Source organism: Lichenostomus cassidix, chromosome 5 (assembly GCF_008360975.1).
Source record: "Lichenostomus cassidix isolate B80296 chromosome 5, HeHo_3.0, whole genome shotgun sequence".
NCBI lineage: Eukaryota > Metazoa > Chordata > Aves > Passeriformes > Meliphagidae > Lichenostomus > Lichenostomus cassidix.
In genome coordinates, this window is record NC_139486.1 from 14,706,730 (window position 1) to 14,927,254 (window position 220,525).

The window sequence follows — 220,525 nt, forward strand, 5'->3', positions numbered from 1 at the left end:
AAGAAAGAAAACTAGCAATGCTTCATGGAAAATCTGAGTCAGCTATACCTGTCTAACTCATTCTCTCTCAGGAAAATAAAATCAATTGTTTCAGCATTGCTGGAAGGGGCAAACGTCTGTTGTTGGAGGCCAGCCAAGGATTTTAGCTTTGCACAGGACTGCCAAGCTACAAGTCTCTTCATCCACAGCTACTAACACAGCTTGCTCCATCATTGCTCCCCTGCTTTGGGAGTGGTGAAGTTTAGGGGAGCAGTTAACTGTGTGCTGCTTGAGACACATTAAAGGGAAGGCAAGAATGAAAGTAAATAGGAAACTGTTCATATTGCCTCATTTCTTCCCTTCCCCTCTCCCCAATTCTGGAAAACGACACCCAGGAACAACCCTGATTTTATTGTTTAGTAGTAAATACTAGATGAGTGAAATAGAAGCCTTTGTAAAAATACTTAATTATCTTCTTATCAGAACGATGAGATTTTCTTATGGGAAATAGTGTAAGTTCACTTGGTGCCTAATGGGTTAAATGCAGTTATTTAAAGGTGGAAAAATTATTTCAGCTGAGAGGAGAATTCCCAGCTATGCTTTTGCAACTTCCCTGCAACTGCGAATAAGAACAGCTCAAAAAAAAAAAGTTTTCAAAGGTGACCAGTGATATCTCAAATAAGCAGTTAAGTTCAAAGAATTTGTTGGAAACTTATATGGATTTTGGAAAGGAGCTTAAAGAGTTGGAAGAGAACAGGAGTGTTGAGCTGATTTGCTCAGTTATTTTAGCTCCATGATGGAGCTAGGGGGAGTATAGCAAGAACATGATGATTTAACAGAAAAAGTGAAAGCTTTACAGATGTTCAAAAAGTCTGTCATAAAACCAAAGGCAACACAGTGTCCCAGCTGTAGATACCCTGAATCAACTCTGGCTGAAACTGAAATTCTACCAGGAGGAAAACATATCACCCTGAGCCAAGATAACTCCAGCAGACCACCGAGTCTTCACGTTTTCAGGAGCAACATGGAACGGACGGAGGTGGGCAAGTCAAATCTCTCTGAAGAGGACAAGGAGCCCTTGGTCACTCTTCAACATCCCAATGCCCTTCACCCTTAAGACACACTGACCCAAGGGAGAGAAATCTTGGAGCTGGCACATGGAGTGGACTGCCCATGTGTTATCAGGGATAACTAGCCTCACCTTATCCTCCACCAGCACAGCACACACAGATAACTAGTCAAAATCTCAAGGATATGCATTTTGATCCTTGATGACTTCTGTTGTTAACCAAAAAAGTAGCATCCACCCCTACCATACTGGAATATTGGGCATAAAGGATGCATAATGAGGGGTAAAACTAGACTGCATTAATTTTGCAATGTTTGACCTCCATTTTGCACAGATTTTAAGAGACAGGTCTCCCTGTGCCTTCATTAGCCATCTGCCTCTGCTACTTTTGGTGTCAAGCCCCTACCTGAGAAAAAATGCATTTCTAAAGTGCATAGAGACAGCAATGCTGTTGCTGAAGTCACAGGGAGCCTTGACTTGGCACTGCCCCCCAGTCAGCCCTAAGTGGAGATGGAGATTATCTGAACAGTGCTTTTATTTTGTATTTCCAAACAGTCTGACCTGACATCCAGCAAAATTAAGGCTTTTGAGAAGCAATAGGGAACGTTGCAGGCAGCAAGCTGTCATATTTGAAAAGTAACATATTACATTTCCAAGTTACTGTGAGCTCTTTTGGTTTGTCTGAATCACACCTATCAAAATAAGATCCATAAATAGCCACCAAGTCGGAAAAAGTCTGAAAAAAAACCACCATGATTTTCCCTTCACTAATATAAAATTTTACATTAAAGATGTACTACAACATCTTGTTATGTTGGAGTCTTTTTCTGCTCGATCTCTCTTTTTGTAGGGTTGAAGTACCTTCCAGTTTACTAAGGTATCACTTTTACAGCTGCCTTGCAAGGAAGGAAATGCATCTGGGAATCTCAGGTCTATGTGCATTAAAGGAATTCAACAAGATTCTGGAGAAGGCCAATGCACTTGACTTCCTTGCTTGGAAAATCAGGTAGTGCTACCCCACTTGGCATCCATTATTTCTAGTAAATCTGGAGCTCCTTGGTGACTGAGAATTCAAGCAAAGATTTTCTTATGAGCCCTTGGGAAAACTGCTGGCTTAACCAATAGCTATTATATGCACAATCAAGTGGATATTCTTGCCAGCTATATTTCTTTGAAGATGTGCCAGTACAGGCAGTATTAAAGGGGCACATCAAGTTTTTAGTCTTTTAAGACTGCAGCTCTTGCTAGCTCTGTTAATGTTTTCCATGAAACTTGTTAGTTCTCCTTTGTAAATCTGTGAGTCTTTAGGCAAGTACATGACATTTACATCAAAAATTTGCATGCCTACATGCTGTGTGCATGCCAATGGGAGGTGTAGCCAGCTGAATTGACTGTCTGTACCACAGGTAGGATTGATTTTAGCGTTTAAATACAGCACTGAAAAAGGAAACAGAACACCACAACTTCTGTCCAATTTAGGAATGCAGCCATTCCTTCCAAATCTCTGCAGGGTCTGTGGCACTCACTCACATACAATGCACTTACACTGCCCTTTGTTCAACTCTTATTCATGAATGAAGTGCCCAAAACTGAGCACTATCTATTCTGTTCTGTGAGGGACACTCTGCAATCCTGGACATTCACCTTAAGACCTAAAAAAATCAATATCTGAAGTGTTGTAAAAGTGCTGTGGAAGTCCAGAAGGTGGTAAAGCTGATCCTGATGGAACAGTTCAGATGGAAGAACCAGGTCCCTCCCCACAAGAGCAGATGGCTTTAGGTCAAGCTTGAGATGCAGGTTTCCCTGCTGAGGCCCACATGTGCATATAGATGTGAAAGTGAGAAAGCAGGATTCCTTCTTTCTGAGAGCATCACTTTGGAACAATTTAATTTCCCATCTTGCAGACTGTTTGGTGTGAGAATTTTTGGTAGCCTGTCTGTAAGAGTTGTAGGTGGGGAGTAGGTTGTGTGAAAGTCCTCTCATAACTTTTAAATTAGTTGGATGATATCAACAATTCCAAACTAAAAAAGAAAACCAACCATCTTAAATAAAATTCTGAACGCCTGTCACTTTCCCATCTATGTCCCTATCTCTTTCAGTCCCTGTGCTATTACAGAAGGAAAATAAATTAGATAAAAGCTAAACATGAGCCAGCTCTCTGACTCAGTCATTGTACCACATGTTGTAAGGGTTTAGGGGAAGAATTCTCAGTTGTACCAAGAAAATAGAAGGTTTATTATTTTCTACAGGTTTCCAAAAATGAGACAGTTTGATCTGGAACTGATTTGAAACTATTGCAAGGGCCTACGAAAAATTACAGAAACAACTTATAAAAACAGTTTAGAAAACTAGCTTTCCTAAAACTGCAGACTTACAGAAAATCATTTTCCATGCCTTTCACCAGAAATATTATTAGCTAGTAAAACTTTCAGAGCACCAGTAATTATGAGTACTGCTTGGTGAATCCAGCCATCTGGTTACAGGGTAAATATGCCATTGCAGAAGTAAGATTTCTGTGGTCAAAAAAACCCTAAAACAAACCTAGCTAAACAGAGGTTCATTGAATATTTCCTAATGATTTCTCTTTTACTTCTTTTAGCTTCATTTTCCACTGTTTCTCAAAGGCCTCATGAACAAAGAATTTCATTATAAAATTACCCAGGATCATGGCAAAATATCAGTTAAAGACCAAATGAAGACCAAACTAAGTAAATATTATAGTGAGCCTTATAAGCACTGAGTGGCTGCCTGCCTGGGTGGTGAAATCCCACAGACATAGTAAATCTTTTGTTGTTTATCTTACAGAAATGAAAATGAAGGAGGAATAGAAGGCCCTTTGGAATTATATGCTGCAAAAACCAAGAAAAAATTCATGGAACACAAATTTTTATTGGTTGCTATGCTTACGTACACTGGAGGCCAGAAGAGGACAGAAAAAAAGCCTTGACAATACAAATGTCTTGTTTTTCATACAATATGAAGGGCAACACATTTCTCACTCTCCTTGGAAAAAGTCCTTTTGCCTCTAAAGGTCTGCTCTGAAAGGAAGAAGTGCTTCTTCCCAAGTTTTACTTGAAGCTGAATGTCATATATGGAATGGAAGCTTTCTCTTCCCAGGGTATTTCTCCCCATGTGCTCTGACATCAAGGTTTGCAATTCCCTCAAAGGAGACAACTTCAGCATCTAGTACAATTGGTGGGAAGGACCAGGGTGAATCATTATTTTAGCATTTCCTCCAGAGTGGTCATGTAGAAGGAACCTTCATACCCCAACTGAAATTAGACAATTGCCCTCTCTTCTTACCAGAACAGAGCCTGATAATTGGCTCTGTTCCAATATGGAAACCTATAAATCCCCCTAATTAGTTTCTTCAACACTCTAAGGAGTAGTTTAATTGTGAAATAGTAGTGTTTGGGGGGGATTTTGTTCAAGAGAGATTTTGAAGGAATAATTAGATTATCTTAAAATAGATTTGTACATCAGTGAATAAGGGGTGAAAAATAAAGTATTTGTCTGGCAGTACAAATTGAAATTATCATAACAGATGAATAAAAAAATGGGAGTTGACCTCTTCATACCAAATAGGAGATGATAGAAAGGTCAGAGTTTGCAAAGAATTAGGAAACAAACTCTTGGGGTTTGCATGGGGAAGAGAATAAAAGTGACTCAGCTTCAAAGGAGAAATTGATTTTTCAAGCATGAAATGCAATTTAGAAAAGACGTCTCAAGAAGAAATGTTGCATCTGTCTTGTGCAACTAGCACTATAACTTGTCAAGATTTATGAAGAAAACAACTTTACTTGATATGTCTCAATTTGGAGCCATGATGCTGTTGGCTTTCCTCTCAAGGGCTTTTCCTCAGATGAGAAAAGCTATTTGCTACATCCTTCCAGCCTTTTGCAAGAGAAGCTGTGTGAAAATCCCATTGCCCTTCATTTCTGGTATGAACCTTAGGAGACAGTAAGAAAGAGTAGAGCCCCTGGGCCCCAGGAGTGCTCACTTAGTGTTAGTTTTGCTCTCTTGTGCTGGCATGCAGCTGTGCCCAGAAGAGCAGTGTTGTCACTGCTTGGTCTACAGCTGCTGTATTAACTTTATTTGCTCTGTTTAATGTATAACAGTGTGCTCACTGTGTAAGCCTGTTCAAACAATGTCAAGACAGTGCAAAAAGCAGTAAAGGTCAGATGACTGTGAAGGGGTCCTTCTGAAAGTGCTGTGGATACCATTAAATTTTAGTAGCTAGGGACATTAAACTCACATTAGCTATCTGTGTCATAGATTAACTCACTCAATTTATTAATTCATGCCCAGCTGATGGAGCTCACTAGGGCAGTGACAGTCTACCCTACACAAAGAAGCTCTTTAGCCAGCTGAGAAGGCAGATGAGATTTTCACTACCGTGAAGATGATTTTTTAATTAAACTTCTAAAGAAAAAGCAATAGGGAAAACATGGATCATTGAGCAAAAATTGTAGAAAGATGCAGGATTTTTGGGAAGGACTAATCCCCATCTTCAGTAGATAACTAGGGCATCTCTTTCTTTGGTACACAGATGATGGCTTCCATAGACTTCAGCCTGTCAGAACAGAGGCATTCATGTAGCATGAAGTAGGTCCAGGAAGTCTCATAGCAGAAAACCTGAAGAGACAATCAGGACACTCAAAAGCAAATCTGCAACTTCCAATGGTCATCCTACCTCTGGCTCTTTTGGGGTCAGAGTGCAGGGGTCTGAGGGGCATGAAAGCATTGGCGCCAATGTGGAAAATGATGATCAGGGCCTTTTCTGTGAAGGTGACTGAGAGGCAAGGAGGGACAGGAGGGGCCAGGGGGGAGATGGAAATTTTTAAGGTGCTTTGATGCATTTGCCAAATGGCAATGATGCTTTGCCACCTCTGAGACCATTTAACCCTTCCAGGAAGACCATCTGACACTGCAGAGGCAGCTCAGCTAAGGGAGAAGAGAGTTTCTTTCCCTGGGACATCTTCCTAAGGTTTCTGCTGCAAATAAAGGCTCCTGCCACAGAGCAACTTTCACCCACTACCCATCTGCCTAAAGCCACACACACAGATGCACACACTGCTCTTCTTAATACTTCCTTACTGGGTTCAGGCCCACTGGCGAAATCAGTCCTCCTTCTGACCACATCTCCCAAACCCCTTCTTATGCCTAGCTCAGAAGTATCCATCCTAAAGACCCATCCTCTTCAGGATGAAAAAGAAAAGCTGCTTAGCAATAACTGCACTTTTCTGGAAGAATGATGCATATAAATATCCACTTTGCACTCTCAATTTCTTTCATCATGTATCACCTGGATTTGGGATCACTAGCTGAGAAGAACTGAGAACATATGGCAATCTTGACTGTATATAAATTCATGATACATACAGGGCACAGTCAAGACAAAAGTCTCAAGAGATTGTATATGATTTTTGTCTCTCAAGAGACATTACTGGTAGCTTCTTCCTTTACTGTTGCTATCACCTGTAAGTAGTTTCCCATTTTGTGCTTTGCATAACCCTCCTACTGCAGGAATAATTACCTGCATTTGGACCCAGAGTCCTTCACAGTCACCTTTGCCTAAAGTAGCTCCTATTCCCAATGCCTGTGCAGTAGTGTGCTGACTGGTAGAAACATGGAATATCTGGACAGCTGATCTGCAAATATTAAAGAACAGAGAAAATAGGAAAGAACAGAGGAAGCCCTCATTGGTGTCACAACATGCTGGAACAAACAAACGTGGAAATTCCTGATAGAGTTCAAGGTGAAAAGGTTGACTTTGTGGTATCCTCAATATTGTAAATGGTTGTAGTTCACAATTACTCCTTACATCTTGAGCTTCTGGTAGGAAATAGAGTCTGGGTGAGCAAACAGCACCTACAGGAGAAACAGGGGCTTGTAGCTGACAGGTTAGAAGGTTGCCAGGTAAAAAGGCACAAGGGGTCTAACATACTTTTACTAAAAGGATGAGGCAACATGAATTACAGTTCCACTGGTCTTTCCCTTTCTCTTTGCTCACAATTCACCAACTGCAGGAGCCCTACCTGCTGGTTATTACCAGGGATGAGATGGGAACTGTAAAAAACTGTTATGTTTCATGTCTAGGGGCAAAAAAGAATGTAAATAATGTGCTTCAGACACCTACAGAGTCCACACTGTAGTTCATCATCTTATGGACTATCTCTGGTATCTTGTTGTTTTTCTTCCACTTCTCTTTTACTGGAAATTTCCCTTCTTGATCCTAACCAGAAACACAGCCTTCTTCCTGCGCTGTTTTTTTTTTTCTCCCCCAACTGTAAATTCAATTTCTTGGGCAAAGAACCTGCACATTTCACATTACTAGATCACCCTCCTCTGCTTATACTGCCTGAGTCCAACAGACACAGGACCTCCTCTGACTGACTGAGGTGGTTGATCTCCATCACAGACCTGGGACCTGCTGCTCTCTCACACCCATCAATATTGTTCTGCTTAAAAACAACTGACAATAACAGGGAAAAAAAAAACCGAAATGCAAACAGGTTTTGTAAGAGCAACACTATTAAAAATATTTCATAGCAATTGATTACTAGAATTTTGCATGCATCAGTTGTGTCAATTATTCCTTGTACTTTCATAGCAGTCAGGAGTTTCAGTCACAGAAGCAGGACTCAGCTGTGCTGAAGTGAGTGTGCGTGGGATGGGAGCCTTTCCCCTCGGAGGCAGGTTGGTGCCTGTACATAGTTCTCCACACCCTTCCCTAGTTCCCACTGGTCTCATCCCCAGATCTGCTCCTGAGCGAATGAAACACCATGCCAGAGCAGTTCCAACAACCAGTTTCAGATTTGCACTTTGGATGAAAAACATTGTCAGAAAACCACTTTTCATTTTTTCAGTAAATGAGCTGAAAGTTTCTCCAAGAGATCAGCAGGTTTTGCCTGACCCCAGCTGAAAAGCAGCAAATTACTGAGCTGAGGGAGGTATTGTGAGAGTCAGACAACATTTTAAAGAAGCTTCTAAAATATTGTTCCAGTTCAGAAACTCTTAAAATTAGATGCTTTATTTTTTCATCTAAAAAGCATTTGGGAAGAAACTATTCAGCAAATTCAGCAAAAGTTTCAGCAGTTGCTCTGAGCAACTTGACACAACATGTTTGGATGAAGATGAGTTTTGACAGGAGTATTTCACCCTGTCAGAGGCTCTTCCCTCTTCACCATGCAGCTGACCTGCCCCTAACTAGAAAGTCCCCCAGCTTTTGTGAAAAAAGAAATGCAGGCGATATCTACATTATTTGCTGTTCCTCAGGAATGATTATCTGTTCCTGGTCTGGTTAATGTTTATGACAGAGTCTGGGTTTATAAGGCTGTTCAACAGCTCAAAGAATATGAAGAACAAGACAGACCCTTTGCACTGGAGATAACTGACTAGAGCAGGAATAAATATCTCCAACAAATGGCCATATTTAGAAACAGCTACTAAGCATCAGATCTTTCACAAACTAAATCTTCAGAGGCCCAAAAAAACTGGCTTTTCCTTTTAGCTTGTCATCTCTCCAGTCATCTCCATGCCACCATGTCCCAAAAGCTGTGTGAGTTTCTGAGAAGTAATAAAGAGGGTAGAAAGTCAAAATAAAACTATAAAAGTCTTCTAATTGTAAGCAAAACAAGGCTAGCAACAAAACTTGGCATGAAAATGTATTTTTACTGGGTAAGAGATACTTCAAGCCATTTTTCTTCACCGAAAGACATAGGATAACTCCTGTCTGCTAAAATCAGTGCACTATTTCCCCAGATTGTTCTGGATGTATCTGTATATGCCCAGGTTACTTGTGGTGATGGGCAAGACCAGCTGGGTCTGTTTGCTACATGTCCATGAACACCATCATGTAAATAGTTGCAAAGTATATTCAATGCCAGCTAAAAATGGAACTAAATCAATGCTGAATTTGCACAACGATCAGGTATTAGGAAATACAGAAATTCATGTGGCATTGACAAATACATCTCAAGACCCTCCATGCAAATGTTTTTATGTTTTCCTTTGGGAAGGCACCTTGTTGGAAAAAATGCTGGATATTGCTTTTCTCAAGTATATGAATATCTGTGCTTGGTAGTGAAACTGAGGCCTCAGAGTGTTACCTCTGGAGAAAGGCAATGTCAAATCACTGTCAATGCAGCAGGACTCCACCAGTCCTGTCTGTCAACAAAAAGCACAGCACAGCCACATTCATCCTAGCATTTCTTAACTGCAGGAATTTGCAGGTAATGTGTCCCACTGTGACACATCAATTTCCAAGAATTCCAGGTTTTATCACCTGCAGTATCCCATTTCTGAGGTTGTCCAAGTGCATAATAATCACTACATATGGTGGATGAGACCAAAAAATGAGATTCTGGGGAAAGAGAAGACAGTGCAAATGCTGGAGCAGTCAGCCTAACACACAGGAGATGGTAGACTTACAGGGTTGAAAGTCAAGCTAAATAGTAAGCTAGTTTCCAGTCTGCTGCGTCTTTCTGTGTCTCCAATTTCTGTAAATCTCCAGTTTCCTAGCCATTTCAGAGACATCTAAAGGTATCTGAGCAGAGGTGATGTGCTTTTTAAGGAGAGATTTGAAACCAGAAAGCATTTCCACAGGGCATGAACAGAGGTTGATATCCCCTGAGCAGCTTTCAGGGTTTAAATCTCTTATGGACCAGGTCTCACAGCTCAGGGCAAAAGGTGTGCAGATATTTTAAACCTAAAGAAACCTAGGACCTTCCTTTGGTGAAAGAACCAACCATTATCAAAATAAAGATCCAACACTGACTATTTCAGACCACGTAGTTTTAGAGCATGGAAGCAACAGTTCACTGATTCTTCCTCTCCCCTGTGGCTCTCCAGAGGGAGCAATTGCAGACACAGAGAGGAATGAGATTTGTCCACATAAAGGGTAGAGAACTGACAGCATTTGTTCTCAGACCCACTCACATATATAGTTTATTCATGGCTCCAGAAAGAAGAACATAAATCTACTCAATAATACATGTATATGTGCAAGACAAATTAGTATATACTTGAACATTTTCCAAACTCTTTTCTTCTGTGCTAAAGGACTTTATCACTAATCAGCAATAGCTCTCCCCACTTTAATCACAAAACTTCATCTTTGGAGATGCTTTATCTTGTCCGGAGGGCAGACAGCAGAGTCAGGCCTGTTGAGACACCTGCAGTCAGGCTTTTTGCACACATGCTTCTTGCACACTTAGGAAGTGAATGGAGTTAAATCCCAACTTCTTGAGCCCCTCAGTAAGGACACATCTGAAAACATACCATCTTAATGCACATATGTGAAAAAAAATGGCAGCATCAAATGTTTCTTTCAAAGCAACTTCTAATTTTGAAATAGCCCATTCAAGTTTGCCTGTTCCAAGGTTCACCAGTTTCCTTCTCTCCACCACTATTAGAAAGTGTGCCATTAGCAGGCCTGAATTACAAGCACATCTAGAGGAACCAAGGCAGCTACATGGATTCCTACTGAGATTCAACCAGTGTTGGGAACTGTAAAATTCTCTGGGGAGGAAAGCACAGTCCAGTGCAGCACTGCAAGTCTGCACCGTGGAGGGGTATGAGCCACCTGCCATGGCTGTGGTGTGCTGGGAGCACAGCAGATGGCCCAGCAGATTTGTTTGTTCTCAGTGTGTATTCTGTGTGCTGAGCTCTGGCAGAGCCTGTGGCTGGGCAGTCAGGAGGGAGCCTCTCTTGCACTGGCTGTGCCAGGGCATGCCAGAGGACAAGGGAGATGACACCTTCCCAGGGGCTATGTTTCAGGGAAAAGCCTCTGGACTCGTGTGGTGAGAACCAGAGGGGAGTTTCCCTGCAGTATGAAATCCAAACCTGCAGTGCAAGTGGAGACAAGGACTCCTGAGAGCATGGTTTCACAGTCATTTTTTGTTAGAAAAGCAGAATAATTTGAAGGCACCTCTGGAGGTCATCCAATCCCACCACCTGCTCCCAGCAGCACCAGCCTGGAATATAGCTCAGGTTGCTCAGGGCCATGTCCAGCCAGATTTTGGATGTCTTCAAGGACAGCAGTTTCACAGCCTCACACAGAGTTGTGCCCTTGTACTTCACCTTGCTGTGAACACTCCTTTCCTTGGATCTCACTTGTGTTTCCCTTGCTGCATCTTGCATCCCGTGCCTTGCTCACTGCCACTGGGCACCTCTGGTTCCATCTGCTAACACAGCCCACTGTGTGGGGAAGGACAGCAAGCACAGCTTCTCCCTTGGCCTTCTCTTCTCCAGGCTAAAAAGAACCTCTTCCCCCAGCCTCTCCCCACCTGTCCTGGGCACCAGCCCCAGAGACCATCAGCCATCCTGGAGAGATGGCATGGATGCAGGGGGATGAGACATCTCAGGCAGCAGCATCCTGTACTTTGGTCAGGTTAAAGCAATTTTGGAACTACAGCCTAAGAGAAGAAAGCAGACCCCAAGCTAGGTTTTGGAAGTGACAGATCAGAACTCTCCTAGGGACCCAGAAGGTCTTTACTGCATTGCAGAAAGAAACTGATGCTAGACTGGAAATAAGGAAAGGAACTCACTGCAGTGGCTCAGGGAACAGTACTATGTGTTCATTCCCTCATCAGAGCTGGAATCTGTGTCTGAGCAAGGCACCCCGCTTGGAGTGAGCTCAGACCTGCTGTGTGGGGCAGGCAGGGGAGGACAAGACCAGTGCACAGCATGAAAGCAAAGAAGAAGGAACTTAAAGGTGGAGGTCACTTGGAAGCACTGGAACAGGCACTTGACACAATTGTACTGGAGCTGTATTGGCACTTGTTCCAGCAGGTCACTAATGAACTGTTCCATGTAACCACGAGTGCCTTTCCTCTCAAAACACTGAGCTCCACAAATTAAATACAGCCTGGCAGGGGAGAAGAAGATGCAATTTTCACCAGGTCCATGCTGGCATTTACTCCCAGTGCTCTTGTAGGAGGGACTCTGTGCTCTCTGTACTCCAGCGGGCATCATCAGAACAGCAACAACCCATTGTGTTTTAAAACGGCTCTTAGGGAATAATTAGTTTAATATTTTAAAAAGATAAAAGTGTTTCTCTACTAGAGAAGCAAACATACAGTTCTTCTAATATAAATAATTAATTTTTTTTGTACTACTGCCAGCCTGTTTTCAAGGGAATGCATACTGGATGACTCTTATTAATGTTGTCAATTTGCTAAAAATTGAAACAGTATTATTAAGATCTTTCAATAATAATAATAATACTTTAAAAACACCAAAGTAATGTGGGGGAGGCGGGTTCGGAATAATAAGGCACCTAGTATTGCAGACCAAGAGGACCAAATGGAAGGATTCCTGTCTTTCAGAATACCAGAGCAGTGCCTGCATAAGCCTACTGCCTGCATAAAAAGAGAGGTGCAAGTTCACATGCAACATATTCTGATATCACATATTGAAACAGTCTCAGCAAATTTCAGGATGGCTTACGTGATTGGATGAAACTGTTATATAGATGAGGAAAAAGAGAATAAGTATCATATTGCCTGTGACATGGGAGACTGATATAGATTAGATTTTATTTATTTCATTTTCCCTCTTTCACTCCCATACAAATGTCAGCAGGTGAATGGCACTTCCAATTGCAAGACTAAATTGCTCTTAAATGAAGTCATGTTAAGTTGATTAGTTTTTTCCTCACTTTTTTTTCACTCATAGCTGAACTTTTTCTTTAATTGTGGTCTAATTTTTCTCCCAGTGCACATGATATTCATCTCCAATCTGAATATGTTTTAGGTAAGCCTCTGTAACCCAGCTGCTTTTTTCAGCCTGTAAACAATTCAAACACATTTTCTAGCAGTCTGAATCAAAACTCCTTCTGAACCACTTGCTTACCTTTACACAGATGAAAGGTACCCACAGAAGACAAAAGGGTAGAAGCCAGGAAGGAAAGGATTTGCAGAAGCTCCAACAGCCCTAAATCCTTAGAACTTTGTGTACCTACTGGTAGTTCCACAGGTGCAGGCATACAGGCTAGAAAAGAGAGGAGAAGAAATGCTTCCATTCATTGCTAACCCATGAGGAATAGCCCAGAGGAAGATCCTTCTGAAACTTTTATCTTGTTACTGTAAAGCTTTTCTTTCTGAAAGATTCTTCCTTTAACATGCACTACAAGAAAAGGCATTTTCACTATAAGAAGGACATTGAGGTGCTTGAGCACATCCAGAGAAGGGCAACAGAGCTGGTGAAGGGTCTAGAGCACAAATCTTAGGAGGAGCAGCTGGAAGAGCTAGGATTGTTTATGATGGGGAAAACGAGGCTCAGGAAGACTTTATCACTCTCTACAAACCACCTGAAAGGAGGTTGCTTCAAGGTGGGTGATGGTCTCTTCTCCCAAGTAAGGAGTGATAGGACAAGAGGCAACGGACTCAAGTTGTGCCAGGAGATGTTTAGATTGGATATTAGGAAAAATTTCTTCACTAAAAGGATTATGAAGCACTGGAACACGCTGCCCAGGGCAGTAGTGTCATCACCATCCTTGGAGTTATTGAACAGACATGTAGATCTGGCACTTAACAACAAGGTATAGTGGAGGAGTTCTCAGTGCTGGATTAATGGTTGGACTTGATCTTGGATGTATTTCCCAACCTAAATGATTCTATGATGTATAGCACCTTTTCTCCCCTGCTTCTCAAGGGGATGCTCCTCCTGGCTGGAAGGTGCTCACCAGGGCACTGACCTGTGAGTCTTCCCAGTCCCTCAGCCATACCCAAATTAGCACAGTCCGTGTGGCTGCAGGAGCACACCCTTACAGGGGTCATGTGAAACACAGGTGACCTGACCATGTGGGTCCAGCTGTGTGAAATCAGGCTCTGGTGTGTGGCTTGCCCTTCCCTGCCTGCCTTTTGGCAGAGCCTGCACCACATGCTAGCCCACACTGGGAGCACAAGGCAACAGTTTGTCCTTCAACTCCTTGCTGCAGGAGGCACTGGGTGACACCAATCTGGCTGGGGTATGCTGCTGCCATGGGGTGCTGAATGCTCACCTCTGCCATTGTTCTGCCATCCCTGTAGCAACCCTCAGAGAGTACAAATGTCAGTACTGCACACTCAATTTTAATTTTATAAGTGACGTCCCTAGAAATTGGCCTTTATCAATGGCAATGTAGGTAATTAAGAATTAGTGCGCCATTTAAAACAAATATGCCAAATAAAAGTTACTAAAATTCTGGTGTAGAGGAAGCAAAATATCTCTGTTCAAATTGTACTGAATTGTAATCTGGCTGCAGCATGCATCCAGCTGTCTTAGGCTCATCTCTAGTATTACGTATATGTTTCATTTTACTCACTTCAGTACTTCCACTGTATGAACTCATGCAGTTTACAGAAGTTAATGAAGCATGTGAAGTATTTCCTAGACTGAGTAGCTGGATTCCCAGCAGGAGGGTGTGTAGAAATGCAGGGGATTCTTATGACTGTTCTAAGAAAAGGCAGGGTTTGGCCATGCATATACAGCAAAAATCAGGTGCCTGCCCAAAAAAATTGTCTTCACTGTTTACTCTGCACCATTCCTAAAGTAATAACGCTTGTCTGTCCTGGTTAATGTTTTCTAGAGGACGTTTTGCTTTCATAATGCTATTTAACTGTATAAATAAGAGAGGGAGCTGCAGAGTAGTCCTGGTGAGGACAGCAGGATCCTTGGAAGCTGCTGTAAGTAGTGATTTTTTTGCTTCCTGTAGAGACTTCAAAATTGTCTCCCCTTGTTGCAGGCAATCGATTTTAAATCTCTTCTAGGGTTGTATCTTACACGGAAATCTGTCCTAGATAAAGAGGGTTTTATTGTGTCAGCTGGATATAAACGACATGGACATCACAACTGAGACACTGAGTTGCCTACAAATTGTCAAGTCACTGGCAGAATGAGTAACAACCTAAAAGCAGAGAAGGGTGTCTTGCCAGAAAACAAGGTGGTCTCTAGAGCAAGGAAATCCTAAAAGTGGGACTTTCCCTGATGTGTCTCCTGCTAGAAATGGGCCCTGATTAATTAGAAGCCTGAGGATGTGTGCTTAGAGCTTTTCTTTTAATGTATTGGTGATTCTTTTTAAGTAATTCTGATGATTTTTATACTGAAGGTCTACAAGAAATACCACTGCTTAGGGAATGGTATGGTAAATCTAAAGTCTGCTTCCCTTTAGATGAGACATTATTGAGGTAATCATCAGATTACAGGCCCATTGAAAGGGAAGGGGAGAAACTGGTGATTTACATATGTTCAGAAGATCACAGTGAGGTCAACATTTTCAATGAGCCAGGAACTGGGCTGGGGTCAGGTGAAACTGAGAACCTCGTCTGATCTGTTCTTGCAGAGAGAAGAAAATCTCCTCTGTCCCACCTGACTGCCCTAACCACTGCATTCATTCTTTTTTGTCAATTTTTTTATTCTCTTGGCCTCAGTGATGCTTCATCCCTGAGTGTGTGCAGTACCTCAGCTTCAACAGCAAATACTCATGGTGGCCTGGTAGAAGAGTGAGAGCTCATGTTCACCTCTTTCCAGGTCAAAGGAAGCTTAGAGGTGGGTGATGCCACTTTCTGGGTGAGTTCTCCAATGCTAAGCTGGCTCACAGAAGATAGAAAAAACACTAAAACAGTCACATACATTTCTAAAAGATAATGTAAACTTGGCTTTCACTTTTTTTCTGCAAAAGGAATTACTTTTAATGAAATATTCACAGTGGTTGGATTCTCTGAAGAGTCCAATGCCTTTGCCTTGTGTTTGCAATCTCCTCAGGGGCTCAGGCATAGAGGTATCAAAACTCTGAATGACAAGAGAAGTGAATGTCTAGATGATCAGTCTGGATTAGGCCCTGAAACTTTCCAGGTGCATATGATGAAATGTGCAGAGCTTTCTGGCCAGCCAGGAAAGCTGAGTTTCTGGAGCTCCTTTGAATAGGTGGTCCTGGACAGCAGGCTTTGAGGTCATGTTCTCACAGACAGATATGGCCAGTCAAGTCCTTCTTTTGTTATTTTTTTGTGCGCTTGGGTGGGTTTTTTTTTTTTTTGGGTTTTTTTTTTTTTTTTTACAAGTCTCTGAGTAGGTGATATTAGTTCAGCAGACACCACTGGTGGTGGTGCTCTATCTTGATGTGCCTGGTGCCCCCACAGTGCTGCTTTCAGGAAACAAATTTCTCAGATGTCCTCCTTCAGAAACAATCAGGAGGGAAGCAGCACCATCTGGTGAGCAAATAGCTTTTCTATTTCATGCTTGCATATGTTTTTGGGTAGTGCAAATTTTCATGTTGTCTGAAATGAGATTATCAGTGAGGACACCTTATGGGAGTAGTATGGGAGGAATACTCATCTCCTGGAACATTACATGGGACTCTAAAGGCAGAAAATTGTCTTCAGACCCTTCTCTTCAAATCACAGAGATAGAAATCAGCCCTAAAATGGACAAAATACCTATATCCACAAAGAAGCAAGTTCTGTCACTCAGAAAACTCAGTCCAGGTCACTTCCTGGTTTCCTGGTGGAATTATTTTAAGATAACTTCAGCTAATCCCTGTGTTCTCCATTTTCTTTCTGAGTTGCATGGTAGGGACGATTGTGTGATAGGGAAGAGGCAATATTTCAGCAACTGTTATCACCAAGTCTGCTACAGATAAATTGCTGAAAACACTGTCCTCCAAGGGCTGGCATGCTCTTTTATCATTATCTGGTTTGATTGAAAGCTCCTTCTTTAAAGCAGCCTATTCTTGAACACCACAAATATATTGTCATTGCATAACGCATGCAAAGAAAAGAGGCAGAGGTAAACGTGTTTCCTTCCAGGCTATTCAACAAGTCAGACTAGATTTGGAATTAGAATTGAAGTGCTTTTCACTTCTACTGCCATGTTGATGGATAAACTGTTTTTCCCGGAAATCATACAAGTAATGGTCTTAAAGAGCTTTCTGCAAACTTAACTCCTTCAGGTTGGGAATTACTCTAAGGCTTTATAGCACAGGTTCTCAACTCTTTGCTTTTTAATAAATCATTGGCAACTATGCTCCATAGGAAAATCCATCAATCTTTAAGACCATATGAGAATCTTCATCTTCTGTTTCATGCTGAAAGGGTGTCTGTTGTCAATTTGTCATTGGATGATCACTTGCTAACCCAGAAGCCACAATAATATAAAATTAAATAGTAAGTATCAAATATGAAGTAATAATCCCAAATCATATTCTGAAGGGTTAGAGGGTGCAAATCTCATTATAAAAGTACCTTTAGGTTTCAAAAAAGGGACTAATGGAATGGGCCACTTGTATCTTCAAGGCTTACACAAAAAAAGACAAACCACAGCTGCTATGTGTTTTATAATCTTATGCCTTTAAACCTAACCATTATCAAGTTTTTCTGAGGTCTGACTCATGAGTCTTGGCTGGTTGTGATTGGCCAGTCCTGAGTAACAGATGGATGATTCAGATTCAGATTGTATTTAATTATCTGTGAATTCAAAGCTGTAATAAAATTAAATTAATTCCATGAAAGTACATAAATTAATCACAAAATGCGAACATGTTTTAACTACATAGAGAAAAAATATCAGGATAGGGAAAACAGCCTTCAGAAAACTGTAACCAATATTCTAGAGAACCCTAACAGCAAAACCATTTTATATCCCTTCACCATTATTTTGAGGTTAAGTCAGTTAAACTCCCTTTCTGCTTTGCATTCCAAATAAATAGAATTGGCAGTTTGAGGTGTACATAGAAAAGTTCATCTATCAAGTGCTATATTTTGTAATAAATATTAAATGTGATGAGATAGAGAACAGGTGGCAACTCATGTTTAAAATGAAATGTTTCTCTTTTTTGGTATTCATGTTATTCTTAATAAATTATAGCTGCAGCTGAGTAAATAGTTCATAGTAAATAATTTATCCATAGGCAGCTTCTGAATCAGCCTGCTGGGTATGTGGAAATATATTAGGTTTAGTTCTGATGCTTTTGTTTGGGAGTTGATTTCTTTTCAAAGTCTGACTAATACATTGGCTCACTGATAGTAGTTTTAAAAATTCAGACCTGGAGCTCTTATGTTGAGTTACAAGTATCTACATACATCGAGAAGTATCATTTCAAAGTCAAAATCAGAGGAGACCAAACTATAATTTAAAACTACTGTGTACATTAATTGAAAATGCAGCTACAAGAACCCTTGTAGTTCTTACACTTGTCAGTAACACTGTTATTGCAAATAGGCCTGCTTTTTAGGATTACTTATAACAAACATATAAATGTTTGAATATTTGATTATAGCTTGAAAATGTTTTGTTGTTCTCCTGAATCTAACTGTAAGTGGATATTCAAATACTAATATAAATTGCTCTCTCTGATGTTATAGAGAAGGCAGGACCATAAGTGTAGCACTTTCTGACAAGTCTCTCAAGCTGAGTCATGCCAGAGATGAAAGGTGCAATTGGTGTAATGTATCTCTCCGTGCACAATTCTAGCAAATCTGGCTCATTATCGCCTCAAACCCTGTGCAACTCTTGCACCATTTCTTTGCCCTAGATTCCTCCTCAGAAATGAGGCCTATTGGGACATTCATATCCCCATTTCCAAGGTCTCTTTTTAAGAGCTTACACAGTGCAGAGTGTCAGCTCTGCAATGAAATGTGGCTACCACGGCCAAGGGTAACACATTGATAAATGCACTGCCCTTTGGCCAGTGGAGCAGCTGATAAAAATAAGACCTTGTTCTTTGTTAATGACATTGACTGCTTCTGCTGTGCTGAAAATGAACCCATTCCAACAGTTTTGTTGAAGAGACAACATGTTGTTTCGGGTTCTTATTTAAAACATTACATTATTTCTCTTCAGAAAAAAAATACAAACAACCACCTATTCCTTAGAGAGGTAGGGGTTTGTTTATATCTGGTTTGCTACTGAAGAACAGCCACCACTATTTGTCCTTTCTTTAAATAGGGTGCCTTACAAATCTGACCAAAAGTTTATTTAAAGATCTCCTTCCTGCCTATTTGCTCAAATTCCGTTTCTATGTAGCCACTGATTGCTGCTCACTTGCATGAATTTCCCCTTTCTCCCCTAACTCACAAAACATCCAGACTTCTGTGGTGAACTTTCAAGGAATTATTCAGACCACTAGTGTCAAAAGCACACTGGTACCACAGCCTTTCAGCAATTAGCCACAAGGTGTTTCCTGATGGGATATGCTCCATTCTCCAGCCTGCTGAGGGTGCTGTGTATTCAACTAATCCATGCTGAATTTTGTCTTTGCAGGTATTTAGGGAGGGGGTGGCAGAAAGAGTTGGTGGAAACTTGCCAGGAGTCCTGGGAAAATAAAAAAAATTTCTGGCAAGAACTGGAGAACACGGAAACTGAGGACAAAAGAAAGAGATAAGATTTTTTTATTCAGTGCTAATGACAAAATAACTATTTCTACTTAATTAATTTACTTACCTTAATAACAGCATCTCCTTTATTTTTTCTATAGGATTTTTATACAGGAACATGAAGACCACCTTGTACCTAAGTTTGCTCCTGGCTGGATTTCACGCTGTTGCCCACAGTGAGGTCCCACCCAGTGACCACAATGGACATGACCCAAACGAACCTAAACACCACATACATCACGGAGGTGAAGCCATCGCCTGCCTCAAACTCGTGCCAAACAATGCTGACTTTGCATTCCAGTTTTTTAGGGAGGTTGCACAGGAGGCACCTAATAAGAACATTTTTCTCTCTCCTGTGAGCATCTCTGCAGCATTTGCTATGTTGGCCCTTGGGGCTAGGTCAGCCACAAAGTCTCAGATCCTGGAAGGACTCGCCTTCAACCTTACAGAGATTCAGGAGAAAGAGATACATGAAGGCTTCCACAACCTAATCCACATGCTGAGCCATCCTCAGGGTGGGGTCCAGCTCAACATAGGGAATGCCATCTTTGTAACAGAAAAGCTGAAACTTCTGGAAAAGTTTTTAGATGATGCCAAAACTCTGTATCAGCTGGAGGCTTTTACCACTGACTTTAACAGTCCCACAGAGGCTGAAAAGCAGATCAATGATTATATAGAGATGAAAACACATGGGAAAATTACTAATTTGGTCAAAGACATGGACCCACAAACTGTAATGCTTCTGGCTAGCTTTGTTTTCTTTAAAGGTAAGTCCTCTAGGGCTCACATTCTCTCTGTTCATTCTTATCAACAGATCTGGTGTTGGCTACCTCAGTTGAAAACTGGTCTAGGAAAAATTTCAAATGCTCTTTGCTGGGACAGAAGATCTCCTAATGGCAGAGTGGAGGTGCTTGAGACGTGACAGGATCCCTCCTGGCATGGGCAGGCAGCTGGAGGCCACACAGGCTTGTTTCTCTTTGTGACAGCTCCAGGAGCTTTGCTCCAAGCCACAGCCTCCCATGCAGCCTGAGCTGGTGTTCCTGGGTTGAACCAGAACTCCAATTGCCCTATATTCTTCTAATTTTCAGTGAAGGTGCTGAGACTTATACATGACCTAATGCCTCTTTTTAAAATTATGCATATATTTATATGCATTATGTAATTCATTAATATGATGTGGGTTAGAAGATATTCTCTTAAGCCTGATATAACACCACGCAGATATGAGATCCTACATTAATTTTATCTACAAATTGAGGCTTATGATCAAAGTCAATAGAAATTAAGTGCATGCAGTATATGAGTATATAGATGATGTCTTCAGAAACTGCACTTAGATCAACAGAACAGAAGTGGTAGGTACAAAAAAAAACCTTATTATTTCATTACTGGCACCTGAAACATAAACAAAAGCGGAATCCATTTTAAAGTGTTATGATTGAAAATTCTGTAATTAACACATGGAGAAATAGGTGAATACTATTTCTAGGTATAAAAAATTTAGTCTATGATGGGATAGAACATGAGATATTCTGTTTAATTCTCCTTCTCTGTATCAGGCAGCTGGGAAAAGCCTTTTAAACCAGAGCATACTGAAGAAAGGGAGTTCTTTGTGGATGCTGAAACTACTGTGAAAGTCCCTATGATGTACCAGATGGGCAGATTTGACTTCTATTTTGATGAGGAGCTGTCATGCACTGTGGTACGGCTGCATTATAATGGGAGTGCTACTGCCTTTCTGGTTCTGCCAGCAAAAGGGAAAATGAAGCAGTTAGAGCAAACTCTGGACAAGGAAACCATCCAGAAATGGTCAGACCATCTCTTCCTGAGGTAATCTGCCAGTCAGCTGCAGCAGCACCTAGATGTATAGTATTTTTTCCTTTTTGAGGATGCAAACGTGATGAACTTGGTGATTCTGGGAACTGAGTGGATTATTTTTGGCTTGTGTGCCTTAGCTGTAAAAATCTTGCAGCTGGTTGGTATTTAACTATTCTTTTGTTGATGGCTGAGTGACTTGCTGCCCTCCTGATCAGAGCAGAGACCATCCTGAATAGCAAGCCTAGACTGGTGTTTCTAAAACATTCCATGGACTGAGTGGAATGGTTGCAATTTTAAGCCAAATCTTCTATAGTGGGATTTCAGCTAGTGTGTTTTATCTCTCACGTGTCACTGATACACTGTGACTCAGGCACAAATCTAAACCTTAAATAAAGCATAACTTACACAGTTTGTAGTAGTGCTTACAGACATAATATGTCCTACCCAAATATCTTCCTTACAAGAACCATTGCAGCATTCAGTGGTTGTTAGAACAGGCAAGTGATTAATTGTTGATGTCCTGATTTTCTGGCATTTTGTTTTGAAACTATAAAAATCTAATGAGTTTCTGTTAGCTTCAACCATTGACACCAACATCAGCTAACGCATTTTACAACCTTGTTTGTCTGGGAGAGAAGAGATCTTAGCAACAGTAGATGAGTAATATCAAGTTAATACATGCTTAATTTACCAAGCTCTGCCCTAATTCACAACTAATAAGGCTGTGCAGTTCACACCCATATATCTCAGTGCATCATCACAGAAATACCAGCACAGTTAGTAAAAACATAATGGGTAGCAAACTAGATATGAGCTAATAATGTGATAAATAAAAATGTATCATTCTCAGCTGCAATATCCAGAAAACACTTATCTAAATGAGATTGTGGTGCAAGGTCGTTCAGGCAGCAGGGAACAGACCTTTCCTGGGGCCATGCCAAATGCCCCAGTTATGCCATAAATACTTCTTTGATTTGAAATGCTGGGGTTTGCCACGCTTCTCCCCAAGCAGACTTTGTCAGGACTTTGCTTCAGCTCTCCACCTTCCAGTGCAACATGGGCCGTCCTTTGTCTCTGCCTGTAAAGAGAGGCTCTTGTTACTATCCTGCTTAGCAGAGTGCTCTCAGATTTTCTGATGCAAAACACCAGATAAATACTATTATGATTGCTATTATTATTACCAAGAATGATAGTGCTTATATCACCATGAAAAGCACCAGCAATTGAATTAGTGCTCATTGTACATTCAGGGTCCAAACCCCTGGGTTTTGACATTCATGAGAATTAATCTTCTCTCCATCATTTATGTTGGTGAAAAACCCTTATCACCACCTTCTGTGTTTCTCTTCTACCTAACAGGTCTATGAGACTCTACTTCCCCAAATTTTCTATTTCTGGGAGCTATGAAATAAGTAACACCCTTAGCAAGATGGGAATTGTGGATGTGTTCACCAACCAAGCAGATCTCTCTGGCATCACTGGCACCCCAGAGCTGAAGGTTTCCAAAGTAAGTCTGTGGCTGTTGGCCTTTTCCTTTCTTTCAAAAACAGGCAGGAAAACCCATCAGTGGCAGCATCCAGAAACGCTAGGTAAATACAGCTCCCAGCTCACCTGCAGCTGGGTCACCCAGCCCTCAGCTTGCAAGCTTACAAAAGGAGTTTGGCCCTCAGTGACACTGGAGATCAGATTAGATTTCTGCATGACTGTTTTTTCCAAGACTGGTATTGGCCAAGATTTTTTGGGCAGTAACTGAAACATGAGAGGAGCATCAAACCCTGGCTCCTCAAGGAAAATCACTAATGCTCCCAGACACAGCACAACCTGTCCTTCTCACACTGGAGACTCAATTCTGGAGGTGCAGACAAACACAGGTGTAGCCTCTATCCTTCATCCAATCTTTTGGAACTTATTTAGGAAATTTCTATAGCTCCATCCTAGCCCTCATGTAAGCAGCCATAGAACCATACAGCTCTTCTGCTCCTTCTCACTTCTCAGGGGATCCTCAAAGCAGGGCTGCTTTAAAAAGGAGTTTGATTCATCTCTTAAATGGCTGTTGACTGCCCAAAGTGACTATTTTCTTTTTTCCTAGGTTGTTCACAAGGCTTCTCTGGATGTTGATGAGAGAGGTACTGAGGCAGCAGCAGCAACTGCTGTTGAAATAATGCCAATGTCTCTTCCTCCAACCATTGAATTCAGCCATCCCTTCCTCATGCTGATTTTTGATAGAGATACAAACAGTACACTCTTCATAGGAAAAATAGTTAACCCAACTATCACTAGCTGAAGTGATATGAATTTTGTTTGCTACTGCTAATTAAAGATGTGAAAATGCATGACATGATTTATTTCCATTTGTACCAGTTTGTATATGGTTTTCTTTAGCAACAGTTTTTATTTCATGTTATCATCAAAAACTGACCATGTTTGACCATGTATTGACCACCACAATTGCTGAAGAGGAAGCAAAGAAATTGTTTAAAATTCAACTAGAAAAGAATGCCTTTTTTACTTGGCTGAAAGCCAAAGAAAGACCTAAGCTTTGACAGCATTTGGAGAGAAACATTTCTATTAAAATGAAAGACTCCTGCCTAGTATGAGGTAGTTAACCAGAATAGCAGGTAAAATTACAAACATTCTTGCAAACAAAGCAGAAGTGGTTGTAATTTACCATAAGTAAATATGAGATGGGAAGAGTTGGATCAACATTTCAGGGTCACAGGAACTCGAAGCTTTTAATGGAGACAGCACTGGGAATGTGAAAAGCTGCCTTAAACAAAAAAACCTGCTTTCTTTACCAGAAACCTTTTATCATTCTTAGTATCAATCTAGCAGCAAATCTTCCTGAGTTTCTTGAAGCTCAAAAGAGAGCAGGAGGATCAAATCTGCCTTGAATCTGAAGGTTTTTACCATGTGTTACCAATTTGACACATTTAGGTGGAGTTACTGACTTCTCACACATGTATCCTTCAGTGAGGAGAAGAAGGATGTAGCTGAATGGGAAGGTGTGGTATTTGGATGGCAATTACACAAGCAGACTGTCAGCTGAGATTTGTGGAAAACCAAAAGGCAGCTCTAGAAAATTACTGATATTTTCAATGCTGTCCTTTTACAGCTAAAAATGTAAGTAAGGAGCACTCAACAAGCAAATCATCGGACCCAGGCAGGGGTGACAGGCACCTAGGTAGGACATAGGGCAGCTTGAAGGCTGGCTGGGAACCACCTTCAATGGACCTGCCTTGGCAACTGGTACCAGAAAGAGTACAATTGGCTTTGTTTTCTCTAAAGATGTGGGGTTTGGAATGAGGTGAAATGGTGTCCTGTCATTGGCAATGATGCTGGGAGCAGTCAAATGGCTTGGGAAGCAAACACAGCCTCAGCAAGGTCTTGCGTGCCCCCTGCAAAATTGAGAGCAAGTGTGATTTTATTAGTCTGGTGCAAACCACTGTCTCCCCTGTTCAGTCTAAAGGAAAGCCTCCTTTTTGCCTCATGTTCCTAGTAAACACTGTCTCTTAACACTATGCTTGATGGTGTGTTTTGATTAAATACAGTCTCAGTATAGATGATTATATCAACAACTCGTAGCATTGAAGGCAGGACTCACCATGACAGAAGAGCATGTATTTTTCTGGCACCTCCCTGCACACTCCTCCATCTGTTTGGGTGGCTTTGTGGCCCAACACCCACACAGGAGTCATTAACAAGGCCCCCTACCTTACTGCAGGTTTTTCATCTCCCTGAAATACAGGGTGCAGCCTCAATGGGGTCAGTCTCAGCTGTTATCACTCCTACTGTTAACTGCTGTTAAGCAGTGAGCATCCAGCAAAGCAACAGTAAAACCTTTAGGGGGTAGAGAGCTCAAAGAGGTGAGATCCCAAGTTATGTATTGAATTCCCCAGAGCTGCAGATGAAAAATGGACATCATTGATTTTAGTAGACAATTGATTCTCAATTTACATCAAGAAGTGTGGAAGAAACAGAGGCCACAGATGCACTAAATATTGCTTGCTCCCTTGTAAACTACTTTGCAGTGGATGACGACATAAATATAGAAATACAGCATAGTAGGAGGAAAGTTGTCCCCATGTGGTTCTGGGAGAGATTTGAAAATGAAGATAATTTCTCACATAAGCTAAATCAGCTTTTGCAGGCTGCTAATCCATATTTTTGGAAGGAGATTCCTTCCTTTCCTACCCTTAGTACCTTGGTGCCTTCACAGACGTGTGCCCCTTCACAAGCAGGATGCTGGAATTCTGTTTTCCTCATATATTCCAGGGAAAGGAGCCCACAGGGCAGTAGGAGGGAGGCACAGGAGCAGATATACTGCTGTGAAGGGCTAGCACTTCACAGTTTGTGCTTCTCCTCTCGCTGCATCTCTTATACAATCTCTCCGTGTTTGTAAAATGTGCTGGGGAGGTTACAGGGACAGTGAGTGGTGCCAGCCATGGGAGGACAGAGTGGTGGTGATGAGGGCTGTCTGCCATTCCCACAGGGGATTTCCTGTCAATCAGGATCAGCATCCAGGAGCCGTTTGCTAGACTTGCCTCATCAGGCGATAGCTCCTGGTGTATAGACATCACGCTGTGATTTTCCACTGCAGGATTTGCCAGAGACAGTGTTAAGACGAGGCAGGCACCACACTTAGCACAAAAGAGCAGCAGACAGCTTGCTCCCTGCCTACATCCATGCTGTGCTGCGCTGTTTGTTATGTGGCCCCTTCTCATCTCTCCCCCCAGCCACCAAGTCCTACTCTCTTAATCCTGCTCTTGTCGCTGCAAGCAACAAAACAGGTTTTCCTGAATACACTCACTCTTCTCATTTCCTCTCCAGACCAGCTCTTTTTCACAGCCTCCCACTCTCCCTCCTGCAGACTAACATTTTATCCCTCCCACTCGCCAGCACCGTTTGTTCATGCAGGAGGTGAACGCTGCCGGCTCAGCTGTGGCGCCTGCTCCACCAGCAGGTCCTCCTCTCTCCTTCCCAAAAAATGGAGGGTGGGAATAAGCAGGGCTCTCTGCCTTCCACAGCCCATCTCGAAGGCCCTCACAGCACAGAGAGGAAGGCTGTGCAGAAAGGCAGGGCTTCAGGTCACTGGGCTATTGCCATTTGGCGTGATGGGCAATGTGGGGGTATAAATGAGCCAGAGATGCATCTTGGGGGCAATTAATGACAAGGTTCATTAGCCGCTGCCACAGCTACAGAGTGTGTGGTTGGAGCTCACAGCTGTGCTTGTGGTGATCCCAGGTTTGGGCAGCCTGCTTGTCCCTTGTCCAGATGCCAAGCTCTGTTTCACAGACTGCACCAGGGCAATGCCAACAGCTTCCAAGCACCACATCCCAAGACTGCCACAGAGTCCTGGGCTCACACTCCGTTTGTTGAAGCAGGCTTTTGGGGTTTTGCTCTTTTCTCACCATCACTAAGGGTGTACCTGGAGGAAGGGAACAAAATGTCCCCTTACTTCCCACCCCACACCCTTCAGCCTCCCTACGAATGGGAGTCACAGGAAAAACTCCCTATTTACTCTTCAGGCAGGTGTGATCTTGCTCAGCAGGAGGAAAGTCATGGGTGAGTATAACCTCTAACTTTGCAAGTACAGCAGTGTTGTTGTTGCTTGTAATGCAGTGACCTGGTTTGTGTTAAACTAACAGCACAGGCCTCAGGTCTCTGTGTTTGTCAGGCTTTGCTTGGGCCTGTCCAGGCCTGCCTGGGCTTTTAACTTTGCTTGTAACAGTAACTATCCAGCAACACACTGCTATTATCTAATTTGTTTTAATTTTTCCTTAGCTTTGAACGATTGTATTCAGATATTTCTGTAACCAGGAGATATTAAGAACAAGGAGTTCTTCTGCACAGAATGAAGTGTCTTTGGCCCTAGAATGAAAAATTAAGGTGTAAAGACAGAGTGGGATGATAGCAGGGGGCTGGAGAGTACAAGCACAGGGTGATACTGACCTCAGAGCTATAAACATCTCGCCAGTGCTGAGTCACTGGTCATCAAAGCTTGGGAGCTCAGTGAAACTAGTTTGGGGTATAACTAGCAGCTAGGAGAACAGAGATTGAGTACGGAGTGTGTGTAAAACACAGCACAGGTACTGTGTCCAGGTGTACTGTGGACCTGTGGGACAATGAAGGCAATCAAAATGAAGAACATGTGAGCAAACGTGAGCAATGATCCCAGGCAGACCCCAGAGCACAGAGTTACATCTGCCCCTTTACTCCTCCTGGCGAGAATGTGGCAAGAACCCCTTTCCTTAGGCCTGAAGCCATCAACCTGAGGAACGAGTGGGACACAGAAAAAAGTGTGAGCACAAGACGAGACAATAGGTAAGGTACTAAAAAGTTTGCATGTATAAATTTTAACTATACATAATCTGAACAGTAAGTTTCAGTATTGTAACCAGGGTATTAATGCTTGGATAAAACTGTTAAGATTTTAAATATAGTACCAATAAATTCTCATCTTTGCATATAAGGCATGTTTTTCCACGATAACAAGATTCCTGGAGGTTACTGAGAAGGGAAGAGGGGAAGAAGCTAATGAAATATGCAAGAAACTCACATGCTGGGTCCAGAAAGGAAATAGTAAAGCTTCCCTGGATGCCAATTCCTGTAGTATTTGAAGCAGGAATACATCATGGGTTTACTCAAAAAGCAGTGTTTCACCATAAGATCAGCTTCACAGAGTGATACCAGAGGTTCCTTCTCTCAGTCACTGGTTGATGGTAGATGAAGAACTGATGTTTCAGAAAGAAAACATCACCCCCAAAAAAACCCTTTGTAATCAGTCGGTGAGGTCTGCCAAGTGCTTCAAACCTTGTGGACCAATGTTGGACAAAAGGCGGAAGTTGGTGCAACAGGGGGAAGAGGAATTAGAGGCAAGGAGATAGCCCTGGGTGGCAGTCCCCATTCTTTCCCAAAGACCTTCCCCTGGCCTGCCCTCCCATCAAGCCTGCTGCTGTGTGTGGGGCCACAGGACATTCAGCTCTTTCCCACAATTGGGCAACAAAGACCATGAGGAAGGCTGGCAAAGGGCCACATCACAGAGGGGCAAGGGGACAGCCCCAGGCAGTAGGCTGTGATCGCAGCCCAGGGACTTTTTGGGTGACTGCTCTGGGGATAACAGGCCCAGAGCTCTGTTGAGATCTGTCCCACAGACAGAATTTCAAACTGCTTTATTAGTCCAGAAACCAAAGAAAGCAGTACAACAGGCATCAGGACACCTTTTCCTGTGCCTCCTTATCTTATCTGATATACTGATACTCTGTTATTCAGTTACTAGATGTTTAGCAACTTGACCAAAAGCACGTTTTTTCTTTTTCCCCTGGGTAGCTATAGGAAATAAGATTTCATCATTATTTATTCTGTCTTATCTTCAGTAGCTGAGCCAGTCAGCTACAGATTAGTGGAAGGCATCAGCATGCCTCTACTCACCGACAAAGGAGAGCAGCTCACTGAAATGAGATGAAACCACAGCTAAAAACTCTAGTAGGTTGTTTTCTTCATGGTTAAATGGAAAAATTATCTTAAAACAAACCTTCACAGCTCTGAATGACTGTCTGTCCTGTGACAGCAACACAGAAGTTGCTGTGGCAAAACCCCTGTGTGCTAATCCACATGCATCACAATGCCCAGCATCAGACCAGAACTGATGCTGAAACATACAGTGTTGTTGGTGTTGGGGCAATAAAAACAGCCAGCACTTTTAGGGACAGCTTGTTGCAGGCCCCATGTGAATGTGGTTGTGCAGGTTATTGGCTGTAGGGGACAAGCATGAGAATCTAATTGTGTTTGTCATCACTCCCTAGGCAATCTGAGTATAATTTGAAGCACTCATATTACAGCTTGATCTAGTTCTATCCATTGTTTTATATCCCGGGGTTGGCTGTGTTTTTTTGCACAGAGACGCTATTTGCCTGGTAAATGGTGCAGCTGAGAGATTATCAGACTACCTGCTGTGTTGAAATAGCTGGCTTCAAAGCACAAGAAAAAACTGTTTAACTAATTTAGCATGTTGGGCTGCAGGTAAAAGTCTAGCATGACTTAATAATTGTATAACACTTAAAAATTTAACAAAAGCTTGGAAGATTTATTTTATATTTTATTTTATTTATTATATTTTATTACTTGAAGGATTTAATTTTCGTTATTCTCAAAATATATCCTGAGTTCCAAATACAGTCATGGGGAAAAGACACACTTCTGGAGTGGCTTTGCAGGGGAAATGAGCTCAGCCTGTCATGCTGGGCAGTGAGGGTGATGCCATCCCATGGAGCCCAATGGCATCAGCCAGGGAAACCTGGCTAACTCAGCAGTCTTCACAAACAGGCAGATTTTGTATGCATTTTTCTTTGTCAAGTTGGTGTCCTTTGGTCACAGAAGAAAAACTTCCTAATAATTCCAGGCTTTAGTAAAATATAAATGCAAAGTTCAAGAAACAAAGGGTGTGTTTAAGCTGCTGCCTGTGAAAAATCTCAGCCTCCTTGGTTAGCACAGGAGATCATCTCACTCTGCTTCTGCCCATAGACACTGGCAGCACTGGGGCTGAGTGTGAGGCCACGTGTGAGGCCACTTGGGCAGAGAAAACATGGATATCCCTGCAGGGAGGGCTGATGATTAACAGGAGTTCAGGTGGAAAGAGCCTTGGGGTTTCAGGTCTCAGCCTCACTGCTACGCAGAGAGCCACTGACCACAAAGTGTCATCCGTCAGGTGTCCCTGAGTGTGCTGTCCTTCCCTGGGTAGCACAGACAGGGACAGCAGGGGAAAGGAGAGACTTCCATGAAGCTGGAAGTCTGAAGTCAGGAGTGTAAGTCATATCTGTAGGCATGATCTCCCCAGCAGAAAGAAATACCAACTTCCAAATACCCCTTTTAACATGGTATGAGCAAAATCCACAAATTTTAGGATATGACAGCTGAGATCACTTTATCACTACGGAATCAAGAATAGACACTTGAAGATAGCCAGTGTATTTTGTTTGGGCTTAGCTCTGCCTACCATGTATTGCAACCAATGCAGGTAATATTTACCAACCCAGAGCATATCTCCACTGCTCCTGAAGTGCATCAAGAGATGAGCCTCACAGCCATGCAGCTAGGGAAGTGAACAATACCACACATCAAGCTAGCACAAAATCTGGACATTTTTGAGATTACTGGGAAACTGTGATGACAGCACTTTATAATACAGATTTCTCCCCAGCTCAAATGCATCACTGTAGAGATGACACGAGGAACAGTGGGGTTTAGGACTCTGCTCTCTCCTGGCTGTTTTCCCACACAATTGAGCAGTGATGGTATTGTTTGACATGCCAGGAGGACTCCCTAGGTGGGCTGTGCTCCACCAAGGCATGCTGCCTTCTCAGATTCTTTCCCAAGATCTGCTCTCAGGGTGACTGCAATTTGCCACCATTCCTAAGCAAACCCTGACTAATGGGCAAAGGGACACAGCCCAGGTCCTTCCAGCTCTGCACCTGTGTGCTTAAGTCCTGGCTCTTAGCTCTGCTCAGTGACCAATTTGTTTCCTACAGATGCATCTTACACATACAGATACATTTGCACACACTGACACACACTGATCTTTAGTGTATGGTTTGGGGACATCAAAGTGTTAACCATTGTTAGTATAATTAAACCAAATTACTGTAAAGGAGATGGTGGCTAAGGCACACTCAGTGCACAGAGGAGGTTCTATGAGAAAATGCTTTGCTAGTTATACCTTTGTTTTCTGCTCTCTCAGGGCAAATTTAAGATAACGCTCATGTTTGCATTGCAGTGAGCATGCTGACTTTGCATTGTTCTTCCACCCCCCTCTCCCTCTTGCTTGATTTTAAACTAGGAGATAAAACTCTGGGCAAAGACTCCATTGCACAGCTCATTTTTCTTTCCAGCAGAACTGAAAAAAAGATGAGGCATTTGCATTTCATGCGTGCTTAGGACAAAATTTCTAGCCTGGCTTCAACTTTTGCTTTTGCAACCTCATTTGTTAGAGCTTATTTGCTTGCAGGCTTTGAGGGTCGTGCTGTGGACTTGCCTCAACACCTACATCTATCACATCTCCTTGAACTAGACACGCTGTTACCAACATAAACTAAAGCATGTGCATAATTAATTACTAGAACAGTCCTTGCCTGAGCAAGGGCAGTTAAACCCACAGCCTGCTCAGTGGAGTAACGGAGTTATGTCATTATACAACTGTCTCATATGGAGACTGTTTATGCCACTTCCCCTGAGCAGCATGAGCTGCATTGCTACAGGCACAGCTGTATTGGTTAACTGCTGCTATAGGGAGTCTCCCACTGGCCCAGCTCCCAGTGAGAACTCAAAACCCAGCACACCATGGCAGGTCTGGGAGTAAGAGCTGCTCTGTAAGCCAGCTAAGTATGGGAGTCACACAGGCAAAGGGGGACAACAGACATACTCCTGTGGTGCTAGCTAGCAGTGGAAGCTGTGAGTTTTGCAAGGCTTCCCACGTTGAATTTTGGTCGAAAAGGCAGAAAGAGTTAAATCAATTTCCAAAAGTTATATTCAGGAGTGTGTTGAATCATTCAATCTTTCGTTACACTAGATGCACAAAAAAACAAGGTTCTTCTGTGATCTAAAGGATTGGTTTAAAATAATGCAATTCTAGATTGAAAATTTTCTGTACAGATACTTTTGTTCAGACATAAGAAATCTTTTTTCTGTCACCTGCTGAGGAGTTTAACAGTTTACCCTCACCCAAGAAGTCACTCATGCTGGAATGAAAGTCCACACAAGGATTTAGGATAGTAACACTTTCCCATCACCGTTCCACTGCATTATTTCCTCAGGCAAACAGCCCTACGTCCATTAAAATTTACTGATATAACAATAAAACATATCCACACTGACAGGACTGGTAGTTTTCCTCCCCTTATTATTGCAATAGCCTGTATCTTACAGGTTTCTTTCTTCATATGAAAAGCATCAGTTCTCTATTTTTGTAATTCTTTTTAGTGCTCCTGACCTGCTGCAGCCCATCATATAACACATTACCTGGGAGGAGCAGGTTGATCTGGTACACAATAGCAGGAGGCTAAGCATCTGAGCACAGTGTCACACATGATCCACATTACTCGTACACAAGTCTAAGAAGGAGTTGAGACAGGAGGTCTGACGCATGTTCAAAGCAAAGATGTTTGGCAGACCAACCTACAGGGAGTACAGGCAGGGTGGATTATCATTGGGTCTGACCTCCCACAAGTATCAAAGTAGATGCAATAACTATATTCTTCCTTTAGAATGGGAACATTTTTGTGTCCAAGCATAGATCTTCCAACTCATACTGCAGCTATATCATGCCCAAACTGTAAGATAACTATGATCAAGCTGAAGACACAGATTTGGATGGCAAGTGTATGAACCATGATGCTAGAAACTAAAGTCTGTTCTCTACTAGTCTCTTGATAGAGTCCTCAATTCTGTGCTATTACTGCACTGCATGTTCACAAGAGCACTTGTTTGCTTGTGGGTCAGAGAGAGCAAAGTCTTGTTAAATATAGCCACTTGCTCAATAAAATGTAGCTGAAATATCAAATTCACCCTACGCTTATCTTCTACTGAACAGAAATGTTGGCTGACAAGAAGTCTCACCACAGGACTGGCTGTCCTTTAGAAGGACAGTGACTGGAACTTGAAGACACCACTGCTCACTGAAGAAGAATGGGTGGTGGCTTGTAATTTAAACCTCCTGTCAATGCCAATGCTTCCATGCTCATTACAATGCCAAAAAGAAAAATGAATACCTCCATCAAAAGCAAATTATACGATGCAGAAATCTCATCTTCATTCTGTAATCACATGCTGACCAAGGTTACTATCATTTACTATAGAACAACTTCAGTGGGATCCAAAAATTGTTTCATTATATAGGGAGCAAAATAGGTGCTTTCAATCAAAAATGACTAAGAAGGGACAAGTGAAGATGCTAGATGAGGCCTTCTGGGAGGTAAGAAGGATGTCTTGGATGTGTTCAGTCACTTATTCTGATCTGGCCACAGCCCCAGGAAGTGTCTGAAGTCAGGCTGCTCCCACACTGGAGATACCACTCTCTTTAAAGGAATATATAATACAGTGTATTATAGGCTTTTAAATGCTTCAGTTTGGCACAAAATCCTGACTGGAGGAGGTTGGGAATCTTTCCAAGAAAAGGCATAGAGAACAGCGCTGATATTGTAGTTATGGCTGTAGCACAGAAAAGCAAGACTAACCTACAGCTGAATCTCCACTGGGGTCCTGACAGTGAAATTGCTTTGAGCTGATCCATGGTCCACATCCTGTGGGAACACAACTTTCTACTCCAAGTGAACCAGAGAGTTCACTGAGAGCCTGCACTGTCCATGTCAACCACATGGGAAAATGCTGTTGCTAGCCAAGGAACAGATCTCGAATGACCAGTTATGTTTCATGGACTGATGGAACCTTGGGCCAGGTTTTGAGTGCCTACAAGGTTACTTTTTCTGAACTCTGTTCAGTAAACTCTCAGCTTTCTGCAACCTTGATTGTAATCCTTTTCTTCTCTCCTCCTTCCAGCTGTCCTATCACCCTGTGGGAATGGATACTTATATCCATGAACATCATGAACATATCTCACTACTCTTTGTTATCCAGAAGTGAATATTAAGGTTTCATCTACCTGTGACACATTGATGGAATTAATTTACCAGCATGAAAATAAATATTTGAAAGCAAATGTATTTTTTTGGTACATGCAAAGAGTTATCTGGCCTGCAGAGTCAGTGAAACCTGGTTTCCATAACTTCTCTGATATGGATTATCTGATGTCTGGCAAAGATGAGCTCATCACTTCCTCCCACAGTACAGGCTCTAAAAGTGTCTATCCAGGATCAGGTCATTCAGCTTCATGAATTTGGTATGTTTCAGACCTTTATCATTTTGTCACAGTGGATACAAAAAAAAAATACTTTCAAAATATATAAAATGCAATTGAGAGAAGGAGAGAGAGAGAGAGAGAGAGAGAATAAGACAGAGAAAATATAACCTAAATCTCAAAAAATCCAAGCTGAAAATTCACTGACTCAAAGTTCAGAATTGGATGGCATTTCCCAGGAACTGGGAAGAGCAACTAAATCCTGTAGTGGCCTAAAAGATACCTCTCAAAAGAGCTTTACACTTAGCACCTGGTTTCCATCAGGACTGCAAGAGGTTCATGCATTTGCTCCATTTCCCATTTATTTTTCCAATATAAATTATATTCTCACTAGCAATGTATGTGCATCCTTAAGAAGTTCCATTTCAAAGATGAGTAAGGTTGCTAAGTGACATTATCGCCTAAATCAAGGAAGTGAAAAATTAACACCTCACATCTGGCACTGCCCACATATTAAATACAATATTCTTATGAAACATACAGAAAGCCATATTTGAGCCCTATACAGCTCATAGACAGAGGTTGCTGTCCACTTAATTATTTCACTGTCTAAACAATTTTCCTTATGGGAAAGAAACAATAGAAATATTAGTTACAGATGTTCAAGTTGTAGATTTTTAGTTTAACATGTCTTTTTCTGGAATATTAATATTATATATACAACTGAGTGATAGACACAAGTGTGCAATGTCTCTGGCCTTACCTTTGAGACTGGTCACTATGGCTGCCCCTTGTTTGTAGCAGCATGTAATTTATTATCCTTTTAACTCAAATTCACAAGAACTGTTTTGTTGCCATATAAGAGCTTCACATGTTATTTGAAGAAAATATTAATGTCTTAAAGATTTGTTTATCTGCCCTTGCTTCTCCACTTTTCTTTTACCTTTTCAGGTAGATACATAGATACATAGATCACAACACAAATACTGTCTTCGAAAACCTCAGGAAGAGCCTGGTCACAGACCAGCATGTAGAAATGAGTAGAACCAGACAGACACAGACATGTCTCATGGAAGAACACACAGTGTAAAGTGCTGAAGTTGCTTAAACAAAGACACCAAGTCCTGTATGAAAACTAATTCCTGCTTAAATACTCCATGAGAGCACAGCCAGGTTGATATACACTTTATTGAGTATCCACCCCATGCAGCCTCCAAGAGGAAGAGCCTGCAGCAGGTTACTGCATTGATATTTCTGTTCAAATGGAAAAACCCCAAAGAAACACAAATACCCAACCCCACAAAGCAGAGCTCTTTGCCAGCCACTCTGGACAGTGCAGTAGCACTAACTTGCACTCATTTGGTACTCAGTATCCCTTAGCACATTTGACAAGTGCTGAAGGGCACCTTTTGCATGTCTGTTACAGAGGCCAAAGGGCAGAGATTTCATTACATCAGGTAATTGCTTCAGGTCAGACAGTCAAACACTGCAAGTCCCAGGAACTCAGATTGATTATCATAGCAGTAAGGAGATGCATGCGCAATGTATGTAAACATGGAATTTGGATAAGAAATAGTGGGAAAATATATCATATTGCAAGTTCAGGTCATCAGAGGTCATTGATTGTAAAATTTTCTGCCATTTTGAAGGTGCTCTAACAAAGGTTTTATCCCCTTAGATATACCAATCTCTTGCAAACTTTGTAATTCCTGCCTTTCAAATTGAATTTTTTTCCAGGAATTTAAAATAGAAATGCACTTACATTTCACATCTACTGGAGAAACTTTGAGATGCCCTCCCTAGAGAAAAGAAATATCTACCAGTGCCATTTTTTTATGTTTGTGTCTCTTGCCTGCTTAAGTCCTGTCTCATGACACAAACTTAGTAAGGCACAGAGAAGGGCAGCTGTCCAAACACACAAAATTATCCTTCTTCCCATCTGAGAACCAAAGGTTCTGATGACACCTGCTGGCTCCATGGGGACTCAGCAAACACCAGCCAGCCCCTGCTACAGCTCTTCAATACTTGAGGGTAAAAATGGAGGATAAATTAATTATTGTGAACTAAAATTTTTCATTGCTACAAGTCAGAAAATCACAGAAAACAAAGCCAGGAACTTTAAAAAGTCACTTACTCCATCCCCTGGAAAAAAACCAAGGTTCATGCCGCTTCCATCAGACATAATGTATGATTGTTTCACCTCATTGAAAATTGATAGTACTTCTCTGGACACCCTGTTACAGTGTTTCATCATTTTTGCATTTCCTATAAAGCATTCCACAGTAAGATGTCTTATTAACAGACAATTATACTTTTTTGTGTGCCTGAGGACAGTAAGACAGCACTTGACTGTGAAGTTGAAAGTACAATGGAGATACTTCAGCCCTATTTATGAGATACTATGGCTTTACTGCTTTGTCCCCCTTGTACACTAACACAGCCTTCCCACTGCAGTGAGATGCAGGAATAGGTACCTTCCAAAGATGCTTTCACTAGAGGAATCCTGTCACATGAACAGTGCCATAGTTGTACAAAAGGGGTCAAGCTTGTAAACAGTGTAGGCCTGGAGCCACATTTGCATCCTGATAATTTCAATTATATTGTGCATTCTTAGGGTGGAGAAGCAGCAGTCACCTTGATAAATCAGCTTGTTGACAAACTAAGTATGTTCAGGAGACTGTATAAAGAGCTGTTTTATAACTGTTGGAGCATGTTAGTTTATGTGTTATGAGTAATTTCACAGTGAGACTTCAGAGGAACTACAGATGCCTGAAAATCATCCCCTGCACTACTCCTCACATTTTGTTTAGTCTAAGAAACATGGAAGAGATTAGATCACATTCAGCCTAAGTATTTTCCTAAACTGGCACATTTTACCTTTATCCTTCTCATCAGACTCCAGTATGGTCAGTATTTCTGACTGATTTCATCTAGACCCCTCAAGACAGGTGTAAATAGACTGTGTCGGCCCTCGAGAAACCAAATGGGTAGCCACTAGCTGGGGACAGAAAGTTGCAGGGCATTGAGTGAAATATATCTGTTTGGTTACTACCCTGTTTGAGCAAGGCAAGAAACTCAGTTCCAAAAAATCTCTTACTGGCAAGCTGGTACAGACACAATTAATTAAACCACCCGTCTCCTTCCTGGAACCTGCTCTCAGTAGCACAATCATGCTCATCATATCTCATAGCCCACTTTGAATTTTAGCTATGGTTGAGTTACAAACTGCTAAAATGGGTCATGGCATGTGGAACAGAGGCATTACTTACACAAGCACTATGGCTGTTCCAAGGAGAACATAATGAGGAGGAATCATAAGGGAACTTAAGCCCAAAAACCCCCAATGTTAGGATGACTGGTTGCTTCATGGTCACAGAAGGTTTCCTAAAACAGACAGAGGAAATTAAGAGGAAAAGCAGCCACTGAAATAGAGGTGTTGCTGATGCCTTAAGAATTTTTAGATTCTATTATTCATGTATCTATGGCTTTGGTGTGTAGTTCTAGGCTTCATAAAGTGCTAAAAACCTCTGTTCCCAGCATTTTAGACAAAACATTACATCTCACTACTCAGTGTCCATTTTGGGCAAGTAGGCTCTGTCTGCCCTAAATGTACCTAAAGGCCTGTAATAAATTTGTTTGCTTTTTAGCCTCCTAACTTTGGCCTGTGTTTCAGGTAAGCCTGGTTAAGGCATCATTGCCAGCTCCACAAGAACTGCAAAAGGATGAAAGGGTCTTATAACAGAAACTTTCCGGCTATATGGAACAAGCAGCTAAACCTGCCTCTGCAGTGTTTACTCCCAGGTACTCAAGTCACAGGGCTTTGTCAAACAGATTGGTGAGAACCTGGACTGCATAATCACTGCCAAGTTTTTCACAGTTACATATGCATCCAAAAACAGCTGTCTATTAGAGAACAGGCAGTCTTTAGCTCAAATGCTGGCCTATCAGTTGCCTGTTGCCCAGCCTCAGCACGGTGCTCCCAGCACAAGCTCCCAGCAGAGATGCAGCTGGGCAGCAGTGTACGTGTATTGGCCTTGCTTGTTCTGGTCAAGGAGGTTGTTTTGTCCTAAATGGTGGAATAGTGCAATTCTGCCAGAGCCACACTGGCAATCCTGTCCCAGTAAATCACTCTATGAACATATATAGTTTGGCAGAGTGTTACCCATATGCTGTGTGGAGTTCTACTGCTCAGAAAGCTCTGTTGAATCCAAAGGGCAACTGACAATATAAATAGGAGTTGGTGGGAGGAATATGTTACTCCTGATAGTGTAGGGAGGATACTCTCAGCAAGGTGTTACCCAGCATAAAAATCTAGCAAGGACTTAGTGAATAACTAGACAGGAAGACAATTCTCTCAGAACAGCCTCCTTTTTCCTCTGGGTAAAACAGGATTGATATGGGCTTTGTGGTCCAGAAAATACTTAGCCTAGAGACTCAAAGACTTCAAGATTTCTTCAAACCCTTCTTTTCAGTACCATCCATAAACAATCTTGATCTTTTGAATATTAAACATCAATACTGCATGTCTGAACTCAGCTTTCAGCAACGACCATATGTATCAGGGTCCTGGTGCAAGGAGAAAGAGCCTTGGTTGCTGCTGTCATTGCAAATAACTGCTGATTTTGCTGAGCACAAAAGCCAGGCTCTGAGTGCATCAGACAGGTTTTCCTTGTACTTTCTTTTGGGCTATAATCACAGTACCACAGTCTCCAGAAGACACACACATTCAGAGGCACACCACAGTAATGCAGCTTTGTTCAACCGTATCAGATGCAAATTTCCTCCATGCAATGAGAAGACATTTGAACTTCAAGTTCAACTGAATTAACCATAAATAAATACAGACCGAGAAGTAGGAAAAAAAAGTCCAGTCGCCTGGACAGAGAACAGAAGTTCTGAAGTCACTGGGCATTCACAGTGGAGCTTTTCATATTTAGGAAATAGACTGCCTGATGTTAGAGCAGGGCCTTCACTTGGTAATCCCATTTATTTTCCCATGTTCTTTAATACAGTGCCTGCACTGGGGGTCTATTATGATCCGGATTGCTTCTAAAGGAAAATATTTTAAATTAATTTAAACCAAGGAAGCATTTGAGTAGCTAGAGCCTGTGACCCCTCTCTCGGACTTCTTAAGTGCATAAACCCCACAACTGCCCTCCAGAAAGATGTCTTTGCAATGAGGATACAAATATGGTAAGACCATGGAGGGGCTACATTCAGCTCTTAAGCCCTTCCTAATCAAATCTTTCTAAGCAAACACTCTTGTCCCTTTTATGGAAGCAATACCCATCAACAACAAAAAAAAGCCTTTTTTCATTGAGTCTTGGATGCCCTAATCCTTTATGGGCTTTCTAAAATGTCCAATAATTCCATTTAAACTGCATATAAAATTTAATTTTTACAGTTCATTAAAGAACTGAAAATTAGAGACTAGTATGCTTATCTCATATTTTAAAACTGTATTATTTTTCTTTTACAATCCAAATCAAAATTAAGTGACCTGTTTCATTTGGGAGTATTTTTGAAAGTAACTTAGGAGTATGAGAGGAAGATTGGGAATTCCATGTTTATGTTTTATCTGAAATTAGGCCAACAATCAAAATACTGAAGAGTTTAGCTCATGCCCATGCTACAGACATTGATGAATAAACTATCTGTCTTAAAGAATGTGCCTTGCCCAACTAATAATGCTGATGACCCAAAGCCAGCCTGCAAATCTGTTCAAGCAAAACCAACTGAAAATTCAGAAAGTTTATTAAATACCTCCCATAGCTCTGTATAACTTTTGCAGGAATGGCAGCTTGGCCCACTTTGTATTTTATGGGAGAAACATCCCTCAGTGGTTATCAGGCAGCTGACGCTGGCAGACTGATACGTCACCGAGTACCTGGCATGCTCTTCAAAGAGGGTGTGGCGCCCTGGCCTTGCCTCTCAAAGGTGGCCAAATTGCATTGCAAGGGAGCTGGTAACACCCCTACAAATGTTCTGTACCTTCTCCCTCCCTCCCTCTCTTGTGCTCCCCCTGTCTCAGTGAATATTGACATATTCTTTTATGTAAGGGGGTAATTTAAGCAGGATTGGATACCACTTCCACCACTGTGTAGCTCAGAGCCTGCCTGAAAAATAATTCTCATAGGCTATTGGATGTGTGGGGCCACATCCTGATAGGGTGCTGAAGGGCTAAATGCAAAGAATTTATTGTTCTCTTGTTTCTCATGAAAGACAAAATATATTTACTGGAATATAACCTCCCCTTATTATGCCATTTATGGGAAGCACAATATTCAGTGTTTATAAAGCAGTTAATTTATAACAGACAAAACCAGATTATCAGTCTTTGGAAGAGCAAATATTTGTTCAAAAACTTCTAAATGGGACAGACATCTTCTCCTCATTTTTAAACATAGCTGATTGAGAAAAGTAACAGAAGAGCTACCTAATAGGTAAGATAAGACTTATATGAAGCATTTAGATTGTAAAGGAAAAAATATATGTGTGTATATATATATATATATAAGTAATTTTATATACTTATCGTTGATTCTCTAGATGTGATGTTTTAAATGGTTGTAAATCTTAATCAACTTCTAATATATTTTTCTCTTGCTCTAATGCCTTCAGAAGAAAAAGGCACTTGCACAAGAAACTTCTTTCTTTGATACTGATACTACTAGAAATAAATATTTCTCAAAATGGAAATAACGTTCACTTTGCTCTAACGCTTGCACATTTGTTAATGAAATGTCTGTTCTACACATAGAGTGAGTTGTCTAAAATTAGCAATAAGCTTCACTCAGGTCTAAAAATACGAGTCTATAATGTACATAAATTTCATTTTATTGTTCCCAGAACTGTTTTTCTAGCTCCAGAGGACATGCTCTATTTCTTACTGTTAGTAAACGTGAATGATACAGCTGCTGTAATGTTAACTTTAAGTGTTTGCAATCTCAGATTTGCAGTGATTACTTAGTGCAACTGCAAGGTTCTTACTTCCATGATGTTCATTACACCCAAACCAGTAGCATTTGTGTCTGCGTTTGCCTGAGGATGCAGGCATCTTTTCTTGAGTGTTGAAAGGTTTGGGATACACCTGTAAACAAGAGCTTCTGCGTTTGTCCTGCCCTTTTAGACAAAATTTGTGTTGGGAAGGCAGAGCCCTCTGGAAGGCAGCTCAGTACTTTGCCCTCTCAGTCCCTTCACATCTCCTGGGGGGAGCTGGTGGCCACTTGAGCCAAGTACTGTCCCAGACCTCCCAGAGAGAGACGCAACGCTGCTCAGGAATTGCACTATGCCTAAAAAAGAAGAGCAAGAGCTTGCACTCTGCAATGCCTAGCGAGCAGTTAGGCCTGACGCTCTTTCAGAGGAGGGACTGCTGCTGCAGAAAATCCTTTCCCCGTGATTGAATATGATCAAAAGCAAAATTTTCCAATCCCTGCCTCTTTGCTAGAGCTGACTCTGCAGTGTCCAAGGATGCTTCTTCAAAGCAGGGATGATTCCCAGAGGAAGGAACCTCCTTCTTTGCTGCCAGGGCAGGTGCAGCATTGCGGCAGGAACAGGACCTCTGTGCCTGTGTTACTTCCCACAGAAGTGGGTATCTACATAAGCAGAAGGAATGCCCAGCAGTTACTGCAATAGCTCTGAGCTGCTTCAGCCTGCCAGGGGACCCTGAGCATCCCAGCACTCCAGAAATCACAAGCACCACTTGACCAGCAAGGCAGGAGCTAAAGTCAAGTCATCCCCTTCCCTACTCCAGTCCTGCACAATCCAGACAGAGTCTCACTAAAAATAAATCAAGGGTTAATGGGAAAGGAAAATAAAGAAAAAAATATTCACAAAATAATTGCTGCACATTTTACTCTGTTCTCTGTCTGCCGTGCACTTGAGAGGAGGCATAACATTCAGGGATTTCACTGCCTCCCGATTAAGTCATGACAGCCCATCTGTGTTGCACCAAGTACAGAACGTGACCTATTATCTCAAAAGAAAATAGCACACCACCTGACTGCCAAAAGCAACCCGTGACTTGGCACCCAAATGTCTCAGTACTCACATCAACATACCTTTTCAGGACTAACTCCCACAGCCTGAATCAGCCAACTGTGAAATTCAGCTGAACTCCGAATAAATCGGATAAAACCAGTTTTCCCATATGCCAAATCACAAATTATACAATGACCGTAATTTGCTGTTACAGATCCTTAACTTAAAAGGAGTAGTTAACAGTTGTCATGTGATTTTAGACTGTTGAATCACTTACTACTTTAATGATGGGCCATATAATCCATCTTTTCATCTCATTTATCCCTTTGCCCACTGGTATCTGAAAGGAATCTGTGCAGGTTTGAACAACCTGTGTAATTTATAATGGGAAAATGCATCTCCAAAGATTGTGGCTGTTGGAAATTTTTCTATAAGATGCAATTCAACACTGCTGTATGGCAGAGAATTCATATATTGCTTTAATGGAAAGACAGATGATAATCATGTTTGCATTTTATGCCTGAAAAGTGCATTTCATTTGCAAATTTATACGATCAATGTCTGATGTTAAGGTTTGTCTGGGGTGTCCTGGAAGATGTGCCTAGTTTTCTCCAAAAATTTTGTTGGCCAGATGAGAGACCCTTACAAAGTATTAACTTTGCTCAGAAATCAGAACTTGTGTAAAGTACGGTATTTTTAAGCATAAAACAAGTGCTTCATCCTTGTGCCATATGACTTTTAAGCCTCTATTTTTAAGGAGGATATGGCATTTATAAGCCAACTTCAGCATTTGCTGGAGAGCAAGGTAGAAAAGAGCAGGGTATGCTATGGCATGTGATCAGGAGAGTTATCTGAAGGTAGTAATAAACAAGCTATAGCAGAAGGATGAAAAGTGAGATGAAATTATGAAAGGCAAGCATATTGTTTCCACCATGTGCTGCCTAGAATTCGTGTGCTTAGCAATGACATCAGTTTCACAGGAGCAGAAGTTTCAACACAGGTCTAGCAAATCCATTTTTCATCTTTGAGCTGCATATTGTGCTTGAAATCTGGGTTTCATTTTGTAAAGGAAATACAAGTGAGCAAGGGAAAATCAGTGAACTTCTCCTGATATGAACAGAAGATCATGATCTCTTTTCTAGTTCATTTAATGATGTTGGAAACTTCTCACTTTCACTGATCTAAATCTGACTTTTCAGATAGGAACCAGGTCTCAGGTTTAGAGTAGATACCCTGAAGATGCAGAAAGACCACTTCTCTACATCTATGAACTTTTGCATTGGTAATGGAAGAGCAAACTAAAATGTCATTGTGTTGCCCTCCTTTTTTCTAGGAAAAAAAACCCAAAAACCCAAAGAGGTCATTATTGGATGTCAACATGAAAACAGGAATCTACATACTTCTCTTAAGTGAAATATGTTTTGAATTCATCAAGGCTGGTATTAAACCTCAATTTCCAAAGGAGGAAAATGACAATAATTTCTTGGAAAGAAATAGCAATGTCAGTATTTCCAAAGAGTGGTATCATCACAAAAATAACTCTAAGCCTTTTGAAGACCAAGGTTTTGAAGACCAAGGTGTTGAAGACTTCACTCTTCACAACTTCACTGAAAAGACAGCAAATTTCGGATTTAACCTCTACAGAAGAATTGCAATGACACATGATAACAATGTAATCATCTCTCCCCTTTCTGTATCAGCTCTCATGAGTGTCTATATGCTGGCAGCCAAAGGAGAAACATACAGACAAATTGTAAAAGGTCTAAACCTCCATGCTGTGAAGGACAGAGTCAATCGCCAACATTTACCAGCTTTGTTTAAACAACTGATAGGTAACATCACAACGAATGAAGAATTTCTCCTCATGCAAGGTGCTCTTTCTTTTATCCAAAAAGACTTCACACTCAAGGAATCTTTCCTGAATTTATCTAAGCAGTACTTTGACATGGAATTCCTGACAGTGGACTTTGAAAACTTTACCCAGGCAAAACTTTACATAAATCAACACATTAACAAAAGGACCAAAGGAAAAATCCCAGGGCTTTTTGAAGAGCTGGACCGCCATAATAAACTGGTGCTTGTGGACTATGTTGTCTTTAAAGGTAATTGCTGCTTTTATTTCGCAAAATAATTATTTATTAGAAGAATCAAGACTCTAACTTAAATTAGGTGGAGTTTAAATTAATTTAGATGTCCTGTTTTCTCTCTGTCTCTATCTAAATTTACTTTCTTCTACTAAGCTTATTTAAGAGGAAATTATTTTTCATTATAGGGAACCACAATTCTTCTATGCTTTTTTCCATACAATAGAGTCTCAAAGAGATAAAAAAGCCCTGTATCAAACTATCTCAGTCCATCTCCAAATTATCCCTCTTTATGATCAGAAACCATGTTTTATTTTCATCCATCCATTAAAATGGAACAGCCTTAATCACAGTAGTCTTGAATGCTGGATTCTGGGCATAAAATCATGGACTGATTTAACATAGTACACAAAATCATTGCAACAAAAATAATTTCTGTACTTCCATCAAGAATCATCTTTCCCAGAGGAACCCAAGTACCCCATTATATTACCTTTCAGGGGGAGGGAAAGAAATACCAGTGATGGGCAACAACCATTTTGTGGAGAGGTCAGTGCACTGCTGAATTCCCATCCAAAATATTGGATAATTAAATTAAATACAGGATATTGAACAGCTGGTAGAGAATTTCAGATAAGGTTACACGTTACTAAAAGTCAGACGCTCACAGGCATTTAATAAGCAAAGAGAACACAAATTCTGAACTTGAGTGGCAACTAACCAACCTTAGAAAAATATTTCTCTACTTTCGGTGCAAATGAAGAAGTTTTTTTTGTGGACAACTTTGGGTTTTTCTGTTAAAAAAATATATACAATAAATATAAAATATGCTGAAATTGTCATCCACTTATCCCAGACACAATTGACAACCACTTCAACTAGATACAGAAAATATCCTGTAGTTTTTTAAGCTTTTCAGAACATTTTTCTGAACAAATCCAAATACATAATTTTTTTTTCTCTCTTTCCTCAGGCAAGTGGGTCTATCCATTTAATTCAAAATTCACAGAAATTGAGACTTTCCACATAAACAAATACAGAAGTGTGCAGGTACCCATGATGTTCAAGTCAGATAAAATTAATTCAACTTTTGATGAGAACTTAAGATGCACTGTGATAAAGATACCTTACAAAGGGAATGCCCACATGCTGATTGTTATCCCAGAAAAAGAGGGAGACTACATTTCAATTGAAGATCATTTGACTACAGAGCTTGTGGAATTCTGGCTTGGAAACATGAAAACCAGGTATTGCTTTGACACCCATGGGGCCCTAATGTCTTTGATGTCTACTGCAGCAAAGAAACAAAGCCCAGCAGAGATTAGCTGGTCTTCCTAAGCCTTTCACCATGGTAAGGTCTCTGTGGCATGAGGTATCTACAGAGTAGAAGTCTTTTAATGGCCTCTCCACAGCCCAACTGGCATGTGAAAGTTTTGACTCTGAGGGGACAAATCTTTGGCTCATCTCAGTTAAAAGTCTCTCTCTCTCTCTCAGGGTACCTAGTCTTTCCATATTCTTCCATAGTCTTCTCTCTCCTTAAATTTAGCACTGCCAAACAAAATCCACAATAAATCTAGACGTTTATTAAAGATTTCTTATCAGGGGAAACCCAGAGTAATGGATAAATTTGAATATAAAAATGTAAACCCAAATGATATCTGTGAAACGTAGTTCCTGAAGTGACAATTCTTTTCACTGGTCAATAAATTAGTGTGTCACCCTGGTATCAGGACACTATAACTGCTGGTGGAAGTATTTATACAGAGAAGGAAGTAATTTCTAGCATCATTAGCAGTCAACAGGTTAGAAATGATTTTCTGCCAACCTAAACGCCAGCAGAGACTCTTCAGTTTTTGTCCCTTCTTTTTCTGTGGAAAGCTTAATTCCTGAGTAGTGTGCATTTCAGCTGTCAAGTGACCTACTGTTTGCTTTGACTTTTATTTTTTTAACAGTAAAATGGATCTTTCATTTCCAAAGTTTAAACTAGAGCAAAAATACAAAATGAAGAAACTGCTTTATGGTCTTGGAATTAAAAAGCTCTTCACACGTTCAGCAGATCTTAGTCATCTGACAGATCACGAATATGTAGCAGTTTCACAGGTAAGCCTTCTGTAATTATTTGTTGTTTGGATTATAATAGTATATGAATGGCCCAGCCAAGATGGCTATATAAATTTATAGGGACACTAATAGCAAAGTATCTCATCTGCCAGGTATATATGTAATCTACAGACCTTAATATCAGGACAGATCCCACTATGAGGTGTGTAGAGGTAAGGGGCAGTGACATCTCATAGGTGCTCAATGCCTCCCAAAGCTAACCCATCACAGGAGAAAAGCTCTGCTTTAAGAGGAATAATGCTGGCAGGGAATGAGCACAGTTTCACAAAAACTGTGAACAAGAAAGACATTGTAAATGACAGTCAAATGGCAAAAAGACCAGGAAGGAAATTCAAGGAGGGAAGTCCTCATACACAGTCCAGAGAAAGGTATACTTCTCAAAAAATAAAGAACTTGAGAAAGTTTAAATAGAAAATCTCAAAAAGGCAACAGAGGGAAAAAGAAGTCAAAGCACTCCTGCTTTTCCTTCTGCATGCCATGGAAAAAACAGAATCTCACAGCAAAGGATTGGCACAACACAGTCTTACTTCAACCCAAACAGATGTTCCACTTCATATGCTGACAGTTTTTAAGAACCTTTAAACAGGTAAAGGCAAGGGCAGTGAACAGCCAAGAAGACAGGAACACAGCCCCATGGAAAAAGAGTAGGAGGAAGAGGTATTTTGTACCACTGTTTAAGGGAGAGCACAGATGAATTTCAGAAGACTGATAGAAAACAGGGGCAGAATGAGAAGCAGAAGAGAATGGAAAACAAGGACTTGTCAACCACATCAATATCAAGAAGCAACAGGTCTATCTGACCAGAGATGTCTTAAGAAGAAGAAACATCTAGTCAACAGAAAAGACAATTTGCTGATGGTAGAAAATTAAAAGGCATGGTCAAAGAAAGCAGATGAAAGACATAATACACAGAGAAACTTGTGCCCACAACTGTGGACTGTGTGGAACAAGATGAAAAGCAATTTTTCATCTGAAAAACAAAATTTCTGAAACAAGATGAATTTATAAACTAGCCCCAAATGAAATTAATCTGGCACAGGATTTAAAAGCATAGCTTTATAAACTCATTTAAGGAAATTGTAGCATGCAACTGCTTGTGGTTGTAGAGTGTTGTGTGGCACTGACAATCCAGGACAGTAACTCCAGGAAAGACTTCCCATAATCACAGAATGGTTAAGGTTGGAAGGGACCTCTGGAGGTCACCTGGTCCAAATCCTCTGCTCAAGCAGGGTCACCTAGAGCAAGTTGCTGAGGACCATGTCCAGACAGCTTTTGAATATCTCCAAAGAGGAAAAATCCACAACATCTCTGGGCAACGTGTTCCAATGCTTTCACCCTCACATGAAAAATGTGTTTCCTGATGTTCAGGGGGAACCTTCTGTGTTTCAGTTACTGCCCACTGCCTCTGCTCCTGTCACTGGGCACCACTGACAAGCCTGGCTCCACCTTCTTTGCACCCTCCCTTTGGGTATTTGTACCCTTCGAGAGAGAATTCTTCTGGTGCTGCTCTTACAAGTCATCCTACACCAAATCCTTGCAGAAGCCTTTGAGATTAGCCAGTTAATTGGGTGGTATAATAAACACTTCTATACAAGTTTCAAAAACTGTAATGCTTGACCTACAGGTTTTCAAAAGTGTGGTGGCTTAAAAAACAATCTTTCTGGAAAAATGTAACATCCCAAGAATAAATATTTAATGGATAAAATTGCAATGATTTTCAGTTTGGTATAAACTATTTCACTGTTGGGAAATAAAATGGCAATTTGCAGCACTTTTCTTCCTCTTGGTCATGTAACTTTCATGCTTGTTCTCAGCAGTTAACTCTATTGTGTTATGAAAAAATCACACTCTAACAGGAGCTGATAACTGATATTAGAAGCAATATGTGCATCAGCTACGAAGTGCCAGAGGAGCATCCTGTCCCTGTGAATTGTGAAAGCCAAGTTTATTATTTAAGAATATGCAGCAGAAACTCAACACTGGGGAAGTCCTTCAACTGTTTTCACATAAGTAATTCCTAGAATAAGTTCAGGAGCTGGAAATCCACTAGCTGACCAAGAAGTTCACCAATACAGACCCAAGCACAGTGGAAGCACTCAGATATAAGCAGGCTGAAAGAACAAAATGGAAGAGATGAAAAAATGAAAAATCAGATTCTGCCAGGCTGCAATTTCAGCGGGAAGGGAAGATCCTCACACCACTCCAGGATTGTACCTCATTGCTATACATATTTAGTCTCTGCTACCAAATGTACGAATAAGAAATATACACAGGAAAAAGCCAAGATAGGTGCATTTCCCTAAGCTCTCACAAAACCAACTGTGAATGACATATCCAGCCAGTCAGTGTTTGTGACTGGTGAAAACACACTTGCTTACTTTTGAGAAACTCTCCCTTGCAGTTAGGTGTCAAAAAGGAACACTCTATATAAATGCAGTGGCTGCTTCATGCAAAAACTCCAATCTCTAAGTGAGGTCTGTGCTCAGAAATGTGGCAAAGTGCAATGACTCCTGCACTGGCATCCACACTGTGAGTATTGTGGGCACAGTGGCTGTGCTGACTCCTCTGCTGCTGAATGGGACAGCACATGGGTCTACCAGTCTAACACAGGCAGACTGCACGTTTTAGTCCTGCTCGTTTTCATCCCTAATAGAGGGCTACTTCTGAACTGAACACCTTCACCTGGAAAAATATTCTTCATGTTAGTATTTATTTCTGTCACATATTTTATTTCTACCTTGCACTTCAGGTTGTCCAAAAGGCAGTAATTGAAGTGGATGAAGAAGGAACTAAGGCTGCAGCAGCCAGTGGGTCAGAAATAACTGCATTCGCGGCGCCTTCTGTCATCAAAGTGGACCGACCATTCATTTTCATGATTTTTGAAGAAACTTTTAAAACATTACTGTTCATTGGCAGGGTGGTTGATCCAACAGAAATGTGAATAAAGGTAATAGTTTCTATTCTTTGGTATGTAAGAGGCTTTATTTTTATTTTATTAATTTATTTTAGAATAAAAAGACACTGAAATATGAAATGTGAAAACATGTTTTGTCTCTCCAGCTAGACTAGGTCATCCTAGCAATATTTTATTCATGCCATGGAACAAGCTAACTTCATTAAGGCTCAAAGCGACAAAAATGTGACTCCTAAAATCTGCCCTTGAAATTAAAAGGAAACCCAACAACCACAGAACTGAACTTTCAAAATTAACATTTTCGTGAAAAATCTGAATAAAAAGCCCCAGGCATTCACATGCCAAAATATTCAGGAAGCTCATTCCCAAACACTGCAGGCTGTGACCTCAATGTTAGCAGAATTTTGCCAGTTATAAAACAGAAGCAGTGTCAAGCCCTAAAAGAGAATTTATAGGCTCTGTCCAGAGATCTTTATTTTATTACTGTAGAAATTGTGCTGAGTCTATCATGAGGTCTACACTGTGAGTGTGATCTCTTTCAATGTGTTTATGCAGACTATCAAAGCACCTAATTTTCTCACACCACATGATGTGCTTTAAAAATATTCTTTGAATTAAAAACAAAATAATTCTGAAAAATAACTTAGGTATTATTTCAAACCACAAAGCTAGCCCTCTTCTAAACCCAGAATTTCTACCTGTAGTATCATCTAGATATCAGGGTGAACTATGTAACAGGACTCTATGACTGAACTAAGGCAGACTTTGGTAGGAAAAAAACATGCTTACATAAAAGTGGAATAAACCTCTTCACAGAGTTGATCCTAAAATCTAAAAGGTGTTGCCAAGATGTTTCAGAAAAATATTTCCGTGACCTAAATACAATTTCCTTTGTTCAAGTAAAACAGTGATTCCAACAGAATGACAAGATCTTAACATTTAGTAGATTTTAATTAGCAGAGTCCTATATATGAAGTATGAAATAATGCAAAAAACCACTTCTAGGTTTATGGAACTAACAGATCTCAGCGTTATTCTGCTTGCTCATACAACATTCACAAAAAAACTGCCCAAAAGGAGCAGAATACTTTTCATTTGCCAAGGAACTTCACAGGTATCTACCAGTAAACACACATGAATAGATACATCCACTAAAGAAGCTACAGAAGACACATTATAGGATAAAGCTGGTAAATCTCTAACGATCACCTTAGTTACCATTTGATGTCTGCCCACAACAGCCCAGACACTGGTGTAAGCCACTCACAAAAGGCCTTAGGCTGCAGGCTCTATAGCCTATCTGACTAGACTGTGAAGGTGCATCTAACCTAACTCCAGACTGCACTACAAACTACCCAGAAAGAGACTCACTCCTTCCTGGTCTGTATGAAAACCAACCAATTCCACAGCACAGTTGACCTTCAGCTGTTATTCCAGAGCTACAGATGACCAGCAGGTAAAAGCAATGCTCTGAAGGGTTCCAAAGCACTAGTGCTGTTTAACAGAAATAGCCCAGAAGTGAGTGGCCCCTGAAAAGTCTGCTTGGATAGAGGTCTGTAGTGTAAAGGACTGATGAAAGTATGCATAAGACACCAGAGGTATTGCACAAGGAAAATGTCCAGTTCAAAAAATGTCTAAATAGAGCATTTAAAGATTACATTGAAGGAATTTAATACATCATAGGGTTATCGAGCAGACCACGTGTTACCAGCTTTAAATAAATTAATCAGTTTAAAGTTACAGACAACTGACAACCAAGAAGAAACAAAAGACAGGCTGTTTACAGAACTCATTACATGCTTATTACGGGGAGAAATAGCTTGGATTCAAATTTCTGAACTTACTGGTTGTTCTGCATTGCTTTAGTAAAGGCAGTGAAAGGGCAAACACGGTTTTGAATCCTGTTCTACAGCTGGCTACTGATGATCTGAGTTTGGTCCCTGGCAAAGGTCGGACTAAGAACAGACTGAGCAGTCTCCTGTGGCCCACGGGGGAGCAGCTGCAGCTGGCACATTGAGCTGTCCCTGGGGAACTGAGAGAATCTGTTTGCATTAATGAATCAAAAGCACAACTCAGGAGGAGACAGCCCAGATCATCTGTACATCTATAGCAATACTGAATGTTAAACATCATAAAACTTGAAGAAGCTTTTAAAGAAACTTGTGATTTACTAGACCCTATGCCACACTGCAGAACAAACTGAAAGGTTAAGTATTTCCACAGAACCCAAACAATGCCTGTGATTTAAGACAGAGAATACAGCTAAATCCAACTGCGGTGTAGGAAGCTTAAGAATTTAGACAGTGCTAAATCCGAAGAAACATTCTGTTTGAAACATAAGACAGCATACATCCAGCATTATTACTATTTTAAATAAATACCCTCCATAGGTAAGTGCTTTTATTTATTTTAATTATAAAAGATGCCCTGAGAATCTTTTTTTCAAGAACATGCATGTACAGCATTGTCCTAGGTTTTATTTTGAGTAAATCGTCATTCACGTTTGTACATTATAAAAAGTACCACACACGCATATGCATACACAGACCAGATCACCTTTATCATACACCAATACATTTTAAAAACCATATATTTCTGATATCAATATATTTATGCTGCCTCCATTTTGAAATAGAGAAGCTGACAATAGCTTCATAATCTCTCTCTCAAGTATTGGCATAAATAGAACTTTTTAAAATATGATTGCATGTTTTTCCACATAAATTTTGATAGAAACATTAGCATTAATACAAACAAATGCAAATGACATCACTGAACTATGACAGCTTGCAATAGCAGCTGATTAAAAACTAGATTCATTATTATAAATTATTCAAGTGAAAATACAATTTGAAATACTAAAAATTAAAATAAGTATTTATACAACAAAACTTATGAAATAAAACTTTTTTTTACATCTTCTGGAGACATTTGCTTTTAGATTGCTTTGAAACTTACACAGAATTTTTATGAACTTAGTACTTGTAAAAACATTAATTCCAAATTCACAGCACAATGTTTCAAAAGTCTACATTTTTTATAGACTGATCAATAGTTCTGGACTTTGGTCTTAAATTAGGTTTGCAGATTCTTTAAACTGTCAGATTACTTTTTCATATGCATAACAATTCCTTCTATTTCTTGCTGAAAATACAGAAGCTAAGAGTTGCTAAGATTGTAAAAAAGCCAATTAAATAATGGGTATGTGCATTCTGAATCCAAGAATTCAAACTACAAAGGCATAACTGAAGAAAACAAAATCTCATCTTTAGCTGTAGCAGTTAAGAGCACATAGCTGAAGTTATATTTCATGTCATTTCACTATGATGTTAGAATTCTGCAACCATTACATTGTTTATCATAATGTATTTTACAGCTTGAAATTTTATTTAAAAGGTTTATTTTAAAGTTTTAATATTGCAGGATGCATTTTATTCCGTCCAGGCATTAGAGAGTCCCATCTGCTGCTCCCACCTTATCTCACCAGAACGTTGCTTCCTCCAGTCTCTGGTTCCCTCATTTTTCTGTCAGATGGTCTAGGAGTTTGATTTTCTGTTTTTTCTTTATACAAAAGAAGAAACACACAGATCAGTGGCAGAACTATTTACTTTTGTGTTTAACTTTCTAAGTAATTTATGACTGGGTGAAAGACATTACTTTAAGATACGTATCTTAAACATATAATTGGCACATCATGGTCATGCACCAAACTGGATGTCTTAAAGGTCAGTTGTGGACATCTTATGAAATACTGGCATTTATTTAGATGTATTGTTGCATAAAAAATAATTTTCTAATTTATTATTAGAAAATTAATTTTTATGCAACAATATATCTACTCCCTGTTTTCACAAGATGGAAAGCCTGTACCACACATCCTTGAAGAAAGTTTTAATTCGAAGTGAAATAAAATCAGGCAATATCTGTATGTCCACAGGCAAGATGCAAAATACTGAAATGCTCTCTCTAAAGTGGATATATTCACTGATGAATCTATAAAGTTTCTAGATAGTTTTAAACAACTGCAAGTTGAAATCAGTCACATATTACAGCAATGTTAACTCAAGATGAAAACAGCTCATATCTAACTTAATCTCATAAAGGTGAAAACATTCAAAAGAGTATAATAAAGCTACACAGCATAATGATACAAGATCAGACTGCTCAACAGAACACACTGTTCATGAATTATGTCAATGTCTGCACTAGGATGATTCACGATCTAACTGGCAACTCTTCAACAGGAAGTCAGAAAAACTTGTCTACTCTACAAGTTAAGTAAGACCACTTGTGAGACAAAGTACTCAAGCAGTGTTCTTTCTGATTCTTTCCTATTCCATCAGGTACTTAAAGAAGGTAGTCGTCTCTTTTGTGATTCCCCCAGTATGATACACAGGTGCTTTTTAGCATAATTCTTGCATTTTCTATTGCCTAAGTATTACCCAAGATCTAGCAACTGACACCTATACTAAAACAATACTTTCTTGTCCCCTGCTTGTGAGCACTGGATCACGATTTACTGACTTTTTTTTTGCATCTATACTATTTTCAAAAAGATAATGTTATAATTGGCAAACATTTCTGAAATGGGACAAACCGAATGTTTGAATTCATGAATGTGGTAAGAATAGACCTCAGCCCTCCACCAAAGTAACTTTGAGTTTTGAAAAATTCCTGGAGCACTATCATATATGAAATCAGAAACTTCATCCCTGCAAAATGCACTTGTCCTAGGTTACAATCTAGATGTATTCAGTATTCTATTACCACCAGCTGTGGGGCATGAGTTGTTACCTCCTGCTATAACTCACCCCTGATAACAGTCAATGGGCCATCAAGAAACCACTGCATGACTCATGGACTTATCTCATCCTATTGTGAGATGCTCCACCCAGCAGGGAGGAGCCAAGCATTCCCACCTGGATATAACCTGGCCTTGGAACTGCCCAAGTCAGCCCTGTCTACTGGGTTTCCAGAGGACAAGAGCTACCACTGGACCTTCAGGTGGAGACCAGACCTTCACAGGATCATTGTTTCAACCTAACTACTTCATTTGGACTGCTGCCACCACCCTAACAGGGTGTCAGGTTGTATCTGACTTTGTCAGTGCTTTTCCTTGTATTATTGCACTTATTTTTTTAATTTTCCTATTAAATTTTAATCCTGACTTGTCATCTCCCACTGGTTTGTTTTCAAACTAATACAGCACTATATTATCAAAAGTGAACATTTGCCAATATTCTGTCGAGCAATTTTATAATAATATTAGGCTTACACAATTAAATTATATTTTGTCCAAACATACATCACTTCAAACTAAGACTCATTAATTTTATCTGCTTATACTTTAATTAGTAAATGTGCTACTGCCCACATAAAACACATAATTAATTAGGAAGATATATATTAGAAGTTACCTGACTCAAGTTGCTGAGCCAGAAAATAAAAATTAGGACCCACCAGAACTAAGATTAGATAGCCAGTGAGGATTTTAACCAGCACATATGTAAATTTACATGATCATACAGTCCAAAAAACCTCACTTATTATTTTCTCACAAGTTTTCAGTCTTAGTGAGTCCTCAAAAGGTGACACTCATTCATGAGAGTCTATTCAATTGTACCTCTCACTGTACAAGAAGTTTCAAATTCTTCTCTGAGTGATTTCTGTCAGATGCTTATAGTTTTGGATATCAATTTTTATCATCATTCAACTTAGCTTCTGTTTCAAGGAAACATTATTTTCTAGGTTTTTGTTGGTTTGGGTTTTTTTTTAATTTTAGTATGTGTATATTTAGCACTAGGCTGGACTTCCTGAGCAAAAGAAATACTAAAAGTACAGCTAAACATATCTGTGATTGAATGCATTTACCACCAGACATTCCTGTGTCTGTATCTCTTAATATCTCCTGATAGAGCTGATTCATTTTCCTATGAAAACAGTTAAGTATTGGGTCAGTTTACTAAGGAGAAGTTGAATCTACAGCACAGCAGACATTAGGCCAACTTGAGAAGTGTGTTCTCTCGTAAGTACACAGAACATTCAAATTCTTATCCAGAACTAAATGTAGGACATCCTAAGCCTCCTCTTTCTCCAAAAATGTTTTCATTCCCTTGGTATATCCTCTTGGCTTCTGATGCTATGCAGTTCAGGGACTTTCTGAACCAGCAAAGCATCCAGATCATTGTATTTGATCAGATACCTACTTTCAAATACTCTGCTCTTAAGGTATTCATTTGGGAATGGTACATTGAGACTTGAAACTGTGTCTCTTACACTCCACTCTCCTGCCTTAAGACAAAGGTGCACACTGGTTTGTGTGAGCCTTTTTCTGTCCTTTTGTATTTAAACAAAAGATATCCGTTTTATGTGACAGCTAGAAAAACTTTTGAAATTCAGAAAAGTTTTATGTGAGATAAAAAATATGTCTAACCAAACTCTGCACCTAACTGCTTTGAGAATATTAATCAATTCATTTTCCCAAAATCCTTGTGGGACAGCCAATAATTGGAATTTCTACAGATTGCTAAAAATATTTACAACACATGAACTAATTTTCTGGGTTTAAAGCCAGATACAGAGGAACACAGTGATTAGGGTGAAAGAAAATGAGGTTTTGAGCACACCTAGTTTTTGAAACTATGTAGCACTCCATGACATTTTATGTTCTCAAGATATATGCCCCATTTACTTTACAGACAGCTGAAATGTCAGCATGTCTACTCATCAAACTGTTGACTTTGAAATGGTGCACTTTGAAATAAGTGACCCCCTAATGATCACCTGTAAAAAGTCTGAAGTACTGTATTATTAAGAGAAGGTATTAAAGACAGGGACAGAGGGCAAAGGGATTTGGTATCTTAAAGTACTATTCCTGTGAAACACTTACTCAACACAGCCCATCTGCATTCACAGCTTGCCTTTCAACCTTTTCCACAGAAAAAAAAATGCAGGTTTAAAAGCAATAGGTCACTATGCAAGCTTGAGCTCAATCTAGAAAACAATTTATCTTGTGCAGCGAAGATGGTAGAATTCCAGCAGAAAAAAAAAATCAAGTACACAAGCAGCTAAATGAATACCCTGAGAACTTCTTCTAATGTTAGTTAAATTTTTGAGTGCTTTATTTTACAATTTAGGAACTTTATTAACTTAAAATTGTGAGTAAAGATGGGGAGATGTTTTGGGGTTTTTTTTTTCAAAGCCTGAAAATACAGAAATGGAAAAATTGTTAATATAAATATTTAATGCACCAAAAAAGACTAACACTATTGTTTCCTGTTTATACCTGGCAAACCAATATAAGGTGTTTCCTCTTTCCTATCTTAGCTTCCAGTTGTAGTTTCTGTCACATCCTATTATATTCTTGCGGTAGCTGGTTCCTTTCCTTTCTCCATTCTGCCTTGGCTAAGAATGCAAATCTCTGCTAGCAAAGACAAGTCTCAGTTTGAGCACACAAAATTACATCTAGTCCAATGACAGTAATTTAGAACTACAAGTTAGAGTCTAAAAGGAATCTGCAGGGAATTTGCTGCTAGGCTTTACAGAGGTTTGGGTGAGTATATGGTACAATGATTTTCTGTGACTTATGTTTTTATCACAGGAGCAAACAAATGCATCTTTGATTTTGTTCTTGAAAAATGTTGAACAGTATAGGCTGATGTTTAAAGGAAACAGCATGAGGGAGATGCTTAGCATTGAATTCTTGAATTTTTTTAATAGCTAAGGTAAGGCAAAGAAGGCAGCATTAATAACAAGCAGTAGTACCAGTACATCATAAGCCTCAAGATTCATAGTGAAATTGTTACATAATGATACATAACCATATATAAGCACACAAAAAGAAGGAAAATTAAAAACTAAGTCATCTAAAAATACTTATTCTATTTCTCCAACTACAGGCAGCTAAATCACTGTGACTGTAGTTATTACATATCAAAGGCACTAACCTTCACTTTGTCCCATTCCACCCTCCGCATAATGTACCAGCTCAATGCAAATATGTGCAAGAGAAACAACGTGAAAGACTAATTAGAAGGTAATGCCATCTTAGAAACACTTATAATTGCATACATCACATTTCTACCCTGCTATTTTAGCATTTCAAAATCTGTGTGCAGAAGTGCAATAAATATAGGCTTAATTTTACATTGCTCTTTTGAGTTCCCTTGAAAATATCAGCCCTAGGCTCAGTTTAACCTCTTGTCAACAACTTACATGCTCATCTTTCGGCACTGACTCTCCTTATTTCCGTTGTTCTTTTGGTCAGCTGAGTTAAATAAGTTGCGAGAAGAACTAGGAGGGAAGGCAGCATTCCCACTGTTACCAGCAGAATGAGTCCGAAATGAATCATCTGAAATGAAGAGCTGCAGCTTAGACAAAGAATTTTGGTTGAAAAAAGTACACAGAGAGTAAACAGAATGAGCTGTTTTTCCTGTGGCAATAGCGGCATATTTCCTATGGCACAAATCCAAAATTTTAAAGGAATGGCTTCAACTTAACATTTCTTCAAGTATTTTTATGAAAAAAAACCATTAAATAATTGGAATATACACTTTGGAAGAAAATATTAATACATTTAATATATGAAAAGAGCGTAATTCATTGGGCCAATCTTCAGCTGCTTAAAATTTAGCTATTTAATTGTCTAGTGTCTATTGGTAGAGAATGGAAAGACAGGTTTCTCTACAAAGCCATTAATCTCAATCTTATCTTTAATCATCCAAATTCTTTAATATTTAGTGGACAGAACTGCAAACAGTTTCTTTCCCTTAATTCAGTAGAAGTTATAGATAAAATTCATTTTCCTCATGTAAAATAGGTGGGGAAAAACTGCAAACCCAACCTTTTTGTGATATCTGAAATTCCAACCAAGACACGACAAACTCACTTTATTTTTACTGTTTGTAAACTTAACTTTCAACAAAGGCATAAGGAAAAAAAAATCTGAAAAATACACTAATTATATTAGCACTTAAATGCTCAAATGTATTGAATACCTATTATTTTGCTTTCCTTAGGAGAATGATATCTTAAGAGTATGCCTGTCTAATTGGGCCCATAAATTCAACACCCACACAAAAAAACTGAAATAAAATACAGTATAATAACCTACTTACCAGTAAAGGACAACATACAACTCTTTCCCATTCCTGACACTGAAGATGTATATCCTGTAGCAGAACTTTTACTTAAAAAAAAAAAAAAAAAAACCAGAACAAAACCAAGTCGGTTATTTCTGAAAGTGTTCCTCTCAATTGTATCATCCTGCAGTTTAATAGAATTGGAGGTTGGTTCTGAGTGTATATGAAAAACTTAAATGAGAAAGTTATGCTGGAATTTCTTTAAGACATGTACAAAATTAGATTTAGCAATTAATATTGAACATTATTTTTAATATATAATAAAGGTGACATATATTAACTTAAAATGAATTCCTAATCATTTGTATGCTTCAGCATGCCTGAGATGGTATTTCATCCCTCAGTTAATCAATTAAACAGAAAGCTGAAAATGTAAGTCACAATTCAGTGATCACATCACTTCTTTCATTGATTCATGAGGATAATTTTATAACAGCTGTCTATTAGTAAACATTTGCCTGTGAGGAAAGCAATGAAGATTATAAAGATACTTAGGGCACTTGTCTATGTTGCTGTATTTTGGATGCAGTACTTGAGTACTGAAAGATTGGCTTCGAACCAGCTTGGATTTTTTTTCTTCTTTGCCTAAAATTATAAAGAACATTTTTTTAATATGAATATTGGACTTCCTCAATAATTAAGAACACTTTGAAATGTATTTTTCTGTCAACCTATGGTAGATGACAGAACTGATTTAAATACTTCAATAAACCCCCCCTTAGGTCATTATTTATATACTACAGAATAAAACAAAACTAAAAACCATAGAAAATACATTCGGTTCTAGAAGAGAAATCTTTTCCTCTGTCAGTAAGTGAAACTTAGGCCACAGATGACAACAGCAGCTTTGATGGGGTTTAACCTGATGATGTGAGATCAAAGTGTTCCAGGTGAGTTTTTGAACAGTTCTTACCTGCTGATGTACCAGAAGAGCTTCCAGTAACAGAGAGATTGATACTTTTTGCCAGCACTGATGATGTTTTACTGTCTCTACCTACAAAAAAAAAAAAAAAGAGTCCTCTATAATCCCTTCCCTCTTAAAACTTAAATTTATATATGAGAGTACATAACATGTCACAGTCCTGGAGCAAAGAGTAATAATGTCTAATTAATATCTAATCCAGTGCCACTAGAACTTCAGAAATACCACAGACAAGTGCTTACACTATATCCCAAAATTAAAAATAACAGAGAGCTAAAACTGTAATGTATTTTATTAATAAGGACAAAATAAAACATTATATATAAGCCAGTTTTCATAAATAACTTCAGAAAAATACACAAATTTTATTTCCAATTTCTAAAACTGTTTACTGTATTAAGTGTCTCTTTTCTGCTTCTTTCTCTAATACCTTTGTAGAAGAGTAAAGCATGCATGAACAACATGTACACAATTAAACTTACGTTTCTTTTCAAACATTTTATCATTAATATTTGTAGATCTTCCTTCATTTTTCTGCTTCTCTTTTTCTAATTGTTCCTAAAAGAATGAATAATTTGCTTAGATATTACTCAGGTGAAAGTAAATAATGACAGTTCATTTCTACTCTCTCCTGCTAGTAGAACAACCCCTGATGAATATCCAGAGAACCAATTAAAGAGTCAGAATGAAATCAGGGTACATATCTGATTTAAAAATCAGTCTGAAGAAAGCTCAGCATTGAAGTTCACATCTATAACTTATTATTAAAATTATGCCTGGCCTTTAAGGTTTTTTATATTTAAAAAGATACAGAAATTGGTAGCTGGCAATGTAAAAATTTTCTGTTACACAGACACTTCCAGGGAAAAAAAAGGGGAATATTTTTATTTCATACATACAATTCGACAAAAATGTTTTTCTTGAATTTTATTGGGTGTCACATATACTCAAACCTTATAAAGATCTAAAATTAACATCTACAGTTGATAAATCCTTATGCAAAACAAAATCAACTATGTAAAACTGTTCAGGTTCACAGAGTTTATTTGCCCTTCTGTAATTACACCTTGCCTGAAAGTATCTTCCATTTGGTGAATAGATAACACTCGAGCTTCAAAAAACTACATAGTTTTAGCTTATTTTCTGTACCATTTTCATAATAAAAAGTGTTAACTGAACCATAATTGTTCTAGTTTTTTCATGAAGTTCTAATTACTACCCAATTAAAAAAAAAGAGAGGAAATTAATTCAGGTCAGGGTTGCTGGAATATAGTTTCTACAAAGTCAGTTACTAAAATTAAGGCAACTTATTAAAATATTCAGTATTAAAATCTTTAGCAGTCAGATGCATTGAAGTGGGCTGAATGGCTCTTCATCTGTTTGGGACTGCAACATGTCAATTTGCTGTGCCCATCTCAGGTCCCCAAAAGCATGCCTCTCACAGACAATGCTTAATGAGGCCTTTGTGGTACAGAAAGGCTGCACATATCAGTGGTCTCTATCATAAAAATTCAGCTGTTCTTCTAAAGTATAGCTGTAGAAACAGGGTAAAAATTGATGTCATCACACAATACACAGCAACGCAGAGCATGCTGGAGGCTATTTTGCACCCCTCAAATGCTTTCACTATAAAAGCATTAATTGTATCTACCCAAAGAGTGCTAGAGCTTAGTTCAAGACTTTGAATGTGTGTATGCAGGTCCTGAGAACAAAGCTGAACCACTGGCTTAGACAAAATGGGAAGTCTGTGGGTCAGGTAAATTTGCTCATACTGCCCTGCAACACCTATTGACATCAAAGTGGACCACAAACGTAGGAAACAATGACATTTTTGGGATTCTCTTGAATCAGTTCTAGTTCACTACAAAGAAGTTAATTTACTACAAGTCAGAGGAACCACGTTAATGATATCAGGATCTTCTAGATGCTATCAGCTGCTCAGCTTCCCCCACCTCAGGCTGGAGGGAGGCAGCAGAACAGGGGACTGCAGCACTCTAATCTGGGCTTAGTGGAGATGCAGTATGTGGTGAAAATGTAAGCTCTGTGCTGAACTGCCTACTGCAGCTTTTGCTTTTCTCTTTTTTCTGGCTAACAGGAAAGTCTGTAACACAGAGCATCCTTCAGCTTCCTTAGGAGGAAAGAAGTTATAGCATTCATTTCTTTGCCTCGGGAAGATGTTTGTGAAATCTGAGGTGTTTCATAAATCAGTTTATAATGTTATACATGGCATTTCTCAATAAATGAAGTTTGCCTTTCTAATAGATACAGTAAAATTTAGATGGTAAAGAAAAATAAGTTACATGTTAACTTGAAGAACTTAACCCTATTGTAACGTGAAACCACACACAGATTATGAGCCTGTCAGGTCTCTCCACAGTATGCATTTCCTCTACCTTAAAATTATTGCCTTGTTAATATTTAGCTACAAACTACTTAAAAAATAATGACAGTGTACTGATAAAATATACCATTTCCAAAAGAAGATGCTCTTGTCTCTCTTTTTCTTGATCCAATAAATCATTTTCATAAAATCTTTTCTGAAACTTCAAAATAAAATTAATAAAAATAAAAGATCACTACATGAAAATGGAAACTAAAAGTAGTTGATAAATATTAAAGTTAGCAAGTACTTACAGCATCTACGGAGATCTCCATTCTGTCCAATTCTAACACTGTCTATAAAGAAAATTAAAATGTTATTTATTATTACTTGATGGCATGCTACAATTTAAAATAAAAAATTGTCTTTTCTTCCTAAATATTTGAAGCCTCTGCTTTTATTTTTATGCTACAAATGCAGTTAAAAAGTGTCAGAGAGTGTTCTCAGAGCCCTGCTGAGACTCACAATGAATAGCATCACAGACTATTTGTATGGAACTCAAAACACACTCAAGGAAGCACCAAAGCAAGAATAGCTATAGCACAGGCTTGGGAACCAGGACTGCACAAAAAACAAGTCAGGAATCTGTGTATAACTCAGAAGGCTCCAAAGAGGTGTTCACCCAGTCTCTCCTGCAGACTGGCCCTGTAAGGAAGCCACCCACTTGAGCTATTTCACTTCATGGTTTCTAAATCTGAGACTAAGCACAGGCATCTTAAAGATGCACTTTTTGAATATTCACATTACAAACACATTTGTAGCATTTCAAAATCCTGCAAATGCTTTTTCTGTATATTGTAAAATATATAGATTAACAAGATCTCTATCTCAAAGACCTGATCAGTTTTACTAAGATCAACATTTAATCCTATCTCTAGTCATCTGCTATTTTTTCATAAATGGTCATTGAGCCAAAATCTGAATTTCAATCACTACAAAATAACTGCCATATAAGTAACCAAGGAAACACCAGTGCTCCTAAATTTCACAGAATGTACTATGCTACATCATCTTTTAATTCTTCAAAATTACGTAACAGACAATGGAATTTTTTAATTTCCTGTTCTTACACTGAGAAAATCAACAGAAAGCATAACTTTAGTCATCTTAAATTTCAGTGATAATCCCAAGATAAAGTGCTGCTGAAAAAGAAAAATGCTTACTCTTTTTACAATAGTCAGGACATCTTTGTCTTTCTCTTGACACAGAAGTTTCCTTATACATAATTCCAACTGCTGAAGTAAATGCTTATCAGTGGGAATCTTCAGAGTAGATTTAACTTTTGGCAACAAACAGCATAGCTTCATTCTACAAAAAAAAAGAAAATCAAACAACCCTGATACACACCTTTTGATGCAGATGTTTAATAAATATTATTAATTTCTCAAGGTATTGCATGCTAACATTTGACACAAAATAATTAGGTTAGAAGGTCTTATTTTTCAGAAGTGAATGTTGCTTATGCTGTTTCCAGACACACTGTTTTCAAAAACTTCTCCACAGATCAGGACTACAGTCCATAAACACTTCTTTGGTTTGTTTTTGGATTTTTTTTTAATCCAGGAAACAGGCAGACCTCTGGATTTTCCAAGTGATCTGCACACCTAACGTTATCAGTTACCAAAAATATCCTGGAAATATGGTCCATTGGTACAAAGGAGCCCAAGTCTCACCCAAAATCATGTTACTGCAACTCCATACAATTGCAAGGATGAAAATATATCAGATAAGACTAGGAGGATTTAACTATTTACTCTGTCCTGAAAGATGAAAGCCCTTCTTTCCCCTTTCTTCCTGTTTCTGCCTGGAGGCTGCCCCTGCTTGTGCTGTTCAACAATGCCAAGTGTCAGGTCCTGCCCTAGGGTCACAACAACCCCACAGCACCACAGGCTGGGGGCAGAGTGGCTGGAAAGCTGCCTCATGGAAAAGGACCTGGGGTGCCATTTGACAGCAGCTGAACATGAGCCAGCTGTGCCCAGGTGGCCAACAAGGCCAATGGCATCCTGGCCTGGATCAGCAATAGTCTGGCCAGCAGGACCAGGGCAGGGATTGTCCCCCTGTGCTGAGCACTGGTGAGGCCAAACCTCAAATCCTGTGTTCAGTTCTGGGCCCCTCAGGACAAGAAAGACATCGAGGGGCTGGAATGTGTCTAGAGAAGGCAATGGAGCTGGTGAAGGGTCTGGAGCACAAAGTCTCAAGAGGAGCAGCTGAGGTACCTGGGGGTGTTTAGGCTGGAGAAAATGAGGCTCAGGGGAGACTTTATTCTCTCTACAACCACCTGAAAGTTTGTTTTGCTGGGTTTGGTATCTCCTCCCAAATAACAAGTCACAGGACAAGAGGAAATGGTCTTTAGTTGCTCCAGGGGAAGCATAGATTGGATATTAGGAACAAGTTGCTCATCAAAAGGTTTGTCAAGCACTGGAACAGGCTGCCCAGGTCAGTGATGGAGTAACCATCCCTAGAGGTATTGAACAGATGTGTAGATGTGGTGCTTAGGGACACGGTTTAATGGTTGACTTAGTAGGATAATGGTTGGAGCTGATGATCTTAAAGGCCTTTTCCAACCTAAACAATTTTATTATTTATTCCCTTGATTCCTAGATATTGTTTCTAAACCGTTTATATAAAAATGTGCTCACTGCTTTTTATGTCATTAACAACAAAATACTCTGCAGATTAAATTAAAAATATTTCATTCTACTGAGGAAATAAAAATTCCTTCATTTGATCAGACTGTAATAGGATGTAATAGTGACTATATATATTTATATAGAAATAGATTAAAGGAAGCACCAAGAACAATACATGGTGATATTCTCTGTTGTACTCAGGAAAAACTGGCTTTGGATCAGAGACAATCCTTTGCCAGACATGGTAATTCTGTGATTATAAAATTTTTTTTTAAATTTCTCATATGAACTCATCTTGCCATTTTCATACCTTCAAAATATTTTAACCATCACAATTTCCCATTACCAAGAGTTACACCACACTGCAGAAATTCAGAATATCATCTCCCTAAGTCTGTTTTAAAACCATCAGCTAACAACATTTAACCTGCAAACTTCACTGAGGACAGTGCATTTCTTTTGTACAAAAACAATCCAGAAAATAATTAAGACAAAATTAATTTTAATGTCAGCTAAAGGATTGCAAGTTAGTTCAAGCTTCCATTAAATTTTAATATGGTATCAATAGAGCTTTTAATTAAAATATTTGTTAAAAGCAATAAACCACTTCAGATTATATAGAAATTTAGTTTATTGTTTTAATACAATCCTCTTAATTTAAAATGACATGAGACATGAATGTTAGTCTATATGCACAAAATGGCTTAATTTTTAGGAACCTGCTGAGTTGAGATGTAGTTATACTAAAGACAGCGTCTATGTAAACAGTTTCACTTGGTAATAAAGTTTGTGGTGAAGCTTCTTGAGTGCATACATGTATGTGCAAATTATGTTTACATGAATCTCTGTGCAGCATTAGTATTAGATCTTCAGATATGTTAATGATGACAACATGAATGACACAAATCAGTAACAAAACCAAAAGCATGAAATCACACAAAATATGTGACCAAAAAAAAATCTACTTTTCTAATGGTAGTAACTGCCAGGTCCCTATCTGTTTAGAAAACAAAGAAAAGACAGTCACTACAAAAATAACAGAAAAAACACTGTATAAAAATGAGTAACAGATCAAATTCCCTAATATTATTCTATTGTTTTTCAATTTCCTTAATAATGAAGTAGATATACTTTTCCATTTTCCAGGTAAAACCTGTTCTAACTCGTTTAGTTCAGACCACTGAAAGAATTGCTTCAGTGTTTTACTTTACATATAGTAACAATGACATGGATGGAAATTAATGGAGATTGAAGGTTTGTTTCTCTCTCTATACTCATGAAATAGCATATTACTTTCTTCCCGTCTATTGCTAGCTCCTCTGCCTCACTGTTCCTTTCACTCCCAAACCCCAATGCTTTTGCTCAGTCTCTCAAACATTCAGAACTGACCTGCTTTTGTGATTTTCTAACATCATTCCCACACTCCCCTACACCTTTAATAATGGTCATTCTGAAGGCTCTTTACCTTTTTACTCAAGTCCCTTTATTTAAACAAAACATAAAACTTCTAACAATATTTTCTAATGTATTATTTAAAGCTTTTTTTCCTGTAAACTGCTAAATATTCTTCATACCTGACATTTGCCACTGGGTCATGTGTAAGTTCAAGCACAGGTAAAAAGAAGTATTTACAGAAGAATGATTTTGAAAACAGTTCCATAATGAATTCACAAGTATCTAAAAAGCGAAGTCTGTTCCAGTAACTTTTTCCTTGGCCCAGTTCTGAAAAACAAAAATTTGCAGATATTATCTGTCAAGTTTTCAATGTCAGAAAACATTTCCCAGGTTGACCTTTGACTTGAAGATGATAATCACAGGCATAAAAAGGCACAACTGCTCAGCCTATCTCAATTCTTTCTTTTAGTGAAAAACTTACATTTGGAGTTCAATTAATTCTGTCAGCGAGCACTTGATAAAGCAAAAATAGTAAGTGAACTATGTGTAATTTTGTGTTAAACAAAGACCTGTATGCTTTCCAAACCATGTCACAGGAGTATCAAAATTACTGTGCAAACATTAAGGGATGCTAATGGGAACTGTTAAAATTTCTAAACTGTCTTTAAAACACATAGCATACACCAAAATGTCAACTGATTAATAAATGAATTTCTGAGATTTATTCACTACTTATGCTGAAGCCTCTAGAGAATTTTAGCTCCACAGAGGAACTCTGCTTTGTATATTGCTGCACCAACAGCTTAGTAATTTTGGGTACCAAAAGTAGGGCTGGAGGGTCTTGGCATATTATGAATTTCCTGCCTTGACTCTTCCCTAGTCCCTTTTTATAAGCTTCAGATATATTCCTCACATATGCACAGTACATTCTCCTGGTGATAATAGGAGCAACTGAATGTCTTCCAAGTGTAATTCCTCCATCCAATGACGGAAGGAAATTACACTGAATAAATATAACTATACACAGATATTCAATCAAAAGTAACTTCTATTTCTAAGTAATCAAGTAAAAATCATCTTACGTTCAATCAGTTTCTGAATAACCTCGTGTCTCTGTTCTTGTTTGCGATTGTAGCGTAAATAAACGCAGAGAGTCCGAGCAGCTGCTTTTTGGACTGGCAGGACGTTCTTGAAAGAAATTAAGGCAACACAATCAAACATAGCTGAAAGAATATGACTAAAAACTAGTAAAAATTCTAGAATTAGAAAAAATAGCTAAAATACAGCCTAACTTTATAAACTTTTGAATAATTGTCATCATGTACGGAAGAATTAAGAAGTTTGGCCAATTCATGAGACATCTACTTCTTTATTCCTTCTGCCCAACTTGTAGATTCAACTGTTTTATAAGCACCTTAGAATATTCCATGTTTGCAAGGTACCTTCTGTATTGCAGGTATTGGAAATAAAACTTACAACATCTTCTCTTACCATAGTTTGCTTCTTGAATTAACTCCATAAAATTTAAGACTAGTAGCTCTAAAAGATAGTTTGGTTTAGAAATACAGTGTTCTTTCATCAAGAACAAACGCAATGTAATGTATGCAATCAGGAGGAAGAAAGCATATGTCAGAGGAAAAAGTTTTGGTTTAACTAGAAACAAACTGATAATGAGTGCAAGGAAAGGAAAGTCTTGGGTAGAAGGAAAACTGTCAATCCAAATTTTGTTCCTCAAATGGGGGCAAGTTTTCAGCGAAAATGCTCAGACTTACAGAAAAAACCCTTTCATATGATATACCATATGAAAGGGACAGCACTTCAAGATTAATATAACACAGGAAGTACTATACATAGCAAATATCCAGAGGCCATTTCTCTAACTCTCATAAACAAACAAAAACAAATGAGAAAGCAACAGGTTGGCTCACATTTGTCAAAATGATTGTTAACATTCTGTGAAGAAAACGGTAATAGATCTGATCACTTGATATGATATGAGGGAGACATGCATATTTTTGCAGTAACTTCTCATGAGTTCTCCATTTCAAAGAAGTCGCTGCTCTCTGTTCTGCTGTTGTTAATGCAGGAATCAAGTCAGGAATAGACAGTAACTAGAAACAGAAATATAAACATTAATTTTACATTTTCTAGCTGCGTGTCTTGCTACTACGCTTAAAAAGCATATCACAACAATGTAAGAAGGGAAGACTAATCCAAAAGCTATTCCAGTACCTAACTAAATACACTTTCATCTCCAACCCCTTCTCCTAACAAAGGAAAACTAAACAGCTCTCTTTGTAACACCCTTTTACAGATATTAAGACCATTACGCCAACTCTCCTCAGTATTCTCTCTCTCAAATCAAATGAATCCCATGTTTCTTTTATCCTCTTAATCTTTGCAGTTATTGTTCTCAATCCCCTAATTAGTTTTAGTAGGAATTAATTTTAGATGGAATTATACACCTTTTCTCAGTAGGAGGCAAAGAATTTACAATAGCCAAGCTAAATTCCCTTTAGCACTAAGAAAAATGAAACAGATTGTCACACCTGACATCGCATTTGCTCTGTGTTATATGTATTTACAGCTGTAAACACCTGACAAATTCAAATTTTTAATTATACTGTCAATTTCAGTCCATACAAGAAAATAAATTTCTTCAGTTCTTATACTGCTGCAGTATCTGAATTTATGCATACATTTAGGAAGACTGCTCAAAACCAGCATCTTTTCTGTTCCATCTTAGAGGTGAGGAGTCATGGAATAAACCATCATCCAGAGCCACATAAAATTAAATTTAAAAAGTCAGGAGCTGAGTACAGATCTCTTAATTCTCTGTCTTTGCTTAAGGAAATAGATTTCCTTCTAGCAGAAGCTGTGTCTGAAAATGGCAATTGATACATCAATATGGAAAAGGTTTAAAATAGGTATTAGCTATCATTCCCTTAACATGAAACCAAGTTTTGTTTTCACTTAACTGTGGTTAATTAGAAAAAGAATATGTATCAACTGTTCATTTTTATATTAACTCTAACCTTTCAAAACTTTTTTTTAATGTTAAACTTTATAAAGTCAACAATCAAAAATAACCTAAACAAACACAAACTTCCTATCTCTCCAAAGCAGAAACAAATGACGAAATACTTGTCCTACAAAATTTGTCTGAACTTTGCTGCTACCTTCATTTAGAAAGAAAATTTTTAAACACCCCATGAGAATACTCACCTTGCTTTCTGATCCATTGTTTTCTCCTCCATTAGTCATTAGTTCAAGGATTTCAGGAAGGTGACCTACTAGGGCATCTAACACCTATTTAAAGAAAGGCTGCATGAAAGACGTCTGTAAAGGAACTCAACTCCATTTTTAACTCTCACCAGTGTATCCCTGATGACATCTCTTAAGTTACTGCTCTCTCATGTGGAAAAATAAAAAGGAGAGTAATTGCATTGATGAGGACTGGGATTTAAAACTGATATTTTAATGTAGTAAGTAATATAAGCATTACAGGTCTCAGTTTTTATGTGTGTGATCAGACAAATTTTCTAAACTGTCCACAGAATTCAGTATTATAAAATGCAAATTCACCCTTATGGAAGATCTCTATTTCATCAGGACTTAAGAGCCTCAGCAAACAAAACGAAATACTTTTTTATATTTGTCAGTTGTGTCTTAAAAGCAATTTTTCCTGGGTTAATAAAAAATGCAGCTGATAGACAAATAGAATATATAGCCTACATTAATAGACTAACCCTACTTTCAAACATTGTGAGACCTTTAACTTGGCTAGGAGAGTACATAACTGACTATTTTTTGTGTGGTCTGAGGTGGTATATAAGATAAAGCTCCATATATTTGTTATTATTCATATAAACATACAGAGATCAAAACAAGGGATTCTTCAAGATCACCAGATGCTTCTAAGTCTCAACTTTCAGGTGTTCAACTTGAGGAATCTTCAAACATGGGTCAGAATTTCATAAACTGTAAATAGATGTTCTACAAACACTATTAATTTCCTTGAAAACATCCAACAAAAGCTACTGAATGAAAAAAGAGCACTTGAATGCAAAACTCATTTTTCCATGCTATATCCAAAGACCTCACAGAAAACAAGAAAGATCAGCTGCTGGAGTGACTGGTATGAGAGCAAATGGTGATTTTGTCTCAAACATAAATATGTCTCTTTTTTCTGTCCAAAAAAGTCGCACCATGTTAACTGCAATATAACTGATTCATGTTCTATGCAGGTTACTTTGGACCAAAACTCTTTCTATAAATCTTGATCTTTGAACCATACACAGCTTCTTCATCTCCTCTTCAATTGGACAATAAAAATAAAACAAAGCAAAAAGCCTTGAACACTATCAACTATTATTTTAATGTAGTACCAAACCCAAAACTTTTTAGAGTTTGTAAGGCAGTAAATAATACAGCAATTTTAACTATTTAGAATTAGTATTTTTATAAGCTAATAAATTAAGTCTGGGTTTACTAAATTCAAACACCTTCCTATTTTTCACAGAAGGCTGGCATTTTTATGCAGCATCTGTGCAACAGAAGTAAAAGCTGTTAATCATTTCAAATTGTTACTGTACTGTGTTACTGAAGAGTTATTAAACATGAAGATCATCTGCCTAGATGTATCAAGCAAAAAAAAGTTCCAATAAAAGTGTATTACCTCCAGTGACTCATCCTGTAATAGCGTAACCAGCTCTTTATGTATTGTATACACATCAGAATTTAAAAGCTTAGCAACCTAAAAAATGACAGTAAGACAGCAAGGTGAAACATTCTTTAGTTCTATGGCACAACACCGCATCTGCAAGCATGGAGACACAGAAAGAATTGTTTAATATCAGCCTCCTAAAGTTGTGTACTTTCCCACTGAACACATTAAAAATACGCTTATATAAAGAACATGAGTCAAGAAACAGGTCTATTATCTAACTATAAAACATGCTTTTAGAATTAACTCTATTTCACATCTACCAGAAATGTTTAAGGCTGCACTGCAAGGCTAGAAATTTCCTAGTGGAATATTCAAATGTTGTAAATTAGGAGAGTTAAGAGTCAGCCTGCCGTATAATTTACAGAAGATAAAATGCAAAAATTTTCTTAGCCTGTGCAGGATTTTAAGCTTCCCCAGCCTTCCATCTGAAGTTTTCACTCCTCACTTCTACTGGTTTTTGACTGTGACTTATGTGATTCATAAGTCTCATGTAAAATTTTAAAAAACACTAGCACTCCATTTCCATGCAACTAAAAAGGTTTTATAGCAAACATAACACAAACTTGAGGAACGAGATTTTTTTTTGCCCCAAGGAATATTCAGATAATGTTTTTTAATGTCTTTTTTAAGCCAAGTGAAAATAAGAGCTTACTTCCAATCAAGATGTAGCTTTAAGGCTACAGGCACTTTTATTTATGAAAAAGTAATCCACCTAGCAGTGAATGACATAAATTACTCATTTTTGTCTGTCACATGGCTTCCTAGTTATGGTGTTAAAATTAAATCAACGAGAACTAAATGTACATTTAGACCAAGGTATAATTTTACAGGATTTTTTAAATTATCTAAAATACTTTCCTTATATGCAGACAGTACCTTAATAGTGTTATACTTCTAAAAAAATATTATGTCAAATTACATGCTAATTTTACAACTTCAACCATTATGTTGGATTATCATTCATTAAAAAAAGGCATCAACAGGTAATGAGAACTGGAAATCCACACATCTTGCTTATAATGGTGGAAATAAAGGCATTTTTTCCTCTTCTACTCATTTAAATGTTTTCAGCAAAGTGCTTAATTTACCAATTTCCCCAGCAACAAAATGGGATCAAAGCTGAGCTGAAGCACTGAAACACAAGGATTTTCAGTAAAAGAATATGAAAACATTGAAGATTTCCCTATATGGGTTTCTATACTCAAGAGAGTGTATTTTAATTTCTGGCATTCAGCCCCTGTAGCTTTTACTACCTATGCATTGGTACATTTTTAAAAGTCTAATGAAAATAATGGAGTAGAACTTACATAAGCCAAATGGAAACATAAGACTGCATACCCTGCTACATCTGCATACATTTCCAAGTAGTTTCATATTAAATTGAGCATTTAATTTAGATTTGTTCCACATAAATACTCCTTGCAGAACACCAGCACATACCAGCAAGCTACAGTTCTAAAGGTTTTCAGGCACAAATGGGGCAAGTTCCTTTCTCCCATTTGTCTATTTTCTGATAGCACTGAAAAACTTCAAATATTGTAATTACTACATTTGGATTTTTGTGGTACTATATTATTAAAAGTTTCTTCTAGCTTGTGCTCATTAAAATTTGACCTAGCAATAGTCTTTTGTAGCCTAATGTCACACAACTGAAATAAAAAAAGCTATATGCAGGGGTTGGAAGGAACTGAACACTGTTGACAAACTACATAATTTCACTATGTTTTCTCAAGTCTTTTTATTTTGGTTGCACAGTCACAAATGCAAGCTTAAAGAAGAAAACAAAATAAAATAAACCCATGTGAGCAGCAACAACGAATCATTGTAGACTTACTTCTAAGAAGCTTGTGGCCATGGTATATCTGACAGTAACTTCAGGGTCATGACAAAGGCAGAAGAATATAGAATAAAGTTCTAAATGGAAGTTCTTTGGATCCACAAAAACAATCATGGCCTGTGGAAGGAAAAAGTCCTTTTTTAGCTACACAGCTAAAGGATCACACTATCAGAGATTATCAGATGATCTTGAGAGATAACACGTTGTTATTTTAAGGAGGAAGTGTGGAGTTTTTGTTGGCCTTGTTAAAACACAGGCATCAGATGAAATCCGGAGCTGAGAACTAAACTGAATTTACATATCTTCCAGACATGCTGCAGGCTTTTTTTTCTTAAGATAAAGACTAAAACCATGAGATATAAAACCACAATTTCATAAATATTGTTAATGTTTCTGCACTCTAGCAAAAACTGCAACTGGATACTTCAAAAACAAGGAACATTTTAGCAAGCAGTAAAGCAAGAATCTGAATTTTTCTATGATTATGTTTGTACATACCTAGGGTTTGCTCAAATAAACCAACAGATGTCTACCTACATACAGTGTGCTTGCCATTAAAAGGCAGAAGAAAAAATAGTTCTCTACTGGCACTTGGTGCAAACATGTTTTCATTGAATACAAATGCAGAATGTCAAAATACATAGTGAATTTACAGAAACACAACTGATATATTTAAAGGTCTCACACAAAATTGAAAAGACCTTCTGTAGACAGGCAGGAACACCACTAAAACATCAACCTAAGCATTCAGTTTCAATCTTCAGCTCCCCAGAATGATGTGACATGCAGGGAGTGTGAAAGTGTAGATTCAAGTGGTTTGAAACTGGGGACTCTTTAAAAGACATTTTCCCAAATCCTTTGTGCCAAGAGTTTGGAGAAAATGTGTAGGAAAGAATAAGATCAGTAAACTCTTAGAACACCATTTCCTCAGTCAAAATTTGCCAATAATTTTCTGAGGCTCTGCAAAGGATAATATTTCCTGCTAACTCTTTTGGTCAACCTCATTAACTGAAACTTTGCAGAAAAGAGCTAAAATCTAGCTAACAATGAACAAATTGGGAATAACTCCTCTATCACTCATGTAGTCCTATTTACTGAACTATATGCATGATAAAAATTAATATTAAGACTTAAAATATTATTACTTACAGGAAAATTGTAAGCACAGTTCTTCCTCACTGAAATATACTTCTTTTCCTGCTCCAGAGTTTGCAGATGTAGTTGATTATCATTGTGTCCATTTTCCTGCTGTAAACCCAGGGTGGAAAGCTTCTTATAAAATTCCAAAAACCGCAAGTGCTGTTCAGGAGTAAAAATGCCTCAAAAAAAGAAAAAAAAAAACCAAACAAAACAACAAACTTTCCTCATTACAAATGCTATTAATAATGTACCCAAACAAATCTTATTTTAAAATCCATCAAATATCTTGATTTTATCCCTCCTCTCCCTCCCACACCCTTGAATCTAGAAGAGTACGATCAGTACAAATACTGGGAACACACTGGAATGTAACTAGCAAGAAGAATTCAAAAACTACTAGTGCATTAGTAATAAGAGAAAAATCAAGGAAAGGCTCCATTTTCTACTTCAGAGAGAGAGAAAAGCAAACAGTGATTGGTACCAAAGAAGGCTGAAATGTTTAGTAATTTTATTTTCTTTTTCAAATGCTCTAGTATCATCAGGCTGAGCACAATTAATAACTGTGACAATGATTCAAGCTTTAAGTAGAGAAGCAATAAGTCAGTGGATCTTAAACAAGAGGTTTTCAAAACATGCAGAGTCAGATGTGCTTCATTCCAGTATTCAAAATACTTAAGTACTAGTTGCTGAAATCTTAAATAAGTCAAACAAAAGAATAAAAAAGGGCTGAAGTGGTACTGATACTTAATACTTGGATAGAGAAAGGACAAGCCATATAATTAGATAAGTCAGGTTACTTGCACATGTTCAAAAAAAATCGAAACAAAAAAATCTACTACTAAATACCAAAAAAAACCCCCAAAATAGCAGTAGCCAACATGGCAAAAGAAAAACTTGTCAAACTGATTCAATTTCCTTCTAGTGTGGGATAACAGGACCTATGCAACATAAGAGGCAGGAAAGGTCATGACTTTCACAACAAGGGAAGAGGAATAAGGGACTAAAAACTCTAAAGTGCTCCAGAATTGCTTGGAAAAACTACTAAGAGAAAGCTACCCATGGAAAGCTGACAAGATAGGCAACTGTATAAAGAAAGTTCTACCCTAGCTGTGGTACTGTTCATTGATTTTCTGGATGCTGGACAAGAGACTTTGCTTATTCAGTATTCTGAATGCATTAACCAAGGACAGAGACTGCTTATTCTTCAGAAGGCAGAGTTGTAAATGATTTTAAGTAACTTGACATACGGTCTTAAAACGTTAGACTATTATTCCATTAGGACAGCAGTAAGGTACCATGCTTAGCCTGATCTGCATCACCTGCACAAGGCCAGGAAAGAGAAACCAGCTGCTATATCTATTTTTTCAAAAAGGCAATTTTTCATACTGAAACATGTGAGCAACAATGTATCTGGCAAGACACTTGAAGTAACCCTTTCACTTTGTTCAGCTCTCCTAAGGCGTAACACTTCCAGAAAAATATGAATTTGTCAGATGGAGTTCAGAGGTGAAGAAAGATCAGGAATTAGTCATTCAACCTAGAGAAAAGAAGACTGGGAAAACATGATAAATACAGGATGGACTCTCCTAGCTCTCTGTTTCTGAAAGTAACAGTTTGGCTCTGTGGAACAGCCATTTCAAGCAATTTGTAGTGAAGCAATGGTCATTTTGACAGTCTCTAACATAATCATGAAGGATGATTTTAAAGACCTTTAGGAAAGATCAAAGGTTTTAAAGAGCCTAGGGGGAAATTATAATGTAAAGCCATGATTCTGTGCTGCTCCTCCACAGGTAATATATGGTGGGCAGAATAATCAAGGAAAGATGTCCTGGTGCTCAAGTGAAAATTCAAGCACAAATTATGGGTACAAAAATTATGAGTACAGATTTGGCCTCAGCTGCCACTGGGGAATCCACAGGCCATTAAGTCTCCTTTCTTCCCTGAAGTTCCTTATTGACCACACTCTGTACTGTGCCTTAAAAAGGAGAGCAAGCACAGAAATGAACACACAAAGCTAACATCATACTGTTTTCAAAGGTTTCTAGTTTCAAAAACGCAGTCATTCAAATCACAAGCTCCAGAATACCAAAATAAATCAGTCAAACCAATCAAACACCATGTTTCCATCTTTGACCCTGTCTAAACAAAACAAAAACAACAAACAATAAGCAGATGGTCACCCTAAGAGGAAATTTCCAAAATCTAACTAACTACCATTTCATTTGATACACGCAAATCTGGGTATTTTCCAAAGGGCTCGAATTCTCCAATCTTCCCTTATTTTTAATATTTTTAAAAGAAATTAAATCATACCATATAATCCATTACACAGTTTCCCTAAATGGAAAGATAAAGAAACTAAAATAGATTCATCTGCTTTGAAGGATTTTTCACAGAACGATTTCACTAATGGGAGAACAGTTTGACTCCGATCATCTGAAAAACAAAAGAAATTTTCAGTTAGCCATTTGTCAACATTTTAAAAAAGCAGAGACTGAACTTCTGTAATAAATTAAGAAAAATTTCATTTAACATTCTCAGGATTACTTCTGGCAGGCACTCACTGAAGGTACAAAACAACAGGTAAAGAGAATGATGAACATGCTAATATAATATAGGTCCTAACTTTAGTACCTTGCCTGTTATGTTCATTTGTTTGTTTGTTGCTAGGGAAAAGGCATCCCCCAGTAAAGGATGAGGCAGAGAATAAACAGTCACTACCTCCTCCATTCACCAAGAATATAGAGAAAGAATACTGCAGTACTCATTGTGTAAGATTTCCTACAATAGTAGGAATACAGGGAGATCAAGACTGAACATGACTGTGACAGCAAATAGAAAAATCTGGATATGCTCCAAGTTAATTTTTTAAACCTACTGAGAAGTGTTTCAAAATATTTCGGTATACAATAAATTCACAGAGAAACAAAATAGTTAAGCACACAGGAAAGAAATTAAATAATCTAGAAACCAAAGTCAAACACTCTGCCTCCTTATAAAATAAAGGAGGAAATGTTTAAAGAAATTTATATATTTTGACTTATTTTAAATAAAATCACTGTATTAAAATGTTTGAGTTTTAAATGGAATATGATTTTTTAATGGTAGATCAACAGCAAAATTCAGTAAGTAATTGTGGCTGAACAAAGTTAGGTTGGCCTGTAGAAATATTATGATGTTGTGGGAGAGAAACTCTAGGATATAATTTGGGGTCACCTACCTTCAAAAGTGTTCATTTTCTAGTTCAGTCATGAAAGCAAAACCCACAGAACCCCAATTTCTAGAAACACATTCCTTACAAACCTGTAAAGAACCCGATTGCTTTCTCTACACTTTTTACAATAACTCAAAGCAGTAGTTCTAGCAGGGGTTGGGGGAGGAGGAGTGAAGACTGAGAGGTGCAAAGAGAAGCACAAACCTGACAGCATCAATCCAAAGGCTCAAGCATTAGTAAATTAACCTACTATCACACTTACTGATATAAACACTAACTGCTAAAAAGTCCTTTCACAGTACTCTTCCCAAAACTGTATTTTTTTCCTTTTCCCCTCCTCTGCATGGCTTAATTATGACCACATATTGTGGTAATTCATCACCAAGTTCCTGCACAGTATATATTTGTTGAGCCAACATTTTGTATTCTGTGTGTTGATAGCACTGCATTCATTAACTAAATACGAGCAACACAATATTCCTATAATTTATACAGTAATTTTAATAATTCCATTTAGGCACATCACATTACAAACTTGGAATATGGTAACTGATTTCGTGGACAACTAGTCCACCTCCCTTAAACCTCTCTGCATATAAAGCACTGCAAGACATGAAAGATAAGGAAATATAAAGGACAAAGCAATAAACAGAATAAAATCAGAAATGTCTGAATAATGCAGACAGAACCAAAAGCATTTAAATACAATTACAAGATGCACTAGAGCACTAAGAATTGGGCCAGTAAGCCTAAATTAAATTCTCACCTGCATCAAACATATCAAGCAGATTCACTAAGGTCTCAAAAGCTGCCAGGCGTACACTGCTGCCCTCATCTCTTGCCAGTTCCACTAACTCAGGAAGCACCACAGTTTTTGTTAGTTCTGTCCTGCAACATGAAGCAAGCAGTCAAAAGAAAACTTACAATGCAACAATACTGCCACTGCAAAACAGAATTCTTCCTTGAAATACTCATTTAGATATTTTTGGTTAGCCAAGAAGGAAAAACTGACAAAGTTCTAAGGATATTAAAATAAAATAAAAACCTCCAGTCAATCTCAGGACTTTTCTGCGTCAAGCAAAGTAACACACAAATTTAAAATGCGAAACTTCATCACTAAAAAGACATTCAAATTAGCTCAAAAACAAATTAGAGAAAATTTCACTTTGTCTCTAAGAAAATTCTTATGATCAAATATGCTCAATATGATGGTCCAAAGCCAAAAGGTATTAAGTATGAGCCATGTTGGACTGAAGTGTCTGGAAATTTTACACATCAAAGATAAGCCTTCTTTACAGAGAGCATCTACTGCTCAGAGAAAATGTGATTTCCCAATTAGTCCAAACACTGTTTTTTAGCCTTGGTTTAAAGTAGTAAAGAAAGGGTTCTGCTTGTCCTTTTTTTTCCCTGGTGGGTACTGACCTACTAATATACTACTAATACTTAACTCCAGGATAATGAAACAAAAATGCTCAAAATATCCCTTCTGATCAGACTGAAGTAGTAACAGCTGCCCCTTCTGTAAGTCAACATAAATATCAATCACATCAAATGTTTTTAATTAGCATCAAAGTGATTTGCACCTTACAGTTTATTATTGCTATCAGCAAATCAAGAGGTAGCTTAACAGTATTCTTCCAAGCAAATGATTAAACATTCAAATAAAATTATGAGAAAATTATAGATCATTTATTGGCAATATCTCTAACTAGTAAAACTAAGCATTTGGAGTATTGTCATATTACACCTTCAATATTTACATAAAAATCTGCATGTCTGTTTAGTTATTTGTCTTTATTTACCTGCTACCTGTTCATCCCCAGTATGAAACATGGGAATAGCTTCCATACTGAAAATACTGAATGTCCACAATTTCTTAGGAGATAAATAAGCTAATGCATTGAGAATGGATTAAGTAAAAACTTCGGACAGAGAACAGTCTATACAAATATATTAATGCTAAAAATAAAAGTTGGCGAGGAAGGAATCAAAGAAAAATAAACAGGACAGACCACTAATTGATAATGAAGTATTTAGCCCTATCAAACCCACTATTCCAAAGCTGGGTGAATTACCAGTAAAGTTTTCATTTCCACTGCATAACACACAAAATTTTTTAAAACTTTCAACTCCCACGTAGAATAAATGAAATTTAGTTGATTTTAAAGACACTTAACAGAATTCGGAAGATTTCATTTCCGGTGTGGTTACTTTAGTATAAGATTTAGTCACCTTGTAACCACTGAAAACAATGTCTTCATTCTTCTTTCACACTGTTTAATGTATGTTAAACTTAAACTGCATTTGGAGGAATGAAGAAAATTACACAAATGTTCACAATTTGAATTATTATAAAAATGAATTATTATTTTAACACCTAAGTGTTCATAAACCTATTTTAGGTGTAAAATAAAAATGCTGAAAGCAAAGTCATACAGTCATACAAACTGTGAGTGCTTCCTAAAAGCTACCACCAAAATAATTTTCTTAGCTGTAAGAAATATTCTCTAACTATATGCATATCCTAGATAAGGGATACTTCACTCAGAATAACATATTTGTACTGCTTTTAAAAAAAATTCCTGTATTATGCTTCACAAATCATTTTCAAAGCCAAATTCATATGCTTAATTCTCAGCTCTTGACTACAGCAGAGATTGACTGAGAATGGTAAAGGAATCCATGGAAATAGAGACAATATCTCAAGCTTAAGACACAAAAAAATCTCATGGGATTGAGCAAGAACAAAGGAGATAGATGAGAACAGACAGCCTAAGAATGACCAGGGTGGAAAAGGGTAGGACTACAAATTCAATAAAAAACAGAAATAGAGAGAAAGGGGAAAGAAATCTAAAAGCAAAAATTGCAAAAATTTCTGTGGGTTTCCAATTTGGTGGCATCAAAAATCTTCCAACTAATATGACAGATAGAAACATCTTTCCCTCAAAACACAGTAGTTATGGAATAAAAACACCAGGCTACTCCCTGAAGATAAAGAGGACCCTCTCTCTCATCTTTAATATCCCACTAAACAGAATTCAATTTTCTGATACATAAAGATACCCGAGACCCATGCATACAATAAAAATAAACACAAGTTCAAATTATTTCAGTAATTCAGTTTAGCAAACTGCATGTTAAATTCCCAGTTTCACATATATCAACAGTACTGACAAATAGTACCTTTCTTTTCTTAAATCACAAGTTCTTTTATATTGAAAGACATTTAATATGGCAAATGTTAGAATGCTTTATCATGCTAGCCTACATTTTGATAAAAAAAGAGTAAGTACAAAAAAAAATGAGCAACTTTACTGAGATGAGTAATAATGTTTTCAATATTATTCCTCTGAACTTTTGCAGGACAAAGACCTCGCAGAAGAAGTGCCTAAAGCACACAGATAAGATTATTTTGTGTGCAATAAAGACAGTTTTTCTAGGAATCTAGAAATTACTAACCTACATGACCTTACCAAAACAAAGACAAATTAAGTACATAACAGCAATGCTTAGCTCTTTCTGTGAATTCCCTATATCTCTGTACTCCCTAACCACATTGCTTCAGGAGTTTCTGGTGGTTTGGTTTGGAGGGCTTTTGATGTTTTGTTTGTTTTTTTAATAACTCAGAATCTAAACCACAATATTATTCTCTGTTAAAAAAAAAAATCATTCCACAGCTCCAGGAAAGTATCCTTTCCCTGAACACCTGTACTAACTGGTGTTCAGGGAAAGTGTGTACTAACCTGTACACACTTAATGTATCTTTCACCTTATATTTCAGTTTCAGCCTCATCCTTGAATTTGCTCGTAGATTTACAATTTTAAAAGCCAGAGGGACACTCAAGATCTAATCCATCTCTGCTGTCTAGCACCGGGTAGAGAAAGTTACTTGACAAATTTTCAAGTCTGCAGAAGAAGTTACAGCTTTTTTTTCCTCCCTGACAAAATAATACGTAGAGAGACCTCAAATTTTAAAATATTTAAAATACTCAGAGACCAATCCTTTGTGCAATTAACATTTTCTCTTATTAAAGTTCCAGACTTTTTCATTCCTATATGTGAATACTGAAGGTGTTCAAGCTTTGAGTAGAAGTTGATACTGAACTGAAATTGGCTTACGAAACCCATTTAGCATCCTTTCTCAAAACACTGCACAGTAATTATTGTAACTGCTAATACTTGTCAGAATTTTAAAATAAGCCAAATACCACCAATGGCTAATCGAGATGATTTCAAGAAGCTATAGATGAAGTCATTATTTACAAAGTACTGTTGGGTTTATGGTTCAGCAATTTTCCCACAAAAGAGAACGAAAAATCTAAAGTGGTAAAGAGAAAACTGCCAACAGCCAATTCCTAAGAACACATCGTACACTCCAAATTCATTATTAAGTATGCATGAATTCAGCAATTTAAAAGGGAGTTTTTAGGTTACCACTTTAGAGAAAAATTTTGCATTTAAGATCAGTTAGGCAAATTGTACTCACCCTATTCCTCGAGCTACATGTTCCAGCTGCCGACACATGCAAGTTCTAACTTCATATTCCACATCCTGGCACAGTGATTTTACCAAAGGAAGAACCTCTCTTTTGATACTAAAAATGTAAACATTTTTTATAAATATATAGAACAAGAATATACAAAACCTGTTGAGTAGTACTGAACTTTACTCATGTATTACTTGCTTATCCCATATATTACTAATTTATCACACACAGTAAATTATTTTTCTGATAATTTGCAATTAGAAAAGAATAGTGTACATTGAATGCAAATATGTGCTACAAAGAAACAGGAAAAGGAATATTTACTTTCATCATCATTTCCTCATATTTCATCTATTATATCTTATAAACCACAAAAATAGTAGGTGGGCTACTGTAGTAGCATGCTGTCCTCATTTTATAACCATCTTCAGTACAATTGCTGAAAAGCCACTGAAAGAATACAAAGAATTATATAAATGGAAATGCAAATCCCAATTAAATGTGGTAATACCTCATCTTTGATATGGTATCACCCAAGACATAATTGAGAAGAACGGAGAAAAATAATTTAATATTAAAAGCTAGAATAGTGCAATGCCTTTATGCAAGTAGACCAAGTATTCATGTTAAATCAATGGCAGACACAAAATAAAAATTTTGGTTTCTATTTCAGTAAAAACACATACTACAACTTGGCAGAATCAGCCATTGTGTTTCCTTTCACTGCCCAAGATTCTGTCATGAATATTCATAAAATACCTCTATACAAATCCTTATGTTATTGCAAAATTCAAGATGAAGAATATGTAGACGCAGACAAGCAAAATTTCAAGCCAGCTTGCACAGCCTCCATTCATTCTAGTGAAAATTAATTTACTTCTTACAGAAAAATTTAGCCTCAAGTTTCAAAAATTTTACAGTCTTGGAAGTTTGGCATTTTAGAATATTCTAAAGTAGGGGCTACATGAAAAAAAAGAAAGACTTTGTAACTTGGAACACTGCTTTGTAACTTGGAACACTGGAACAGACCGTAGAAAAACTAATGTTCTATGACAAGGACAGGATATTAAATAACTTGGGAATAGAATCAAATGCGAAGTTTTTAATTACAGTATAAATTTTGAGGGAAAAATGTGCCATTCTGAAGAAGAAAGTGAAGATATGCTTATATATTGCCTACTCCTGAGGACAGATATGTCTTCTGGACCTGTACCAAGAGCCCTACTGAAAGGGGAATGTGTGTCCTGTGAGTCTGCCACATTCCAAACCTGGAGACCCAGCTCTCTTTTCAGGCCTCTGAGCTGCACTCAAGGCTATCAGATGAACAAGATGTCCCAGAAAATTCTCAGTTATCTTCTTAAAATGTAGCAGCTGTGCACAAAAGGTGCTATTATCAGTTTACTGAAATTCCTTACTGAACAGCAAGGAATCACGTCACAGAAACACAAAAAAGATGTGATTGTTGTGGCTACTAATTAACACTACTGTATTTTCACATAAGATTCCAAGTGATCTGTAAAGTCTCTTATTTCCATGAGAATGTAACATCAAATAAATAAATGCAACTGCTAGGACAGAGTCCTAGAGATTTGGAATATAAAGAATTAGAAGGCTTCAGTGACATCTCAAAAATACTACTCTACCACATTCACTAATTTTTGAATGTCCAACAAGTATAGTCTAAACAGCAAATGAAGATTTAGATAATTTCCTTTTGGCTACTACTAGTTCCTCTTTATTGAAAAAAAACTCATAATCTAAAGAAATTAATTCCTAAATATCTTGTCATGTTGTCCCGTTCTTCTTTTCTGTTATTCTGAATTCTTGCATTTTGGGACAGATCAAAATCATAATTAGAGTGGACTTCCTCAGGTAGACAGTTTCTGTGCATTGAGCAGCCCACAGTGGATTTCTGTTGTGATTCAAAGTCACATTGTGTCAGATTGCCCAGATAGGAAACACATTTGGTGAAGTGGCTCTGCTATTCTAAGCCTGGGTAAGCTCTCCAAGGAATGTTGGAATACCAAAAGCTTTGGGCAGATGAGTTACTCAGATTTACTTTCATCATTGCACCCTCTTCTGTCCAGACTAACAGACACTGAATATAAGGGCTAGATAATATCAGGGAACAGCAGTAGTTCCTGATATATCTACGTTTTTATTAGGGATGGAAAAAACCAGATGTAAATACTAAATTTGGTTACATAATAAAAAGTTAGGAATGGAATTCTTCTGTTTATGACAAGAAACTCTAAGGAGATAAAGTTTTGGTTTGTGTCTGTAAGTTGTAGAGAAATCCACTGTGTGGCTTATTTTCTAGCAAGAAAAACAATATGGAAAAATGGCTTGAAAATGGTATCCATTCAAATCTGTGAAAAGAACACTCAAACTCGAGTTGTAAAATTATGGACATCAGCAACTCTGAACATGCTAGTTAAATAATGAAAGGGATCTGTAAAAAGAGCGCATTTAATTTTTGCAATAAAGTCTACTTTTCTTGTACCAATTTTTGTCCACTAGCAAAGAAATACTGGTTTACACTGTGGAATGAAAATATATTTACAGTCTACTTACATATGAGCTTCAAATTTGTTAGCTACTTTTCCCATGATTTTACAACTAACTAAGCGGGACTGAAGTGTTTGAGAAAGCTGTGCTTTGGAAACAAGTGGATTCAGGATCTACATGAGAAAAAAAAAGAAGAAATATGAGCAAAACAATTTTGAGCATTAAATAAAGTATTCCTCTCCTTAAAAAAAAATCTAGAAAATCATATCCCAAATGTCATTAACCTTTTCACTGAATTAATCAGTACTAACAATAATGGTGCCTATGCACATTAATATTCCATTTTGTTTAGATGACATCTTTAAAATTACATTGCAATTAGATTTTGGAGGTGACTAGAATGATTTCTCTGTGTTTCTTCCAACCTAATTTTTTACCCTTTAGAAGTTTATTTTTTAAACAGTTCTGGATTTGACTCTTATTTAAATGAGAATTTTAATACTACACAAACAATCATATATTTAAATCTCTATGTTGTTTTGAACTATAAACACAGTAAATATGCCTGTTGCAAAACTTTTGAACTTAACAAAATATGAATACTTAAAACGAAAGTGAATAAACTAGCTGACTAAAGGGAATTGGCATTATAACTTAGTGACAGATTTTCTTCTTTCTTGAGCTACACAGTTAAAAATGAAGAGTGTTTGCAGTGCATTAGGGTTCTGGTACATCAAGAACAACTGAAATACACTAAGGAATTGATCTTCAGCATTCAGTTTCATTTAGCAGATATTGGAATTTTAGTCCAATAGTAAACAAAACACAGTTTCTTCATAGACATAGGGTGAGATACTATTCTGTAAACCAAAACAGGATACAGGAAAACACGACTGAGAATATAAAGTGCAGTGGAAGTGTTACAGTGGAGTTTAAGTGTTGCCTTTATTTGCTAAAGAACAGTACTTTTTTTAAGGTGACCTTCCTGTCTCGCCTTTCACACATTCATCTCTTACACTGTGTTCCACAACCATTCCCAGTTTTACAGGTATAGAAGTGCCACAAATCTTACTGAGGTGAATAAAACTTGAAGGGAAATGCAATCTTAGACTCTTAATATTACTTTTTGTTGGCATAAGTGAGAGATTATTATTACCTCATGTCTTACAGTTTCTTTTGGTAAAGCTTCTATTACAGCAAGAAGAGTTTCTAACCATGCATTGCTGACACCTGTTTAAAAGAAATTAATTGTATGTGATATGTTATATTGTACATACAACAACAAACACAAAACATACATCAGTTTTACTTGTTCTGAATTTTTACACACGGCTTCAAGGAGCTATGTATCTGAAAGCCACTAAATTAACATTCAAGACTTCAAAGTAAGAAGTAGGATCAGTAAGAAGCAAACTCTGTCCCCATTTCTTTTCCCTTTCCAATTCCTATATAAAATTAATAATGACTGATCACTTTTTATAGCTAACTTCCCTCTTTTAGAACGATATTCTTTTCTTATGCCCACTGAAACTTTGTCATTTCACAAGGGGCCCCTTTTTTCCTTTGTGTTCTAAAATTAGTGTCAAAGAAATTATACAGAAGAAATGTCAACCATCCTCCCTCCATTTTCTCAGCCACAAAATGTTGGTACTTCAGGAGAAGCTCAGACGCAGTAACAACTATGGGATTTAATCCTTCAGACAAAGTGAGAGGTTTTGGGATTTTCTTTTGCTTCAATCAGAATTACATTTAAATATCAGTATAAAAGTAGTCATCATGCAAAAATCTTTTCATTCATGCAAGTCTAGATACAAAGTCACAGTGACTGCACTCCCTGTTGACACCATATTGCAGGGTCACTAAGGAAACAAAAAATGTAGAAATCATCAGACATCAGAGTAGCTTTAGAGCCCTGACCTGCATCTCTGTGTTCCAGGTTCTGGAGAATGATGTGTAGGAAGGAGTGGGAGTAAGTATGAATGGACACTGACTCCTCTTGCAGAACAGTCAAAAAAGAAACAGCAGCTGTTAACTGCATTTCCACTCCTGCAACATGCAGAACCTCCTGTACAATTACAAATTACAACAATTTAGAGAGTGAGGCAGAAATGCACTGAAAGAACATCCAAATTTTTACATTCACTTTTAGAATTAATATGCAACAATCTGGGTAAACAATAACATTTGTTGTAAAATTATTTTCTCTTAACAGTAATTTATTTCAGACATTAAATTTTCTTATAATACACCACGAATCTTCTCAGAAAAAAAAGTTTGTAATAATATTTTTAGGTCTCATTAATACATATGTGTGGATATTTCTACATTACAAAATGAGAGGTAAAAACTGACCAACCAACAATTGCACTTCTGCTGTTTATGCACATGAATTAAAGAGAAGTTTTTCATTCATTCAGTGAGAGATACTAAAATAGTAGAAGGCAATTTAAATTTCACCCTTTAACAACTAACATGGGATGCAAATAAAAAAGTACAGATATATTACATATATAAGCAAGATATACTAGAATATTTATCTAGCTAACTGAACATTTAGTACTTCTGAGCTTTAACATACAAGAATGCAATTAATTAGGTTGTCTTTAAAATCATCCATTCAAAAGTTAGACAAAGATAATATGTTGAAATGAAATGAAATGAAATATTACTAATTTTTTAAATTTAAAAAAGGCAATTTAAATTTTATATTTCAGGTTTATGCACAGACCTTGCAGGATGCAATCTATGACAGCATTCATTGTAAGTATTAGCAATTGTAAATATCTATCAACTACGTGAACATTCCATTTGTTTATTTTTCTAAACTTATTTCTCTATTATATAAGAAAATAAAAAGTTCATTATTCTACTACTAAAGCATTACACTCATTTTACAAGTGATTCCAAATTCAGTAAGAGTTTAAAGCCCATACTTCCTACTTAGCATTTTATCCATATGGGTTTTTTCTTTTTTTAAAGTGCTTGAGATGAACAGTGTTTTCTCAGACCACTGGCCAAAATTCAAAAAATAAGCTGGTCTTTTAAATTAAAATAAAAATAGGCCTGGATAAGATAAAAAAAAAAATTCATTATGCACCTAAGTGCATGGTTGCTTATGGATTGGACAGGTGCACTCTTCAATGAGATACAAACCAGCTGGATGGCCAGGTCTGAGGAGTGTTGGTGAATGGACTTGCATGCAGTTGGCAGCCAGTCGCAAGTTGGGGTCCCCAGGACTCAGTGCTGAGGCCAGTCCTGTCTAATATCTTAATTAAAATCAAGGAGGAGGTCAGTGGTCTGAGGTTCAGTGAAGGCTACTGTTAGGCTACAGTGAAGGCTACACTCAGGCTACTTGTGTGATCCAAGTGAAGGCTACACTTGGGTCACACAAACCCCATGCAGTGCTACAGGCTGGGGGCAGAGTGGCTTGTGTCACTGAAAGGGTGGTCAGGCATTGGAACAGGCTGCCAGAGAAGTGATGGAATAATCACTATTCCTGGAAGAGTACAAAAGGCATGTGGACATGTTACTTGGGAACATGGTAAAAATGGTGAAATTGGACTTAATAATCTTAGGACTTTTCCAGCTTTAATGATTCTGTGACTCTAAGCATTGTATAGCTGAGACATTTTGATGAAAAAATAGTTTGTAGAGAACATCTGAGAAATTACTACTTGACTTGGTAAAAACCAAGTTTTCATTCTCATTCTACAAATGTCAAGCAGATTGTACATGCATATGTACAATTCCTAGTTTATCTTATTTCAAGGAGAACCATAACTTATCTCTCAAGACCTTTCCCAGGTTTCTTTCTAAAAGGATTCTCTGTAAACTTGCTCCCCCAACAGAAAAAAAACCCAGCACTGTGCTGATTACCAATGAAATATTTGCATTCAATAGCCATGAAAATCTTCTTATTTCCTTATAAGCCTTCTTATTTCCACAGACTATGTCTGTCCTTGTTCCTCCACTGCTATTACAGCCACAGCCAAGAACGAATAAGGACACCTACCAATTTTGTATTTTGAATATTTTTGGGATCAGGATACCTGCCCGTACTGTTCTGGCATTCTGGCTTATGCTTGTTCAAAAAACAAACATCCCCAAGAGAATCAAAAGCACTATCTACATACTGTAGATGTTAATACAGCAGTGCAGACCAGAAAATAATGGAGCAGTGCCAGGCTAACAGTTGGACTGGATGACCTTAAAGGTCTTTTCCAACCTAAAAAATTCTGTGATTCTATGAATTCAGTTTTCTGTACATATTCACTTTGTATGCAATACAAACAGGGTTACTTACCAATAAACAAAGTTTCCAAATAGTCTCCTCCACTGATCCACACAACTCTGGATAGTCATGTGTGAAAACACATTCTCTGGATGTGCCTCCTCATGGACCTCGGGAGACATTGAAATATAAATTTCTAGACTGCTTACACGCCTGCCTGCACTGATGTTAACACTCAGAACTGTACCGTTCCTCATCTGGAAATGTATGGGTCTCCTTTTCCATTTTCATAAAACCCAAGTTGAGTAACTTAAATTTACTTAGTATACATTTATTTATCCAGAAAATAATGTATTTTTCTATATATGGATACTCCACCAATTTTCATTCCACATTAACAGTGCTCTCCCTGTCTATCTTGTTCAGCAAGCATATTTAAAGGCATTTAAGGGTATTAGTGTGCTCTTAACTATTCTAATGTCTACAAGTTAAACTCAGGCATCAAAACTTAAAATATAGAAAGCCTGGTTTATTCCATTAATTGCAAAAAAAAAAATCCACCTCTAGTTTAAATGCACATTTTGTCCTGCAACAACAGAATTCTCTTGAAAGAATGCTGCAAGCAGAAACATAGTCAGATCATTTTAGTAATTGCATTGGTAAGATAGAAATTTTCATTTAAGACTAAAAGACACAGAAATAATAAAGATTTCCGAAGCTCAAGGATACAATGAGAACAGAATAAAATCAATGTTAGGCATAAGGAAGGATGAAAATCACCCCACCTTTCCTTAAACTATGAAATCTTCTATGGAAAAGAAAAGCTTTCAAGAGGAGGTTCGTATATTAGGAAAATAAGTAACTGTGAAAATGAGTTTGGAACTAATCAGACAACACTGAATAAAGCTTGATGTATACACAACAACAATAAGCATAGTTTGCTGCAATCACAGCATTTGGAAAAATCTTTTATTAGTCAATCAGATAGACACCTGCAATCTCCCTCCATCACTTTCAGTTGCAGAGCCCAAAGATGGAAAGGAGGAAAAATACTGTTAACATCATTTGAAAAGAGCCATTTTGTGCACAAAGAGAAATGCTGGCAAGAATGTCTAAGCTTTCCCTAAATCTGCATTTCAATGACTTCCCAGGTTCATGAGGAGGTGCATGCAGAAATCCAGAGTGGGGGTTCTTTATGCAAAAGAGCACATACAAGGATGCAACTTTATTTTAACTGCAGAATTAAAAAAAACCCAATTCCTAGCCTCATTCCTACATTAACATCTAAATTATATACTGTATGTTTGCTTAAACAGCATAACCAAAATACTGACACTTAATTCAATAATTACTTACATGTCACATTTATTAATGTATTGATTTTGCTCATCTCAGACCTAAAACACTTGTGTTATACAGTGTCTTTTATATAATTTTAATTTAATTAGATTTCACAGAATGATAAGCAATTTCCATATACCCATTTCTATACTTCTAGAAGGAACCAGGTTTGTCAATTTTTCATGAATGAAATACAAATTTCGAATGTATCCAGACTGACCATTCCTTAAATTTACTTCTTTCTTCATCTGCCTTACTCTCAGCTCTAATAAAAACATTATTTATTTTTGCTTTGGGTTTCTGCAAGTATGCTAAATAAGTACACTGGTATCCTTATGCAGTTATATGGTGACAGTACTTTCAAACAAACAGCCCTCTGAAACTACTGCACAATTCATTTTTCATGTGCCAATTTGATTTCACAAATGATTACTCCCAATCTAAAGAAGTAGAACCAAGTGCAGTAATTTAAATCAGCTTATTTCCTTGCAATGGCAGATTACATTTGCAAGACTCTTAACCACAGTTGAGTTCAATTATGCCATTACAGACTATAAAAGTTTCCATTTAATGGTCAGGAAGATTCCTCCAATAAAAACAAGGACAAAAAAAAAAATAGGTCAAGTTAATGATGCCAAATAGTGTTTTGCAGTTAAAAGTGCAATGCACATGGCTACAATGGAACTTTACTTCTATTACAGATAAATAATATTAGATAACAGAGCACCATTGAAGAACTGGCTTGTAAGAGCATTGCCACAGAAAGGAACTTAATTCTTATACATTCCACAAAGTTTCAGTTTATAAAGCTTAAACATGAAAGGAAAGCTTGGATTTAGACTGACCTCATTATATTTTATTTTTTTACCTCTGTCTGGAGCCCATTAACGTAGGTTTCATTTAATTTATCATCTAAGAAGGCATCCAGTTTGGGTTCAAATGACACTGTAAGATGAAAACCACACTACTTTTCTCAGTAATTTGCTCAAAGATTGATTGCATTTATTATTAAAGTTGTCTGCTTCATTTCAAATATTTCTATCTTTAATTCCTAATGCTTATTCCTTCATACACTGTTTTCAGTTGAATGTCTTTAATATTATACAGGAAGATACTTTTACAAAGTAAGTAAGTACAGTCTGATCTAAGATCACACTGAGATCCAACTCCCACTGTACAAATACTTTCCAGGCTCTAGGCCCTATTCATGCAAATGATTGTACTTTCAAATACTTTCCTCATTCCTATTTAAAAAAAATTAAAACTATAATCAAAAACTGTATTCCCATATTAGACATTTTACTGAAGACAGGCCAAGACCAGCACTTCTCTACAGCCTGAAAAATAAGGGTAGAAAATCCCCAGTGTTACTTATTCCTCCTTAATTTCAGGAAGAATTCTGCTCTCAAAGTAGCAAACCAGAGGCAGAATTGGATTCAGTACGGTAAGCATAAAAAATCCAAACCAACTTTTCTTGAAGCCAGTAGTTTGGCTCAGAAAAACTGCGTTACATATGTCGGAATAAAGTGGTAATAACTGCAGATACTTGGTGTAAGTTGAAGGGTTTCCATGCACTTTGCAACTTCCAGTGATTCTGCTCAAAGCACTTTTACACTCATAGATGTTTAAGCAAAATGCCTCTTGACCTGCATCTTATAGCACAGAATGTAACCAGAAGCATTTTAATGTTTTCTTAACAATCAGTCAGTCTATACCAGTCCTTAGTCCTGAGGAGAGCTATTTCTTGACCATTTGCTGAATTTAAATAATCAGAAAAAAGTTGGAACAGCTGCTCTCAAGAAACAGGAGTTTCTTTAGAAAACAGAGGTTTCTAAAGAGAATCGCAGAGGTTTTGGAATATAATATGAAGCTGAGAGGTGATGCCTGATATTCACAGAATGGTTGAGGGTGGAAGGGTCTTCTGGAAGTCTTTTTGTCCAATCCCCCTCCTCAAGCAGGGCCAGTTATAGCTAGGACATGCCCAGACTGTTTTTGAATACCTCCAAAGGAGACTATAACAACTCTGAGCAACTTGTGCCGCTACTCAGTCACCCTCACAGTGAAAAAGTGACTCCTAATGCTCAGAAGAAATCTCCTGTGTTTCTTTGCCTCTAGTCCTGTCATGGGGTACCACTGCAAAGAGCCTGACTCTGTCTTTGCTTTGTCAGGTAATTGCATATGTCGATAAAGCCCTCTCCAACCCTCTTCTTCTGCAAGGGGTCTTTAGTGTTATTAAGTTTTGCAATAGCATTTGTGATTTAGTTTGTTCTTATTTGGCTACGGCTGCTCCTTAAACCCCACCTTTAATGAACATTTGTACATTTCTTCTAGGCAAGAGTTGATATGGGAGCAGAGTGGAAATACAGACACAAGTATCTTCTCCACAATCACAGAATCATAGAATGGCTTGGGTTGGAAGTGACCTTCAAAAGTCATCTAGTCCAGCCCCACAGCAATGAGCAGGGTCACCTTCCACTAGACGAGGTTGCTCAGAGTCCCATCCAGTCTGATCTTGAACATTTCCAGGGATGGGACATCCAGAACTTCTGGGGGCAACCTGTTCCAGTGTTTTACCATCCTCATGGTAAAAAATTTCTTCCTCATACCTAGTCTGAATCTCTCATTTAGTTTAAATTCACTGCCCCTTGTTATATCTGAAAATGCACTGCCAAAAAGCGTGTCCTCATCTTACAAGTCCCCTTTTAAGTACTGAAAAGCCACAATAAGGTCTACCCAGAGCCTTCCCTTCTCCAGGTCAAACAACCCAAATATCCTTTATAAAAACATACCTCTACAACATCACATGGTCAGCATGCATCTATCACAACTAGCAGTGATTTACTCCAAATGTGGAGGGTAGCATGTGAAATTTCACAGACAGCTAAAAGCAAACTATACTGTTCTGGACAGCACCATGAAAACCTTAATGTTTGGATGAAAGGAGATTGAGAACATCAGAATGAACCATTATGACTGAATGGTCCTCAAAAAGAAATCTCAAAAAGCTGTCAAAACACTGGTAAATGTTTAGAACTTGTAAGTACTATTAATTCTGCTTTTTCCCCCCCGTTGTAACCATTTTTAAAAAAAACATAATACCTATAATACTTTGTAAATGCAGTGAATTAATATGGAAGATCTATTGGACATAAACCTCCTAAAGAGTGAGTTTGTAATAAAAGGGTTTTTTCCCTTTGTTAAAATACTTAAAACTGGCAGAAAAAGATACATTCAAGCCTCAATACACAAAACTTACTCTGATTTTTGGTAAAACCCGACGAAGTGTTTCTGCAGGATTCTGTCGCATCAGGACTGGCAGATTTGCCACCACACTTGTTCCTTGGATATCCTGACCAGAACTTGCAAAAACATAAACATGTAATACATTACTCACAATGATGATTACAAGCTCACAGCTTTCATTTAAAAAAACCAAAATGAAACCAACAAGAATAAACCTACACTACTCAGGTTTTTCATGTAAGTAAAGAGAGGCATTATTTTTTTTCTATAAAATGTGATAGAAGACAACATTAAAAAAAATCAACCGTGGAAGCTATTATAAATCATTTCTCACATGAAGTGTTTACACTTCAGTATGCAACGCTACTAAACTACAGTTTACACTCTAGTATGCAAAGCTACACTAAAAATAAAATTTTTAGTGTAGCTTTGCATAAAAGTATGAAACTTCTGAAAGATCTTTCCAAACCAGATGATCAAGCAGTGGTCTCATAGAATCTTTGCATTGCATCAATACAAGGGATAAACCATAGGAAGGGGCAAATAGAAGATACATGAAAACGACACTCAACGTACAACATTCTAACAGAAATCTACTCTTATTTCCTTTTTGTAGGGAAAGCAGCAAATGCATACAAACATGATTAAAAAAGCATGAAAAACTTGGTTAAATTACAGATCTTGTACCTTTCTCCTCATTTTGTCTCTCTCAATGGTATCCCACAATTGACAGAAAAAAAAAAAAAAAACCAGGATGGGAAGGAAATGGTAGGCAGCAATAAAAAAAGCATGAGGTGAAAACAAAAGTTACTTAAGTGGAAAATCTCCTAGAATACAATCAGAAAGCAAAAGGGTCTGGATGCCAAAATTAAAATTAAAATTGAACATCAACACATCCTTTTCTTTTGGCAAGGCATGCATACCTTTGTGCTATCCAGTAGTAATGCAAAAGGCCAAGGTAACTTGGAAAAGCTATTTAATTGAAAATTTTATTCATTTTGAATCAAGATGGAAGAAACCCTAACTGCTAAAAAATGAAAACAAAATGCTGCCTTTATCTATCAAAATGTAAAGAAAAGGGAAGCATTTCCCTTTAAAGCAGAAATTCTTAGTATCTGGCTTACTGCCAATTAAGAATGTGAAGCAGGAGGCATTTCAACACCTACACAGTCTGTAATTTTCCAACTGCAGAGATTTTTCTTCTATTTCTACTAAAAGAGCTGCACCATAGATTTTCCTTAAATATTAAAGACTTCAGAATTATAGCAAATTATTGCTAAATGCTTGGATGTACATATTTTTGTACAAATAAACAAATTAAAATAAATGCTCAATCTTTTCTTCAGAGTCACAGTAAGCTCAATGTTATGAAGGCAATATTCCTTTATTAACAGTGCTAACTATAGAAGAACACAACAGAACCCTATACTTAGAAGCAATTTTGCTCAACCTCGTTTGTGCTAGCAAAATCCACATACCATTTAAATATAAAACTTCAGGACTCATCTTCTGCGTTCATCCTACAGGAGATCTCAGCACCTTACAATGCTGGGAATCCTCATACAGGGAAGGAAGCTTTCATGCCCCAACACTCCTGTCCTAATACTTCCTTCCTCCATGACAGCAGCTCCTTGCTGCTGGCCAGTGGTACCAGACCTGGTCTAACTGCAAGACTCATTGCAAAGCACTTTTTAAACACTTCTCAAGCACAAGCACAGCACTAAGCCTCTTCCTCTAGCCCCTGCATTTGGTTTTACTTTTTTCTTCTTTTTTCTTCTTTTTTTCTTATTTTATGATTTCTTCATAAAATAAAATGCACATAATATTTGGAACACCTTGAGACTGAAGCGAATCCTCCTAGAAACTATATACACACATATGAAGGGCAGAAAAGTGCTTGGTAGTAGTCAGCCTGAATTTGTGAAGAGGAAAGCAATCCTGACCAGCCAACTTGACAACATGATGATTGGCTGAGATGGTGGAAGTTGTTTAATTTATCTTAGCAAGGCTGTTGACATTGTCTCCCATCATATCACCATAAATAAACTGATGATGTACAAGCTGGACAAATGTAAAGTGATGTGGACTGAAAACTGAGCAAACTATTGAGCCTAAAGGGTTGTGATTAGTGGCAAGGAAGCCAGCCACAGGTGGTTTACCTCATGGTTTACCTTACTGGGAACAACAGTTAAAAGTTTTCATTAATGGCCTGGGTGATGGGGCAGAGTGCACCCTCAGTACAGAGAAGACACAAAACCAGCAGGAGGAGCTGACAGACCAGAAGACTCTGCCGACTCAACAAGCTGGAGAAACAAATCAACAGGGATCTTATGAAGTTCAGCAGCAGGAAATGCAAGTTCTGTAGCTGTGACAGAACAGCCCCATGCACCAGAAGAGGCTGGAGGCCAACTAACTGGGAAACAGCTTGGCAGGAAAGGACCTGGAGGTCCCACTGGACGCACAGCTGACCAGAAGCCAACAATGCATTCCTGTGGCAAAGGCAGCTGACAGCATCCTGGGCTGCACTCAAGAGCATCACCAGCAGCTCAAGGCAGGTGATTATTCTTCTCCATTCAACACAAGGATTTCACAGACAGGCAGCAGTGAGTCCATCGCAGTATTTGAGCAGAAGCTTAGACAACAGGGATTTTTAATCTTGAGAAGAGAAAGCTTGGGGGCCTTATCTGACATGTATAAACTCTGATGTGAGACAGTAAAGAAGGCAGAGGAAGATTCTTCCCAGCAGTGCCTAGTGACAGGATGCAAAGCAATGGGAACAAATTCAGTACACAGGAAATTCCACTTAAATCTTATAAAACACACAAATTCTTGTATGTCGGAGTGTTCAACTACTGGAATGAGTTGCCCACACAGGTGGTGCACTCTCCCTCTGTAGGATTCAAAACCCTACAATACAAGACTCTGAATGTAATGCTTTAATTGACACTACTTTGAGCAGGGATGTGGACTGCATGATCTCCAGAGGTCCTTTCCCACAACTGTACTATGACTGTGTTCAGGATAGGTGTTGCCAATTTTGCAAACTTTCATGAAGCTCAGGGAAGACAACAGGATTTATTACATTAATTTTTAAAGCATTTTTAAAAACAGATTCTACAAGATAAGAACAAAGAAAATTTTAAAAGTCCCCAGGCACTCAATTAGAAACATTGGTGTCTGGAAATGGATGGAAGGACTACAGCTCCTTCTACAGCATGAAGAAAGAAGATTAGGTACTGAATGTACTGCAAGACAATATTACCACAAAGGATTTGGAAAAAGAGAAGACAGACTTACATCTCTCTCTCCTGCATTCACACCAGCCTACAAAACACAACGACAGGAGCAGAATACTGTATTGTAAAGAACACTGAGGTACAATGTTTACCCAAGCTCTAACTAAAGCTCTGTTTGTGAAGGGGCTTTTCTTTCACACTGGGGCTAACTGTACTGGTTCAGCAAAAATGATTTGTTAAATAGCCATTATTGAATCACCCACTGAAGTCGGTGCTCTGTGTAACCAGAAGTTCTGATGAACAGCTGCAGGGAATTACAGTGTTAACACCCTGTAAGTGACATTATTTTCAGTGCAAGATTCTATAATGGTCTATGTTGGTCTAAATCTGCATTTGTTGAAGACAGAAGTAAAAAGTTTGCAACTTCATGGAGTGAGGGATTAGAATAGCACAATTAAAACAATTAGTAAAAGTATTCAGTAACTAATTGGGTATTAGGAAAATGAAATCCACAAACAGACTTGAAAAAGGGTGTCCAAAGGTTGTGGGAATCCTTGGAAACATTCATAACTCATCTGGACAATGTCTTGACCAACAGGATCTAACATCAAATGACACCAGACTAGGAAGTTGGCTCTGCTTTAAGCAGGGCATTGGACCAAATGACTTCCAGGGGTCCCCAACCACCTAAACTACTCTGCAATTGCAATTCATAAATTCTAGACTTAATTTCCTATTTGTATCAAAGCTCAGGATCTGACAGGATTTAGCCTATTCAGAATGATTCCATTTCAATTCTCCTTCCAGAATTTCTGTTCTCCTGTACAATCTACTGTCACCAAGGCAAACTAGAAATCCAGATAAATATTTTTGTCAATACATAAAAGTATGTGGCCCATAAGACTTCCTTTGAGAATCACCCTTAGTTTAATGTGAAGATTTTTACATAGCAATCTTTCCTATGCAGATAGGTAGACACAGACTACAAATGTGTTACACTGCTTTCGAGGTATTGCTCTTGCTAATAAAAATTAACACTTTTATAAGGGGGGGCTTTTTGTTGTTGGGTTTTTTTGTTTGTTCTTTTAGTTTTGTCTTTGATTGAAAAATTTTAGCATTTTAGTAAAAATAAAAGAAAAACATCTAAAAATTAGAAAAATGTCTTGAAATCACAAATATTGATGTGTCATTTTATGACCAGTTTTCATTTTAGTTTAAGGTGAATACCTCTTTGATAAAATAAAATCTGGTATTTTCTGTAAAAGTACAACCCTTCCTTTTCACTGGTGTAAAGCAGTAACTTTTATTTCATGTTAGGTATGCTTACATTTCAACTATACATCTTTAAATATAAATTGTGTAACAGGACTGTCTGAACATCTATTTGGCATTTATTGCAGTAAGTATATTATAAGCAGACCCAGTCCCATGGAAAGATCTGTCATTTTGTTAAAATAACTTCCTTTAAGAGCCTCAGTTGAACAAAGACAGAGAATTATGAGCAATAAAATTATTAACACAGTTTTGAATCTATTTATTACAAGGGAGTAAATCTGGAGTAAATCCAGAGTAAATTAAGAGAAGAGACTTTAAGAGACTTCTTAAAGAGAAGAAACTTTATTTTTGGGCTTCTATAATTTTCCAGAAAATAAGATAGAATAAAATTAATCTGAAAATGTAATTCCATAATAATGTCAATTTTCAAGTCAGAAGTCCTAATAATATCACAGGCTAAACATCTCCTTACAACTGACACTGTAGCCCTTTTCTAGTAAAATCTAATTTTCAAAACCACTTTCTCATCTTGATCTTCTACTTAAGATATATGTGCCCATTAACATTTTAGGGCACATCAGAATAAAATCTACACAGTCTATATATTAAAAATAAGAAACTACTCTGACTTTAGTACATAATCTGAACATGCACCACTACATGTGAAATTTCTTCTGTAATTAAAGTAAGAACTGAAACCCCAGATTTAACTGCACTGTTGTTTTGTAGTTGTAGTAACCTTGTTTACCAGGATAGGTTTGGTCAACTGAAGTCTCTTATTTCTGTTTCCCTGCTGAATATCTGTCAAAGGGAGAAAGGAGAATGTCTAACTCCTACAGATACTCCTTTCTGTTCCTGAACCGAAACAAATATGTAATAGTGACACAATAATTTCTTTCTTCCTAATATCATCACTTTCTGTGAGTTTATACATTAATTATATTGAGTAAACATTGAACTTTTCTCCCTCGAATTATAAGAAAATTTCAGGAATGTAAAAAGTGCCTCAAAGGAACACATTTTCCCTCTCAAATATTACCCCCACTATCAACATTACAATCTCCTAGAAGATAAATGTTTCCTCTTCCTCAGAGGACTTACAACATATATTGCATTTTTTATGGTTTCTGGGTAGAATTCATTTTGGCATTTTTTATTTTGAGTCTGAATTTGGAAAGTAAAGCCAGTCTTTTTACATCAAGATCAAGATAATGCCATTTCCCATTCCTAGGTGATATAGCAAAAATTAGCTAAGAGCTGGTATTATCTTTCATTCTGCCAGTCCTCATTCACTGACCCAGAATTTATAATTTTCACATTCAACAAGATTTGTCATGTTCACAGCATGCATTATGTGCTATAGGAAGTCTTCTGAAAAAGCACAAAGCCTGTAATTTTTCTAAACTGAAAGTGAAAAGAAAAAATCACAGATGCTAACCAAATTCTAGAAGGGTAAATTATTTCTGTTGACCTAAATGTCTCCTATAGTCTAATTCAGACAGAGGAGATATCTTTTCATTCTCCAGTCTTATTTTTCAATCAGGGTATTTCATGCACACAGAGCAGAAAACTTTAAATGACCTAAGAGGTACTAAAATCTACTTAGAGTCTTGAGCCTGTGGGTCTTACCTGTATGAAGTATTATAAACAACAGATGCAAAAGCTCCCACTTTATTACTGTGTGTTTTTCTATCATGCCTTCCCAGCCTTTCTGACCATAGCATGTTCCATCTTGTGTCAATTCCATACTTTTTTTTTCATAGCAAAGAAATTTTAATTTGTAATCTAATAGTTGTGGAAGCTGATGAGAATTTCTAAAAAACAGCTGTAGCTGAACATTTCAACCTCTCCTTTTTTAAACTGACTCACAGGTCTAAAAAACATGTTTATTTTTTCAAGAGTTATTGACAGCTCCAACAGAAGCTGCCACTTCACCTCAACCCTTGCTATGAGTCTCTTCAATCATTTAAAAACAAATTGTGCTATGCTAAATCCACTTGCAGTTCCTCTGCATGTTATTAAGAAAAGCAAATTAAAGGTTAGGAAAGGAACTGTTAACTGGTCTTTTTTCCTATATCTGCTTGTCTTCCTAAGACCTTTCTGTATAAGCAAGAGTTGAAGACTATGGCAAAAGCCTGCAATAAACCTAGTCTTTTAAGAATTAAAGTACAAGTAGAACTTCGTACCAATCTTTCAAAAAATTCACATGTTTTTTAGAATAGGCTTGTAAGCCCCATAACAATAAAATCTAACTAACAGTAAAAGATAGACAAATGGTAAACAAAAATACTTTGCACCTAAGTTGACCAGTCATTTTCAAAATCACAGAGGCTGGATCAAAAGAAAATGCAAATGTAAAAGACCCGCAGAGACACTATAAATAATGCTGAGCCCAGAATGAAAGTACAAGGTATGGGTACAGCGACTGAATGAAAAGCCACAAGCAAAATAAAAATAAAAAACGGTAAAGAGACCAAACCCAAGGGTTTGAAGTTCTGATCACAGCGTTTTCCCTCATATGCAAGAGAAACACACCTAGATATCTTGGATATTTTATACAGATATATCTAGGTATCGAGATATTTTAAGTAGATAGGTATCTTATCTAATAATACAAGCTAAGGTGACGTTCCAATTTGAAGAATACAGGAGTAAAATTGTGAGAACTGAAAAATATATATGAAATTTTAGAAACCATTTGAAATTTAAGCTCTAGAAGCAGCTTTATTCTCAGCCAAGGAAATCTAACTGTGGGCTCAGAATTACTTCAAACAATTCATATTAAATTTCTAACAAATTATTGCTGTTCTACTCAAAGGGTCTGATGACTCAAAAGAAAAAAATAATTAGAAAATTAACACAAAACTGTGAACTTACTCCTCACATGAGCTAGGTTTTAGACAACTCAGAAGTGGAAAGCTTTGCTGGTTCACCTTCTATTCATTATTCAAGGAGTATTCATAGCAGTAATATTCATATTTTCAAGTATATTGGACAGCTACTTCATACTGACGCAGTTACATGCATCAGCAATACAATGTCAAACAGCTGACTCTAGTGCTGCTTTCTCATATATCAAAAGCAACCATAGATCGAAGGCAGCTTTCTGAGGTAAACACAACTAAAAACTGCTTCAATTTCAAGCTGTTCCTGATTCATGTTCTGTCAAACAAAAAAGTGCTTTACATGATTTATGTTCACTTTGAAAGTAGGATAAAATTCAGCTACTTAATGAAAGAGAAGAAAGAGAGTCATGTCTCTCAAATATGCGTAAGATTTGCACTCCGTCGGAGTGGACAATCAAACCAGGTGATACAATTACCATAATAAACAAATTAAAGTGGTGACACAAGTCTTTCAAAGTTCCAGCTCTCTGACAGAAAAATTTCAAACAGTAGATAAAAATGAGCACGCCATATACAGATAATCCATATCTGCATTCTTGTTAAAAGCATTATCAGCACATCAGAATCCTCCTGCCTGCCTGTGCTGGTTTTGGCTGGGGTAGAGTTAATTTTCTTTCCAATGGCTGGTATAGGGCTGTGTTTTGGATTTGTGCTGAACACAGGGTTGATAAAAAAGAGGTGATTTTCCTATTGCTGAGCAGGGCTTATACAGAGCAAAGACCTTTTCTGCTTTTCATACTGCCATGCTAGAGAGGAGACTGAGGGTGCATGGGAGGTCGGAGGGAGACACAGCCAGAACAGGTGACCCAAACTGACCAAAGGGATATTCCAAACTATATGGCATCATGTTCCGTTGATGAAGTGGGGGGAAGAAGGAGTAAGGGGTTAACATTTGGAATGATGGTGTTTTTCTTCCCAAGTCACCATCACACATGATGGGGTCCTGCTCTCCTGGAGATGGCTGAACACCTGCCTGCCCATGGGAAGCAGTGAATTCATTCCATTTTGCTTTGCTTGTGTGCATGGCTTTTGCTTTCCCTATTAAATTGTCTTCATCCAGCCTACAAGTTTTCCAGTTTTTACCCTTCTGATTCTCTCCCAGATCCCCCTGGTAGGGGAATGAGTGAGTAGCTGTGTGGGGCTTGGCAGTTGGCTGGTGTTAAACCACAACTCTACTCAATTATGTTTAGGTAATTATAGTCCAAATAACATTCCCTATCTTCAAAATCACTACAATAATCCTAAATAGCCTTTTGTTACACTGTTTTTTGCTCACATGGTCATATTTATTTATTTCTAGTTGTACAGTTATCCCAGAAAGAGTTCAACATTCTGCAATGGAAAGAATAAATAAAAGCATTTATCAGTAATTCCACCCACATTTACTAAAATTAGTCCAGAATCATCTCTGAAGAGTATCTCTTTGCTTTGAAATCATGTCAAATATGCTCATCTGCACAGATCCTTCACAGCATATATTCAGTGTTAACCACAGGAATTTCTGGCTCATCTATTTACTACATTGATACCAGTATCATTCTATGGAAGAAAAAGTAACATGGAAAAGGAAAAATTACAGTAAAAAGCATCCATTGATACAATACTATTTGCATGCCATTGCCCCCCTCCTCTCTATGGTTGGTTTGTTACTAAAAATAACCGAATTAACTGATCACTAAATATTTGGGACAATAAATTTTTCGTCTAAACTCATTAACACAATATATTATTTTCATGAACAACACTTTTATTAGGTATCTGAAGAGACATCCATGCAAATGGATATCTATTGGCAGAATCTACCTTTAACACAGCCCACAGTGCTCAAGACAGCAATATTATTCTAGTGCACAAAGAACTTCAAAGGTCTATCCAACTCCCACAGGGCCAATGTAGTCTTTACAGATGTCACACAAACCATCTCAGTTGGTATCCAGTGTGGAGTCCCCTGAAAAACATGAGCTTAAGGCAAACTCTCAGTCACAGCAATGAGTGCAAAGAAAAGGAAAATAAGATGTACGCACTTGCAGGGGAAGGAATAGCATTTGGGGAAAAATACTCGCATCCTTCAGTGAAAAGCAGGTAAAGTTAGTCATGAATATCTCAAATGACTTATAAAATTTACTTAGAATCTTTTTCAGCTCATGGGTTTTACAGGTGTGGGGCATTGTACCCAATAGATCCCAAAGATGCCATCTTCCAACTGTTCATTTAAAAAGACCAAAACCAACTTCTTCATTTAATAAGGAAGTAGGATGAGACACTGAAAAAGTTTTTACTTAATGCCCTCAGAATTTGCAATAAATATGTAAGACACAAAGATCTGTATATTAGTTTTATTGACCTATCTACCCTCTAACACATTATTTTCAAATAGGTTGCACAGTTTAAGTGATCAAAGTGCAAGTGTATTTATCTGCAATTAGAGTTGATTTTTACATACCAGTATGCATCTAATAATTTATTACAAACTCACGGTGCAAGTATTTTCTTGCAATACAACAAGCATACATGGTTCAAAAGAATTTACAAGTAACCCTTAAAATAAAACTAAGTTGGCTTTTACGGTGATAAAAGTAAGATGAAACAGACATACTCTTGGGGTAAAATCTGTAGTAAAGAAGCAGTTTAATTTTAGTAGTCATCATTCTTTTCTCCATTGATTTATTGGCTATTAATTGCTGTAGTTGGAAAAAAACAAAAATAAAATCAACTCTTGGCCTGAATCTAACTAATTATAATCTCACTAACTCCTAGCTCCCAAAATGGCAGAGAAATAGGTGTCCTAATCCTGAGGTTTGAAATTAAATAACATAAAAGAGATTAAATGTTTATAACAGAAAATTTTGGTGCAAGCAGCAATGAGGCAATGACTCATGTTTTGCTATTTAATATGGACATAAATCCTCCCCCTCAAAAAGCTCAGTAACAATTTCAGCAGTGAAAATGGCATCTTTTCTGTTTCTCCCTTTAAAGATGGGATTTTTATATTCAAGCCTGCCCAACAATGTAAGTAGTATTACCATGTAAAAGTGTATTAAAGCAGATGCCTTTCATATTTCTCTTTTACATACGTTTATTCTGCCAGAGAAAATACAAACAATTCCTATGTGCAACAAAAATACAATTAGCATGCTTAAAGCATTTTCTTTCTGTCCCTAGTTGAGCCTTCTCAATATACTCTTGGTTACAGAAGTTACCAAGCAATTTCACTAATGAGGAGAAAAAAAAGAAAGCCAGTAAATACTACTTTGGAAAATGTGACCACAAGCTGGTTAGTTGCACTTCTCATGCTGCACAGACAAACAGTAAATCATCCCATTTTGTAGACATAAACTACTGTAAAGAAAATGCAATTTATTATTGAGTGCAACATCACTTCTGCTGTGCACCTCTGTTAATAGCAATTGTGTTATCAAATGCTTTGATCCACCTTGAATCCAACCCTCTTGGTCTCCTCCAACTGATAAAGAGAAATGTTTTGAAATTAAACAAGCAGCTTTGAACAACTTCTATTCAATTGTAGCATAAAGTGGTGGCTCCAGTGCTTAATGTTGCTTGCCGTTGTTCAATAGTCATGGGGAGGCAGCAGGCGTGGGGAAAGGGAAAAGCTAATTGATACCCTCCCAGATTAATTTACTGGTTTTACTTCAAGAAATGTGGAACTCTTACTAGAGGCATAATTGACAATTTGGACACAAAGCTACTTCCATAAACCAAAAAACCCAAGTCTTCCAAGATTTTCTCTTTGTATCTTTTCTCTTGGATTGTCACATAAAACCCTGGGGGAACTTTTGTAATTTTATTTAAAGTTACAGTGCTTTGCCATTTAAAAATGTACAAACAAATTACAGAATTCTGATTTAAGATAGACTGGGGAAAGAAAAAAAATTCTTTTTTTTTTCTCCAATCAAATAGGAGATTTAACTAGAAAAACTTATGAGAAAAATGCCCTAGGAAAAAATGCTGTATTGGTCTATTTCCAAAGCCAGAAGTATTCTCTTAAACTGGATAAAAATGGGTAAGGACAAGAAGAATGCATAAATTACCTTTTTCCCCATAAGAAAGAATATAAGACTATGCTCTTTGAGACTACAGTCTTTCTTCACCATGATACATTATATTGACTTAGCAATATAGGTCACCTTCATTTATATGATCTTACAAAAATTGTCAGTTTAAAAAAAAAAGTCTGAAGTCCTACAACAAACTCCTGTTACTATACTCAGCTTGGACTCATACACACGTAAAATGATGCAATTCCATTCATGCCAGTTCATCTATCCCTGCTTACACACTGCCTGAATCTGACTTTCCTATGCTATATTAAATTTAAGAACAGTGGAAGAACATGAAAGTAGGCATTACATAGCAACACTGGGGCTAAATTCACATTGTAGCATGTTTCTGTAAACAAAGCAACTGCAATTTAGAATTATGCAATGACTAAGAAGTACTGTCTGTGTGCAGTCTGTTAGGACAGGTAGTGTGTAAGGGATAAATGGGCAAGACATTTCCAACAACAGTTAATGAGTTTGGTAAAGCATAACAATTACCCTTGGTCCTGCTCTGAATTGATACAACTGACAAGGAATGACTCAGCTACTCTGTACATGAGAGTTGTACACATTCTCCAAACCCACAGTCACGTAACATGGAATAAACAAAACTGCTGCTGGAACAACCGCTACCAAGTTACAGAGACATATTCACAGCCTGGGATTTTTATTTCTTAATATTAACCCCTCATAAGGTAATGCTTTGCAAAGAGAATCATGCAGAAACATTTATTTGAAAGCGAAAGAAGCTAAAGGGAAAAAATTAAATAAGAATGCCTGCACCATCAAGAGTACATTCAAATAATAACATGGATGTGAAACATCTGGTACCTTCTGCTTGCGCAGAAGTATCAGGCAGAGGCAAAAAAGCCTCAGACAGATGTATCCAGGAGATCTAGCAGTTTTCAACTGATTCTTTGTCTCTTTCTTCATTCTGTTTAATTATTGCTCTTAAACCAGAAAGACATTTTCCTTCCATATACAGGGGTGGAGAGGCCATAGGGAATTAGCATTCAGGGGGAAAGATTCCATCTTGTCAAAGTGTCCCCATGAGACAGCAAGGCTATTCATGGAGAGAGGAGCAACTTCAGACTGCAGTGAATGAGATGGCCATGTAAAACTACTTTTAACAGACTGAGGCCTAGGAGTTAGAAAAACCCTGGTTTTCAAAGCCTGCAAAGGATACTGTTACTGTTCAGACTGGAAAGACACATCCACACCTTGATCTAGGAAGGTAAAGTTACATCGAGGGGAAGGAGAGGAGAATCAAGATATAAAGAAGGCCAGTGACACATTAATCCTCAAAGGATGAATTTCAAGGACAACTCAGTTATGAAAAATTCCCATCATTGTGCTTTTGTATTACTGGTTTTTTTAAAAAAAATCTGTGCCTGAGGACATAACTGTCTTTGGCCACTTCTGGCCTCAGTTTTGGAATCTGAAGCGACCCTCTTATTCAGGCACAGAGTCCTATAATTGTGTATAATTAAATCAGTTGGTTCTTTAGCTGTAACATTGTTTTTGCCAGACTATTTCAACAGAAATCCTCGCTGTAGAAATCACTTAATTTCCTTTTCTGTTTGTCCTCAAGAAATAAACAGAACTTCTCTTAAACAAAAAGCTGTCCCTAAAATATTAAGTAAGATGCTTCTACCAATGCTGGAGAACTTCTCAATGAATAATGTAGACCTCTTTGAGCTGCTTAGTCTCAAGGACTGTCTACATTCCCATTCTGTTTTCCTAGTGAAAAAAAAAAAAAATTCTGTCTAAGTGATTAAATAATCCTGGGGTTTTTTTCCTGTGACATAAAGCTTTGGGCTCCAAGGCTTGACAAAATCCAGGGTAACTCAGTGTTGGCATTTAGAGTACCAGCTGGTGGAACAAGGACAAAAACATTAATATTACTAAAGTTAACTCTAAAAATAGCTAAATGAACAGTTATACAAGTTTACCCCAGAGAGCAGGATTAATTTTAAATCTCAACAAAGCTATTTCTTGTCTCATTCCAAATTCTTCTGTCATACCGTATCTGCTAAGGCACAGATACAGGCCCAAGACCGCAGTCCTAGTTCCTGATCAGAGTTTCACCTCAGTAAAATAACTTCCCTTCACACAAAGTTTACAAGGTGTAGCAATATGAGCCAATATATAATAGAGTTTTATCTACCTTGCATTGTGGAGATTCAGAAAAGCATTTTAACAGCCCTAAATGCAAAAATATGGTGTGTATCAGCACTAAGAATCATCCTCCTGAAGACTCTCAGAGTACTCCGATGTTTGGGACAGGTAGCTGTGCATGCTACTAAACTGCTTTTAGGGTAAGAGTAGCTGGATCAGTACTAACTGCTGTTTCTTCTTTGTGTCAGCAACATGTGGAGTCAGAGTGCAGGGCCATGGAAGCATCAAATCATGACATGTGAAGCGTTTCCCACACCTACAACATAGTAGTCCTCAAAACACAAGAAGGAATTTGCAAGAAAGAAATGTTCTGTGAACAAGGAATTGGTTGGATGTTCCCATTCAGAGGATAGTAGTCACTGGCTCCATGGACATCAGTGATGAGTGGTGTCCCCCAGTGGTCTGTACTGGGACCAGTGTCATTTAGTATTTTTATTAATGAAACAGACAAAAGGATCAAATGCAGCCTCAGCAAGTTTGCCAAAAACACAAAGTTGAGCATTGCTGTAAAATCATGAGGTTTAAAAAGATCAAGTGCAATATGCTGCACCTGGGTCAGGGCAACCCCTGGTATCAACACAGGCTGGGAGATAACAGATCAGAGCAGCCCTGCTGGGAAGGACTTAGGGGTGCTGGTGGATTAGAGGTGGGACATGACCCTGCAATGTGCACTTGGAGCCCAGAAAGCCAAACATGTCCTGGGCTGCATCCAAAGCAGTGTGAGCAGCAAGGCAACATGACTGTCCCTCCCTCTACTCCGCTCTCATGAGACCCAACCTGGAGTGCTGCATCCAGGTCAGGGTTCCTCAGCAGAGAAAGGACATCAACATGTTTGAAGGAGTCCAGAGGAGGGTCACAAAGACAACTAGAGGGATGGTGCACCTCTCCTGTGAGGAAAGGCTAAGGGAGCTGGGGTTGTTCAGCCTGGAGAAGAGAGCAACCTCTTACAGAAGTCTTACAGTGCCTAAAGGGGTCTACAGGAAAGCTGAAGAAGGACTTTTTACAAGGGCCTGTAGTGATAGGACAAAATGAAATGGCTTCAAATTGAGAGGAGGTTTAAATTGAGTATTAGGAAGAAATTATTTACTGTGAGGGTGGAGAGGCACTGGAAGAGGTTGCCCATAAAAGTTCCCATCCCTGGAAGCATCCACAGACAAACAGGATGGGGCCTTAAGCAAACTGGCCTCGTTGAAGGTGTCTCTGCCTGTGGCAGGGGCCTGGAATTAGATGACCTTTGATCCCTTCTGACCCCAGACATTCAATGATTCTATAAAAATTGACTAGAGATTTCTGTTTCAGTCACTAGCATACAACAGTCATTATTTTACAGGGCACCATCATGTGAAAGCATATTCAGACTTGCCATAAATGGACAGCTTAATCTACTCTTTGAGGAGTCTGTACCTTTGATGTATTCTAACACAAAATATTTCATTTTCCCATCTACATCTTCACAGACTGTCCCCTGGATGCATTTTCAGGTCATGACAAAAACTAGTGCAATACTATCATCTCTTGCCAAATCAGGCAAAGGATAAAAACAGAAATTAGTACTATTGAGCAAGCATGAGGATAAAAGCTCCTTAAAAACACATAATGTTTTTGTAAACAATTGGAACTTTCTAAGGACGGTGATATAAAGAAGAATTATTATACTTACACATTAATTATGTGACATCTAAAATGACCTGTGCAACTTTTGAACTTATTTATTGAATGCCAGTCCTCATCTAAACAAAAACAAAAGAAACTCACTCTCCTGCTGAGCAATATGCTATATCTGTATGGGATCCATCATGTAGAAAGAAAGAAATATGGGAAATATTTAGCTGGGTGTTCCCATCAAACGTTTCTAGGAGAGAATCATAAGGTTTTCCCAGAACAACAGAACAATTTTTAGAAGTTAAGAAAACCCACAGATTTTTCAACTATGTTTGATATTAAAAAAAACCAAAACATCCACACAGCCACCTAGTTTCTCCTTATTATATCATGTGCAAAGATGCTCTGAAACACAAATATAATTGGCATTCTTCAGTGAACAATTTTCAGCATATAAGGAAAGGTTATCTGATCTCACACATCACAGCTCACGCAGACTTCCAGACTTCACACACACCTGATCTCCTTCATGTGACCAGGTCGACCACCTAGTGGTGGTGTAGGGTGTGGCTACAGACTACATGGACTTCAGCAAAGATTTTGACACCGTTTCCTGTATCTTTCTCCTGGAGAAGCTGACAGCTTGTGGCTCAGATGGGTGTACTCTTCACTGGACCAAAAACTGGCTGGACAGCTGGATGGCTGGACACAGAGAGTGGTGGTGAATGGTGCTGCATTCAGTTGGCAGTCAGTCACTAGTGCTGTTCCCCAGGACTTAGTATTGGAGACAGCCCAGTTTGATACCTTTACCAATGATCTGGACAAAGGGATCGAGGGCAGCCTCAGTCAGTTTGCAGATGACACCAAGCTGGGTGGGAATGTCACTCTGCTGGAGGGCAGGAAGATTCTACAGAGGGATCTGGACAGGCTGGATCCACAGGCTGAGACCAGTGGTATGAGGTTCAACAGGGCCAAGTGTCAGGTCCTGCCCCACAGCACCACAGGCTTGGGGCAGAGTGGCTGAAAAGCTGCCTCATGGAAAAGGACCTGGGGTGCCATTTGACAGCAGCTGAACATGAGCCAGCTGTGCCCAGGTGGCCAACAAGGCCAGTGGGCATCCTGGCCTGGATCAGCAATAGTGTGGCCAGCAGGACCAGGGCAGGGATTGTCACCCTGTTTTGGGCACTAGTAAGGCCACATCTCGAGTCCTGTGTTCAGTTTTGAGTCCCTCACAACAAGAAAGACATTGAGGTGTTGGAGCATTGAGAGCAACAGAGCTGGGGAAGGGTCTGGAGCACAGGTCTTGTGAGGAGTGGCTGAGGAAGCTGCGGCTGTTTAGCCTGGAGAAGAGGAGGCAAAGGGGTGACTTTATTGCTCTCCACAACTACCTGAAAAGAGTTTGTAGCCAGGTGGGGATCAGCCTCTTCTCTTAGGCACCAAGTGATAGGACAAGAGGAAATGGCCTCAAGCTGTGTGAGGGGAGGTTCAAGTTGAAGATCAGGAAGAATTTCTTCACTGAGGGGTAGTTAAGGCTGCCCAGAGCAGTGGTGGATTCTCAATCCCTGGAAGTGCTCAAAAACTGACTGGGCATGGCACTTAGTGCTATAGTTTATCTGGCATGGTGGTCTTTAGTCAAAGGTTGGACTCAATGACCTTGGAGGTCTTTTCCAACTTTAACGATTCTTTAAGTCCATTTTATCTCAAAGGGCTCATTAAATAAACAACAGCTGATACTTTCTATTCTCTGGTCATTTCAACCAGTACTTTACTTTACAGATGCAAAGTATACGTTCAAAATTAAGAGTAAAAAGAACTAAATCTGGTTTGCTATTGACGGGAGAGTCATCTACCAGCTGTGACTTCTTGCTCATGCTCCCATTTATAGTAGCACGAACAGTCGCATTTTGTTGGAAACAAGCATCTGAAAAAAACTGTTAGAATTAGCATCCATTCCCTTATCTGACTGAGATTGCATGGCTGCAACAGCATTAGTGGCAGTACACAAAACTTATCAGTAACATGCAGTCACATAACAAAATGAGAGAAGAGTTCCTCTCTGATATCAGGAGAGCTTCTTTCAGCTGAACTTTACTGTGAAACTAGAGACCAGAAAATCACAGCTTCATAAATACCATAAGCCAGCCCAACGCAGTGCTAAGTCTCAAAGACATTTCACTCCCTCCCAAGCATTGTTCTCATGCTGCTATTCAATTCCTTTGTGCTGGCACAGTTCTTTTTCAACGTGTACAAAGTCCTGGAACACACAGTCGATCAGTTTTAAAACTAACCATCATTTTCAGGGTTTGCCTCAGATAAAGTTCCCCATGTGCTGCGCAGGCAAAAGGGCAAACATAGCACAAACACTAGAACAGGGAGAGGACTGGCACTGCCATCTTCCTGCACTGACTGTAGCCTGAAAAAGAAAACTGAAATACAGACTTTTCTCTTCCATCTCCATTTTTTTTAATGCTTCTCAAAGCATTATATTAACTCTGCTCTGTACATTCACAGCTGGTTCCTCAGCTGCAGTTTCAACTCAGCAAATATGATGAACAGCAGTATTTGCACAAACCTAAATTTAAATAAAAGTATGTGACTTAGCAACACTTAGAGTCTACAGGTACACCTTTTACTTTAAGGTGCCAGAATCCATTTTATACTCATCAATTTATTTGCATAACACATTTAAGGTCTAGAAAATAGTTTACCTGTCCAACTAAGTGAATCAGAATAAAACTTTTATAACATTTAAGTTGCAATTTGAAAAATAAAAGATGGGGAAAATGAAGAAATACTTTTTACATTAATACCTGCAGCTTGGCAGTACAGATTGAAGAACTATTTTGCTATATGCTGAGCATTATAGCTGGATCATTCAGTACACCATGTATGCAGAAGGACCAGAAACTGTATAATCGGAATGGAGTAGCCAGTTCTCATTATTGCATAACACACAAAAAAAATGATAGAATGCAGAAAATCAGCTCCTAAAGTTGTATGTAAACTAATGCTTTCATTTAAAAATCAATGGCGAGTCGCCTGTACCTACAGAAAAATGAGATTTTCCAAAACTAACACAATCACTAACACCAAGACAAAAAATAAAGACACACAAACTTTTAAATACTAGTGGTTTTGACATTCACAATTTACAACATGTAATGTATTAAAAAATGCTTAGAATTTGAAAATGCTCTAGCTAATCAAGGATAGCTGCAATAAAGTACAACTTTCCTTCTTGTTGCTGTGGGGTTTTTTTAAGTCATCCTAAGTTGAGGTACTGAATTCTTTCCAATCTAGATAGAGTATCTATTGTGTCTTCAAAAACTGTGTTAAATGTTTTAGAAAGGGATTGTGTTATTTTCTACTCTGATAAGATAGGATCTCTCCAAAAACAAAGTATACTATGTTCCCAAAAGGGAGAATAATTCAATCTCCCACCTTGATAAATCATTATTACCCTGCTATTTTGGGTAAGACACAAATGTCAAGGTCTGGAAACTACAACACTAAGCAGGTGCAAATGAAAAAAAAAGTAGCTGAATACAAAATCATACAGTACACACAACAATGTAAATGACCTAGGGAAATCTATCTGTAAAGTCCTTAGAAAACAAACCACTCTGCAGTGCACACGCTAGTAAGCATCCCGAACCAGATTCTCATCAGGCAAAGAATACCTACTTTTAGCTATGTACCATAAAAAAGTGAGTTACCATAAGACAAATTAATGTAAGTAATATCATGAATCAAACATCAGAAAACACAGAAACTAAGATTACAGCAAAAGTTCACAGCAGGTAGAAAAATTATAGTCCCCAAGCTACTTATTGCCACTGTCCTGGTAGAAGTCACAGTGCCCTGAGGTGGAATGAAACTATTCAGTTGCTTCAATGTGGTCTGGCAGCTTCTCTTAATCTGCTGATGGTTTTATGATAAGCCATCAATCTTGACACTGACATGGTTGAGATGCACAGCTATTTTGCTGTCCTTGTTCTTCTGTTGGGCCAGCAGCGTGCAAAGCACAGACAGAATACAACTCTATAGTGATTCCTGCCAGACCCTCCAGAAATCACCAAAACCACAGGCTGAAGCTCTAAAAACCAGATCTGAGACACTCAGATCCCCCAACCTCCGTAAGTCCCTAAATCAATTTGATTTCAATGAGAAGTTCAGAAACATCCTTGACAGTCTGGTCTAAGGAAGCCCACTTCCTCTACCAGAATCAAGGTTAAATGAGATTAAAACAAATAACAGTCCACTTTGTTACCACATTTTTATTAAACTGGAACTTGCTCAGTCTAATTGCAGCATGTTACCTAATTAAAACTGAGTACTCTGTGCATAAGTGATTTAAAGCAGAAGTTCATTTACACTCACGTATTAAAGTAACCCTAGCCACCAGGAGAGCTTCTCCTTTTGCCTGCAGAACTGCTTCTGTATCTACATGATGTAGCAAATCAAAGAGCTGATTTATCTGCAAACTGATGTGACTAAAAATTATCAGCTTTAGCTAGATCGTCTTATCCATGTACCTCATTACATAGTTATCTAAAAAACAGTACTAGCAGAAAAGAGGAAACTGAAAGCAAAGACTTTCGCTAGAAATGATAATGATGGATTAACTTTTTAGGATTATCAAAATTAGAATTCTCAGTTTAGAATGTGAAATTATGATAGGTAACAACCAAAAAAACAATTACAATGAAATCATGTCCCTGTGGAAGCAAGATCTCACAGAGGATCAATCTGTCAGTGTACTAACCATGTGCTAAAAACATTTGTAGGTATGTAATTATGTCATACCTAAGAGAAGACAATGGATATAAATTTACAAAATCTGTGACCATACATCACGGCTGACACAGACAAGACACTGTGGAAATACAAAATAATCATTAGATGAGCAAAACAATTTACTCTACAATCTCAAAAGGTAAAAGACCATGTCAGAAACTCTACAGTACTACTGGGAAATGAGAAGTGAAGAACACAAGTGAAAGGAGAAGAATGAACTGAAGAAACTCAGAGAGTTGGGAAGTTAATATCTTCCCATATACACAGCAAGAATCAGTCACTAGAAAAAAAGAAAACCTATCCTTTCCAACTCGGATGTCAATGTACCCACTTTCAGACTGTAACAGTAGAATACTTCAGGAGCAGAAATCCTCTAAAAACAAGTATCTAGTAAACATACAACAACTCTGCATATAAACAAATCCAAGTTTAAGGGTGAGGAGAAGTTGGGGACAGATTTTAGAGGGAAAGGATGTGAAAAGAGAAGAAAGTTGAGTTTTTTTTCTTCAGAATGAAAATCTTTGAAATGTGAAGACTCTGAACTTTCCCAGAAAATAATTAGTAAATATTATCTTTGCTGTAGTATACAAAGGTTTCACTGGGTTTCACTGATTTCAGCTCCATTGCACTGTACAAGCAACACTGAAGATATTCTCCTCTGTAAATACAAAATCTTCAGCTTGCACATTCGGGTGCAATAAATAAATGACAATATAAAAGACATTGTGACAGAAGTAGCATTTTGATGTTACCTGTAGATATTAAGGTGAGAGATTTGCTTTCTATTATTGTTCTTGAATATTTTTAATGTATATGGAGATAACATCATCCTTTCCAAATGGAATACAACAGAGGTGTCATTAACAATTAATTTCAATCTCAGCAAAGCTATTTCTACAGTCAGATTTTCAGAAAAAGCAGTGGCTTTTTGCATAAGACCAAGGAGAGTCCCACATAAGGAACAACCTGCAGGACAGTGAATAATGTATCTGTGTGAGAAAATGAGGCACAGAAAGACTGGACTGCCATTACTGTCAAATGACAACAGGTAGGGATATTGTATTATAACAGATGAAAAATTCCTGACAAGCTAAAAATACATATTCTTGTATATTATATAAAACCAGGGTTACAGGCAGCTTTTCAACTCTGCTTTTACTCCACTCAGTACAGGGACAGCAATATGCTATTCAACAGCAAAAGCTTCCACTGGATTATTGTATTAACACACCTGGACAGTAAGATTGCCTTACACAAAGCCTGTCGAGCAGAGTTGAAGGTACCTTTCAGCAGTGAGAACAATGCAGAGGAAAAAATGAAAGCTTCATTAAAAGGAAAAGAATGTTATGTCTCAAGGACAGCTGCTCAAGTTGAGAAAATCAGATAACGATGCCAGGAAAAGGTCAAGGCCAGGTTGAAAAGCAATTGATAAGATGAAAGACATGAAGTAGAACCTTTTCCCATTTAAAAAGGTAATGATCTAGTTAAGACATATTGCTAGAAATGTGATCTTTAATTAGAAAAAGAGCAAAGAAAATTGCTACTACACTGGAAAAGAAAAAAAAAACCTACACTGGTTGTTGTGAGATAAAAACCAGAATTGATATGCATCCTTTCAGTGTATATGTACCACATGCACACAGTTTCCTCTGAATTTCCCTAGAGTCAACAGACTGCTTTGATAACAGAAACTAAGAGCAAAGCAAGTTTTAAAATCCTCTGTTTTGTAAATTTCAGCATTAAAAAAAAACCCAATGAAGAAACAAAACAAAACAATCAAACGAACAAAAAAACCCATAAACAGAAGTCAGTATCAAAAGCAGTTCTCAGTGGACAAAAATGCTTACTCTAAAAATAATGCCATACACCCCAAAATGAGAAAATTAAATCACCAAAAATATCTATTCTAAATACTGAGCACAGGCATAGACTAGAAAAGCACTTTAAATAGCAGAATAAGCAAACTGAGAGGGAGCTGCAGCTGGTCCTCCAATTACTAGGTATTGTTTAAAAATGCATATTCAACTCAAAAACCCCCAGAACATTTGTACTCTCAAAGATAACTTACACAGTAGTTGAAAGATCCATATTTTAAACTACCAAATTTAAGTTATTCAAGTAGCTGCAAATAAATACTTTCAACAAGAGGAAGGTGGTAAAATAAAAAAAAACACAACAGAGGGAAGTATTAACATAGTATCTTCTACAGTCATTTCTAAGGACTATAAAACTAATCTCTCAAGTTTTCTCTTCTGAAAGTCCAAACACACACAGGATGCTAGAACAGCTCTGTTATCAGCCTATGGCAACTGCCCATGAGTGAATATTCACTTAGAGCATGAACTTCCCTGAATGATTGGTGTTAATAACATTAACACTCAGAGAATCTTGCAAAATCAATTTCAGGGGAACAGATGATTAAGTACAACTCTGTACTGGTGAGGACCATATTAAAAGCTCAGAAATGCACATACATGTAGAGAGACACCCCATTACACAGTATTTTTTTAAAATTACAGTAACTATTTTTATGTTGCCCATAGTTGAAGGTAAAAAAAAATTACTAATAGAATATTAAAGGAGTGAAGAGTAAAAGACCAAAAAAGCTGTATGTAAACATGACGGTCAGCAATGTTTCACAGCAACATTTTAGGAAATACCTGAGTAGATAAATAGCCCTTTCAATATCACCGAGTTCTTCATCAACCGTCAATCTTTCTATTTCTTCTGGCGTCTGTCAAGTATGAAATAGAGATTATGAGTTTACAATGCCTTACTACTTCACCATTTTTATTTTTAAAAAAACCAACCCCTTCCTCCCCACACATATAGGGATACCTTCGTGAGTGATTTGAATTTCTTCATGAAATTTCTAGCCAACATTTCAAATTCAATCAAATAAATCTTTCACCAAGAAAAGACAGAATGTCAGACAAGTACAGTTTCAAGTCACTGTCACTGTTAAAGTATAAACAAGTGGCATAAAAATTAATCTAAAGAGCCAAGTTAGTCTATTTGCTCCCAGTTTAATATTCTTATACTGAAAACATTAAGTCCCTGCTATACAGAATTCCAGACTGTTTATTCTAAAATTACAAAGATCAATGTTTCGCATCCTGGTGGTGTAAAATAAATAAACTGTCCATTCACTTATTTGTGCATAATTAAAACAGACACAATTTAAAATGGATTTTAAAGCACCGTTCTATTTCGAGGTATATACCTTCAGGCTCCTGCGTACTGGTCTCTCTATAATAGTTAGTTCTTGCAGGTCTTCTATGTATCCAAAAAGATTGCTGTGACTAAAATCCATTTTGGAGAAGATTACTGGGCGCATGTAACAAGTAAAGCCTTCGGCAGCCGCCGCTGTCGCCGAGCCTCGCTCACATCGCACGGCGGGCGGCAGGAGCGAAGCCGGGAGCGCTCCCGCCGCCGGCAGCAGCCCCGGCTCGGCGCACACTGCGGCAGCGCCCGCCGCCCGCCGCCGCCCAGCCTCCTGCCGCCAAACTTTCTCCGCTCGGCCCGGGCGGGCAGGCAGCGGGGCCGGCGCCGGCAGACCCGAGAGCCCGCCGCAGCCGCCGGTGCCTCGGCGGGCGGCAGCTTCCAGCCAAGTTTCCCCTCGTCGCCGGCCGCCCTCGTCCGCAGCGAGGGCGCGGGGAGCGGGATGCCCCCGGGCGCCAGCAAGGCACGGCGGAGCCCTCTGCCGTGGGCTCACCCCTCACCGGCGGGGCACGGCAGGGCGCGGCGCGGCGCGGAGAGGAGCGAGCAGCCCCGGCGCGGAGCCCGGGTGCCGCCTCCCCGCCCGCCCCGGGAGGAGGGACGGTCGCTGTGGTGCAGTGACGCTCCCCGCCCCCGTCCCGCGGCGCAGCCCCTCGGCTCCCTCCGCGGCGGCGCAGGGGTGAGCGCCACAGCCCCCGGCCGGGGCAGCCCCAGCCCGCCGAGCCGGTCTCCGGGGCGACGCGGCGCTAGCGCGGCCTGCGCGGGCAGGGCAGGGCAGGGCAGGGCAGGGCAGGGCAGGGCCGGGCCGGCGGAACGCGCGGGGGGTGCCGCCCCCTCAGCGCCCGGCCCTGTGCCAGGCTGCCAGCCCCGCCGAGCTCCCCCGGCTGCTGCCGACACCGCGGGGCGCCCGGTGCAGCTCCGGCCTGCGAGGGCTTCCTCTCCCACAGCTGCAGCACCTCGTCCGCCGCTCCCCGACCCTCCCCTGTAGGGCACCGCGTTCCTCGCCAGCTGTGCTGGGACCACACTAGTGTCGCCCCTGTGTCACAGCTTGGAAAAAGCAGAATTGCACCGGAGAAACCGACAGAAGTGCTGTCTTTAACTGAAAGTCCAAAGCAGTTTTCCCTCCCAATGAACACTTTTATATTAATGTTTAAAAAAATTTAAAAAATAAAAAAATTAACTCTTTCGGTAGTAAATAGTGAATCTCGGCTGAAGACATCACTTACAGTCTTCATAAATTCTTATTGTTCACCTTCTGTATTCTAGACCCAGGTTATACACCACTCACACAGCAGAAGCACAGCTTTCCATACAGATAGTCCTTCTGATATATGCAGTTAGGCCTTGCATGCCTTTACCATTTTGGCTCACAAATGTGGATTGCCTTGGGGGTTTAAAGGAGAGTATTGTTTTCAAACCAAGGTGTGCTATTTACCTCTGATTCAAAGACAAATGAGCATGAATAATCTTCTTTAAAAACTTAAGAGTTTCTTTTGGGATGGGATAGTGATGCAAAATGCATGCAGGACAAGAATCATCACACACAGTTAGACTCAGTATCCACTGAGATAAGTAATTCACCAGACCTCTAGATAGAGGCCTTTGCAATGGTTGTATGAACACAACTAAACAATCACACTCAGACCAGGAGTTAAAAAAACTGTAAATATTTCTCAAGGGCTTGTTTGAGTGGGTGCAATTTTTTTTATTCTTGTGAAATGCCCACATGACTTAGCAAGTTTTTTTGATAAAGGTTAAAAGTAATTCCAAAAACTGTAAAGATTATATAATACTATGTAGTATATTGCCCAGAACTGTATTAATTTTTATTCTATGACTGGCAAGTACCTCAGCAAGTACCTCAATACCTTTATCTAGCAAAAAATAAACATGGTCCCCTACGTGTTACTTCTCTGCCTACCAGTTAGGCCAAATCCTGTGCTCAGATAAACCAGTAAACCAGCAAAAATTTAAAGCATTTCCATTAACTTCAAATTTACAACAGAATTATTAGCTGAAAAATCTAATCCAATATATATATAAATAAATAAAGCGTTATGTAACAGGAAACAAAAACCATTTGGCATTTTCAAGGCATGATGATGAATTAAAATGAGAAACAATACTTTGAAGATCTCCTTTGCAAAATCTTTTTAATCAGGGAGCATCATCAGACAAGAAATACAATAATTGTAACTGAGCCTAAGCCCTCTCAGAGTTGTTACAGAAATAGCTCTAGGAGACGAAATAGAAAAATTGTTTTATATAATGTTTTCTCCTCAAATTCAGAATCCTGGCATGCAGGCTTCTGCCAGTGATAAGTATTAGGAAAACACACTGAAATCCCAAACACAGCTAGTTAGGAAAATCCTTTTCCACGTTCTTTCACAGCCAATCTGTGGTCATTTCACCTTGCAAGTAGTTCTCATGAATCTTAGAGATGCTATGAGATCAAAGGTATTTTTTTTGCATGCCTTGAACTAGGAACTCACTGCAGTTTTCAAACTAGGAATTCCAAAATTCGGTTTTAAAGACTGAAGAACATGGAGTTTAGATATACAATTAGGCTGATTTCTCATGTTATATTTTTCATAAAATTTATAAGCCACTAAGGAGGAGAGTTTTTTATAAATCTGTAAACATTTATAAAAACATCTCTTCCTTACTGCCCTTAAAAAATTGTCCTCACTCAGTCCTGGAAACACTGAGCAGCCATGATTCCCATTAATTTTAAAATCAGTTGATATGTCAAAGAGATAAACAAATATCCTGGAAATGTGAAAAGCAGAGTGAATTTTTTTTTTTTTTTTTTTTTTTTACAAATATAGTACTGGAGTAATTGGAGTAGAATAAAGATCACAGAAGGAATTAGATTAAACCATCTCCTTTTGACCCATACATTTGACAGAAAAAATAAAGCTTGCATATTTTGTTCCAAAACCACATATATAAAAATTAATCCCCTGACAGTAAATCTGCGGGCAAGGGGTCTCTCATTCTCATCTGGGATTAAAGTCACGTATGACTTCCCCTCCACTGCTGCTGCTTTCAGCTCCTCCCTTTTCCACTCCTCTCTTCTCTCAAATAAAGCACTACTCTCAGCTTCATTGTAACCTTGTCATAGCTATTGTATTAGAATCAAGAGCTATTTCACGCTGCTTTAGTGAAATCCCGAGTGAATTGGAACCTTCGTTTTACCACAGGAGCTGTGTGACCTTGCAAAGGCAGTACCAGGTTTCAAATAATCCTTCCTTGATGGAGACAACTGCAGAGCACCTGAGGAAATGGCACCTATACCTAGTGGAAGAAGAGAGAGAGTTATTCATGCCTTCAACAACGAGCTCTAAATGCAATACAGGTGAAGATTAAAAAAAAAAAGTAGATGGAAGAATTTTCTACCTGAAGGATTCTTCTGGTACTCTGGCTCAACCTAAGGATTCTGGGGTGATTTGTCATGTTGGACAGATGCACAGTTCTCCTTTGCTACTCAGCAGTTAGGTATTTGCCTTCTGGAAACTGCTCTGAAAAAGCCATGTTTCTTACTGCACCTGTTACATGTACCGAAAGAATTTACCTGTAAATTAAACTATTCACAGAGAAACTGAAAATTTTTATAGTCTCAGCATGTATTGCAATACCTGAATCAGCTGAAATATTAAGGAACTAGTTTGGGGAATACAAAGAGACATGCCAAGAAATGCTTTCAGCCAAAATGTGTGTGCTTCTAATTAAAAGCCAGAATTTTTTCATGCAATGGCCAAACCAAAAAAAGAAGGAAAAATTCAGCAAAATATTTTAAAATTATTTTTGGGGAAAAAAAAACCCCACAAAACAAAATCATTCTTCGTTTCAAATTTTCTCTAACTTAATACTCTAAAGAGAAATAAATACCATTTCATAAAGTACACAATGTAGGTTATGCACTGTGTAATCACAGTCCTACTCAGGACTGAGCACCTGAACTGTGCAGAAGTTCAGTTCAGAATTCACCACCACGGAGACAGCCAAAGCTGTAGCAACAGTCACTCACCATTTCCAAATGAGCAGTCTCTGACTGAAATTGGTTTCTACAGTCCACCAGACTCTTAAAAAATGCAATTTTGATGCTCAATCTAATCCCTTAGCCTTACCAAACAAGATTGTTTTTATTCCATTTGTACTCCAAGAATGTAGCCACAAACAGTGGTTCTTCAGAAAAACTTCATGTCGAGGCAAACCTGTAACAAGATTAATATAAAAGAAACATGCACAAAAATAGAAAACTACTTCAAACAATGCCTGGAATGTAGCATACACAAACCTCAGCAGGAAAAAAAATATTAGTGTATTTTTCAGTTTGTTGCTAAGAAACTGTTGCTTCATATCACTATTGTCATTTGCAGAAAATTTTTGATTGTTCTTTTGCCATTTCGGTCATCTCATTGCAACAGCTGTATAAATAAATGGGTTATAAGGGAAAAGCACTGGATTGCATTCAGTGTGCTTTCTTCTGTGGCCTGGTCTCCCATATTCTTTCCTGTAACTTAGTTCCCTCCAGTAAGATCTAAAAAACCAAACAGATTATTTTATGAGAACACACAAAAGACACTTAAATTTCTTTGTATGTAATGTATAAAATCTGTAAGATTGCAGTGATTGTGTTCTCCCTGTCTTTCTCTAAGAACTAGTAATGTTCTCCTGCAGTGTCTAATCTGCTATCCTCTGTCCAAAAGTAGTTAATAGCACATGCACAAAGACAGAATAACAAAGAGAAAACAGAAAGAGCAATTTTCCTTCATAACTTCCAGCTGTTTGTATGATTTTTTTACCAGGCAGTAGGACCTAACAGCCAACTACTTTAAAAAGTTTAAGTGAATTACTTTCTATTGTAAAAACTGGCTCTGCTGTAATCATAAGAGGAAGCTGATGAGTCCAGTTCCTTGCTATGACAACCATGAACACTGTCTGTCATACTCATGTCAAATATTATATTAAAACTAACAATTTTTTGCCATCAAGTATTCTTTACTCATTAGTTGCCATAGAAACTTAAGATTTCCTACCTAAAATTACTGTTGGCCAGTTTACCAAGTTTCTTCTTGTGCTAGTCTCCTTTATTTTTCCTTTCCTGGTATTTAAAGACTGCAGTCATATCTGCTGTAATCCTGGGTTAAACAAACTAAGCTCAGAATTTAGTTTTCACTCCTAAAACAGGCTCTTCATTCTCCTGATCACCCTAGCAGCTCCCCTGGTACCTGCTGCAGTTTGACTTCACCTCTCTTCAATTAAGGTGATCAGAATATAGTATTGAAAATAAAAATTTCTGGGAAATAATGCCTCTTGTGAAGAATGAGTATCTGTACAGGAGTTAGTTTACTAAATATACTACATTGGCATCTCACAGTCATCTTGTGGTCAATTAATACTGTCATCCACAGCGACCTAAAATTAATTAAGTCCCATCTTAATGGTATAAATTTTCAGTATTGGCTTTAGCTGAATGGTGCTGTACTTTCAATCGGCCTTGATACAAAAATGTCCTTCTGTATTAACAACTGTGTCATCAGCCAACTTACAATATTAAATTGTATTTAATTTAAGGGGTATATATTTTCAAATGAGAATAATTTAACAATAACTTAACAATAATTAATTAATTAATAATTTAACAATAGAGAACTAATAAATTGGAGAAATACAGACAAGTACTCTAGAATATTGCAGAAAACAGAAAGAGGACCTCAAACGCTCTTCCAGTTAACAACCCGTCTCACAGGGTTAGTATTTTCATGGTGCTATGCCATAGGATCTTGTCAGTCCTAGAATGATATTCCAGAACTTCTGAAGATGACAACAAAGGCTTTAAACCTGGGAACCAAGACTTTACCTTGCTGCTTCAGGACCAGGGCAAGCAGCCCTGTCTGACTGCATGCCAGAAAAGACAGAAGTGCAAATTCTACAGTCTGAAATGCACAGGAGGCATCAGGTCCCCCACTGGCTAGCAGCTGCATAGTGAACTGTAAGTATTAATATAAATCACAGTACAGTGACATTCTTTTGTCAGCAGAAATAGCTATCAAAATCAGTAATTAAGCATATACTAACATTCCTGTAAGAAACAAAAGAGAGAATCCAAATAATTTGATTACTAAGTGAAAGACTACATCAGTTGCTCACATGCAGATTCAACTGTTTCTGCTGCTGAATTCAGATACATTAATCACAAAATTACAGGTATTGGTCAAAACAATCTCTGGCTTAACTTAGCTTAGGAGAAGTCTTCCATATTTTATAAAAAATCAAAATATTAATTGAAAAAACGTATAGTATCTATTATGTAATACTGTGGATTAGGGGCCAAACCACAATCTCTGGGCTACTGATCTGCAGGAACGTAAATTTACAGCTGGGAAGAACAGGATCTGTTATCAGGTAAAGTTCTGTAATGAGGACATCAAACCCTTCAAGTTCTCTTGGCCTCTCAGACATACTGGCTTAAATAACTTGGAAATTATTGAGAGAATAATGAAATATGTATGTACTGACATGAGTTATGCAAGCAAATGACATGACTCATTAACTTATTAATATGGGTTATTATCTTCAATTCACAATTTCCTGGTATTTAAATAACTGTTGATCTAAAGAAGTCCTAGGGGGGTAAAGCAGGCTTGTTTCATTTGTCATTGGTATTTTTACTAAGAGCTCACTCAGTACTGTTGATAATGGAACCGTATTTACCAGGAGTTGAACAGCTGACACTCTGTCAGGACACAAAGGTGAACTTCCCCCTGACAAAGCCTTGTCACAACATACCAAAGCTGCGTCTCTTGCAGGTCACAAAGGCTCAGAAAGATTAATGTTACTGTAATACTAAGCAAATGTTTTGTTTCCTTGGTTATCCCATTTCAAAGCAACTCAAATAACCAATGCCTCTCGTACAACCAGTTCACAGCACAGCAGTAAGAATAAGAAAGTTACCACGTCTTTGAAGCTAAGACTGTTCTGAAGCTTATTGCTTACAACAGACAGGCACATGTCCCTTCTTTCAAATTGAGATTTAGGGCCTCTAACTCTCAGTCCCTCAGTCTATAAATTGTATATATAATTCAATACTTATCAAGAAGAAAAGTCAGCTGCACCCTCACATGAATTGTTACTGAAAAACTCAGAAAACTTCTATCTCCTATAAAAACATGTCCACAAGTACATTAAAAACCATAATTCAACTTAATTTGGCAAGCCATTTCCATGGTAAATCTTTCTTTCAAAACAAAGCTGGAAATTCTGAAACTACATATTTTATTATGCCTAAGAGTAACAGCCAATCTTCTGTTCAAACTTTTTTTTTTCTTCAGCATCAGTGTTCAGTCAACCACACCAGAATTTCAGAGAAATGTTTCTTTTGCTTCTGCAAATTTGCTTTTACTAATATGCACTAAAATAAGAGAGAAACCAGAAAAATGTAAACAAGCTCTTTTGTCACTTACAAATTTCAATCTAAACAACCTGAACGATACTTTTAATGAAGGAATGAATAAAGACTGCTGAGACAGTTCATTAAGGTCCAGAACAGTCCCAGGTTCATGCAGTCCCAGCTCCTATCAGTGAGACAGCTGTTGGACATCGCTGCCTCCAGCTCAGTACTACATAAATCAGGTTTGATGGTTACAGTGTTAAAGGTACTATATAAAACTGTGCTCCCTGAAGTCACTTCCTGTCACTGATTTAAACTCATCTCGTACAGAACATGAGGACCAAGCATCAAATGCTCTTTAGCCTTGCTCACGGAACATGAATTGGAAGAAACTCCTCATTTTGTGCATTGGTAAGTTATTAATGATTACCCGGAACTGCAACTGTCCTTGAGAACATTTAATATGCTTATTTCAGCCCGTAGCCTTTTATAAAAAGTGGGAGAAACAATCCTCTGTTTTCCCATCTTCTCACAGAACCAGGAAACATCTGCAAATACCAAGAGAAGAAATAATTGCAGTTGTTGTTGTGATTGCCTTTAACCTACTGTCGTGGTTTATCGCTTAAAAACCTCCTGTTGTAAGTCCCTCATAGCAAGAGGCTCTTCTGAACATCAGCCAGCCTTTTAGGAGAAACAAAACTCTTCCATTATCGTACAATCTATGGCGTCCTCTTCCTAGGGCGAGACGCGGCTGGGCAGAGCATGTGATCGCACAAGGGGAAAAACACCTCGCTGTGCATCACCGCGGTGGTGTTTGCTCCTCTTCTGTGGCTATTGGCAACCTCTCTCCTAACTGCGTTACATGGCCCGTAACAGTCTTTAAAAGAGGGCCACCCGAGCACCCCAGCAAGGGTGAACAACAGTTCATTTTCCCGGGCTGAGCAGTGCCGGTGACACCGAGCCGCACGGTAACCCTGCCGCACGGTAACCCTGCCGCACGGTAACCGAGCCGCACGGTAACCCTGCCGCACGGTAACCGAGCCGCACGGTAACCGAGCCGCACGGTAACCCTGCCGCACGGTAACCCTGCCGCACGGTAACCCTGCCGCACGGTAACCCTGCCGCACGGTGACCGAGCCGCACGGTAACCCCGCCGCACGGTAACCGAGCCGCACGGTAACCGAGCCGCACGGTAACCGAGCCGCACGGTAACCGAGCCGCACGGTAACCGAGCCGCACGGTAACCGAGCCGCACGGTAACCGAGCCGCACGGTGACCCTGCCGCACGGTGACCCTGCCGCACGGTGACCCTGCCGCACGGTGACCCTGCCGCACGGTAACCCTGCCGCACGGTAACCCTGCCGCTGCGGCTCACAGGCCGCTCGGTACTCCCACCGCCGCCGCCCGGCGCTGCGCATGACGTCAGGCGGCTCCGGCAGGTGACGTCACGCGGCAATGGCGGCGCCCGGGAGCACACGCGGGGAGTGGCGGTAGCGGCAGCGGCCTGGCAGAGCCGAGCAGAGCAGAGCCGAGCAGAGCAGAGCAGAGCCCGCCGTCCCGCTCCGTCCTGCTTTTTCCTTCTCCGTCCCACTCTGTCCCTTCTCTCTCCCGGGCTCCTGGGCGCGGTAAGCGCAGAGCGGGCCGGGGCAGTCGGTGCCCGGAGCTCCCGCGTGTGGCAGCGCAGGCCGTGCCGGCCCAGCCGCGGTCCGGCGGGTGCTTCCCGGGGTGCGCAGGGCTGGGAAAGCCCTGCTGCCTGCGGAGATTTGTCCAGCGGTTCTAGTTTTATATCCGGACCTATTCAGGAGGGACGACGTAGGCCTGGCCTGCTGTTGTATTTAGTTATTTTACAGTTTATTGAGCTATATTTTAGCTACATGTATATTATCCTTAAGATATGTTTAAGTTATGTTGCTGGTATACTTTAAAAAGAAGCAAAATAATTATTCTATGGGTTCCCTTTTGCTTGAATATCAAGGTAGTCTTCATTCCTTGGATCTAAGGCCCTTCCTTTTTCTCTCCCTCCATTTCCTTTATAGGTAAAAAATGAAGGCCAGAAAAGGAGGGAGATTTAGATCTTCCTTTAAATTGAAACGAAAAGGCATTGAAGTAACAGGGGAATGGAAAACCGTGCCGATCGACCCCAATCTATTTGCTGAGGAGGAGTTTCGAGATATAGTGTGCCTGGAGGAACTTACAGAGTACAAGCTAGTAAGTTCTTCCAAAGTGGGGAAAGTGAAAGAGAAGAAGAGAAAGGCTGAGGGTGCTTCAGAAGAAGGCAATGAGGAGCTGGAAGAACCTGTCGTCCCTCCAAAAAAGAAAAAGAAAAACAAAGATTTGAGAAGCCAAACAGATGAAAGCAATGCTCTAAATGCAGCAGAAATTGATGTGCTGGTTGATAAAGAGGCAAAGCATAATGAAATAGTCAGAGAAGCAAGTTGTGAAGATGATGGGCATGTGACTGAGAGCATGTCAAGCAGAAACGACCCTCCAAAGAAAAAGAAAAAGAAGGTACCTAAAAACAAGGCTTCTCAAGCACAGGAAGCCCTTCCATCAGTCACTACTTCTAAAAAAGGCAAAAACTGGACCACAGAAGTTTTATCTGCCTCAGCCGATCAAAAAGCTGACGTGTCTGCATGGAAAGATCTGTTTGTACCTGAGCCAGTGTTGCAGGCCCTGAGCTACCTGGGGTTTAGTGCTCCTACTCCAATTCAAGCCTTAGCCTTGCCTTCTGCCATTCGGGATAACATGGATGTTCTTGGTGCTGCAGAAACAGGTACAAATCTGTGAAACTGATTGTGTTTGCTGGGAGCATCCTGTTTCTTTTCTTTAAATGCAGCCCATGGTTACAAGTTTTCATATGTAAAAGAAGCAGCTTTTATATATTAGAAGAGCTTTTGTCTTCTGCACATCTACATATTAGTAAAGCTGTAAAGCTTTGTAATTTACAAACATAGGAACAACCATCTTTACAAAGGATGCAGACTTTTGAAGTCTCAATGAGTTTTTATGCTTTTGGCAAAAGTCTCTTTTCCTGTTTCTCAAATTGCTTCCTGTTTTGGGAATGGTATGGTGATACTCTGCAAAATGCAGAGTTAATGAAACAAACAGGGTCGTTTCTGCAGCAGCCAAACGTGCTCCTGGCGAGGCAGAGAACTAGATTCCTGTGGAGATAATTCATACTAGTGTGGAACAATGAATAAACATGGCACAGGTCATATGTAGCAAAATGGGCCCACCCTGTGCTCTCTCCCAGCTTACCTGTACCAGCCCTTGTACCTGACCAGAATTGTCACAGCCCTTCTCTCTGCTTCTGCTTCAAGTGTGTATCACATCGATTTTGACAGGCAGTGTCTCATCCACCTTGTGATCAGCTCGTGCCTTTGAGCATTGCTAATCTTCATAAAATTTGTTATAGCTCCTTGTTTACTTAAAGCTATGAAGTCTCAGAACATTATGTTCCCTCAAACTTTCTTTGCTGTTCATAACTTTGAAGTTTTGTCTTTAGCACTGCAACATTTTTTTCGCTAAAACACCTAGAGATAGGAAGCACAGTTGGAAGCTGCCTTGGTTTAAAGGCTTCCTTTACACTGTTTTCATCTTTTCCAGTTGCTTTATCTCACTGCTTCTCTGTAAAGTCATTTACTGCTCTTGAGCAAGAAGGTATAGTAACTAATAAGATACGCAGTCATTTGCATTTTTATTTTAATTAAAAGCTGCATTGATGCTATTAGCTTTAATAAGATTAGAAAGCCCTGCAGAGAGTGTTTTTGAAAAAGGAACTGAAAATTTAAATGGTGTTTTTGTACTGCAAAAAAGTGCCATTTTGGCAGTGCTGGTAAGCAAATTCCCCTCTAGCTGCAGAGTGGAAAGCATGGTTGGTGGCAGGCTGTGTTGTTGCTTTATAATTTTGTATAACCCTGAGGTAGTAGGACTGTGTTATGCTCATTTATTCTTTCATAAGAGAAATCCAGATTCTCTCCAGAATGTCCAGTGGATCATCAGTGTTCTGTAGAACCTTGGGAGATGTGGACAGCTGCCAGTTAGGAGGTGCTGCAGCTGTTTAAAATTCTCGAGTTCTTTTTTTCTGCATCCTGCAGCACCCCTTAGCATTGAGCCTGAAGGCTCAATGTGTGTTAAGTTAAAGAACTATTACTCTTCCTTTTTTGGTAGCAGCAGTGGGAATGACAGGATTTTGATATGGCAGTAGATCCATGTGGAGATCTGATGCAGGGGATGTCATGGCTTGTTGTTTTTGCAGTGGGTCTAACCCTTTCTGTTCATTACTACATAGAACTACTGAAGTTTCTGGTTAATGAGCCAAATCTATGTAAAATTATACAATCTGAAACTGTTTAAAAGAGCATGAATTGACTTGAGCTGTAGTACAAATACACACTTTCCTTCTGGTTTTGCATGCCTGTCTATGGTATGTGGTCTGTGTGTTATAAAGATAACGTGTCCAGTGAGGTGATAATTTGTTTAATTTGTGGGTGAATCTACTGCCTGCAGAGTAGTCCTGATTATCACAGCCATAATCTATCTGGGTGCAGTACTGACATTTGCACCAGTCAAATTACATTACGTTTAATTGAAGATCAGCAGTGTTTTAAGTTTCACCTTAAAAACAGATGTTCTGGTAATAGAGAATCTTACTGTATAAGTGCTCTAAGTACAGATTATAAACATTTTCTGCTTCAAGTGCAGACAGAAGTCATAAAAGACCTCCCAGATATGCAGAAAGGTGGGGAAGTGGATATGAGACTTTGCAGCAGTGCTGGTCAGGAAAATGACACTGGGCTTAGCTGTTTATTAAATCATATTAAGGTTTTCCCCTAAACAGGTAAAATTCTGTGTTGCTGAATTTAGCAAACCTTTACTATCACAAATCACTGCTTTGTGATCTGGACAGGAACTGAGATGAGATTTCCAGAGGACTGCTTTCCAGCAGTGGCCTATTACAGGAATGGTGTAATAGTGTCTTGTACTCTGGATGCTGATTTCATGATTAGTGAACTGCTGCAAATGAGAAGCTTAACTGGGGTGGATGTGCTACCAGGCTTTTCCTAATGTCTTTATTACTGACAGATAGTTCAGAAGGGAATACATGGCAGGGATGTAACTTGCAGTTTGGTGCAGTGAACCCTTGCAATTAAATATGTTTTTGACAAGCCCCATCACTCCAAAGTGGATTCTCTATTTTAAATTAGATGTATGTTTTATGATTATAAAAATGTGACCTGGTGCTAGATCAGGAAATTAGACAGTGGAGTATTTAAAAAAACAGTTTCTTAGAAATTTATAAATACAGAGCTATAAATTGAAGGTGGAAGCTGATGCTTCAAGTGCATTCCAGTTTGTCCTTGGCCTCATTTGCTATTCCTTTATTTGGAGAACGTTGATTAGAACTTTCAATTAGGGCATGGTATTGTCCTTATGGGCATACAGTTCTTTAAAAATATCTTGACTGCAACTGCAGCTTTTAAGAAACACTTTCAGAACAAATAAATCTGCCTGACCTGCTAGAGATTGGAAAAGTACCTGTTCCCCAGGAAATATGCTATTGGTGGTGTCACGGAGATATATAAAGGTAGCAGGAGAAAAGATGCTATTGCTGCAAGTTTCTGGTCTTCTAAAGATCATGAGTTTGCATCTGTTACAACAGTATGTTTTAAGAAGAGTGTGTGATTGGCTGTTTTTTTTCTCATCTTTTCAAATAAATGACTTGTCAGTCTATGTTATTATTCTTGTTTGTTTTTTTAGGAAGCGGCAAAACGCTTGCATTTGCAATTCCAATGATTCACTCTGTGCTGCAGTGGCAAAAATCAAATAACTCAACAACCAGAAATGACAGTGTTTCTAAAGAGTCCCATCAGCATCATGATGAAACAAGATGGGAAAATGAGGATGAAGCAGAAAAAGTAACCCATCAGCAGGTTGGAGATAGCAGAGATGAAGATGATGCATCTTTCACAACAGGCTGTGTGAAGGTGCTGGAAAATGTTGAATTCGATTTTGATGACGAGACACATACTGTTGGCTCCCATAAAAAGAGACCTCTTTTAGGACTGGTCCTTACTCCTACACGAGAATTAGCCGTACAAGTAAAGCACCACATTGATGCAGTTGCGAAGTTTACAGGTATGTAGATCCCCAGGCCATGTCTCAGTTTACACTGTGTTTGGATCATGGCATTGGTGTTGAGCCAGAATGTGTGCTGCACTTTATTCCATAAAATCATAACATTGGTGTATCTTTTGAAGGGTTGGAGTTTGTAGTCACTGTTATGTGAGAAATGCATGCAAATTCTTCAGTGAGAAGCATGTGGAAGTAAGCAGTTAATGTGAGCTATTTTGCTTTAAAATGTGTCTTCCTTCAAATAGGTGTTGATTCATGCTCTCACAACACAGAATCAGTACTAGATACCTGGCCACAGCTAATTTTTTTCTAGTTTTGGATAGTGTAGGCTATATATAAACAGTAATTCCATTATATATGAAAATTTGATTATATATAATATAATAATTTCATTTTTGACAGGTATATCAATCTTTGTATGTACTGTATATATGCAACTTTTTTCTATCTGTTAAAAAGAAAAAGAAGTTATGGTCATAAATACTTTGGGTAGATGTCATTGCTGGATTGTCTGACTTACCTCCTGCAGCAGTCAAGCCACAGAAGTGTTACTGAGTAACATACCTGACAAAAGCCCTTGTCCTCTTCCTTGTCCTCCCCCCCTCTTCCTTTCCTTTCCAAACCAGAAGTCAGTACATCTGTTAAGTGAGTGAGGACATGAAACTGTTGAAGGTGGTGAGTTTTTCCCAATTCTCTCCACTTCTCCAGTACCAGTAATTGTTTATTTATTAAAGAGGATATGTAGTGCAATGCATTACTTTTAAGCCCATTTCCTTTGGTATCTGTATGTCCTGCTGTGCTCATCAGTCTGCATCTGATTACAAGGCTTATTTTAACTGCTAGGCTGAAATAATCAATTTATGTTGTACGGTTCTGATAGCAGCAGTGCTATTTATGTATAAAAATCTGCTGCTCAACTGATAATATAGTTGCTGCAGCAGGAGAGGAAATGTTTTGATGTTGACTTTCTTTATTGCCTCAAACTCACTTTGGGAAAAAAATCTGCACCTGGAAGCATGGTGTTCCACAAGTAGTCCGGAAGAGAGATCAGTGGGAGTTTGGATACTGGAAGAGTCTTGCACAGCAGCATTGATATCATGGGCCAATGTATTCTTTGAAGAAGTAGGGTGAAATAAGCCATGTGTGAAGTTTGCTTCCAAAGATAAACTTCTTTTAGTACCTCAGCAGACTACTGAAAGCTAACGAGGTCTGTGGTACTGTGCAAGAATCATTAATCAGGTGGGAGCTTACTTGGTAGGATTATTCCACAGCAAATGAGCAGTTATTTAGCAAAATAAGCATTTCTCAGTCTTACTCATGAAGGGATCTTCTGGTTATTCTTAACAGGAATATACTTGTTCATGCAAATACAATTAAGAAAACATGAGATTTTGAAATATGTGTAATCAAAGCTAGCAGCTATGGATGTGATTCTTCATGCTGTTACAAGACAGGTGCACTAATTCTTGGCATTGAGCTTTAATGAGGATTTTTCTGTAAAATTGAATGCATTGCTTTATGCTCAGTGTTACATAAAAGCCCTGAAGTTTCCTGACCAAAATGCTTGTTGAAAGTTGCAGTATAGACTTTATAAAACACTTCATGAAGTAGAAATATATAAAAACATACACTGATAAATTAGTGAAAAAAAATCTGTTATTTTGTATGTTCTAGGCATTAAGACTGCAATTCTAGTTGGAGGCATGGCTGCACAGAAGCAAGAACGTGTACTGAATCGAAAGCCAGAAATTGTAATTGCAACCCCAGGCCGTCTGTGGGAGTTAGTTAAAGAGAGACACCCACATCTTTCAAATCTTCGTCAGCTCAGGTAAAGGTGCCTTTTCAAATAACTGGATACTGAACTGGGCAGCCCTGCATACTAATTAGGTTTACTAACAGTATAAATAATTTAGACTACATAAGATCACCTATTTCTGTGTCAGTGTTTTGTTAAAATGGAGGGAAATGTCAGTTAAAGACAGTTGTAAAAACCTGATTTTTCAAAAAGAAATGAAGAAGGCTACTGTAGCTGCTCCAGCATACCTGGTTCTTTTCAGTTTTATGTGCATAACATCCTTTATGTGTTTAGCAGAAAAAATTGTTCTTAAATGTGTCAGGTTTGTATTTAGCTGCACAAGTGTATTTTTACTGTGTGTTTTCCACTTGACAGGTGCCTTGTGATTGATGAAGCAGACCGAATGGTTGAGAAAGGTCACTTCTTAGAGCTGTCACAATTGCTGGAACTCTTAAATGATTCACAGTATAACCCTCGACGACAGACTTTTGTTTTTTCTGCCACTTTGACTTTAGTCCATCAGATTCCCACAAGAGTTTTACAGAAAAAGAATGCTAAAAAGATGGACAAGAAGACCAAACTAGAATTGTTAATGGAAAAAGTAGGAATAAAGGGCAAACCTAAAGTAATAGACTTAACAAGGAAAGAGGCTACTGTTGAGACTCTGACAGAAACCAGAATCCACTGTAACACAAATGAGAAAGACTATTATCTTTATTACTTTCTTCTCCAGTATCCAGGAAGGACCATGGTCTTTGCAAACAGCATAGACTGTGTAAAACGCCTCAGTTCTCTCCTCACAATCCTAAATTGTGATCCTCTTCCTTTGCACGCCAACATGCACCAAAAGCAAAGGCTGAAAAACCTGGAAAGGTTTGCTGAGCGAGAGAGGTGAGTTGATCTTCAGCTTCCTTGTAGAGAAAAACAGCAATTGCATAAAGGGTAGTGGGGAGGGGAAACAGCTGTGTTAGAGTAGGAGCAGGTTGGGGAAGTTAGCTGAGGATGAGTCCCCTGTTCATGAGCCCAAGATGTTAACAGTTAAGGATGAGGTTTCACAGGCTAGTTAAGGTGATGAACTGGAGCAAGTGCAGTAGAAGGCCATCAAGATGTTCAAGGGTCACTGTCTCTGCAGGAGAGGCTGAAGGCGCTGGGTGTTTGCATTACATTTGATCCTCTGTAAGTTACTGAATCTCCCTAATCCATCAGAAAACTAACCACTCATTGCTCATTTGCAAGTTTAGTTGCATAAATTAGTATCCTGAGGGTCAAAGTATCTTTGAGCAATGCAAAAGAAAGGGCAGTTGTGCCTTTCAGCAGTAGTGGGCAGCCAGGGCTTACCCAAGCAGATTTTAGGAAAATTCCTGCCATTTTAGAAAAAGTCCTGCCGTTTTAGGAAACACAGTTTTGGGGTATCTTTGGGGTGGCCTTTAGGAGGAGATTTTTGATCCCAGTACTCCATACTCCAGAAGCCTCACAATGTAGTCCTGCTGTGAACTGCTGCATGCTGTCTGGGCATTTGTGCCTTGTTAATAGATTCAGGCAGGGAGAACAGAGCTTGAATTTTTCTCACGGAGCTGCAGCATCCCTTGGCAAATGTATTGATAGCGTTTGTGTAGGTCAGGTGAGGTGTTTTCAGAGACTGCAGATTTTCAAGGCAAGAAAAAAATCTATGAGACCATCTCTCACAGCCATCTGCAGATTGCAAGCTGTACAATTCTCTTGGTAATTCTGCTTTGAACCTTGTAGCAATAGAGTATGCAGTCAGATGCCATAAAATCTTAACTTCCATTACCTTAAAGTAATTCATTTCAGTTGCTGGGAGATGTTTTTAAAACAAATTGTTCCATATCCTAGGGAGGCTTTTGTCTCTGTAGTAGACTGTTTTTATAAAAAAACAACTTCTTTGAGCAGTTCATCTTGTCTAGGGATAAGGAGAAATAGTAATTGTTAGAGCTGAACTCCCCCTTTGTATTTCTAGATTTTAATTTACTGAGAGAGCTTATTTGAGTGCAAGTTGGTAGAAGATATTTTGCCCCAAAAAAACCTGTTATTTAAATAAATAATGTTAATAATTTGATTATTACCACATTTTAATAGCAGCTGATAAAACTCTGAATAACATGTCTGTATCGCCAGAGGATCAGCTGTGTTGTTAATGGTATGGTCATGGCAAGCTAAAGAAATTCTTTAAAACCTGGACAGTGCACTGAAAAGTGCTATACAGGGGCACATACCCCCCTTCCTCATTGAGTGGCAATTTTTTCTAGCATTCTTGTGATCTGAGAGAGAAGAAAAACATAGGAAAATAGGACCCATCAAGGTAGTGAATTTATTTATTGGCAACAGAATAGACCTGCTGAAGGCAACATTTGCATTTTTTAATTTTACTTTAAGAATTATTGTTTCAAGACTGCCCTTGAGGTAAATTGGGTATTGTTTCTGTTAGGGCAAACAGAATGCATATTTCCAGCAGATAATATAGTATAAATCTGTTTCTTAAACTGCTGGGGTAGAACTCTAGGTTGCTGTATTTTAAGTTCCTTGGCAGATGATTTACTCTTCAATTTTATGTTCATTAAATTCTGTCACTTTCTCAGCTCTGTCCTCCTGACAACAGATGTTGCAGCTCGTGGTCTTGATATTCCCAATGTCCAGCATGTCATCCACTACCAGGTTAAGTATTTTAATGGTTTTGCTTTTACTGTTTTGGTTTTGAAATAAGTTTTTTGCTGATCCAAATCCTAAACACTGTAAAGCTGTAGTTCCTGGTCCTGTGTATAGCATACTCCCAAGTATAGAGATTAAATAATTTAACTCTCCTTAGTGCTTTGTACTTAAAGATCTCATTTCTGCAGTGACTGACTGCAGTAGATAGCACTTTATGAATGTGTGATTATAGATCAGAAATGACATAATAGATATGATCCTCCTTGCTTTTTACTTAACTTTGATGCCCAAAGGTGTCAAATGACTCAGCCTTATAACTCTTCTCTGAGGACACATAAAATGTTCTTCTGCTTTGCAAACAGAATAACAGAGGGTCAGAAGTTAGTAGAGACTCACAAAAGATTACACAAGGAAAAATGCTGGAACAGAGAACAAAAAGTGTGTCAAGACATCATCTTTTATATTACTTTTGTCTGTGTTACATGCAATGTACCATGTGATTAGAGAAGCTGATTTTCTTTGGCAACCTCTTGCCCAAGGCATGCCAGGCTGCTGTAGCTGTCCATGCCAGCTTCATGGCTGCTCTGAATCCTTGCAGGTCCCTCGCACTTCCGAGCTCTATGTGCACAGAAGTGGCCGAACAGCCCGAGCTGCCAACGAAGGCCTCAGCCTGTTGCTGATTGGCCCTGAGGACTTGATCAATTTTCGGAAAATCTATAAAACGTTGCAGAAGAGTGAAGAGCTGCCGTTTTTCCCAGTCGATAGCAAGTGCATGGCTTCAATCAAGGTAAAGAAACAGCAGGTTTTTTGCAGCCTGAGTAGTTGCTTGCTTACTTGTATTACTGATATGATATTGACTGTCATTTTCTTTCCAGGTTTCAGATTAAATTTACTCTTGGGGATAGGGATTTGAAAATTAGGTTAATCACACTTCATATTTTTTTAAGCAATATTTATGATTTCTCCTCAATAAGCAGCCCAGGAAGGGTGTTCAAACGTAAACATCACTTATGTTTTTCCAGAAACAGTATGGGGTATGTTTTGTGGCTGTGGGGCTGGGATGGCTGTGCTAAGTAAATTGTTTAAAGCTTCTTAGGTTAGGAATAGACTAGAAAGCAGTAGCAGGTCCGGGGATGTTCAATGGTCTTCACCTGCCTCTTCTCATCTGAAGTAGTGAGTTACCTGCTTTTGTAAAAGTTCCTGTACTGTGAGGCCACAGCTGCCACTGAAACCTGTCAAACTGAGTGTGTTTCCCTGTTCTAGGTTATTGCCCATTTTAAGGAGAATTATTCACTAACTCACAAGATAGACAATGTTTAGGATTTACAAAACAGTGTTTAAGAAAGCATCTAGTCACTGCAGATTTTCTGCTTCTTGAATAAGAGACTATTTCATGTCTCAGCATTCTCTTCGCAGTTTGGATGATGTCAGTCATGTACAAATGGGACATATTTAAATACTGGATTTTAAAGGAATCCAGCTGGAGTTGAAATGTCTGAATATTGCACAGTCATTGAGAACAGGGGAAAATGCAAGCAGTCAGATAATACAGCAGGTGTCTTCCTTATGGTATTCTGATTCAGGCTTACCTAATTGGCTTGGACTGAGCCCAGGGTCTACCCCAGTGGCAACAGCAGTATCCTCACCTTGGGAATAATGACAGCAAGTTTCAAAACCCAGGCTTGCTGCAAATAGGTTATTTCTTTCAGGAGATGCAGCTTTCTGGAAGAGGAAAGAAAAGCAAATAAATGCTTCCACAGATTTTTTTTTTCTCCTCTTGCTAGTAGCAAAGAGAATCTGATTTCCACCCTTATCTCCCCCACTGCCCCCTTCCACCCACTAAATGTTTCTAGTTACTGAAAAAAATCTGTTGTTTCCAAGACTGTTTCTTCAGAGGTTCCTTCTGTGTTCCTTGATGAGTAGTTCCTGGCTCTTATCATGCTATGTCAATTAATGGGCAAATAAATACTGTTTCTACACTTTCATTTTCCTGTCACCATCTCACAGTGATCACTCCTATCTGTAATAGTGCTCCTCTCCCCAGAAGAGATGTCTTTGTAATTGTAATTGCAGAACTCCAACCTCATAAGCCCTTGGAACAGTCAGGTCTTATTTATGCTTTGTCCTGGGTTTAATCACAAAGCCACTGTAGTTGGGACTAATAGTGCTGCTGGTTCTTTATGTCTGTCCCTTTGGCACATTCATTCCCTCCTTTTGCATGCCTTCATTCATGGTCAGGAAAAGCCTGAAGGGGTTTCACACTTGAGAGGAATAGAATTGTTGAACCACAATAGACTTAAAGAGGACTTAAATTTTACTGAGATGGAAAAACTTGCTTGAAATTTCTTGTAATGATCTGAGAAGTGACTGACTGAGTAGTCCACTGCAAGTGTAATTTCTTCTCTCTCTCAGTGGTAATTATCCTGGCAGTCCTGGCTGGTGCCATTACTGTGTAGCACCAGACTGTTCAGTTTCCTGCACAAGGTTTGTTTTATGCAACTGCAGGCACATTCCAAATAGCAGAACTTGCTTCTGGTTGGTTCGTATTTACTGTTAGTGCAGATTTTCTTTCCACAGCGAATTAAGCTATTTGTTTGGCACAGCTGGAAGTCTGCAGGTCAGGTTAAGTTTGCTGGACGTCTTTGTTCCACCTGTGTGCAGCTGGGAAGAAGGACAGGACATTCTGTCCTGTGCCTAAACAAGATCCAGGTGCATTCCTGAAAGCATGAGCTGTTCTTTCCATATAGCCTGCAGCAGTTTACTTTCTTCAGAGTGGGATGAAAGTAGTGGCTGCCCCTTACTGAGATCAAGCTGTACTATATAAATATATAACTTGGAAATTATTGATATCTGAATCAAGGTTTATTCCTGATGTCTCTCAAGTGTTTATAATGATTTGTTCACAGAAGGTTGAGTTAACATTAAGGTATGTTTCATAGTTGAGATGTTGCAGAAGTCAGATCTTATTTTGGGTCTGAAGAGGGAAAGCCCTAGCGAATGATGATGTCTTTATTATGTGGCACATCTCCTGGGACATGGATAGGCAACAAAAGCGTCTGCGCCCCCAGTGTGTGCTCTCAAACACTTGTTCTGCTTAAGTATTCCACATTTAAGCCTGATCATAATGTCTAAATGTACTTCTGTTGCAGGAACGGATGAATTTGGCGAGGCAGATTGAGAAAGCGGAATTTTTCAACAGTAGGGCAAAGCAACACAACTCCTGGCTCCAGCAAGCTGCAGAAGCTCTTGAGGTTGATCTTGATGATGACTTGTTGATGGGCAAGTAGAAAATGTTTTTTCTTGATTATGCTCAGTAGGTCCCATAGGGCTGGTGTTCAGAAACGTGACCATGGCAGAGAAACTTCAAAAGCTGCAGGGCAGAAATGGTGGGGAAAGAAAGGACTGTTGTTGATGGTGATGGTGTTAGTGGTGTTTTCAGGATGATCGTGCAGCAGACAGTGCTGGAGCTGAGGGAGTGAGGTGTGACAGTTCTGGCAAGTTGCAGACAAGTCTCCATGTTGTAGGACAAGAACTTCTGGCAAGCATGTCAGAGTAATCTAAGCAACCCAGCATGTCCTGATTCAGTCTTATCCCCTCTTGTCGTAGAGAAGGCTGTTTCCAGACTTCTGCTTCTCTCTCCCACTCCCTTGTAGTCAGGCATCAGGACAGGAGCTTGACAGCTCTGTGTGGGAACACCCAGGAAGTGCTAGGGAACACCAAATATTATGTGAGCCTTAAGTAGGTTGAGTCGTGTGGGCTAAATGGCCAATACATATATTCAAGTTGATAAGGCTTTTGGTGGTTTGTTAGAAGTAAGTAATTTCTTATATTTTTAAAATTAAATATTTTGCAGGCTGTGACTTGAGAGAATGTGTAGGGCTGTACAACTGCACGTGGCTATTAGTTCAATGCCATGAAGTTTTGCAAAGCTTAGATGCACTGTAAAATGCCACATTGTGTTCATATTATAGGAACTGAAAGTGTGATTTCCTACCAATTCTTTGAAGGCAGACTGAATAGGGTTGCTGCAGGGGTCACTTCAGATAAATCTGCCTCCAACCTTCTAGCAGCCTAATTATGCCAATACCTTAATTTTGAAACATGTTTAGATTAATGTCTTTATTCATGGCTGGACTAGCTGGTTCTCAACCACTTTGCAAGCAAACACTAACCATCTCTGTCTAAATTGATCAGGAGTGCTTTCAGATAATTAGCACTCTGCTGTCTTGTTTTGACATAATCTGACTATGGTGTGCTTTAGAATGAGTTTCCAAACAGCACATCCAGTCCAACTAAGTTGTGACTCTCAAGTGAAACACTTTGTAATTGCCATACAGAAACTTGCCAGATTTATGCTTTAAATGTACTTAGTCTCTAATTCTTGTGTAGCTTGTTGGAGACCAATTAAACTCTGTCATTCCTCCTATAAATGAAGTGCCTCTTACACAGTTACCAAGGATTTAGTAATGTGCTTTCAATTTTACCTTACATAAACCTTGATTTCTCTCTTCAGTTCAGGCCTTAACTATGATTACTCAGTAGTTAGGATTCTTCTCGATCTCATTACCTTTTGAATAGCCTGGCTTATCTGGTAATGTCAGATGACTGGAAAACTGGGAGTTGAATGACCTTGTTAGAAAGAGAAAGCTGGGGTTAGCATCTGCCCCTCTCACTACAAAGGCCTGCAAAGCAAGTTTTTCTCTTGTTGAAACATTGCATATCTTTGATTTCTGCCCCAAGGAAGAAAAGCTGATGAGCAAGAAGAAAGCCAGAAGCAAAAGATGCTGAAGGGGATGAAAAAACAGCTGAAACATATGTTGTCCCAGCCACTGTTTAAAGTCCTTATGAAAACCAAGTACCCAACACAGTCTGGAAAACTACTCCTGCCTCAGACATCAGTGGATGTTTCAGCTCTAGGTGCTGTGTCCAAAAAGCAAGCCAAGAAGAAGAAATCAATAAAATTAAATTAGATAACAGCAAGATCATTCAGTGTGACACAAGCAAGGATTATCCTCATCAAGGCTGTCAATGCTTATGGAGAAACGCAGCTAGAAGACAGATTGTATAAGGATGTTGTTGCCTGTGTATTGGTTGTGCAGGCACAAAACAAAATGTTGATTTAAAGGGCTCAGTTAACATCTGGTTCGTTACTGTTGAATCTTGTCTTGGATCTTGGTTTTTTATGTTCTTACTTACTTTTTTCTTAAATCTCTATATTAATAGAAGTTAATTAGTTTTCACATAGTTCTGATAATTACTCCATTTTGTGAGATGGGTAAAAGTTACTGGGTAGAATTCACTGTGGGCATACTTCAATGATAAAAGTTGATTTGAATTTTAATGTCTTTGAAGGACAGGAGAAGGTCAGCTATATACAGTGCAAGTACAGCCTGAGCTGGTGGCAGTGGGAGGTTTGGCTTTTATTGCCTCCAGCTCAGTGCGAAAGGCAGCAAATACAGATAATGTTACCACCAAGTCTGCAAGTCTGGTTATGGAATTGTCCCAGTTTTCTTTCTCCTCTGATAATATTTCTCTGTTCTGTTCTCCACCAGGTTTAATTCCCTTAGTCCTGTGTTAATATAGTTTAAATGTGCAAAAAAAAAGTTAAGGTTGTAATGGGCCAGGACTGACCTTGGGAGATGTGTAAATTTTTGAGGAGTATGTGTTGCTACTCAGTGTTTTCTTAATTAATGTATGAAGTTAAGCCTGTATTTGAAAACATGTTAGAACCGTGATCTTTGCTGTAATGGAAAAGATGATGTTTTGAAATGTTGCTTTTGAAGATTGCCCCATGATAATTATGCTTTTAAATAATTTTAACTTGATCTGCGCAAATATTTTTAAAACTATTTTTAAAAATATGTCAGAAAAATATATTTTGAATTTTTGTTAAATTATATCTGCCATAAACTCCAAAGCCTGTGTCTGGTTTCAGTTACTTGAGATTTCTAAATCCCTTATAGCGGATGCTGTTTGCACTTAGCAGGCAAGGAGATGGGAAAAGCACCCAAAAGATAAGACAGTGGAATCTATAGTGGTGGGAGGACAGGTAACCTTCACCTGTTAACTCTGGATGAGGCTTAGTTTCTGTGTCTCATGCAATATGTAATGAACCAGTGTCACTGCCATGACAGGAAACACCAATTTACTCAGCTACTCAGGGAAATTTGTCTGTGGAGTTGAGTGCCCCCTCTAACCACTTGCTAGTTATGTGAGAATAACAAACTGTTTATTATTTCATCTGTGTAAATAATTGAAGCCCCCCATCTCTGGAGGGCTTTTCTCTTATTTTCATGCATTACTGAAGAAGAGCTGTGACAATGTAATCATAAGCATACAGAACTTACCAATTATGTATGAGACTTCCCATGCAATGCACTGTTTGTCTCATGCCCTTGGGAGCAGAGGGGGAAGTTTTTGGGGGAGAAGAGTTAGCATGCCCTCACTTCCTTTCTGTGCCATTTTAATCAGACTCTTATATTATGAAAAGGAAACTTGAATTGATTTTGCATCACTGGAGGGTTTGAAGGCCAGGTGGGCCTTTTCTGCATTTTATGATGCATTTCTGTTTCCATTTCATCAGCAAAGTCAAGGCTGGATCCTGACAATCCTCAGCATCATCTTGTCTGAATCTTTCTGAGGCAGGAGTTCTGGCAATTTCTAATTCCACGAGATCCTGAAGAGAATTGGGGGACAGGAAGAGTATTGTTACTTCATTTCCATCACTGCTGTGAAGGTTTTCAGCTGCTTCCGTTTCCCTGTGTTTAACAACCCAGTTGTCACACTCCCAGCCCACTGTCTTGCCAAGTCTCCCCAAGACAGAGCATGGCACTTGTGCCCTCCTTGCTGCCTTCATAGAATCATGAATCCTAATGCCACTAAACCATGTAGCAAAGTGCCCCTCATCCTGTCGGTTTTCGCAAATTTCAGCGATGGTGATTCTGCCACTTCCCTGGCAAGCCTGAGCCAATGCTAAATGGTTTGTCTGCCTGTGGGACATGCTCTGGGGCTGGTTTTCTTCTGCAGCCTCTGATGTGCTCTGCATGAGCTCTCAATGCTTAAATCTACTGATGCTGCACCCCCACAGGAGCTCAAGCAGGGCTTGGACCCTAAAAATACCTTAGTGTCTTGAATACTTCAGACATGTAGCGCTCTGAAAGCTCTCTTGTGGCTGCCTGTTTTGCCTTTTATCTTACCAGGATACTCTGAGTCTTCTAGCTAGAGGAAAAACCTTTTATTTCATTTAGCTAATTTTAAAAAATTGTTAAACCAGTAACTGAAAGATATTGTCATTTAGCTGCCCCACTCCTATGGGAACAAAGTTACTGCAGAAATAGAGGAGAGGAAGGCAGAGTGTTTTCTCTAGCTCTGATTTGCACATATATTACTGGTGCAAGTAAGACACGGAGAATTTTACATCAAGTCCATATGGGCAGTGTAATCTTAGTACTTTTATCAAATATGTGGTATCAAATGGTTTCTGTAATGCTCTGCTGGCTCAGCAGTTACACTGAGGCTTCAAACAAGTAATCTTGTGTTTTGTGGCAGCTTATGTCTGCTGAAATACCCATTAATTAAAGGAGTTACTAAGTCTATTTAAGCTGTCAAAGCAACTTCTAAGTAGATTAATAAAAGCATGACTTCAGCAGAGTGGTGGTATGGTACAAGCTCATACAGAGCAACCAGTACCTCCTAACAGAAAACTGAAACAATACCATAGCTTCTGAACCTTCGCTTTTATTTTCTGGATGCATGGGGCCAGTTGACCTCATCCCTGCCACGGAGTTCCTGGTCTGTCATACTCTATAAAGAGAAGGAAGAGTCCCTGCAGTTCAAGGCATCTGCTGAGGAGATAGTTTGGACAGGATCTCACATATTAGACAAGAGAGTTTCCTGACGTTCCCCATGCCTTTTCTTTCTGTCCTCCCCTGTATGCTAATAAAACAGCAAGTTAGCAGAGCAGAAGCTGGAGTGGTGCCTTGCCATATGCCAGCAGCCCAGGCACACGGCTGGCCATGTGGCTCAGGGGAGGCTAATTCACACCTCCAGGTACCACAGACTTACTGCAGTCAGTCTGTCAGGTCCCTGAGGGAGAGAGGAGGTAGGAAATGGACACTTCTTGACAGCCTCACCTCACACAGCCTGACACAAGCAGGAAAAGCTGGTAAGAAACGCTGTGCTTTCCTGGGTGTTAAAACGCCCACTGCTATGTCCTGTGCTAGCAGGATGTGTTTTTTGGGTGCCTGAGCTATTCCAGGCTGTTTGATGAATGGCTTGGTGAAGGAAGGAGCTCAGAAGACCGTGAATTGAGTGACTAGTAAGAGACTAATATAGCAAGCAACAATATGTATGTAATACCCAACAGTCACTGCAGAAAAGTAGGATGTTGTCAGTAGTCACAAGTTTGGGAAGAAGAAGTGAGAAACAAGACAGAAGGGTTCTCTTTAGGAAAATGGTCCTGGTTCTGTAACCCTCTACAGATCCCTTCTATAGCCCCATTTGACGCTCAGGCAGGTGTTGACTGATATTGTTCTAGCCTGTGAGAGATTTTCTATTTCAACTTCTTTTTTGAAAGATGTTTCAAGGCTTCAGTGTTTTCTCAAATCAGTCACAAGCTTCTCCTGGGTTTGGCCTCACAAAGTGAGTAAGAAAGAGAAAAATAATCTGTCACTCCTGTGGCAAGTTCATTGGCCTGGGGAAGCAAGTGAATAGAGCTTGCAAATGAATACAATTCTTTGCCTTGGAGTTCAGCAGCTCTTGCTGTGAAACTGTAAGAAATTGTAGCCAGTTTCCAGAGCAACCAACTTTAGATGGTACAAATTGCCAAATTTCTGTAGGTGAGAGCTGCAGTTACAGATTACAGACAGAAAACCTGACTTGGAAAAGCAGAACAGGCACTACAAAGTACACATGGGCTTTAGTACCACTGGGTTAATTAAAGGTATGATTATTTAATATTATTGATGTAATTATATCAGTCTAATCACTGGAGTGAATGGTTTTCCAGAAGTAAAGTTTATTTTCCTTTCCTTGTGGCAATATCTATAGCAGTATAAGCTGACAGGTGTTATGTATTTACACACACTGCCATCATAACTGGGTCCAACCCTAGGATCCCACTGGTCAATGTAAAGTCCAAGCGAAGGTTTCCAACTCCTCTTTTGTTAGTTCTCTGGTTACAGCTGTGTGCCTACCCCAGATCATGCCCCTCAGTTACACCTGTACCACCCATCACCCTATCCACATGTCTCGTCACTTAATTCTGGTCAGTGGTCTCTTGATTTCTTACTGGTTTTCACTGTTGCTGGGCTGGCCTTCTTAAGTTACCTCATTCTCTTGGAACTGTTTCCTTGGTCCTTGCATTCTAGAAAACAAAAGAAACCAAAACATCTATACAAGGAAGAGTTTAATACCTGGATTAACCATTCTAGTATCTTAAGGTATAGAAGACAATCCAATTAAAAAACTTGTTGAAACCATCTGTCTTGTGCCTTTTTTTCTTGTAGATGTATTTGTGTCCTGGGTATAAATTTGGTAACCTGTTCCTCTCCAACTAAGAGGCTGGTCATAGCAGGGACATAGCAGATACAACTAAGTGCCTGCCAGACTTTATTTCTGCTGGTGGCAATCCTAGTGAGTAGCACTGTGTTTCTAATATCCCATAGCTCTATTCCTAAAGACCATTTCAAACCTACCTGACTACAAATTCAAGCAATTTTATGTTTGAGAGTCCTATTCATTCTTTACCCCTCTCCTGAGGCCTATGATGATACTGAATGTGTAGTTGTCACTGTGTTACTTAAGTTTTATAGATGTTGTTCAGTGTTCCTGCTGGAAAATGAGAACCTCTAGCAGATTCTATGTTTTCAGGTACTCCATATCTGGTAAGGATGCTTTAACCACTCCCATAGCAGCAGTTTTCCTGATGGGAAAAGCTTCTACCCATTCTGAGAGCTGATCCATGATTACCAGTGCTTGTAAGAGGCATATAAGTATAACCACTTTGCTGTCTTTGAAAATGGGAAAGATTATTATGATCATCCTTTAACCTCTTGTTTGTGTTTTTCATTGGAAAACTTCTAACATGTGGGACAGGAGCTCACAATCCTTTTTATTGCCAGATATATTCCAGGGACTGCCCACATTTTTCAATCTGGTTAACAATTGCTATCATCTCTCCATGTATTTTAACATGAAACCACCTAGCCAAGTCATTAAATACTTTCTGTCGAATAGGTTATCTCCTAGTAGTCCAAAATCCACTTTCCCAGCCTCCCAACTTCCCCACTGAGCCCATTATTCCTGAGTAACCTCTGCATATATTTAGGATGGATTATTGATCTCTAGTCAACCATCAGCAGAGGGAGTTATGGTGGCACACTCATTACAGGTTGTTGGACAGCAGCTTCAGTTTCTTTCTCTGCCAATTATTATTTGTTCTGCTTTTGCTGGATCCTTTGATTTCAGCTGGACAGTGCACTACAGCCATTTCCCTTGGAAGCTGAAGAGCTTCCAACAGCATTCAGATTTCAGTTCCATTAGAAATATGCTTTCTTGCTGAAGTAAGGAACCTTCATTATTTCTGTAGCATACCCATTGCATGACACACTCCAAAAACTTACTTAGAATAAAAATAAATGCTGCTGATGTCCCCACCAGGCTGCTCTTGCTAACACAGTTAATTCCTCAAGGCTTGTAGAGGTTCTGCTTCAAGTACCTCCAGGTTTCTCACCACTGCATAGCCCATGTATCATTTTCTATTCACGTAGCATAAAGATCTGTCAGTGGTGAGGGTTGGATTTGAGTTCTTTAGAGGCTGATCCAGTAGATCTTCCTGTGTGCAGGTGTCGTGAAACATGGCCTTACCACAACCATGACTGGGCTCATCATCATAAGGAGCAGGCAGGAAAGTTGCTGGATTCTAAACACATCTTTTTTAAATAACATTATTCTCATTTAAGATCTTTAAGTGATTTTTAAATCACAGTGTGTTTGTGGGGACAATGCTTGGGCAGCGTGTTACTTCAAGATCAGTTTTCCTCCTGCGGGGCACTGGGGGGTGAGGGATGCCCGGGGTGATGTGGTGATGTCCAGCTGCTCTCTCGCTGCTGGGCTCGCAGGGAGCTCTCTCTCTCGCCCGCAGGATGCCGATGGCTCAGCCGCGGGGCGGCGGTGTGGCCACGCTGCGCACTGAGCCCAGCACCGCCCTGCTCTCACACACAGCTCCTGCAATAATTCAGCAGTCAGTTCAGTGCAGGAGCAGAACCTTCTTTTGTGCTTTGGAAAGCCTTTCCTCTCCCCGGACCCCACTGTATAAGCGCCACTCCCTCTGCCTTTGTCGCTTCTCCCCCAATATCCAGGGTCTGCAGTATCCTACTGTGCCTAAAAATCCACACGAGATCTTCAAGTCGTCTTTAGGCAAACTGGAGAATATCGTCGGAGAGCCAATGAATCCTTGGGGCAGGAGGGTCCGTGTTAGTTGATTTTTTCACATAAATGCAAACGGATGCTGGCTGTCTTCTGCTGCAGGAATGCTAAAACCTAGAGGGTTTTAAAGCCCTGGAGGGACTCCTACCCCAGATCATGCCCCTCACTTATACCTGTACCACCCATTACTCAATCCACACATCGAGGCACTAAATTCTGGTCAGTGGACTCTTGATTTCTTACTGGTTTTCACTGTTGCTGAGCTGGCCTTCTTCTGAAGTTACCTCGTTCCCTTGGAATTGTCTCCTTCATCTTTGTCCTTATCTTCTTCATTTCACTGACATCTGCTGGATTCAGCTAGTTCTGTGTTGTCAGCATTCCTTTTCTCAAAAAACTTACTCTCAGTCAGCCCTTGCAGCCTAGAGCTTCAAGTGCTTTAGTTACCAGTGCTAAACAATTAATGCTAAATGAGTCTATTCAGAAGGAATAGTTAAATGTCTTCTATAACACACAAATAAGGTATAAGAAATCATTGCTCTTTCTTATACTGTTATTTCTAAACTGGCTCAAGGGAGGCCAATCTCCATCATCTCAGTTCTGAGATAACCCTACAGTGTGGTTTTCTTAACTAGTTAAAAAAGTTGTGAGAATTAATTTGCTGAAATATTTCTCACTAATTTTCTTTCTTTTCCTAGTTTCTCAAAATCTCCTAAATTCCAGCTGGGAAAAAAAAATGTTTATTCTTGCACATATATACATGTATAAACATGATTGGAAATTATGTCCCTTTCATCATAGAAGTTTTCAAAAGTCTATTTTCCAGTACATCATTTAATTATATATGTGTATACACAATGCATATATACACAATATGACTTTTTAGCTAATTAAAGTACCTATTTTTATATAAGAAAAAGTGTTATCATTAGCTCCGCTCTCTCAGGAGTTGCCTCATTCATTAAAAAAAATGAAGTATATGTTTACCAAATGATAAATGAAAGTTACCTGGAAAAAATGTTGCCATCACAGATTTCAAAAGAAACAAGAAAACTTCAATGTTCTATCTCAACTAAATCTTAGCCAAAAACTGCAGCTTTCTTTAAGCCTTGAAACATGATTCCTGATACCATCTTACCTTTTTTCTTCCTATTTGCCACTCAAGGACAACAAAAATAACATTGATTTATTGGCAAAAAATCCCCAGGAATTAAGATCTGATATTTGGCATGTAGAACACCAAGAACAGGTTTATCAAGGTGAAATTTCATGTTGTTTAAAATATGATCAATGAGAGCACAAAAATAAACACTGGGTAACATTTATCAGGAACTGTTTAATTAGAAAAGGGTACCACCATTTATCACAGCACTTTTCTATACACAAAAATCTTGGTGTTACCCATAGCCAGGGACAACTTCCTGCTTCCAATAAAGAAAAAGTTTGCAGTTTCCATCATGTGACATTCATATTTTACTGAAATGCCTTGTTATTTAAAAACAAAACCAAATAACAAACCAGAACCCTAGACTGGGAAAGGTTTATCTATGGTATATCAAAGGAAGATGTCTTTGTTATTCCTGCATTGTAATTAATCTGTTCCTTATAGACAGATGATGAAATCAGAACTCAATTCATGATGAATTATGGCCTCCCAGAGCTGAGTTATGACTAAAGAGCAGACAGCCAGACACTGATTCCACTGCTGGGCAATCAAGGCCATAAACTAACATTTCTGCTCCTTGGTGTACTCATATTTATGACCATTTTATATGCTCTGAAAAGCAAGTCAGGCACCTATATATATGGCATTCTTTTCCCAACAGAGGCCTAATGGACAGAACACAGGTAAACACAGGGCTGGTAAATACACATTGCTCTACGAAACAGCCAAAGCTGAGGAGTTAGGGAGGAGGCAGCTCCAGAAAAAAATTTCTGTGACCTTGCAGTTACTTGAACTTCATGTTCTTCCTTTCTGCTTAATTTTAAGCTATTAGCATAACTTTTCAGATGAGTTAATGTGAAAAGTAAACACTCATTTAGAAAAATGTATTAAACACCTTAGAGTGTGTGTGGAGGGAACTAGATTCGAGTGACAGCTTTATAAGTGGTGCTTATAAAGCCTATAAATGGTGCTTATAAAGCTTATAAGTGGTGCTAATACCTGACAGCTCTCATTAGTTACTGATCCAGTACTATGAATACAGCCAGAACCACCAGGTGCAGACCAGGTTCCTGTGTGCTCAACAAGCATTGAGCAAAATACAGTTCCATGTCCCCAAAGTCAGATCCTGTTTGGGTGCTAAACCACTTGTCATTTTAAACCCCCGTTTGTTCAGCAGGCTGCATGGCGTCCAGGGGATAGACAGGCATCTTCCTCAGTTAGTATCTGGTGACTGGTACATATCAGGCATTGTGGCTGTGTGGCCTTTGCACAAAAATTCCGTGATGCTTCAAAAACTTCTCTCTGATTTTGAAAGGAAACCATTGAATTCAAAAGGCTGCTGCTGATGTGAGTAGTAAACAGGTCTTCTCTCTGCTTTAGCCACTGGTTTTATACATTCTGGCAAATCTGGTAGTACATTTTCCCCTAGCCAACACAGAATTTTAAGTAATCAAATTCCCTTTGGTGTTGGATTATAAATTGCATAGCACATTGCAGCAGTGGATACATTGAGGGGTGAGGCTGGTGGTACAGTGATTAACTCCTGTACTACTTTCTCACAGAGGTCACTTACAGACAGACTGTTTTGTCCCATGTACAGAACTTAACCAGGGTGATGCTGCTGCACAGGCAGTGGCTATGCTCCTTGTGGAATCCTGCCTTCTCCTTGCAAGAGGGAAATGAAATCCATTAAGATGAAAGGAAGAGCCTTGCTCTCCTCCCAGTTCTGCTTCAGCACCTTGTATCTCAAGGTCTCTCACCACTGCCTCTAGTTACCACCCACCTTTCTGCCTTTCTTCCCTGGGCATTATCACAATAATAATCCATCTCTTCTTTTTATATTTCCAGCCTTCCTTATATTTATTTGTTCAGTTATTGCACTAAAACCAAATCTTGCCAAGTGTTGTTGCATTGCAGTGATTGAGAATAAAAGGGGAGGTCCTGAAGGACAATAAATACTCATAGCAACAACATTGTTAATAGTTCACCTCATGGAAAAAAGAACATATAAGATGTTATCTCTTGTTAACATGATTAAAAAAATTATAAGAGGACAGTGCTGTTTGAACTTAAGTCACTAATGCTAGGGAATTCCTACTCTGGGAGATGTATTTTCCTTCAGTGTCTTCCTCTTTCAAGCAAAATGCTCTGTACCTGTCTGTTAGCTCATCTCTAAAAAGACTCCCTTCCTTAGCCCTTTTCCCAGCATGCAGGAGCACCCTAAGAGAGGGATTAAGCTTGGCCTTTCTCCCGTTAATCCAGCTAACACAACAGCTATTTATATTGCCCAAACCTCCCACATTTTATCTCCTGCACAGCTGGCATCCCTTGCTGCTGAGCAGGGTGAAGCACTGGCTGCTGTTCCATCGCCCTCCCACTGACAGTGGCTGTGTTTGTGCCTCTGCCAGAACCCACCTGTGCCTCCCACAGCACAGACAACCAGAATGGGACAGGACTTGGGACAGAACAAAGCACTGATAGAAAAAGAGAAAGGAGAGATTTTCATGGGACAGTTGAGTTTGTTTCAGATCTACACCATGCTCCACCAGCCACAGGTGTAGTACAAGTAGGAGAGTTTCCTGGAGTCTTGCTGATTTCTTGAAGTTTTACCTTTGCTCACATTCTGTCTCATTCTCTGCAGCTGTTCATTGCTCCTTGGCTTGTTTCCCCACAGGGAATACTTTCTGGTGAAGCAGGTGATCCACCTGGCTGTTTGCAAGGCAGAGCTGCAGCCTCATCTGGAGGTGCAGCTGCAGCAGTGCTCAGCTTGGTGTGTTACTCACCGTGTAAGGATGTGATCAGCTGCTCTGCCCATAAACACAGCAGTCTGGCTGGGCTGGCTGGGGTTTTTTTTCTGACACACTGAAGGCATCACATGGCAATAAAGATGTCTCAAGCTGCTACAGATAGCACCTTTGACATGCTCTTTAGGTTCCCATCAAAACATCATGTTTGCAGTTTTACTTGGTGTGTGAATCTCTGGGTCTGCCTGTGTCAGGCAGAGCTCAGGGACAGCTTCCCTGGCCAGGTCACAGGCCTGCCTAGGCCACCGTCCTGTCTCCTGCAGGAGGCAGCAGGCTCCACATTTCAGAGTGTAGTCATCCTCTGCAAGCATCAGAGAAGGACTGTTCTGAAGCCCTTAAGCCTTTTTGTGTCTTCAGAAGTCATACAGATGTGATGACAGATAAAATGCTCTATTCTACTGGATTGGAAAACGGGTTCAAAACTCTCGTGTCTTGTTTAAACAGTTAATAGTAAAATTCAGGCTAAATGAAATTGATGAACTGGGAGGCAGGGAGTGGATTATTCAGGGCTGTTTTTTTTGTTTGTTTTTTCTTTCCTGTGTTGGGGAGTATGATTACCTTTTAGGTGAAAATGTAGGACCACAGAATTGCTTGGGTTGGAAGAGACCTTAAAGATCAGCTAGTTCCTGCCTTCCTGCTATGGACAGGGACACCTTCCACTAGAACAGTGCCTGAAGGGGCCTAAAATAAACCTTAGATTAGCTATTAGGAAGAAATTCTCTCCTATGGGTGTGGTGAGGCACTGGAACTGCTTGCCCAGAGAAGTTGTGGATGCCCCACAACTGGAAGTGTTCAAGGACAGATTGGACAGGGCTTTGAGCAACCTGGCCTAATGGAATGAGTCTTTGCCCATGGCAGGGGGGCTGGAAGAAGATGATCCTCAAGGTCTCTTCTGACCCAAACTGTTCCATGATTCTTTGACATGCCAGGCAAGCGCTCATCTCTCCCTGGTGTTTACCATCACAATGATCGCGTGCCTAAGGGTTGCAATGGAGCTTGTGCGGCTCTGTCTCAGACGTGTTTTCACGCAGCTCAGCTCATTAGCAAGTTGCCAGCTCGTTGCAGGCTGCCTTTCCCGCAGCCAGGGCTGCTCGGCGGGACACTCAGTCCGGCAGTGAGCGGAGCAGGCGCTGGGTGGCACCGATGCTCTGGGAAGCAGGAGGCTGCGGGGCTGTGCCTTTGCATCCTCCCTCCGCGGGAGCCAAACCTGAGCCTCCGCAGCCGAGCAGGCATAAAGGACTGACTAGAGTCAGTGTGACCCCCTCGTGTAATTCCCTCTGCTCCGTTAGCCCCTGGAGAGGTGTCCCTGGACAAGTTTACGTGTCTGTACATCTCCCTCCTTTCGGTTCATCAGTGAAATGAGCACTGGATATTTGCACTGCCCCTTTTACTTGGCCCAAACATTCATTTTTTTGGTAACTCATTTATCTCAGCAGCAAACATGAAGCAGACTAGACTTTAACCTCATGAAAATCCTCAGAATCTACCATCCATTTTGTTCTTCTGCCCTCATGTTGATCTGGGTATGTTGAGTCTCAGGGATGACAATAATCATGGTTGCCATTTAAGTCCTCCCCAGTGAGGCAGGCTGAAGGAAACTGGAAAACTTCTGAGTAAAACAGTGGTGTGAAGCAAGCAGATGTGAGTCTAGACAGCAAGGACTGGCATTTTGTACTCAGATGGACAAACCCAGTTGCTGTCCCAAAGCTGTCGAGACACAGCAGCTCTGGATTGTTTTCCCCATTTGCTTCCTGCCTGAAACAAGAACTGTTTAACTTTCCTCACTTTTGTTCATAAACAGTCTCAGCTGATGCTTCTTGTGGGTTTCTCTTTTGGAAATCCCACTCAGATACTTCAATCATTATACTCTGTAGACTCCTCATTGCGATGCTCTCATAGTCTGGGACCAGCTCTCCAGTTAAACTGGTTAGCTGTGAGCTGATCTTGGTGGGGCAGCAGCAGGGCCATGGGAATCTGGGTGCATGCAATGGGGTGCAGTAGGACAATCCACAGGCACGACTCAGAGGTGACATTGCGACCCTCTGTTGGGCTTCCCCCAAGAAGGTGGAGTAGCTGAATCCCAGTTTGCTCAAGTGGGTAATGAACTGGGCTAGATTAAGTCCTGTCCCTTCAGTGGGCAACAGTGAGAAGCTGAAGGCAGGAATCTCGATGGGAGCTGGAAGGAGGTGCTGGGGGACTGTAGGGGAGGAATAGGAGCACCTGGTTGCCACTGCCTGATACCCAGAGCTGCCTGGGGCCAGTGCAGTTCCATTGCATTTTTCACTGCACAGGTTAAACAAAGGTTTAGGAGGAGCCTGAAGAGGAGGAACAAGACATTTCTGAGTTTTCTGAGTTCATTTAATTGTCAGAGCTTCTGATTTCCACCAGAGGAAATTTGTCATGGTGGAATGGGCATGGCCTCCATTCTACCTTTGCAGGCCTGTCACAGAAAGAAAGACCACAGCAGCTCCAAGCATTTGGTTTTCTTATAGAAAAAGGACTTAGTATGGCCTAAAGAAAAAAATAAGAAAATAAAAATTATATGTGGCAGTTTACAGTTTTTATTGAAACCCTTTTGAGCATTTTGGTAGAAGAGGGAAAGCCAGGAAAATTGTTGCTGAAATAGAACATTTCATTCAGTGGAAAATTCTGACTTAATTTCTGAAAACATGAAAGACTACAGTCAAAACAGGAGCTGTCATGCTGCTGAAAAGTCACATTTTACATTTGCAGCTGTCATTCTTGTCTTAGGGCTGAGATCCTGAGGGGACCCCTCAGCTTCCTTTCCCTGGGAGGTGCTGCCCTTGCTACTTGCCAGGAGGAGGGTGATCCTGTCCTCTAGGAAAGCTGAAAGATACAGGAGCAAAGTGCAACTCCAGTCTAAAGACCCTGTGACTTTGATTTCCCAGGTATTTACATATCTGTTGTAGTATCTCAAGGGTCAGTTTCATTTTCTATTAACCCCCACCGTTTCAGAAAGTCTTGTTTACATTGAGCAGTTTCAGCATCAGCAGTGCCTATTAGCAGTTAATGAGTTAATGAGATTCACACCAGGACTGGTGCAAAACAGCCTTTTCCACGTGCCTGATGCTTTGTCCTCTCTTCTGCACACTGACAAACATGAGAGACCCACAAAGCAGTTTCAGGTGGGGACACTGTGAGTAAAGACAGGGGGCTGGGATAAGGACAGAGGCAGCCAGAAACTGTAGGAAGCATCCAGCTACTTTTAAATCCTGCTTTTTAAGTCCTAATTAAGCTGATCACATAAGATGTGATGCTCTCCCTGGTAAAAGAAATCTTGCAGAGCTCTATGGCACTGCTTGTCCCTTCCCAGGAAATCACGCTGTCCCTCAGCTGACTGAACTGGACAGAGTTACTGGGGTCATGTTTCAAATGCACAAACTGTTCTTCAATCATTTCTGTTAACACATTAACAACAGGAATGCTTGTCTTCCTCAGGTCTTTAAACATGTTCTTACATTCTTTTTTATTTTACTGTACAACTTAATTTGCAGTTGGTTGATCTCCTGACTTGGTCCTGGTTGGTTGTACAGCCATTTGTTTTAAAGGGGATGTCTTTTAAAGGTTTCTAAGCTGTGAACTGAGCTTTGATAATTCCTACTTATCAAATAATATCAGCTTCCAAATACTATTGAATTGAGCCTCTGACACCAAAGGAAAATCCATGTTCTTCTCCAAATGAGCGCAGGTGATGTAGTTTCAGTGATTTTTTTGGGTTTTTATTTATATCTGTAAAACCCCCAGGAGTACTGGTTCATTCTGCATATTTAGCCATAAAGCAGCACTATATGTACTAATTATCATATAAAATCATTCAAAAATCTGAAATGTGGAACTTAACAGAATTTGGGGTGATGGAGTCAGGTTGAGGGAGGTGACTCTCCCTCTGTACTCTCTTGAGACCCTACCTGGAGTACTGCAGCCAGCTCTGGAGCCCTCAACATCAGAAGGACATGGACTTGTTGGAGAGAGTCCACAGGAGGTACACAGAGATGATCAAAAGGACTGGAACACCTCTCCTGTGGAGACAGGCTGAGAGAGTTGGGGTTTTCCAGCCTGGAGAAGAGAAGGCTCCAGGGAGACTTTCCCAGTACCTAAATGGGCTCAAGAAAGCTGTAGTGGAGCTTTTTACAAGGGCATGTAGGGATAGGACAATGGCTTTAAACTACAAGAGGTCAGGATTAGATTAGATATAGAGAAGAAATTCATCCCTCTGAGGGTGGTGAGGCTTTGAAACAGGTACCCTAGAGAAGCTATGAATGCCCTATCCCAGGAAGTGTTCAAGGCCAGGTTGGATGAAGCTTTCAGCAACCTGGTAAAATGGAAGGTGTCCCTGCCTATGGCATGGGGGGTTGAAACTAGGTAATCTTTAAGGTCCGTTCCAACTCATCCCATTTCATCCATTTCACTCTGTTTCATTCCATTTCATCCTATGAATTTACTGCTACATCACACTTTTCTGAAAGAAACAATTGTGACTCATTTACCAAGGGCCTGACCAGACATGGGGCTGTAGTACAACAGGCAAAAAGGTGTTACTTCCATCCTTTGTGTGATCAGAAGGAATTTCATTCAAAACATGATTCAGTGCAGTCCAGTGAGCAGCCCAGTTCCACCCAGCCCATTATCCCATGATTTGGAGGAAGGGCCACCTTTACCACACCCTCACTGGAGAGCATGGGGGGACCAGAGGCAATCCTCTCACCACAAGTGCCTACCCAGGTCCCTGTCAGGCCAAATGACATCTCATGGCAGTGCCTGTGCAAGAGCAAGGTGGAAGCAGTCACAAGCACTGCTTCAGCAGCTACCCAGGGCACAGCTCAGGATTCACGAGGTGAGTGGGAAGCAGGATCTGAAGCACAGTGTGGGACATTTTGGAGAGCATGTGTGAATCTGCACTCTCTGCTCTGGACACAGCTCCACACCTGCCAGCCGAGGCACCACTGCAAGCTCTTACCACCACTTGCCTACCTGTCCTAAAATTGGCATCCTTGGCACCAGTACCACTCTTTGTTCAGTTTGGCAATAAGCAGGGAGCATGAACTGTTCTCAGCTGCTGTCTCACAAGGCTTTTACTAGCTGGGGATAATTTTTTGTGACTCAAGGAGGGCTGGTCTTGATGAGTGGTTTGATGCTGGAGCTATTAAAGCTGATGCTACCTTTGGACTGAGACAAAAGACAAGGAGTTTGATGCTAGATCTGAAAGAGCTTTTTGCTGCCTGCAATGAGTGCCTCCAGCTTCACCTGCTGGTGAGTCACTTAGGAGTGTCTAATTCCATGACTCCTAGGAAACAAAACTTCACCAACCAGCTCTTCTGTTGAGAATGGTGTGAGGGAGAACTCAAGGGCTTGGCTCCCTGCAGCCTGGTGCAAAGCAGTGTCAGATGCTTCCTTTCCAGTTTGGTAGGGTCTTCTAGCGAGCTTGCCACAGTGTAGAGGTTTGGCAGCTTGCAGGAAAAGTGAATGGAACACATTGCTATATCACTGGAAACCCTGGACAGAGGTCAATAGAGCCCCTGTGTTTCACAGGTAGTGAATAATTTGTCATACAGAGTGACATCTGCTGTGATAACACAATGCAGTGTGTGTTACTGGCCAGGACCAAAATACTGTCATAAGATCAGTGATTCTGGGTTTGCATCTTTCCCTTTCTTGTTCCTCCATTGCTATTCACATCTTCTGGCCCTGGAGAGCCTCTGCTCCTGATGCCCTCCTCTCCTCCACCCCGAGCTGAGGAGCCCCACAGACTGGGAGTTTCATCAAGGAGGGAGTACATGAAGGAGGATGAGTGAAAGAGAATTGCACCCCACTCTGCTCGTTTGGCTGCTAGTGCTCTTGGGGCTACTGGGTTGTCTCAGCCTTTGAATAATTGACTGGGAAGGGCACTGTGTGCACTGCAGAGAGCAGGGTGAGGGCCAGTTTCAGCACAGCCTTGTTCAACTTCAGGCTCAGGAGGAGTTTCAAGAGATTAGTGTAAATCTGATGGGCAAAGTGAGCTAGGGAGGAGCTAGTGTGGGGAAATGAAGAGCCCAAAAACCTCTGAACCCCACTGAAAAGATTCCTCCTGAAAAGATTCTGAAATACCATGATATGGTATTGTCACTGTGAGTGGTTCCAGTAATACTTTCTTTTTCCCAGAGAAGAAGAAACTAAAATTAGTCTGCACTAATTTCAAAGTGGATGCCCTGAATCAGAGTGCACCAAAACTTACATTAGTCCCACTAATGATTCCCATCATGATCAGTATAATGTCAATATTTCCTATTACCAGTGTGTTTCCACTATGCAGCAGTTAAATCTATTTTTACCAAGTTGGATATGCAGGGAAAAGACATGAAGAAGAGCATTAGAAGAACTAGTTAAGAAAACCAGCTAGCCCAATGCTGAGGTTCTCTATTTTAAAAGCAGCAGTACATTCATCTAAAATAGTTCCATGAGGATGCTTTCCACTTTTTCTCACCACATTGTATTATTCCATCACTACCCACTAGTAACCTGTTTTATGCCTTCTTTGTAGCATCCTGCACTGAGTCTGGTCTCCAACACCAAATGGAAGCATTGCAGATTCATCAGTCTAAATGGTTATGATACAATTTTTTTTTTCTGAAGTAAATTCTAGGGATGAAAAGAAGAGGATTCCTCTGCAGAAAACCATAAATTGCTTTAAATACTCTCCTAATTTACAGGATTTGAGTTACAGCTCTGCTCTCCTCAGCCTGTGCCCTCACCATCGTATTGTCATGGGGCTGTGCTGTCACTTGCAGGCACATGCTATAGCCAGGAATGCAGGCAGAGTGAATCAGAGTAAGTTAGGGAGTCTGTTTATAACACTGTTAACTAGTCCTGGCCAGTACTGGGATTATTTATTGTTGTTAGCATATCCTACCTTTAGAATTTCTTGCCCTTGCTATGAAATGCATGTAGATACAGACTAGGTCCACAATCTGAGATTTGAGACCAGAAAGCTGAACTGATTTTCTCCTTCCTCCTTATTTTTGCAAGGTAAAATAATTTGTCTTGTCTCAGTAGGGCCAGGATTTCAACTGAAGATTGAGAGACCCAATGCAAGGTTTGGAGTTAGACCCAAAGGGGTGACATCTTGGGAACTGTCTGGATGCTATTCTTGGCCCTTTCCTCTGACCAAGCACTTCTTCGTGTCTGTTATCACTCTGTTAAGACAGGATTATTCTGCTAAACCACTTTAATACAGGGTTTTGAAAAAGGCTGGAGAAAACTCTTGAAATACTGATGGGAAAACCACGGCAGTTCTCACTTTCTAGAAATGTCCATATATAGCTAAACTTAGGCAGTCTCCAAGTGGATTTATTTATTCTAGCAGATTGCATGCTCTGTGGCTTTCTCCAACAATACTCTCCTCCCCAGGTTTACATTCCCAGGGGCTGAATCCTGAAAAATCAGTTTTGAAGAACATGTTGTGACATATCTCGGCCAAAGAGTACAAATCTCCCTGTCCTGGCTTTTTGGCCTGTCTTTTGTCAGATCACCTAAAAGGAGCTGAATCCACCAGCACTCTTAGTGCTGCAGACTGGCAGCAAGATGAGACTAGTTAAGTGCTTTGTGCATCAGAGCATGTGCTGCAGGTGATATGTAGCCCTTTTTAGCACACTTCCCCCTGTATTTCTGTTGTTTAATGTATCTATTAATTTCCAGAGAAAAAGCAAGAGGTGGAGAAATACTGCTCTTTGTGAGGAAATTGAAGCCTGGCATTATACCACCTTTCCCCAGTCTCTTTGTAGCTTTGCTGGTGGAGCTGAGAGGCAGTTTGGAGCTCCTCGTTCCTGGCTCTTTGTACTCCTGCTGTCATCAGCAATGCTGCTAATCTGAGGGCTACTGCATTTGCCAGAGTGCTCTGGTGAGCAGGGCAAATCCCCGAGGGTTTAGCTGACATGGGGGTGTGTGTAGTCCTCACGGAGGAGTGCCACAGACATGCCATTCTCAAAGTTTGTTACTTACCTGCCTCATGCTCAGGCTTGATGAAAATCCCACCTCCTTGCCAGGGCTGCATGTGATGGGTGCCTGACAGCAGCCTGGCTTGCTCCTGGTTCTGCCCTGGCACAAAACCCCTGTGTGAATTTCTGCCCCCTGCAGTGAGTTGAGGGTTGACAAATTCCCAGAAAAGGCCATTCTTCCCATGCTGACAGAGCAGGGCTTCAGCCCAGTACAGATCCCTTTGGGTGATCCTCTCTTTCCTCTGGCAGCTGGCCAATGTCACTGATGCTTTTGTCCCTGTCCCCATTTCCTCCCTGTGACTCTGGCTGGCCTTGTGCAACCTGCTCACCTGCTGTTTGAAATAACCTTTCTCCTGGGTGGTGTGTTGGTCCAGCTCTTTGGTTTTTTCCACAAGATTCTGCCCTTCTTCTGCAGTGGGCAACTCCCTCATCAGCATGTGGATGAAGAGAGCAGAAAGCTAACCCACTGTTGTGCCTCTCACCCGCAGAGTGACTGTCGGCCTGGGTGGCTCCCAGTGACCAAATGGCTTTCTCAGTGACTCCAAGAGTCTTTGCAAACTCCCCAGTGCTGCTCCTGGGGCTGGGTTGGGCTGCTCCACAAGCACCAAGGCTGGGCACAGGGCTGTGCAGCTCTGTCCTTGCTGGCAGGACCAGCTCCTTCTCCCTCTGTCAATGCTGAGGGAATCCTCGAGCAGCTCTGGCATCAGCACTCAGCCTTGGCTGAGCAGACAGGTCAGCGATGAGATTAGTGCCACCCAGGCACAGCCCATGCCCAGTGGGCACCACTGGAGCCTCCCTGGGACCTGGCCTGGAGTATTGATCAGATCTAGGGTGATAATATGAGGAGACAGGCTTTTTGGGACTGCTTTCTCTCCCAATGAGGGCATGGTTTCTCAACTTATCTCAATTAAAATAATAAATAAGGATGACAGACTGAGCCAAAAATATTGTGAGTATTCTTTTAATCATAGAAATCGGCCTCAGCAGCAACATTTTGTAAACATGTCTTAAAAATAGGCTTCAGTCACCATGTTTGTGTATCATCGTGGCCTGGATTGCACTGGGCCTCCTTCCAGGAACCCACTTGATATCCATGAGAGATTCCAACAGGCAGGGTATCCAGACTGTGCAGTGGCCACTGACAACACTCATTTGACAAAAGGGATTTTTTTTCTACCCTGTTCAAATGAGAGGTATATTTTATATTTATGCCCAGCAGCAGCTGAAGACATGTTCTCCTGTTCAGCTGTTACATGTGAGTCTAAAGAATTCTTGCAAGAAGGTGAAATTCAGCACCCCAGCATTTGATTTTTGGGTGGTGTGACTCGACCTAAACACCACCTTATAAACCATAAATAACTTGCTTAATACCATTACAATTTTTGTGGTATCATGTTCCCATGACATGGCTTCAGGGTCATGCTGGTTTATTTTTGTGGTCATCTGACAGGATGACTAAATTCTTTATCAAGATCTGCTTTGTAGGTGAGTCTTGTGTTTCCTGATGATAGCTCTTATCCTGGGTTCCCAAACATGTTCCGAATAATCAGTAAAGAACAGAAGGGAAATGAACACCAAGTGGATAGAGGTGCCACCTACCATCTATCATAATATGCATTATGGTCCTTTTGTGGCATGGTAGGAGCCAAATCCTACTGATGGTACTGATGACTTCTTCCTGCAGGATTCTCATGGACCTCTCAGGAAGTGACTGCACTTTGCGAGGTCCACAGAGGACCAGGACCTCTGCCTGACAACCTAATCTCAACCTAAACTGGGGAGTGCATCCAGTAGTGGGAAGCAATTCAAGGTGACTAATTAGGAGCACTTGTGTCTCAGTTCTCACTTTGCTCCCCTCTATTGCTTCTGAAGGTCATCTCAACAGTGAAGCATTCCAAAACTGGAAATTGGGAGTGATTTGTGCTTGCCAGTTTTTAAATGTGGGCGTTTCACGTTTTCAGATGCTGCTGCAGGTTTCCTTGCTACTTTGAAGAGGCTTGAAATAGACTACTGAGGAAAAAAAAACCCATTGTCTTCTTTCCCACCCCCACCTGAACAGGGGGAACGATGCTTAACCTGCTGAGTACAAAGCATGAGCTAGATTGAGGGGTGAGAAAATTATGTAAAGTGCCCATGCTGGTGAAAGTCTGACAAAAGGAAACAGCCCTGTTCTACTCAGAGAATGTTACAGGTAAGAAAACCAGGCAGCTGAAGTGATTTCATGTCAAAGTTTTGTGAGGGAAATGAATGGGACTTCATACCTCTCTGACTGAGGGCTTTAAACTTCTAATCCCAGGGAATTTAATTTCTGTAAAGCATGGTGATAAGGACAGAAAGAAGGAAAACTCTCCACCATGTAAAATGTTGCTCCATCAATAGAGAATGAATACAGTGGGACTCAATAGTGATCCAACAAGGAAATCAATCCAGTGTGACACTTCCCATCAACGGGTGAAATGGGTTTTTAAGAAAAGCTGTTTGGTTTGGATTTTGGCTTGGTTTTCATAGGTTGAGATTTTTTGCTGTTTTGATGGTTGGGTTTTTTTAAAGTCAGCATGGGTACTTCTGTGCCCTTTAAATAGGCCACTCCTTCAAACAGACTTGACCTGACAGTGAAAACAAGCCAGTGGCTTTTCTTAGCTCAAGGTCTAAATGTTGCCAAGAGATAAACTATTTATAAGCTTAACACCTGACTAGGTGCTAAATAGCTCAGGCTGATAAAGCTTTTGGTGCAAAATTATCACTCCAGATTAAGGCTGGACTAGAAACCCAAAGACCTGGAATGCTATAAAGGATTCAGGTAGGATTTAAGATGCATTTAAAAATATGTATTTAATATATCGTTTCTAGGGCTGTGTAACTCAGCAGGATTAGGGAGTTTGGTAATGATAGACAGGTCCTTTACCTGTATGTAAACAACACAACAGGGAATTTATTTAAAAGAAAGTCACTTAAGTGTTTAAATACAGCATTAAAACACGAATGGGTTTATCTACACCCAAAGAGCCTTCTGCAAGCTGGATCTGTGTTTAACAGCCTCCACTGGATGGTGGCCTCCTCATTCTAACACAAATATTCCCTTGACCCCAGTCTATTTGTAATAAAAGCAAGAGAAAAATAATATCAAAGCTTGTTGGACTGATTTGCTTGTTTGGAGAAGCTGACAGAGCACAGTTGACCTTAGACATGGTGGGGAGAGGGTCAGGGATCAAGACTGTTTTCATTTTATAGTGTAATAAAAGTTTCAACTTATCACAACCCTCTTGTGTGGGGCTACAGGGGTCACAGCCAATTTGCTGAAAAACACTGAGCTATAAAACAGTCTGGAGCCTCTTCTACTGCAGCCCTAATCCTCTAATAAAGAAGTGGAGATAATCAGACTGTGTCACTCACGAAAGGGCAGATGTAGAAGTTCAGGGCTGTCTCCCATCCACACTGCTCCCATGCAAGCATGTGCTGTGGAGCCATTTCAGGGCAAGATTCACAGTCACGTGGAGGAAGGGATTCCAACCATTGTCAAAACCCACATCCTGGGGCCTGAGGATGTGCCTGTGGTCTGAGAAAAGTGCTGAGCAAGGCCACATATAAGTTGCAATTTGTCCAGGCAGTTTTCTTCAGGTTGGCCCCACCTGAGCGTTGTATGGTTGTGTGGAGCCAGGAGAAAAACAAAACTAACAGCTAACGATGGATATGAGAAACAAGGGGGTCAGGAGGCTCAGGATGCTTCTAGTCACTTTCAGTTCAGTCTGTGCTTGTAGGGATAATGTGGTGTAGCTGTCCAAGCTACACCAAGCATCACAGCCCACTTCTGCAGGCTCAGCAGACCTGCTGCCTGTGGTAAATGGTTGGAGTTGCAGGTCTAAGAGCTTCCTATGTAAGAGGCATGCTTTAAACCCCGCCTTCAAAAGCAAGCTCAGCAAGGCAGAAATGAACGAGACACTGTGTGAATCCTTTCAGCAACTTCATGTCACCTTGGTCCAACCCAATTCCCGAGTGGACATCTGTGGTAAGACAGGAAAAGGCTGTGGGAAACCTAGACCTAAGTAAGCTACAGCTGTGTCCCTAAACAAGCGAGATAAACAACTTTGTTAGTGAATGAAGCAGAACATGCAAATGTGTATGAGTAATTAGAAAAGGCACCTGCAAATAATTTGCTAACCAACTATAATGTAGTAAGGAACACCTGTTATGCATGTGAAGAAAGGATACAAAAAGGTGTATCAGGGACAATAAATGGCTGATGCCTGCCACCAAATAGAGTGTAAGCCTTTGAGTCCACTGTCAGACATCATCAATTAATTGTGGTGATGCTGCTGAGCTGTGCTATGTAGTCCTGACTTACTTTCTTCCCAAGCACAGGTGTATTAGTAAGCTGACAAATTCTGCCCCTTGTGCTGGTATCAGCTGGAGAAGTTTGTGCTCCAAGTTCCCAGCCATGAGGCAATGCAGATCCCAGGATCAAGCTGGGCTGCTGCTATTACTGAAGGGATCTGTCTCTCTCTTGCTCTACCTGCCCCCGTGGCAGTGCTGGCCAGGCACAGAGGCTCAGCCCATGAAGTGCTCTGACTCTCTCCCTGCTGCTCCTGCCATCATCTGCCAGGTGCCCCCAGCACAGCCCTGCACAGCTGGCTGCTGGTGAGCAGACCCAGCTCCTGAGCAAACAGAGCAGTGCCACTTGCTGTTATTACAGTAAAGCAGACAGCAGGTGCCTTAGAGTAACACTGCCAGGCAATTTGTTGCTGTTTTTCAGCAGGAAACATGCATACACTTTGTATTTAGCAACTCTCCTCTCTCGCTGTTGCAGCCTGCAAAGAAAATGAAGAAGCATGCAAGACTATTCTAGAAGAGTTAATTCAAACAGTAAGAATGAAAGATGTTGTTAAAGAGACCTTTTGGTGTCAAAGGAGCTTTTAATTGTATTATGCCTCATGAAGAGAATTTCCATGATGTTGAAGGAGTATATAAAACTATCCTTTGAGGGGGAAATCCAGCAGTTCTGACAGTTCAGCATCCCAGTGGTCTCCTGAAATAATAAGAATGCTAATAACTGTAATGCTTAATAATAGCAAGTATTAATGTCCTGTGGTACTAGACATTTATGAGATCTACTCCCAGGTACGGCGTGCAGTGTGCCCAAAAGGCAGACTCAGACCACACAGGTGCAGCAGGGGGATCTGAGCAGAGCAGGGGAGCTGAGAGCCTGCCTGGAACAACAGGAACTTGGCTGGCTCACCGCTACTGAGAAAGTATCCCAGAGTGGATACCAGGGCTTTCTATAAATAAAGCAAGGGCATAACACCAGGGAGAACGGAGAGCCAGCTGAGCTAAAGGACAGAGTTGGCAGCAAAAGAAATAAAGGACCATGAGTCAATTAGAAAAAATCATGTAATCAGTGGAAAGAGGTTTTGAACAATATATTACTGGGTGTAACAGGAGCTGGGGCTCGAGCCACGTTGGACATCATCTCTTTGCATCCTGTCCTTGCAAGTTACAGCCTCTTGAAAGCCCTCTAATGCTAGGTGTGCCTAAACCACTTAGCACTCTCCCATAGGCATAAAGAGCCTCCGGGGAGCTGCAGGCCGTGTGTTACCACATGCCCAGCGCTGAGCAGCTTCATTCATTGCTCATCTCTGAGCTGCATCACAAGTGGCTGATCACCAGCTGATGTCCTGGGGGTTAAACCCGGAGGGCTTCTCACCATGGTCAAGAGCCATTGTATTTTAACCCTGAGTGGAGGAGGGGGAGACAGTACTCCATCACCCATATTTTTTAGACAGCTGCTTTATTGATAAATAGGCTAGGTAACAGAGGTTAATCCCCACTAACTGCAGAGGGAACCTGAGCTCCCAAATTTCAAGTCCCCTTTGGATTTAAATCAGCATTTGTCTTGTCCAGCACAGCAGTTCTTGCAGCCTCTTAATGTGTTTAGCCCAGATTTCCTTGCTTCTTTTTGATAGGTCTCATTATATTCTGAATGAAGATTATATATAATGTTTACTCACAGCAGGGGACAAGACTTAAAGATGCAATGAGTCCCTTTTAGTACCTTGCTCCTATTACCAATACTGCACTATCATGCTAATTTATTTTATTCACTGAGTAGATGGAATAACAGAGTTGCACAAGGTCAGATGAGACTGTGTGCAGTCAGAGGCAGCTCTGGATTACAGTCTGATATTGTGGCAGAGTGAGCTTAGCCCTACCTTATTCTCAATTTTTCAAGCTCTGCTACCAGTTTATTTCTCTCTCCCTCTGTCATTTCACTCAATTCTACTTCTGCTTGGTAGTTTGTGCTGCCTCATTTCCTTTCCCCACTGTTAGTCTTTTAAAAAAGTATGAAAATTAAAAGCTTGGTTCCAGCACAAGAAAAATTAAATGCTGCATTGAACAGGTGAATGAGGCACCCCACACAAGGACTTGGCAAAGTGCTAGATTATCCAATGTCCTGGATAGATTTACTAGCTTCCAGCACATCAAATCCCAAACAATTGAAGTGTTCACACTGAGAATGGAGCATGGGGGAAGACTTTCATGTAATAACTGACCCCAGTGTCATTGCTAAACCCAACCCAGACGATTTCACAGCATAAGCAAAGGCTGCAGTCCATGCAGGCTGCAGAACTGGCTCACGTGGCAAATTACAAAAGTCACTCCTGCCACTGCATGTGGGATGTCCCCCAGAGAGACAGTGAGCACTCTGCTCTCCCTTGGAGAAAATCTGTAATTTGCAGCAATTCCCCTGCTCCAATGGACTGTGCCTGCTGCTTGAATTTCCTACTGATTGCAACGTGTGTGAACGTGCAAACACTACCTGTGAACAGCCAGAAGAGAGTCACAAAGGGAGGAAGCAGGACTAAGTCCTGATGCCAGGGCTCTCCTCTCCTAGCACAGAGGAGAAGGAAGCTTACATCCTGATGTGCTTGGTGGTCAGCTCTGCTGTCTGCTGAGGCAGTTTTCATCCTCACCTTAATTTCTTACCTCTTGGCAATGAGCTCTGCTGTGACACAATCCACTTTGACCTCCCTTTAGAAGTGGAGTCTTCTTGAGCTTATTTGCCTTGATTTCCAGCATCTCGCCAGGAGCCTACCAACAAACTGGCTTTGCAAGCTAGTAAAGGCACACAGCAAATCCCCTTGCACCTGCAAAGAGTCATCAGGGTACAGCATCTCCTTGTCCTAAAGCTGGCCAAGAGGTCAAGTTCCACACCCTAACCCTTGCAGTACAGTCATGCACTTTACATGGTGACCACAAACCTGAACAGGAGTGTGACAGTTTTAAGAAATCCCTGCTTTGATGAAGTAAACCATGAGACTTCCTCTGAGCATCCAAGGAGCCACCATGAGTCAATTGAAAGTCACCTTGGCTATCTTCATTCCATTCTCTCTGCTGGCAGAGAACACCACAACTGTGGGACAAAGTGTTTGCATCAGCCAGGAAATCACTCAACTGACATGTTTTTTAAAAATTAGTGTTACTTATTTGCCATCAAAAACTGACCAGGCACAACTTTGCTCAGATTTCTTTCAATGATATTTCTTTTCTTTCAATTATATTTATTTTATTTCAATGATATTCCTAGTTATAGATGTTCTGTTGAGAATCATTATTTCATGTTTTGGCCAAGTCATAAGCTCAATGGTGCTGATGCAAATGAAAAAGGAATTGTTTGCATTTGTTGGTGTTATAATCAGGTTGGTTAGAAGAGAAGAGGGCAGGATGCATCTACTTGTCTCTACATTTGTCTTGAGCATACTGAATGCAGTGATGGCTTGAAAAAATCTTTAACAAATTCTGAATTGATAACAGGCAAAGTTTATAGTTCTGATTTTTATATAGCTTGGTTGGTTTCACAGGCAATTACAGGACTTGGAAAGTTTTTTATGAAGTAAGATAATTTCAGTGGTTTCTGTTATTTCAACATATCTTTTAGGTTAATATTAAGTAAATGCAAGTATAATATGAAATCTGATGTATTTTATTAGATTTTGCTTTTTAAATAAAGATTACACTGCATATTTGAAAACAGATCAAGAATTTGCTTCTGGAATCAGACCTTGCATGCAAAATACCAGCTTGCAGTGGTAAGATTTTTTTTCCTAATACAGATTAGCTCAGTTGGTCAGAGCACGGTGCCAAATAATGCCAACAGTTTGGATTATATACCTGTGTGGGCCATCCTCTTAAGAGTTGGACTTGCTGATCCTTGTGGGTCTCTTCCAACTCAGAATATTCTGTGATTTTGCAATTCTTGATTCTGTGATCCTGATAATAGCAATGGTATGTGGTGCATTGTCATGGCAAACAATCACACAGCTCTGCTTGGTAGTGCATGATTGTAAAGATGAGAAAGGGCTGGGTTGAGACAAAGAAAAGAGTCTTTCTTTGCTCTGGCATCAGTGGTCTCTGTGCCAAAGGGGTTTTGGTCTGAGTGTTTACAGAGATGACTGTACTTTGAGATGTTCTGCATTTAAAATGAATGGGTGCTTTTATAAAAAATATATCTACATGGGCAGGCTCCTTATGAGGACAAAGTGGACTAAATACAGACTGAGGGAATACAAAACACACCTGTCCAGCTTCCTGACAAGTTGGTGCAAAGATTAAACTTTAGGATTGCACACAGGGGCTAGGCAGCAAATACATGGCATAATATTGCACAGTGGAGAAAGGTGAGGTTTCCAACAGAAGGATTCAACACAGAAATTACCAACATGACAACCTTTGTATTGCACTTTCCTTTAACATCACTGTTTAACCCAAAAAATTTGAAATTTTATAAATCTGCGAGACCAGGTCCTGTAAATAAGATTGATATGTATTTATTAGTATAATTCAGTGTGATGGTCTTTGGGATGGATATTTTGGTATGGATGGATGCTAAACAGCTTCTGAAGATTTTCTTCAAATGAAATGTTTGTCCTGCCACCTCTGCAGAGATTATTTAAACGGGCATGACTTTTGGAATACTAGAGAAAGTACTTGGTCTCATAGGGTTTACAAGAAGGACAATGATATGTGGGCCCAGCTACACATTTTCCACTGAGCACAGAATCTGTTCCAGGATTAATGCTATACAAAATGTCTTAGGTGATCTTATGCATTTGACATCTCTCATAGTTAAGGTTGGAAGTCTGGAGGGTTTTATTACTGGGGGTGAATATCTTTGAAGGCAAAATGCAAGAGTATGGTCTTGAAATGTGAAAAACTAATGGGCATGTCTGGTGTGTTGCTGATTCTTTTGAAGAGATACTTTATTGGAAATAACTGCTGCCAACACACATGGGAAGAACTGTGCCTCTCGACCCTTTTGCACCATTTTGAGAAGGCTGATGGACAAGTCAGCTCAATGTAAGCAGCCAGGAAGTAGGTTTGTGCACAGCTTGGATAGAGCAGATCAATGCAGGTATTTGCCACAGCTCTGTGCTGTGTAAACAGATCCCACAGTGGGCACACCATAGCTGAGGGGTGGATTAGATGGACTCAGTGAGTGAGCAGCAGCTGCACATACTCAGTTTCCCAGATCTGTCCTAAGCTTTTCTGGGGCTGAGTCAACCAGTTCTGCACATATGTGTCCTATTATGCATGGTGTTGCTCTCTCTTTTTATTTTTATTGACTCCATTTTATTTGCTATAAATTCTGATTTTGCAGTGATGAATCACCTCACTGCCTTCTACAATCTCCCTTGCCCACGTTGGAAAACAGATTTAACTTCAGTCAGTGCCTACTGACATCATCCCACTTTGCTTTTATGTTCTGGGATGCCACCCATGAATGTACAACACTAAGTTTACAGATAGAGTGTACAGATAGAGGTCTTTCTGTGTACAGGAAAGTTGCTGCTCAGTCATTCTGCTGAGCAGAGGGGAGCTGCAGGGAGCCACATTCCTGGCCACAGCCTCAGTCCCTGTTCCTCCAGCAGCCTTAGCCATGTCCAGGCAGAGATGGTAGCCAGGTGACCACAAACCTCAAGGCCTGTGCTGGCAAATATTTCTTCTGCATGCTACTGTGCAGAGATCTGCCAAGTCCTGCTAACACCCTTATCTGGGAAAATGTCCATTCCTTGCTGAGTGTAAGACCTTGGGGGAATTTTCAGTCTGAAAGCTTCTAAATCAACTGCAAAAAATTCAATATAATCAGTTCCGAGGATAGCTTCAAAATACAAATGCTACAAATAGAATTGGAGGGCTTGGGTTAGACTTCTTTAATATTTCAGAAGGTGTTTGGCTTTCTTGGTGCTGTCCTTTTTACACACAGATCCTAGTCCTCTCTGTGAGTATGTGCTAAAATTGTGCATATTTACTGCAGCATGTGCAGAGGTACACAAGTCTTATATTTTTTTTTTTTTAATCTTCCTCCCAGTGGAAGTTGTCTCAACAGTATTTTGTTTAGTTTGCACAGCAAAGTGTGTTTTTCCCATATGAAACAAGCAAGAGGTGCAGAGTCCCATGCTTCTATCTGATTTATGCCATTTTAGTTAGTAGCTTCATTTTGATGTAATTTCATTTGGTTCTCTGATAATGTGCATACTCTGCTGCTAACCTTTATGATGATCTTTTACTGAGGAGGCTTGGCCAGTAGAGAATTCTGAGCTGTGCCCTCAAGATGGTAGAGAGACAGAAGCACATACTCTCTACAATAAACTCTTTCTCCTGCTGGCTGCAATGCAGCCTAACCACCTGCAGAATGTACACCTATTTTTTATATTCCATCAGTGCTTTCCTCAGAGAGAGTGGTGGACTCTGTGCATCAGGTCCTTTCCAGGTCTGGTTGCAATTTTGGATGCCAGTAAATCACCCTGAAGCATATGGGATCAGCAAAGAGTTTTTCACTCACCTCCAAAGAGCTTGAGGTCTTATTGCCTGTTTATTATCCAACATAGGATATTGATCTGGAGCTCAAACAGGAAAAGTGTTAATGTGTTGTGAGAACTTCATACTGCAAGTCAGTGTGCACCATTTGTGTGTCATGTTATTCTGAGGACCAGTTTTAAAATCTCTTGATGGAACATACCTGCCTCTCCCTCAAGGGATTGTTGTGCTCCTTGGCCTGAGCACCACTTACTTTGGAAAAAAGTACAGTTCCACTAAAATAATCAGGAAGGTACTGATTTATAGTACCTCAGGATCTGGTTGTTCTTCACATAAATAAATGCAAAAATCTGTGTTCCCTGCCCTTGTTTGTCAGTTTTCCAGTAAGGACAGATGGAAATTGTCTGGAAGAAGAGTTTTAACTATATGAACAATTTCTTTATAGGAAGAAAGCTGGAGAAAGCCCATATCTTCCACATTATTTTCCCTATGTATTCTCTTGCCACACGAATTTGTACCTGTAATGGATATCTCAGGTAAAGGACTTCACTGTCTTTACCCAAGTACAGCAGATTTCTAGTAAGATATCTGTTCCTCTGCACATATATATACAAAGAGAGAGAGTCTTTATTCATGTGTCTGTTTACAGAGGGTCAGAAGAGACAATAACAGATTTTCATAAATAACAAAATATAATTACCCTAGGGAAAGAAAGGTTGGTAATGCTTGGTTGATCTATTCTTTCTTTGCATGTTTGTGTGTGTTACTTCCAGTGTGTTATGAGACTTTTGGGGGTTTTGACTGATGGTTTTGTCCTCACTTACTCCAGTGTGACTCCATCAGCTTCCCTGGTATTAAACCAGTATACCTGAGCATAGCACTAAATGAATATTAGTTCCCATGCTTTGTTACACAGATGTGGTGAAGAGCAGAAACAAACTGATCCTCAGGCCAAACATGTGGTATGGGTTGAGATTACAAAGATCAGTAATGAGGACAACACCCTTCACTTACTCCAGTGGTTTCTGGTAAATAGTCCTTTTTTCTCCTCTTAAAAAAAAAAAAAAAGAATAAAGAAAAATATTATTAAACACTCCATTCTTCTTCATATCCTGAGCAGTGAACCAATAGCCACAGATGTTTCATAGAGCTGGTGAAAGTTTACACTATCAATCACTTCTTTTTGAGATAAGAGTGTTTTGGCTCTTGCAGACACAAATGTGTCTCAAGCTCTGCTGCTGCCATGTGCTGCACAGGCTGCCCCAGTGAGTCTTCTGGCACGTTCAATAAGAGATGCTGCCTGAAAAAGTGAAGTCTTGGTGCATGTATGAGGTTTGGGATTTTTTTTTCTTTTTAAGCTAACCACAGTTTCCTGTGCAACCTGAACTCTGTGTTTCCAGCAGGCCCCAGTGTCATTTCTGTGTGACTCAAAGCTGGGCTGGTGTTTGCAGCCTGCCTTTCCCCTTGGGCCTGATTCACAGTGCCAGCATGCACCAGAGGTGAGGTCCCTGCTTCTGTCTCCAACCACATGTAGGTCTTCACTGGCACACAGCAAGAGGTTGTCAGAAGTTTGACAACAATACTGCAGGAATGTGATATTTGAGGCTCTGGGACTCGTTGCTTCAAAATGTCATGGATATAAATAATTTAGCAAGATTCCTATTTGGGTTCAGTGTTATATGGAAAACAAGGCTATTGAGGAGTAAATAATCAAAATAATATTTGAAAGGTTGCAGAGTGCCAAGTTTTGAAGATTTAAACCAGTCATCATGAACTGGCAGGATGTTTCTGAGAGTAACTATTTATCCTGACCAATTTCTTGCAAATGCTCTTGAGCTACCACTGTTAAGGTTAGCCTATAGGGTCCACTTAAACTGACCACTGACCTGACTGATTTTTAGGTGCCAAGCCACAGAAAATAAGATTATATCAGAGGTTAATCCATGACACATAATAGTGACCACAACTGATGTGACAGACATGATGTACAACTCCAGCAGAGAAAGCAAAACCATTTTCAAGAGAAATAGAACGTGCCAACCAAGAAATGTCTCAGTCTTCACAGCATTTCACAGAAAATATCTTTGACATTCTGCATGCACCCACATCACTCCTATATAGCGTGAACAGTTTAAGACACCTTATCTTGTCCCACAGTCTCAGGTCAAAAGGAAATCACTCACTAAAAGAAAAAAATGGTGAACATGGTTTAAGCACTTTTGAAAGGTGTTGTGCTGGCATGCCTGCTCTTTGCTATCTGGAGAGCAAGCACAAAGCAGATGGATACATTTCCCTGCACTGACATGGTGTTGCTCCTTGCTCTGCTCCCAAAGGACTGTCCCGCCTGAGGGTGAGAGTTTTGGCAGAGGATAGCAGACAGTACCCACTGTAGGCTGTGATGTGATTGATCATCCTGTCCCCAGACTGAGCCTGCACAGGCTCCCATCAGCTACTGGGCAGATGTCAAGTACCAGCTCCCTCCACTTGGGCTGGACCAGCTTTAGCCCAGTGATTCAGGGAACTGTCTGCATCCCACTTCTAGTGCCTTGAAACAAAATCCTCTCCTTGCTCATCTGCCACAGGCACTCCCCCAGTGCTTGCTCAGCAGCCCTGCTCTCTGCCCTGGTGCTCTCAGTGCACCCTGATAACCAGCTGGTTGCACAGCTGTTGGCCTCTCCAATCGATGGTCAGCAGCATTCAGCATTTTCTGTCTCATCCTGGTGCCCTGCCCTCTGCCAGGCTGCAGCTCCAGGAGCACGGGTGGAGCTGGGGCTCTACGAGGATGATTCCTCAGCAAGGAGCCACTGAAGCTGCCAGCTCCTGTAACTGGAGGAGAGCTCAGCATCACCCATGCATGGCTGAGGCACCTGCAGCCCCACCAACCAGGCCTGGTGAAAGCACCTTAACCTGTTCTTATCAGCAAGGTGGGTCTAGATAAATGCCAAAGGACAGAAGTGTGGCTGCAGCTCAAGTACCGAAAATACTTTCTGCATATTGTTACAGCTCTCGGTGACATCGAGGCAGCTTGGCTGAAGTTCAGCTCTTTACTCCAGCCCTAATCTGTGCTGTTGTGCTGTTCTCATCCATAAAGGTGTTAAAGAGATTTGCCATCTCACTTTGTGGTTTTGACATTTGTACAACAGGTGTGTTTTTTCATGGAGCTATGGTCTCCAAACACAGCTCAAGGAAGATAATGATGCTTACTTTGGAGATCTGGGTCTACCTGACTCAGCCACATCAATTGGTGTTATGTGCCCCTGTTGTTGCTGAGGAAACCATGTATGTACCAAGCCGAGATTTTACTGTGAAAGAATCTGTCCCCTTCTAGGTGGGAGTTTTAACAGCCACTTAACTCTGCTTTTAAGGAATGAGTGATCTCTCACTTCAGTAGAGGAAAAAACTCTTTTTACAATTTCACTCTAAATTACGTATTCACATCAATTTTTTAAGATTATCTGGACTGCCATACCTATATTACTATGAAACTGTACTCTACCACTTGATTTTAAAAAAGAGGGAACAGAAACAGAAAAATATTTTTTCTGTCTTCTTGCTTTTAGTAATGTCTCTTTCCACAGTATACTTGTGACTCTTACTATTGCACTGTCCACTCACCAGCTCAGCAGAGAGTACAGAAGTCTACTCAGTTAGGTAAGTGTATGGTTATTTTTAACTGAGTTGAACATTACATATTCATATGGCATGTTGTGCAACAGATATACACTGGTGTCATGACATTCTGTCCAGACATTTGTCCTAAATTTAGCTCCAAATTTAACCTGAGATGTAGGGAAAATAATTAAATGTCAGTGGAGGGTCTTGCTCTGCCTTGCTGCTCTGCTAGCACCTGCCTTAGCTTCACTCCAAGCATACAGGGAGCCGTAACTCCTTGAACTTCATTGTGGTAAAAGTTATGGACATTACTGCAAGCTGCTGCATTTAGGTAGGGACATTTTTTTGGTTTTTGAGGTCTGTTAATCTGTGGCAAAAGTAAAGCGAAGACAGATCCATATGTAGAAAGCCTCTCATGTTGTTGCAGGAAAGGAAGGAGAGCAATGCTATAGGTCTCATTGCATACAGCAGGCACAGTAGTTAGAAACAAATCAGTCTGAAAGGAATTAGAGGGTACCACAGAAAAGCTTGAAAAGAGACTTTGTGAGTAAACTATCCTAAGAGACTGAATGGAGAGGTAAACCATAGCATATATCCAAGGACTCCTTTAAAAAATCCATTAAATAGTTGTTTTCCATAAAAATTGGTTTCACCTTTCCATCAATTTGGAGACACTGTTTTTCCCAGGACCTTTGCTATTCACAGCAGCTTGTGTCTCAAGTTGCCATTCTCATCTTCCTGCTCCCCTGCAGGAGCCTCAGAGCACTGAGATTGCAGTGGTATCTCTGAATTTTGTGGATTTTGTAAAGGTCAAGGTAAAGGCAAATCTTTCATTAGAGTTCTTACTAACATACATTATAACATAAGATAAATGATATTTGCACAGCAAAGAGAACTAAATGATAATGTTTATGATTTCCCTCTTCCTCCAAGGAGCAAGTATTTGTTTATATAGTCTTTGGGTTGTGTTCACTTCATATTAGATTTTCATGTTCCCTCTGACTGATTCTTCTTTTAGGTTGAGTCAGTGGATGTGACCTTATGGTGACATTTGCAGAGTGGCATTGACTGTAGTAGCTGCACACTCTTACAAAGCTCACTGGCAGGGCTGAGTCATTGAGATACCTGAAATGGGTCTTAGGACCTGGATACAGGCTATTCCCTTTTGTGTTCATGTCATATTTCCAGAGGAGTGAGGACTTCATTTTGTTTGGATTTGAAAAGGAAAATTTTCCTGTGAGGAGCCACTGTGCAGAAGTGGAAGTCATACACTGAGCCAAAGTCCACCCTGACTTGGGTTGTGTCAGCAGCCAGTGAAGTGGGATAAATTCCTCCGGAAAGAGGAATTATAATATTGGTAGAGTGATCTCAAAACAGCTACATCTTTCCAGCAAAGAAGCATTTAGATAGCAAAGTTAGCAAGGAATAATGTATATCATATTCATTACCTCTGGGCATGCATGACATCCTGCACCTTTTCCCATACAAGAGCCTCTGGCTCCTTGCCTCTCTCAGGGTACTGTGGCCAAAGCAATCATTAGTTCTTGCAAAGGAAATTGAAACCATCTTCCCTTGTGGGAGTTTCTATATTCTTGTTATTTGAGCGTGGGTTGTGTAGCAGGAGGCACAGGAGAGGTGCTTGCGGTTCTGGTGTTCACATTTAATCCTCAGGACTGTCAGATGGAAGCACAGCATGGCTCTGCTCACTGGATATGATGGTAAAGGGTTTGTACTGTAGATCTATGCTCTCAGGGAAATATGCTACTCAAAACACCTTGCTGTCTTTCCGTAGTAAAATAGTTCAGACCAGATCTAAGTAACAAGACAACAGTTACAGGTAATTGGTGCACAAAGAGATATGCTGTCCTGAGGCAAAGTATTATGAGGATTTTCTGTCCAGGAACTGTTACTATCAGAACTAATCAGTATTTTCTTCCTTTCAGAACAGCCACACGTGTGCCAAGTGTTTGGATGCAGCAGAGTTAGTCAGCATTGGTAGACACAGGCTATGGAATAGAGTTTGTGCTAATTTCCATTCTCACCTGCACTTCATCACGTGATGGCACATCTGTGGCAGCTCTGCACACAGAATGAGTCACTAACAAGCTCAATGGTCTCCTGGGATGCACAAATGAACTTTGTTTTTTCCTCCAGCCTCAGCTGCCAGATTTAGCTGTGTAGCTTAGTAGAGCTGAAGGGCTTAGTAGTGATAACAGGCTACTTAGTTCAACTAATGGAAGTAGAGACAAAGGAAAGAAATTTTAAATGTGCTTTCCTAACCTGGCTTCTGCTGGCTATTTTGAGGAAATATGAAGAATAAAACACTCTTCCTGATTATTTTGTAATTTATTTTCACATGGTCATCCTTCCTCTCCCAGATTAAAGTCTCTTTTACTGTCCCCTGTTTGTGAGACCCTGTCTGACTCCCCCATGAGCATGACTTGGTCATTTCCATCACTTCTATTTAGAGAAAGCAAACAGATCTAATATGCAGTGTCTGAGTTTATTTTTGCAGGTGACATTTGTAATCTATTGAAGTATCTCAGGGTTAAGCTGAAAATGCAGATTTGTAACTTTGCATGCCCCAGGGGAAATATTAGCCAATCTGATGCAATGCTAATAAATCATGATTGTTATTATTATGCTTTGGATGTGTTGTAATGAAGACACAATATTGTTTTATTGGGGGAAAAAAATCAACCCCCACATGTATGATTTCATTTCTGTGTAGTATTATTTCTGTAATTAAAATTCAAACTTATATGAGGTCTTCCTCTGAGGATTTCACAGATACTAATTAAATAAGGTCTTATTCAGCAGTCTCTATCCATATAAGTAGTCCCGTTGGCTTCCCATCTGCAAGGAATTTTGGACTGTTCTCTGAAGTTAATGCATTTGATTATTTCCACTTCACTGATGTAGAAAATGATACACAGAGGAGTTAAATGATTTACTCAAGACAAAAGGGAGAGTTAATGGCATCTGAAAATAGATCTTCTGAAGCAGAGTCCTGTGCTTTTATTGGAAAATGGTGCATCAGCATTCATAGCAGCTTCAAATACATCAAGGGTGCACAGAGCTCTGCAAGGAAGCCCAGGAACATGGGAGGGAAGGGAATTGCAGTGTGCTTGCTGGGAATGCCAGGGGGAGCCACCTTCAATGTTCATAGCTGATGGCACCTTGAGCCCCCATGTCTCTGTCAAAATCAAACAGTCCCTCCTGGAAGACTCAGACACCTCTGCCTTTGCAAAGCAGGAATCTGCATCACAGTATCAGCAATTTTTCTTGAGCTCAGTGATGAAGGGTGAGAGATTGCCAAAAAGCAAGCAGAATGGTTAAATGTGGGAGATACTCTTGGTTTTAAGCCAAGGCTAGTTACAATCTTGAAATAGTATCAAGGAAAAAAGTGCTGGGTGTTGTTTAAAAGTCACAGAGGGCTGGCTGACATCTTGTCAAGGGTGTAAGAGTTTCACACACCCTTGGTGATGACATCCAGGGCTCCTTTGTCTGTCACAGTAACTGCTGAATGACATTAATTTTGGATAAAACAGTCTTAGCACTAGTTATGAGGGGCAGATAGTTTTTCAGACAGGAGGGGAGGAAGATGCACCCTGTACTCACCATCATGTCATGCTGGAGCAAGATGGATTCAGGAGCAAGCATGGAGAGGGAATGATGCTGGTCCTGAAAGACTCTAAAAACAATGCAGATGAGTTGAAAGGAATCATGTATTAGTGGATGATATGGTCTTGCTACATATTTTCCCTTCAAAATTTCTCTTGCTAAGCCTTAGATGGGGGTGTTCATGCATTGACAGCGTGCCTACAGTGAACCTGAGCCTCCTCAAGAGGATTCCAGAAAGGATTCCAGACCCACTTCCACCTAGGCTTTATTCTCAGTAAATGCAATGTTTTGCCAAGGGAATGAGTGAGACAGGAGCTGAAGGAAAAAGCATAGGCATAATTTTGATACTCTATTATAGTTTTCCTTCATTCACTGTACTAGCTGGACAAACACATGGAAACTTTCCCAAAGTGAGTATTATTATCCCCATGATCCAGACAATCCAGGTGTCAGTTCTCCTACATGTGCCTGACTCTTTTCTTCTAACTCATCCCTGGATCAGTGCTATCTCCTCCTTGGCCAGCTTGTCCTCTTCTAGATGTGGGGAAGATGGGTACCACTTCACATTTATCGCCTTGAGGAGTCTGAAAGAGAGTCTGTTGTTCACATTTAGGTGGTGTAAGAGCAGTCCTTTCCCACTAGTAAGCTCTTAAAAATACTACTTGGAACAGGTTCACAACTGCTGTTGTCATCTTTTGGAATCCTGAAATCTCCAACTTGCAGCCTTAAAAATGTATGAACAACTCTAAAACATCAGCAAATACCCATGTAATGTTTGGCTGTTTTGTTTAACAAGCATCAGCTAAAACAAAAGTGAATGGAGATCACTTCTCCCCGAGCAAATAAAACTCTCCAGGACAGCATATTTTACTTCAAAATTATATGGCAATTTTTTTTTTCTTCTTTAGGTTCCAGAAACATATCCATATATGGTCTACTTGTCAGGGACAATAAATAATGATGTAATAGAAAGGTCAACTTTGTGTCATTTAGCTACAGGATGTTGATGAAGTGAAGTTCTTCAGATAATGCAACAAAGAAGAACTTTAGGATTGATACAAGTTTCTGCTGTGCATCTTCAAACAGGAAATCTGAGATTGGGAACAACTTATATTTTGGCTTGTATTCGCTGATCATGGGGTGATCCAGAAATAAACTCCAGGCTTCAAAGCGAGCGTGTTTCAAAGCTGTCCTGCAGTTGATCGAAACATCCAGGCAAAGCAGAGAGACAAATACCAGCGAGGATTTTCTGAATTAAGACTTAACCAAGGAGATAACCCATTTCAACACTATTATAACCCTTTTATTTCTGAGCAAAAAGGTAATGCAAATATGCATGTTTTGCACTTATTTAATACTTTCAATCTCTCAGTTCACTATGTCTATGCAAATATTTATTCCTACAGCAGTTTGTAACCTAACACCCTAACACAGTCTTGGGAGCTTTGTGATTTGCTTTTGTTTGTTTATAGCTTCATTTTTTTTTCAAATATACCATAAAACACTGTCTGGTGTTAAGCAGAACAGTAGCTCTGCGATTTCCTTATTTTTCTTTTACTTGCAGGTGGTGCTTGTATCTTTGTCCCTAGAATAACTTGCTCAGAAATCAAAGCTGAAGTTACAACATACTAAGGTAGAATTAAGCGTGCAAGGCACAGTGTGAAGGAGAAAAATTACATCAGCAAATAATTTCTTCAATTTCTAAATTTCTAGTTGGTTTGCCATGAAGCTAAGATTGCACTGATTGCTGTGTGAATTAATATGTTCTGAGAAGAAATAAAAGCTTGCAGGTGTATGATTTGCAGTAAAGAACTTGCGCAGAATCATGATTTGATGGCATCAGGGCATATGCCAGGCTGATAGGTGACCTGTTTTGACAGCTGGGGCTGAACAAGGGGATTTGTTTGCTCAGAGGATTCCTTTGGGAAGCCTGGTTTTGCTCCTTCAGCACTGGGCTAGAACTTGAGTGGTTTGCATAAGCTGTCACTACAGAGAATCCTTGCCTGTTGGTGCAGCCGGACAGCATGAGGTGTCATTCTTCTGATGTCTTAGCTCTGGCAGATCTGATGAGCACTGAAATCTTCCTGGTTTTAAAAAATTATTTGTTTCCTTATTATCCAATATAAAATCCTTGGAAAACAGCAAAGATTTATCTGGAAACTGACCCAAAATGCAGCAAAAGTGTGAGCACTTTACGTGCTGCAGGTTGGTTTGGTTTCCGTTACCCACAGAGGATCTGTCCTGAAAGGTGCTGCAGTAGGAACTGAAGCAGAGGCTCGGTTTGCTGTGAAGATATCCAGCCGTGTTTGCCTTCCCCCATGTGGGCTCCCGCTGCTTTCAGAAGTAAAGACAAACATGTGGAAGGCAAACACAGATCTGCAGAAGCAGGGGCTCAACCACTCCTTGCAAAAGGCAAAATGATGAAGCTGCTCCTCTTCTCTCTCTTTTGCAGCCTGCAAAGACTTGTTTATGTTTTCAGAAATGCACCCTGAGCCATAAATAACAAGGTTCTGTATTCAGTTACAAGCTGACTGGGATAAACTCAGCGCAAAGGCAGGCAAAGTCTGGCTCTGTTCCCTTAATGACCTTGTCACTCACCTGCCATCCTTCTCTGACAGAAATAAGTAATTCTGCTAATTCTGCTGCCTGGGATCTATTGAGGTGGGACAGGCAGCCTCGCTAAGCTTTTCTTTAAAGAAGTGCTATCAACGGGGACCAGTTGTTTCAGATGCTAATGGTATTGAATTGCATGGTTCTGCATGTTCAAAGCCAGCTGTAATCCTTGTTTATTTATGTTGCATCAGGGATCAGAGGCCCATTCTCCTAAGCACTGTATGTTGACAGAGCTGGTAGTCCGAATATAATAGCAGCCTAATTGTGTTTGTCTCTGGCTTTTGCCATCATGTAAGTGATTACTAGTAGTCCCAGTTCTGAGTTGTACCTTTGGCTTCAGAGATCTGCCAGGTACAGCTGCTCATGAGCACAGGTTAGAAGGTGGCAGCATGGTCCTTGCATAAGTATTTTATTTCTGACCTTACCTTCTGGTCACTGGATGCAGCTAAGTTGCTTCTGTATGAAAAAGGCCTGATTACTACATCTAAATCAACTCTCACTGAAATCAGGATGGCAAAATTAAAACCAGGATCAGACTCTATGTGGAAAGAGTGGTAAGATTCCAGAAAATCTTGTCAGACTGATCTACCAAATGGCAGCACAGACAGCAGAATCCCAAGACATGTCTCTTCCAAGAGAGATCATTAGTGAAGCCATCCAGACCTGAAAGGAAATGACTCTCCAAAGAATAATAAGGGCACTATACCCACAGCTTTAAAAATCAGGATCTGCTGTCCCAGTAGATGCAGTGTGCTACCTGCATGTGAGGATGGGCTCTTGGGCTGCCAGAGGAATACAGAGTACAGCCAAATGTTAAAACATTCCCCCAAAATCTGAAGTTTGGGTGAAGAATAAACCCAGCATTTAACTTTTAAATCTAATTTGGATACTTTAAACCTACAGTAAGCCAGCTTAGAGCAAGGAAATAGATTCAAGCTGCAGTTAGAAAGACCACTTTGGCCAGATCTTACTAACCCAAACTTGTTAAAGATTTCTAGCAAAAAAGATTGATTTTTTCACACCTTCTTACAGAAGGTGGAAAATAGTTTATAGCACATTAGCCTAGTGAGCTTTCATAAGGCTGTGGCTGGCAGCTCACTGATGGCCTCAGATGGGGTAAACGTAGCCCTGCTGTGTCAGCTGAGCTAGGGCTCTGCCAGGTGATGCCACTGAGCTCAGCCTCAGGGAAAGAAGGGTAAACTGAATCAGGCTGTGGTGCATCAGCCTCCAGCCAAGGGCATGTGCTCAGCCTGTCACTGCAGCTCAGCTGGCTCACTGCGGCTTCTGACAGACAGAACTCAGAGCAGTGCCCCTGTCCTGCGATTCTGCAGCTTCAAATGAAAGCATCCTCAGCTGGAAGGGGAGGGTGGTGTCTCTGCTGTGCTCCACTCTGCAGGGAGCTGGTGGGAAGGAGGCAAGTGCCCTGCCTCCTGCCAAAGTCAGTCCCAGCACACAGGCAAACTGCACACACACACTCGTCTGAGCAAGTGGAGGCAGGCGGGGGATGCAGGAACAGCTTCCAGCCCAACTAGAACACTCTCTGCAGGGGTTCAGGGCAGCCAAGGCTGTCCCTGGCTCTCAGTAAGAACCCAAAAGCTCCTGCAGCCCCAGGATGTGACCCCCACACCTTCATCGTGTTTGTGCAGTGTGATGAGCAGAACTGAAAGCTTTCTCTATTTTGAGCTCTATGAAGTTTCTCCCTGCAGGATGAGTCAGTGATGGGAGCTGCAGCCAACAATGTTGTTTCTGCACTCTGTGGAACTCCTGTCAAAATATTTAGATTAGTGAGGCTCACCAACATGCAGGAGAGGTTCTCCCTTTTCTCTGTGAGTGGGTTGGACCCAGTTAACCCCTGCAAAGGATAAGATGATGAAATAGAACTGATCCCCGCAAATTTAAAATTCTGCCTTTTGCTCCCTGTGCCTTAAGGATGTGTGAAACAAAAGGAGGGAAGGGAAGACATCCAATAGTGGCCTTTATACCTAAATCCATTTGGGATGGGGTGAAGTAACTATATCAGTTATCTCCTCTGTGCCAGGCTGTGGAGTTGTGTTGGCAGTGGTCTCCTGTGCAGCCCTTAAAGCCCAGGCTGCATCAGGAGGCACAGCAACACCTGGCTCAGAAGCACAGCAGTGATGGATTCACTGCCATAAGGATGCTGGCAATGGGACTGGGGAGGATACAGAGGAGGGATCTGTGTCCCAGGCTGCACTGGTGCAGGTTGCCCTCAGAGAGGAGCAGTTTCATCTCCATTCTTGCCTTCTCCAAGGATTCACTGTGCATCACCTCCATTAGGAGCTTAAGATCAGATCCTGCCCTCTCTGCTGACGGCTTTGTTTAGGTTTCTGAGTCACCACTGGGGCCAGGTCCCTACAGTCAGGCACTGCAGCGCTGGATGCTGCAGACGAGCCTTCCAGCTCCAGCCCGGAGATCCCACACATCTGCAGCTCACCAGTTCCTACGTGAGTTCCTAGGCTGAGCGACTATGTGAGTACTGCCCAGCGTGCCAGGGGCTGAGCAAGCCCAACAGCAGCAGAAGCTGCTGGAAAAATGAAGCTGTGTCATGGTTGTTGGCCAGCTGCTGGCTGGAGAGCAGCCAAAGGCAGGTACTGGAGCAGCGGGGGCACAGGGAGGCTATCAGCAGTGTGACGCCTGGGCTTGGATCTCTGGGACAGCAAGGGTCATGGCAGAGCTGAGGCACCCACTGGAGAAGGGAAGCAACAGCAGCCATGAGAGATCTGGCTGGAAATAAAGGAGAAAAAAGAGAGAAAAAACGCCAAAATTTGATTGTCTTATTTACAGCAATTTTTTACAGAAATATTGCTTTTTTACAGCAGTATTTACAGAAAAATGCCGGTTTCATTTTGGCTTTTTTCATGGCTGTAAAATACATCCTTTGTTGTTAAAAGTCATACTGTCAGTCTGAAATCTGCTGGGCTTCCCTTTACCTTGAAGTCTTCCCACTTCTGCTTGAGTGGGCTTGGAGCTTGAGGTGGCTGTTGATGTGGGAGTTATCACCATTTCTGAAGTGAAAAGCCTAAATCCAAGATTTTAAGTTGATTGATTCAAGCTCTTGCAATTTCTTCAAACAGTATTTGGGGAGCTGCCATTTCCTCCAGGTCAGGACTGTCTCTTGGCTGTGCACACAGCAGCAAGGGCTGCTACAGCAGGGCACTTTCCTGGACCCCTCTGCCATCGGTGTAGGTGTGACTGCCCAGGAGACCAGGCTGCCCCGGGTACCCGGTGGAGAGAGCAGCTGTACAGGCAAAGGGAGCTCACAGCTCCCCTGGGGCTGCTGCTGAGGCAAGTCTTAAGCAGGGGGAAGCTGGGTGCTTCTGCTGTCCTCATGCACATGGCACTGCTGGCTGGCCCAGATCAGAAGCACCTGATCCTGAGCAGAGCAGGGCTGTGTGGAGCTGGAGAGCAGCCCTGCTGTGGCAGTGATGGGTCAGGGACTGGCAGCCACAGGGTGGGGGCAGGCAGCTTTTTCGGCAGCCGCATCGGTGCACTCAGGCAGCTTGTCACCTCTCTGCACCTGGGGAACGTTCCTCGCCAGTCCCCTCCTCCTGGGTCCCTGTCCTCCCTGTCACATCCATGTCCTCTGGAGCAGCTTGTTCCTATTGCACCTCATCCCAGTGCTCCCCACGATTTTACGCAGTTCTCACTCAGTGCTTATAAAACATTCCACTGTTATCTTCTTAAAAGAGGCAAGCTTTTCCACCTCCTCCCATAAAATAAACCCTTGGCTCTTGAACATTGATGGCCAGAGCTCTCTCTGGCATCCAAATGAGATCCTGCTAGAGCATGTACCATTCATGGCATTAGTACTTCCCTATCACTGCTGGAAATTCTGCAGTATTTTGGATTGTCTTTGCCTTTTAAAGTCCTGCAGTGGTGGTTCACAGTCATTCTGTGATTGCTGAGTGTGCCCAGTGTTTCCCCCTTCTCTCGTTTCCATCTCACTCATGAACTTTGAACTTTGTTCTGAGAAAAAGCAAAAAATCAGAAGTGAAACAGAGCAGTGTGGTGTTGCTGTCCTCGCTGAGTGAAACAAAGTCACTTCAAAGCATAGCTTTGCATGTTGCTTGAGAGATCTCCAGATAAGGTGGAAAAAATTACAAAGCCTCTTTGCACTTCATGGCAGAGAACCTGTCCTTACAGAAAACCAGCAAAGAGACAAACCACTTCCCATAATTTTCTGCAATTACAGCAAGAAATAAAACCAATAAAGGGAGACATCCATTGGTCTTCTCCTAAACATAATTCAAAAATGTATATTTTTAATCTTAAGGGGATTTCCTTTACCTATTTTTCCCTTGAGATGTGGTAACCAGAATAAGCAGATAAAAACCTGCCTTGCTTGCAGAAACTCCCCCTTTTTTAAACACCAGCTAAACCAGTTATTTCTGTGTAATTGAAAGGAGTTAGTTCATTAAGTTTACATGCAGATTTTAGCTGATAAGGTCCTCTCCCTGGTGAAGGATTTTTGAAGGGTTTTCTGGTCAGCCTAATTAAGAGGCAGACCTGAACGACAGCACAAGATAGTTGAGTTGTTTTCCATTTTTCAGATTTTGATGATCACAACTTCCTTTTACAGGAAAATAAAGAATCATAAAAATGGCTACGACGGCAGCAAATACTCAAAGACAAATTATAGGCTGCGAGGAGTACAGTCTGTACAGCAGCCTGAGTGAAGACGACCTTATAAAGATGGCCATCCAGCAGAGCTTGGAAGAGGACTCTGCAGCTCAGCCGGCAGCCCAGAGCCCCCAGAAGTCGATGGTAGCCCGTGCTGGAGAGGTGGCCACCCCGAGCCGTGCCAGCCCCCACAACCCTCCCTACCGCATCTACCCCTGGCAAAGGTAAGCAAGGGCCAGCCCGAGCTGCTCCCCCAGAGAGCCCAGCCCAGGAAGGGAAAGCAGGCTCCCTGTCAGCACACGTGCTCTCTAATTAGCTCTGCCAGGCGGCTCCTCGGCGAGTCTGTCATTAGTGTGGAAGCTGGAGTCTGCTATAAATCCAATGAGGTCAACAATTTATGTGCTCGCAGTGAGAGGAGAATTTGCTTGATGTTGTCTGTTTTAAGCAACAAATAAAACAAAAAAAGAGGCATGGCCACAAGCTTTCCTGAACAACAGAAGCCTTCCCAAAGCCAGCTGCTCTTTTCCCCCACTGTATGCCAAACTTAAGTTTTGCCAGAGAGGGAGCAAAGGATTTATTATGGGAAAACATAAGAAAGGCACAAAAAATAGGTATATAAAACAGTGTGAGCTGACTACCTGTTAAACACTTCAGTTTTTAAAGGATGTGGTTATTTCAGGTCAGTCTGACTTCAAGCACACCACTCTCAGCCAAGAGCAGCTCCAGACACCAAATCGTGGCAGCATCCCCCTCCCCTGCAATGCTGGGCTGTGGTCACAGACACCTCCTGACACTTTCAAAACCAGACATTGTTCCCCTTTCATTTTATAAAACACAGATTTCTCAAGGGGGAAGGGAATAGATTCCAAAGTCACCTCCAAAACAAGGATAAATATCCTTTTAATATTTTAAGTTACCTTAACTTCCTTTTTTTTAACAAACTGAGAGCTACAGAAGTTCTGTTCCTCCTCCTTTTTCACAACTCCAGCACCCTCTCATGTCTTGCTCATTACCACCTGTAGTTTGGTTTCCAGGGCTGGGAATCTGGGGACAATGTGATGAGCAGCAAGCATGTGCATAGCTGTGGAATCAGGATGCTGTGCAGCCAAGCAGTCCCACCAAAGGCTGTGGTTTCTTGGTGTGGTTACTGTGCACCTGCACAGTCAGCTCTCCTGTAGGGACCCCAAGCAGGGGAGAATAAGGGCTTCCCTGGCCATTTGGTCCTGTCCTTGCTGGAAGTCCTTCAACACCTGCTGTTTTGGCAAAAAGCAGTGTTTGCAGGTCCGTGCACTAACCTGTCCTGCCTTTGCCTCAGCCCAGCAGTGTTTGACCTCTCACTGAAGGGAAAACCTTTGGAGCTTGTAGCACCAAATCCATAGAATTGCTGAACTCTTCTGCCACCTGGGAGAGCCGAGCTGGAAATGGAGCTGACATCCAGTGGCTCTGGGCCTCCTCTGCCCCCACCTCTGACCTGCTTGCATGGCACTTCAGAGGTGACGAATGTCACCTCACCTCGCTTTGTGCCTGCTTCCTGTGCGGTGGTGGTAGGGTTAACCACACTGTTGTCTTATATGGTCATTTGAATCCCCTGACGCTTCCTCAGAGGGCCAAAAATAAACTCGAGCCGAGTGAGCAGCTGAATCCAGTGCAGAGCAAGCCGTGGCCATCTGCTTTTATTCAAAGCCCTGACCGGCAGGCTTTCTCGCTCCGTCTCTGTGGATGTGTGTCTCTGTCTCTGCCTCAGCATGACCTGTTTCTCCTATTCGGAGTATTTCTCCTTATTCCATTCATGTCATCGCCACTCCAGATTGGCGGCCCAGCAGACAGGCCGTGCTCAGCCATCCAGCTCGGGGGCAGCCTGGGGGGTCAGGCGAAGGTACGACAGCAGCCTCAGCACATCCCAGTCTGTGTAAGTGTCTCCCTCTCCCTCTCCTGCTTTCTCCTGCAGTCAAAACAAGCCTTGCTGCCCACTCTCTCCCCGAGACATCTCTTCTGGGTGGTGATGGTGCCTGGTGGGGGGAAATGGTGGTGTTCACCTGGAGGAGGTCTCACTGACACCTGCACCTCACCCTCACTGCACTTCCCTTATTCCTTCCAACCTCTCGGCTGCACCAGACCATGTGCATGCTCTTGCAGGTCACCCACCTCAAATCTCTCTTGTTCTCTTCTCCCCCTTCATGTCCCTCCATCCCCCCAGTGCACATGTCCCAGGAACTGTGGGTCAGAAGCCCTGCGAGGACACAGACAGTGGGGAAGAAATGACTGCACTTTATTTATATAGGTTTATTTATATATAGGCTGGCTCACTTATCAACAGGATAGATGAGGCAGGCAGGTGATGATAGTAACTGCACTGGTATTAAGTTCAGGGTTCAGCAATGGGGAAAATTAGGGGGGAAAATGTATCACAGTGTATAAACAAGGTGAGAAAGTCCAGTCCTTCAAACTGGGTATTTTATAAATGATCCCAAGATGCCATGCCTGTTCCCAGCCATACCTGTGCTGTCCTGCCTCACTGAGGAGGGCTTACTTGTCCAAAGAGGAAACTGGCTTGACTGACTGATCCTCCTGGCCATGTTTTGCAGCTGGCAGAGGCTGCAAAACAGCTTAGTTGAACACAGTCATGGATGAGAAAAGCAGAAGTGGCCCAAGCTCTGTCCCAGTGCCTGTGTGTAGTGGAAATGTCTGGACCATGATGGGTTTATTACAGCTCTTTGCAGGGCAGAATAGATACATGCACCTGCCCTTAGCTGTCAGATGACAAGAGGAAAGTGTTACAGCCAGCACCTCCCTGTGTCCTGCAGAAAAGAAATTCCCTACCTTTTCTATCTATTCTATTCAAATCTTGTTTAATCCATTTTACAAATCCCTCTCTGTATGCACAGGTGCAGTGACTACCCTTTCACCACTCTTCTTCCTTTCATCCCCCACCCAGCTCTACAATCACCCCCACCTCCCCCTGCATCCTGGGTGATCCAGACTCTGTTCCTGACCCTCCACTGGCACTGCACTCCCTGACATTGTGAAAACCTCTTCCTGATACAGCATGAAGCTTGCCTTATCCCTGTCGCCTGGCAGCTTCCCCTGGCCACTCTGAAATCACGTCCTCTCACTAAGTGCTCTGCACTCTTTGCATGCCTCTCTGATGCTCTGGGTGCGGCAGAAGGCTTGAGGGCAGCCTGCTCCTCAACAGGTAGCTCAATAAAGTTCAGTCTACAAGAAGGCTGATAAACTAGCCCTCCTCTGCTGCCAGCTAGAGCAAAAATACAGCTGGGAAGTCCTAGGAGAGCATGATGGCACCACTGTTTTATAGCCCTAGTCTCAGAGCTAGGCAGGGATGATATCACCTGGGCAAGTGTTGCTTCATGCTGCCTGCATCTCTCCAGGCTGTCAGGAAAAGGTGCTTCTTGAACCTTTCCATGCTCCACTGAACCTCTTCTTCAGCACTCAGAACTGACCTCACCATACATCTCATCTGCAAGGAGTATTTATTACTTTGCCTACTGGTCTTTGAAATGCAGTCATTCTTTTGAGTTTCCTATAAGGTTAAGATTTCATCAGATCTTCAGACTTCCTCCATAGTTTCAATACTTGTATTTTCAATATCTGATGAAATCCAGGCAGCAGAATGTGGTGGGTTTTTGTAACAGCCAGCTATAAGCCAGGCAGAAAACAGGGATTTCACATGGAGATTCATTAAACTTTCTGTTCTGATCTGGAATTTTCTTGGCTAAAGCATCTGCAGCCTTGTCCAGCAAACCCCCTCATCTTACTCAGGAATCATTTAAGGTCAAGGAACCCAACAGAAGTTTGCTTCATTCAACATCTGAGAGCTTAAGCAGAATAGTAACTGATTCTTCACACATTTTTAACCCTAGCACAGATCCAATGTACCCTCCTGCTTTCACTGAGGTCTCAGATAATGTGATTTACCTTCCATTTGCTGTGTGCCAGCCCTTTGCACAGCCTGCTGCCACGGCCCACCTGGCATGCAGTAATTCATTAAGCACCAGTAATTATATCATGTGCCCAAATCCTGAGGTCACAGCCCTACGTGTGTAACATGAGCCTTTGCACAGAACAACAGATGGCTTCAGCAGTCTTGTGCCAGAGGTGTTGAAAGATGAAGATCCCCCACCTCCGCCTCCTCTCCCAGCCAAACATGCCAATGGTTGCTGTGAGCTGACTTCAACAAAATACTCAATTTCAAACACCTGTATAAAAATCTGTTATATGTACACAACTAGCAATCTTAGGTTTAGTCCCCAGCGTACTCTAAGCAGTTTGGAGATACAACAGTGTCCCTGGGACATCCGGCCAGCAGTTATCAGAAGGTCAGTCAATTCCTCCTGGGAGGGCTGTGGCCAGGACAGCAGCTGTCTGTTCTAGCTGTTATCTTCTCAGGAAAAATGCCTGGCCTTGTGTCCCATATCTCTCCTCATTCCAGTGTTGCTATTTTTGTGATCCTACTGTCTTGAAATCACTGCTTCCAGCTGTAGAGAAGGACCAAGTGGCACCAAGTATTATTTCACCTGTGTAATGGTGTCTTTTGCCACTATCTGGCACAAGGGTTGAGATCACCTGTTCCACTCCAGGCCCTGGATTTATCCTCAGAAAAGCAGCCTGATTAACGCGGAGGGGGAGGAGGGGTGGAACCAGGCCTCTGCGTTTACCGAAAGTGTATCTATGGCTATTGAGAGATCACTCCAGCCAGCACTGCCTGGTGCTGTACAGAAAAGCCCTTCTCACACTCGTGCCGGTGTAAGGCACAGATTCTCACTCACCCACGGAGTTAAGTTACAGCTGGGGGGATTTACATAATTTGGGGAAGAACCATCGTGTTCTCCAGGGGGGAAGCTAAAATAGCTTCCACCAGTGGAGTTCTGCTGTATTAGAACTCCTCAGCTCCTCAGCAGTTCCTGAGATGGTATCACCCACCCCAACACCTGATGACTTCTTTCAGTGCTAATGTCAGTGTTTATCCCATAGATTGTGTACCTTTGGGCCAGGTGAAATTAGTGAGGCCTGTGTGAGTTTCAGGCTGTTGGACTGTCCAGCCCCTACAAGGCAATGGAATCCAGAGTTGCTCCTGTAATTCCCACTAAGTGCAGAGGTTGTACCAGTCTACTGCTTTGTGAGGACTCCTGTGCTGACCTGCCCATATTTTGCTGTCTCTGATCTCACTCTATTGTGGTATATTAGGCTTTCTTCCTGTCATAACTGGAGTTTCTGGTTGTTCCCATCATCACTAGCCTGCATGACCTCCATCACATGCTTTATTCCTGCCCTGGCAGTGCTAATAGTCTGACACATGCACTTCTTTCCTGCGTCTCTCTGGCTTCAGGACTGCAAGTTTTTCTCTGCAGAGTTAGTTCAAACCACAATTGCTCCTGTGTTTTCTACAACTTCTTGTTCTCTGTCTCTGAAACTATAGCCCACATCCATTTTTTGCAGGTCGCCATTAGAACTGGTAAAATGCTTTTTCCTTTGCTGTATTGGCTGTGCTGAAGATCAGTCATTTAGTGCATCCCAATAACAAAGCTGTGGCTGCCTTATCCCAGCACAGCTCAGCTGGAGCCCAAGCAGATGCCAACTAGCATGCACAGAGCATGCACAGAGCTGCTGCGCACCACAGGCAAGGGTCCTGCAGGGTATGAGCTCCCCAGCTCCTTACTTCTGCCACGCTGCCGCCAGCCTCAGACAGGGTGGAAGGAGGGTGGCAGTCCCTGCTCCAGGGCACAGTGACTGTCAGGCTGTGCTGGGACTCCTGCTGCCTGGGGAGACTGACAGGAACTGTCACTGTTGCTCTGCAGTAGGGTTGGTGTGCCCAGGGCAGCCCTGCTCTGCAAACACTCAGAGAGCTTGGAGAAATGGGTTGCTGCCTGGAGTGTGAGGAATGTATGCTTGGCAGAGGCATTTGGGTAGGTGGATTTTTTTCAATCCTCCCTGGATGAAGAAAGGAGAGCCAAGACCAACACCCAGTGCTCACATGGTCTAACCAGAGCTCTCCCTTCTTCATAACTGGGCTGGCTAGACTCTGAAAACAGGATTGTGTGAAGAAATATGAAGGTATCTTGAAAATACAAGAGTAAGATTTATTGATAATTTCTGTTAAAGCTACCTGCAAATCAAATCTAAAAATTTCTTCAAGGATGAACAGTAGCTCTCTTCAAGGTTCATCTTATTTTAAAAGGTCTCATACAGAAGCACTATGCCACATGGGATAGCAAGCTGATGTAATTATCATAGTCATGGACACTTGCAATGTATAGAGCAATGTCAGAGCCAGTCTTCCACAACTCCAGATATCCAAAATATAAGTGTTTATGTCAGACATTAGTTACCTAACACTTTCCTTACACTCTGAGGAGAGGATCAGTCCCTCTAGGCAGTGATTCTTCTGATCTGCTGACAATGACAAAATTAGAGAAGACAAATTTTACCTTCAGAGGCCCTGTGGTGTCTCACAGTACACATACTTACTATATAGGCTGCAGGGGTTCTCTATTTTGGCCAAATGAAACAGTGATGTTGCTGCAGAAAGTTTCTCAGCAATGAAGGAAGCAGTAACCAAGTTTTAATCTTGTTTTAAAGAGAAATTGACCCTGTAGTGGCAGCAATCAGGGATGGAGATGAAAAAGCAGTATGCAACATGATGAAATCAGGAAAAAACCTTTCTCAACCTAATAAGGATGGCTGGATACCCCTCCATGAAGCTGCATACTATGGCCAAGTGGGCTGCCTGAGCCTGTTGCAAAAAGGTCAGTGAAGTTTAAACTAACTAATTATAAAAGGGAAAAGAATAACATTAATAAACTAAAAGGCCAAATTAGCAGTATTTAAGTCCTGGCCTGGGGCTGTGTGTGAAGCTTTTTACCAACCTCCCTGTCTGTATATTAATTTCACCTTCTCTTGGAAAGTAGGTTTCCAGACTGAAGCCTCTAGAAGTTAGGATATTTGGGAGAAAGTGATGTTGGGATAGATCCTGCTAAGCCCTGGATTTCTCATGCTAAGGCCTTGAAGCTGAGCTCTCTACTGTTGTGAGCTGCTTTGCTGCTGCAGCTGACAGAAATATCCCCACTTTCCCCTGGGGGAGATCCAACCCAGCATCTCTTTGCTGGGGCTTGAAGATGGTTAATTACTGTAGTTTCTTTTCAATCTGCTGCTGAAGAGAAGTTGCTCAACAACTTTCTGCATCACTAGTAGCCAAAGCTGAACATTTTAATCTAAACTGAAGACAGATTTAGATACTCAATCTGAGTTATAGTAACATTATAATATATTCTTTGCTTACATTGCTTATGGAAAAGGAAAATAAATAAACAATAAAAACTTACTTAAACCCTCGAGGATTTAGAAGGGTGATGGTGCTGCAGATACTGGTGCTCCACATGCCACAATGACTTTGGGCTCACCATTCCTTCACAGCGTACCCTGGCACCATCGACCAGCGCACCCTCAATGAGGAGACAGCTCTCTACCTGGCCACCAGCCGGGGCAACCTGGACTGCCTGCTCACCCTGCTGCAGGCTGGGGCTGAGCCTGACATCTCCAACAAGGCCAGGGAAACGCCACTCTACAAAGGTGAGCAGCTGCTATTCCAGGGATGCCAAGTTCTTTGGGCACCACCAAGGCAGAACTGCAGGATCACTGGTAATGAGGGGCTGAAAGTCAGTGATTAGCTCCTGTTTTCTACTTCCCTGTGGTAGTCTTCTATCTCCTGTGTCTGAGCTGCCATGCCATGGCCTTTTATCTCATCCAAAACAGAGACAGGAATAGCAGCTGTCCTGCAGGGTGCTATGGGGAGCTGAGGGTGAGGGGTGAGATGCTCAGTGGGGCCCTAAGCATGGGATATCTGCACAATGTCCCAAACTTACAGAAAACTGGACAGTGAAGGAATACATATGCTTTGCTAAACAGTAGGACCTAAGCAGCTGTTAGATGTACAAGTGCAGTAACTGTAGACATGCCAGTGATTCATATACTGTGCGGGTCAGGCCAGGCTGTGAGCTAGAAGAGATTCATAAAATTATAAACAATGCCGTGAGGTAGATAAAGTATTTAACACAGACACACTACTTTGCTGCTGGCTGGAGAGAGCACTTTCTTCCTTTAGCAGACTAGCAATACATCCACGATATCACAAACATTTGGAGGAGATGATCTGTCACACCTTCATGTGCCTTTTGCTCCTGCCATGACAGTTTTTAGAACTCTTAAACATTACAAACACATTCTCTTCTTGCTGGTAAAACCAGCAATCTTGCCTCCAATTTTGGATGCCTAGCATTAGAGCTGCTTTTAAAGTGCTTTTGGTTTAAAAATCTGGCTTTTAGTTGACCTGGGAAAAACTGTTCAGCTGTGCATTAAACACACAGTAGTGGCTATAGTAGTAGTAGTAGTAAAAGTAGTAGTAGTAGTAGTAAAAGTAGTAGTAGTAGTAGTAATAGTAGTAGTGCTCACAGTAATAATAATCACAACAACAAGGATATGGAAACACACTTAAGACAGAGAAGAACTGTTAGTAAAAATGGGCTAGCCTTGATGCAGTATCTTCTAGCCTGTCCTCAACAACAACAAAAAAAAATTTTAAAAAGAGTCAAAAAACTGTCTTACAAAACAGTCATCCCTCATATGTAAGCAAACTAAACTTTGCAGAGCTATGGATAGGTAATTACAGAACTGTCTAACTACATAGTTGTTTCAGTATATATGACTGACACTGTTTATGGGGGAGGACACCATAGAGCTATCACAAGGAAAGAATCAAAACCAAAAGGTGGGACCTCTGTGAGAAAAAGAGACTATTATTTAATAATAATTATTTTATTAATATTATTTCAAGGAAAAAATGAATTGCTATGAAATGTGCAATTGGCCTCTCTTCTGTATATTGTAAAACAAAGGTTAACTGGGGTTTTTCAATGTAGCTACTCATCCTATGTACCTTTAGGCTGGAGTCCCACCATTAAGGTGCATGGAAAGCCTCATGATTTGGGATTAAAAAAGCCATGGGACAAATTGGTAGAAAAGAATCAACAAAATGCTATTCATTATTAAGAAACCATCTTTAGCTCAGGATAGTCCTGAACTATAAATTGTTTCAGGCTGAGAAAGTGCTACTGATTCACACAACAGTTGGTTTGAGCTTTTTTTATTTTCTTGTCTATATGGAGTTTTACCTGCAATCCATGGCAATAAGATAATGAGTCAGTTTGCACAGAATTTGGAAAGAAAGTGTTCAGGTCATGTGATTTCTGCAGCATATTTGTTGTTCATAAATTCTTTCCTGCACCTTATCACCTCACTGTGTCACTGTGGTTTCCTGTTGGTACAAATGGTGCTGGGCCAGATTCCCCCCAGTCCCAGACTTGGCACAACCCCTGCACAGGACCCTTATCCAGGTCCCAGCTGAAGACTGGCTTCACTGCCACATCGTTTCTGAGCCTCAGACAGTGTCACTTGGCAGCCTTGGCCCTCATATAGACCTAAGTGCATCTTTGGTCTTACTATGGCCTCCTTGTACTATATTGCCTTGGGCTACAAGAAATGGATACACAACACCCAGAATTATTTTCAAAAGCCGGTCCTAGTCTCTTCCCTTTTTTCCAAAACAGCCTGTGAGCGCAAGAATGCAGAGGCTGCAAGACTCCTGGTGCAGTACAATGCAGACACCAACCATCGTTGCAATCGAGGATGGACTGCTCTCCATGAGGCTGTCTCCCGAAATGACCTGGAGATTATTGATATCCTTGTGAAAGGGGGTGCCAAGATTGAGTCAGCAAATGCATATGGGATCACTTCTTTATTTGTGGCAGCTGAGAGTGGGCAGTTGGAAGCTTTGAGATACCTTGCAAGATGTGGTGAGTATGGCTTACATGTCTCTATTCATTTAATTCTTAGTAATTCAAAGTTTCCCAGTAATTCTCCCTGGCTCAGTTTTTCTGTCTCTGGAGGCAAGGCCTAGCCTGCAGAGGCACTAAAATCTGTTCCTCCTGATGGTAGAACTGGGTAGGGCCTTTCACATAGCATGGTCTAGACACCTTCTTCTGCAGCATTCATTCATGGCCAATACTTTGGGAAGTAATGCAGTGCTGCCTGACTGCATTTCCTAACAGCTTTCTAAACCCCTCTTGCTGCACACATGTAGCCTAAAATCCAGTCAGTCATAAAATACAGCTGTAGGTGGTAATAGATGGCAGCAGTTGAACTTTAGCCAACCCCATCTGCTCATGAACATGTGCAGGGATGGATGAGGTTAGCTGTCCTCCTCTTAATGTGTCCTGCTGAAAATAGATAAAATACTACTGTAGAGTTGATGGGTTTATATCAAAGAGAAGCAGACTCACTCTCCCTATGTGTAAATGTTCAAACATATAAACAAAGTGAATTTGAATCTAATTTACACTAAACCTTTTACTACTCCACTCACGTAAAAAAGCTTTACAATAAACACAACGCACTTCACTACTATTCTGAGGCATATTTTATTTTCACAGTGGACTAATATCGTCAATGTAGGTAAGATTTGGGTCCTGCACTTGCAAAACAAGAGCTTACCAGTGATTAAGATAAGAAAAACTTTTGAAAAAATTAGTATGATTAAGAAAGGTGTGAGAGTTAGGAAACAAAAAAATGTGTTCTGCTGCCCAGCTAGTCTTGTCAAGAGAGTTTTGTATAACCAGTTAGTCCATCATGCTGCCTATGACTATAGAAACTAAGCCAGAATATGATTTGTGTTTCAAATTATATAGATACTAAGATTTCCTTAAAGTTCAATTTTGAGAAAAATACACAGGAAAAAATCCAATAAAACTGTCCAATTGTTTCAAGCCCTGAAAATCTCTTCTGAGAATCCCAGGAATGAAATCATTCATCGTTTATGATGAGCCATTTTCATCATAAAAAGGGTTTCTTTCTCATTAGGAATGTAGTCCTGTGTTACGTTTTGTCACTGTAATTCTCCTAATGTTTCCAGCTACATCATCCTCAAAGGGCCAAGCACAACACAGATGTTTCAGCTTAGGGTGAGAGCCCAGGGAAATATTCTCACTGGCAGGGAGTTTTCATGATCAAACAGAAGATTGATTGGTTCCTTTATTGGAGCTTAGAAGCAAAGCTCCAGTGAACTGTTCTTCCTGAGAACACCATGGTACAGTATATGACTGTCAGAACCCAGGCTTACAGCCTTAAATATCTACAGCAGAAAAAGCTAGATTCCAAATTGTTTGTGGCAAAAAAGGATTGTCTTGGTTTATACTTGCATGTTATTTATTAAGTCAAGCACACATTTGAGCTCAAGAAAAAGGTTCCCAAATAAACTATTAGTTCTTTGACAATATTTATCTTTTTTGTAGTAAAACTTGCCGTTTGAAGCCTAACTCCAACCCTCATGAAATGAAGACATATGGCCTCAGGGGCTGAGTTTTGAAATGCAATATTCATTGATCAAGGCACACCCAAATAAAACCTGTTTAGAATTGTTGATCAGCACCATGCAGACATCACTTTATAGAGTATTATTTTCGCCTGAATATGTATTAAAATTAAAAAGAAGTATAAATACTATAAAAGTACTTACAGTGTGAATATATAGAGTATAAATTATAATTAGAAATAAATATACAGCATAAATAAATATCCATAGAATTTTGCAGAGCACCTATTGAGATAATCTAGTCCAAACTTCTGCTCAGGAACAGTATATATACAGAGTGTGAACACATAAATATTAACAGAATTATTGTGTTTGAAGGAAAGACTATGCCATATAAAGAACAGCCCATTTAAAATTTTTTTTTAACCTTTGATCTACAAGTGAATGGAGCCTGGATTCACAATTGGGACCTAATGGTAGCCATCCACAATAAACTGTTCCTCATAAAATTCCCATCGTATTATAAGCCAATGTAAATCTATGATATAACAGTGTATAACTGATATGACTGTACCACCTCTGATATGACCGTGTTCACATCCCCATCCAGCACATTTTGCAGTTCCAGTGTTATGGAAATATATGTGTTCATTCAAAGTATGTTCCTCCCATCTAATTTTAACCTTTGGGTGCTAAAAGGTTTTCTTCCTTCCTAGGCGCAGATATAAATACACAAGCCAGTGATAACGCCTCTGCTCTTTATGAAGCCTGTAAAAATGGACATGTACCTATTGTGGAATTCCTTTTGTCCCAAGGAGCTGATGCTAACAAAGCCAATAAAGATGGCCTGTTACCTCTTCACATAGCAGCCAAAAAAGGGATTTGCGAGTAAGTTTTAGTCAGTTTCATGGTTTCATCTTTTAGACAAGAATCCAAAGTCCTTACAAAATGGAGAGTGCAATGTCCCAGATCTAATTCTGAGCATTGCGGGCAAGGCAGATACCAGCTGAGAAGAGCCTTTCTGCTTGCAGAGCTCAGGCTAGAAGCTACACACTGAAGAGTGTGTTTGGAGGTTGGGCTGGTATGGGGTGAGCAGGAATATGGGGTGAAAGATTCCTTTAATTTTACCAAGACATCACCTACTACAGCTAAATAAAATCATGTATCTTGGAAGTGGATTAAAAAGAAGTCCTTAAATATAATAAGTCTTTAAATATAATAGAAAAGGTATTGGTGCAGAGTGTTTATCCTTAACAGCTTTTGCAGCATAGTTTACAATCATTTTCCTTCATGGCCCCATTGTGATTCTTCTGCACAAGCAGAAGATGCTGGATTCATCTCTGTTGTGTTCAGGCTTTAATAACAATAGTTCAGTTGCTGACAGCAGGAAGTGGTTAAGTGAATCTCTAGGGCATTAGTGAGATTGTTGCTAGAATGTGGTGTGCAGTTCTGATATCCTTCCTTTCAGAAACCTTTCAGGAAATTTGAAAGGCTTCAGAAAAGGAGAACAAGAATTTCTTATAGTCTGGAAAATATATTTATTAGTGAGTGATTAAATAACTCTTAATTGTAACAGACAAATGCATAAAAAGACCCACTGGTTTCTTTCTGAAATTAAATGTGTTTGGGATACAGCTGAGCATATCCTTTGAACAGGGACAAAAATAATTAGTGGAAAAAATAAGCAGAAATTGGGTAGAATTACCAGTCCTCTGAAACAGAGGTTTTTCTAGGAACACAACAAACTGTAGTCTGTGATAAAGAATATCAATTTAGAAGATGCTGTCTAGGGATGGGATTGTTGCACTGTCACGTAAGTAGTGTTTACCTAGCTCTTTCAAAACCTGGGACATTGCAGCATGCTTCTGAGCCTGAACTCCATAGCTTCCATAGCTTCTGATCCTAGAGCAAGTTTTAGTTCCTGCTTTTAACCCCTCATTGCTGGAATAGTGAGTCACCCACAGCTAATTTTTTATTGCAGTAACAGACCCCTTTGGTGACTGCAGAGAACTCTTCTGACTATCACAGTTTCTATCTAAATACTTATAGCAATAGGCAAATGAGAGAGTCTGTTCAACTGCAATGACTGTTTCTGGACACAGCTATCTTTGCAGAGTACAGCTATCTTTGCAGAGAACTGCTCAATTCCTGCATATTTCACAGTATCTGTGGAATAAAAGCTTTTAACATCACTACACCTTCCCATTTTTTTTTATTATTCTAGCATTTAGATTTTCTCAGGAATGCCAATTAAGCTTCTCAAATCTCTTTGATAGACCAGAGGATATTAATTTTCTGTAGTTGGAGTAGGCCTGGTTCCTTGTGCAAGCTGTGTATTCTAGAGGGCAGCTCAGCATCAGCTTATATAACAGCTTTATACACTTACATCATGTACATGAATACCCTTCACAGACTAACATAAGTATGATTCAAAATTTTCTCCAGGGTTTGAGTTATAAAGTCATTTTCTTGTGTGAGAAATAGAAGTCAGCTCCAGTTGTTCACTTACTAAAAAGTTTATCTGAAAGTACAGTAAGTTGATCTGAATCTAATTTGTATATAGAGTATGGTCCAGCTCTCTAAATCTCTCCCTCCCCTCAGTAGTTCCACACTCTGACCTGAAAAGAAATTTACATGGAAACTCCACAACCTGGGTTCACCCCTGGGTTATGAGAGCAAGGGCCTGATTCAGGCTCATATCTATTATTTCCAACAACCAGCAGCACAAATGAGACCAGAATTTAGTTCAAACTCGGCATTCCTTCACTTGCAAAAGACTGAGCACAAATTCTGTGCACAACTGCTGCTAACTAAGTGGAAAAGAAAGACAAAAGAAAAATATATTCTCTTATAAATATTTATCTAAATGACAAAGTTTTAGCCCAATTGGCTGATCATTCTTAATTCCTTTGGTATTCAGTAAAATAACACCCTTCACTGTGACCTCTGTATTCCTGCAGATTTAGTACGTAATTCTGCAGGAATTCCACACTTCAACTTTTTGCCAGAGCACGAAGGCTCCCTACAATCAAAAAGCCAAGAATGTGGTCCCAGGGCTCAACTGTCAACTCTTGTTGCTTGGTGTTTGTGTATTTTAAATGACACCTTGTCAATACTGACCTGAAATTCATAAGGGTCATCTCATAAGCTGTAGGACAATCAAAAGCAGTCAGTCATTTAACCCTTTCCCCCCTAGAACTGAGATGCTGAGAAGGGAAGACTTTGTGAAGCATGGCAGATTTATTAAGTAAATACAAGTCAGTAAACTCTTGGCATGTTCATACTAAGGATGCTTTGCCTCCTCCTCCATCTAACCTCTAACAAATAAAAAACACAGAAGCAGGTGTCAGGGATAAGGGGAATCTTGGCACTGTTTCAAAACGGTACATGAAGCTCATACCTGTGGCAGACATGGGATGTGGTCTGACTTGTCTGGCCTTGGCTGCCTTCACTTGAGTTGCATTCTCCCTCTTGTGAAACAGGAAAGGCTCCAGATGCACCATATTACTGAACTGACCCACTTTGGAGGGTGAGAAAGAGACACAGGTTCAAGTTACACGAACTGATAAAAATTTGATGCTTCCTGCCTGTCATAACAAAATGAGTGTGGGGTACAGGGACTGGACTGAGCTCGAGGACAATGCAGCTTTTGGATGCAGAACCTCAGCGTGGCACCCCTGCAGCAAGGTTCAGGTTCCCTTTGCAGACAGAAATGATGCAGTGCCTCTTTAACTCAGATGTGAAGAGCTGGCTGAAGCACATATGCTGGAGGGAAAGAACAAAACAGACCCTTAAATCTTCAAAACATTTGATCACGGGATGACTAATGCTGGTACTTGGCGTAGTGTCCTCACAGTGCTCTGTGCCCTTTTTGTTATTAGGCTCTTACAGAACATTTGCTGAGGGTGGGAAGTTGCCAGCTCACAAGCACCCAAACCTTCTGCTCCCTGGAGAGTGTCACAGTGCTGGAAAATTAGTGTGACTGCCTGGAGAAAAAAAAAGTGCTTAATTTCCCAAGATATTTACATAATTTAAAAAGCCTTTTTGTTTAAAAATAAGATGTAGAAGTAACTTAGAGACATCAACAGTCCATCACGTAGATAGGAACATAATCCTGTAAAGTGCTATGCATCTTCAACTCTTATTTCAGCTCCTGGGAGTGTTGGAGGTTCAGTCTTTCACAGGATCACAAGATCACCACAGACAAAGGTTTTACTGGCTTAGTTCATTATGTAAATATATGTTTGAGGGCCCAGTGCTGGGACCAGCCATTGCAGTCAAGCTGAAGATATGCAGCATCTTAAAGGAGACACACTATGTGGTAGGAAATTGAGCTTTGCATGTTTGTGTGTCACCAGAGCTGTTGACTGCTATAGAGTAGTCTGCATGGGAGGAAAAGAGGAGGAGGTGTGTTTGGCTTCCTGGCTCACACAAGTTCCTATTTTAGATATCCCTCTCTCCACAGACATTACACAGGGAGTGTGGCCAACTCCTGAGACAGCAGGCAGACTCAGGTTGGATGGTCTCTAGTATTTTTCTGAAAGTAACTTAAGGTGATTTGTCTATATCTACAGAATCAACCTAGGGCCTTGGCTAAATCACCCAACTTTATGAGCAGGAAATGAAGGTTTAACCCATACAGTTGGTCATGCAGCTCCAATGATGCCTTTGCAGACATCACAGATTTGCAACTGCAGGGCTCCTGTGCATCATCTATTTGAAATTCATATTACATATTAGAACAGTTTGATTTATGTTGTTGTGTTTAAGGCCACATCAAGCTTTCCAATAGTGATCCCTCATTAGTGGGGTTGAGGACTTAGCTGTACATTTTTTCTCCCTCAGCTGAAACATGGAAACCAGCTGGAAATTATTTCTACTTCTTTTTCTCTCTTTTACTAATTGTCTTTTTGGCTCCCCATGATCTGGGATGGACACTGATAGCCCCATGGATTTGCCACAGCCAAAAGCCACACACTGAGGGCCTCCAGGACAGGAATTAATGCAGGGTAATAACTGAATTGTAAATCTGATAGGGAAGGCCTGGGAACCAAATCTGTAGTTTATACTAGCTCAGTCCTGCAGAGATGGGGGTTCACCCCCTTTCTGGTCGCAAGCCTATTACTGTGGCTGCCACAAGATCTGCCAGCACTGTGTGTTGGCATCCTTGTCTGCTGAGCAGTAAAGCAAACCCTATGAAGGTGGGGAGATACATTCTCTCTGCTCGCACCTCAGGCTGGAGGTTGTGTGCCTTTTCCTCCAGCCCTACCCACAGCACAATGATGAAGGTGCAGAATATCTGGTAGTTCCTGGCTGGTTGTCTGCCACTAGGGCTGTAGAAGCTAAGAGAAGTTGCAACAGGGTGGGTGAGTGCGAGCGTGTCATCTCTTCCATTATATCTGCCCCTGTAGCTGCCATTACATCATAGAAACAGGGTGATAATACCAAAAAAATGTGTTCCTCCATGAAAAGGGGGGGTTGCACAACTCATTTTGGCAAGGTAGGAGCACAGAGAGTTGTTGACAGGTTTGAGGTTTGCACTCTGGTTTCTCTGAGTTGTTCTTGTGCCTGAGTTAGCAGGCTCTGCCTAACAGATACAATCATAAAGCTATGATTTGCTGTAGGGCTGTAGATCCCCTAGAGCTCACTGCTGCTCACTGAGTCTCCTCCTGGCAGGATTGTATCCATGCTGATCCCTGTCACCAGCCGCATGCGCGTCAAGCGCAGTGGCATCAGCCCGCTGCACCTGGCGGCCGAGCGCAACAATGACGACATCTTGGAAGAGCTGATAGAAGCTGGCTACGAGGTCAACAGCACCCTCTCTGATGAACGCTCCTGCCTTTACGAGGACAGACGCACCACCCCGCTCTATTTTGCTGTTTTTAACAACAATATCTACGCCACAGAGCTGCTGCTGCAAGCTGGAGCCAACCCCAATGTTGACCTCATTAACCCGTTACTCATCTCCATCCGCCATGGTTGCCTGAAGACCATGAAACTGCTTATTGACCATGGAGCAAACATTGATGCCTATATATCAAGTCACCCCACCACGTTCCCAGCTACCATCATGTTTTCAATGAAGTACCTTTCCGTGCTGAAGTACCTCCTGGATCTGGGCTGTGACGCAAGGTCCTGTTTTGAGTGTCAGTACGGAAATGGCCCACACCCCGCATTAAATTACAGACGGGAAAGACTCAATGACCCTCAGCTGAACAGGGAGCCAACCGTTGTACAGGTAAGCACTGCTTAGTCTACCTGCAAGACTTATGAGGATGTCTCCTATCCATGGATCTTGACAACTTTAATGTATTTTTTTCTTCCAACTATTTTATGAGAGTAGATGCCATTATCCCTACTTTATTTACAGAAAAAAGGCTCAATATTAGTCTGTAAACATTCCAAGTTTGACTTCAGTGACAGCAGGAAGGTAGGCAACAGCCACTGTGGCCATAGCTGGAATTTACAGTGAATTATAGCCACCTTGACAGTCTTACCCACAGCTCTACAATATTCTTTTCCTCTGGACCTGAGGTGCCAGGAGTGAGGCATGTTTTCCTGACAAACATATGAATGGTAGCATATGGGTGGTAGAAACCTTCTTTTTTTATTTGCCCTGTAGGATTTTTTTTGTTAGATGCAGAATGTTAGCTACTGGTTACATTAAAATAGTCTAGTGCTTCACTCTGTGAGGATAAACTAGTGAATATAAACAACTGCAATATCTGAGTCTACTGCATAGGCAATCATAGAGAGAGAGAATGAATTATTACATTAGCTATATGACTGAATTACATTTGAAGTTTTCACAAGAGATTAGGAGATTTAGGTCCATGATTTCATATTTTCAAAGCCACTTATAGACTTTACATACCTATATTTTCTATGTGTATCTCTGCAGTCCTTTCTAACATGTGGCTGGGCTCAGCTCCCATTGGGCTGGAATTGGACTCTCAAGCCCTTAAAAGACTTTGCAGAATCTCAGATTGCACTTTCTTTCTGATTTCTGTATGTTCTCTCATTCCAATGTATCTCAAAACCTAATGCTCCACTCAAAATCTGCTCTCTTTCAACATGCTACATATAAATGAAATCTCAGCATGGCAGTCTTTCTATCTTGCAAAGAATCAGGGACGAAATAAATCAGCTTCTGCCTAGTTTAAGTGTAGCTTTGAGGGATTCGGAAGAATCCATAAGACATGGTTACCAAATACGTTCTTCAGTGGTGGAAAGAATGAAGGAAAATATTAAAAGATCCTAGGAAATCTAAACCTTTTTATCAGTCCTGTCTTCCAAAAGACTTCATCTCCAGTTACATATCCCGGAAAAACAAACAAACAAACAAACATCTCATAGAAAGGATTTAAAGAGTCTGTAACAATAATCTCTTATCTTAAACAGGGCTTTACCCTCGGAGTCTTTATCACAACCAAATTCCTCCAGGATTCCATATTCTTTTGTCAAGAAAAAGTTATAAAATTTATCATCTCTAGTTCTTGATCTGTGATATGGTAGCAGGTCAAGTGAACAGAGAGATGGAATTCCAACACAAATAGAGAGGGTTTGTCTGTAACTCTCTGTGGTATCCTAGCCACTCAAAACCAGTTCCTTCTGGATCTCACCTGAAACTATTGCCTGAGAAATTATTCGGTTCCTCACAAAGAGTCATTGCCTCAAAGGTCAAATCACATGAGGGAGAGGTAGCAAAGGCTATGTAAAATTTTGTCTGTGCCTAGAGAGAGAGGAGTGAGGACAGATGCACACAGAAAAAAAAAAATCTCTCTAATATTGTTTTTAATTGGCTTTTCCTGCTAGGATTTTGCTAATAAAAGTGAGGCTTGTGTGGTCTAGCTTCATGGTATGTAGTTACAATACGGTTTATATTCTGAAATAAAAAGGATCTTACAAAACTATAGCCTTCTCCACATAAAGGATGTTCATTTTCTATTTTCTTGTATAAGATTACGTAAGGATAATAAATCTGAATTATTAACCTTTATAAAGACTATGAACTACTGTAAGTGGATTTGGAAAATGCACAAATATAAGTCATCACTGATGCTACTAAATTAATGTGTCTGGGAGAAAGTGAACACAGAAAAATGGTTGCTGCTTTCCCCTCATGTTTCCAGAACTGCTGTTGATCCCGGGAAGGTGGGGATAGCAGTACTGTACTGCCACGAGAGGGCATTCGGGTGTCTGCTGAGAACACAGGCTCAGAGCCACCTTGTCCCTGAGTCAATCCCACTGCCTGCAGCTACAGTTTTGCATTATTTGTCTTCATTTTGCTGTGCTTTTTTTCCTGCAATGTGTTACGAAATGTATTTATTCCAGAAAATGCTTTTGTAAGCTTAGCTTGTGAACAGGGAAGAGACAAAAAGGCAGGCAAGGTCTCTGGGGGAGACAAGAAGAGAGCAAGTTGAGATCCAGTCTTTTATTGCCCTACACGTGTCTTTGTTTCACTTCTAAAGAAGCCATTACTGCAAGGAGGTGGTAGTGCAGATGTCCAGTCTGTACATCCCACAGGTAACTGCATGGCAGTGACACACACATTGGAGAGTGGCAGCCAGATGTACAAAACTGCACTTCCTATAAGCAGCCCAGGTAGGAAACTGTGGGTTGTCCACTGCAATCCTTCTGACATTATTGTCTCTAGTTGTCCTGGTAAACATCACACGGTAATGTTCAATGAAAAATAAGAGTCAGAAGAGTAGTAAACACCTCTGTGAATGCTCTCACCTTGAACAAAATAACCTTGTTTTCTGCAGCTCTATTGTTTCTTAGGTGACCTAATATAATTTTATTTCTGAATAAGGGTATCCACACAAGAGTTTAATGATTTTGAGTTATGACTCATGCATGTATAATCAAATTTGATCTAGTTACAGGAGCTTAAATTGAGAGAGCTTTAACCTGGTGCTTTTTCTGTCCTGTTTAGTGTGGGCTTGGAGGGTGTTTGCACAGTCTTAGTGACTAAGTTGATGGATGGTGCTTCAGCCACCATCATTCAGTAGGGTTCAGCCACATGCCTGAGTTCTCATCCACACAGAATGATTTAATTCATGTTAAACTTTCTGACTGCTCACATGCAGATTACGTCCACAAACATCTTCATCATAATGCAGAACCCTAAGAGAGACAGATGAAGCTGACTGGTATAACATACAGATTTGATTAAAGTAGACAGAAAAGTCACTATTTTTTTAAAATGAGACTGCTAAAAGTCATGTCCTGAAGTCTGTTCTTCAGTATCTCCATAAGTAGCTCTCCATGCAATGGATCTGCAGCTTGCACTGGTGACAATAGAATATTTACATGATCCAGGACTGAGTAAAGAAAGTTTCCCTCTGTTAGGCCCAGGATGATTTTCACATGAGTGAGTAAAACCTCCTGAGATCCATCTGTGTAGAGATTTCTCCAGACTTGTTTCTAGTAAGGTGTTTGGTCCCCCAAAGCTGCAGATAGTAGTGGGTTCCCAAGAAGCAGGAGCTGTTGCCCTCTGCAGAATCTCCCTCTTTCCCTGATTCCTTTGTGCCCCACAGAGTCCCTGCCAAGAATGGAAAGGACTCAACATGCTAGGTCATAGTGCCCTAGGCTGCATGGACCTTTCAGGAGCCCCTGAATGGCTTGGGGCAAAGTTCCTCTGCCCTTGTGTTTTTGTGGAAGTAGGGCCTTAGGACTCATAAACAATTCAGGATTATTCCATGCTACAGAGCTGGGACTTCACCAGGGATTTTTATCATCCTGTGATTGCAAAGAGGGGTTTCTACCCTCAGCTGGAAAAGAACAGGCTTTAGTTTCCTGAAAGGATACTGGTGATTGCTCTCACAGCTGGTAGAAGCAGGGGGGGTTGTCAAAGCTTGTCAGGGCTATGCAATTGCTGCCGTTTCCACAAGTGCATTCAAGTGCCACTGATGATAGTCAATCTGTCTTTCCTTGAAGTTTTGTGAAATGGTGTCTACTCCAGAGATAAGTCGCTGGGCTGGGCCGATCATCGATGTTCTTCTGGACTATGTGGGTAACGTGCAGCTCTGTTCCCGGCTCAAGGAGCACATTGACAGCTATGAGGACTGGGCTGTCATTAAAGAAAAAGCAGGTATGGTCTCCCAGGAGAGAATCTGGCACAACTAGTCCCATTGATGGATTCAAAACCTCAGTCTCCTCTTAGTATTCATCCCATAAACTTGAAAGGATTTCCCTGCTGTGACAGATCAGGTATGAGGGTCAGAAGTTTCTGGGGTGTCACTGGCTCTGCAGAGTGAAATGCACTCCAGCCATAGATCTGACCCACTGGGAACGAGCACTGCAGTGCAGAAAGGCCCATTTGGATGTACCTGGGCTGCAGTCAGACCAGGACACGTGGGCAGCGCGGCCATCTCCACAGCAGCCTAGCAGGCACCAGTGGCCTTTAAAGCCTTTATTAATATTCCACTCTCCTAAATATCCTTTCCCTCAGGAAAAAGTCTTTCATAGATATTATCAGAATCAGTTTTCTAGCACTAAACTAAGTTTGCTACCTATTGCATTTGTTTTCAGCAGGAAGGCTGAATACTTTGAAGTGGCTTGTTTAAATTCTCCTAGAAAGTCCATTGCTATGGCTGATATGGGTAAAGCACCCCATTCTCCAGCCCCAAATCCTTCCCCATGTCATACCGCAGATGATCTGCCACCAATCCCAGACATTATCCCTTCCTTACAGAAAAAAAAACCCCTTTTTTCATTCATTCTTCTCCCATTTTCTTCTTGACACTGTCCCATCCAAGCTGAGCTCAAGTCCCTCAAGTTAAAACCTGTTCTGCTCACATTTCTTACCTGCCTGTCTTTCAGAACCTCCACGACCTCTTTCCCATCTTTGCCGCATCAAGGTACGGAGCCTGGTTGGAAGAAACCGCATTAAACTCCTTGACACCTTGCCTCTCCCAGACAGACTGATCCGCTACTTACAGCACGACTACTCTCAGTGACCCCAAGCACACTGGATATGCAGCAGCTTCCTGGTGTGGCACCCAGTGTCACCACCATGGCACAGGTGCACACTGGGGAGCAATTGCTGCTGGCTAGGTCAAGCACCCTCCTGTGACTAATTAAGAGAAATGTGCTTGTGAAGCATGAGTGAGAAGAAAATGGAGGAGACAGAGAGCTAACATAGGAGATTGTTGTTAGGTTTTTCAAGAGAAAACATGTATGATTCACCTCAGACCTTAGTCTGCAAAGAAGAAATGAAAGCCAACACTGACAAATGAGTAGTGCTGAAGCAAGTATCAGTGAGGAACTCAAAAGTATCCTGAAGCTGTGGTGGAGCTTAGCATCCTTGCTGTGGTAACAATTCAGAACTTGTCAAGAGTCAACATATTTGGGAAAACAATCACATAACTTTCACTGACTGAGATTTTTATTGTAGTTTCTATTCTATTGTTTGGATTTCTGCTAAGTGTGCTGGTTGCTAATTCTCTGGTATTTTGACACCACCTGGCTAACAATTTTACTTCTTTTTTTGTACCTTTCTCATTGAGTACTTGATTTCTGAACATTCAAGTATCAGAACTCTTTAGCAGGCTAAAATCCAGAAATGCTGAATCCTTTAAAAGTCAAGGAAAGGTTTATTTAAGAATGGCAGAATTATATTTGCACATAGCGAATACAGTTCATTCTGTATTATATTTGCAATAGGAAGTAAGTGAACTTCTGCTTGAGAGAATTTCCTAGTCTGGGGATTTGAAAGCAACCCTGAGCTGATTTTTTTGGGGTTTTTTTTTTTTTTTTTGGTGTAAATTAGAAGTAGCTGGACTGTAAACAGTAGGTTTATGCTTTCATGAAGCTGGTGTCAGAACAGAACAAAGCCCTAGAGGAGCAGGAACAGAGAGTGATGTGAAGGAGAGAGGCAACACTGCTGAACCAACTTATTCTCTTCCTCCCCCAGAAGATCTTATCTCTACAAAACCCAGCCTCTCCAACCTCCTTGGACCTCTGTGGCTATAACACCACCATGATTGGAAGTAAGAGAAATTATTTCAAAATTATGGAAGTCAAACTTCAAAATTTATGAAAATGAATACCCAGAATTGGGTTTCCAAATACTTATTCAGGTACCTAAACAATGCCAAGTTGCTTGCACCAGGTGTAGTTCCACTTAAGCCAGGGGAATCAGGGGAATCATATTCAGTATCAGATACTAATAAGGCAGAATAAAAATCTCAGGATTTAGCCCTGAATTTTCTGACTTTGGAAGTTTGAAGTATCTATTAGCTTCCTTTGACACTGATGAAAGTTATTATCTCAGCTTCTTTGAAAATTAGGTCACCTATTTACAGCTCAGATCCACAACTGATTTATGGCAGCTTAACAAGTCACCATCTATCTGCTGAACCACTATAATTGTCCGTGAAATTCTTTTATTGAAGTTTTTAACAAGTCACATTCCCTCACAGCTGGGGAGGCCAAGGAGCCCATGAACTGTTATTGGCAGTGACTACAGCTTACTTGACAGGTGTGACTTGCTGAAATGCTTTGATGAGTGCTTTATTCCTCACTAGGCACCTAAGAAAGTATGGAAGAACCTAAATTTGGAATTACATCTTTGCATATCTTATGCTAGAAGCACACTCATTACCTCAGGTGAAAGAGGAGCTTTGCACCATGGTCTGCCTGGACTCCCCACCAGAGACCTTACAGATCTGGTTTTGTTTGTTGGTCTGCATACCATCCATGGAATATGATAGAAATGTAAGTAGGGAAAATATATTGCACTGAATTTTATTTGTGTGGAGTTTTATACCTTAACACAGGACTAAAGTGTGTTGCACAAATACAAGTATTACAAATCTGTCTGGGCAGACAGACTATGATGACTTTGTGTGAAATGTGTTAATCATTTGTGGGACAGGATGTGAGCAGAAAAAGAATTGGTTACAGGATTGGTTACTCTGTCCACTACTGTCCCCTTTATAAATGCAAAAGTTGAAAAACCAACAGTTTCAATTTACACTGAACACTGATCTTCTGGTAAAGCTTTGGAAAGTCAGGTGAGATTCCTCCACTGCTGACGTTTCATCCAGTGACTTCCTTTACTACCAGTTTAGGATCTATTCCCTTGTCTCCTGCAGTGTGAACAGGGAATTGCTTCAGGTTAGAAAAACTTTGGGCAGATAGAAAAGGATGGGGAACAAGAAATAGCTATATCAGTTTGCCAGTGAAGGCCCTGTATTGGTAACAGTACCTGAAGAGACAGAAAATCACTGTGGAGTTCATACATCTATCACTTTCTGCAGCTGAACAACAAAGGTCTGGGTCTTACATTGATATAAATCAGAAGTCTTTGAAATTAAAAAGTGTAACAAAGCAGAGTTGTAGAGAGTGATGGATACAGACAGAGCTTGGTGGAGACCACTTCTTTGTTTGGTGTGCAGTGACAGCCCTGGAGACCCTGGCAGGTAGAAGGCTTCACAATCACCAGCTTCGTGTATGACTGCGTAAGTGGGATTTCATAAGCTTTCCCAAACTAGGAATTTCCCCTAAGCCAACATTCTTGTGTCCACAAAAGTCTAGCAATTTCTTTTTCATTCATGACCTTGGAGAAGCTGAAACTGGGTTTGAATGGGACAAATATGGAAAGCCCATTTCTTCTTTCAACCAAGAGACCTTCATTTCTACTGGGAGACCCACGTCCTGGTTGCTGTCAACTATCTGTCCTGAGCAGGAGTCACTGAGCCAGAGCGCACTGGTCTGATGGGAACATAACACAGCTGTGGGAAGGATAAGTGCATGCTGTACACAGAAACTGAGGTGAGAAGAGTCTATCTATTAGAGGGGGAGTCTGGTGATTACAATGTTATTAAGTCCTTTGTGCTTGATCTTTAGAGCAAACCTTCACACACTCAGTTTACATTTATTTGCACTGAAATGGAGCCCACTACCTCTCCACTCCAGTCACTGACATACTATTTTGTGCACAGTACTGAATCTGCACAAATTCAATGTGCCTTTAATGCCTCTATCTAGAAGTTACTGTGAAAAGAGAAATACTCCAAAACCCAGGCAAGCCAGGCTTTGTAAGCAGATTGGTAATTCTAGTGCAAGGTGAAGTGGCTTGTTCTACTGAGTGTGACAGATAGACTCCTTCAGAGACAATGACTTTATGTGAAATGTTCTAGGAATATTTCATGACCAGATTACTGTACCTTTTTTTACTGCAACATGTGCAATTCACTTGATGTTCTTGTGCACTTTTTTGATTCTTTTTATTTCATTTTGTATGAAAGTTTTTTCATTTACCTCTCCTTTCCCATAATTTATAAAAACTATTGTGTTTTTAAAAGTTTAAATCTGCATTGTTCTAGTAAATACCAGCTCTCAAATGTTATGTTTCCATCTTTTAAACAAAGTATGAATAAACAGTAAAATTCTGAAGGACTATCAGTTGTCCTGAATAGCAACATCAACCATCAACCAGCCAAACACAAAAATATCCAGGAAAATTCTGAATCAATCCAAGCTTGAACAATTAATAATTCTAATGTTAATCTCAGGGATGAGAGACCAGTAAGTATTGCTAGAGAGGAGACAGAGTTGCTATTATTTGCTAACCTTTTGGAAAGTCTCACACATCCCCATTCAGGGATTTTGAATATACTTAACAATTGTCTTCTGTTCGTTTGTGTTTTACTTCACTGCTGCTCCAGTTCAAAGCCCCAGCAAGGGCCACTGCCTGCCCTGGGCTGGGGGTGGGGGTGGATCTTCCATTTCACAAAGGATTTTGAAAAAGTAACATTAGTTTAAATCTGAGTGTAGGAGCATAAATATTTGAGTCAGAGATCATTTAGAATGGTCTGTTCTAAATAAGTTTAAAACACACTATTCTACTACATGGAAGATGTGCAGCAATATACATTCAAATAAGAAAGACTTGAAAAGAAGAAAAAGAAAAAAACCTAGGAATTTAATATTCAAAAGATAGAAACTTGGTTTTAACTCTCTTCTTTGGATTTCTTCAAAATAAAATTTATACAGAGGCTATCCACTTTGCCAAGTATTTTAATTTTTATAGAATTCCTTATTCTGGTGTGATCCACAGCATTTTGAAATTTCCCTTCGGAACTCACGGAGGAACATTTGCGCACAGAAACCACTGCAATACCAGTAGTGCATTCCATGACCTGGTCTGGCCACCCAGATGGAAATCCAGACCAACACCAATACCAAGGAGGCTGCTTGGGTTGATAGTGCTGAGACAGAGTTCTGCATCTGCCTGCATCTGGATTAGAGCAGCAACACAGAGCTATTGATGTGAGAAAAGCCCCCCATTCCCACATAAAAAAATCCTTGCCTACAGGTCTGTAAATTAAAAGCCCTTGTTCTCCTACCTTTAACTTCAATAGCTCTGGTTTCTGTTACTCTCGTGGTGGAGAGGGACAGTTTCCTCACAGGTTTTTTCCAAAAAAGGGAAAGGTATCTAAGTATGTTCCTATCTTCACTTCTGGATCAAGAGCTAACCTGATGTCTTTAATTCCTAGATTAGCTCTTTAGCACCGCACACCTTGCGTGTAGTTGCAGGTATGTGCTACCAAAGACATTTCCTGCTCTCTCTGCTATAGGTATAGTCTGTACTGGCTTTATACATATATTAAGTGCCATAGTAGGGAGAAAGCAATGAAAGCCATCTCCATTTCTACTTTTCACCTGCACTACTAACACATTACAGATATTGTTTCCCTAAAATTGAACATTGGTGGGACATGTGAGGTTCAGGGAACACGTAAATCGCTTTTAGCCTGGGAGTAGAATCACAGAATATTCTGAGTTGGAAGAGACCCACAAGGATCATCAAGTCCAACTCTTACGAGTATGGCCCATGCAGGGATCAAATCCACAATTTTGACACTATTAACATGAAGCTCTAACGGAGCTAATCCCAGTGGTAGTTCATATCCTAACAAAAGTTGCAACCTGGTTATATAATACCAAGGCCATCAGAAGATACAAAATGATACTCTACAATTGCTTCAGATGATAACTTTTTAATGACTGCAATGCACTCAAATGAAGTGTCTCCTGTTTTTCCCCTTGTAGAAATACCAGGAGTCATAGAGAGCTATGCTAGTCAGAGACCAAACCAACCAAGGCCACTTTTTATTGAATCCTGGGAGAAGTTCCCATTAGCTTCAGCAACAGCAGGTTCAGGCCCTGGGAGATCATGGATGTCCATTCTCTGGCCCTTTTTCCTCCCAAAATATACTTCTCTTGACTTCGGTGATTTACTTGAGTAGAACCAAATAGATACATATACCTGCAATATTAAGCCTTTCCTATCTCATGTTTTGTGTCTTAGTACCACTTTCTCCATGGGTTTAAGAGAAACCTAACTTAAAAACACTTCCTATTAAATTCTCCAATGCCAATTTGTTTTTAAAAAAACAGGCAAATACTAGGCAAAACATTTACACCCAGGTCTTGTGATAACACCTTAAAATCGGGCAAAATAAAAGATGTCTCGCAGCCAGAAATCAAGGCAGTCTATTCTTTCCTTTTTTCTTCCATCACACTTAATGGTTTTGTATTCAATTAATACAATTCCTCATTTTTTCTGTTGATCCAGAGCAATTCCTGATGTGGAAATTCATCCCGCTTCCATTTGCATCACCTTAGCACTAGCTAATACCCTTGCGCCAGAAGAATTACTTCTGATTTTTATCAATCTGAATAGGCAGAGATTTCAGCCCTCATATCTCCCCACCAGCTGCAAATCAAACATGTGTCTACCCAGTGGGGCAAAACTAAACAGACTGCATTTGCAGAATCACCAAAATAAAATTACCTTCTTTCTCCCCTTATTTTTTTTCTTTTAATTCTCTCAGTATTTACATAAAACAAGAGCTTAAATCAATCACAAGTGGTTTCTATATCAAATACCATCCTTCCAGTCTCTTGCATGCAAAACGAAATGACCTGAATATCTTGACTTCTCTGGAATTACTTTAAAGTACAAAAACTCTTTGAATGCGTTTAATTCATTCCGTTTCACTGCTGCTGCCTCAGGGCAGCCCCAGAAAGATGTTCCCACGTGGAGGAGGTCTGCTAGGTGTTCAAGTGCGGCTGTGAATAGCCCGCAGCCCCGCTCATCGCAGCTCAGAGAATGCCCATCGCTGAAAGAGACCTGGTTTGCCTCACGCTCCGTGCCACCGGCTTGGCAAGGTTTATTCCCGATTTACGCCCGCGTACTGAGAGCACAGTGCAGCCCAATAGCATCCCAACAGTTCCTAATTCCCTGCAGCCCGCCCACGAGGCAGAGGGTGTGATCGCCGGCCTCCTTCCCTGCAGCTCCACGCTGCCAGCAGCTCATGCCCGGAGGCTGACCGGGCGTTCCAAATCCCCCTCAGGAGCTGTCGTGTTCGGCATGACTCCGCCAGCTGCCCCGCTAAAGATAGCCAAAAACATTGAAGATGGGTGGGGGAATGGCGGGCTTGGTGGGGATGGGTTTCAGAACCATGGGCCTGTAGAGTTTCTGCCCCGGCCCGTCGGCCTCCTTGCAGAAGTGCGGCACCTCCGCCGGCAGCGCGGCCGCACTCTTCCTCCACAGCCCCAGCCCCGGGAAGGGCGACGGGGGCAGCGCGCCCGGGGGCTGGAACACGCCTGGCCCGGGGCAGGGGAAGGGGCAGCAGGTCCAGGCACCCACCCGGCCTGACAGGGCCCCGGCAGGCTCCTTCTCCCCGCCATGTGGCGCAGGGTCAGGGGGGCTCTCCGGGCCGGCAGCGTCTGGGCTCCTTCTACTTTTCTTGCCCTCATAGGGAGGAGGGTCTCTGGCGGCTTGGAGCCCCTCAGGGCTGGCAGGAAAGGCCCTGGCCGTCAGGCTCTGGGCCGGCCGTGGCTCTTCCCAGAAGGAGGCGGGGAGCTGTCGCTTCCTCATGGGCACCTGGTCCGGTCGGGAAGCCTCGGGTTTTTGTTCCTGCAAAACCCGTTCCCCGGTGAGGCTCTCCTCCGCCTCGGCTGTGTGCATCACCCTGTCGGCGGCAGCCCCGCCGTGGGCGCTGGGCTCAGGTGCCTCGGGCTGGGCGCCCCGGGCCCGCTCCTCTGCCGCCCTGCGCCAGCCGCACTCGGGGGCTTTGCTGGGGTGACACCGCGGGATCCGCGAGTACTTCTGAGAAAACCGCTTGAGCTGCTTCTGCAGGTATTTTCTGTGGTCAACTGAGCGGCGGCAAGGAGCTGATTTATCCAGAGCCGCTTTGATGTCGCTCGAAGCCAGGTTAACGAAGTTCAGTAGAGTTTTTACCTCGCTGTCCGATGCCATCTCACTGAATGCACTGTGCAGAGTTTCCCATGAAAAGTTTATAATCCTTCTTCAGGCAAACCTCGGCAAACCTGCGAAACATGATGGGCAGACTTTTGAGCAATGAGCTTTGGTTCAAATAGCATTAAGCAAATGGAGGGAGGCTAGGGGGGCATGTCAACCTTAGCCACTCAAACAAGTTGTTGGTCAGCCCGCTTCCACGCAGGGAAACTGCTGTCGGAGCGGACGTGTCGGAGCCCACCGCCCCGCACTGCTGCCCCAGCACACACCGGCACGGGGAATGGCTCTCAAGTGCCAGCCAGCTCTGCGCCTAATCTCTTTAGATAGCGCTCAGGTGGGCAGGAGCCGGGGTGGCCGCCCTGTAAGCAAGCACGGACACTCACCCGGCGTGCGGCAGCTTTTCTCACCGGTGCTGGCGGCCGCGTCGCTGCAGAGGAGAGCCCCTTCCCCGCTAATCTCGTTAGGCAGGTTACACACCGCCAACCTCGGCGGAGGCAGCCGGGGCCCGCCAGTGTTTGGATGCAGTTTAGCAAGCACTTGAGCAAGCTGAATGAATATCGACTCCGGCGAGTTCGGGGCTCTTCCAGGCCAATCAGAAGCCACTTTGCCAAATACAAAGCATCCCAATCAGGCATCAGCCTCCCCTCCTTGCATTCTTTGCCATCACAAATTGTCTCCATGGGGACAGCCACAGAAAGACAGCTAATAAATACAATCATTTCCCCATGATTTCTACCATTCTCCCTATCCTCTTCACCCTGATGGAAACCTTTCATTTAAAAATTTCACAATGCGAAGCAAAAATGCTGAAGATGAGTTAAGAAGGTTTAGACACCCTTTTCTCTACATTCTCCAAAACTGTCTGGGGGCTGATACTAAACATGCTTCATTGGCACAGGACAATATAATACGGGGGACTGGACTAGCCTACTTTTAACCGTTCCCCATCAGAGCATTTTTTTTTTTAAGGGGAGGATGATGTCAGAAAAAGGTAGGAAAGGAACAAATCTCTAAAGAGATGTGCAGATATCCATGGAAAGGGAGCTTGAGCGCTCAAGAATCTTGTCTTTATGTTTGCCCCCTCAATTGAGTTACACAAAAGCTGAATTACCCATTCAAACTACCCGAACAAAAGGATGGAGTTGGATAGTACTCTTGCATCTGTAGTCAAACAGTTAGAGACTTAAATCGAGTCGTCATGATGGAGAAAGAGTTAGACAAAGCCCATAGAATTGCCATCAGCAAACATTTTCCTGTGTCATATTAGTGGGTCTCCATGACTCCCCCTGGCCTGGGGACAATAGCACAAGTTTGCACACTCGACTACTGTCACCCTGCCAACGCTGGCAAGGAGCAGAAACAGGACAATCCTTTAAGGGGAAAGCATGCCCGCTGCAGGGAAGGTAAGAAGAGAGGGAAGAAAAGGCGTGTGAAATGCTAATTGAGCTGCTTCCTTTACTGATCCAGAGTTATGCGAGCCCTCTGCCTTCTTGCGGGCTCGTCCCTAAGGGATGACAATTACTTAAAAGCACAGTAAAATCTAGAGCTGGAGGAAGAGGAGAGCAGAAGAACTGCCCTTGGTGTGCACTGATGACACAGAGCTGCCAGCAGCCTGTATGCCAGCCAGCACCCACTGCCTCCCACAGCTGAAGAAGCTTTGCTTGTGCACTCCAGTCCACAGTACCCTGGGGATGGGAAGACTGGATAGGGGCACAGGACCTGTGCACCCATCATCAGGGAGATGCTGCCAGCTCTGAACCAAACACAGATGTCTGCTGAGAAAAGCAGGGACTGAAGTCCAAGACATTTTGGAAGTAAAATCTGTCTTACTGATGTGAGGCATCAAAGGCCTGCACTGTGGGATGAAAATAGCCACATTTTACAAGTATTTTACTGTTATTTTACTTTATTCCTATCTATCCAATTTTCATCAGAGGAAGCCAAGATCCAGATTGTGCCATTATACAAAACTCTGGGCAGAGGCCTCAGGGATGACTCTTCAGTATCCCTGTACTGGTGCACTCATCCCTCTTCACACCTTTCTCTCAGTCTGGCCTGAGCCACATGTGGTGGTGCCCAGGCTGAAGCGTTTCAGATCTAGAGAGACGCCGGGGTCAGGACATCCTGCAGCAGAATGTGCTACAGAGCTGTTGGCACCATGGTGGGCTGTAACACAGTGGCTGATTTGCTACTTGCAGGTGTGTCTCTCTCCTCCTAGTGTTTGTGTGGCCTGCACAGACACTTCTGTGCAGCTGAGGCTACAGGGAGAGGTTTTGTCTGGCTCATTGAAAGAGATGCACACCAAGTGATCATGTCTCTCTTTGCAGGAATAAACTGCCTCCTGTGCTTGAGCTTTCAAACCCAGCCTGGACACCACATTTCATGGTGCAGTCTCCCACTAGAGCTAGTTGGTTTCCCAAGGCAGAAAAAGGGAAAGATAGAGAGACAAGTGACAGGTGCCTGGGAGTCAAAGATTATTTCAGGGTGTTAATGAACTGTGTCCTCAGAGGCCTAGGAAACTCATGTCATGTATTATGAGACCTACATCCAGTCGTGGGGGCTTCAGACCCCTGGGCTGTGCTCTAGGACTGAGGGCTTGTGGCTCAGTTAGATTGAGGAGGGTGGATGTGGCTTGCCTGCATGCTGGGGAATAATAGACCTGCATGCCTCCAACACACTCACTGCAGAAGCCCTTTCCAAGCTCCTATACTACAGCCGTGCCCATCCTCTCCCAAAAGGATGCTCATGCAGGATGTGGCTCCTTGGGCACCACATGGCAGGGGTGGAGGAGTTCCCTTTGCCATGCTACGCTTGCTGCTCCAGCATCCCATTCCCCTGCAGCTGCTAACCGTGGGGTGCCAGAGGGGAGTGAACCAGCAAGCGGGATTTAAAAACCAGAGCAACCCACCCTTTCAAGGTCAGACTCAGGTTGAGCTGCACAGGGTTTTCTCTAAGAGGCCACCGGAGCCCTTTTGTTCCTCGCTGCTCTCACCATGTTCATCCCAATGTACATGTGAAAGGAACAATTAACAATAGGGCACTCCTCTACGAGGATCCAATGCACTTTGAAGTGTCCACCAAGCAAAGGCTCAAGAATGATACATCATTTTCCACTGTGAACATGTCAAACTAGTACAGCAATTGAAAAAATGTCTCCACATGCCTTCCCAGCATGCAGACAGGGACCAGCTGGAGAGCTACTTCATATCCGACATGTTGCCTCCTGACAGCTGTCTTCTTGGGAATTTTTGGTATGTAAAGTTTTCTAACTCCTTTTTTTAAGCAAAGTACAAGAATAAATCCATTCACTTGAAAATTGCTGCCAGGCCGCTCCTAAAATGAAGTGTTTCCTTTGAGACTAAATGAAGAAGAGAGGAAAGAAGGTTTTCTTGCACAAAAATACCTGCAGAGTGTTTTTAAAGTGTCACTAAGTGTAAGCAATGTCAATCTTTAATTACTTCTACACCAAAATCTCCCAAAGTTTATTCCAGGCAGAGGGGCCCTTTCAGCAAAGGTATTCCAGCCTTAGATTATCCTGGACACCCACTAACCAAAATGCACACCATTAACTGAGGCAGGGATCCCTCCCCCTTTAGTGCCATGAGCATTTCAAATAGCAGGAATACCCAAATCATCCTGGTAAAGCAAAAGGCAGCTCAGTGAACAACGGAGCAGTACAGAGATGACACAGAAGTCACTGTTTTGACACTAGATAACTCAAAACTCTTTTTCCTTCACTGAAAGGAAGCTTTCCATCCTAACCTGAGCAACAGGTGTTACCACAGAGTTCATCCCACTCTCAGGATAAGAACTGTGAGTATCACATAGTACTTTCTGGGAAGGCCTGGACTAAAAGCAGCTCTTGGTGGTTGTATCTGCCTGTCTGAGGTACTACACATCTGAATGATAAGCATCCTTATCTTCTCTTCCCCATGGGTGTCAAAACTAGGCAATCTCTGTTATTTACAAAGAGAAACCCTCAAAATCGATCAGATTTTTATTTGAAAAATAAGGCTTCTTAACAGTCATAAAAATATTGTTTTAGAAACTCCACAGAGGTTTGCTTGTTTGCTTTGAGGAGAGGAGAAAATAAATTTTCATTGTTTTGTAAATTTTTTTAACTATTTTTGCTCATTTGGGTCATAGTCCTGTAACTCCATGTTGAACCTAATGGATGTGCACTTTGGAGCAAAGAGAAAATGGGGCTCCAGCTGTTTTGAAATGTTAGACAGTTAGCTGGAACATCTCAGATGGGCCACATGTGAATTGTTCCTTTTCTTTGTCGAGTCCACTATGGACAGTTAAAAGCAAAGATAATTCAGTTGCGTGATCTGTTTTCACTCACCTGCTGCCTCCTAAGCCTCTGCCTTGCCTTCACAATTGAAAAAGAGAGCCAAGAACCTGAGGGGAGGTGATGATGATTCATGGTGAAACCAGAAGTATTGGCCTGGAGAGGACTAGTATTGGGATGGAGGAAGACCACTAAAGCTCTTCCTCAGGAATCCTGATTTTGGATTTCATGTTGACAGTGACTGAAGTGGAAAGATGTTAATGATGCACTGACAGCATAAAAATGGAAGATGTTATGTAACCTCATACTGCAAGAACTGTGTGCCCTTTAGGGTGAATGCAATGGGAGAGGAAAGGATTGCAGTAACTCTGAGCCACACACCTCAGGAACTGATAGCAGGAATTTCTGTCATGAGGAAAAATGTCATTATTTGGAAATGAGAAAGAAAATCAGGTCATAAGATAAAAATGAATCTCCCTCCATCTAGTCTGACCTTTAAAGTGTGTGAAGGGGAGAGGGGTGAGGGAAAGAGGTGGTGTGGTACTGATGGCGTTCAGGACCCCAACAGGCTTAGAGCCTGGCCTCAGCCTGGGATGGGAGCTTGTCCATCCCAGGTCTTGCAGGTTCATTTGAAAGGGATGTCTGACAGTGTGTGCATAGGAGTGCAGCCAAAGGCCTTAGCATCCCTTCCTGCACCCCAGCACGCAGGCACTGCAGACAGCAGCAGAGATGTCTCTCTCTGGCACTGACCCTCACACAGCCTAGTCCTGCCCCAGAGTCCACTAAGCTCAGGGAGGGAAAATATGGGATTTTCCCCCATTGTTGTGCTATTCAGTTGTCACCTTTCCTCACCCTCCACATCTTCTCTTTGAAACTAACACCTCTGCTCCCAGGAGAACAGCAACCTGGCACTCCAGCAGATGAGGATTTTTGACTCTTTCCCCACCCTCCTTTTTTTTTCCCTCTTGACAGTTTGCTTTGACCTGAGTGACATCCTCTCTTTGCTTTCCGTCCCTGATTTTCTGCACTTGGGGACAGACTTTGAGCAGGCAGTAAGTGTTGAGGCCATGCAGAGGCAGCACGGGGGGGCTGCTGCTACCCCACAGCCTGCCATTCAGGCAGATGGTGGAGGGGGCCGATGTGAATAGCTCCTGTCACTCTCATAGAGCGAACTTTACAATTGTGCTACGTGTTGGACTGCACGTGACTAATGCCATTCTTCTGCAGGCTGCAGGCAGGACACAGCTGTTTCTTCAAGGAAAATTTTGTTTTTCTGGGCAGGAAAAAAAGCACCCATGACAATATTGTATCCATGTATCCAATATTATACTCCATAATTAGGCATGATCAAAGCCCATCCTGCCTTTCTCTGGCTCTCTTTCTGGTAAATAAGATTTTTTTTTTAAAAAAGATCATGGCTTTGGTTTGGTCCACCTGAAGGTTTAAATTCTACCTCCCCACATGGCAGGTATGCATTGAGAAGAAGCAAAAGGGCCAAATATGGTTTCTTTACATAAGTCTGGAGTAATTAAGTATTTCAAGGGTAGGATGGACTCCATGCCAAATGCTACAGTGTGCGTCTGTTGATAAGAAACAGTACTGCAAAAACAATTTAAAAAATACAGACATTAATAGGAACATGTGAAAGGGTGACGACCTTAATTAATTTTTTTATTAAAATTACCTTAAAAGCTGCAAAATAAGAAATACCCAATAGGCTCTGGAAAGGGAAAGGTCTGGATCTTGAGCTTATGGTACAGAAGAGCCATGCCAGACCAGAAGGGTAGTGTTCCTCCTGCCCACATTTTGGCCAGGCTCATAGCCCTGTTCCCCGCTCCACTGTCTTAGGCAAGGCAGTATTCTCCACACGGGTGTTTCTGCTTGCTGAACACCTCGAGGCTAAGTGGGTATGCCAGGCTTGCCTCTCAGCGTGCTGCACTTGATTCCTAGGCTGTGCAGACACAGGTCTGTGGCTATCACCTTGGGCAAACGCCCGTCCGCCGCGTCCCTTTGCTGCAGCACAGCCAGGTCTGCCCGTGTGCTTTCCTGCCGCCCGGGCTGCGCTGCGAGAGCCGAGGCGGGGCCGTGTGGCGGCGGGGCCGCGAGGGGGCGCTGCGGGAGCCCGTGCTGCCCCAGCTCTGCGCGGTGTCACTGCTCTGTGTCATGGTACTGCTTCCCTGCCTCCCTGCTTCCCTGCCTCCCTGCTTCCCTGCCTCCCTGCCTCCCTGCTTCCCTGCCATGGTACTCCTTCCCTGCCTCCCTGCTTCCCTGCCATGGTACTGCTTCCCTGCCATGGTACTGCTTCCCTGCCTCCCTGCTTCCCTGCCATGGTACTCCTTCCCTGCCTCCCTGCTTCCCTGCCTCCCTGCTTCCCTGCCTCCCTGCTTCCCTGCCATGGTACTGCTTCCCTGCCTCCCTGCTTCCCTGCCTCCCTGCTCCCCTGCCATGGTACTGCTTCCCTGCCTCCCTGCCTCCCTGCTTCCCTGCCATGGTACTGCTTCCCTGCCTCCCTGCTTCCCTGCCTCCCTGCCTCCCTGCTTCCCTGCCATGGTACTGCTTCCCTGCCTCCCTGCTTCCCTGCCTCCCTGCTTCCCTGCCTCCCTGCTTCCCTCCCTGCCTGCCTCCCTGCCTGCCTCCATCCCAGTGCTGCTCTCGGCCCGGGCAGCAGCAGCCTCTACTTCGGCCAGAAAAGCCGACAGCAGGGGTTAATTGCTATTTATAACAAATCGCCTCCCTGTCTCCTCCCCTTCTCCCCTTTCACACGGTGCAGTGGGGTGCGGTCGGGAGATGCTCCCCTCTCCCCGCGCGGTGCTGCTGCTAAAACGCACCAGGAGAGTAGGAGAATGCATCGCGGGCGAACAAACGAGCCTTGTGTGTCTAGGAGTCGCTTGCCGGGCGAAAGGCTCAAAGACCCCTGGGCAAAACCCTGGGCAGCCTCAGAGCTCCCTCAGTTCAGTGGTGCCTGAGCGTGCTCAGTACCTTTCGGGTGCTTGAGTCCAGTTCTTCAGCACTAGCCCTGCCTAAAGCAACAGGAGGATTGTCAAAGGAAAACGCGGTATGCAGAGCATATTGCGGTGAAGAATTTGAGCAAATCACAAAGCCAGTATTAATCGAAGTATTTATTGGTGATCAGAATCGGTATCTGCTGGAGCTCACTATTTACTCCGAGTGTTTTGGGTTCATTGCTACCACTAAAGCCAAATTTTAAATGAGCTTGGATTTTTACAGGTACCAAGTTATGTTCCACCATGAGTTTTTGATTAAAAATGCAAGAGCTGGGTACTTGGAGCAGATTAGCACTCTGCTTTCCTGGGATAGAACATTGTTTCCATCCATTGGGATCCTATAGTGGGTGTTGATGGGAGGCAGCAGGGTTTGGTATGTGCTCCTGCAAAATGTAAAGGACTTAGAACACCAATATGCTGAAGTTAAAAAAAAATTGTGTATATTTGCCTTAACACAATCTTTTCAACCATCTTTTGCAGAGATAATGTTAATAAAGAAAAAAACCCCAGTATTTAATAGTTTATGACAAATAACAATAAGAATACATTGTCCAAAACCTAATTTTTCCAAGTCTGATATTGTCTGTTATTTTTCTTTTTTTTTTCTTTCTGCACCAAATTAATCTGGTACATAGGAAAGTCTGTCACAAGCTAGATCTGTGCATCCAACTGCCAGGCATGAGCAGAGCTTCACATTAGAGACAGTGATATTGGGGTGCCTGGTCTTATCCATCATGGGGACCATAGAAATTAATCTAGATGGATGGTGCTTTTAAGTAGTGCTTCACTCACAATATTCTATAATCAGTAGCTCATAGTGAATGAGGAGATTTGTAGCTATTTCTGAGAGTTGCTTAAATGTCTGTTACTTGCAGTGTGAATTGTACCTTGGCAATGTAATCTAATAGACTTTGATAAGATTTTTCTATCTGAGGAGGCTTTTATACTTAAAATCCTTACCAGAGTTTGTGTTGTTTTCTTCATGAAAGCATACTGTAGAGCTACAGCAAGTACAGCTGAGAGTGGTACAAGCAACATTTTGGCACAGCTTTGGCAGTCCTCAGCTTAGTGACTGCTCTTTGTTCTAGCACAGAGCAATGACACAGAGTAAACTAGAAAAGACTCGCCAGTTTGCCAGCCTGACTGAAGCCAAGCTCTGCACCTGCTTGTCAGAGAAAGACCTGTAGACTACACAGATGCCTGCATTGAAAATAAATGGGAAAAGGAGGGGTGAAAATGCGACTTGCTGTCCTGCTAGAAGTCTCCTTCT

At 40.6% G+C, this 220,525-nt stretch overlaps 6 protein-coding genes and 1 long non-coding RNA gene across 14 annotated transcripts; 4 read left to right on the forward strand and 3 right to left on the reverse strand.

Moving 5' to 3' along the window:
- Positions 1-14,612: 14,612 nt before the first annotated feature.
- Positions 14,613-23,552, forward strand: LOC146436006 (alpha-1-antiproteinase F-like). The gene is made up of 6 exons (XM_085061485.1): positions 14,613-14,718; positions 15,463-15,580; positions 19,503-20,168; positions 20,961-21,231; positions 22,579-22,726; positions 23,309-23,552. The coding sequence occupies exons 3-6, from the start codon at positions 19,520-19,522 to the stop codon at positions 23,501-23,503; spliced, it is 1,263 nt and encodes a 420-aa protein (XP_084917611.1). The 5' UTR covers positions 14,613-14,718; positions 15,463-15,580; positions 19,503-19,519; the 3' UTR covers positions 23,504-23,552.
- Positions 23,553-43,347: 19,795 nt separating this feature from the next.
- Positions 43,348-49,218, forward strand: SERPINA10 (serpin family A member 10). The gene is made up of 4 exons (XM_085061490.1): positions 43,348-44,145; positions 45,101-45,374; positions 46,080-46,227; positions 48,998-49,218. Exons 1-4 carry the CDS (start codon positions 43,422-43,424, stop codon positions 49,187-49,189), a joined length of 1,338 nt encoding a protein of 445 aa, XP_084917616.1. The 5' UTR covers positions 43,348-43,421; the 3' UTR covers positions 49,190-49,218.
- Positions 49,219-51,557: 2,339 nt separating this feature from the next.
- On the reverse strand, positions 51,558-116,216 carry PPP4R4 (protein phosphatase 4 regulatory subunit 4). Of its 3 annotated transcripts, XM_085061487.1 has the most exons (25): positions 115,634-116,216; positions 115,071-115,144; positions 92,372-92,474; positions 85,461-85,608; positions 84,700-84,773; positions 83,610-83,716; positions 81,036-81,143; positions 77,316-77,437; positions 75,649-75,771; positions 73,345-73,514; positions 72,193-72,312; positions 70,308-70,385; positions 68,855-68,938; positions 67,558-67,740; positions 66,712-66,817; positions 65,809-65,956; positions 62,768-62,912; positions 61,859-61,900; positions 61,693-61,767; positions 59,707-59,782; positions 59,216-59,296; positions 58,794-58,887; positions 58,279-58,349; positions 57,377-57,512; positions 51,558-52,723 (listed from the first exon to the last, which is right to left on the reverse strand). In XM_085061487.1, exons 1-25 carry the CDS (start codon positions 115,745-115,747, stop codon positions 52,699-52,701), a joined length of 2,607 nt encoding a protein of 868 aa, XP_084917613.1. In that variant the 5' UTR covers positions 115,748-116,216; the 3' UTR covers positions 51,558-52,698. The 3 variants fall into 3 exon arrangements, with proteins under 3 accessions (XP_084917613.1, XP_084917614.1, XP_084917615.1); XM_085061488.1 differs by lacking the exon at positions 61,693-61,767 and having other exon boundaries at positions 115,634-116,214; XM_085061489.1 differs by lacking the exons at positions 115,071-115,144; positions 115,634-116,216 and adding an exon at positions 87,847-87,944.
- A 1,549-nt stretch (positions 116,217-117,765) lies between these two features.
- On the reverse strand, positions 117,766-124,016 carry LOC146436009 (uncharacterized). Of its 2 annotated transcripts, XR_014852482.1 has the most exons (3): positions 121,496-124,016; positions 119,029-119,846; positions 117,766-118,926 (listed from the first exon to the last, which is right to left on the reverse strand). It is a non-coding gene; the product is annotated as an uncharacterized LOC146436009 (long non-coding RNA). The 2 variants fall into 2 exon arrangements; XR_014852481.1 differs by having other exon boundaries at positions 119,029-124,016.
- Positions 124,017-124,451: 435 nt separating this feature from the next.
- DDX24 (DEAD-box helicase 24) lies at positions 124,452-139,539 on the forward strand. The gene is made up of 9 exons (XM_085061491.1): positions 124,452-124,650; positions 125,062-125,798; positions 128,786-129,163; positions 130,835-130,988; positions 131,331-131,846; positions 133,553-133,628; positions 134,221-134,409; positions 136,772-136,905; positions 138,367-139,539. Exons 2-9 carry the CDS (start codon positions 125,069-125,071, stop codon positions 138,590-138,592), a joined length of 2,403 nt encoding a protein of 800 aa, XP_084917617.1. The 5' UTR covers positions 124,452-124,650; positions 125,062-125,068; the 3' UTR covers positions 138,593-139,539.
- A 20,149-nt stretch (positions 139,540-159,688) lies between these two features.
- Positions 159,689-208,089, forward strand: ASB2 (ankyrin repeat and SOCS box containing 2). Of its 4 annotated transcripts, XM_085061494.1 has the most exons (12): positions 159,689-159,806; positions 176,138-176,372; positions 176,616-176,684; positions 182,262-182,526; positions 184,110-184,211; positions 188,897-189,063; positions 189,731-189,886; positions 191,920-192,165; positions 194,396-194,567; positions 199,356-199,917; positions 203,622-203,775; positions 204,507-208,089. In XM_085061494.1, the coding sequence occupies exons 4-12, from the start codon at positions 182,282-182,284 to the stop codon at positions 204,641-204,643; spliced, it is 1,941 nt and encodes a 646-aa protein (XP_084917620.1). In that variant the 5' UTR covers positions 159,689-159,806; positions 176,138-176,372; positions 176,616-176,684; positions 182,262-182,281; the 3' UTR covers positions 204,644-208,089. The 4 variants fall into 4 exon arrangements, with proteins under 4 accessions (XP_084917620.1, XP_084917618.1, XP_084917621.1 ...); XM_085061492.1 differs by lacking the exon at positions 176,616-176,684; XM_085061495.1 differs by lacking the exons at positions 176,616-176,684; positions 184,110-184,211.
- Positions 205,069-212,495, reverse strand: FAM181A (family with sequence similarity 181 member A). Of its 2 annotated transcripts, none has more exons than XM_085061497.1 (2): positions 212,343-212,495; positions 205,069-212,030 (listed from the first exon to the last, which is right to left on the reverse strand). In XM_085061497.1, exon 2 carries the CDS (start codon positions 211,957-211,959, stop codon positions 211,090-211,092), a length of 870 nt encoding a protein of 289 aa, XP_084917623.1. In that variant the 5' UTR covers positions 211,960-212,030; positions 212,343-212,495; the 3' UTR covers positions 205,069-211,089. The 2 variants fall into 2 exon arrangements, with proteins under 2 accessions (XP_084917623.1, XP_084917622.1); XM_085061496.1 differs by lacking the exon at positions 212,343-212,495 and adding an exon at positions 212,121-212,314.
- Between the last annotated feature and the right edge of the window lie 8,030 nt (positions 212,496-220,525).

Excerpts from the sequence above, each read along its gene's own strand:
- DDX24 (XM_085061491.1), top strand. The coding sequence starts at position 125,069 with ATGAAGGCCAGAAAAGGAGGGAGATTTAGATCTTCCTTTAAATTGAAA. Across the intron at positions 130,989-131,330 it reads TCAAATCTTCGTCAGCTCAG|GTGCCTTGTGATTGATGAAG; the intron begins GTAAAGGTGCCT and ends TCCACTTGACAG. Across the intron at positions 131,847-133,552 it reads AGGTTTGCTGAGCGAGAGAG|CTCTGTCCTCCTGACAACAG; the intron begins GTGAGTTGATCT and ends TCACTTTCTCAG.
- PPP4R4 (XM_085061487.1), bottom strand. The coding sequence starts at position 115,747 with ATGCGCCCAGTAATCTTCTCCAAAATGGATTTTAGTCACAGCAATCTT. Across the intron at positions 84,774-85,460 it reads CCTGGAACACAGAGATGCAG|GTGTCAGCAATGCATGGTTA; the intron begins GTCAGGGCTCTA and ends TCTTTTAAACAG. Across the intron at positions 58,350-58,793 it reads AACATAGACAAGTGCCCTAA|TAAAAGTTCTGCTACAGGAT; the intron begins GTATCTTTATAA and ends TTTTTTTTTAAG.
- LOC146436006 (XM_085061485.1), top strand. The coding sequence starts at position 19,520 with ATGAAGACCACCTTGTACCTAAGTTTGCTCCTGGCTGGATTTCACGCT. Across the intron at positions 21,232-22,578 it reads TCAGACCATCTCTTCCTGAG|GTCTATGAGACTCTACTTCC; the intron begins GTAATCTGCCAG and ends TCTACCTAACAG. Across the intron at positions 22,727-23,308 it reads CAGAGCTGAAGGTTTCCAAA|GTTGTTCACAAGGCTTCTCT; the intron begins GTAAGTCTGTGG and ends CTTTTTTCCTAG.
- SERPINA10 (XM_085061490.1), top strand. The coding sequence starts at position 43,422 with ATGAAAACAGGAATCTACATACTTCTCTTAAGTGAAATATGTTTTGAA. Across the intron at positions 44,146-45,100 it reads GGACTATGTTGTCTTTAAAG|GCAAGTGGGTCTATCCATTT; the intron begins GTAATTGCTGCT and ends CTCTTTCCTCAG. Across the intron at positions 46,228-48,997 it reads AATATGTAGCAGTTTCACAG|GTTGTCCAAAAGGCAGTAAT; the intron begins GTAAGCCTTCTG and ends CTTGCACTTCAG.
- ASB2 (XM_085061494.1), top strand. The coding sequence starts at position 182,282 with ATGGCTACGACGGCAGCAAATACTCAAAGACAAATTATAGGCTGCGAG. Across the intron at positions 189,887-191,919 it reads GGAAACGCCACTCTACAAAG|CCTGTGAGCGCAAGAATGCA; the intron begins GTGAGCAGCTGC and ends TTTCCAAAACAG. Across the intron at positions 199,918-203,621 it reads GGGAGCCAACCGTTGTACAG|TTTTGTGAAATGGTGTCTAC; the intron begins GTAAGCACTGCT and ends CTTTCCTTGAAG.
- FAM181A (XM_085061497.1), bottom strand. The coding sequence starts at position 211,959 with ATGGCATCGGACAGCGAGGTAAAAACTCTACTGAACTTCGTTAACCTG.